General features: G+C 45.2%; 2 protein-coding genes and 1 long non-coding RNA gene across 4 annotated transcripts; 1 reads left to right on the plus strand and 2 right to left on the minus strand.

Moving 5' to 3' along the window:
* Nucleotides 1-24,512: 24,512 nt before the first annotated feature.
* HACL1 (2-hydroxyacyl-CoA lyase 1) lies at nt 24,513-81,562 on the minus strand. 2 transcript variants are annotated; one of them, XM_077268852.1, is made up of 17 exons: nt 78,766-78,905; nt 74,258-74,362; nt 67,618-67,658; nt 67,412-67,492; nt 57,355-57,427; nt 57,181-57,258; nt 45,734-45,828; nt 40,609-40,721; nt 40,213-40,348; nt 38,696-38,801; nt 35,840-35,923; nt 34,497-34,598; nt 32,375-32,529; nt 32,083-32,241; nt 28,487-28,594; nt 26,667-26,853; nt 24,513-25,664 (listed from the first exon to the last, which is right to left on the minus strand). In XM_077268852.1, exons 1-17 carry the CDS (start codon nt 78,823-78,825, stop codon nt 25,632-25,634), a joined length of 1,716 nt encoding a protein of 571 aa, XP_077124967.1. In that variant the 5' UTR covers nt 78,826-78,905; the 3' UTR covers nt 24,513-25,631. The 2 variants fall into 2 exon arrangements, with proteins under 2 accessions (XP_077124967.1, XP_077124968.1); XM_077268853.1 differs by lacking the exon at nt 78,766-78,905 and adding an exon at nt 81,463-81,562 and having other exon boundaries at nt 25,288-25,664.
* On the plus strand, nt 78,972-136,146 carry BTD (biotinidase). The gene is made up of 4 exons (XM_077268854.1): nt 78,972-79,105; nt 105,725-105,957; nt 113,091-113,240; nt 133,816-136,146. Exons 2-4 carry the CDS (start codon nt 105,748-105,750, stop codon nt 134,989-134,991), a joined length of 1,536 nt encoding a protein of 511 aa, XP_077124969.1. The 5' UTR covers nt 78,972-79,105; nt 105,725-105,747; the 3' UTR covers nt 134,992-136,146.
* Nucleotides 87,648-92,179, minus strand: LOC143783482 (uncharacterized). The gene is made up of 3 exons (XR_013217199.1): nt 92,031-92,179; nt 91,804-91,924; nt 87,648-88,020 (listed from the first exon to the last, which is right to left on the minus strand). It is a non-coding gene; the product is annotated as an uncharacterized LOC143783482 (long non-coding RNA).
* Nucleotides 136,147-204,716: the final 68,570 nt, after the last annotated feature.

A 204,716-nucleotide genomic window follows, 5' to 3' on the forward strand; every position in this document is an offset into this window, starting at 1 on the left:
GCTCCGCTCCATACACCTCACACACACACGGCTCCGCTCCATACACCTCGTACACACACAGCTCCACACCGTACACCTCGTACACACACGGCTCCACACCGTACACACGGCTCCGCTCCGTACACCTGGTACACACGGCTCCGCTCCGTACACCTGGTACACACGGCTCCGCTCCGTACACCTCGTACACACGGCTCCGCTCCGTACACCTCGTACACACGGCTCCGCTCCGTACACCTCGTACACATGGCTCCGCTCCGTACACACACGGCTCCGCTCCGTACACCTCGCACACACGGCTCCACTCCGTACACCTCGCACACACACGGCTCCTCTCCGTACACCTCGCACAGACGGCTCCGCTCCGTACACCTCACACACACACGGCTCCGCTCCGTACACCTCGCACACACACGGCTCCGCTCCGTACAACTCGTACACACACGGCTCCGCTCCGTACACCTCGTACACACGGCTCCACTCCGTACACCTCGTACACACACGGCTCCATTCTGTACACCTCACACGGCTCCGCTAAATACACCTCGCACACACACCTTAATTGTGCCATGATTTGCTGTCTCATTATAGCACATGATGATAGGGTCAGACTGTCACAGGGGCTTTGGCTCTGCCCTTTTTTGCTTGGGGAAAAAAAGCAGCCACAATAGCGTCGTCACCCTCTCCTCCTCTGAAATGCACTGACTGGAGTGTCAGTGAGTCATCGATCTGTGAGCTCTGAGCAGCCGAGGCAAACAGGGAGGCTGTGAGTGTCCATCCCTCCCTGCTCAGCCCCAGACTCATTCCGCGCACGATTTATACTAGCAGGCATTATCAGCAGTCCACACTGGTCTGCTGGCAGCTGCTTACATTGCAGCTGGCACCCAGGCTCTGCTGTTACATACCTCAAACTAGAAGTGTCCCCTCTCTCTCCCTCCCTGAACAGTGACGCTGGGAGACTCAGGAAGTTAGGAACATACAGGGGAAGGGGCGTGGCCTAACAAAAGGGGGCGTGGCGGAGTTTCTCCTGCTCTGTGTCCGGGACCACCGCGTCCTGCGCTGGACAGCGGGGCACAGCATGAAATCCGGGACAATCTTGCACAATGAGGGACGGTTGGGAGCTATGGGTTTTGATGTGGTGATCCTTCATCCACACCTTGACTGACCTACCTGTGTGGCATGGCGCATTGTCCTGCTGGAAAAAAACAGTCCTCAGAGTTGGGGAACATTGCCTGAGCAGAAGGAATCAACTGTTTTTCCAGGATAACCTTGTATGTGGCTTGATTCATACTTCCTTCGCAAAGATTAACCTGCCCAATTCCAGTCTTGCTGAAGCATCCCCAGATCAACACCTGGTCGTCTAATGGTTAGATGGAGACCTGGAGAGGTCTTGCATCCACTGTGAAATTTGTTGGAGGATTGGTGATGATCCTAGGAGTACAAAAATCCTGTAATTGGAATAGTGCTAGCGGTTTCTAAAATATTATCCCCTAGGTGCCAGTGACTGGGGTAGCTACTGTTCCAGTTCAACAGGGAGTTTGTGTAGATAAGGAATATAAACCAGCTCACCCGTGATGCATAAGCTGAGTTTCGGGAGCACGGACCCGCTGTATCCAGGCGTGTAGAATCCAAAAGAAAAAAATGTCCAGCTTCACTGAATCCGTGAAAAAAGTTTTCTTTGGTTTGTGCTGAAGTTTGTATCCTCCATGTTTAAGTTTGTGAATAAAGAAAACATTTTTTCACGGATTCGGTGAAGCTGGACATTTTTTCTTTAGTTTGTGTAGATACCTGCTTTACCATTTACAAAAATCCAACTTACTAATCAGAACATTTAGCAACAGTAGGAATACTAACTTATCTCTGATGTAAATCACAAACCAATAATGGTTAAATTATTACTGCTCCTTACAGATCCCAAACGTTTGCCTTCTCCCCATCCATGTAATGAAAATATTGTCAATGTGCACTCAGTTACACCGTTTCAATTCTTGGAATACCATAATCACCATAGGTTTAGTTCTTCCAGCCTAGGAGCAAATTTCCATTTATGGGGGCACAAGTGCTCCCCATAACATTGCCTCTGAGTTGATTGTTACCATTGAAAATTAAGAAATTGAGAAAATTTGAGAAATCTGAGGAGGGGCACAATATGGCTACAATATTAATAGACTTAGGTGCTGTATTTAACTCAAGAGACCCATGTTGTGTGGTATTGAAAAATAAAATGTTATCTCCTACATACGATGCTAAAGAAGTAACACAAGTCTCCATACAGCATATACTAACATTTTTACTTAAACTGACTACACCTTAAATCAGTTCGCCTGATACGTGGGAGCAAATTCTTATGCACTTTGAGGACTGGGCATTAAAAATTAGCTATAAGAGGTAATAAATAGTCAAACTCAGAATCATCAAGTAAGTTGTCACAACATTGCCCTTCTTATCAACTAAGCACCTGGAAATCAAAACTAGTGAGAAAGGATAGTAATTCAATGGTACCATTTTTTAAGATGAAAGGTTGATTACTTGGGTCTAAAGCTAGAATTGGTGCTTGTCATAGTGTTTTATCAGAAAGTAAATAAAAAATGTGGATTGGGCTCTAATTGCTGTATATCTCCTATATTTCATGCTTTACCTCTGATTTTATAATTATCTTGTGAGCCTTGAACCTACAGTATATGTCTCATTGTTAAGTTCCAGTGGGATAAGGTGGAGAACATGAGTGAACTACTTAGACTGGGGGTCACAAGTCCGTTGATTCTCTCATGCAAGAGAATCGTATCGATTATTCAAATGACACTCGGCTCAAACTCTGTCAGAGTTTGAGACAAGTGTCATCTTACTGTGCTGCAATTCTCTCACAAGAGAAGATGGAGAACTTAATTTCTCCATCTTCTCCATTGTCTGAGTCCACGGATGTCAGACTGCACTTGGATGACAATCACCCATAAACTTGTATGGGTGCACATGGTCCAGTCTATTATCGGATGCACTTGCACCATGCCATGCCGAATGCTAACCGATAAAACATCAGCTAGCACTCGGACATGTTATTCGCTCGTGTGAGAGAGCCCTTGGGATTATGCACTTTCAGATGACATTGATATCTCTTGAGCATATTTTGTGGCTGGTTTTCTCTTGAGGCAAATTTAGATTGTGCTTTAAATTTCTTAGTCATTTCAATTAGCTCCTTCACTATTATTTAGATTTTCAGGATTCAATTTTTCTTCATCCATAAACAATTGCATTAAAGTAAGGAATAACTAATCACCTCTTTTCCCATTTACTAATAAGGCCATGTGCAGGAGTGTTAATGTGAATCTCAATCCCATTTGCACAAATCAGTTTTTAATTCCTTAAAGGTCGTATAGAAAGAGAGATGTGCTTTTTTTGCAAAATAAAAAAAGCTGTTTGACACCAATTCATTAACTTTCGTTCTGCACGCCAATGTTAATTAATGGGGCCGATGGAGTAAAATGAGTGCATGCTACTTAATGAATTAGGCGCATTTTACAAGTGCCGTGCGCCTCCAACAAAAATATACCCCTCTCATGGACTGGAGTACATTTCTGGAGTAAGTTAAACCACAGATGTGGTGTATCTTTTTAGGAATTTGATGGGCAAACATTGCCTTGCCCTGTCCCACCCATACTCTGCCCATATTGGCACGGCTCACCAGGACTGGGGTGAAAATGACAAGTTTTTCGGCACAAAAAAATTGTAACTTTAAGTCTTTTTATACTAGAAATCTGGCATAAACACCTTCATAAAAGCAGCCTCTGTGACTTTACTGAGCCACCAAGGTCCACCAAGAGAAAATCTGCCATTCCTGGAAAAAGATAATAAAATAAACTGTGTGTGTTGCAGACATTCCCTGCCACTTCCAATCAAGTTCATGACATTGAAAAACAATTGATGTCATTATCTGAGAGATAATTTGGCCGGCATCCAAACCAAGCAGTCATATGTTCATGACTTTTTGAGGTTACCCTGATTCACCTCGGATTTTTAATTCTTGGATATTTGCCTCAACAGTACTGATGCTCTTAGGACTTCAAAATCACTTGCATCAATAAACATCACGTTCTTTCTTTTATGTTTTTACTTAGCCAGCAACAACATTAATTGTCATTACCTTGACTAAGAGTTGGCTATGTATGTCCTATAAATTCATGTATGCAATTGTAGAATCATCCATGTGGTTCTGCCACTGTTGTTCTGCAATATCAAGTGATTACTTTCCAAGCAATTAAAATATTGCTACGTTGCAGCCTCGTCATGGCTGATCTTGGCCATGTTATCTGGACCTACTCCAGGGGTGGACATATCATTGGTGCAACCTGTGCCACCGCACAGGGGCCCATTTCAACCTCCAAAGCAGGTGCAATTTTGCATTTTTAGGAGTCCTTGGGCAGCAAAGGGTCTATATATTGCTCTTGCACAGGGGCCTTTTTCTGTCTGTTTCCGCCAGTGACCTACTCTAAGGGTACTTGCACAAAGTGGCACCACTTCTTCAACTAAAAAACTACATGTAAACATCTGATGTGTTTTTTTTTTGCTTTTTTTTTTACCGAAAGGCTGTATTTTTTAGATGAAAAACAGTGCACCCTGAAAACAGGGCAGTTTTGCAATTGCACTGCCTGACTGTGATTTTATAATATCTCACTTACTACAGAGTAACATCTAGCAGCAAACTTACTGTTGCCACAGTGCCCAAAATGCTGCAGATCCACAGTGTGTAAAAGCAACATCATCATCTAGGATATTTAGTTCAAATGCATTAAAGGGAATCTGTGCCAGCTGTAATCTGAGAGCAGCATCATACAGGGCCTGGAACCCTGACTCGAATGATGTGTCACTTACTGGTCTGCATGCTGTCATTTTTATACAACTACAATTTTCTTTTTTCTGAAAAAGAACTTCAGTCCTTTACAAATGGAGTAAAAACAGATGCAAAATGAAAACCAAAGATTTCCTTTTTTAATTGATCCGTCTTTGAAACAAAATGGATCAATTTAAAAAGCCAGTTTTCTTTCTATTTTGCATCCATTTTTACTAACAGTATCTTTGAATGCCTATAATGCACTGGGCCTGCGCAGTACTAAACCCCCCACACATTTTTAATGAATGACATAACAGATGACTATCCATTAGGATACATTTCCCATAGGCTCTAGTGTTTAAAAACCAGATCCAGTTGCTATTCATTATTTTTCTAGACAAAAAAATTGTAAAGTCTTTTTTTGATTCAGCTAAAAAATGAATTGCAACCCGAAAACTCCTAATATATGCTGAATACAATATAGCCTTGGCATATGCAATTCTTATACACAAATGCACAGTATGTTTAATAAGATTACTATTGTCAATTACTGCCAGGTAATGGATGGGGAGACAGTTGCATGGACTTAGGAGAGACCAGTTTTGCACGCAATGTTGCTTACTAATCACAGGCACTGTTTGTTATGCCTGTAGAAGCTGAGTATTGGTTAAATAAATCCATAAAATTAATACGTAATAATGATACTGCAGATACAACTAACTAGGATGACATACGTTGTTTAGAACGAGAATATGGGATGCCAGTAAAGAGGACATGCCGTGTTTTTGCTGTATTTGCATACATCTGCAATGTTTAATGAGCTCCCATTCATATTTTGTCACTCCCAGCAAAGAGCAGCGTTTGATGGGGAAGCCCTAGTCAATTAACTGTATGCATCAAATTCCCTGTTTGTTAGGCAATCCCTGCATGTGTTGCGACTGTTGAACAGCCGTGAGACATGCAGGTACGGCAACCCGAACATAGTGTTAGAACATGCCAAAGATACTCTATTAACACTCAAGCATGCTCAGATAACACCTTATCTGAGCACGTTCACTCATCAATACTTATAAAATAAAACCCACATAAATGTACAGGCAACCTGTCATGTGAAAAACTGTTTTTAACCTGCAGATACGGGGTTAATAGCGTTCTGTAGCTGCCCGGCACCGGCACTGAGAGCCCTGATGCCAGGAGAAAATAAACTCATCTTTCAGTCATAGAGGCAACATGGCTTCAGTCACCATATAGTGAGCAGTGCATACAGCAGTGCATCCATACGAAACTGGCTGTCAGTCAGGGCCAAGATGTGGTTCCAGTTGCTGACGCTCACTATGTACTGAACGGTGACTGAAGTCGCGCCGGCTGCAGCTTTATGACTGAAAGCCAGAGGCTGCAGGGAAAAATAAACTTAATTTTCTCCAGGCAGCGGGGTTTCAATGTGTTGGTCACACAGATTCAGAAAGCTATTAACTAGCAGTTTAACCCCATTAACCCACATAACTAGCATTTTTTCATATGACAGGTTCCCTTTAAAAAAATATCTCTGCCAGATTATTTAAAATATAACCAGCAGCATATATTACCAAAAGAAGTATGGCATGCTCTTCAATCCAGAATAAAATAAAGACCTGCATTGCTGCTGGAAAGAGTGAAAATTAGGGGATCAACGAAAACAGATATTTGAAAACCAATGCTTAAAAACATTAGTCACTGTCATTGCAACAAACTTTACATAGATCAATAGTATAGATGAATGTAAAAAATTTTGTAATATATTTTATCAGAGACATCTGCTTCTGTCCCTCCCTACTTGTTGAACTCATTATCCATTCTACTATAGCTCAAATCTGTCATTTTTCAAGCGAAAATGAACTTCAAGCACAAAAAGATGTTAGGTTACACTTCCTATTGTACACAATGGAGATGGGGGTGAGATGGAGGAGTAAGGAGTACTCAGCACAGTCAGACACAGACAGACCATAAAATGGCCACAATAGTGTTATTCCTCATGTACAAAGGCAGCTTGTCCTTCTGAAATAACAGGATGTCAGCCCGGCAAGACCTTTACGTTCATCGACACTGCAACACAATAATCTCTGCAAAGACAAAAAGGAGACATTGGCCTTTGTTGATGATTATAGTATTTTAGTGCTAGAAAAGGGTGCAGCATCTAGAAGCAACCAAGGTGTTTTTTTGTTTTTTTATTGCAGTGCTGGAGTGGTGCAACTAATGTAAGTTCCCTTCCCCCTAGTATTAGACTTATCAGCCACCGTCTTCACTTTTTATTGGCGCTGTTCTGGACCGGCTTCTGCAGGATGTGACCTATCCGGTTGCTCCAGTGTTTTCTGAGTAATCAGTTAGTCACAACTCAATGTAACTCTATGAGAGCCACAAGAGACTTACATTGAGAGCTTGTGACAATTAAATCTGACTTCCAGTCAGTCAGGAGTTGCAGTCACAAGATAGCAACACAAAATCGAAGCTGGAAAAAGCTGAAGACAGTGGATGGGACGAATAATGCTATGGGCAGGAAACTTTGATTAGTTTTACCACTCCAGCACTGATATAAAAAAAAGTTGGAGTGGTGCTTTAAAAAAAAAGATCTCTGGAGGCAGATTCTCAGGGAGATCTATGTTCCCCCCATAGATCTTAACAGTTAGTTTACATATTAAGAGAAATATAGATTACTCTGGAATAAGACAGCTGATCACAGCTATCAAGGTATCATTTTAATCAACTTTCTATGACCTACACGACCATATAAACGACTTAGGGTATGTTCCCACGATCCGTAAACGCTGCGGGTTAGACGCTGCATACATCCGCAATGTCCAACTCGTAGTGGCCAGAGGTTACAGCATAGTGGATGGGATGGGGTCAAGAAATCCCATCTCCACTATGCGTACACCGGCACCCTCGCCTTACTTGCGGAGATGGACATGCGGCGCGTCTTTCCAGACCGCAGCATGTCTGTTTATCTTGCGGAGATGTTCAGTCTCTACAAGATAAATATCACCCGTCCAATATATTAGGTGCGGTGATTCTGCACAGTTCTATGAACACATGCGGAATCACCTGCATTCAAAGCCGGCAGCGCTTTGGCCACAGCGGACATATGCTGCATCCAAAGCGCTGCCTAATACTGAACGTGTGGACATACCCTTAGGAGGGTTGATCCCACTCTTGGTATGACAACTAATTGAAACAATCAAACGTTCAATTTCTATATATACAGTATGGTGTAAAGTTTTAGGTAGGTGTGGGAAAAATGCTGAAAAGAAAAAATGCTTTTAAAAATAGAAGTGCTAATAGTTTTATTTTTTTATTAGCAAAGTGAATAAATAAAAAAAATCAGATCAATATTTGTGTGACCAAACTTTGCCTTTAAAACAACATCAAAGTCTAAATTGTTCTAGGTACACTTGTATGTTGTATGTAGTATAAAGTAACTTGGCAGGGAACTAAGAGAACTAACCTCAGATCTTCTGTAAATGTAGGATTCTGGAAATCCTTCTGCCTCTTCATGTAATGCCACACTAATTGAAAACTAAAAAAAAGAAATTTCTTCAACATGAATCTGAATCTAATCTGAAAAGTCCATAATTGGATAGACCATCACAACTTGTGGAGCCATTAGGGGAAATTAGTTTCAAAAGCTTCCACAAACAAACATAAGAATCTTTCAGTTTTCTGGTTAGTGAGAGGTCAGTAAAGAACTGCAGCTGTCAAATCAATTAAGGCTTTTCCCATAAACTAAAAAGAGGAATTAAACATAATGAACATAGGCCCAAAAAGATTGTGTCGAGTGTAGTATATATAGAGTTTACTCCAATCCGATCCATTCTTTTTCATCTATGGTCTGAAAGTTTCCCAGTTTAGCCTTGACTTTACAACATTCCATGCTAGAGTAATCATTTTCATTGCAATATAGACTTAACACTTCAGTAAGGCATATGGATCTTTTGGACAAATTATTTTGACCAACTTCATTGGTTTCCTGCAGTGCCTCTCTGGTAGGAGATTTAGAAGAAGCTGTAAAATGAAGGAAATAAGAATCTTGAGTTTTTTCCATGACCTTTCTTTAAAATGTAAGCCCACCTAGGTTGCAAAAATAAATGGGTTGTCAAGGGCAGAGTAGAGTCAGTGGCAGAATGAACATTACCTGATTAATCAAATACTTTATGGAAGGCAGACAAGAAGTAAGGTAGATAATGCATCATATGATCATCTCCATCCAAAATTAAAAACTTAAAGAAATTAACTGGAATATAAGTTGGTATGCATACAGCATGAGCACATATTCCCACTGGCTACTAAACAGACAAAACCCAAGATAAAAACATAATAAGCAAATAACCATCTGTAAATAACTAGCTATAGTGCAGGAAAAAATTATATAGAGTGCTTAGTTAACAAAATTTTTATCAAAAAAATGTAAAAGCCATCCCACCAAGTCACGGTGACCCTATTCGTAAGGATCCTAACCTCTTATATTAAAAGCTTACGATATATCAAGTGAATTACATGTGGATAAGGGCTGAGAAGGACTGAGACCTGGCTAATGGACACCAAGCCATGAGGAACTACATGAATGTAATGTCCAGTTCAAAGAAAAGGGAGGCCACACCTTTATTTGCACACCATCCCAAATGGGGTCACCATGACGTGGTGGGATGGCTTTTACATTTTTCTGATCAAAATTATGTTAACTAAGCACCGTATATTATTTTCATGCACTAGTACTATTTATTTACTGCATAGTATTTGCTTATTATGTTTTTAATCTTGGGTTTTGTCCATTTAGTGGCCAGTGTGAACATGCGCACACACTGCATGCACACCAACTTATATTCCAGTTCACTTTTTTTTTTACACTCTGTGCAAATAAAGATGTGGCCTCCCTTTTCTTTGAGCTGGACATTACATTCTTGTAGTTCCCCATGGCTTGGTGTAAATTAGCCGGATCTCAGTCCTTCTCAGCCTATATCTACATGTACATAACTTGACAAATGGTAAGGTTTTAATACAAGAAGTTAGGAGGACTGTCCTGAATAAGGTCTCCATGACGTGGTTGGATGGCTTTTACGTCTTTTGAAATAAAAATTATGTTAACTAAGTCCCCTATGTTATTTTCATGCCCTTCCCAAAATGGTGCAATCCAAGTCAAGCTATCTCCAGACAACAAAGAAAAAATATATGCGACTTAGGACTAGTCAGAAAAAAAATGCTGGGGATAAAATGCAAACCCCCCAAACTATATATGCCACTTATGATTAGTCATAAAAAAAATAGTTGGGGATAAAGTTAAAACCCTACCATGCATTGAGTCACTATCAAAACGATTCCCGAAGAGAATGTCCTGAATGTGAGGGTGGCTTTGGCAGGGGTTGAGGAGCCAGGCGTGTAACAGTGGGAGTTTGAAACAAAGCATTTATACTAGCTGAGAGGTCAGGTGCAGCCTGGATGATCTGCTGGTGGCATATAGCAAGTTGCAGAACATGCCCAAATAGATGTTCTGTATTCAGTGTCAACGTTCAGTGTCGGAGCTATTTATGTTGCTGCGTCTTTAGAATCCATGGGTTGGGATGACCTGCTGAGGTGGATTCTCTAAATCATAGGTCTGAGAAAGCAGCACAGGCCAGAGGTGATGGTGCAGTGGAGCAGGTCTTGATGGACAATATGTGAATTAGCAAAGACGGCAGCTGTGCATGCAAGATGGCAGACATAAGCGGAGCAGGTAGCACAGATAAAGCAGAGCCAGGTATACAAATAGACATGGTAACACTAGCCGTCTAGGAAACTGGCATCTGCTGACAGGAGTCTAATATATCCCAGCAGAGCAGAGGTTAATAGCCGGAATGTAAAAGAGAAGTAAAGTAATGGTGTCTTCCAGGAGGGCAATGTTAAATGGCAGCGATGTAACAGAAGCAATTGCAAGCTGGAGACACACTTGAAGAGATGTGTTGCCTTGATTGCAGAGGCCAGATGTGAACAGGACTGAGAATAGTTGTTAGGAGTTGGTAACTTGCATGCTGAGAGGAAGGTCTCTATAGAGCGTAGTACGTTGGACTCAGCTTGGAAATAATGGTAGTTGTAGCATGAACTCAGAAGTAGCAGAAAAGACTATAGACACTAGGCAGGAGGTCAGACAGGTGAGGTAGAGGAAAACTCCTAAACAACTTGATGCAACAGTGGACAATGCTAACACCTGAACCCTGAGTTGGCCTTTAAAGGCCTAGTGTAATATTGATAGAGGAGTTTGCGGGGTTACCCGAGAAACCCAAAGTGTCAGTGGCGTATCTAGGGGGGGGGGGGCAGCCGGGGCATGTGCCCCGGGCGCAGCCGGCAGGGGGGCGCGGTTGGGCCGCCTAAAGCGGCGGTCCGCAGTGTCTTCCCCAGCGGCTGCATTCTGCTGCCCCCCGGACAGGGAGTCAGCTGTTCTTTGTGCCGACTGTCAAGCTGACAGCTGGCACAGAGAAGCTGCAGCGCGCCGGTTCCCAGTGTTCAATTGTACTCGTATCTGAGATGCGAGTACAATTGAAGCTCTGACAGCCGGGTCAGAGCGACGCCTGCAGCGTGATCAGGTCATGTGATCACGCTGCTGACGTCACTCACCTGCGCAGCAGAGCAGGAGATGCAGATCGGTGGTAAGTGCTCCAGTGGAGCTGAAGACACCGAAGGTGCAGGGGGGGATTTAATGTGAGTGGGAATGGGGGGGGATATATTGTGGGGGGATTTAATGTGAGTGGGGATGGGGGGCATATATTGTGGGGGGACTTAATGTGAGTGGGGGTGGTGGGATATATTATTGGATGGGGAATATTTAATGAGTGGAGATGGGGGGATTTATTGTGGGGGGGAGATTTAATGTGAGTGGGGATTTATTGTGGGGGGAAGATTTAATGTGAGTGGAGATGGGGGGGATTTATTGTGGGGGGGAGATTTAATGTGAGTGGAGATGGGGGGATTTATTGTGGGGGGGAGATTTAATGTGAGTGGGGATTTATTGTGGGGGGGAGATTTAATGTGAGTGGAGATGGGGGGATTTATTGTGGGGGGGGAGATTTAATGTGAGTGGGGATTTATTGTGGGGGGGAGATTTAATGTGAGTGGAGATGGGGGATTTATTGTGGGGGGAGATTTAATGTGAGTAGGGAGGGGGGATTTATTGTGGGGGGGAGATTTAATGTGAGTAGGGAGGGGGATTTATTATGGGGGGAGATTTAATATGAGTGGAGATGGGGGTATTTATTGTGGGGAAGGGATTTAATGTGAGTGGATATGGGGGTATTTATTGTGTGTGGGGGGAATTGGAGTGGAGATGGGGGATTGAATGTGTGTGGGGGGAGATTTGTCATGGGGATGGGGGGATTTAATGTGTGGGGGAGATCTGAGGACACAAAATGAAGAGCAAAGGGGGAGATGGGGGGCATTTATGAGGAAACAGTATGGGGGATGGGTGCAGACAGTTTGGGGAGCAAACGGGGGAATGTATGCAGACACAGTAAGAGTAGCGATGTGAAAAACGTATGTTGACAGAGTACGGGGAGTGAGGGTGTTGGGATGTGTGCATGCATAGCATGGAGGGACAGTGTAAGGGCACAGCCAGGAGAGGACAGTATACCAAGGAGTGGGAGTGTGATGAGAGAGTACAGTATAAATACTGGGCCCTATAGAGGGGGACACAGTGTGAGAGGACAGTGTGAAAATGTGGGCCGGTATGGAAAGGAGATGTCAGTGTGAAGAGCATGTACCATAAGAGGGACAGTGTGGGGGTCATATTTTATGCAGACAATATAGTGAGGGGCAATTTTTTATTCAGGAGCATTATAATGACACTTGTATCTTTAAGGGCATCATGTGGAGATTTTCTGCAAAAGAGCGGAGAAGATGTAAGTCTGCAGAGACGGCTGTGGATGAGAAAACTCATCATGGGGTCTGGACAAGATGAAGAAAAGGAGAACGACTCCAGAGTCGACGTCATCTATAAGGTACCTCGATGTAAATGTTATTTGTGATACTGACTAACTCTCATGTTTTTATTTATGTTAGGAGCATTAAAGGGATTGTCCAGGTTTGTGATGAGTCTGCAGTCATTCTTTGTGACTGCAGACTTCTGAATTCTCACAGTGCGCACTGCACGCTGTCAGGATTCTCTCGTGCTGGTGATTTACATACATGCGGTCACATGCTGACTAGATATGTGTGGCCTCACTCAATGAAAATGGACTTGTGCGAGGCCAGGCACATCTAGTCGGAATGTGGTAAGAAGTATACAAATCACATGCTTGTGCTGACATGACTGTCCACTGGCAAGGGAGAATCCTAAAAGTGTGCAGTGCATGCGTTGTGAGAATTCAGAAGCTGCGATGTCAGGATTCAGCTCTGCAGGTTCCAGTCGTCGTCACATGGACACTTCACTCAATGCCACTTTCATACTTGTGGTCCTGTGACAACGAGCTTCTCTTCTGCTTCTCTTCTGCTTCTCTCAGTTTTTCACTGAACATTGAGAGCATTAGGGAGAGGAGCTCGTGGGTACATAACTAAGTGTGAAAATCGCATCTGTTCTGGGGGGGCCATACTGAATTCTTGCCCTAGATACACCTCTGTAAAGTGTACTACTATAAAATGATTTGTCCATAGTAAAAGAGACAAAAATGCAGGGCTGGAGCCAGGACAGATGAGCAAAATACATTATAAAGTTTTTATTATATTCGCCTCTTACTGAATTTTGCAAAATTTGGTGGTAGTACACTCTCAAGTTAAATTGAGTGAATAGATATCCACTTTATTACTTAGAAGTGCTTCCTTAAGTTTTCTTTTAGATAGATAAATAGATCGATTTTTTTACCAGCTATCTACCGCATACAAGTACATCTATTGCTAAGTTTGGGTATTCTGATCTCTAGTGGTCACAAACCATACTGACAATTTAGCAGCCCAATTCAGAATTCTTCATTTGCAGATGTTGAGGGACAGTCAGGCCACCCTCATAAACTTATTATAGGTGGAATTTGCAATCATTTATCTAATGTTTATGGACATTTTTATGCTACACATAGAATGTGGTTGCTAAATGATCCTGCATGTGGATCTCTGTGCCAGAAGATACTATTAGGCTAGGGTCACACGACCATATAAAAAAAAATCTGTCCGATTTTCATCCAGAAAATTTCTCACTTGAGATACATGTGCAGTCCGTATGCAATGTTTTTTTTTGTTGTTTTTTTTTACAGCAGCAGCTATTAATTATTTACAGGACCATTTACAATTTTCTACATTTCTACAGAATTGCAATGTATCCCTAAAAATCAGATGCTATACTGTGGTATCCAATTTTTTTTCTCACACCCATAGACTTGAACGAATGAGTCATCTGATTTCCGATGTAAAATCGAGCATCCTGTGACTATTTTTTCACACCAATTAGGTCTGAGAAAAAATAAGTTAATCTGCACTGCCTTGTTGTCCGAGTGCAATCTTTTCCTTACATTACAAGCAGGGCCGGCTCCAGGTTTTTGAGGGCCCCGGGCGAAAGAGTCTCATTGGGCCCCCCCTTTAACACATACCACAATTCATGAATCACAGATACAGCAGAGAAATATAGGTATAGTCCAATGCCAGAATTCACTTCTTACATGTGTGATAGCTATTGTAAATTCTACAATACCATACAGCAGTGGGGCTTTATATAAGTCAAGCCCTTATATGCCAATTTTTGTGGAAAACTTGTTAGGCTATGTGCACGTTGCAGAATTGCTGCGAAAATTTCCACGGCAATTCCGCAACTCCTGCTGCGGGTATATCGCATGCGGAATTGGCATGCGTTTCCCCACTAAACACTAGCGTTTTACAAGCGTAATTAGCTTGCAGAATGCTAGCGTTTTCCAAGCGATCTGTAGCATCGCTTGGAAAACTGATTGACAGGTTGGTCACACTTGTCAAACAGTGTTTGACAAGTGTGACCAACTTTTTACTATTGTTGCTGCCTATCTTCGGCAGCCTTCCTGCTCCTCGCGATGCTCCGGTCCCAATAATGCATTGCGGCAATGACCCCAGATGAAGTAGCAGTCTCGCGAGACCGACGTCATCACAGGTCATTTTTGCAATGCATTATTGGGAATAGAAGCATCGCGAGGAGCGGGAAGGCTGTCGGGGACGCCGGAAGGTCATGATTTTTTATTTTAATTCTTTTTTTTCTAACAATTATATAGTTCCCAGGGCCTGGAGGAGAGTCTCCTCTCCTCCACCCTGGGTACCAACCGCACATGATCCGCTTACTTCCGGCATGGTGGGCACAGCCACATGCGGAAAGTAAGTGGATCAATGCTTTCCTATGTGTGCGGAATCCCTGCGATTCCGCACAAAGAATGAACATGCTGCGTTTTTTTCCAGAATGTGATTCCGGCGCGGAAAAAAAACGGAGCATGTGCATAAAAATTGCAGATTGCATTCTAATAATAGGATGCTTAATGTATGCGCTTTTTTGCATTATTATAGAGAAAAAACGTGGAAAAAAAGCAAAAAATCCTGAATGTGTGCACACAGCCTTAAAGTAAACATTAGAAAGTATTAACGTAGAACATTTGTAAAAGGGCAAAATGGGTTGCAGGCTGCAGCATCACAACACATCAGTATTCGATGTCACATTGTTTTGAATTCACTGTCGATTTGTAGTGCTGATGACTGACCCCAATAAGTGACATGTGCAAAAATGTATACATACAGTACATGTACATGGCACACACGTACATGACACACACACGTACATGGCACACACATACATACAGTACATGTACACGGCGCACACACTTGCATACAGTACATGTACATATCGCACACACGTACATGGTACACACATATACATGGTACATACATACAGTACATGTACATGGCACACACACATACATGGTACACACATACACACAGTACATGTACATGACACACATACATACAGTACATGTACATGGCACACGTACATACAGTACATGGAACATACGTATATGGAACACACATGTAAATGGCATACACATACATACATGGCACACACATACATACATGGCACACACGACACATACATACATGGCACACACATGCTGCACAACAAATGCTCATTTGATCCATGTGATTCATATAAACACATACACATAGCTCAGACAGCACACACTACACATACCACACACTATACACACATCAATTACACACACCTCACATACACTGCTTTATGCTGGAGGGAATGTAGGCCCCCCCCGCCGAAACACACAGAAATATGGCGGGGGTCTCATGTCCACATATACCCTAACCCCCACTCTATTCTTCATTGTTACTGGGGAAAAATATTGAAGTAATGGTAACCGGTGAGCTATTATTAGACTAACCGGCTTTGACCAATGGTTGTGCGCCCCTTTATTGATAAATTTTGATTGGCTGTTAACGGTTTTGGCGGTATTTTTTCCAAGATATAACCCCGTGTCAAGCTCCTGTCACCTCAGTCTGAGGGCGCACGAAGAAAGAAGAGCCCACCCTCCCTTTATATATTTGTTATGAGTTGTCGTTTGGTTTTATTCGTGGGGTAAAACCACTCAGTTATGGGTGAATTTGGTTTTACTGGAAATTTGGAATTTATTGGAATTTTAATATATGGAACATTATTTATTGGTTATTTATTAATTATTTATGTAACCCAAATAAAACCTCACGGCCATTTTATTCCATTACTATTGTGTCTGTGTGTATTTATTCGGAAATGGGTTTTATGGGGACATGAGATGTTCCACACAGTATCAGCTGCAGCTCCTCCTGCTCCCAGCAGCACTATCCCAGCAGACACATGCCTGCCCTCTCCTCTGCTGGGACTGCCGACAAGAGCAGGAGTTGCTGACAGGAGCCATCACAGGAGCAGCACACACAAAGGGTGCTGCACGACTTATGGAACCTCACATCACAGCTCTGGTATGTAGGTGCCGGCCCGAGTCTTAGCTCTCCCTCCCCTCAGAAGCTCCGTGCAAGAGTACAGGAGGACAGTGCACTGGCCTATGAATACATGGCCTGTGATGACATCACGGTCACATGGCAGGTCACATGATCGTGATGTCACTACAGGTCCTCAACCAGTCTCTACATCGGAAGCTTCACTGATTATGATTATCAGTGGAGCTTCTGCTGTAGTGGCTGGGGGCCCCTAACGCCGGCCCTGGCTGTATTTCAGACAGCATGAGTGGGCCCCGGCACTTGCCCAGGTGCGCCGGGTGCTGACGCCGGCCCTGATTACAAGCCCAGGGGTTAGTAATGGAGAGGCGTCTATCAGACGACCCCATTACTAACCCCATAGTGATGGCACACACAGGAAAAAAGCCCTTTAATTGAATAAAAATCTCCTCCACAATAACCCTTTTTACCAATTTATTAAAAATAAAAAGTCAAAGTTATACTCACCTGTTGTTACAGGTGTGTGAGATGCAACAGACGGTCACTTTGTTGGAGGTTGATGCGTCAGAGGTGGGGGTTGGGGCTGTGTTGTCTCAGGGTCCATCCCTCGGTAAATGGCATCCAGGCACTTTCTTTTCTAAGAAATTGTCTTAGATTAAGAGAAAATATGACATGGGCAATAGGGAGCTTTTGGCGATTAAATTGGCATTTGATGAATGGTGACATTTCTTGGAGGGGGCTGTCCATCCCATTACTGTTATTACTGACCATAAGAACCTCTCATATCTTCAATGGGCTAAACGTCTCAGCCCTAGGCAAGTTAGATGATCTCTATTTTTTACTATTTCAATTTTGTTGTCACTTTAAGTCCAGGGTTCAAAAATGTCAAGGCTGATGCTTTGTCAAGGAGCTTTCCTGGTGGTGGTGACCATGAGGACCCTGCTCCAATTTTGCAGAAGGGGGTAGTCATTTTGGCATTGTATTCTGAACTGGAGATTGAGTTGTTGGAGCCCAGGGGGACGCTTCTGCCTCCTGCCCTTCAGGAAGGTTACTTGTACCATCTAATCTGCGCCGCAAAGTAATTATGAAACATCACAACTCTGTTCTTGCTGGTCATGCAGGTGGTAAGGTAACTGCGGACCTCATCTTCTCATGTTGCACTTAGTCTTCCCTCGGTGTGCGTGACACCTATCTGTCGATAATCCATAATTCTGGTGTCCCACGCTGATTCCCAACTTTTCTACATCTGGTTGCATTGCTGAGCGGCGACAAACATTACTGCTCAGCCTGACAACTAGCTCACACTGAGCTGAGCGTGAGAACGTGGCTGCGTGTGACTGGCAGTGGCGTCATTAACAACTTTACAACCTTGGACTTCTCCATAAGTCCAGGTTGTAATCTTCTCTGAAGCACCTGGGGGTTCAAGATGCTCACCACACATCTTTGAGGGGTCTAGTTTCCAAAATGGGGTCACTTGTCGGTGGTTTTCACGGATTAGGCACATCAGGGGCTCTCCAAACGTGACATGACACCTGCAGACTATTCCATCAAAATCTGCATTCCAAAAGGTCACTCATTCCTTTCTGATCCCTGCCATGCACCCAAACCTTAGTTTTCTCCACATATGGGGTATCTGTGTACTGAGGACAAATTGTACATCAAAATTTGGGGTCCATTTTCTCCTGTTACCTTGTGAAAATAAAAAAATTGGGACTAAAAGAAAATTTTTGTGAGAAAAATATGATTTAGTTTTTTATTTTCATGGCTCTACGTTAGAAACTTCTGTAAAGCATGTGGGCGTTCAAAGTGCTCATCCTACATCTACCGGTAAGTTCCTTGAGGGGGCTAGTTTCAAAAAAATGGTGTCACTTGTAAGGGGTTTCCACTCTTTAGGCACATCAGGTGCTCTACAAACGCAATATGGCATCTGCTAATTATTCCAGCAAATTTTGCATTCAAAAAGAAAAAAACGGCGCTCCTTCCCTTCCAAGCTCTGCCATGCACCCAAACAGTGGTTTTCCCCTCACATATGGGGTATTGGCATGCTCAGGCAAAATTGTACAACAAATTTTGGTGTCCATTTTTTCCTGTTACCCTTGTGAACATAAAAAAAATGGGGTCTAAAGTAAAGGTAAATGTTGATTTTTTTTCCTTCCAAATTCTAAAACTTTCTGTGAAGCACCTGAATGGTTAATAAACTTCTTGAATGTGGTTTTGAGCACCTAGAGAGGTGCAGTTTTTAGAATAGTGTCACTTTGGGGTATTTTCTCTCATATAGACCCCTCAAAGTGACTTCAAATATAATGTGGTCCCTAAAAAAATGGTTTTGTAAATTTTGTTGGAAAAACTTTTAACTAGTGTTGAGCATTCCGATACCGCAAGTATCGGGTATCGGCCGATACTTGCGGGTATCGGAATTCCGATACCGAGATCCGATACTTTTGTGGTATCGGGTATCGGTATCGAAACAACATTAATGTGTAAAAGAGAGAATTCAAATAAAAAATATTGCTATACTCACCTCTCCGACGCAGCCTGCACCTTACCGAGGGAACCGGCAGCGTTCTTTGCTTAAAATGCGCGCTTTTCCTTCCTTCCGTGACGTCACGGCTTCTGATTGGTCGCGTCGCCCATGTGACCGCGACGCGACCAATCACAACGCCGGAACGTAATTTTAAAATCCTGAAGGACCTGAAATTACGTCACGGCTTGCTGTGATTGGTTGCGTCGCGGCCACATGGGCGACGCGACCAATCACAAGCCGGGACGTCACGGGAGGCTGGACACGCGCGCATTTTAAAATGCACGCGTCTCCTGCCTCCCGTGACGTCACGGCTTGTGATTGGTCGCATCGCCCATGTGACCGCGACGCGACCAATCACAACGCCGGAACGTAATTTTAAAATACTGAAGGACCTAAAATTACGTCACGGCTTGCTGTGATTGGTTGCGTCGCGGCCACATGGGCGGCACGCGACCAATCAGAAGCCGTGACGTCACGGAAGGAAGGAAAAGCGCGCATTTTAAGCAAAGAACGCTGCCGGTTCCCTCGGTAAGGTGCAGGCTGCGTCGGAGAGGTGAGTATAGCAATATTTTTTATTTTAATTCTTTATTTTACACATTAATATGGATCCCAGGGCCTGAAGGAGAGTTTCCTCTCCTTCAGACCCTGGGAACCATCAGGGATACCGTCCGATACTTGAGTCCCATTGACTTGTATTGGTATCGGGTATCGGTATCGGATTAGATCCGATACTTTGCCGGTATCGGCCGATACTTTCCGATACCGATACTTTCAAGTATCGGACGGTATCGCTCAACACTACTTTTAACCCTTATAACTTTCTAACAAAAACAAAAATTGTTAAAAAAATTGTACTGATGTAAAGTAGACATGTGGGAAATGTTATTTATTAAGGGGATAAAATTAAAAAAGTTTGAAAATTGCTACATTTTCGCCAAATTTGTTTGTCTGCTTATTATTTGCTGGTTAGTAAATATAAGGAGGACCCCACCGTTTAAATTCTTTAAATAATTTAACCCCTTAATGACTGCCAATACGCCTTTTAACGGCGGCAGTTAAGGGTACTTATTCCTCGGCGCTGAGAAATAAGTGTATAGCGCCGCCCTGCTTCGGAATTTCTCCGGGGTCTTGGCTACCGGGGGTAGCGGAGACCCCAGAGAACATGATTCAGGTCGGTTTTTACCGATCCCAGTGTTGTGATTGCCATTAAAGGAAAAAAGGCAACCGCAAAAAAATAAAAAGTCAGATTTCTCATTTACTTTCTCTCTCCTCTGATGTGATCGCACATCAGAGGAGAGAGAAATGGGGTCCCCCGATCCCTCCAGGGTCCCTGTATCCTCCATCATCCCCCCGTGATGTCCCCCCGGCCGGCGGCATCTTCTTGCGGGAAGAAAATGGCGGGCGCATGCGCAGTGCGCCCGCCGAGATATGCCGGTCGGCACCCGGCAACAATAGGAAATTTTTCCTACAGGCTCATTTTGATCACTGTGGTAGACCCTGTCAGTGATCAAAATAAAAAAAAATAGAAAATCAAACCCTCCCTTTATCACACCCTTAGGCTAGGTTCACATTGCGTTAGGGCAATCTGTTTAGCGCTAGCGGATTGCGCTAACGCAATGTTTATTTAGGGGCCGCGTTAGGGGTCGCGTTAACGTCCCCGCTCTCGCAGATCCCCGATCTGCGAGAGCGGGGAACGGACCTCGGGCGCGCCGCGGACGCTGCAAGCAGCGTCCGAGGCACGCCGCAAAAGAACGGCACATCGCTAGCGCGAGCCGAAAAAGGCACGCGCTAGTGATGCGCTACAGGGAAACTTCACATTGCTGTCAATGGGTGCGCTAACGGACCCGTTGCACGGCGTTAATTGCGACATTTTCGCCGTGCAACGCTGTCCGTTAGCGTGCACACATTAACGCAATGTGAACCTAGCCTTAGTTAGGTAAAAATAATAAAATAAAAAAAAATGTATTTATTTCCATTTTTCCATTAGGGTTAGGATTGGGCTAAAGTTAGGGTTGGGCTAAAGCTAGGGTTGTGGTTGGGATTACGGTTAGGGTTGGGATTAGGGGTGTGTTATGGTTAGGTTTGTGTTTAGGGTTATGGTTAGGGTTGGGATTAGAGTTAGGGGTGTGTTGGGGTTAGGGTTGGCATTAGGGTTAGGGGTATGTTGGGGTTAGGACTGGAGTTAGAATCAGGGGGGGGTTCCACTGTTTAGGTACATCAGGGGGTCCCCAAACGTGACATGGCCCCACCATTGATTCCAGACAATTTTGCGTTCAAAAAGTCAAAACGGTGCTCCCTCCTTCTGAGCCCTGCCATGTGCCCAAACAGTGGCTTTCCCTTACATACGGGGTATTGGCGTACTCAGGAGAAATTGCACAACAAATGTTGTGGTCCATTTTCTCCTGATACCCTTGTGAAAATAAAAAAAATTTGGTTCAAAAGTACATTTTTTGTGAATAAAGTAAAATGTAAATTTTTCCTTCCACATTGCTTTAGTTCTCGTGAAGCACCTGGAGGGTTAATAAACTTCTTGAATGTGGTTTTGCGCACCTTGAGAGATGCAGTTTTTATAATGGTGTCACTTTTGGGTATTTTCTGTTATATTGACCCCCCAAACTCACTTCAAATGTGAGGTGGTCTCTAAAAAAAGAAAAAAAATGGTTTTGTAAATTTTGTTGGAAAAATGAGAAATAACTGGTCAACTTTTAACCCTTATAACATCCTAACAAAAAAAAAAAATTATGTTTCCAAAATTGAGCTGACAGGACATTGACATGTGGGAAATGTTATTTATGAACTATTTTGTGTGACATCACTCTCTGATTTAAGGGTACAAAAATTAATTTTTTCTTCAAATTTTTCATAAATAAAATATCGAAGAAATTTTACCACTAACATGAAGTACAATATGTTACAAAAAAATAAAAATAAACAATTCTCAGAATCAGTCGGTTACATTGAAGCGTTCTACAGCTTTAACTTCATAAAGTGACAGTGGTCAGAATTGTAAAAATTGGCTTGGTCATTAAGTACCAAATTGGCTGTCACTAAGGGGTTAAAACATGGCCATTTGAGCCAAGCTAAAGCAGACAGCTGGGGACTGGTATTCTCAGGCTGGGAAGGCCCATGGGTATTTGGCCCTCCCCAGCCACCCCAAAAATGGCGCATCCAACCCTCTTTTACCCATTTATTGATGTAAAAATAAAAAATCTAAGTTATACTCAGCTGTCTGCAGATAATAATGCTGATGTCCCACGACAATCCACAACCCTGCTACATCAGGCTGCATTGCTGAGTAGTGGTGACCAATGTTACTGTTCAGTCTGGCAACAAACTCACAGTGAGCGGAGCGTGAAAACACTGCTGCATGTGCCAACGCACCAGGGCAAGTGGGGAGAGCCAAGGCTAATCCCTAGAATCTAAATCGATGCACCATTTCTGAGGTGGCGGAGAGCTGATGTTTTTAGTCTGGGAACCAATATCTATGGCCCCTTCCCGGCCTATTAATAACAAAGGCTACACAGACTGCTGTGAGCTGATATTAATAGCCTGGGAAGCTTCTTGTTTATTGCCCCCTTCCCAGAATAATAACACCAACTCCCAGTTGTCTGCTTTCCCTCAGCTGGATAGTAAAAATAAGGAGGACCCCATGCCAATTTTTTTTAATTATTTAAAAAAAAGAAATACATGTAAAGTACACACACTGCACTTATATATCCCTCGGACATCTTTATTACTATGAACAGGCGCCAACTGATGAGTACTACTCTAATCAGCGTCACCTGCTCTCGCTGCTATCAGCGACACCAGGTAAACACTGATGAGAGTACTAGTACTCATCAGCCGACGCCTAATTGGCAGTAACCTTTTCAACGCCAGTCACAGTTGCTGGGTCACATGTTGTCAACTGTGTGACAGCGTGGGAACGCTGTGACTGGTGGTAACGTGTAAGGTTACCGCCAGTCAGAGCCTGTTTCCCACACTGTCAAACAGATGACAGTGTGCGAACCGCCGTATGTTCGGCCTCCCATTCATTTGAATGGAGTCTGGGTTCGGATACCGTTCTGGTACCAGAACCGAACTTTTCTTAACAGTTCGTCCAAACCCGACAGATCCGAACATCCATGGGTCCCCCCACTTCACTAATGCTGTTCCAATATGCAAAGCAACAGTTCCCCTCCCTGTCTAGATGCACTTAGACTCGAATTGTCCATCTGGTGGTTTGGAACAGCACTCCGGTTGTGTAGGGCGATTGTGACATACTTGTTTGTATATCCATAATCAGGAAAGAAATTGTAGTGACTAAATACAGATGAGGTTTTTATCTGTGTATTTTCTGCATCTCATTCAAGTCTATGGGGAAAATCTGCAAATAAAATGCATATTTCCAGCAAGATAAATTTACATATTGAGGATTTCAAAAACACAGCGCAGGTACATTTCCACAGTACTGTATTAAAGCACAGTGGGCATGAGGTTTACATAAATCTCATCCACTGTGCTGAAACTGTAATACGCTGCGTTTTTAGGCTATAAACTCACCAAGTGTGCTTTCTAAATATCTATTTTTACACCCTAAGCAATATTGAAATTACCGTTATTATACCTTTCTCTAGCCAGCTAATCTCTAAATGTGTTTTTTTACTAGTCTGCATGCTGTAATTTTGATAAAATCCCTGCAGATATGTGTTCTAAATGCTGAGCTCTGTATCTACGCCACTGAGCAGGAGGACTACATGACAGGAGACAAATAGTCATCTAGTAACAATCTCCTGCTGATAAAACACTGATGTATTGAAAATACAGCAAGGAGACCAGTAAACGACATCGCTGGAATCAGGGTCTCTGCCTTACATCATGCTGCTCTCGGATTACATAATAAAAACCTGCTGATAGAGCTCCTTTAATATGTCCAATTTAAAAATTTAAGAATAGATTGAATTAGTAATAAATATATAAAAATCAGAACTAATGCTGCCTGTGATTTTTTAACCCCTTCACGACCTTGGATGTATCTATACGTCTAGGTTGGTAAGTACTTACCGACCTTGGACGTATGGATACGTCCTGGAGATTTTGCATGCACAGGAGCTTTGTGCGTGCGATCGCCACCAGTTGTTCAGCTGACGTGACAGCTAACACCCGGCACTCACTGCTAGGAGCCGTGCTTGCAAAAAACAAGCCCTCACATGACTCTTAACAGAAATATGGAAAAATTAAAGCTCTCAAAATGTGGTGATGCAAAAACTTTATTTTGCAATAAAAAGCATTTTTTATAGTGTGTGACAGCAGCCAAACATAAAAACCTATATAAGTTTGGTATCGCTTTAATAGCACCAACATGAAGAATAAAGTCATCTACTCACTTATACCGCACAAGGAACGGCGTAAAAAATTAATTAACACCAATTCTTCACCTGCTATTGATGTCATTTCTGCCTCGACGCATATTTATCCTGCACTTTACACTAAGTGCTTAACACCGGGGTATCTATGTATATCTGAAATACGTGATTGAGACAGAACTGCCGGCGGAAGATTCTCTATAATGAGGCAAATGGAGGAACTGTGGATGTCATCTGGCATATGATCTGGCGGTGTCCGTCTTTATTCAGCGTTCATAAAAGCATGGTCTGTCATAGTTTTGCGCACCTCTGAAAAGAAGGACACTGCTGAATGGAGGTTTTAATACTACATCAATAAAGCTGAAGATTTATCCACTGGGCTGGATCTCTCTCTCTACTTACTTGGAAAGGCCCAGCCATGTCTTCCCTACACTTAGTGTAGTACGTATTTCTCTCCTACTTCATATATACTATTGCTATTGTCTCCGGCAGCAACGTCTGTTCCGTGCTACATACAAAAATACGGAAAGATGGCTTCTTTTCTCTTTTGTACATGTGCCTCTCCAGTTTCCCGCTCTTTCTCCATCAGAGCCTATAGTTTGTGTAAGGAGCCAATGTTCTCTTTGCAACTTTTCACAAGAAAATCCAGTACGATTTTTCTTAGAACATTTTATTGGGGTCTGCCTTGTCAATATAAAGTACATTCATCAAAATTAAAAAAAAATTGTTTCTTTATATAAAATGAATAGTTATAAATATTGAAAATGTTCCATTAGTTATTGGAGTGTTACAATTATTTCTCATTTCAGCTTAAAAATTAAAGCTTCATAAAAAGGTAATCATACAGTAAGTACTTCATTAACAAATTGCAAAAACTATTGAGGGCTAATCTCTACGACATTATAGAAAGGTAATTAGTATTTCAATATTCAGGTTTGAATTAATGGTCATTGCTCTCAACGATTATTGAGACAGATGTTCGTATGGTCTTTAAATATGCAGCCAATCATAGATTGGAACGGGTCAGCCAAGGAAATTCCTGACAAGGGAATAATAAAAAACAAAAATTAGAAGGGTTAATATAAAATGTTGCCTATTTTACCAAACCTAAAAGCAAGTACACAGTCATCATGAGCCACCCATACAAGAATACCACATTCTTATGTTTGGAAATGCAGTCTGTTTTTACTGCATACATTATTTAATGCAAATAAATCCTAAAATGTTTTTCTAGGTTCCACTCACAATGGCATAACACGGCCGAGTGCTATCCAATGTTTTATCAGATAGCACTTGGCCCAATGCTCAGGAAAAAAAAAAAAAGTATATGACCAATTTCATCCAGCAAACAGGACATTTTTACTTTGATCTCTTTCTCTGTCAGACCAGTTTCACACACCCTTGACACATGGAATATGGGAATATCTGGCCTGACTGCTGGGTCTTTTGACTGGACCTAACTACCTCATATATGACTTGGTCATGTCAGGAGACCAGGCGGTCCACCTACATAAACACATAAGGCTTCTTTCACACTAGCGTCGGGCTCGGTCCGTCGCAGTGCGTCGGGCCGAGGTCACCGACGCTAGCGTTGTCTCCGCCGCACAACGGGTGCAGCGGATGCCTTTTTCCAGCGCATCCGCTGCCCCATTGTGAGGTGCCGGGAAGTGCGGGGAGGTGGGGGCAGAGTTCCGGCCGCGCATGCGCGGTCGGAAAAAGCAGACCGTCGGGAGCAAAAAACGTTACATGTAACGTTTTTTGGTCCCGACGGTCCGCCACAACACGACGCAACCGTCGCGACGTGTGGCAATGCGTCGCTAATGTTAGTCAATGCTGAAAAAACGCATCCTGCAAGAACTTTTGCAGGATGCGTTTTTTTCGGCAAAACGACGCATTTGCGACGTATTGCAGTTAACGCTAGTGTGAAAGTAGCCTAAGATGTGAAACCGTCATAACACTCATTTGTAGAAGTCATTATGACACATTTAACCTAAACTAAAAGGCTGATTAAAAGACCTGATAAAAGAGGACTTTAAGTTACCTGCTCCTTCCGGTCAGACTGCGGATCTATCATGACGTTGATTAGAGATGGGACATTTTTATCAGCAAAGCTAGAAGTTAGCGCTTTCTGCAGTTCTTCAGGAGTATTCACAAAATATCCTTTCCCACCAAAGGCCATCATTACCTGCTCATAGCGAGCGTTCGGCTTCAGAGAAACGGGAGGTGCGCTGAAGAACATTGGAGAGTAAAATTACAAATGATGAATCATCTCCCACTATTAAACAACAAATCCTTTATTACAGGGCTCAATAGTAAATGTGAATATATGAAACGTTATGTGATATCTTATCTCCTTTTTCCTTTCTCCCCTTTGCCTGAACTCCAGCATTCACTCTGAAAAACAGCTCAGTCTCACTCAATGCAGACTGCTAGCACAGTGAGGTGTCAGGTTACTCTCCACAAAGGTAGTGAGGGTTGGGAGGAGAGTGACAAACCATTCTGAAGAAGGGATACCCAGAAAGATTGCGCTCAGCTTTCTAACTGGTCTTTTACGTCACTCCACAAGCAGGATTCAGATATACACTGCTCAGCCCTGCTATAAAATATCCTCCATGCTGCTGCTTTACTCTGCGATAACATCCCTTGGTGCTGTGATGTGTAAGGCAGAGATCACTGCAGCTGGTCATCTCTCACTAGCTCAGAGTCAATTGCAAATTAGGCAATTGCAGACTCTAGGGTGGAATACTGGTAATAATGCAGGATAGAAGTCATATAATAGTCCTTATCTATGCCGAGTAATGCAAGAGAAGAGGAGCACACTGCTGACCAGTGTAGCAACATGCAGCAGTCATTAACTATGGCAATAAGGACCTATAGTGTTCAGAGTAACTTGAATTTAGACCAAAATGTACAATATAAACTGCTCTGATACAATACATTATCCTACTTTGTCCATTTTATGATTAAAAAAATTGCCCACACTTTCACTTTAAAAAGGAGTCTGCCTGTAATATCAACCCTCCTAAACCATCTATATGGGTATGTAGCTCATAGGCAGCTGAATAAAATTAGATCGGATCACAGATATCAAGGTCACTTATTCCAGAGACATCAACGCTTTTTTATATGTAAAAGAGCTATTCGGGACTATGGACCGGACACACATGTGCATAAAAAGAAGCTCAATGAAAGGGGAGTTACCAGTGTGAGACATGTAACTAACACAGAACAGTAGAAGAACTGAACTTTGTCTCCTTACAAACCTTTGCTGCAGCTCTCACAGCTCTGCTGTATTACAACACTGACTGCCAGGAAGATGGAAGCTGAGAGGAACCTGCAGATACATCAGTTATAGTCACACACAGCTCTGCAGTGAGAGCCATTACATATCACACGGGTTATGCCGCCTTCTATTTATAATAATCTCTGGAGGAAAATCAATAACCGGCTCAAAGCCCTGGAACAGCTCATTTAAATTCAAGAAAAACATGGATTTCTTTGGAATAAGACAACAGATCGCAGATATCAAAGTATCATGTTATTCAGCTTCCTGTGACCTGTATGCCCATATAGATGGCTTACTAGGGTTGATCCTACTGACAGATTCCCTTCAAAAGGGATTCGGTATTGGAAGATGAGATTTTGCCTAAAAGCCATTTTTCACATCTTCTAAGGATATAGTCTATGTAGATATGTACACAACTGGAATGGTGCTAGAAAAACACTTAAGTCTGTTTACATTGCATGCAAAAATTGAAAACATTTGTATTGTTGGACAAAGTGTATAATTGTACGAAAGCATAACAAAAAAGAAGAGGAGAACACACATTAAAGCTGATGGCGCATGATCATATTACTTACACAGAAGTTGGATCCCCAGCCTGCAGCATGCTGGCCCAAGATGCTTCATCAAACCCATTATAAATGCCATTGTTGTTTACCACAATTATTACAATAGGAAGGTTATATCTAAAAGTGAAAAAAAATACAAGACTTGTTATAAGGTAGTGATGGATAAAGTAAATAAATCTTATATCACCGGACACCAGGCAACATCTCTTCTGTGAGTCCTAACTAAATTGACAAGTAGCTTACAGCTTCATAAGAGCAAATAGTTACTGCGTACTTCGTTAGCAAAAAGATTCTAAGTCAAAAGGTTAAGATAAATGCCTATGAGGCAGGGTTGTCATCTCCATATAAGATACATCACATAGCAAACCAGAAATGCAATATTCCCTGCCACAACAATAATAGATCGGGTATCAGCATCATCCACAGATATATCCGTACTCAGGAGACATGTCAGCATCTGTGGGTTCAAGCACCAGAATTTTTGGCCTTCAGAAACCACAGAAATGTAATATCAACCCGAACTACATATATAGCATAGTCGGGTCTGGGGTGTCTAGAATGGTGAAAGTAGGCTCAGAATTATGGCAGCCATATTAATCTCCCAGGAGGTTCCTGTGGGAAAATAAAGCCACATTTCTAGTTTCTCTCATGTTCTTTGCATATAATGAACCCATCTTCCTTTCACCTGACTAGGAGGAGGAATGAGAGGTGGTAAGAGCCTATACAATATCTTACCCAGAGACCCACTGTCAGATCCAGGAGGACCAACGTAAATTGTAAATTAGTCCCAATTTCTGCGCCGATGAAATAAGCTCTCACATAGCCCCATCAACTAAAAATTGAAAATTTTAACGATGTTGGAAAATGGCAACACGTGAATTTGATTTTTTTTTTTTTTTTTTTTTATACACAAGCTTCCAAATTCTTTTCTACAACTTAAAAAAAAAATAAAAAAAAAATGCATGTTTGGCTTCTGCGTAATTATACCGACCTGGAGAACCATACTGCCAGATCAGTTTTACAGAATAGTCAACATGGTAAATTAAAAAAAATAAATAATTGCACTTTTTTTTTTTCTTCTCGTTATTTCGGAACATTTAGTTTTTCTTCTGCTTTCCAGTACATCATCATATCATAAAATGAATGGCATCATTCAAAACTACAACTAGACCCACAAAAAAAAGAAGAAAAAAAAAAAAGTTTACCAAGACATGGCTATGTGGACGGAACACTAGGAAAAAAAAAAAAAAAGTTTTAGCTCTTGGAAAAAGGGAAGGATAAACAGAAAAACACACCATCAGGAAGAGGTTAAGGCATTGTACCTTATTTATAGATAAATTAAAAGTGTTATAAATTTGTTCCTTGCTACCCTAAATGTACCCATAACCTTGTAAAGGGAACGTATAGCCTGGTTGTGTTACCCTGTGTACCTGAGTGTAAAAATTGAGTCTATCAGGTGCTTGGGAAAGTGGAATAGTGTTTATTCTAGTGTGTTACACAGAGAAGGCGTCTCACTGACCTAACAAATTGGCCAGTGAAAAGTGTGGACTGGCTGTACGATGCGCTTGGGTCAGTCAGCCTGTCGAGTCACACATGAGTAATGTGTACAGCGAGTGGGACGTGTTTGTGACAACCATATACAGGTCCTTCTCAAAAAATTAGCATATAGTGTTAAATTTCATTATTTACCATAATGTAATGATTACAATTAAACTTTCATATATTATAGATTCATTATCCACCAACTGAAATTTGTCAGGTCTTTTATTGTTTTAATACTGATGATTTTGGCATACAACTCCTGATAACCCAAAAAAAAAACTGTCTCAATAAATTAGCATATCAAGAAAAGGTTCTCTAAATGACCTATTACCCTAATCTTCTGAATCAACTAATTAACTCTAAACACATGCAAAAGATACCTGAGGCTTTTAAAAACTCCCTGCCTGGTTCATTACTCAAAACCCCCATCATGGGTAAGACTAGCGACCTGACAGATGTCAAGAAGGCCATCATTGACACCCTCAAGCAAGAGGGTAAGAAATAAATTTCTCAACAAATAGGCTGTTCCCAGAGTGCTGTATCAAGGCACCTCAATGGTAAGTCTGTTGGAAGGAAACAATGTGGCAGAAAACGCTGTACAACGAGAAGAGGTGACCGGACCCTGAGGAAGATTGTGGAGAAGGACCGATTCCAGACCTTGGGGAACCTGAGGAAGCAGTGGACTGAGTCTGGTGTGGAAACATCCAGAGCCACCGTGCACAGGCGTGTGCAGGAAATGGGCTACAGGTGCCGCATTCCCCAGGTAAAGCCACTTTTGAACCATAAACAGCGGCAGAAGCGCCTGACCTGGGCTACAGAGAAGCAGCACTGGACTGTTGCTAAGTGGTCCCAAGTACTTTTTTCTGATGAAAGCAAATTTTGCATGTCATTCGGAAATCAAGGTGCCAGAGTCTGGAGGAAGACTGGGGAGAAGGAAATGCCAAAATGCCTGAAGTCCAGTGTCAAGTACCCACAGTCAGTGATGGTGTGGGGTGCCATGTCAGCTGCTGGTGTTGGTCCACTGTGTTTCATCAAGGGCAGGGTCAATGCAGCTAGCTATCAGGAGATTTTGGAGCACTTCATGCTTCCATCGGCTGAAATGCTTTATGGAGATGAAGATTTCATTTTCCAGCACGACCTGGCACCTGCTCACAGTGCCAAAACCACTGGTAAATGGTTTACTGACCATGGTATTACTGTGCTCAATTGGCCTGCCAACTCTCCTGACCTGAACCCCATAGAGAATCTGTGGGATATTGTGAAGAGAAAGTTGAGAGACGCAAGACCCAACACTCTGGATGAGCTTAAGGCCGCTATTGAAGCATCCTGGGCCTCCATAACATCTCAGCAGTGTCACAGGCTGATTGCCTCCATGCCACGCCGCATTGAAGCAGTCATTTCTGCCAAAGGATTCCCGACCAAGTATTGAGTGCATAACTGAACATTATTATTTGATGGTTTTTTTGTTTGGTATTAAAAAACACTTTTATTTGATTGGTCGGGTGAAATATGCTAATTTATTGAGACAGGTTTTTTGGGTTATCAGGAGTTGTATAACAAAATCATCAGTATTAAAACAATAAAAGACCTGACAAATTTCAGTTGGTGGATAATGAATCTATAATATATGAAAGTTTAATTGTAATCATTACATTATGGTAAATAATGAAATTTAACACTATATGCTAATTTTTTGAGAAGGACCTGTATTCATCATTTTATACTTTCCCCTCATAAAAAGGTGTACATACCATAGAGGACACAGGTAGACAAAAAAATGAAGTTTACAATTAGGGTACGTTCATACGTGACAGCAGATTACACTGTGGATTTTTGTGAGACAAAAGCTCTATATTTACCGCCGGTTCACCAGATAAATTGACAGACAGCTGAGGAAAAATCTTCTTTTTGTGGGTCACATCAGAACTATGTGGCCTACCTTGGAGAAAAGAATCCATTGGAACCCATGATCCATACCAGGCTGGTTACCAGATAAATGAATTGTTCTACAGGGGTTTATTCTATCACTAGAGTATTAGCTTCTATTTCACCCAGAGTCTTACCTGCAGATTGTTTCAACCTCCATACCAGAAAAGCCAAACGCACTATCCCCTTCCACACAAACAACACGCTTTCCTGGGGCCTCATCTTTAACCACCATGGCTGCAGCTATGGCAAATCCCAGGCCAACACCCATCGTGCCAAAAGTTCCGGCATCCAACCTGTTGGAGACAGGATGAAAACATGTCTGAAGTATAATGTTCTTCTAGCACCCTCCAACCACTACCCCACCCCAATAGGGTGCACAGAAGAGGATATACCTAAAAAGGTGGACGTTCACTTGCTGCGACTTACCTATGCCTTGGATGAATATTCTGAAGCACAGTGCGGCCGATATCCATTGTATTTGCCCCCTCACTCACAATGACACAGTCATCAGGCAAAGCTTCTTTCACATAGCGAAACACAGTATAATAGTTCATTGGTACAGACTCTCCAGAAGCCAATTCCTTAAATAAAAATATGGAAACACAAAAATTACATTAAAGGTTCACAAAGAACTTTTCACTTCTTCTCATCTACTAACATGATGTGTTAACCAATAATATAGCCTTTACGTACAAGAAATAGTCACTACGTAAAATCATTCAGTTAAATACGTATACAGTGGATTATGAAAGTTTTTACCCCCTTGGCATTTTTCGTGTTTTGCAGCTTTACAAACTGGAATTTCATAGTTTTTTTTTTTTGAGGATTTGCATCAGTTCATGTAAAGTACATGTCTACAACATAACATGTGGTTTTATTTTTATTGTGAAGCAAACAAATAGGACACTTCAGTGTACATAACTATTCACACCCATAAAGTCAGTACTTTGTAGAGCCTCTTTTAGGAACATTTACAGCTGAAAGTCTTTTTTTGGATAAGTCTCTATGAGCTTTCCACTGCGAGTTTTGCCCATTTCTCAAAGCAAAATTGCTCATTCAAGTTAAATTGTTTCCTTTGATGAACAGCAATTTTCAAGTCTTACTACAAATTCTCAATTGCATTAAGGTCTGGGCTTTGACTAGGCCACTCCAAAACATTTACGCGTTTCCCCTTAAACCACTCGAGTGTTGATTTAGCAGTATACTTTGGGTCATAGTCTTGATGGAAGGTGAACCTCTGTCCTAGTCTCAAATCACTGATAGACAAACAGTTTTCGCTCAAGAATATCCCTTTATTTTGTGCCATCCATCTTTCCATTGACTCAGACCATTTTCCCTGCCCCTGCTGTCGAAAAACATGCCCATAGCAGGATACTGCCACCACCATGTTTCACTGTGGAGATGGTGTTCTTGGGGTGAAGGGATGTATTGGTTTGGCGCCAGACATAGTGTTTACCTTGGTGGCCAAAAGGTTCAATTTTGGTCTCATCTGAACCCAGCACCTTCCTCCATACATTTTGGTCTCACATGTCTTTTGGCAAACTCAAAACAAACCTTACAACTTTTGTAAGTAAAGGCTTTTTTCTGTCCACTCTTCCACAAAGGCTACATCTATGGAGTATATGGCTTATTGTGGTCATATGGATAGATCTCCAGTCTCTGCTTGGGAACTCTGCAGCTCCTTCAGAGTTACTTTTAGTCTCTGTGCTGCCTCTCTGATTAATGTCCTCCTTGCCTGGGCTGAGAGTTTTTGTGGGTGGTAGCCTCTTGGCAGATTTGTTGTAGTAGTTCTTTCCATTTGTTGATAATGGATTTGATAGTGCTCAGGGGATCATCACATATTGGGATATTAGATTGCACACAGATGGAATTACATTCACTAAGCATGTGACTTGTGTAGATAACTGCTTGCACCATATATTTTTAAAAGCTTCATAGCAAAAGGCATGAATACAAAATCACATGCCAATTTTTAGTTATTTGAGTCCATAAATTTATGCCTATATTTCTCACTTCACTAACTTAGACTATTTAGTGCTGAAGCATCACACAGAAATCAGATTACAAAAATATTTAAACACAGGTTGTAATGTGATAAAATGAGTAAAAAGCTAAGGGGGTGAATACTTTCGCACGCCACTGTATATTGATGCACAATAAACAAGGGACGTCAGGTGAGAGTTGATGATGCATTGTTTTGATTAAAGGGAAAATTGACCTCTTGTAAGTAATGGCCTATCACTAAGGATATTTTTCCCACTATGAATGGTTTGGGGGGTTCAACCATTGAGCCCCCTATCTATCCGGATAATAAAAGGGCAGATTTGGTTTCCCTTTCACCAGTTTTTGCCTGCACAGAAGCACCCCATCCTCTCACTGTAGCTCGGCTCCACTCACTTGAGACAGCAGGAAAGGAAGATCAGGAGTATGGCTAAAAAAAAAAACTAACTAAAAATTAATGCTAATAAACAGCCAATGAATGGTCTTCTGTTCATGAGGACTGAGCAACCCCGACGTCTTTCCCGTTACTTCATTTATTGATTTTCACCTTTGACTTTTTCAGATTTGCGTTCATCTTCTTTCTCAGGCTATTCCACCATTCAGTGTTGGTCGGATACTTCCAGGACAGGTTCTGCACCCGCTCAAGGAGCTTTTGGAATAATGCAAAGTTGTTAGTTTAAGAAAAAACAAGAGCCTTTTATGCAAGGTAAGAAAAATAAGCAAAGAACATATTCTATGCAATATATGGGGAAGCAAAAATCCCTTTACTTTGTGTCCTGCAGACTTGGCTACAACAACGTGACCATTGTGCAATCATGGGCTGATAGAGAATGAAGATTTGAGATACAAGAAATCTGGGGGCATGGACTATCAGTGAAGGCAGGATGTGCTGCAAAAAGAGAATACTCATGTTGTATGTAGCTAAGAAAGCCTTCATTACCGTCTACAGATGGAAAGGAAAACCTAAACAAAAGTGTAAAATGTAAGGCACCAGTTTATTGTGTTTGCGCACGTCCAGAACCCATAGCTAGAGGATACCTGGCCTATTGTCTAAGTCAGACCTGGGCAAACTGTGGCCCACGGGCCACATCCGGCCTTCTGGCTGTTCCAGTCCGGCCCGTGGACAAAGAAAGCCAGCCAAAGGGCTGAAACAGTGGCCCACGCCATGCCCTACCCCTGCCCACCATCCATCCTCCGGAGATATATATACTCAATACTATATATAGGGGCTATGTGGGGGTTTATACGGGAGGCTATATGGGGGCTCAATACTGTATATATGAGGCCATGTTAAGGCTCATACGGTATATAGGGCTATTTATGCATATTTAATTCTGCTCAATATTAAAGTGATACAATTATTATAAATAATTATGTTAATATTAATACAATCCAGCCTATTGGTCTCATGTGGCCTCTTGGGAAAATTAGTTGCCCACCCCTGGTCTAAACGATACTTGCATTTGCAAGTGAAATGAGAGCTGTGTCACAGAAACACATGTCCCTTTGCCTGCTAAGCATCAGCTGGGTTGGAGCATATGTAAAGCCGGTAAGTGAACTCAGAAATCCAGCTTGTAATCATGTAAGTCAGTACATGAAGCAGCTCTGCTTCTCTCTCAATCATATGTTAATTCTCTGAGGCTGCAAATGTTGCCTAATATATATTTTCACTTTAGAAAAAAAAAAAAAAACACACACAAGTCTATGCATAAATGCAGCACAAAGCAAATACATTGTATATTTAAGCAGATGGGATGAAGCTTTAGTTGTAAAATATTATACTTCAAATTGCAAAGTTTCCACTCTTAAAATATCTCATAAAAGTTTGCAGTGTGACCTGTGGGTGCTGGGATAAGTGACAATTTAAAAGGACGATGTCTTATCAATTACCTGCTGAGTCACTGCATCAACATCTCCCAGGAGACTCGCAACAGGCTTAACATTATTGCCGAGCTCTTCTGCGCAAATGTCAACCTGTCAGATACAGAAAGAATAATGCTTCTTAAAGCAACTACACGCACACAAGTTATAGACGCGTCATTTGTAAATGGAAAAAAAGAAAAAAAAAGGTCTGCAATCTAATAGAAAATACCTGGAAAAAGCAAAATAAATAATTGCCTTTTGTGATACATTAACAACTTGAGGGGTAAAGATGAAGCAAAAGATGAATGGCATCTACTCGGTAATTTTCTATTTAATGGGGACCTGTTACATCATTTCAAGTGTCTAAACGGTCACTTGCACACAGTGTGTAGCCGACCGTGTTTGAGCAGCTTCGAGAGGGTGAGTAGCGCATGCTCTGCGACACGTAGCTCTTCCCGCTCTACACTGTGCATGCACTGCGACACGTGGCTCCCCGCTCTACACTGCGCAAGCGTGGCTGGCTCCACGGTACACACTGCGCAAGCGTGGCTGGCTCCACGGTACACACTGCGCAAGCGCGGCTGGCTCCACGGTACACACTGCGCAAGCGCGGCTGGCTCCACGCTCTACACTGCGCAAGCGCGGCTGGCTCCACGGTACACACTGCACAAGCGCGGCTGGCTCCACGGTACACACTGCACAAGCGCGGCTGGCTCCACGGTACACACTGCACAAGCGCGGCTGGCTCCACGGTACACACTGCACAAGCGCGGCTGGCTCCACGGTACACACTGCACAAGCGCAGCTGGCTCCACGGTACACACTGCACAAGCGCGGCTGGCTCCACGGTACACACTGCACAAGCGCGGCTGGCTCCACAGTACACACTGCGCAAGCGCGGCTGGCTCCACGGTACACACTGCACAAGCGCGGCTGGCTCCACGCTCTACACTGTGCAAGCGCGGCTGGCTCCACGGTACACACTGCACAAGCGTGGGATTCCAGTGACGCCGGCCCAATCAGGGAAATCAAATTGAGTGGGCGGCAACACCCATGACTGAACAGAAAATTAAGTACACCCCTATGACTAAATGAGCAGATACGATCTAACTACATAAAATGCTTTTTGGACATCATTACCGTGCCGTTTTTAATGAAAAAAACGTATTAGGGATGCACATTGCATCACCAACAGGGGACTGTTTAGATCAGGGGTCCCCACGGACCAGGACCGGGCCGTTGGGTTCTTTTACTGGTCCGAGGCGCTGCCGCAGTCCAGCACTAGACGCTGGCAGTGTGCTCTGCCCTGCGGCGGCTCAGAGCACACTGCAGGTGCATGCCCTGGTTGTTCATTATCACCAGGGCAGGTGGCACGTAAGCACGCAGCATTCATCATATCTGAACAATGCGAAGCACATGTCGCTGCAGGCGAGAACGCACTGACGCTGTTATGTGTCAGCGCTGTCTGTGGGCAGGAAGCGTGCACTCTGCTTTCCCTCCCGTGGCCATAGTAACGCCACAGCCGCAGCCCGTCTGGAGCAGCAGGAAATGAAGAGAGGCGAGTATTTTTTGCCATCATTATATATTTGTGGGGCCATCTTTTTTATATGGGGGATTATATGTGTGGGGCCATCATTATATATGGGGGATTATATGTGTGGGGTCATTATGCTATATATGGGGGTTTACAGGTGGAACCATCATACTGTATGTCATAATTAAATGATAACGATGCGCTAACTAAACTACAACTCTGTCCATAACCCCGCCCCCATATGACCAATGCCCTGCCCCTGTCCCACCTCCACCCCGCCCTGCCATGGAAGAATGGTCTTGCTTGAAGACGGTCCCTGGTGCAAAAAAGGTTGGGGACCACTGGTTTAGATGCTTGAAATGACGAGACAGGTTCCCTTTAAACTTACTGAATATCAGCTAATGAAAATTAGGCATTGCCTTTGAATTGTGTATTCAACCGAAAACCCTTAACTTATTGTTTTGTTGCACAACCTTTTGAGTAAATCACTGCAAACAAACAAATTTCTGTATACATCAATGAGACTTCTGCCCCTGTCCACAGGTGTGTTGGCCCACTCCTCCTAAGCAAACTGCTTAAGCTCTCAGGTGTAAAGGCAGTGTCTCCAAACAGCATGCTTCAGCTCCTTCCACAGACTTTAAATAGGATTTAGATTAGGTCTTATAGAACCACTTCAGAATAGTTCCAATGCTTTGATCTTAGTCATTCTTTGATGTTTTCAGCTATACGTTTTGGGTCATTATTCTATTGCAAAACCCATAACCTGCACCTCAGATCAAGCTTCCTGAAACCAGGCAGAGTATTTAGCTCCAGAATGCCTTGACAATCTTGAGATTTCATTGTACCCTGCACAGATTCAAGACACCCTGTGCCAGATACAGCAAAGCAGCCCTACCACATAACCGAACCTCCTCCATGTTTCACAGTAGGTATAATGTTCTTTTCCTTGCACGCTTCATTTTTTCAATCTGTGAACATAGAGCTGATGTGACTTGTCAAAATGCTCAAGTCTTGTCTCATCTGTACAAAGGACATTCTTCCAGAATAACTGTGGCTTTCAAATTTGGAAAATTCCAAATTTCACTTTAGGATTTGTTTTCACTAGTGGTTTCCACCTCGGTCATCTTCAATTTTTCCAGAAAATCATGGAAAACATGAAAATTCAGCTAAACTCAAAGTAGTTATGTTAAGTTAATTTCATTAGGGAAGTGGTAGCTGGAAAGGGAATTTATGCAAGTCCCATGTCTAAGAACAGAGCATTGCCTGCAAGACCTCATACTCATCTGGCACCTTAAAGTACAAGATAATATGAGATAGTTTATATAAAAAGCAACAAGCTTATTCCTGACCTGAATAATCTTTACATCTGGTTGAAATCGTGGTGGAAGACCAAAGTGCAAAATCCAGTTCAGTCTGGCACCCAATAGCAGAATAACATCAGCATTTTGCAGCGCACTGGTGAGAACAGCAGTAATAAAAGAAGAAAAAGAAGAGAAACGGTAATTGAAGTGTTATGTAGATAAATGTAAGGTCATGCACTGGGGCTGAGGCAACAAAATGCACAATTATGTATTAAATAGTAAAAGAGTGAGTAAAACGGTCACTGAAAAAGACTTGGGTGTATGGGTGGATACAGCTTCAGTGGCCAGTGCCAGGCAGCTGCTGCCAAGGCAAATAAAATCATTGCAAGCATTAAAAGACATAGATGCTTGTGAGAAGAACCTTTATACAAGCCATCAAAGATGCTGAAGATCTAATAAAACATGGCAGGAGGAAAAAAATAAAAAAATAAATAAAACAAATCAATATTGAATACTAGAGACTGTTTTTGGGAATAGAAATTGTGAAGTACGTTGTAGTGTGTTCACTTTGTATGGATGTGCAGCTACTAGGCACAACACTGTTGAAATAGTGTCATGATTAAAGGGGATGTCAAGATCAGATTGATGGGGGTGTAGGGAAGCCCCTCACTGATCAGCTGTTCCCGATGCAGATGGAGGCCGCTGGATTTGATAGTTGCAGAGCTGCACAGCAGTTTCATCAACTGTATAGTGAACACCAGCAGCGGCCTTTATAGTTTACGGAGCAGAGGAGCTCAACAACTGATCACATCCGGCCACCACTGACGCCGAGAATAGCCGTTTGGTGTGGGTGCAAGGTGTCACATCCCTACCGATCTGCTCATTTGGTCATGTAGTTCCCTTGAAAGATAAGCCAATCTGTACCCTTATTTTTAAAATCCACAGCTCCAAACCCGGAAAATCCATATTCAAATAACATTGGTATGCTCTGGTAATAATTAATTAGAGCCCTTCCCATACCTCAACCTCCTCTGTTCTATTCCTCATCTAGCACCACCTTCTACTTGACTGACAGCTCACTAGCTTGACTACACTGTCGGTAAGCTGTCAGTCAAGCAGAAGCAGGTGGCACTTGGAAAGTAATACAGATGGGAAGGCAGAGACTCAAAGTGCTCCAACCATGCTCAGAGCACTTCAGCCTTATTGGCACATGGATTAAAACATACATTTTATTGCTTATCTTTCATGAGTTGCATGACAATATTAGCAGTTTTAGCCCTAGAGATGGTGATTAAAATGACAAATTCCCCTTGAGTTATTAACTATAATTTTACTTAAAAAAAATTGACATTTGTTTGTGTTTGGTAGAAACCTTTCCAACTATTCTATTGAAGATCACTTCAGACTCTGAAATTTTTTTCATGCAAATGTTCAGCCAAAAACCGTGAGTGGATTCTCTTTCCATTTCTAGTCCGGAATACAAGTGTGTGCTAGCAGTTAAAGATTATTGATCAAATAGCAATTATGTGAAGTTCTGAAAAGAGAAAAAACAAACAAACAGATACCTGGACCTTGCGGCAGCAACACAAGATGGATGATTGTCAGGTACAACCCCTTTGCCCATAGGAGTAGGCAGGAAAGGCAGGCCAGATTCATTGACAAATCGTCGAATACTAGTCTCTGCATGCGAGAACGCAGCACCTGAGAGGGAACATTCAGAAACAAAACAGACATTGGAGCACAATTACAAGTCTTTTTTTCTAACAAGGCCGCTGTTATTTAATCATGACCCGATCGTTGCTACAGAACCGCTTTATCTACTGGATTACACTTCTGTCTGTTTTGTATGTGGCCTGGATTATAGCCAGTCATGTAGTGGAATGTACAGAAAATACAGAATTTATTTTTTTTTGCATAACCCCCCGCCAAAAAAAAAAAAAAAAAAAGAAAAGCTGATGTACCTTTCCCAACTACTAGTAAAGGGTTCTTGGCACTTTTGAGCTCAGCAATAGCTTTCTGTATTTGTGATGGGTCAGCAAAGCTGATGGGGCGCGGCAAACAGCATTCTGGAAAACTAAAACCACATTTCAGTTATCAGTTACATCGCTTTAATATGTGGTGACTGCAATTAGAAATGGCACAGAAAGTTAGCACAATTACACCAGCTTTATGAGGCACGGATGGTGTTGCACTCTGACATTAAAGGGGCGTTTCCTCCATTGAGATAGCATGTCATAAATATCTTAGTGATATGTTATCAGCAATATACATACCTACAACACTTTCAGACATAAGCTCCAGTGATCTTCAGGTCATCAGAGAGTTCATGATTGCCAGAAAAGCTGGATAGGTAGTCATTTTCCAAGTACAAAAAAATCTGGGTTGTCCGTAGATAAAAATTTTTTCCCCCTTTTCTTAGGCATGATTTGTTATAAAGTAACAGAGGCATATTGAAGTGCTGGGACCGCCGGAGATGCCACGCAGGCTGCTCCGGGTTTTTGGCACCAGTTTTAAAAGCAATGACCGAGTCATCCGAATGTCACCAGACGGTAAAAGTCAGTGATTGGCTGCAGTGGTCAGGTGACTGGAAAAGTTCATCATCGAAGGTTTCTTGGATGAGGCGCCATTACAGATACAGTCAATCACAGGCTTCAGCGGTTCTGTGACAGTTGATATGTGACATTGTGAATTAATAATTGAGAATGTAACAGAATGAGTTACCACTACCACAGCTGATCATTAGCATTCTACTGTGGCCCCATTCATTAAGCCCTACTTAATCATTCAGAAATTTAACTTTTTTTTTTTTAATAACTTTATCCTTCATGAAAAGTTCTGAAGCTTTGCAAATCACTTTATTTGGGGGATGTGGGTTGAAATTGGTCTCCAATTCGGTCTCAAAAAAAAATATGAATGCAAGTGGCTTCCAAACCACAGCTTTACCCCAATCTATTCACATGTCTTTAGTTGCATGCATATAAAAACACATTAATTTAGAGTACACATGCTGGCAGTGAAAGGACCAGCTCAGCACGTGTGGCTCACCAACTCTGGGGATAACCCTCTGTAGGAGATGGTTCTGATCAGTAGCGTAGCTACCGGGGAAGGAAGGGGCAGAGGGTGCTCTGAGGGGGCCCAGCGCGCCGATACAGTTACATTCTGGTGCAGATCAGGGAGAATCGGTCTCCCTGCTCAGCCGCTATGGGGCCCCTGAGCAGGCGGCGGGGGGGGGGGGGGTGTTTGGAGCCGATGCCAGCAGTGGCCCCCCCGCCGTCTTCGAAAGATCAGCTGTACTGGCATTTAGCCGATACAGCTGATCGCATTGATGGGAGAAGGAGCGCTGCGCTCCTCCGATGACGTCACTGCCCGGTGCCCGCTGTCAGGAGATTAGCGGGATCAGCGCAGGAACCAGGAAGAAGAGAGGTGAGTATTTTTTTTTAATGGGTGCTGTTGCCTTATTACAGGGTCTGACCATAAGGGTGCTACCTCATTACAGGGTCTGCCTATAGGGGTACTGCCTTATTACAGGGTCTGACTATGGGGGGAGCTGCCTTATTACAGGGTCTGCCTATGGGGGCTGCCTTTTTACAGGGTCTGACTAAGGGAGCTGCCTTATTACAGGGTCTGACTATGGGGGCTGCCTCATTACAGGGTCTGCCTATAGGGGTGCTGCCTTATTACAGGGTCTGACTATTGAGGGTGCTGCCTTACTACAGGGTCTGCCTATGGGGGCTGCCTTTTTACAGGGTCTGACTATGAGAGTGCTGCCTTATTACAGAGTCTGCCTATGGGGGTACTGCCTTATTACAGAGTCTGCCTATATGGGGGTGCTGCCTTATTACAGTGTCTGCCTATGGGGGCTGCCGTATGCTATAGAGTCTGCCTATGGGGAGTGCATTATACTATATTGTGGACTATTTGGTGCATTATGCTACTGTATATGGAGGCTATCTAGGGGGCCATCGTACAGTGTGGGGGTAATTATACATTGTTGGATCCATCAAACAGTTTGGGGCTACTAAGGAGTCAGTATACTGTGGGTGCATTATAATCTGTATAAGAGAGCATCATGCTGTGTATAGGGGAGCTGTACAGGGGGAGACTCGGGACTTTATTAAATGTACAGTGGGCAATTATTGCTATAGGGGAACTCAGGTTACTGTAGCTATCAAAGGGGCACACAGGGCATTATTACTTTCTAGGGGCAAAATATGGGCACTTGCACCTGGCATTACTATATTGTAGAGAGTGGCTTTACAATTTAGACGGCACAGAGAACCACACAGCAGGTGCAGTAATAGTGACACATAGGGCAGCAGCAGCGGCTCAGTATTGGGGTATCAGGGGCAGTAAAAGGGTCACATAGGGCAGCAGTGGGTCAGTATTGAGGTATCAGGTGCAGTAATAGGAACACATACGGCAGCAGTGGCTCAGTATTGGGGTATCAGGTGCAGTAATAGGGTCACATACGGCAGCAGCAGCTCAGTATTGGGGTATCAGGGGCAGTAATAGGGACACATACGGCAGCAGCGGCTCAGTATTGGGGTATCAGCAGGATGAGGAGTTTGTGCAGGTCGGGAATAGATGGTGATGGGGCTGGAATATGAGTAGTTAAATGTGTCTTTGTTGTATTCTCTGTAGCAGAGTCCTGGCTGGAGGAGTTGTCATGTCGGTCTGGGCCAGATGGAAAAGACAGGAAAAGTGAACGTTTCCATCAGAAAGAACGTCAGCGGTAAGACATTATCTGTAACTGTGCAGTGATCTCTTATATGTTCTGTAGGACTAGTATCTACCACTGACCATATGGCGGTAATATCCATATTGGTCTTTATATAGAGATTATCTTCAGTAACAGCGCGGTCATCTGCTGAGGTTCTCCTCCAGTATTAGGGAGCGTCACCGAGTTGTAATCAAGGTTACCTGGTTAGGGGCCCACTCAGAAGCTTCGCCCCCCCGAACCAAAACCCTAGCTACGCCTCTGGTTCTGATAAGTACAACAATCAGGAGGAGACATTTGCTGACCAGAGTTGGGCGGATGGAGGTTCATGAATCTCTTATCTTCTGCAATCTCCAGTGTGGCTTTTTGATTAGCCAGGCTGGTGAGACGTTATCATTATGGTGTGACACAGAGCAACAACACGCCAGCCCCGCTAATCAAAGAGCCACACTGGAGATTCCAAAAGTTAAGAGACTCGGGAGTCTCCATCCAGCGACTACTAACCTGGTCGATGGACCAGAGTAAATTGATCGGCCCAACTCTAGTGCTGACTCTTTCACTGCCAGCATCAGTACTCCAAATTAATACAGGTCCTTCTCAAAAAATTAGCATATAGTGTTAAATTTCATTATTTACCATAATGTAATGATTACAATTAAACTTTCATATATTATAGATTCATTATCCACCAACTGAAATTTGTCAGGTCTTTTATTGTTTTAATACTGATGATTTTGGCATACAACTCCTGATAACCCAAAAAACCTGTCTCAATAAATTAGCATATTTCACCCGTCCAATCAAATAAAAGTGTTTTTTAATAACAAACAAAAAACCATCAAATAATAATGTTCAGTTATGCACTCAATACTTGGTCGGGAATCCTTTGGCAGAAATGACTGCTTCAATGCGGCGTGGCATGGAGGCAATCAGCCTGTGACACTGCTGAGATGTTATGGAGGCCCAGGATGCTTCAATAGCGGCCTTAAGCTCATCCAGAGTGTTGGGTCTTGCGTCTCTCAACTTTCTCTTCACAATATCCCACAGATTCTCTATGGGGTTCAGGTCAGGAGAGTTGGCAGGCCAATTGAGCACAGTAATACCATGGTCAGTAAACCATTTACCAGTGGTTTTGGCACTGTGAGCAGGTGCCAGGAAGCATGAAGTGCTCCAAAATCTCCTGATAGCTAGCTGCATTGACCCTGCCCTTGATGAAACACAGTGGACCAACACCAGCAGCTGACATGGCACCCCACACCACTGACTGTGGGTACTTGACACTGGACTTCAGGCATTTTGGCATTTCCTTCTCCCCAGTCTTCCTCCAGACTCTGGCACCTTGATTTCCGAATGACATGCAAAATTTGCTTTCATCAGAAAAAAGTACTTGGGACCACTTAGCAACAGTCCAGTGCTGCTTCTCTGTAGCCCAGGTCAGGCGCTTCTGCCGCTGTTTATGGTTCAAAAGTGGCTTTACCTGGGGAATGCGGCACCTGTAGCCCATTTCCTGCACACGCCTGTGCACGGTGGCTCTGGATGTTTCCACACCAGACTCAGTCCACTGCTTCCTCAGGTTCCCCAAGGTCTGGAATCGGTCCTTCTCCACAATCTTCCTCAGGGTCCGGTCACCTCTTCTCGTTGTACAGCGTTTTCTGCCACATTGTTTCCTTCCAACAGACTTACCATTGAGGTGCCTTGATACAGCACTCTGGGAACAGCCTATTTGTTGAGAAATTTATTTCTGGGTCTTACCCTCTTGCTTGAGGGTGTCAATGATGGCCTTCTTGACATCTGTCAGGTCGCTAGTCTTACCCATGATGGGGGTTTTGAGTAATGAACCAGGCAGGGAGTTTTTAAAAGCCTCAGGTATCTTTTGCATGTGTTTAGAGTTAATTAGTTGATTCAGAAGATTAGGGTAATAGGTCGTTTAGAGAACCTTTTCTTGATATGCTAATTTATTGAGACAGGTTTTTTGGGTTATCAGGAGTTGTAGGCCAAAATCATCAGTATTAAAACAATAAAAGACCTGACAAATTTCAGTTGGTGGATAATGAATCTATAATATATGAAAGTTTAATTGTAATCATTACATTATGGTAAATAATGAAATGTAACACTATATGCTAATTTTTTGAGAAGGACCTGTATATTCTGATCTCAATGCATCTAAAGGAAAGCAAAGATTATGGAAAATCAGGGATGAAGATAAATTCGTAATAAAATGATATGCAAAATGTCATAATTTTCTATGCTGGGTAAGTTTAAAAATAAAAGGTTACTCTTGAATGTAGTTAATAAGCATAGTTTTAGGCATTTCCATCCCCACTGGCGGGGTTACGTGACCTGAATATTTTGTGCCATCAACCTACCTCACACCACTTCTATCAATCATTTTATTCACATAGTCTCCAGGAATATCGATATAACAGGCACCAGGCCGGCCATACATGCTAGTTCTCACAGCCTGGGGAAGGGAGAAGTCAGAGATAAATATATCTACTATCTACTATTGTAGATCTCATCCACTGATCAATATTCACACGCAACGTTTAAGCTACAAAACTGCAAATCAAACAAATATTACAAAACAATTATTTATCTCAAAAAGGTCATAACTGTAATTTATTGGTGGCAGGGTGAATTTCTTAGGGCTCATACTCACCTGCGAGAAACTCGGATGAGTCTCGCATGTTAATACCCGGCACTGCACCCGGCACTTAGGAGCGGAGCGTGCAGCCGCATAGGAATACATGCAGCCACACGCTCCACTCCTGAGTGCCGGGTACAGTCCCGGGTATTGACGTGTGAGACTCATCCGAGTCTCGCGCAAGTGAGTATGAGCCCTTAAAGTAGGAATGAGGCAGACTAGCCAAGAATGGTTACTGTACTTCTGGTTGCGTGGGACGATCATTTACTGCAGTGATCAGAGCCGTCACTTGGAGAAGACAATGTGTCACCTGTAAACCCCTGGAGTTGGCCATGTTACAATGTTTTTGTTGTACTCCCCGCTTCCTACCCCTTGAGCACCCTGAGGAGAGATAGCCTCCACCCTTCAGGACTTGGAAGAAACTTTACCCTTCAAGGTGATACTTTGTACATTTACATTCAAAGAAAATATATCTTCTTTATGTATGAAGGAAGTGGCAAAGTTGGAAACTTAGGCATTCCTGATTTTTTGGTATTGATGTGAATGGAGCAGTTGTGTGAAGCCATCAATAACCTGCTGGAATGGAAATAAGGAGTAAGATTTTCAACCCAGCTTTTCAGATTCAAACAGGTCTTAGCTGTCCAACTTTGAAGAATGGACACAAAGAATTCCATGCATCCACTCCGGGAATTTATAAATGGTTAATTAGAAGGAAGACCTACAGGTCTATAATATTCATAGTACATTTGCCTGATCACCTCCCTGAACATCAAAAGCCTCATTTATCTAAGGAACTACTCTGCAACCCCCATAAACTATACACAGCTATCCGGTAAACGATGGTTCAGCCGGCAGCAGGGCCGTATTTGCCACTAGGCACTTGAGGGCACGTGCCTAGGGCGGGGACAGGCGGGGGGGCGGCACCTGAGCAAGTGTATTTTTTTTTTTTCGTTTTTTTTTTTTTTTTTAATACTAGTTCTGTGGGTCCCTTCCTGAAGACAGGGGGCGGCAGAGCGGCAGCCAGAACACGTGGTGCTGGTGCCGACTCTCCCTACTCCCCCTGCTGAGATACAGTGACCTCACTGACCCCCTGCTCACAGCCTCACTGGTGCCGGCGGGAATGTGTCTGCTGAGGTGGAGCGGCGGCGCCCTGTGTGCCGACCCTGGGTCCTGTCCTGGACTCACACATTACTGGCCAGGAGCTGGAGGACTCGCTGACAGTAGAGCAGTACATGCACAGTAAGTAGTGTACTGTCTCTGTGACTCTGTCTGTAACGATCTCCCTCCTGGCTCCTGCCCGCGCGCTGCCTGCTGCACGGCAGTCTGTGACTCACCTCACGGTGCTCACTTCTTCCCTCACATTCCTCCTCAGCCTCATTTCTTCCTGTAGTGCCTGAGGCTGGAGGAGCCGTGCAAACACAGCAGCCCTGAATGGATGATATCTGTTTGATCTTTCCTCCCGGCAGACGGACCCAGAGAGTGAGTGGTGGGGGTGGGGTATAGTACACCCCCACTCACTCTATCTGGGTCCTGGGAGCAAACATTGCCACTGCTGGTGTGCAGAGCTGTGTGTGTGTGTGTGCGGAGCTCTGTGTGCGCGGAGCTCTGTGTGCGCGGAGCTGTCTGTGTGCGCGGAGCTCTCTGTGTGCGCGGAGCTCTCTGTGTGCGCGGAGCTCTCTGTGTGCGGAGCACTGTGTGCGCAGAGCTGTCTGTGTGCGCAGAGCTGTGTGCGCAGAGCTGTCTGTGTGCGCGGAGCTGTCTGTGTGCGCGGAGCACTGTGCGCGCAGAGCTGTCTGTGTGCGCAGAGCTGTGTGCGCAGAGCTGTCTGTGTGCGCGGAGCTGTCTGTGTGCGCGCAGAGCTGTCTGTGTGCGCGGAGCACTGTGCGCGCAGAGCTGTCTGTGTGCGCAGAGCTGTGTGCGCAGAGCTGTCTGTGTGCGCGGAGCTGTCTGTGTGCGCGGAGCTGTCTGTGCGCGCAGAGCTGTCTGTGCGCGCAGAGCTGTCTGTGCGCGCAGAGCTGTCTGTGCGCGCAGAGCTGTCTGTGCGCGCAGAGCTGTCTGTGCGCGCAGAGCTGTGTGCGCGGAGCTGTCTGTGTGCGCGCAGAGCTGTCTGTGTGCGCGGAGCACTGTGCGCGCAGAGCTGTCTGTGTGCGCAGAGCTGTGTGCGCAGAGCTGTCTGTGTGCGCAGAGCTGTGTGCGCAGAGCTGTCTGTGTGCGCGGAGCTGTCTGTGTGCGCGGAGCTGTCTGTGCGCGCGGAGCTGTCTGTGCGCGCAGAGCTGTCTGTGCGCGCAGAGCTGTCTGTGCGCGCAGAGCTGTGTGCGCGGAGCTGTCTGTGTGCGCGCAGAGCTGTCTGTGTGCGCGGAGCACTGTGCGCGCAGAGCTGTCTGTGTGCGCAGAGCTGTGTGCGCAGAGCTGTCTGTGCGCGCGGAGCTGTCTGTGTGCGCGCAGAGCTGTCTGTGTGCGCGCAGAGCTGTCTGTGTGCGCGGAGCACTGTGCGCGCAGAGCTGTCTGTGTGCGCAGAGCTGTGTGCGCAGAGCTGTCTGTGTGCGCGGAGCTGTCTGTGTGCGCGCAGAGCTGTCTGTGTGCGCGGAGCACTGTGCGCGCAGAGCTGTCTGTGTGCGCAGAGCTGTGTGCGCAGAGCTGTCTGTGTGCGCGGAGCTGTCTGTGTGCGCGGAGCTGTCTGTGCGCGCAGAGCTGTCTGTGCGCGCAGAGCTGTCTGTGCGCGCAGAGCTGTCTGTGCGCGCAGAGCTGTCTGTGCGCGCAGAGCTGTCTGTGCGCGCAGAGCTGTGTGCGCGGAGCTGTCTGTGTGCGCGCAGAGCTGTCTGTGTGCGCGGAGCACTGTGCGCGCAGAGCTGTCTGTGTGCGCAGAGCTGTGTGCGCAGAGCTGTCTGTGTGCGCAGAGCTGTGTGCGCAGAGCTGTCTGTGTGCGCGGAGCTGTCTGTGTGCGCGGAGCTGTCTGTGCGCGCAGAGCTGTCTGTGCGCGCAGAGCTGTCTGTGCGCGCAGAGCTGTGTGCGCGGAGCTGTCTGTGTGCGCGCAGAGCTGTCTGTGTGCGCGGAGCACTGTGCGCGCAGAGCTGTCTGTGTGCGCAGAGCTGTGTGCGCAGAGCTGTCTGTGTGCGCGGAGCTGTCTGTGTGCGCGGAGCTGTCTGTGCGCGCAGAGCTGTCTGTGCGCGCAGAGCTGTCTGTGCGCGCAGAGCTGTCTGTGCGCGCAGAGCTGTCTGTGCGCGCAGAGCTGTCTGTGCGCGCAGAGCTGTGTGCGCGGAGCTGTCTGTGTGCGCGCAGAGCTGTCTGTGTGCGCGGAGCACTGTGCGCGCAGAGCTGTCTGTGTGCGCAGAGCTGTGTGCGCAGAGCTGTCTGTGTGCGCAGAGCTGTGTGCGCAGAGCTGTCTGTGTGCGCGGAGCTGTCTGTGTGCGCGGAGCTGTCTGTGCGCGCAGAGCTGTCTGTGCGCGCAGAGCTGTCTGTGCGCGCGGAGCTGTCTGTGTGCGCGCAGAGCTGTCTGTGTGCGCGCAGAGCTGTCTGTGTGCGCGGAGCACTGTGCGCGCAGAGCTGTCTGTGTGCGCAGAGCTGTGTGCGCAGAGCTGTCTGTGTGCGCGGAGCTGTCTGTGTGCGCGCAGAGCTGTCTGTGTGCGCGGAGCACTGTGCGCGCAGAGCTGTCTGTGTGCGCAGAGCTGTGTGCGCAGAGCTGTCTGTGCGCGCGGAGCTGTCTGTGTGCGCGCAGAGCTGTCTGTGTGCGCGCAGAGCTGTCTGTGTGCGCGGAGCACTGTGCGCGCAGAGCTGTCTGTGTGCGCAGAGCTGTGTGCGCAGAGCTGTCTGTGTGCGCGGAGCTGTCTGTGTGCGCGCAGAGCTGTCTGTGTGCGCGGAGCACTGTGCGCGCAGAGCTGTCTGTGTGCGCAGAGCTGTGTGCGCAGAGCTGTCTGTGTGCGCGGAGCTGTCTGTGCGCGCAGAGCTGTCTGTGCGCGCAGAGCTGTCTGTGCGCGCAGAGCTGTCTGTGCGCGCAGAGCTGTCTGTGCGCGCAGAGCTGTCTGTGCGCGCAGAGCTGTGTGCGCGGAGCTGTCTGTGTGCGCGCAGAGCTGTCTGTGTGCGCGGAGCTGTCTGTGCGCGCAGAGCTGTCTGTGCGCGCAGAGCTGTCTGTGTGCGCGCAGAGCTGTCTGTGTGCGCGCAGAGCTGTCTGTGTGCGCGGAGCACTGTGCGCGCAGAGCTGTCTGTGTGCGCGGAGCACTGTGCGCGCAGAGCTGTCTGTGTGCGCAGAGCTGTGTGCGCAGAGCTGTCTGTGCGCGCAGAGCTGTGTGCGCAGAGCTGTCTGTGCGCGCAGAGCTGTCTGTGCGCGCAGAGCTGTCTGTGCGCGCAGAGCTGTCTGTGTGCGCGCAGAGCTGTCTGTGTGCGCGGAGCACTGTGCGCGCAGAGCTGTCTGTGTGCGCAGAGCTGTGTGCGCAGAGCTGTCTGTGCGCGCGCAGAGCTGTCTGTGCGCGCGCAGAGCTGTCTGTGCGCGCGCAGAGCTGTCTGTGCGCGCGCAGAGCTGTCTGTGCGCGCAGAGCTGTCTGTGCGCGCAGAGCTGTCTGTGCGCGCAGAGCTGTCTGTGCGCGCAGAGCTGTCTGTGCGCGCAGAGCTGTCTGTGCGCGCAGAGCTGTCTGTGCGCGCAGAGCTGTCTGTGCGCGCAGAGCTGTCTGTGCGCGCAGAGCTGTCTGTGCGCGCAGAGCTGTCTGTGCGCGCAGAGCTGTCTGTGCGCGCAGAGCTGTCTGTGCGCGCAGAGCTGTCTGTGCGCGCAGAGCTGTCTGTGCGCGCAGAGCTGTCTGTGCGCGCAGAGCTGTCTGTGCGCGCAGAGCTGTCTGTGCGCGCAGAGCTGTCTGTGCGCGCAGAGCTGTCTGTGCGCGCAGAGCTGTCTGTGCGCGCAGAGCTGTCTGTGCGCGCAGAGCTGTCTGTGCGCGCAGAGCTGTCTGTGCGCGCAGAGCTGTCTGTGCGCGCAGAGCTGTCTGTGCGCGCAGAGCTGTCTGTGCGCGCAGAGCTGTCTGTGCGCGCAGAGCTGTCTGTGCGCGCAGAGCTGTCTGTGCGCGCAGAGCTGTCTGTGCGCGCAGAGCTGTCTGTGCGCGCAGAGCTGTCTGTGCGCGCAGAGCTGTCTGTGCGCGCAGAGCTGTCTGTGCGCGCAGAGCTGTCTGTGCGCGCAGAGCTGTCTGTGCGCGCAGAGCTGTCTGTGCGCGCAGAGCTGTCTGTGCGCGCAGAGCTGTCTGTGCGCGCAGAGCTGTCTGTGCGCGCAGAGCTGTCTGTGCGCGCAGAGCTGTCTGTGCGCGCAGAGCTGTCTGTGCGCGCAGAGCTGTCTGTGCGCGCAGAGCTGTCTGTGCGCGCAGAGCTGTCTGTGCGCGCAGAGCTGTCTGTGCGCGCAGAGCTGTCTGTGCGCGCAGAGCTGTCTGTGCGCGCAGAGCTGTCTGTGCGCGCAGAGCTGTCTGTGCGCGCAGAGCTGTCTGTGCGCGCAGAGCTGTCTGTGCGCGCAGAGCTGTCTGTGCGCGCAGAGCTGTCTGTGCGCGCAGAGCTGTCTGTGCGCGCAGAGCTGTCTGTGCGCGCAGAGCTGTCTGTGCGCGCAGAGCTGTCTGTGCGCGCAGAGCTGTCTGTGCGCGCAGAGCTGTCTGTGCGCGCAGAGCTGTCTGTGCGCGCAGAGCTGTCTGTGCGCGCAGAGCTGTCTGTGCGCGCAGAGCTGTCTGTGCGCGCAGAGCTGTCTGTGCGCGCAGAGCTGTCTGTGCGCGCAGAGCTGTCTGTGCGCGCAGAGCTGTCTGTGCGCGCAGAGCTGTCTGTGCGCGCAGAGCTGTCTGTGCGCGCAGAGCTGTCTGTGCGCGCAGAGCTGTCTGTGCGCGCAGAGCTGTCTGTGCGCGCAGAGCTGTCTGTGCGCGCAGAGCTGTCTGTGCGCGCAGAGCTGTCTGTGCGCGCAGAGCTGTCTGTGCGCGCAGAGCTGTCTGTGCGCGCAGAGCTGTCTGTGCGCGCAGAGCTGTCTGTGCGCGCAGAGCTGTCTGTGCGCGCAGAGCTGTCTGTGCGCGCAGAGCTGTCTGTGCGCGCAGAGCTGTCTGTGCGCGCAGAGCTCTGTGTGTGCGCGCAGAGCTCTGTGTGTGCGCGCAGAGCTCTGTGTGTGCGGAGCTCTGTGTGTGCGGAGTTCTGTGTGCGCGGAGCTGTATGTGTGTCTGTGTGTGCGGAGCTGTATCTATGTGTGTCTGTGCGGTGCTGTATGTGTGTGTGTGTGTGTGCGGAGCTCTGTGTGTGCGGAGCTGTATGTGTGTGTCTGTGTGTGCGGAACTCTGTGTGCGGAGCTGTATGTGTGTGTGTCTGTGCGGTGCTGTATGTGTGTGTGCGGAGCTCTGTGTGTGTGGAGCTCTGTGTGCGCAGAGCTGTCTGTGTGTGCGGAGCTCTGTGTGCGCAGAGCTGTCTGTGTGTGCGGAGCTCTGTGTGCGCAGAGCTGTCTGTGTGTGCGGAGCTCTGTGTGCGCAGAGCTGTCTGTGTGTGCGGAGCTCTGTGTGCGCAGAGCTGTCTGTGTGTGCGGAGCTCTGTGTGCGCAGAGATGTCTGTGTGTGCGGAGCTCTGTGTGCGCAGAGATGTCTGTGTGCGGAGCTCTGTGTGCGCAGAGATGTCTGTGTGCGGAGCTCTGTGTGCACGGAGCTCTGTGTGCGCGGAGCTGTATGTGTGTGTCTGTGTGTGCGGAGCTGTATCTGTGTGTCTGTGCGGTGCTGTGTGTGTGTGTGTGTGTGCGGAGCTCTGTGTGTGCGGAGCTGTGTGTGTCTGTGTGTGCGGAGCTGTATGTGTGTGTCTGTGTGCGGAGCTCTGTGTGCGGAGCTCTATGTATGTGTGTCTGTGCGGTGCTGTATGTGTGTGTGCGGAGCTCTGTGTGTGCGGAGCTCTGTGTGCGCAGAGCTGTCTGTGTGCGCAGAGCTGTCTGTGTGCGGAGCTCTGTGTGCGGAGCTCTGTGTGCGCAGAGCTGTCTGTGTGTGCGGAGCTCTGTGTGCGCAGAGATGTCTGTGTGCGGAGCTCTGTGTGCGCAGAGTTGTCTGTGTGCGGAGCTCTGTGTGCGCAGAGCTGTTTGTGTGTGCAGAGCTCTGTGTGCGCGGAGCTGTATGTGTGTGTCTGTGTGTGCAGAGCTCTGTGTGTGCGGAGCTGTATGTATGTGTGTCTGCGGTGCTGTATGTGTGTGTGTGCGGAGCTCTGTGTGTGTGCGGAGCTGTATGTATGTGTGTGTCTGTGCGGTGCTGTATGTGTGTGTGGGGATGTATGTGTGTGTGGTGCTGTATGTGTGTGCGGGCAGCGGAGCTGTATGTGTGTATGTGCGGGCAGCAGAGCTTTATGTGTGTGTGGGCTGGCAGCGGAGCTGGCTGTGTGTCTGTGTGGTGCTGTATGTATGTGGGGCTGTATGTGTGTGTGCAAGCAGCGGAGCTGTATGTGTGTGTGGGGCTGTGTGTGTGTGGAGCTGTATGTGTGTGGAGCTGTATGTATGTGTGTGTCTGTGTGGAGCTGTACGTGTGTGCGGAGCTGTCAGTGCCAGTGTGTCGCACCATCCCGGACCAACTTTTTACTATTGATGCTGCCTATGCAGCGTCAATAATAAAAAGATATAATGTTAAAAATAAGTAAAAAATGTAAAAATTGTGCTATTCTCACCTTCCGCCGTCCACCGATGCGCACGATGCTGCCGCCAGCTTCCGTTCCCAGTGATGCATTGCAAAATTACCCAGATGACTTGGCGGTCTCCGCTAAGTCATCTGGGTAATTTCGCAATGCATCACTGGGAACAGAAGCTGGCGGCAGCATCACGCGCATTGGGACAGCTTCGGTGGACGCCGGAGGGTGAGTATATAACTTTTTTATTTTAATTCTTTTTTTAACAGGGATATGGTGCCTATACTGCTATATATTACGTGGGCTGTTATATTCTACGTGGGCAGTGTTATATACTGCCTGGCTGCTATATACTACGTGGGCAGTGTTATATACTGCCTGGCTGCTATATACTACGTGGGCAGTGTTGTATACTGCCTGGCTGCTATATACTACGTGGGCAGTGTTGTATACTGCCTGGCTGCTATATACTACGTGGGCAGTGTTGTATACTGCCTGGCTGCTATATACTACGTGGGCAGTGTTGTACACTGCGTGGGCTGTGTTGTACACTGCGTGGGCTGTGTTGTACACTGCGTGGGCTGTGTTGTACACTGCGTGGGCTGTGTTGTACACTGCGTGGGCTGTGTTGTACACTGCGTGGGCTGTGTTGTACACTGCGTGGGCTGTGTTGTACACTGCGTGGGCTGTGTTGTACACTGCGTGGGCTGTGTTGTACACTGCGTGGGCTGTGTTGTACACTGCGTGGGCTGTGTTGTACACTGCGTGGGCTGTGTTGTACACTGCGTGGGCTGTGTTGTACACTGCGTGGGCTGTGTTGTACACTGCGTGGGCTGTGTTGTACACTGCGTGGGCTGTGTTGTACACTGCGTGGGCTGTGTTGTACACTGCGTGGGCTGTGTTGTACACTGCGTGGGCTGTGTTGTACACTGCGTGGGCTGTGTTGTACACTGCGTGGGCTGTGTTGTACACTGCGTGGGCTGTGTTGTACACTGCGTGGGCTGTGTTGTACACTGCGTGGGCTGTGTTGTACACTGCGTGGGCTGTGTTGTACACTGCGTGGGCTGTGTTGTACACTGCGTGGGCTGTGTTGTACACTGCGTGGGCTGTGTTGTACACTGCGTGGGCTGTGTTGTACACTGCGTGGGCTGTGTTGTACACTGCGTGGGCTGTGTTGTACACTGCGTGGGCTGTGTTGTACACTGCGTGGGCTGTGTTGTACACTGCGTGGGCTGTGTTGTACACTGCGTGGGCTGTGTTGTACACTGCGTGGGCTGTGTTGTACACTGCGTGGGCTGTGTTGTACACTGCGTGGGCTGTGTTGTACACTGCGTGGGCTGTGTTGTACACTGCGTGGGCTGTGTTGTACACTGCGTGGGCTGTGTTGTACACTGCGTGGGCTGTGTTGTACACTGCGTGGGCTGTGTTGTACACTGCGTGGGCTGTGTTGTACACTGCGTGGGCTGTGTTGTACACTGCGTGGGCTGTGTTGTACACTGCGTGGGCTGTGTTGTACACTGCGTGGGCTGTGTTGTACACTGCGTGGGCTGTGTTGTACACTGCGTGGGCTGTGTTGTACACTGCGTGGGCTGTGTTGTACACTGCGTGGGCTGTGTTGTACACTGCGTGGGCTGTGTTGTACACTGCGTGGGCTGTGTTGTACACTGCGTGGGCTGTGTTGTACACTGCGTGGGCTGTGTTGTACACTGCGTGGGCTGTGTTGTACACTGCGTGGGCTGTGTTGTACACTGCGTGGGCTGTGTTGTACACTGCGTGGGCTGTGTTGTACACTGCGTGGGCTGTGTTGTACACTGCGTGGGCTGTGTTGTACACTGCGTGGGCTGTGTTGTACACTGCGTGGGCTGTGTTGTACACTGCGTGGGCTGTGTTGTACACTGCGTGGGCTGTGTTGTACACTGCGTGGGCTGTGTTGTACACTGCGTGGGCTGTGTTGTACACTGCGTGGGCTGTGTTGTACACTGCGTGGGCTGTGTTGTACACTGCGTGGGCTGTGTTGTACACTGCGTGGGCTGTGTTGTACACTGCGTGGGCTGTGTTGTACACTGCGTGGGCTGTGTTGTACACTGCGTGGGCTGTGTTGTACACTGCGTGGGCTGTGTTGTACACTGCGTGGGCTGTGTTGTACACTGCGTGGGCTGTGTTGTACACTGCGTGGGCTGTGTTGTACACTGCGTGGGCTGTGTTGTACACTGCGTGGGCTGTGTTGTACACTGCGTGGGCTGTGTTGTACACTGCGTGGGCTGTGTTGTACACTGCGTGGGCTGTGTTGTACACTACAATACTGCGTGGGCTGTGCTATATATTGCGTGGGCTGTGTTATATACTGCGTGGGCTGTGCTATATACTACGTGGCTGCTATATACTATGTGGCTGTGTTATATACTGCGTGGGCTGTGCTATATACTACGTGGCTGCTATGTACTATGTGGCTGTGTTATATACTACATAATACAGCACTGAGGGGGTATAGAGCTGGAGTAACAGATCTACTCCCTCATTTGCATATGTATGCAAACCGATTTGAGATGAGTGGACTGAACATGTAAAAATATTGCTGGAATGGTCTTTGAAAGAGCTACATGGGCATATACATAGATTTGGACCCCTTACTGATTCCCTATGGGACTTGCGAACATGTGCAGCACTTGCGGTTTTACACTTACGATGAGACAAAAAAACACTGCTAGCAGCGTTTTTTTCTGTTGCTGCAAGTACCGCATTTATCGGATCGCGGCAAAACTGCAAGTGCGGCACACGTCCGCAAGTCCCACAGGGAATGAATGAGACCGAACGCAGTGTTGCCGTAAGTGATGCGTTACGTGGCAGATGCAGAAAAACTGCCGGATCGGCCACGAATGGTAAAAATCGCTGATGTGAAAGTAGCCCAAGTCACTGCCGACAGTGTCTGCATTAGTCATACTGACCAGTGGGGGAGGCAGCACGAAAAGTGCCTAGGGCAGCAGAAACTCTAAATACGGCCCTGGCCGGCAGATATCTTGCCCAACATCCCCATTTACAGAAAAGCTCTTTATGAGAAAATTCCTCATAATTTAGTATTGACTTTAGTATTATGTGTATGGGGGTCTTAAAGGTGCATTTAGACTGCAGGGTAATCAGGCTGCCGATCACCCGGAAAACAAAATTAGTTGGGTGAAATGATCTTTAAGTTTGCTTAAAAATAATTGTTCTCGGCAGCATATTGACCTGTGTAAACAAGCTATTAAATCACAGCCGATAGACTAACATCTAGATGATTGGAAGTTGTTGAATGCCATAGCTAGTCCAATCTAAACAAGCCCTAAAAAAGGTAAAAAGTGATGACATAGACAAGTATTTCCCATTGTTGTGCTCAGATCCAGGTGTGAGCCGCCTATTCTGAAGCAGTAGATATATCTCAGATGACCCCCACACCCTGTAAGCAATGCAGCTACATTACAGCTCTACCTTGATGTAGCTGAGCTAAAAAGTCACAAAGGAGCAAACAACAAGGAAATAAATAGCAGGTAAGTATCACTATAGATGCCGACAGTCAAGGGTGAATTATTCGATCACTAAGCAGCAAACCTTTTCAATCACAGATGGTATAGCCTCCAGGCTGCTAGGTCTCACGGAAAGTTTACTATACAGTCTGCAGGATTCAACCTAAAAAGTAAGGAAGAACATCATATAGCCGTGTGTACATTGACTTGTCAGACTAATCTTATATCATTCCCAAACAACGAGAAGAAACACAGATACCTGAGGAAACTCTTGGAAAGCGCCCATAGTTTCCTGGTTAGTATCAGAGGAGCCTCCCAGGACAAGGACTGGCCTAAGAGAAAAATATGGGACCAGAGTGTTAAAATACTTTTTGGAGACTGCATGGTGTTGTCCAAAAGAACAATATTCAGTACTGAAGAAATCTGACCCTTACGCGCTTTAAACCCTTAAGGCAGGGGCATGCATAGAAAGCATGGGGCCCCATAGCAGAAGTTCTAATTGCCACCTCCAAGAAATAAATCAAAAATAATATTTGATATTCAAAAGGGGCCACAGAAGAGCATCTCTCACAACTATGCAGTCTTTGCAAAGTAATTTTTCTCCTACTGAAGCGCTAGATTCCCCTTTCATCGCACCCATAAGTATGAGGCCAACGAATCTGCCCCACAAGCACTGTATGAAACCCACACAGTGAATTCCTCCACAAGCAAAGTATGAGGATCCTACTGTATCCCCACCTTCACTCCCCCGGCAAAGTAAGGCAACCCCAACACAGTATGATCCCCAAACTATGACCCCTTCACAGCCCTCTATGTAGTATAATGGCCCCCACACCTCAACACATTGTATAATGACCCCCACACTGTGTAATTCCATACATACAGCATAAGGACTAGTGATAAGCGAGTGTGCTCATTGCTCGGGTTTTCCCGAGCACGCTCGGGTGATCTCCGAGTGTTTGTTAGTGTTCGGAGATTAAGTTTTCATCGCCGCAGCTGAATGATTTACAGCTACTAGACAGCTTGATTACATGTGAGGATTCCCTAGCAACCAGGCAACCCCGACATGTACTCAGGCTGGGTAGTAGCTGTAAATCATTCAGCTGAGGCGATGAAAACTTAATCTCCGAACACTAACAAATACTCGGAGATCACCCGAGCAACGAGTATACTCGCTCATCTACTATATAATTGTCTAAGGGTCACTTCCGTCTTTCTGTCTGTCCTTCTGTCTGTCACGGATATTCATTGGTCGCAGCCTCTGTCTGTCATGGAAATCCAAGTCGCTGATTTGCAAAACGCCCACGACCAATCAGCGACGGCATAGTCTGGCAGCGAAATGGCCACTGCTTTACTGCCCTGCAGTCAGCGCTGAGAGCTCACACAGGGTTAATGCCAGCGTTAACGGACCGCGGAGTAACGCACTCCGTTAACGCAGCTATTAACCCTGTGTGACCAACTTTTTACTATTGATGCTGCGTGTGCAGCATCAATAGTAAAAAGATCTAATGTTACAAATAATAAAAAAAAAAAAAAAAAAAAAGGTTATTCTCACCTTCCGACGTCGCACGCTGTCCTCGGCAGTGCAAGCGGCAGGTTCCGGTGCCAAGGATGCTATGCGAGAAGGACCTGCCATGACGTCACGGTCATGTGACCGCGACGTCATCACAGGTCCTTCGCTCATACCAACCCTGGGACCGGAAGCTGCCACATGCAACGCACACAGGCGCCAGGACTTCAATGGGCCTTCGGAAGGTGAGTATATGTTTATTTTTTATTTTAAGACTTTTTTAACCACGCATATAGTGCCCACATTGCTATATACTACGTGGGCTGTGTTATATACTACATCTCTGTGCTATATACTATGTAGCTGGGCAATATACAACGTGACTGTCCAATATACTACGTGGCTGTGTAATATACTACGTGGCTATGTTATATACTACGTCGCTGACCAATATACTACATAGCTATGTTATAGGCCATGTTCACACGCTGCGGGTTCCTCTGCGGGTTAATCCCGCAGCGGAATTGAAAATCTGCAGGGCAAAACCGCTGTGGTTATCCCTGCAGATTTATCGCGGTTTGTTCCGCGGTTTCCGCTGCGGGATTACTGCTGTACTATTGATGCTGCATATGCAGCAATATGCAGCATCAATAGTAATGTAAAAAATAATAAAAATTGGCTATACTCACCCTCTGACGTCGCGATCTCCCCGGCGCTGCAAGCGGCTGTGCCGACAAGGACCTTCGTGACGTCACGGTCATGTGACCGCGGCGTCATCACGGTCATGTGACCGCGACGTCACCACAGGTCCTGTTCGGCACAGCAACTGAGACCGGACGCCGCGGGCAGCGCTGAGAGGTGAGTATAGCTTCATTTTTTATTTTAATTCTTTTTTTTACACTATTTTATGGTTCCCAGGGCCTGGAGGAGAGTCTCCTCTCCTCCACCCCGGGTACCACCCGCACATTATCCGCTTACTTCCCGCAACGTGGGCACAGCCCCATGCGGGAAGTAAGCGGTTCAATGCATTCCTATGGGTGCAGAATCGCAGCGATTCTGCACAAAGAAGTGACATGCTGCGGGTTGTAAACCGCTGCGTTTCTGCGCGGTTTTTCCCACAGCATGTGCACTGCGGTTTGCGGTTTCCATAGGGTTTACATGTTAATGTAAACGCTATGGAAACTGCTGCGGACCCGCAGCATCAAAATCGCGGCGGTTCCGCGGTAAAAACCGCAGCGTGTGAACATGGCCATATAGTACGTAGCTCTGCTATATACTACGTGGCTGTGTTACATACTACGTCGGTTGTGTTATATACTACGTCACTGTGCAATATAGTACGTAGCCTGTGCTATATACTACCTACATATTTTAGAATACCCGATACGTTAGAATCGGGCCACCATCTAGTCACTAATAATGTCCCAAACACAGCCGTTCAAATATTATAATGCCTCCACATAGACCTCCATATATTATAATAACCCCCACATAGCCCTCTATATAGTATAATATGCTCCATGGTCCACCATATACTGCGCCCCATAATCCACCATAAAGTATAATGCACTCCCCATAGTCCTCCACACAGTATTATGACAACCACAATGTACTTGTTGATATATAAAATATAAAAAACCCACAATACTTACCTCTCCTCCTCGCTCCCCTGCTGCTCCGGTCTCTGCAGTGAGCGCACATCTCAGGGCAGCGGGTGCCATGTCGTGAAGTCATCGCGCCCGCTGTGCTGAGACATCAGACGCCGAGGAAGTAGGATGGAGGAGGGAGCATCAGCACTCAGAGTTTGAGCATAGTGGGATCAGATTCTCTAGGATGAGGAGAAAAGGGAGCACAAAAACAAAAACAAAACAAAAAATAGGGATTTTTGTGTACTTACCGTAAAATCCTTTTCTCCGAGCCATTCATTGGGGGACACAGACCATGGGTGTATGCTGCTGCCACCAGGAGGCTGACACTAAGTATTACAAAGAAAGTTAGCTCCTCCCCTGCAGTATACACCCCTCTGCTGGCTCCCAGCTAACCAGTTCGGTGCAAAAGCAGTAGGAGATCAATAACATATAAGCGTATAGCATGTCACATTATATATGAGAGTATAACATATCAAATGATAAAAACAAATACAACTAATAATAGGGAGGGAGCTGTGTCCCCCAATGAATGGCTCGGAGAAAAGGATTTTACGGTAAGTACACAAAAATCCCTATTTCTCCTTCGCCTCATTGGGGGACACAGACCATGGGACGTCCCAAAGCAGTCCCTGGGTGGGGACAACATCAGATCAGGCCGTGTAACCGCTACTTACAAGTGCGCCAAGGCGGCCTGCAAAGTCCGCCTGCCCAGACTCACATCTGAGGAAATGTGTGAATTATAGTGCTTCAAGAATGCATGCGGACCTGAGACAGGGAGATAGGCTGACATCTAGCACGGAAGGACTCCTGGATGGTGAAAAGAATCCACCAGGCTAACGTGGCCGATGAACCCGGCTAAACCCTTCCTGTGACCATCGGGAAGCCTACTTACCATCGAGAAGCCCAAGCAAAGTGTCCAACCTTTGGAAGGACGCCGTCCTCGATACGTACCCACTTGGAGCACTCACTTCTTCCAGATTATGGAGAACCCATTCCGTTGTGTGGACTGGAGCCGAAAGATGAGAGGACGATGCCCCTGCAACAGTGGGAATACAAAACCACCTTGGCAACGAGGGAATGGGATGGCTTGAGGGCAACGATGCATAGATGGTAATAAGGAAAAAAGACTGAAAGGAACAGAGTGGGAAGCTCTGAAGACTCATCAGGATGACAAGAACGCATAGAAGAAAGGGGAGTGACGTTCCCTTATCGTAAAGTCTTTCTGGATCGAAAAAGGAGTGTACTGTAAGATCCCCAGGACCATTAAGGTCCCCCAGATCTAACGGTACGCGGTAGGGAAGAACTACAGGTGGAGACTCCCTGCGAGAAGGTCCATATTTCCAATTTTGACGAAATAAGACGGAGAAATACTAGTACCGCAAGCGAGAAAACCTGACATGGTCAGTGCGGGTCTCCCAGGATCACTGGGGGCCTTTTCCGCTTCCAAAAAGGTCTCAGACGTAGTGGAAGAGGAGTTATGGAAATTGGTACCGTGGAAGAAACGGAGTATGCACTGCAATGGACTTGGATCTTGCAGCCAAACCATGAACTGGAGTACATAGGCGTTCAGCTTGGACGCCATCCGACCTACATCTGGAGTACTCCAGTGAAGGCAGATGTGAAGGAAGACTTCCGAGTGAAGTTCCCACTCACTTGAGGAGAAAACCCTGACGGCTGAATATGTCATCCGCCCAGTGTTCTACTCCAGGGACATGTACTGTTGAGATCACCGAATGATAGATCTCGGCCCATCAGAGAGTGCGAGGTACCTCGGCAATGGCGCTTGACTGTGGGTACCTGCGAGATGATTGACGTATGGCACAGCCGTGGCATTATCCAAATTGAAGACGGATGGTTGACCCGCCTAAGGGCAGTGGACCTGCTGTGGGATTGGCCGTACTGTTCAGATCCCCAGAGAAATGATCGGGAGAAGAAGACGGGCATTGGTATCCCTAATAACCATTGGACCAGAAGAAGGCTCTGGATGAGGAAGGAGCTTAGAAACTACCTTTTGAAAGCCTGATTGACTTGCTGAAAACGAGCGGAGCAAAAGAAAACTACTTCCGTTTTCATCTTATTGCTCGGAACCCTCCTAGCTAATTGAATGAACCGAGGGAATGAGTGATCAAGTGCACAAGCTCCGTGTTGAAGGGCCACGACCTTGACTCGAGAGAGAGAATTACCATCCTTCTTGTGCAGGATCATCGTCAAAGAGGATCTGCTGGGCTGGGAATGAGAAAAAAACTTGTCTAAGTTTAGCTGCTAGCCCAAGAGAGAGGGTATTGCAAGTGATATAGACGACTTAGCGTAGTCCTTGTAGAGCGGCTAGAGAGTCGACCGAGTAGGGCAGGACGACCATGTTTCTAAGGTGCAGGAAGCGCATGACAACCGTCATGACCCTTGCGACCACTCTGGTGTGGTAGCCAGGCAGAAGGGCCAGGTCGTGAAAATACTGTTCGCGAATGGAAAGGCGAAGAGATTATAGTAGAGAGGAGAAATAGGTATGTGAGGGAAGAATCCCGGATGACGATGGATGCCAGAAAACAACCACGTTTCTCTGTTGAAGTAGTGGCTGAGCGGAGGAACTCCATCCGAAAAAAGAGAGGGCCCTGTCAAAGGTTGTTAGAAGTTTGGGGTCCAGAAATGGAGATACTTTTCATTCCCTCCATTTTGGAACCAAGATCCCTTAGATCTAGACTGTCCTGGCCAATGCTTCCACTGCTGGTTGAGCTTGAAGAAGAGATACGATCCCTTGCTAGTCTCCCGCTCAGAAGATTTGATTGGCCAGCTATACTGTGGAACGAAGTAGATAAGGTCTGGGACCCGGAGACTTTCATTCTCTCCCTTTGGTCAAGCAACCCATGTGGCGGCTAAGGAAGGGTAGAGCGTTAAACCCGAAACCACAGGACGGAACTAACTAGACCTGCTATCCGACCGTCTGTGGAATCTTAATTGATGATACACCGGCCAGGATACTGGTAGGAATACCGCAAGAAATTCTGCCCGGCGAGTCTGTCAAGTGACAGAATGCGGGACTGTAACCAGCAGGTCTCTGCCATCGTGCAGAGAAGAAAATAAGGAAAAAAATAAAAATAAATAAAAAATAAAAAACCTCGATCCACCATCTCTTAACAGGGAAGTGGAGAGGAATCGTCCACTTTCTTGCATCTGATACAAAGGGGGGAAAAACCTCCTTGTTGGGACGCCACAAATGTGTGTCTCAGTACATCCCCAGAATTGAGGTTTCCGAGTGGACAGGGCAGGTTGTGGCGATAGACCTGGATGCAGAAGAAGATACATGGAGGCGACACTCCGTGTGCTCGTCTGTTGAAGGTGTGGGGGGAAATCGGAGCCCTTAAAGGGACCCGTCGCCCATAAAATTCCGACCAGGTATGGTATCCTACTTAGAGGTCTTCCAGTGCATCACCGTCAAATGTTGATGGAGATTTTCTAGAACCTGTACGTTTTTCTAGAATACTTGCGGCCCCTGCTAGCCGACGGCTCCCATTGTAGGAGAGGGAGCATGTGAGTGCTCCAGAGCTCAGTTAGGGTGACCAGCTTAGGATAGATGATGTGCCCTTAAGACCAGTAAATACTGGTCATGCGCTTTTAAGGCTAGGGGTTACTGGCCATGAGCCTTTAAGACCAGGGAATACTGGTCTTGTGCCTTTTGTAAGATGAAATACTGTTCATGTGCCTTTAAAAGCAGGGCATGCTGAAATCCAGGAGATAATGGCCATGTGCCCTTAAAACCAGGGTATGCTGGTCATTTGCGTTTAAGACCAGGACGTACTGGTCCTGAGCCTTTAAGTCCAGGGCATAATGGTCACGTGCCTTAAAGACCTGGGCATACTGGTCGTGTGCCTTTAAAGGCCAGGGCGTACTGGACATGAGCCTTTAAGAACAGGGCATACTGGTCATGTGCCTAGAAAACCAGGACGTACTAGTCATGTGCCTTTAAGACCAGGGCATACTGGATATTGCGTTTAAGACCAGGGGATACTGGTCACGTGCCTTTAAGACCAGGGCATACTGGTTATTGCGTTTAAGACCAGGGGATACTGGTCACGTGCCCTTAAAGGGAACCTGTCACCACGTTTTTGGAAGATGGGATAAAAATAGCGTTAAATAGGGGCAGAGGTGGGCATTACATTAGTGTGTTTGTTATGCGTTTATTACCCACCTAAGTTGCCGAAATAACTTTGCAAAGTCTCCGTTTTCGCCTGTCAATCAGGCTGGTCAGGTCACATGGGCGTGGTGTCTTCACCCAGATTTGGCGTAGTTTTCCGTTGGTGGCGTAGTGGTGTGCGCATGCCCAAAGTCCGGAATCCTCTTCCAGGGGATTTAAAATAGCGCGGTGTTCGTTATTGCATTGGTGATCGGTGGGCGCGGCCATCTTCCTTTGGCCGCGCGTGCGCAGAAGCGGCGCTCTGCTGGCCGCGGCTTCAGGAAAATGGCCGCCGCGATATCCATCTGCGCACGCGCGGCATCCCGCGGCCATTTTCCTGAAGCCGCGGCCAGCAGAGCGCCGCTTCTGCGCACGCGCGGCCAAAGGAAGATGGCCGCGCCCACCGATCACCAATGCAATAACGAACACCGCGCTATTTTAAATCCCCTGGAAGAGGATTCCGGACTTTGGGCATGCGCACACCACTACGCCACCAACGGAAAACTACGCCAAATCTGGGTGAAGACACCACGCCCATGTGACCTGACCAGCCTGATTGACAGGCGAAAACGGAGACTTTGCAAAGTTATTTCGGCAACTTAGGTGGGTAATAAACGCATAACACACACACTAATGTAACGCCCACCTCTGCCCCTATTTAACGCTATTTTTATCCCATCTTCCAAAAACGTGGTGACAGGTTCCCTTTAAGACCAGGGCATACTGGTCATGGCCTTGAAAAACCAGGACGTACTAGTCATGTGCCTATAAGACCGGGGCATACTGATTATAGCGTTTAAGACCAGGGGATACTGGTCACGTGCCTTTAAGACCAGGGCATACTGGTCATGTGCTTTTAAGACCAGGGTATACTGGACACGTGTCTTTAAGACCAGGGAATACTGGTCACGAGTCTATAAGACCAGGGCATGCTGGTCACGTGCCTTTAAGACCAGGAATACTGGTCATGAGAGGAATGTAGGAACAAGTGCCTTAAAGACCAGCAAAGCTGGTAATGTGCCTTTAAGAACAAAAAAAGCTGGTCATGCTCCTTTAAGACCAGGGATGCTGGTCATGTGTCTTTAAGACGGGGGCACACTTGCCATGTGCCTTTAAGACCAGTGCCTACTGGCCCTGTGCCTTTAAGACCAGGGCATACTGGCCTGATTAAGTACTAAGGAAAAAGAGACCGGCTTCTGGCAGAGCAGAGAATGCTGGGGATGTGACCCTTTTAAAACTAGGGGACCCTTAAGACCAGGGAATGCTGGTCCTGGGTTTAATAAAAAGGCATGGAAAGCTGGGGATGCACCTATGGGCCCAGCGACTACCGAGGCAGAGTAGCAAATACCAGGGAATGAGTCACCAGGGAATGAGTCACCAGGGAATGAGTCATGAGTGCTTCGTTGCTGGGAACTCACAGCTCTCCGTGTGCAAGCCTGCATACTGTACTATACATTCTGTAGTGTGCAGGAGCACCAGAAAATTGCAGCCTCAAGTATATAAAAAAACAGGGAAAGCTAGTCCCTTAATGCTGCCGGGATGCGTGCCGGGGGGGGGTTTGTCCGATTCACCTTACTCAGGTTCTGAGTCCCCCGACTGGAATAGCGCTGACTTCAGCGCTGAAAAACCGCCGGCCGCAGCCCCCTCCAGAAGAAATAGTGACCGCAATGGAGGAGGAGGAAGATGGCCGCCGAGATCTCGTCTGGAACGAGAAGCGCCTGAATAGGGGGGCGGAGCCGCTAGAAGGGAGCAAGCGGTGGGCGGGGCCTCCCGGGCTGCGGCCTAAACAGGGCCGAAGCCGGGGACTAAAGTTATGGCTTCGGCCGGCGCGCACCCGCAGACTGAGGGGAAAAGTGCCGCGAAGCTCTGTGGGGACCCAGTCGCTATGGAGCCCTCCTCTGACCGTCGGAACACCCAAATCTCACGGAGCACTTACCCCAATATGGTGCCCGGGTAGATAGGCCGATGCAGGGTTGGGGAGCCTCCATCCACCATCCCTGCAGAAGAGGGGTGGAGAGGAACCGTCTGCCTCCTTCCATCATCCGCTTTTTCAGTGGTGATGCAGTGGGGGCTGCTCGGACGCCACGCTGGAAGGTGCCTCTGTACAGCCGAGGGTAAAACCTGGTGGACAGGGCTGAATGTCCGGCAATAGGCCTGGCTGCAGAAGAGGATACTGAAGGTAAAACTCCAGTGCTCGTCTGATAAGGGAGGGGGGAGATCGGTGCCCTTGAAGGGGCCCGTCGCCCCTAGAATCAGCTCAGGCAGTGGCTTCCCACGTCGCAGGAGAGGATACGGAGAGGTAAAACTCCCGTGCTCGCCTGTTGATGGTTCGAGGAGATCGGAACATGAAAGAATCCGTCGCCCCATTCGACCGTAGTAAAAAGTAAAAAACGGAAAAAAAGAGTTCTTTGGGTCTGAATAGCAGACCCGTCCGTGTGCCTCCTACGGACACTAAGCAAGAACTGGTTAGCTGGGAGCCAGCAGAGGGGTGTATACTGCAGGGGAGGAGCTAACTTTCTTTGTAATACTTAGTGTCAGCCTCCTGGTGGCAGCAGCATACACCCATGGTCTGTGTCCCCCAATGAGGCGAAGGAGAAAAAGTATTTATTCTATCAGTGTGTGGAAACTGAACTGCACGGAGATGACATCTTTCCACACACTCACTGACTTGTGTGGCATAACCTTAGTCCAAGTGCAATCCAGCGTTTTGTCGGATCGCACTTGGACCAAAAATGCGTTCGTCTGCACCTGCCCCAACTCACCCAGATACCAGCAGCTACCGCGTGTGGCGGGAGTAAACTCCTGAGCCCTCCGCATGCAGAGCACCCAAGCAATACAGGTATGTCATTAAATGTTAAGGGGACATCACAAAAAGGACTTTCCCCTTTTAGAACTTTTCATTGTCAAAAAACCTGATTATAAAAAGGTATTGTAATAACTTTCTAAAACTCATGCATAAATACCATGATAGGCACGGATAATTACTTACCAGCAGTTCATGTTAGAATTTGCCATGCCACTAAGAGCATTCGTTAGTCCTGGCCCAGACACCACAAGGCACACAGCAGGTCTGCAAGTGTACAACAAATCTGTATTTATACAATGAAAAGAGAAAAATAGCAGAATGTTCTTGAAATTAAAGAGTATGCAATGTGACTTGTACATGTTAATCTTAGCTTGTGTTTTTGTGCTCACCTGCCGGTAAGGTAGCCCACAGCAGACGCAGCATAGCAAGCCTGAAATAGGAAGAAAATAATGCACAAAGCAGTGAAGAATGCCTCCATCACCGCACTCACCGACTAAGGTGCTGCGTACAACTGTACCGCAATATGGCAACAGCATGGTTCACATGTACAAGGGTGACTTTAGATTATTTTGGAATACACAAATTCTGAGATTTCTCATTTTATAAGTCTTCTATTGACTAGGTGGATGTGTGTCTTTTTGGCAAAACACAAGCAGAGATGAGTCACAAAATAAACAGGGGTGTGTGTGCGCGCGCATGTAGGGAAAAGAGGGATTTTTGGTACTTACCGTAAAATCTCTTTCTTGGAGCCTTCATTGGGGGACACAGGACAACCATGGGTGTATCCTGCTGCTGCTGCTAGGAGGCTGACACGATGCAAAAAAGGAAAAAGGCGTAGCTCCTCCCCGGCAGTATACACCCACCGACAGGCACCAAGCACCTCAGTTAGTGCAAAAAGCAGTAGGAGAAGCGACAGAACTCATAACATTAAAAGTACCAACTCAACTAGGGTCTCCAGGCCCCAAACACGGTACCAGAACAAACCAGTAGGGAGGATGCTGTGTCCCCCAATGAAGGCTCCAAGAAAGAGATTTTATGGTAAGTACTAAAAATCCCTCTTTCTTTATCGCTTCATTGGGGGACACAGGACAACCATGGGACGTCCAAAAGCAGTCCCGGAAAAGGGTGGGTAGAAAGGAAAAGAGAAAAAGGTCTCAGGTCGGCCGGTGTGCGACCGCCGCCTGCAGTACCTTCCTACCAAGACCTGCATCGGACGAGGCTTGGGTATGAACCCGATAGAACCTCGTAAACGTGTGCAAGGACGACCAGGTTGCGGCCTTGCAAACTTGTAAGGCGGAGGCCTGGTGGCGAACAGCCCAAGAAGCTCCGACAGCTCTGGTGGAGTGAGCTCGCACCCCCGGGGGAGGACGTGCCTCATGAACCGGTACGATTCTGAAATTGCCGAGCGAATCCAGCGCGAAATGGTGGATTTAGAAGCTTGAAAGCCCTTCCGACGACCTTCAGAAACGACAAGGAGAGAATCGGATTGACGGAAGGGAGCGGTTCTAGAAAGATAGGCCCGAATGGCCCTGACCACGTCAAGCTTGTGAAGAGACTTCTCCAAAGGATGAGCCGGAGAAGGGCAAAATGATGGAAGGACAATGTCTTCGTTGATGTGGAAAGCAGAGACCACCTTGGGAAGGAATTCAGGAACCGGTCGAAGAACGACCTTATCCTGATGAAGAATCAGGAAAGGGGAACGACATGACAGGACTGCCAACTCGGAGACCCTCCTGATGGATGTAATGGCAATGAGGAAGGCGACCTTCCAAGAGAGAAGGGAAAAGGGCACGTCATGAAGAGGCTCAAAGGGAGCAGCCTGAAGAGCGCCAAGGACCAGGTTAAAGTCCCAAGGTTCCAAGGGAGGACGGAAAGGAGGGCGATATGCGCAACTCCTTGTAGAAAAGTCCGAACCTGGTGAATGGAGGAAAGGTCACTCTGGAAGAGAAATCGACAGAGCGGACACTTGTCCCTTGAGTGTGCTGAGGGATAAGCCCGAATCGAGACCAGACTGGAGGAAACCGAGAAGATCTGGAAGAGAAAAGGACATTGGAAAAACTTCATTGGTTTCGCACCAGCGAAAGAACGCTTTCCAGTACCTATGGTAGATACGGGAAGAAGCTGGTTTTCTGGCTCTGATCATGGTCTGTATGACCTGGGAAGAGAGACCAGAGTTTTTCAAGACTGCAGCCTCAACGGCCATGCCATTAAACTCAGCGTCTGAGAACTCTGGTGGTAGAGAGGTCCCTGCGAGTGGAGATCTGGCCGATCCGGGAGTCTCCAAGGAGTGTCCGCGAGCATGTTTACGAGCTCGGCATACCACGGCCGCCTTGGCCAGTCCGGCGCTATCAGTATGACTGGAATCTCTTCCAACTTGATCTTCTTTACCACCCTTAGAATCAAGGGGAGGGGTGGAAACAGGTAAGGAAACTGGAACTGGGACCATGGAATTACCAGGGCGTCGTGGCCGACGGGAAGAGGATCCCGGGACCTGGCGACAAACTGAGGGACCTTGTGGTTCATCCGGGACACCATAAGATCCACGTCTGGCGTACCCCAGCGGAGGCAAATTTGATTGAAGACTGCGGGGTGGAGAGGCCACTCGCCCGCTGCTAGGCCCTGGCGACTGAGAAAGTCGGCTGCCCAGTTTTCGACCCCGGGTATATGAACGGCTGATATGGCCGGAACGTGGCGTTCCGCCCACCGAAGAATCTTTGCCACTTCTGCCATTACTTGGCCGCTGCGAGTCCCGCCCTGGTGGTTTAAGTACGCCACGGCTGTGGCATTGTCCGACTGGATGCGGACGGGAAGATTCGACATAAGAGACTGCCAGCGGATTAACGCAAGGAAGATTGCCCTGATCTCCAGAAGGTTGATGGGAAGGAGAGCTTCCTGGGTGGTCCAACGGCCCTGAGCCGTGTGTTGTCGGAAGACTGCTCCCCTCCCGAGAAGGCTGGCATCGGTGGTGATGACCTGCCACTGAAGGGGAAGAAATGATCTTCCTCTCAGGAGAGAGGAGGACAACGTCCACCAGGTTAGGGACTGACGGACCTGGAGAGGAAGGTGGACGGGACGGTCCAGGGAGTCCAAGGACCTGTTCCAGGTGGATAGGAGGAATAGTTGGAGGGGGCGGGTGTGGAACTGGGCGAAAGGAACAGCCTCCATGGAGGCCACCATCTTTCCTGGGGCTGGGCGTTTGAGAAGGCGGACCGCCTTGAGGAGTACTGAGAACTTGTCCTCTGGGAGGAAGACCCGAGCTAAGTTCGTGTCGAACACCATGCCCAGGAAGGACAGTCGTTGGGATGGAATCAGAGAGGACTTGGTCCGGTTGATAATCCAGCCGAGACGGGTCAGGGTGTCCAGGGAGACCTGGAGACTGTGGGCACAGTCTAGACGAGAGGACCCCTTGATCAACAGATCGTCCAGGTAGGGGATAACGAGGATCCCCCTGGAACGAAGGAGGACCATGACCGCCGCCATGATTTTGGTGAAGACCCTGGGGGCAGACGCTAAACCGAAGGTGAGAGCCGTGAACTGGTAGTGATTGTTCCTGACAGCAAACCGAAGGAATCTCTGATGCCGTATGCAGATGGGGACATGAAAGTACGCATCTTGGATGTCGACCGAGCAGAGGAACTCCCCGGGTTCCATGGCGGCGATCACTGACCGCAGGGATTCCATTCTGAAGTGGCGAGGTCGGACGTGGCGGTTCAGAAGCTTCAAATCCAGGATAGGGCGAAGAGACCCATCCTTCTTTGGGACTACAAAAAGGTTTGAGTAGAACCCGCAAAAACGGTCTTCGGAAGGAACGGGAATTACGACTCCGGCGGCGACCAGAGACGTTACGGCTTGAAGCAAGCCGGGTAAATGGGACGGTTGCTTTGGGGAGCGAGAGAGAAAGAAGCGACTTTCCGGGAAGGTAGAAAATTCGATCTTGTACCCGGAGGTGATAATCTCTCTGACTCAGGTGTCGCTGATCACTGACAGCCAGGTGTCTTTGAAGAGAAGAAGCCTGCCTCCCACCCTGGAAAGACTCCCAGGTGGGGTCGACCCGTCACTTGGAACGGTATCTGTTGGAACGAGGTCCGGAAGACCTGGGAGGTGGAGCCCTGGATCTCCACATGGGAGCTGGCTTGTAAGAGGGTTTTCTACGTTCACCCGTGGTAGCGGGTCGCTCTTGTTGCGAAGAGGAATCTGAGGCTGCAAACAGGCGAAAGGGGCGAAATGTTCGAGGAGCCTTTGGGTTAAAGCAGCGTTTTGGCTTGGACTGGGGGAGAAAGGTACTCTTGCCCCCAGTCGCGTCTGAGATAATTTGATCCAGACGAGCGCCAAAAAGCCTGGAACCTTGAAACGCCAAGTTGGTGAGAGACTTTTTGGAAGTAGCATCTGCACTCCATGCTTTGAGCCAAAGAATGCGGCGCATAGCAACAATGTTGCTGCTTGCCCTGGCTGAACAGGCTGCTGCATCTAAGGAGGCAGTGAGAAGGTATTTCCCTGCGTGGTTAATCTGGTCGGCGAGGTCAGCCAGCTCGGTAGGGGAGGCCGAAGCCAAAATGCCTCGGCGGAGAATCTTGGCCCAGGCAGATGTGGCCTTAGCCACCCATGTGGAAGCAAAGCTGGGGCAGAGGGAAGCACCCGTTGCCTCAAAAGCTGATTTGGCCAGCGCCTCAATTTGTCTGTCCGATGCGTCCTTAAGCGACGCACCGTCCGGTAAGGAGAGAACAGTCTTGGAGGAAAGACGGGAGATCTTTGGGAGATTCAGCCCACTTGGAGAGAAGATCGGCGCTAAAGGGATAGAGCACGTCCAGATGTTTTCTACCCGAAAAACGTTTTTCAGGATGTTCCCAGTGTTTAGACAGGGTAGACTCAAACTCCTCATGGGTAGGAAAGGAGCGAGGGGGAAGCTTCACCCGCTTAAAGGAGACAGAGGAATCCTGGGGGGAAACCTCATCTTGTTTTAGTTTGAGGGTTAGCGATATAGCCGAAATAAGACTATCTACGACAGCCTGCATGCTAGAAGCCTGGTCTGAATCGGAGTCAGAACCAGACTTGGAATCCACATCAGACCCAATGTCCTCCTCCGAAGAGGGGAATTGGGAGGAGGAGAGCAGCTTGAGCGCTGCGGAGGGACCTGGAGAACCAGACGAGGAGCCAGAGTCCTCTTTCTAGAGCGGCTGGCTGATTTGTCTCCCTGTGGTTCAGGGTCAGGTGCGGCCGACTCGCCATGGAAGACGGTCAGAGCGCTGGTGGCTGAAGGCTGTGGAAGACGTTCAAGCGCCTGAACCAGGGACTGAGATACCCTAGTCAAATCAGAGACCGACTGCAAGATAGCAACCGCCCACTCAGGGGGAGGGGGAGCACCCCCATGCCGAGATTCGGAAGCTTCCTGCGGGGCAGACATGGCAGGAGGACTGCAGGACTGGCAGAGAGGCGACGATTGGCCTACAGACCACTTTATCTTACAACGAGCACAGGCGTAGTGAGTTATGGTAGGTTTGGTAAAGAAGGCTCCAGAAGAGTTGGACATAAGGATATTCTGCAGCACTATACTACAGAAAAGGCTAAAGGGAGTTGTCCGTGTCCCCCAACACACGATGTCTCCTGTGCACGGAGCTGCTGAAGCAGGAAGTGCCAGCGGAGAAGAAGGTGCGGTGCTGTACTGAGAGGAATAAGCCAAGGCTCCTGATAGGGCCGCACTGAAAGGGAAGGGTGTGCCCGGGATGTAAAAACCCCTCTGAGTGGAGGAGGAAAAGAGCGCCGAAAAAGGAGGGGGCGTAGCCTATCGGAGGGGCGTGACCGGCCGCAGCGGTGAAAGTGAAAGTAAAAAAACGGCCGTGACTCTGTGTGAAAGCACTGTACATTTAGACAGGGAAATACTGCTGCGGGGTAGCGGCTGCTGAAGCGCTGGTACCTGCATGTTCCGGTTCCACAGGTAGAGGGAGAGAGGATCGACCAGGGGCCCGATGAGAGAGGGGTCGCTGGAACAGAATCCTTCATCCAGAAGATGGCCTCGACCCCAAAACAAGGGGGAGGGTCACCGCTGGTGACCACCGTCTTCCTCTCAGCCCTCTCCGAGGAGAGGGGTGAGGGGGACTGTTTGGCAAGGACCGCCACCATAAAGACCCTGGAGCACCTGGGAGGGTGACGGGGGATAATGTCCTGCCGGCGGTCTGAGAGCTGCGATGCGGACGACACCACACTGCTCGCTCAGCCGCCCTCCTGGGGAGGCAGGGTGAAAGATTGCACCCTGAATCCTTGAATGCTGTATCTGAAAAAGAAAAGCCAAAATGTTAATAAAAACAACAAAACCTGTAAAGGAATAAAGATTAGCAGCGGATCTGAAGATCCAGGTCCGCCTCCTACAGACACTAAACACAAACTGAGGTGCTTGGTGCCTGTTAGTGATGTGTCGTTCGCGAACGAGCCGACACAAAGAGCCGGCTCCCTGCTGTGAACGATGGGAGCCGGCACACCAGTGAGAGCCACTAAAATTCCTGAATGGCTCTCACTGGGTGTAAAATCCCGGGCTTCGGCATGTGTAACTCCGCCCATCTGAGCAAAACCCCGCCCACTCAATTTAAGTGGCTCTAAAGAAGTGGGCGGAGTTTCTGCGGTAGGTGGGCGGAGTTTTGGACCCTGAATAGATATTCAATAGGGATCCATTTAGGATCCAAAAAGAGCCGGTTCGTGAGCCGAAAGAGTCGGCTCTTTTTGGTGAGCGGAGCCATGAGAGCCGGATCACCAAAAAGAGCCGGAATGCCCATCACTAGTGCCTGTCGGTGGGCGTATACTGCCGGGGAGGAGCTACGCCTTTTTCCTTTTTTGCATAGTGTCAGCCTCCTAGCAGCAGCAGCATACACCCATGGTTGTCCTGTGTCCCCCAATGAAGCGATAAAGAAATAACTATCTTTTTACTACGCTCACATGATCAGTGTCTGCCTGAGACTAGATCATATTTGTATTGTGAAGCTGATGAAGGCCCGTACAGGTCGGAGTTGGCCCATGTGTTGGCCGCACGGCCCTACTTACCGCTTGCTCATTTCTCATGCCCACATACTTGATCCCAGCGACTTGCGCAGCGATTGCAATTTCAATGACAGGAACTCCCACAATCCCAAACATGTACTTCACATCCTGAAAAGCAAACAGAATATTAATAATCAATTACACAATCACACACTTATTTTTTTACAAGACACTTAAAGAAAACAAAACCATTCTTTCAGGAAACTTTCCCCCTCTTCCAACACAGATTTCACGTGACAGCTTTTCAGCTCCACTATACAGGGTGGGCCATGTATATGGCTACACCTAAATAACATGGGAATGGTTGGTGAAATCAACTTCCTGTTTGTGGCACCTTAGTATATGGGAGGAGGAAAACTTTTCAAGATGAGTGGGGACCATATCGGCCATTTTGGATCCAACTTTATAAATGGCCCACCCAGGGCTATCCATATAAATGGCCCACCCTGTATATAATGAATACTGGGGATATTCATTCTAGAAGACCCCATTACAGCAGATCTGTCAGCAAACTTCACACTGCAAACGGCATATTTTTATTAAACAAATAGCTCTCTTAGACCTGATGTGACTGGTGTATTTGGACTCATGAGCTTTGGCACTCTATAAAAGGACATGATGAGAAGATTCGCAAAAGCAAATATACCAGCCTCATCTGGACAAAAGATGTGTTTGATACTGTGTGCAGGTTGTCGTGCGAAATCTGGAGACAGAGCTGCTTTATTGTGATTTTGGGGTCAATGTCTCACAAGGTTTCATTGCAATAGAAATTACTTTTCCAATAACAATGATTCCCATCATACGACTGGAAATTGGATGAGCTGAGCTTAAGAGCACGGTAATCCCGGCCTTAGGTTCTATTCACATTTGTGTTTCCCCTTTTCCATCCAAAGATCCGATATTCTTGACAGCAAGAAACGCATAATGTGAAGTGCCAGCAAAAAATACCAGATCTGACGGAAAAGTTATAGATTAAGGCTATGTGTACACGTTCAGGATTTTTCACGTTTTGTCGTCCTTTTTCCGCGGAAAAAAAACAACTAAAAAAACGCATACATAAGCATCCCATCATTTTTAATGCATTCTGCAATTTTTGTGCACATGATGCGTTCTTTTCCGCGAAAAAAAAAACGCATTGCGGTAAAAACGCAGAATGTTCATTAATTTTGCGGATTTTTCGCAGAAAATGTCCAGTTTTGTTCAGGAAATTTCTGCAAGAAATCCTGACGTGTGCACATAGCCTTAATATTAAGGCCTCTTACAGAAATACATTTTTTCCTCATGTGTGGGAAGGGAAAAAAATAAATAAATAAAAAAAAAAAAAAAACAACACACTCCCTGTTTTTATCAGTATATTAAACCAGGTTTTCATCAATGTGTCAGTGTTTACCACAATCGACTTTCATCAGTTTCCCACATGCAAAAAAAAAAAAAAAAACCCTCAACACGACGGTGGATCATTTAGGATATGTGCACACGTTGCGGTTTTTACTGCGGATCCGCAGCGTTTTTGACACTGCAGATCCGCAGCAGTTTTCCATGCGGTGTACAGTACCATGTTAACCTATGAAAAACAAAAACCGCTGTGCACATACTGCGGAAAAAAAGCGTGGAAACGCTGCGGTTTATTTTCCGCAGCATGTCAATTCTTTGTGCGGAATCCGCAGCGATTTTACACCTTCTCCATATTAAAAAACCGCAGGTGTAAAACCGCACAAAAAACACGGAAAATCCGCAGCAAAAACGCAGTGTTTTTGCACTGCGGATTTATCAAAATCAGTGCGGAAAAATCCGCACATCAGTCCGCAGCGTGTGCACATACCCTTAAGCTTCTCTTATCAAGAGTTCAGTGAAAAGCAGGCAGCAGTAGGATGGAGCCAGGACGCCATCTGGTGTTTTTCATGGACTTAGACTTGCATTGGTGACTTTATTTTACCATATAGTGTACTGGAAAACGAGTAAAAAAAATTCCAAGTGTAATGAAATTTCCTACGGGGCAAGAGAGGAAATTTTAACTTGCGTTTAAAAAAAAACAAACAAAAAAAACATACCTTTTCCCCCCTACTTTTTACTGGATTTAATAGTCCTCCCTTAGGAGACTTGAAGCTGCAATCATCCGATCATACATAGCAGAAATCACAATCTCCTATGAACGCCGGCCTTGAGCCGGCATTCACAGCAGTATCATAATGATGGGCACGGGGGTCTTCTGCATGACAAACCCATTGGTGCCCCGCAACCACATGAAAGCTGCGCCGATGGGTGGCTAGAATGACGCCTTTTTCGCTGGAATGTTAAATCTCGCTGTCAGAGATTTACAGCGCAATTTAACTGGTTAACAACGGCAGGTGGCGCTCCAATCCACCTGTGGCTGTTATAGGCAAATGACAGCTAATTAAATCAGCTGTCATGTGCGGGAAAGGCGCGGGCTCAGCGTAAGAGTCCACATCAAAGTCAGGGACATGACATATGACGTAAATATGTCATATGTCGTGGAGGGGTTAATACCAGGTTTACGCAGGCAGACCACATTCAGTGACCTGTAATAGTGTACACAGGCAGCCATTGTTCTTGACTGTGTGAGGTTTACACAGGTCGATGCACTGCGGAGGACGATGATCTTCTGCATCATTTTACCCGACAGCCCATTGAATATAATGGGAACGTGTTTAAAATATACGTGAAAAACGGACGTGTGAATGAGGTCGAATCATCCCAGATCAGAGGGCTGCAGGGACCCAGGGGCAATAATGACTCGTGGGCAGCACTAGACCCGGGGGGCAATAATGGCCCGTGGACACCAGCACTAGACCCGGGGGGGCAATAATGGCCCGTGGGCACCAGCACCAGGGGGCAATAATGGCTCGTGGGCACCAGCACTAGACCCAGGGGGCAATAATGGCTCGTGGGCACCAGCACTAGACCCAGGGGGCAATAATGGCTCGTGGGTACCAGCACTAGACCCGGGGGGCAATAATGGCTCGTGGGTACCAGCACTAGACCCGGGGGGGGGGGGCAATAATGGCCCGTGGGCACCAGCACTAGACCGGGAAGGCAATAATGGCCCGTGGGCACCAGCACTAGACCCGGGGGGCAATAATGGCCCGTGGGCACAGCACTAGACCCGGGGGGGCAATAATGGCCCGTGGGCACAGCACTAGACCCGGGGGGGAATAATGGCCTGTGGGCACCAGCACTAGACCCGGGGGCAATAATGGCATGTGGGCACCAGCACTAGACCCGGGGGGCAATAATGGCCTGTGGGCACCAGCACTAGACCCGGGGGGGGGGGGCAATAATGACCCGTGGGCACCAGCACTAGACCCGGGGGGGGGAATAATGGCCCATGGACACCAGCACTAGACCCGGGGGGCAATAATGGCCCGTGGGCACCAGCACTAGACCCGGGGACAATAATGGCTCGTGGGTACCAGCACTAGACCCGGGGGGGGGGGCAATAATGGCCCGTGGGCAGCAGCACTAGACCGGGAGGGCAATAATGGCCCGTGGGCACCAGTCCTAGACCAGGAGGGCCATAATGGCCCGTGGCACAGCACTAGACCCGGGGGGCAATAATGGCCCGTGGGCACAGCACTACACCCGGGGGGCAATAATGGCCCGTGGGCACCAGCACTAGACCCGGGGGCAATAATGGCCCGTGGGCACCAGCACTAGACCCGGAGGGCAATAATGACCCGGGGGGGCAATAATGACCCGGGGGCACCAGCACTAGACCCGGGGGGGCAATAATGGCCCATGGGCACCAGCACTAGACCGGGAGGGCCATAATGGCCCGTGGCACAGCACTAGACCCGGGGGGCAATAATGGCCCGTGGGCACCAGCACTAGACCCGGAGGGCAATAATGACCCGGGGGGGGCAATAATGACCCCGGGGGCACCAGCACTAGACCCGGGGGGGGGGGGCAATAATGACCCGTGGGCACCAGCACTAGACCCGGGGGGGCAATAATGGCCCATGGACACCAGCACTAGACCCGGGGGGGCAACAATGGCCCGTGGGCACCAGCACTAGACCCGGGGGCAATAATGGCCCGTGGGCACCAGCAGTTGAACTGGGAGCAATAATGGCCCGTGGGCACCAGCAGTTGAACTGGGAGCAATAATGGCCCGTGGGCACCAGCACACAGGAGAACACTGGGTCTGCTTACACAGACAGTACAGACTGAGCCGTCATAGGTGTCACACACTGACTGCTGAGCACAGACCCTGTATGTTGGGGGAGGGGAGGGGACCACTACTCAAGGTCTTTGTCCTCCTGCAGAATCCTAAAAGGAAGAGAAACAATAACACGAGCTGCCCCCCACCACAAGCACGGAGCTCCACTCACTGGGGCAAGCAAGTGCAGCAGAGGCAAAATCTGCTGCTCCAATAATACTGAATCACTGGAGAACTACAAGTCCCGGCAGACGCCGGGTAAACCAGAACTATACAACAAACCACTTAACGTTCTGCAGCAGAGTGGTGTCTGAGCCCACACAGCAGATCTTACTTGTGCCACCAAAGCCTCTGCAATGATTTGCGCCCCGGTGACTTCCCCTTGAGCCGCCATGTCCTCCGCTCCGTGCACTGCACTGACTCTGCTCTGCTGCAGCAGCGGCTGTTTTGCATGGCCCCTAGTAACGTCACACCGGTCCCGCCCACACCACGCCCCCTAGCTACAAAGATGTGGAAAAGCGGCGCAGAATGCAAGTAGGAGGCGGAGCTAATGTGTCATTCTACCAATCAGCTGCAAGGCACAGCCAGCTTCCGTCTCTTATCTGAGCCTGTGCCCCAAATGGACCTGCAGGGGGCGTAGACGGTACAAGGTCCAAACCAGAGCGGTGTCAAGGGTGAGTGGTGATGGGGGCAATGGCCGGGAAGAGGGAGCGATTCTAGTGCTGGGGTCTGCGGCATGTGCTCAGCTTCCTGCAGCGGTGTCACTGTCATGTATCAATCTATATATATATATATATATATATATATATATATATATATATATATATATATATATATATATATATATATATATATACAGGGCCGGACTGGGACTAAAATTCAGCCCTGGCATTTTAAGTCACACAGGCCCACTTGTCGCATGGTGACTGTATAATATCTTTGTACACCTGTAGGTTACAAGAAGTGAGGGGAGTGTAACACGACTATATAACATATAATTACAGCTGTATCCAGCATTACAGCTCAGTCCCCATAGACTGTAATACAGCACAGCCCCCATAGAATGTAATACAGGCAGGCAGCCCCCATAGAATGTAATGCAGGCAGGCAGCCCCCATAGAATGTAATACAGGCAGGCAGCCCCCATAGAATGTAATACAGGCAGGCAGCCCCCATAGAATGTAATGCAGGCAGGCAGCCCCCATAGAATGTAATGCAGGCAGGCAGCCCCCATAGAATGTAATGCAGGCAGGCAGCCCCCATAGAATGTAATGCAGGCAGGCAGCCCCCATAGAATGTAATGCAGGCAGGCAGCCCCCATAGAATGTAATGCAGGCAGGCAGCCCCCATAGAATGTAATGCAGGCAGGCAGCCCCCATAGAATGTAATGCAGGCAGGCAGCCCCCATAGAATGTAATGCAGGCAGGCAGCCCCCATAGAATGTAATGCAGGCAGGCAGCCCCCATAGAATGTAATGCAGGCAGGCAGCCCCCATAGAATGTAATGCAGGCAGGCAGCCCCCATAGAATGTAATGCAGGCAGGCAGCCCCCATAGAGTGTAATGCAGGCAGGCAGCCCCCATAGAGTGTAATGCAGGCAGGCAGCCCCCATAGAGTGTAATGCAGGCAGGCAGCCCCCATAGAGTGTAATGCAGGCAGGCAGCCCCCATAGAATGTAATGCAGGCAGCCCCCATAGAATGTAATGCAGGCAGGCAGCCCCCATAGAATGTAATGCAGGCAGGCAGCCCCCATAGAATGTAATGCAGGCAGGCAGCCCCCATAGAATGTAATGCAGGCAGGCAGCCCCCATAGAATGTAATGCAGGCAGGCAGCCCCCCCCCCCCCCAATAGCTCCACAATCCAGTCATCACTCATTGATAAAACAAACAAACACACTACTCACCTCTCTCCTCGTGTCCCACGCTGCTCCTGGCTCCGGCCTCAGCAGTCGCAGTCTGCCCGCCCGGTCACACAGCAGGTGCGCGATGATATGACGTCATCGCGCACCCGCAGTGTCAGCGGCAGGCAGAGCGGGGAATGATGGGAGAGGAAGCGTCAGCGGACGCTCTCTCCTCCATCATTGCATTCAACTGTACCGGCGTCTATGGCTATGTCTCCACGGTACGGATGGGCGGCAGTATCGCCGCAGCGGTGAAGCCGCTTGGCGCTAAGCCCCACCCCCTTAATGGGACGCGATCATGCCGGATGTGTTAACTCTTCACATCCGGGATGATCGCTCTCTCCCATAGGGCCCTGTGATATGCCTTGCGGGGACGCTGCTTCCCCGCAAGGTGCACGGGCATGCTGCGATCTGAAAAGACGCGCAGCATGTCCGGAGTCGCAGGGCCGCCGCGTGCGGGTTTCCACGCATAGTGGAGACAGGATTTCATCAAATCCCCTCCACTATGCAGGAACATCTGGACGCTGCTTGTTTGACGCTGCAGCGCTGCGCAGCGTCAAACAAGCAGCGTTTCCTGAATGTGGAAACATACCCTAAGACGCCAGTATAGTTGAATGCGGGGCCGGGAGTGTGCCGCGACAGCGTGGGAAGTGTGCCGACAGCGGCACATTCGAGCGGCCCACTACTGCCATCGGCCCTTCTGGCATTTGCCAGAACTGCCCTATGGCCAGTCCGGCTATATATATATATATATTAGATGGTGGCCCGATTATCTATATCTCTGTGTCACCTATTATCACACGTGTGTATGATAAATCTCACACAATATCGGTGCCTCAGGCAATAATGTGACTAGAGTACAATCCAAGAGTAATAAAAAAATATAAATTTATTAAAGTAATAAATACAACATATAAATAGACTAGGATCAGGTAATCAAAATACAGACAGTTATGTCCTGACTACAGATGTTATTGCTATTCATGGGTAAAAGGTGCTCAAGTGCCGCAAAAATAACCCTTAAATCCAGACAAAAAATATATAGTAATGATACAAGTATCCAATGGCTGTAGTAAACCGCGCGCTATGCCATTAAGCAGGACAGGGTTATACGCTCTCATCCGTGCTTACCCATGATGTTGCTAAGTCAGGACACGTGTCCACGCCACCACCGACGCACGCTTCGCCTCTTTGTCAAGGTGCGGTGGTGCACTATGTGCCTAACCGCCGTTAAATACCCTCATCTCTATGTGTCCATCCTCACGGCGCATGTGTCCGGATCCGTGCGCCGGTGATTACATTACTTCCGGCAGAGTGCGTCAGACATGCGGGCCAAGGAGACGTCGCATAGACGTCACTGACCCGCACACGTCAGCATCCAGCGCCATCCATAATGCTCCGAACTGCACGGGCCGCAGACATGCGCACCTGAACACAGGGGTGGTGCCAACAGCGGGGAAGGGAGTCTATCAAGCTAGCAAGATCTAATTACTAAGGTACATCAGAAAATACAAGTCACACACAATAATCATAATAATACCAGACAAATATACAGAATAAAGTGCATATGTGCAAAAAGGTGACATGATAGTAACATAATAAAAATACATACAATAATTGTGCAATAAATAAATATACAAAAAAGTGCTAGATGATGAACAAAGATTTTTTTTTTGTTTGTTGTGAAGCTATGTGATCGTGACACTTTTAACCAGTAGGTGTTCCACATAAATTGATTTATTTCTGACAAGAAACTCCCAAAACGGTCCAGTAGATCTCAATTAAGTCACAGTTCATCAATGTATATGATACCAAAAATTAAATAAACTAAAAAAGAAGGGGGGGGGAAACATATATATAATTAGTGCAAAATAAAACATAAAGACACACAAAAGCATATAATGAATGTAAAACGAGGATATCAAATCATAAATCGGAACTAAAGCTCAACTGCTCATTGAGACCTACCGGTGCCATTGTGTCAAGTGTCACGATCCACCGGCATTCTCTCTGAGCAAGTACGCGTCCCATGTCTCCGCCCCTAATGCCAGCATGAATTTTATCAATCCCCCTTGCATGGAGACCTCCCGAATTGCATTTATGTTTGAAACGAAAATGTTTTGGAATAGGTTTTAGGGTGTTTACATCCTCCACATCCCGAGCGGCCTCAATATCCCTCACATGCTCTGGAATACGTACCCCGAATTCGCGTGACGTTAGCCCAATGTAAATAAGTCCACAAGGGCAAACTGCATAATACACTACAAACGTAGTGTTGCATGTGATATAATCTTTGATTTTAAATTCCCTACGGCCATCGGATGAGGTGAAGGATGTAGCATGCCTAAGATTTTTGCATGCGAGGCAGTCTCCGCAGGGGTAAAAACCCACTTTAGGTGCATATGCTTTAAAAGGGTTAGGTATTTTGGCAACATAGTGACTCTTCACTAGTATGTCCCTCAAATTATTACTCTTTCTTGCTGTCATAAGAGGGCGTTGTGGAAGGCATTTCTGTAGGCAGGGCCGGTTTTAGGCAAAGTGGGGCCCTAGGCAAAGTTTAAAATGGGGCCCCAAATGCTAACATATTGCACATCACACAGAAGCATTTCTGTTGTATTTACATGCGCTGATTTCAGGCCGCTAAACGAGTGTGATCGACAATACTGAAGTCGTTGGACGCTTGTTTCCCAGCCTCTTTCCACCGTCTCAGAAAGAATGATGGGGACAGAACGAACACTAACAGATCACCATACAGTATTATGTTATCAGCAGCACATCTACAGTTTACACCGGCGTTGTGCTGCTGAGAACAATGATTTTTTTTCCGGCATAAACAATCCAATCACCCAATGAATATTGCTTGTTTAGTATAATGCACCCCATAGTCCTCCATATATTATAATGTGCACCACAGTCCTCCATATTGTAAAATGCGCACCCCATAGTCCTCCATATAATATAATGTGTCCCATAGTCCTCCATATAGTATAACACACTCCTCATAGTCCTCCATATATTAAAATATACTCCAGTCCTCCATATAGCATAATACACTCCTCACAGTGCTCCATATAGTATAATGCACCGCCATAGTCATCCATGTAATTCACTTCCTGTAGTATAATGCACCCCATAGTTCTTCATATAGTATAATGTATTCCCCATAGTCCTAGATACAGTATAATTCAGCCCACATATAGTATAATGCAGCCACCTCCCCACAGAGTATAATGTAACCTCCCCAAAGAGTATAATGTAACCTCCCCATAGAATATAATGCAGCCCCCCCATATAGTATAATATAGCCCTCTCATAGAGTATGATGCAATCACCCCTCATAGAATATAAATATAATACAGCCCCCCATAAAATATAATGTAGCCCCAAACAGGATATAATACAGCCCACCTCCTTATAGAATATAATGTAGCCCCATCAAAGAGTATGATGCAATCATCCCTCATAAAATCTAATAAAGCCCCCCACAGAATATAATGCAGCCCCCATAGTATATGACACAGCCTCCTCCATAAAATATAAGGTATAATGTACCCCCCAAATATATAACACAGCCACATAGTGTATAACACAGCCTCCCCATAGAATATAATATACCCCCACATAGTAGTATACAGCACAGCCCACATAGTAGTATACAGCACAGCCCACACAGTAGTATACAGCACAGCCCACACAGTAGTATACAGCACAGCCCACACAGTAGTATACAGCACAGCCCACATCCCCCCCTTCCCTCCCCTCCTCTCCCCTCCCAAGAATGGGCCCCACAGTCCGGTAAAAAAAAACACAAGCTCCTCACCTCTCCTCGTGCCCGCACTGCTCCCTGCTCCTGTGTCGGCGGCTGCCGCTGCACTGCCCGGCACAAAGTGAGTGCGCGATGATGCGCACCTGCAATGTCAGAGGCAGAGCGGAGAATGATGGGAGAGGGAGCGTCAGGTGACGCTCTCTCCTCCATCATTGCTTTGAACTATACCAGCAGACGCAGGTATAGTTCAATGCGGCGGGGGAGTCGGTGCTGGTGGCAGGCGGGCCCCCCTGCCTCACAGGGGCCCCATAGCGGCTGCATGTCTTGCCGCTAGCTGGGGGCCCCTGGGGGAGTGGGGGCCCCAGGCAGCTGCCTGGTCTTCCTGCCCCTAACGCCGGCCCTGTCTGTAGGATAGGGTCTGTTTTAAGAACAGACCAGTGACGATCAAGAATTGATCTCATAAGGTCCCATCTGTGGTTATAGGTAGATATAATTCTCAGCTCACCATCCTTTTTCTCCCGGTTACACACAGCTCCACTCCTCCCGTTCGCCATCAAATCATCCCTAGAGGCTTTTTTAGCTCTTAAATAGCCATGTTTGATACACCTTCTGCTATATCCTCTATTAGAAAATCTCTCCCCAAGATCCACTGCCTATCTCTCGAACAAAGTCTCAGTAGTGCATACTCTTCTAGCACGGAGGAATTGTCCGACTGGTATGGACTTGATTGTGGAACACGGATGTGAAGAGGAGGCATGTAACAGGGCATTAACAGATGTCTCCTTGCGATACAAATCAGTATGAATAAGACCATCATTCTGCACTTTAAGTGTAATATCCAGAAATGAAATTTCCTTCTGATGGTACACATACGTGAGATGTGTGTTGGAGCCATTGCGGTTCAGTCCCAACATAAAATCATGCAGTTCAGCAACAGGGCCTTGCCAGATAAAAAGCACATTATCAATGTACCTAAACCATCCAATAATCTGGGGAGCGGCAAGATGCGCTTGATAGAACTCCCTTCCCCGCTGTTGGCACCACCCCTGTGTTCAGGTGTGCATGTCTGCGGCCCGTGCAGTCCAGAGCATTATGGATGGCGCTGGATGCTGACGTGTGCGGGTCAGTGACGTCTATGCGACGTCTCCTTGGCCCGCATGTCTGACGCACTCTGCCGGAAGTAATGTAATCACCGGCGCACGGATCCGGACACATGCGCCGTGAGGATGGACACATAGAGATGAGGGTATTTAATGGCGGTTAGGCACACAGTACACCACCGCACCTTGAGAAAGAGGCGAAACGTGCGTCGGTGGTGGCGTAGACATGTGTCCTGACTTAGCAACATCATGGGTAAGCACGGATGAGAGCGTATAACCCTGTCCTGCTTAATGGCATAGCGCGCAGTTTATTACAGCCATTGGATACTTGTATCATTACTATATATTTTTTGTCTGGATTTAAGGGTTATTTTCGTGCCACTTGAGCACCTTTTACCCATGAATAGCAATAACATCTGTAGTCAGGACATAACTGTCTGTATTTTGATTAAATGATCCTAGTCTATTTATATGTTGTATTTATTACTTTAATAAATTTATATTTTTTGATTACTCTTGGATTGTACTCCATTTTTCTTATGTTTTATGTTATGCCTAGGAGTGTCCCGTAGGTGCACCTTTGAGACATCTACATGGGTATTGGTCTCTGTGGCACCTTTATACTAATGTTGCCCTGTATGGTTTGTTTATCAACAATGTGACTAGCTCTGGCCCAGTGTCCCTATGTCTTGGCCCTTTTGTCTAGGGGCTTGGTGCTCTGGTTACAAGTAGTTAAGAGGGTCGTCCAAGGTAGCCGAATAGCTTCCCACAGGCAGGAATACTGGTATAGAAATATATTAGCTATACTCACCATTGTGCCCCTCCATTCTGGCGCTGTGTCCCATCGCTGGTCTTGGACAAGTTCCCCAGTTGGTATTTTAGTGCGATGTTCCACTCACCTGCTATTACCTCTTCCTACTTCTGGTTGAATCTTAGCTCTGCTCCATTAATGGAAGTTCTGACCCCCCTACAATGTTCCTCTGAAACTTGGTTGTTCACACTAAGGGTATGTTTCCACGTGGTGTATTTGCTGCAGATTGGATGCTGTGTACAGCCGCAGCATCCAATCCACAGCGGCCAGATGTTACAGTATAGTGGAGGGGATTTTTTTTGAAATCCCATCTCCACTATGCGTACAAAGACGCAAGAGGCAGACCTGCGTATACGCACATGCGGCCCGTCTTTCTAGACCACAGCATGTCTATTTATCTTGCGGAGAAGCTCAGTCTCCGCAATATAAATTACACAGTCTATGTATAGAATGCGATGATTCTGCATCTGTTCAATGAGCACAAGCGGGATCACCGTGTGTACAAAGGGGGGCAGCGCTGCCATTCCGGACTGTGGAAACATAGCCTAACACATGTTCTGTCCGTGCGCCGTTCATGGGTGCAACGGATCACACGCAGACAGCACACACAACGTTCGCCTCGGTGCTGGTGCACGTGGTCCATTTTCCACATGCTCCTCAGTTTCCTGAATAAAAACCTCCACAGTATTTTCCGATTTACACATCCGACTAGTGCATGTGAACAGTGGGCAGCTCATTAATCAGCTAACGAGCACATGGAGACCGTTAAGTCCACAAACCACCCCGAACAGCAGTTTATAAAAAAGAAAAAAAGAAAAGTTCATTACGCCACCTCCCTGGGTTCAGGGCTGAGTCTCCACCACTGCTCCTTCCTGTGTCTGTTATTGTCTGCAGTGTTGTCACGTCGACAGCGCTGCAGCCAATCCATGTACTCAGCAGTTCAAAGTCAACTCAGGTAGGGCCACTACGCACTATTGGCTGCAGACAATAACAGACATCAGGAATAGCTAGGGGAGAGGGAGTTTGTCTAGTTAAAGGGGTTTTCCAGTTTTGCAAAGATCAGAATATGAAATGGTGTGGATGCGTAAGCCCCTCTCTTCCTATTACAAATGATCCCTTTTTTTTTTTGCAAGGATCCAATGTGTCAGTCGGGAGAGATCCAGTATAGAGTTCATATGCAAATCAGGCTGGAAGAGCAATGGGGTCTTTAATTGTTCTTGGAAGAGGCTGTGCAATTGGATTGACCCCCCCCCACCAATGCACATTCAGCCTGATTTAGATATGACTTCTAGATGTGTTATGTCTCATGTCAGACACATATGATCTTTACAAATAAGGACTCGCTTATACAGAGGGACAAGCGTCTACAACCATGGCACTGCGTCCACAGGTAGAACGGGCCGACAGGTTCCACTTTCAACCAGTTACCTAAAAAGATGGGCTGCAGTTTGATGAGTGATCGCTATATGAATTCCTTCTGTATTTCCATCAAAAGGAAACGCCTGGATCTATCAATAACAAAATGTACGACTTGGAAATCTTTTATACCTCTCACACCCGGCACTGAATAATGCAAGCTGAGATGTAATAAGTCAGTAAAACTTACAATATTAGTAAATACAAAATATAAAACAATAAATAAAGATTAAAAACCACAGCAAAGCTTTATTCCAGCAGATGAAAATAATCTATGTCTATGAACATAAAATTATGACAGAAACATATGTACAAATTGCTCTATAAAAAAGATTGAACAGAAGAGTAAAGCAATGCATGGAGAGCTGGTGATGGTTACTGTAGGCCAATTTGCTGGCAGTACTTGGCATCCTGCACATTTAGTCTGCTGTCACTCCCTAAATGTCCACAATTTCATTGTTGTCCATGTATTGCCGCAGGTTGCTGTACTTGGACTCTCCATCAGTTCTTAAATCGCTTTCAAGCTTGTCCTTGATCCCGGGATTCATCATGTGTGCTCCCCTCCCAGTGATATAAGACTTCAAGAACTTGAAAAACTAATAGAAAAAAGTGACCAGTGATTAACCAAATGTGATCATTTTACTGAGACGTTTCTTTTATTTGGGGCGAACAGATTATCCATTAATGAACAGGAGACAGGTTTTTTTTTTTTTTGTTTGTTTTTTTAACCTAAACATGTACTGCCTAAGTGTATGTACTCTGTGTTAGTATATTTGCCTACGGCCGCCTTCTCCAGGGTCCAGCACCATTCTGCTCCTCTTCTCAGTGACGTCACCACTGTACAGATGCTCCGAATTACACTGTGCTTTGTATGACCCAGAAGTGGCTTTTCTTTTACAATGTAAGGCTGCCGTCACACTAGCAGTATTTGGTCAGTATTTTACATCAGTATTTGTAAGCCAAAACCAGGAGTGGGTGATAAATGCAGAAGTGGTGCATATGTTTCTATTATAGTTTTCCTCTGATTGTTGTCCTGGTTTTGGCTTACAAATACTGATGTAAAATACTGACCAAATACTGCTAGTGTGACGGCAGCCTAAATCTGTGGAGTGGCCGAAAAAGGCTCCATAGGCTTACCTAGTAAAAGAGACTTCTGGCTCAAACATAGAGCATAGAGTGATCGATATAGTCTGAAGTGCGGTGACATCACTGAGAAAAGGAGCAGAACTGCACTGGATACCAGAGAAGGCGGTCTTCAGCAGCCAAGCATCTTCCTCATTCTTGGAGGCTGGACGCTCCTAATTGACGGTATGGACCAGTATCAGGCATGAAATATACATGCTTTTGAGGCAGCTTTGACTGCAGCATTGGAAGTGAAGTGGCCCTGGAGATAAGTGTGTTACAGATATCCCACCCAGCTGCTGTGCAGTGCTGACAAGATCCAAAGAAAAGAACTTGTAAGTACTGCACGTGTTTGGTCACCGTTGTTAGGCCAGTCTCACACGTCCAGATAATTCCGGTACCGGAAAAATCGGTACCTTAGTTATCCGTGTCCATGAGCTCATCTGGCACATCAGTGTGGCACACGTGCGGCAGCCATGTGCCGACTGAGTACCACACGGACCGTGCAGGAGACAGCGCTACAGTAAGTGCTGTCCCCCCTGCGTGTGGTGCTGAAGCCGCCATTCATTCCTTCTCGCCATTCATTCCTTCTCCCCAGCAGATTTCGCTGGAGAGAAGGAATGAAAAATCATGTTTTCTTAATTTTTTTTTTTGTTTTTAAAATAAAGTTCCCGGTCACTTCCCGCCTCCCACCCCCTGTGCGCCCGCCCGCTTGCATTAAAATACTCACCCAGCTCCCGCAATGCTTCATCTCAGCGCCGCAGCTTGTCCTGTATGAGCGGTCACGTGGTAGCGCTCATTACAGTGATGAATATGCGGCTCCACCCCTATGGGAGAACGCTGCTGGAGAGAAGGAATGAATGGCGGCTTCAGCACCACATGCTGGGGACAGCGCTTAACTCTAGCGCTGTCTCCTGCACTGTCCGTGTGGTCCTCAGTCGGCACACAGACAGCATCTGTGTGTGATCCGTGTGCTCCCACGAACACTGACATGTCTCCGTGTTTTTCAAACGGACACACAGTCCGTGAAAACACACTGACATCTGCAGAGACACATTTATTTTAATGTGTCTACGTGAGTTAGTGTCTCCGGTACGTGAGAAAACTGTCACCACACGTACCGGAGCCACTGACGTGTGAAACAGGCCTTAGACTGCAGCTCTGGCCAGTTCCCAAGACAAGACAAGATGTAAACATAAAACAATAGTAATATTAAGAGAACAATGATACATTTTAAGAGATAATGAATTGGAAACTTGCCTTTGCAATTAAATAAAAAGAAAGTCCGTCTCACCCGCGTAAATGATTGCCGCAATCGGACCAAGGCTATGACATAGAGAGGAAAAGAAAATGTTCAACTCCACGATGGTGCAAAAAAACAAGCAGCATGAATAAGGGTGCTATCTCGCCTGAAACGCATTGATGCAATGTTTTTTATTCCATTTCTTCCATGGACATTGTAAGTGTACCTCCCCCCACCCCCCGAAAAAAAATAGCCATGTACAAGATACACTTAAAATGTGCAAGGAAAAAAAAAATCAAAAACATTGTATCAATGTGTTTCTGGTGTAATAGCACCCCTAATCATGGTTATTTATTTTTTTGCACTCTTCCACCGAATAAACTACTTTGCGGCATCGTGGAGCTGAACATTTTCTCCTTTTACTTTCCAATTATATATTCACCTTTTGAAAATGGAAATAATCCTCTTAAAGTTGGTTTTATACACTCTTAACTATCTATTATGTCCTGATCAGGTACTGCTGCCATAACAAAGCAGGCACTAAATGCTTTGGTCCTATCCAGTAAAAGCCGGAGAAAAAAAACTCCCAATACCTTGAAAAAGTATCCATACCCTGTGAACTTTTCCAAATATTTTCACGTTCCACCCAAACATGTAAAGGGGTGGTCTGGAAGTCAAATACATTTTATTGATGATCATGTCCGAAGAGCTGTAGAAATGAATGGCGCTATATAAGCCCTCCCCTGAAATGGGGCATCATCAGTGACACGGCCGGGCTATTGACTCAGGATGGTGGGATAAAGGGGCTGAATACAAGCTCACATCTCAACTTTAAAAATATACACTTGAAAATATTTAGAAAAGCTTGTGTAATTTCTCTTACACTTCAGAAATACTTGCTACTTCGTGTTGGTGTATCACATAAAATACAGTTAAGTTTGTGGGTGTATCATGAAAAAATGTGGAATGGATACTATATCACAGCACTGTTGGTGGCAAAAAACCTGGTGACTAATAATAATAATAGAAAATTGGACAATTGTGATTGTTTGCATAAGTAATTGAATAATCCTCAATAATATACTATTCCGTTCACATTAATTCAGTGCTCTGCGTTGCGCAATACTTAAGGGTTTCCTTTCGGAATTCCAAAAAAACTGTATTCCAACAGGAACCCCGACCTAACCAATCAGTAGAATAAAGCTGACTAAGTCACTGTGGACACAATCTGGCAGTTTTTGTCTGTTTTTTGCATCTGGAATAGATGGAATAGTGGCTGAACTGAAGCCAGACTGTGTCCACAGTGACTGCAGGCTCCATTGAAGTCAGTGATTACATGGGGCTCCTGTTGGAATACATTTTTTTTTTTTTTCCTAGGGATTCTACAGAAACCCCGATGACGTGCTTAGCATGTGTGTGAACCGAGCCCAGTAAATATTCGGTTTGGTCTGTATAGGCTTTCAGCCTTTGGATCTGAGCAATATTGTTCCTATTCACTGATGGTACGAACGACTATCACAAAACCAAAAAGGGATGTGATTGGTAGCTTTAAAAAAAAGAAAAAAGTGTAATAAAAAAAATATTGCAGAAATCTTATGCTTTATTTATGTAAAACAGGGATTTACTTATAGTATAGTTGTAATACAAAGTATCTGATTCTGGGGGACTGTTACTTGCATCATAAATAACTTAAATCTTATATTGTATCATAAGCAGATTGTTTGGTTTGATCATTGTTATACTCTTCACCCTGATGGCTTCTCACTAAATCCACATACATAGTGGTGGTCACTAACATCAGTTCTTGTATAAAAATCTGGTGAGGGCATCTTACATGTGTGAACAGTTAAGTCATACATAAAAATAAGTTTAAATCCCCATTAACCCTTTGTCTTTTGTCATCCTAGTTAATTATCTTAAATGTTATCTACTCCAGTTTTGCTGCCTATTTAATTCTGCACACATTTTCTTTTACAGTATATCAAAACAATATATAAGGTAACAAGATTATTACCAAATCTCTGTTGTATGGATTTCCCAAGGATTTCCATTCTCTCTCTTGGGAGGACTGAGCAGCTGTGCTTACAATAAGTAGAGATAGTATGTAGACTGCTACGACATGGGTTTCTTTCATCCTATTAAAATATAGAAAACATCCATAGATCGGTGCATTCAATATATGACCTGAAATGCCGAGAAGTAGAACACGTGCAGACTTCAATAGAAGAGAAACTCTCTTACCTTCTGGAAAGCAGCAGCTGTGCCTGTGTCCACCACTGCCTCCTTGTCTTCCGCTCCACAGACTGACAGCCAGATTCACTGACTCAATTTATATGTCTTAATGACAATCCGCTTCCCACACTGAAGTTGTGTGCAGATGAGCACGATCAGTTGACCTGCTTTGTTCACCCACTAATGGAGCAGCAATTAGAGCCCCTTTGAGAATATTTTTCATGAGTAAGAGGATTGGGGGAAAAAAAAAGCTCAGGAATAAAGCTAAGTTTTCTGAAATGTCTCATTTAATAAAACTTTGAGAGGCCACTCGTGTTTGGAGAGGTGCTTCACACCTACGTCATAGATGCTCTCTTCAGAGATGTGTCTTTAAAAAAACCAAACCCATAGCACTAGAAGTGCTGTTATAATTTAATGATTTCAGTCGTTTCATGTAAGAGAAATGTGTATTTTTAACTTTAACCCTTATTGTGCTGCTTCTGATGTCTATCCATAGAGACGTAGTTGCAAGTACCATACGAGGGAAATCATCACTCTAATCCTCGCTGTGATTTATTCAGCAGTTTGCATACAAAATAATGCTGAAAGCGGAATTTGTTCTGAATGTTTTTAGTGCCTGCCATATATTCAGTTTATTTTATGCTTACTAGATTTGTTCATTTACATATCATTTATCTTCAAAAAGGTGAACTCTGTAGACTGAAGAGAAATGAGGATTTGCCATCAACCAGGTATGATGGTTTTAATGTTGTGATTGCAGCCACAATTGTAAGGCTTAGGCCGGGGTCACACTTGCATGTGCAATGCAAGAAACTCTCTCCCCTCAATACCCGGCACTGCCGCCGGCACTCGGGACCGGAGTGTGCGGCTGCATGTATTTCTATGCAGCTGAACGCTCCGGTCCCGAGTTCCGGTGGCAGTGCCGGGTATTGAGGGGAGAGACTTGTGTGAGTTTCTCGGGTTGCACACGCAAGTGACCCCAGCCTTCGAGTGCTTTTACACTACACTTGGTCCCATCGTGTACATGCGCCGACAGCATCAATGTGTGCTTTGCCGTGCATTATTTTTGAACATATACCCCCCCACGCTAGGCGGACAATCAGAAGCGGTCTACTACATCTGAGTGTCTACCTCCACTTAGCGTATACACCCAAAAATGATGCATGGCAGTGCACACGTTGACTGTCTGCACCATTATAGTCAATGGTCCCATCGGCGCATGATGCTGAATCCCATTTTCTGTGTGGGAGTTTGGACATGAGCCCCAACGGGACCACTGAACGTGGGACAAAGCGTAGTGTAAAAGGTCTCTTACATTAAATTATCTCCACATCATGGTCGTTCAGACCTACAGTTGCAGTCAAATATATTCAACCCATTGCATATTCGTTTAGTAAACTTTGCAAACATTCTCCTGTTTGCAGTATCTTAACACAACTAATATATCAAGTGGTTTCTCCACATTCAACACAAAAAGTCACTTTTATGATTGTTGCAGTCTCAGAATTATTCAATCCCCCTAAAAATAATGTCTAATAAGAAAACATTTGTAAATCAGATGTTGTCCTCAAGAACATCAAAGCTTCATTAGTTACATAAGGTAATGCTTGAGATAAAACACATCAAATACCTGGATTGGCTAGGGGTTTGCTGACTGATATTTGATTGCATGTTAAAAATATGGCAAGACAAAAAGTTAAAGGGGTTTTGCAAACTTGAATGAATGGTTTTAAAATAATAATTAAACTAAGGCATATTCACCCTTTAGCACCCCTGTGGATTCAATGCATGCGGTTCTGGAGGTCTCCTCCAGGAGCAATGTTTGATCTTTTCAGATGTTGACAGGATAAATGAATAGACAGCTGTGTGTTACCGTTCATCTTCTGAAGGTTTGTCCCGCAGAGTGTGAGACATTTGGGAGATATGCTGGTTATATATTGAATGTCCATCTGGAGCAAGCTATCTAATTAGATGCCCCGAAGATAAAGTCCAGGAACAGTATGAACTTATACAATCAAAAACCCATCCACATTTCCTGTAACCAATCTCAATGTCTTGGCTGAATGGGATGGGTTTTCTCTAAAAACTTGCCTCTCCATACATATATTCAGTAGTACAACATTATATTACTTTTATTTTACCAGTCTTTTTCCACAAAGCCTGTTTCTACTTGCAAGCATGGTCTTTTCCTGACAATGCAAAGACCTATCCCCTGTCATGATCCAGACTGGGTTTTGAGTCCTGTTTTCTCGTTTTCCCGGTCTGGTCATGTCAAGCGTTAATCTTTCTCAGTCTCTGTCTGGGTTCAGGTTGGCTACTTATCGCCACTGCTTCCTGCAGGCGATGTCAGTTATAGTTTTTGCCTAGTGCTGCTGTAGCTGACTCTGATTGCTCTGATTTGTTCTGCTGCATTTGCTGTCTGAACCCATGTCTGTTTCCCCAATTCCCATCTTGGCTCTGTTTCCCTTTTACTGTGCTGACTCCCTGGTTTTGACTTGGCTTGTATCCTGATCTGCTTCTGTCTTTTGGCTTACTCGCTCCTGACTGTTATTGACCCCCTGGCTTATCTCTGTCATGAGTTTACTTATTCCTTTGGTACTGTGCTACAGTCTATGATTTGACCCGGCTTGTTTGACTATTCTGCTGCCACCTGTGGGAGCCTCACTGCTGCACTGCAGGCCAGCTCTGTTTAGGTGCAGTCCTGCTTCCACTCTACTGCCATCTAGTGGAGCCTGCACCTACCTGCATTGCAGCAGCGTGACATCCCCATTTTCTGTAATCTGTCTCATTGTATCTGCTGCTAGAGATGATGACTTGACAACAGGCAGTGAAGTCAGAAGGGAGACGCCTAGTGGCCTACACTTTACAGTGATTTTTCAGGGGGTAAAACAGAATAATTTTTAAATCCAGTGATTTGACGATTATTTATCACATTATCTATCAATTGGGATCAAGTGTGAAATTACAGTGATCATGTACGAAAAAATGTGCACTGATATAAAGTATTACTGGCACACACAGTACTTGTATTCTATTGCATGGCCTTTTGTATTGATAGTTCGACTTTTTTTATATAATTATGACTAAGTTAGCAAGAAAGAGGTCACTTTTGTGAGTCTTTAGTTGTCACGTAAGACTAACAGGAGATTGGAAACCTCCTGTGGTCAACGAAGCAAGAAGACTTGTAATAACTAACTGATAAATTACACTGAATTGCAGTAAATTCACAAAAGTAAACAAGTCGAATTGTATAATGGAAATTGTACAGTTCTTCTCTAGACCATGGTGACATTTTACACCTGTTTTGAGGACTTCCGAGTAAAGTGAAGTAATAAAATAATTTAATGGTAGCAATTACATAAAATTACCTATTTGGTTTGTTCCGCGAACAAAAAATGTTTCCTAAGGTCAAACAAAATTAGACCCATTTCTAAGAAACCATCAATTCCAAGTTAACTTTTAAATTAGTTTTAGAAAAATGGAAATAAGAGATAAGCTAGTTGTAGAATGTCAATGCAGTCAGTAAAATGGTAGGCTGTACATACGGTCTCATGTTCCAGGCATTCTGTGTGGCAGATATTTTTCATTAGACGCAATGTAGCTATATATATATATATATATATATATATATATATATATATATATATATATATATATATATATATATATATATATATATATATATATATTCTACAAAATTGCTACATTGCTTCTAGGGAAAAGATCTGCACATGGAATGTCTGTTGATATGGTATTGGGACTCTGGGCGCTAACCAGGTCTGTAGGGTTAGGGTCACCATAGTCTAACCCTGTCTCCCCGGATTACTCCTGAAGGTGAAGATGCAGGGTTCATGAGCCTTGCTATGCTCCTATATCTACCCTGATCTGCCCCCTTCCTATACACGTCAGCTTCCCAGTGTAGTGCGAAGCTGAAGTGCATAGGAACACAATATCCAAACATGGGAAGACGGATGGGAATAAACAAAAATGCTAACAATACAAAGTACACACACCAAACAGAGTGGGAAGCAAGGGAGTTAAAGAAAGGAGAAATCAAATAGGAGAGGATAAGTATGTGCACACAAACAAACTCCGATCTCCAAACACCAACTCTAACCATGAACTATACCTCCAACTCCAGAACCAGGCAGTAAGAACTAACACTGACAATCCCTAAGTGCCAGAGGAAAGCTTATATAGCCGAGGGGCATGTCCACACTGAACAGCAGAGACAATCTAGGCAGGAAAGCTCCAGGAGCATCAACTGAATAGATTTACTCTTGCACTGCTAGCTAGGAAAAAAACTGCACTGTTTAATACGATGTTGAAGTACTTCTAACCAGTGCAGGAGTTTGTGAAACAAGACATTGCAGTTATCTGGTCTTTCTCTGTCACAGTATTCCCGTAACAATGTCTATATGGAAATATAAGAAGAAGAAAAATAGAGCAACACAGATAGAGTCTGGGTGCAGAGCTGTTATGATCCTTAGTGGTTGAGGATCACAAATTACTCCAGCTAAGTAACAAACGTAGGACAAGCTCTAGGGAGGTGGCAAACTGGACTGACCGCAAATCTGAACCTATCCAAACACACTAGAAGTAGCCGGTGAACGTGCCTAAAAAATCCTAGACGTCTCGAGCCAGCCTGAGGAACTAACTACCCCTAGAGAGAAAGAAAGACCTCTCTTGCCTCCAGAGAAATAATCCCCAAAGATATAGAAGCCCCCAACAGATAATAACGGTGAGGTAAGAGGAAGGCACATACACAGGGGTGAAAGCAGATTCAGCAAATGAGGCCCACTAATACTAGATAGATTCCCTTTTCTATTTTCTGCTATGCGGTCAGTAAAAAACCCTTACAAAATATCCACACTGAGATTTCAAGAACCCCCACACCAACTCACGGTGTGGGGGGAGAAACTCAGTCCCCTAGAGCAACCAGCAAGCAAGGAAATCACATTTTAGCGAGCTGGACTAAAAACATAATGAACACTGATAATCAAAAAATGATCAAACAAAAACTTAGCTTGTCTTGGAGAGACTGGGAGCAAGGTAGACACAAGGAATCTGAAGAGCACTGAATACATTGATAGCAGGCAAGGAACTGAGTATCCAGGTGAACTTAAATAGGAAACCAACCAAGGATAACGAACCAGCTGATGCTGCAACCTGCAGAAAGACAACACTACACAGTACCGCTAGTGACCACTAGAGGGAGCCCAAAAATAGAGTTCACAACACAGAGCCCCCCAGGCAAATACTAAACCTCAATATAAAAATCCAGAAAAAATGGAGGCAGCACACCATTTGTAGTGAAGAGGAGCTATTTATTCAGCCCAGAAAGCGACATTTCGGGCCCAACAGGAACCTTTCTCAAGCCTTGAGAAAGGCTTGAGAATGGTTCCTGTTGGGCCCGAAATGTCGCTTTCTGGGCTGAATAAATAGCCCCTCTTCACTTCAAACTGTGCTGCCTCCATTTTTTTCTGGATTTTTATATGGAAATATATAGATAGGTATATTCTAACTAGACCAGGAAAAAAGTGTTTGATGTATACATTTTCACTAAGTTCTTTATCGTATACTGTGCAAATAAACCAGCCAGTCAGTTTGGTAGCAGGGAACAGTGTTGTGTTTTTGTTTCCTCCCCGTATCATTTTCCATTATTACACATAACTTAACTTAATTTATGGACATCTATGGTTTGATTTCTTTGCTTGTGTGGATTTGATGGATTGTCACCGAATTTCCTATTTGTAGTACCTTTTAAGAAATATATTTACTTTGAAAATTGATGACGTGTTCAATACTTATTTAATCTGCAATGTGTTATTTTTATTTTTTTTTATTATGCTGTGCGTATATAGCTACATCATATTCCGCAGTGCTTTACAGACGTTATCAGATCTGTCCCCATTGGGGCTCACAAACTAAATTAAGTGTGTGTTTTGTATATATCTCCCCTGAGTATTCCACATTTGCTTTATAAATGTGATACCTGGTTCCAGACAAATAGTCCTTTTTATTTAGTGTGCCTAATATGCTAATCATAATTTTTACCAAGGAGGTGTTGCTCAAAGGGAAATTATGTAACGTATAGGATAAAAACAATGAGCAAATACCCTGCAGTAGGTAAGTAATAGTACATGTAAATAACAGCTCATCCAGCATGGCACATCAATGCGAGCTGTGGCAAGAAGGTATGCTGTGTCTGTCAGCGTAGTGTCCAGAGGCTGGAGGCGCTACCAGGAGACAGGCCAGTACACCAGGAGACGTGGAGGGGGCCGTAGGAGGGCAACAACCCAGCAGCAGGACCGCTACCTCAGCCTTTGTGCAAGGAGGAACAGGAGGAGCACTGCCAGAGCCCTGCAAAATGAACTCCAGCAGGCCACAACTGTGCATGTGTCTGCATAAACGGTTAGAAACTGACTCCATGAGGATGGTCTGTGTGCCCGACATCCACAGATGGGGGTTGTGTTCACCATCCAACACCGTGCAGGACGCTTGGCATTTGCCACAGAACACCAGGATTGGCAAATTTGTCACTGGTGCCCGGTGCGCTTCACAGATGAAAGCAGGTTCACACTGAGCACATGTGACAGAGTCTGGAGATGCCATGGAGAGCAATCTGCTGCCTGCAACATCCTTCAGCATGACCGGTTTGGGTCAGTAATGGTGTGGGGGGTGGAATTTCTTTGGAGGGCCGCACAGCCCTCCATGTGCTTGCCAGAGGTAGCCTGACTGCCATTAGGTACCGAGATGAGATCCTCAGACCCCTTTTGAGACCATATGCTGGTGCAGTTGGCCCTGGGTTCCTCCTAATGCAGGACAATGCCAGACTTCGGCTGGAGTGTGTCAGCAGTTCCTGCAAGATGAAGGCATTGAAGCTATGGACTGGCCGCCTGTTCCCCAGACCTGAATCCGACTGAACACATCTGGGACCACAGAGTGTCCAGGAGGTGGTGGATGCTTTAGTCCAGGTCTGGGAGGAGATCCCTCAGGAGACCATCCACCGCCTCATCAGGAGCATGCCCAGGCATTGTAGGGAGATCATACAGGCACGTGGAGGCCACACACACACTACTGAGCATCATTTCCTTGTCTTAAGGCATTTCCATGGAAGTTGGATCAGCCTGTAACTTCATTTTCTCTTACCCCATGACGGCACCATGGGGAGAGAGAGAGAGAGAGAGAGGGATCTGCCCTCGGGGACAGGAAACCTACAGGTAAAAAAGGCGGTACCTCTCTCCCACATCAGTTCGGTTTCCTGTCCCTGACGGGGAACCTGCAGCGTGGACGTCGTGGGATGCCGGGGGTTCATCGATTCGGTTATTGGCAGCGGGGGGCCCTGCTTCGAATACGGTGGCTAATCCTCCCCCGAAGGCCACGTTCTCAGGGTCGGCGGGCCCGTGCGTGAGCGGGGGAGAAGCAGTGATGAAAGACCCAGTCTGCTTCTCCCCCATTGAAGCATAGAAATAGCTGGTAATAGGTGACGGCGGTTACCTCGTGTCTTACTGCCGGTTCTCCCACCGGGTAGTGCGCTCGTCCATGGGTCCCTCTGTTGGCACCAGCGGGCGCTTGGGATCCTGGGGCTGGAGCGGGCGCTTCCTCCGGCGTGGTCGGCAGGCGTGCTCCGGGCAGTACTCTTTGCAGGGAAAGATGGCGGCAGCAGAATGCGCATGCACGGGCCGGGCGCAGAGCATTCTGGTACTCCCAGAATGCTCAGCACAGGGGTCACTTCCGGGGCGGCGCACAGCATCTCTGGGTAAAAGCCCAGCGGTGCGCCGCCCCACCTATATATAAAAGAGGACAGAAAGCGAATGGCCGGTGCTCAGCAAGGTCTCACTATGAGTGAGGTAGAGCAACCAGCAGAAGAAACTCTGCAGACCCTGCTGAAAAAGAGCCAGCCCCAACAGCAGCAGCACCATCGCCAGCAGCGGCGACAGCACGATGCTTCTTCCCAGCGTCGCAGCTCCGGATCTCAATGTAGCAGAAGCTCGGGTGGATCCAGCAGACCAGTAACGGTTCAAGTCGAGGAAGCTACTCCTACGCCAGAACCGGTATCCCCCTTAAATTAGGAGGGTAAGTGATCTTCGTGAATGCTCAGGTTCTAAAAGGGTTTTTTTTATTGTATTTTTTTCTTGGGGGAAGAAATGTACAGTGAAAACCAGGCACAGAGTTTGCCCGATCTGCTCCGTAGAACTACCCACTACATGGGTAAAGAAACTCTGTGCCATATGCATAGAAAACACCATTTCCGAGGAGTCCCCAAGATTCACATCCGATTTAAAACAATTAATTCAATCACAGGTAGAGGATGCGTTAAAAATTGCCAAAGGATTGAAAAAGAAGCGTAGATCTAAACATATGTCCCCGGAGCCAAGTTCTAGTGAAGAAAATAGTAATATATCTGATTCAGATAGAGAGGAAAGCGGACTATCATCCTCTTCTTCCTCGGAGGGGGTTCACAATTGTTTTCCCATTGAAGAGACAGATGCTTTGGTAAAAGCGGTAAGAACTACCATGGGGCCAGTAGAGACTAAATCCAAAAAAAGGGCACAAGACTTTATGGTTAGCGGTCTGGAACAAAGGAAACGTAGGGCGTTTCCTATAAATGATAAAATACATGCCCTAATAAAAAAAGAGTGGAAAAAACCAGACAAAGTCCTCTTAACCCCGAAAAGGAAATATCCTTTTGATGACCCAGCCTGTTCTTCCTGGAGTAAAGCCCCAAAACTGGACGTCGCAATAGCAAAAGCATCGAGAAAATTTGCTTTACCTTTTGAAGATATGGGGACCCTAAAGGACCCTATGGATAAGAAGGCTGAGGTATTTCTAAAAGGTGCTTGGGAAGCCGCGGGGGGGGGGGGGGGGACTAAAACCGGCTATAGCCTCCACATGTACTGCCAGAGCATTAATGGTGTGGTTGGACCATCTACAGTCACAACTAAAGGATAGATCCTCAAGAGAATCAGTATTAGATTCAGTCTCGATAATGAAAGGAGCAGCGGCGTTCCTGGCGGATGCATCTATAGACTCTGCCAGACTAGCGGCAAGAGCTGCTTCTTTTTCAAACGCAGCTAGAAGGGCTTTATGGCTCAAATGCTGGCCGGGGGACTTACAAACAAAGTCCAAATTATGTTCCATACCCTGTGAGGGGGAATTTCTATTCGGCCCTACCTTAGATGATATCCTGGAGAAAGCGGGGGATAAGAAAAAAGCCTTCCCGGGGTTCCCTAATCAATTATATAAACGGTCCTTTCAGAACAGAAAATTTATGCGTAGAAGGCCACCAAAAAATCAGAAAGAAGGATGGGACGATAAAAAATTTAAGGGAAAAGGCTACTTGTTCAACAAGCCTGACACCAAGAAACAACCCCAATGAAGGTGGTCCCCAGGTGGGAGGAAGACTGGCACACTTTCTTCCAGCCTGGGAAAAAATATCAGGGAGCTTATGGACCCTAAATATAATAAAAACGGGGCTCAAACTAATTTTTCATACAAGGCCGTCTCGTCACTTTGTCATAACACCTCAGAGGAAGGCAGAAGCTGAACAGCTCAGCCTTCAAAAGGAGATACAGATGCTTTTAGCAAAGAATGTCCTACAGGAGGACCCAAACCACAAGAGAGGCATGGGATTCTACTCGCCTCAGTTTCTTCGGATGAAACCGGATGGGACTTGCAGGACAATAATAAACTTAATTGAAACTTAAAATTGAATTAGTACCTAGTGACGGAGAGTTTGAAGATGGAAACAATAAAGACATGTGTGAGAACTCTTCATCCGTCTTGTTTTATGACTGTCATCGATCTAAAGGACGCATACCACCATGTGCCCATACACCCAGACTACCAGAGATTTCTCAGAGTGGCGGTATTAATGCAGGGAGAGCTAAAGCACTACCAATACAGGGCCCTTCCCTTCGGTCTAGCCATAGCCCCGAGGGTATTTACGAAATTGATGGCAGAGGTCATGGCTTCACGTGTGAGTGTGAACACTAGAGTCAATCTTAATATTTAGTCACGCGGTGCCTCTGATAAGTTAAAAATTAAAAGGTTTTTGTTTGATAACATTTAAGTTACAGCTGAAGTTCTGTTAAGTCTCTGTAAACCAACTGATGTGGGAGAGAGGTACCGCCTTTTTCACCTGTAGGTTTCCTGTCCCTGAGGGAGGATCCCTCTCTCTCTCCGTGGTGCCGTCATGGGATCAGAGAAATACCGTTATCGGTAAGTAACTACGATATTCCACTTTGATTTTGAGCATCGTTCCAACTCCAGACCTCCGTGGGATATTACAACCCCTGGCAAAAATTATGGAATCACCGGCCTTGGAGGATGTTCATTCAGTTGTTTAATTTTGTAGAAAAAAGCAGACCACAGACATGGCACAAAACTAATTTCAAATGGCAACTTTCTGGCTTTAAGAAACACTAAAAGACATCAAGAACAAAAAAATGTGGTAGTCAGTAATGGTTCCTTTTTTTTAACCTAGCATAGGGGGAAAATTATGGAATCACTCAATTCTGAGGAAAAAATTATGGAATCGTGAAAAACAAACACAAAAAACACTCCAAAACATCACTAGTATTTTGTTGCACCACCTCTGGCTTTTATACCAGCTTGCAGTCTCTGAGGCATTGACTTAATGAGTGTCAAACAGTACTCTTCATTAGTGATGAGAGTGTGTACCCGTTGCTCGGGTGGTCTCCGAGTATTTGTGACTGGTTGGAGATTTAGTTTTCATTGCGGCAGCTGAATGATTTACAGCTAATAGCCAGCTTGATTACATGTGGGGATTCCCTAGCAACCAGACAACCCCCACATGTACTCAGCCTGGCTAGTAGCTGTAAATCATTCAGCTGCCGCTATGAAAACTAAATCTCCGAGCGGTCATAAATACTCGGAGGTCACCCGAGCGTGCTCAGGGAAAACCCGAGCAACGAGTACAGTCGCTCATCACTACTCTTCATGAGTCTGGCTCCAACATTCTGATTGCTGTTGCCAGATCAGCTTTGCAGTTTGGAGCCTTGTCATGGACCATTTTCTTCAACTTTCACCAAAGATTTTTAATTGGATTGAGATCCGGACTATTTGCAGGCCATGACATTGACCTTATGTGTCTTTTTTCAAGGAATGTTTTTGCTCTATGGCAGGATGCATTATCATCTTGAAAAATGATTTCATCATCCTTTCAATTGTTGGGATAAGAAAAGTGTCCAAAATATCAACATAAACTTGTGCATTTATTGAAGATGTAATGACAGCCATCTCCCCAGTGCCTTTACCTGACATAAAGCCCCATATCTTCAATGACTGTGGAAATTTGCATGTTCTCTTCAGGCAGTCATCTTTATAAATCTCATTGAAACGGCATCAAACAAAAGTTCCAGCATCATCAATGCTGCCCAATGCAGATTCGCGATTCATCACTGAATATGACTTTCATCCAGTCATCCACAGTCCACGATTGCTTTTCCTTAGCCCATTGTAACCTTGTTTTTTTCTGTTTAGGTGTTAATGATGGCTTTCTTTTAGCTTTTCTGTATGTAAATCCTATTTACTTTTGGCGGTTTCTTACAGTTCGTTCACAGACGTTGACTCCAGTTTCCACCCATTCGTTCCTCATTTGTTTTGGAGACACCAATTCGTTCCTGTTTTGGAGACATATTGCTTTGTTTCCGGTCTTGACGCTTTGATGTCTTCCTTGGTCTACCAGTATGTTTGCCTTTAAAAACCTTCCCATGTTGTTTGTATTTGGTCCAAATTTTAGACACAGCTGACCAGTGTCGGACTGGGGTGCCAAGGGCCCACCAGTAACATTGACTTTGGGGGCCCACTTTTCACCTGCATACAAATATTACGCAAACATAGTTCACAAATGACCCTATATCTCTCTATATAATAATAAAGTCAGTAGTTTGGTTAAAGGGAACCTGTCACCCCCCCCCCCCCCCCCAGGTGTTTTTAACTAAAAGAGTCACCTTGTGCAGCAGTAATGCTGCATTCTGACAAGGTGGCTCTTTTAGTTCTGGGTGCTGTAACTGCCGAAATAATCAGTTTTGTAATTTGTCCTAAATACCTTTTCTTCAGTCAAGGAGGCAGGCCTTTCCTCCCCCTGCTGCAAACACCACACAGACGTCACTCACATCTTCTTGGCGCCGGGCGCCTCCTCAGGGCTGTTTTGAAATGAGCCGGCGCCTGCGCTCTTTTCTCCTGCCTTCAGCAGGCGCAGTGAGGGCTGCCCGTCTGTCCTCATATGCAGTCTAGCTGACTGCGCCTGTACGGCCGCCCTGCCTGTGAATCCCAGCCCCGCATTGTCTTCCGATTTATTCACATTGCGGGGCTGGGATTCACAGGCAGGGCATCAACACAGGAGCAGTCAGCCAGACTGCATATGCTGACAGAGGACGGGCAGCGCTCACTGCGCCTGCCCAAGGCAGGAGAAAAGAGCGCAGGCGCCGGCTAATTTCAAAACAGCGGTGAGGAGGCAGCGCCCGGCGCCAAGAAGATCTGAGTGACGGCTGTGTGGCGTCTGCAGCAGGGGGGGAAAGGCCTGCCTCCTAGACTGAAGAAAAGCTATTTAGGACAAATTACAAAACTGATTATTTCGGCACTTACAGCAGCCAGAACTAAAAGAGCCACCTTGTCAGAATGCAGCATTACCTGCACAAGGTGGCTCTTTTAGTTAAAAATGCCTGGGGGGGGGGGGGGTTGACAAGTTCCCTTTAATGAATGAGATGCTGTTTTTTTTCTGTACAGAGTGAATAAAGTGAATTATGACAAGTACTACAAAAACAGTTGGGTCGGGGGCCCAGTTCTGCACAGGAGCCCACCGGGGGATGCCCCTGTTCCCCTATGGGCCAGTCCGAGCCTGCAGCTGACTGTGAAACACCAACATCTTTTGCAACATTGCGTGATGATTTACCCTCTTTTAAGAGTTTCATACCCCTCTCCTTGTTTCAATTAACATCTCTTGTTTTGGAGCCATGATTCATGTCAGTCCACTTGGTGCAACAGTTCTCCAAGGTGTGATCACTCCTTTTTAGATGCAGACTAATGAGCAGATCTAATTTGATGCAGGTATTATTTTTGGGAATGAAAATTTACAGGGTGATTCCATATTTTTTTCCTCAGAATTGAGTGATTCCATAATTTTTCCCCTATGCCTGGTTAAAAAAAGTAACCATTACTGACTACCACATGTTTTGTTCTTGATTTCGTTTAGTGTTTCTTAAAGCCAGAAAGTTGCCATTTGAAATAACTTTAATTTTGTGCCCTGTCTGTGCTCTGCTTTTTTTTTCTACAAAATTAAACAACTGAATGAACATCCTCCAAGGCCGGTGATCCCATAATTTTTGCCAGGGGTTGTAGTTGTGATTTATGTTGATCATTTTTAGGTTTTAGTGTTCTCAACACATTCCACTATGTAGTGAATTAAGATTTACAACTGGAGTGTGATATCTAGGATGTGAGATTTTAGTGTTCCCTTTATTTTTTTGAGCAGTGTATTTCACCTCACTGTGTGCCAACAGGCCTCAAATTATACGGGGGCAGAGCATGACCCACACCCAACTTTCTTCCACTTGCTCTTGGAAAGCTATATTATGGCAAGGCATTAGCGATATTCATATTCTGTTTATTTACCTTAGGCAAAAAATAATGCTTTGTTGCTGCTTTTATTAATTTTATTGAATTTATTTTTCTAGGCATCGATTGTTTTGCAAGAGAGATGGGCATCAAAGCGGTCATGCGTGTTTTGGACTGCTGTTATATGCTGCGAGTTGCATTTACAATAGATTACTACACTGCCGCTGTGTATGAGCACCATGCTATACTGAACCACAACTCCGCAGATCCGTCCAATCGAACATTTGCCTTGGAGTTTATGTCCAAAAACCTAGATATTTATGAGCAGAAGGTTGTTGCTGCTGCTAAAAGGGTAAGTAACTGGTTGTAACATCGTCAGGCTATAAATGGCTCGTCTATGTGAGTATTAATCACTGTCAGGTATTTTGCAGTTCACCCAGGGCTGCCACTAGGAATTTCGGGGCCCCATACTGGCAAAATGTTCGGGGCCCCCTTGAGACTCCGCCCAGGCTCCACCCCAGCCCCGCCTCCACCCCTTGAACTGTCCACAGTCAAAAGATTTTTAAAGCCGCAACCACGACAAGGTCGGGCCCTACCCTACTCTAACCTATTAAACATTTGATAAAGTATCCAATACAATTTAGGTATATTTTTATTTATTTTTCAATTTTTAAAATGACCAATACCACATACAGGGGACAAATACCACCGCACCATGACCATACCACATATTACCACCATATGATCACCAATAATACCACATACAGGAGACAAATACCACCGCCCCATGACCAGACCACATATTACCACCACAGTGACCAAATGATAGCACATATAAGGAACAAATACCACCACACCATGGCTGGACAACATATTACCACCACATAGTGACTGAATACTACAATACTGATCAGTAATAACAAAAAAAAACGCCACAAAACTAATATCACCATAAGTGCCAGTATTCACAGGAGATCTGTACTTAGTATGCAGTCTGTGTACAGGTAATACAGTGATCACTGGTCACCTGGCCGCGCTCCTGCGGCAAAGATCCCTCCCGGCGTTTCAGTGTGCACTTGCCGGCGAATGACAATGACGTCATACGCCGGCGATGCGCGCTGCCATCAGCTGCCAGCCTCCGATTGGCTGGAGGCTTTAACCATTGCCTTGCGGGCCCGTAAGGCAAACTGAACCTGCGACTCGGACGCAGATTCAGTTACCGATAGAAGCCGCCTGCCGCTGGGGCCCGGGCCAGATGAGCAGAAGAGATGGGGCCCGATGCGGGCCCCCTCTGCCCACCGGGCCCCATACGCCAGTCAGGGCAGTAATGCCCTGATGGCGGCCCTGAGTTCACCTTTATTTTAAATGACTTTATTAACAATAGAAGTAAGATTTAAAACCCGTGTCCCCACTTAGCTCCTAACGCCAACATTTTATATTTACAACAGGATTTTCTTGGATCGCTCCTGTTAGCATATTGTAATGCGTCCAACGAAAATGTTAAATGTTTGTCATCCACTGAAGCAAAGCAATAAAGACCAACCTGATCCAGATTAAATATATATTTTTAGCATTTTCTTTTCTTCTCAATGCTAAGTAGCATTCAACATGTTTTATCTATAGTACAAAAAATGTAGAAAAACATTATATTTTCATATATTTGCAAATCACATCTAAAAATAAGGAATAAACTCACCTTAGACCCCAGATAGTGTTATGCTCCCTATGGATTCTAAATTAATGTGGAGAAGCCAACCCAAGTCAGACTTGGTGCTGTTAGAATCAGCCTGAAACAGAGGCAGAAAGTACTTAAAGGGAACCTGACAGCAGGATTGTGCACAGTAACCTACAGTGTCAGGTCGGCGCCGTTATACTGATTAGGCTGGGATCACACATGCGGGAAATACAGCCGAGTCTCGCATGTTAATACCCGGCATTGCCGTCGTCACTCAGGAGCAGAGCGTGCAGCCGCGTGGGAATACATGGAGCCGCACGCTCTGCTCCCGAGTGTGCCTCCTTTTACGGCCAGACCATTTAAACCTTGGCCAAAGGTAGCTCCCTGGGATCTAAATTTAGTGTTAAATGCCCTAACCTCTCCTCCCTTTGAGCCTCTTAGGCCTCTTTCACATTTCCGTCGGTACGGGTCCGTCGCAAACCGTCGGCCCGACGTACCGACGGACGTTGTGCAAAATGGTGCACAATGTGGGCAGCGGATGCAGTTTTCAGATGCATCCGCTACTCATTATGAGTTCCGGGGAGGAGGGGGCGGAGTTTCGGCCGCGCATGCGTGGTCGAAAATGGCGGATGCGTTGCACAAAAAAGTTACATTGAACTTTTTTTGTGACGACGGTCCGCCAATTACCGACGCATCCAGTGTCGGTAATACAAGTCTATGTGCAAAAAACGCATCCTGCGGGCAACTTTGCAGGATGCATTTTGCACAGAACGACGCATTGCAATGTCTTCAAAAAGACATAAGTGTGAAATTAGCCTTACTTCCATCTCGGTAAAGGCTCTAACTCTAAAGACAGTTCTCCTGGTTGCCCTTACGTCAGCTCGACGTATTAGTGAACTTCAAGCTATCTCTGTAACCCCCCCCCCCCAATACACTACATTTCTGGATGACAAAGTAATTATAAAAACTGACCTGGCCTTCCTACCAAAGGTCAATTCAAAATTTCACAGGGACCAGGAGATAGTTTTGCCCTCTTTTTGTACCAACCTAAAATCCCAGGGAGACGAAAACTTCCATTGCCTGGATGTCAGACGTTACCTACTTAAATATCTAGAAGTAACAAAACAATGGCGACAGTCACTAGCCCTTTTTGTCTGCCTTCCAAGGGGCAAACAGGTAAAAGAAGGCCACAAAATCAACTATCGCACGGTGGCTTCGTATGGCTATCTCACTCTCCTACTCCTCTTTAGGGCAAGCTCCTCCACTGGGTGTAACGGCCCACTCTACAAGGGCCATCGCCACATCCTGGGCGGAAAGGGCAAATGCATCTGTAGAACAGATCTGCAATGCAGCGGTATGGTCCTCACCCTCTACTTTCCTCCGCCACTATAGGCTAGATCCGGGGCTATCAAATCTTGCCTTTGGGAGAAAAGTGTTATCTGCTATTGTCCCACCCTAGGAGTCTTTTTTATTTCTTCCTCTCACGTAATGGTGCTGTCATGCGGAAGGGAAAAAATTATAATTACTTACCGGTAATTTGATTTTCCAGATCCATGACAGCACCGCATTAATTCCCACCCTATCTTGGTGATGGTTGTGTGATTCACAAAAGCAAAAATAAAAAAAACCCAATGATGATGAGATATTATTAACTAAATATACATATGATTTGTTATGTCTTTGGAAAATGAACATAATCTACGCATACCTGAACTAATAAAGCGGTTACCTTGTATACTCTGAAAGCAAACTGAGGAGAGAGGTGCCGCCCCCTTCTTTTATCTCTGCTGCAGGTTTTCTGTTCCTGGGGGTGGGAGCCATCTCACGTAACGGTGCTGTCATGGATCTGGAAAATCAAATTATCGGTAAGTAATTAGCATTTTTCTTTCCTCTAGCAAAATGGCGCCAGCAGTGCCTGTGCAGTAGCATCTATCAGCGATGCATGTGGTTTTTGTTTTGTTTTTTTTTTTAAGTACATTTTATATCACCAAACAAAATAAATAACTAGACATTATACATGCAATCATGCTACAGCGCAGGCTCTTGCTGAATGTGATTTTTTTTTTTTCAAAACCCTGTTATATACAGTATGTAAAATAGAGGGCAGGTCTCTAAGAGATCAGTGACCTGTCTGAAGCCATACAGATGAATATGGAAACAGAGCACCACATGAAGACACACACACACACACACACACACACACACACACACACACACACACACACACACACGCGCGCTGCCCTGGAGCAAGACAATCTCTTTAACTGAAAATAAAGATTAAACAACAACCACAAGACTGATTTCATCACCAAGGTATCATTGTAATCAGTATAACGGCGCCGACCTGACGCTGTCTGTAGGTTACTGAGCACAATCCTGCTGACAGGTTCCCTTTAAGGAGTATTCTCATTGGTGTTAGACAGGATGGAAATAAGCAAGTTGTCAGTGGAGAAGCAGGGGGAGTAATTACAGCATGTTCACTGTGTAGTGAGTTCTGACTGATCACTGCGCCCTGTGCAGCTTCTGTGACCAGAAGCGAGCAGCTGCAGGAAGAATATAACTTTCTTTTCTCCCTACAGACTCACTTCCAGTTATTCTGCCACATATGTATAAAATGATGTTTACCTGCAGATTACTACTGTGGCTGCAGGTTAATAGGTTAATGTATATATTTTTTTCCTTTTGTTGACAGTTTCCCTTTTGAAATAAACATTGTTTTGTAAAAGAAGGCCGCCATGTTTTTCTAATCCTCAACAACCTATTCACAGAATATACAGAATATATAATTAATTCCTGATATTTGCATGTTTCACGACTAGGATCCCTTTTGCCCATTAGCCATCCTAGTCTCCATACAATTAAGTGGTTGTTGGCATGACACACACAGACTTAAACATTCATGTACAAGTGTAACCACCTCCTCATTGCGCTATATGGAGCCTGTATAGGTGAGGATCCAGTGTTGCGCAATAAATGTTACTTGATCACCCATGACCCTTTGACCTGTTCCCCCCCCCCCCCTTTTTATTTATTTTTATTTTTATTTATAACTTACCAAGCGGTTGATTAAAAATACATATTATACAATCCCAAGAAATGGAGTTCATTTTAGTGTCAATCCTTGTTTGACTATAATACCATGCCCAATCTTCCCCTCCCAACCTTCACTTATCTGAACTCACATTTTAATATTATACTGGGTACAATATCTAGACTACAATTTCAACATGAGAACCATACAGTAAGGTGTTTTCATATCTGAAACATTAGGTCTCTTCTTAGAGAAGTTAAATATTGCATTCCATTTAATCCATTCCCCCCACTGTTTACCAAATTTCATAATATGCCCCCCGTGATGTATAACTTTTTTTTTTTCCATCAGAATGGTGGTATTTAAACTGCTCACAACCTCTTCCACTCACTGGGCAATTTTCGCCAACCAGTGTTCAGATATGGTCTATTTGGTTTCATGAAGTATTTTGACTATGGCCAGTTGTTGTGGGGCTGAATTTGGCCAGTTGTTGTGGGGCTGAATTTCCAGTATTTCCCACATCTCCCTCTCCCCCTCTCCCTCGTGATTCAATCTACCCACCTCCTCCCACAGCCCAACCAGGTAAGAGTAGGACCAGAACATATGGACCAAGTCTGCGCCATCTTCCCTACAACGTGGGCAACAATCATCTGTCCTGAAGCCAACCCTGTATAGGTCTATATACTCTGTGTATTAGAAATATTTGGGATTTTCTTTGGGTCGTATTTATCAATACTTTCCCTGGTGATTCTGAAATATCATCATCCCATTCTTCTGAAGTAATTTGTCCCAAATCCCCCTCCCATCTGGGTTTAACTACAGCCATAGGGTTTCCCAGGATTTTTAGTAATAAGGAGATATGCATGAAGGATATAAGGCCTGTAGTATTTTTCAACACCCCATTCAAAGAGCTTGACAAAAAAAATTGACATCAAGTATCTACAATTACCGCACTCAATTAGAGCTCAGGAGTCTGAGTTACTTTTAATTTGTGTATGTTTTAAATGTTCAAACGTGCTAAAATAACCCTCCTTACATAAATTTTATATCTCAATCTCCTCCTTTTCCATTTCACAACACCTTCCAAATGCTGCAGTTCCTTCAAAAAGGGGTTATTCCTGATTGGTGGGGGTGTGTGTACATATTCTCCCATTCCCAAACATTTCTTGCGTGCCAACCAGATTTTATGCACAAGCCTTAAAGTCAGGAAGCATCCGGGCTTAGGCCTAAGCCTGTGTTACTCTAGTAGTTCTACTAAATCACACTCATTTACTATACCAGTATGTTGTCAGGTCCAACACCAGGAAATAAAGATATAGACATAGTGTCAGATTTTTAGAGCATGTGCCAATTTTCCCATGAAAAATCTTGTCTGGAAGAAACGTGTCAGGAAACACGCAGGGACATTATAGGGTATATGTAATACAAAGGGCTAAATGTGGACTGCCCTTGTTAGGGCGGGAGCAATGGGGAGTTGGAGTTGGGCCAGTATGAACAGGGCTTTCCAGTTTCCCACTTCCAGTTTGGACAGGATTTCTGCTCCCTTGGTGAACTTCCCCCTGGATGCACCAAATCGGGTGAGAGTTCTTATTTATTTAATCTTGTCAATTATCAACACAGCTGCTTTATAATATATTGGTGACCTGACCACTTAGATTTCGTATAAGGTGGGCTACTGTTTGATAAATTGTAATAGACCACTGTGTCTTTTCATGCTGCTTTACCCATACTGGGATACTTTGTATTCCTTCACATAGTAGGTAAGGTTGATTGCCTTATAGGCAATTCATTTGGGTGTGCCTTTTGTACCTTTTTAATATGACATGTTTTTTATGTTTTATTAGATACAATTGCTTGCTTCATACCCTACTAGTGAGTTGGGAGAACAATTCCCCATTTGGGGACTGTTGGTCACTTCTGCTAATTTCTAAATTAGTGAATAAATGCAACTATCCTTGTCAGTCACCCATTTCAGATGTTTTTTACCCTCCATATAATCCAAACCTGCAGCAGATAGCTTGTTTGAGGGGGAGGGGAAGAAGCCTTACAACCCCCCCCCCCCTCCTTCCTTCCCTCAAACAGTATGAGCCTACCCTTTCCAGCAAGGCATGGGGCCAAAAGCAGCTCACAACCATTCGGAGCATGCTTCACAATACAAAATACCAGAAATAAAATACAATATTAATTCAAAACATCCATTAAATATGGAGATTCCCCTAAGGATTTTACACCAATAGTGCTCTCTGCGTGCTTCGGGTCCGCATTATTGTGCACCTGGGGGTTTGATGCTGTATCATGGGGGGGGGGGGGGGGGGGGGGGTCTTCCTCCCTCTCCTCGTGAACTAATGGAGCAAATCTAGATTTCTTTGGGGGACATTATGCAGTACCCGTTTGCCACTCACTGACCTCAGTTTCTGTGGGCTGTGCGTGAATGCTCTATGAGCGTATTGCTCCAGTCTGGCCACTACCTCTCCTCCTACATCTCTTCCTCCGGCCACAGAACGTGCAGGCGCCATCTTGGATGTTTGGTGCCACTCCGTCCTCCCTTTCTGCTTCATGTAATCTTCACCACCACAGACCTGAAAAAGTACCTCCAGCATCTGTCAGCCACTGGGTAGAGGTTTTTTCCTCCCTAAATTGCGCCACAGGATGAGTGCAGTGGGAGCTCTCCGATGACATGTCCTCTCTACATGCACACTACGCCACACCCTCTGCTCCAACATTTTTAGTTAAGTGTTGAATGGAATGTATTTAATGACTTTTTTTTTTTTCATACCAGGGTGTTGAAATTATAGTTTTTCCTGAAGATGGAATCCATGGCTTTAACTACAGCAGATCATCCATCTATCCGTTCTTGGATTACCTTCCTCCTCCAAACCTGCGACCATGGAATCCATGTCATGAGCCAGACAGGTTTCTGGATACTGAGGTTAGAGCCTATTAGTAGCTTATATTGCTAGATAAAGTATTATCTTCAAGCTTTGCACGATAGATCTATACTGATCTTCTCATTTTCTGTGTTACCTGTCACATGTACCATACATAAGTTATTCTTGATATTTTCATGTATTCCTAAAGTGGTCTGAGCCTGCAGTTATATACTCTTTTTCCAGTAAAAATTAGTCCTTTACAGGCACACCTACCAATTTACCAGGAGTACACATTAGCTGAACTACCTAGTGTGTGTGGAATGCAGGGAAAGAAGTGTTTGGCATGCTGGCTGGACTGTAAAATATAGAATGTTAAAAAAAAAAACCTCATACCGAGAAGAAGAATTTCTGAACTTTTTCCACCTTTTAATGTCACCAATAATCTGTATAAATTAGTTGAAAAAAAGAAAAAAACTGATCATTTTGAGGGGGAAAATTTTAAAAAAACAAACTATAAAATAATGTGGACATCCTCTTATAATGGAGGATGTGGTTGTATTAAGAATGAGCAAATCACATGTAAACCCATGTTAAACAATAGTTGGTACACAGCTGTCAACGTTTGCAGTGATTCTGATTAACTCAGTATGAAGTTTAGCTATTCTAATAGGATTTTTCTGATCTTATCTTAGTTGCATTTTTCCAGCAGAAGCCATTGTCCTTTTAAACAGCTTACAACACAGCAAATAGATCTCATTGTTGAAAGTGATCAATTTGGAGAAGGGTATATAAAAAAAAAAATGTCTAAGGGTACCGTTACACAAAACTATTTACCAACGATCACGACCAGCGATACGACCTGGCCGTGATCGTTGGTAAGTCGTTGTGTGGTCGCTGGAGAGCTGTCACACAGACAGCTCTCCAGCGACCAACGATGCCGAAGTCCCCGGGTAACCAGGGTAAACATCGGGTTACTAAGCGCAGGGCCGCGCTTAGTAACCCGATGTTTACCCTGGTTACAAGCGAACGCATCGCTGGATTGGTGTCACACACACCGATCCAGCGATGACAGCGGGAGATCCAGCGACGAAAGAAAGTTCCAAACGATCTGCTACGACGTACGATTCTCAGCGGGGTCCCTGATCGCTGCTGCGTGTCAGACACAGCGATATCGCTGGAACGTCACGGATCGTGCCGTCGTAGCGACAAAAGTGCCACTGTGAGATGGTACCCTAAGGGTACCTTCACACTAAGCGACTTTGCAGCGAGAACGACGACGATCCGTGACGTTGCAGCGTCCTGGATAGCGATCTCATTGTGTTTGACACCCAGCAGCGATCTGGATCCCGCTGTGATATCGCTGGTCGGAGCTAGAAGTCCAGAACTTTATTTCGTCGCTGATCACCCGCTGTCATCGCTGGATCGGTGACGTCACCGCTGTGCTCTGCTTTACGGCCGGCCGGCGCTGACACATTCAGTGCAGGGAAGCCGCCGGCGGGGGACGTGACAGACATCAGAAGGTGAGTATGTAGTGTTTTTTTTTTTTTTTTACTTTTACAATGGTAACCAGGGTAAATATTGGGTTACTAAGCGCGGCCCTGCACTTAGTAACCCAATGTTTACCCTGGTTACCCGGGTGCTGCCCGGGGACTTCGGCATAGTTGAAGACAGTTTCAACGATGCCGAAGTCGTTCTCCTGATCGTTGGTTGCTGGAGAGAGCTGTCTGTGTGACAGCTCCCCAGCGACCACACAACGACTTACCAACGATCGCATCGCTGGTCATGATCGTTGGTAAGTCGTTTAGTGTAACGGTACCTTAAGGCATTAGATATACCATGGAACACTGTTAAGACAGTCATCAAGAAGTGCCTTAAAATTTGGCACAACAGTGACATTATCTGAAATTGAACGTCTCTGGAAAATTGATCAAAAGACAAGAAGAAAATTGGTCTAGAAGGCCTCAAGCGACATTAAAAGAGCTGCAGGAATTTCTGGCAAGTACTGCATGTGACAACAATTTACTGTATTCTTCATATATCTGGCCTGTGAGGTAGGATGGCAAGGCAGAAGTGTTTTCTTACAAAGAAAAACATCCCAGTCTATCTTTGAAAAAACCTTTTTGCATATGGTCAAACATGTTAAGGTCTAAAGAGACCAAGGTTGAACTTTTTGGCCATAAATCCAAAAGGAATGTTTGACGCAAAGTCAACACTGTCCATCAACAAGGAACATTATACCCACAGTAAAGCATGGCGGAGGCACCATTATGTTTTGTGGCTGTTTTTTGTAGCTGGGACTGGGGCTTTAGACAAGATGAAGTGAATTATGAATAGTTCCAAATATGAATGTTGCTACAAAACCTTCAGGCCTCTGCTAAAAAATTAAAGATTAATTTCATCTTTCAGCACAGCAACGACGCTAAGAAAACCTCCAATTCAGCAAAACAATGAAGATAAAAGTTTGGGAATGACCCAGGCAGAGCCGAGACCTAAATCCAATTGAAAATCTGTGAGGTTACCTGAAAGCCACTGTAACCAGGAGATGCAATCGCAATTTGACACATTTGAATACTTCTATAAGGAAGAGAGGGCAAAGCTTGCTAACTGCATATGTGCGTTTCCAATAGACTTCTACCCAAAAAGATTCAATGCTTTTATAAATCCAAAGGGTACTTAAAGTATTAGTTTAAGGGCATGCATATTTATGAAACCACATTATTTTAATTCTGTATTGTTCTTTTTCCACCCAACAAGATTTCTGTTTATTTTGCAATTGAATTGTACGGATTGTGGGTGACATTGAGGTGTAAAAAGATCTGAAACTATTCTTCCTAGTATGATAGTGTTTTGTTTTTTGTCGCATAAAAAAACACATTTTAACGTAGTGTGTAGACTTAGTATAACCCCTCAAATAAAAAACAGTCTTCGGCACCAAAGCACTGTGGATTAAATAAATTATTCACCCTGCTGTGAACATCTACGGTCTGTTCACTGGGAATATGGTGGTACTCAGCAAAAAGGTGATATGCAAAACATGTCAGAGAAAAAAAATGTGACATTCACCACTTCCTTAAAATCAGTCCTTTATTGCAATGTTTGGAACATAGTGGGCCGTGCAGGGAGAGTGGGAAAAAATGGACCATGGCCTTTTCGCGTTTAGCACATCGTGCTGGTAAGCTGACTTTTTCTATATTATTCCAGGACTAGGATAAGTCCAGACGCCACGGATTGGGCTATTTCACGTCTTTTATTCCATAAGGGTACATCTTGGTAGCACTACTTTAAATTCCTCTCATTTAGTATCTGCATCAGATTAAATAAAGTTGAATAACCTATTTGACCAACGTTCTCCGATCTACCTGGTGTCATTCATTAAGCAATCTAGATCTTGGTCACATAACTGATAGAGAGTTGTCAGATATCCTCTGTTTCCTGGTAGGTAACATTGAAGATAAAAGGCTGAAATTGTACAATCTATAAACACAACCCTGAAGCTTTGATTCAGCGAGAACATGGCTTGTCTAATATCATTACTGACATCAAAGAGAAGGAACACTTTAGAGGCACAGTATGTTGAATTGGATGCTGCGCTTGTGTTCTTGGTTTTGTTTGTCTAAGTGAAGATAAAAGAAAGTTACATGTCAATGACAAACTATTGCATCCATCAAGATGTTCTGCCCTGCTTCCCCTAAGTATGAAAATTATCTTTTACTTTTATTCCTATAGCGTTACATGACAACTAATAGTAATCTTAAAACTGTGTAGTGTTATATTATATTACATAATTTTAATAATTAGAATTGCAGACTTTTATGGTGTATTTACCTAGAAATTCCCTCAAACTTTTAAAGGGAATCTGTCACCTACTTTTCCATATATAAGCTGCAGCCACTGCCTTTAGGGCTTATCTACAGCATTCTGTAATACTGTAGATAAGCCCCCCATGTAACCTGAAAGATAAGAAAAACAAGTTATATTATACTCACCCAGGGGCGGCCCGGTCCGATGGGTGTTGCGGTCCGGGTCCGGCGCCTCCCATCTTCATGCAATGACGTCCTCTACGTTGCTACCTGTCGCAGCTCCTGCGCAGGCGTACTTTGTCTGCCCTGTTGAGGGCAGAGCAAAGTACTGCAGTGTGCAGGCGCAGGGAGAGGTCAGAGAGGCACAGCGCCTGCGCACTGCAGTACTTTGCTCTGCCCTCAACAGGTCAGATAAAGTACTCCGGAGCCGTGACAGGAATCAAGGAAGAGGATGTCATCGCATGAAGATTGGAAGCTCCGGACCCCGACGCCCATCGGACCAGACACCCCCCCCCCCCCCAGTTGAGTATAATCTAACTTTTTTTTCTTATCTTTGAGTTTACATCGGGGGCTTATCTACAGCATTACAGAATGCTGTAGATAAGCCCCTAATGGTGGTGGCCGCAGCTTATATACGAAAAAGTAGGTGCGATCCGGAGGACACCTTTTGAGTTCCAGTGTGAGTTTCTTTGGACATTAAAATACTTTGTTTTTAACTTTCCTGGGTTCCTGCCTGTCTGTCACACTGCACCATCCCTGCTGCACTACAAGACACAATAGATTACTGATCTATGTGTTGATGAAGAGTCCAGCACCGACTTAAAAATTCCAAACTTGGCACAGTATGAAAAAAATAGAGCTTCCTTTTATTTGTGCATCCAGACAAAAATTAATTATGAACATTTTCGGTCCAACATAGGACCTTCATCAGAACATTCTTCAACATGAACTGGATATGGAGGAATGCTCAGTATGAGCAAATGAGCGCTGGATTATTTTTACCTGCTGCAATGGATATGTGCTGGAGGACTGCTGGATATCACACGGCAGGAAAAGCGCATCAGGCAGGAGCAGGTCAATTGCAGGTGAGCAGCGCTGTGTGTCCAGGTTCTTGCGGTCAAGACGCCGTGCAGCAGGAGGAACGCTGAACACTGACACACAGCGCTTTTTTTTTTTTTTTTCATACTGAGTGCCAAGTTTGTTACTACATTGACGGGTTGGACGCCTGACTTGAGCACCAACAGCACCACTACTGTAGAGGGCCGTGTACCTCTATACTATTAAAAATTCCAAAGCTATCTATAGAACATAAAATGATATGCCGATGGGTATTGTCTATATTACACCTTAAGAAATGGAGGGGATATTGTATGTTGAGACAAGGTTAGTGTGGGATGCTTAGTTCATTCCAATTCCAGGTTAAAGGGACTCTGTCACCTGAATTTGGAGGGAACAATTTTCAGCCATAGGGGCGGGGTTTTCGGGTGTTTGATTCACCCTTTCCTTACCCGCTGGCTGCAATATTGGATTGAAGTTCATTCTCTGTCCTCCGTAGTACATGCCTGCACAAGGCAATCTTATTTTATATAAATAAATAATAATAATAAAATAGTAGCCGCAAGTCATCTAGCTGCGGCAAGGAAAATTAAATCTCCGAGCAGTCATAAATACTCGGGGATAACCCGAACAACAGGTATACTTGCTCATCACTATTAGCCATCTGTGGTGTAACTAGATTCCAATGGGGGGCCCCGGTGCTAAAATTGGACCTTGATTTCAAATTCCATGGCCTGTATGCATGCTCACCACGCATGAGTCCATTGCTGAACAAAAAGCATTTCCAAGCGCATTCAAAGTTTGCTCAACAACACTTAGAGAAGTCTTTACAATACTGGGAGAATATAGTCTGGTCAGATGAGACCAAAATGGAACTCTTTGGATGCCATATTAGACACCATGTTAAAACACCATACCAACGATTAAGTTTGGAAGAGGGAACATCATAGTGTGGGGATGTTTTTCAGCATACGGCACTGGCAAACTTCATGTAATTGAAGGAAGAATGAATGGACAAATGTACAGAGATATTTTGGGGTAAAAATGCCAGGGTGATGATGATAAAAATGGAGTGGACAATTCAGCCAGACAATGATCCCAAAAACACAGCCAAGGAACCTCTCAATTGGTTTCAGATAACAAAAATAATGCTGTTAGAATGGCCTAGCCAATCACCTATAGAAAATTTATGGAATCAGCTGAAGCTCAAAATTCATAGGAGCCTACGGGACCTACAGGATTTGAAGAGTGTTTGTGTGGAATAATGGGCCAAAATGACACCTGAGTAATGCCTGTGACAAGTTTCTCAACTTATAGAATGCTTATCTTGAACCTGTCATCATCAACAAAGGCTCTTGTACGAAGCAAAAAATTACATTTCAGTAATTGTTTTCAATATTTTTTCACTGTGTCATTTCTCATTATTACACAGCTTTTGGACATCTATGGTTTAATTTGTTTGTCTATGTGGATTGCATGTGTTATTGTCACGACTGTTGTCGGTTGTCTCGGGACCAGGTGCTCCTTCCCTGTCCCTAACCCTAGGGGCAACCTAGATTACTTTTGATAGTGAAGACGCCAGGGCCACGTACCTTGCCTTAGCTTATGATTCTGCTCTCAGTCTGTACCCTCCCCACCCAGGAAAGAGGGGAGTAGTCGTGTACCATAAAACACTAACCAGACTAACAAGGTAATACGAACAGGGGTAACGAAAAATTCCAAACATACAAATATACTCACACATACAACAGAGGAATGCAGTTGGGGTGTGGAGGATGGGGTTAAATCACTTTGGTTTACTTTAGGAGAAGAAAGGGAATTATCACACACTCAAAACCTAGCAACAATCACAGATAAATCCGCCACCCGCCTTCTCCAATAACAAACAACAACCTCCAGCCATGCAGCATAAGCTTGCGCTGACAATGAGTGCTAGCCAGGGCCCAGATTATATAGGAGATGGAAGTGGCTAATAGTGCACAGCTGAGAGCCTAAACACAGGAAAGCTTCCATTAATCCCTTTACCCCCAAGGGTGGTTTGCACATTAATGACCGGGCCAATTTTTACAATTCTGACCACTGTCCCTTTATGAGGTTATAACTCTGGAACGCTTCAACGGATCTTGGCGATTCTGACACTGTTTTCTCATGACATATTGTACTTCATGATAGTGGTAAAATTTCTTCGATTATATCTTGCGTTTATTTGTGAAAAAAACGGAAATTTGGGGAAAATTTTGAAAATTTCGCAATTTTCCAACTTTGAATTTTTATGCCCTTAAATCACAGAGATATGTCACACAAAATACTTAATAGGTAACATTTCCCACACGTCTACTTTACATCAGCACAATTTAGGAACCAAAATTTTTTTTTGTTAGGGAGTTATAAGAGTTAAAAGTTGACCAGCAATTTCTCATTTTTACAACACAATTTTTTTTTTAGGGGCCACATCTCATTTGAAGTCATTTTGAGGGGTCTATATGACAGAAAATACCCAAGTGTGACACCATTCTAAAAACTGCACCCATCAAGGTGCCCAAAACCACATGCAAGAAATTTATTAACCCTTCAGGTGTTTCACAGGAATTTTTGGAATATTTAAATAAAAATTAACATTTAAATTTTTTTTTACACAAAATTGATTTCAGCTCCAATTTGTTTTATTTTACCAAGGGTAACAGGAGAAAATGGACCCCAAAAGTTGTTGTACAATTTGTCCTGAGTACGCTGATACCCCATATGTGGGGGTAAACCACTGTTTGGGCGCACCGCAGAGCTCGGAAGGGAATTTGACTTTTCAATGCAAAATTGACTGGAATTGAGATGGGACGCCATGTTGCGTTTGGAGAGCCCCTGATGTGCCTAAACATTGAAACCCCCCACAAGTGACACCATTTTGGAAAGTAGACCCCCTAAGGAACTTATGTAGATGTGTGGTGAGCACTTTGACCCACCAAGTGCTTCACAGAAGTTTATAATGCAGAGCCGTAAAAATAAAAAAATCATATTTTTTCACAAATTATTTTTTGCCCCCAATTTTTTATTTTCCCAAGGGTAAGAGAAGAAATTAGACCACAAAAGTTGTTGTGCAATTTGTCCTGAGTACGCCGATACCCCATATGTGGGGGTAAACGACTGGGCGCATGGCAGAGCTCGGAAGGGAAGGAGCGCCATTTGACTTTTCAATGCAAAATTGACTGGAATTGAGATGGGACGCCATGTCGCGTTTGGAGAGCCCCTGATGTGCCTAAACATTAAACCCCCCCACAAGTGACACCATTTTGGAAAGTAGACCCCCTAAGGAACTTATCTAGATGTGTTTTGAGAGCTTTGATCCCCCAAGTGTTTCACTACAGTTTATAACTAGTGTTGAGCATTCCGATACCGCAAGTATCGGGTATCGGCCGATATTTGCTGTATCGGAATTCCGATACCGAGATCCGATACTTTTGTGGTATCGGTATCGAAACAACATTAATGTAAAAATGTGTAAAAGAAAGAATTAAAATAAAAAATATTGCTATACTCACCTCTCCGACGCACGTTACCGAGGGAAGCGGCAGCGTTCTTTGTTTAAAATTTGCGCTTTTCTTTCCTTACGTGAAGTCCCGGCTTTGTGATTGGTTGCGTCGCAATGGGCGACGCAACCAATCACAGCAAGCCGTGACGTAATTTCAGGTCCTTAAGGATTTTAAAATTACGTCCCGGCTTTGTGATTGGTTGCGTCGCAGTCACATGGGCGACGCAACCAATCACAAGCCGTGACGTCACGGGAGGCTGGACACGCGCGCATTTTAAAATGCGCGCTTGTCCAGCCTCCCGTGACGTCCCGGCTTGTGATTGGTTGCGTCGCGATCAACCAATCACAAGCCAGGAGGCTGGACAAGCGCGCATTTTAAAATGCGCGCGTGTCCAGCCTCCCGGCTTGTGATTGGTTGCTTCGCGGTCAACCAATCACAAGCCGGGAGGCTGGACACGCGCGCATTTTAAAATGCGCGCTTGTCCAACCTCCCGTGACGTCCCGGCTTGTGATTGGTTGCTTCGCGGTCAACCAATCACAAGCCGGGACGTAATTTTAAAATCCTGAAGGACCTGAAATTACGTCACGGCTTGCTGTGATTGGTTGCGTCGCCCATGTGACTGCGACGCAACCAATCACAACGCCGGAACGTAATTTTAAAATCCTGAAGGACCTGAAATTACGTCACGGCTTGCTGTGATTGGTTGCGTCCCGGCCACATGGGCGGCACGCGACCAATCACAAGCCGGGACTTCACGTAAAGGAAAGAAAAGCGCGAATTTTAAACACAGAACGCTGCCGCTTCCCTCGGTAAGGTGCAGGCTGCGTCGGAGAGGTGAGTGTATCAATATTTTTTATTTTAATTCTTTCTTTTACACATTAATATGGTTCCCAAGGCCTGAAGGAGAGTTTCCTCTCCTTCAGACCCTGGGAACCATCAGGGATACCGTCCGATACATGAGTCCCATTGACTTGTATTGGTATCGGGTATCTGTATCGGATTGGATCCGATACTTTGCCGGTATCGGCCGATACTTTCCGATACCGATACTTTCAAGTATCGGACGGTATCGCTCAACACTATTTATAACGCAGAGCCGTGAAAATCAAAATTCTTTTTTTTTTTTTCACAAAAATGATTTTTAGCCCCCAAATTTATATTTTCCCAAGGGTTACAAGAGAAATTGGACCCCAAAAGTTGTTGTCCAATTTGTCCCGAGTACGCTGATGCCCCATATGTTGGGGTAAACCCCTGTTTGGGCGCACGGGAAAGCTCGGAAGGGAAGGAGCACTGTTTTACTTTTTCAATGCAGAATTGGCTGGAATTGAGATCGGACGCCATGTCACGTTTGGAGAGCCCCTGATGTGCCTAAACAGTGGAAAGTCCCCAATTCTAACTGAAACCCTAATCCAAACACACCCCTAACCCTAATCCCAACGGTAACCCTAACCACACCCCTAACCCTGACACACCCCTAACTCTAATCCCAGCCCTAATCCCAACCGTAAATGTAATCCTAACCCTAACTTTAGCCCCAACCCTAACCCTAATGGGAAAATGGAAATAAATACCTTTTTTTAATTTTATTATTTTTCCCTAACTAAGGGGGTGATGAAGGGAGGTTTGATTTACTTTTATAGCATTTTTTATAGCAGATTTTTATGATTGGCAGCCGTCACACACTAAAAGACGCTTTTTATAGCAAAAAAGTTTTTGCGTCTCCACATTTTGAGACCTATAATTTTTCCATATTTTGGTCCACAGAGTCATGTGAGGTCTTGTTTTTTGCGGGACGAGTTGACATTTTTAATGGTAACATTTTCGGACACGTGACAGTTTTTGATCGCTTTTTCCAGGACGTCCCTCCTGACAGCACCATGAAGGAAGTCTCCCCCCCTCCTTGCTGGGACAGGAAACACACGAGAGTTTAAATATCCGGTACCACCCCTCACTCCTCAGTGTTTTTCCTGTCCCTGCATGGAGGGACACACGAAGAGGAGCAGCATGCTTACCGAGCTCAGGGGGATCGTGCGGTCATCCAGAGCCTTCCCCCTGTCAAATGGCTCAGGGTCGAAACTCCCCAGCGGGGAGTCCCCCTACCCCAAAGGCGCGGAGCGGGACTAAGCTCCGGGATTGAACCGCTCCTCCCAGTGGGAGGCTCTCGGTTCACGACGCGGCAGCGATCCCGAAAGGTCTCCAGGCTGCAGGCGTAGTTTGGGAGTCGCTACAGCCGGCCGGCACTTCCTGATCTAAGGAGCCGCGTCCCTTCCGGTTTTGTCAGAGCCGGCGAAATGTCACTTCCGGTGGCGTTCTAAGAGCGGGGAATTCAAACACTCCACGGTGGAGAACGCTGAGCAGAGCGGTCGCTGGTGTGTAGCGTCCAGCTTTGGGCGGTGGTGCGTTGTATACCTCAAAATCGGATATGGAAGACCGAATTGAAGAGGAAGGGGTAAGTCTGCCTGTGGCAGTATACCCTTACATCACAAAATACCGCACACCTTCTAGCCTATTACTCCCTATCTTATGTTGTCTAGGATAAGGGAAACCCCGCTGCTCCCCCTGCTACAGCTAAAAAATCTGGGAAGGCCAGGGCTAAGAGCATCAGATGTCCTGTATGCCATGTAAAGCTCCCAGATTCCCATGGCAAGACCCTCTGTACAGCCTGTACTTCTAAGTTCATGAAGGACGAGCAGTCGTCTCTGCTATCCGAGATGAGGTCCCTAATAAGGGAAGAGGTTCAGGCCTCTATATCCAGCCTCTCACATTCACGCCCGGCCAGTCCTATAGTGGGTCGCAAACGTGCCAGACGGGAGGAACCCCAGGGGGAGCCAGAGTATTCTTCTGATGAAGGTTCCGAACTCAGGGATTCGCCATCAGAAGAGGAGGGAGAAATCCCAGTAGGAAGCCAGGATCAGAACAGGAAGTATCTCTTCCAGTCTGAAGAAACGGACGAACTCGTACAGGCAGTACGAAATACGATGCAGATCGAGGACACTTCCAAACCGCAGTCCAGACAGGACTTGATGTTTGGGGGACTAGTGGCTCGGAATCAGACTGTATTTCCTATAAGTGATCATATCAAAGCTATGATCCTGGAAGAGTGGAAAGAGGCCGAGCGTCGTTTGGTTCTGTCACGTGACTTTAAAGGCCGCTTGCCATTTGATCTCGAAGTCAAGTTATGGGAGGAGGTCCCTAAAATTGACGTTCCTGTTGCTAAAGTCACCAAGAAAACTGCTATACCATTTGAAGACTCCTCCAGTCTTCGTGACCCTATGGATAGGAAGGCGGACATTCTCCTGAAAAGGGCCTGGGAGGCATCTGCGGCCCTGATCAGAACAAACATAGCAGCCACCTCGGTGGCCAGGTCTATGTATCTGTGGATGGGGCAGTTGGAAGAGCAATTAGCTAATAAGACCCCTAGATCATGATAGGAAGAGAATGCAAAATATCTGAAGTCCGCTATGGCATTCCTTTCAGATATGACAGCAGAGTCAGTCAGATTTTCAGCTCGTAACAGCTCTCTATCTAATGCAGCTAGGCGGGCAGTATGGCTGAGATCCTGGTCTGGTGACAATGCATCTAAGTCCAAACTCTGTTCTATTCCATTTTCGGTAAAGAGGGTGTTTGGACCGGCTCTGGACTCTATCCTTGAGTCAGCATCCGATAAAAAGAAAGGGTTTCCGGAGGATAAACCCAGACGACCCCTGCCTTTTCGGAGAAGTTTCTTCTCCAAGAAACAGTTTGATCCGAGAGGCCAAGGTCGGTCCAGCAGAGGATCCTACAGAGGCTCCCGTGGACAGGGTGGCAGAAACAAAGGCTTTTTCTTTAGTCCATCCACTAGAAATAAGCCACAATGACGCCACCAGCATTGGGGGAAGACTGCGGAGGTTTGCAAAAAACTGGGCTCAGATTACTCAGAACCAGTGGGTTCTCAGAACTGTGTCAGACGGATACAGCATAGAGCTTTACTCCCCTCCCCCAGAAAGGTACATCGCTCCTACTATAGTCACGGCAGAGTCGGCCATACTAAAAGACTTAGGCTAGTTTCACACTAGCGTTAACTGCAATACGTCGCAAATGCGTCGTTTTGCCGAAAATACGCATCCAGCAAAAGTTCTTGCTGGATACGTTTTTTCGTCATAGACTAACATTAGCGACGCATTTGCGACGCATTGCCAAACGTCGCGTCCGTTTTGCGACGCTTGGGCGTGTGGTAGCGGACCGTCGGGAGAAAAAAACGTTTTTTGCTCCCGACGGTCCACTTTTTCCGACCGCGCATGCGCGGCCGGAACTCCGCCCCCACCTCCCCGCACTTCCCCGCACCTCACAATGGGGCAGCGGATGCGTGGGAAAAATGCATCCGCTGCCCCTGTTGTGCGGCAGAGACCACCCTAGCGTCGGGAACGTCGGCCCGACGCACAGCGACGGGTTGTTCCCGACGCTAGTGTGAAACTAGCCTTACAGGTCATGCTCAGGAGAGAGGTAATAATCCCGGTCCCTCAGTCAGAGATAGGAAAAGGGCACTACTCCTCCCTATTCACTATCACAAGGCCGTCGGGCGACACTTGCACCATAATAAATCTAAAGCCTTTGAATGCCTGGGTGAGATACAAACGGTTTCGAATGGAATCCATTCGATCAGCAGTTCAGCTCATAAATCAGGATGCGGTTATGTGTACTATCGACCTAAAGAGGGCCTATTATCAGGTCCCAGTACATTCCTCATCTCAGAATCTGCTGAGGTTTGCAGTAGCGCTGCCATCAGGGACCTTCCATTATCCGTTCCAGGGCCTCCCGTTCGGACTGGCTTCAGCTCCTCGTATTTTTACAAAGCTTGTATCAGAAATGGTGGCCTTCCTGCGAAACCAAGGCGTTATAATAATTCCGTATCTGGACGACTTTCTTCTCGTGGCAGATTCAGTAGATCTATTGGTGCCTCACAGAGCCCGAACAATCGCAGTAATGGAACATCTTGGATGGGTACTAAATTGGCAGAAGTCCGATTTACTACCAGAACGGAGGAAAACTTTCCTGGGTGTGTGTCTGGACTCCAGACTAAGAACGTCCTTTTTGCCAGATGTCAGGCGAGTGACAACTCAGACGCGGGTCAAGTATCTATTGGAGCATCGAGTCACCGTAAGAATGGCAATGAAAGTTCTCGGTCTAATGACAGCTTGTATACCATGCGTCAGGTGGGCTCAGAGCCATTCAAGACACCTGCAGAGGCAGATCCTGTCAGTGTGGGATCGACGTCAGTCTTCCCTAGAGGCTCCACTAAGGTTGTCAAGCTTAGCACGGAAATCTCTCCACTGGTGGACACATAGAGAACCTGAAGGTGGGTGTCCTATGGACCACCTCCCCCTACGTGGTCGTTACCACGGATGCCAGCGCATGGGGATGGGGAGCCCATCTACAGGGCAGAATCCTGCAAGACAGGTGGCCAGCAAGCATCAGAAGCAGATCTTCCAATTTCAAAGAGCTATATGCCGTCTGGCAAGCACTAAGACACAATCAGCTTACGCTCTCAGATCAACACGTAAGAATCTTCTCCGACAATATAACGACGGTTGCATTTCTAAACCATCAAGGAGGCCCAAGATATCAGCCACTGCAGGATCTCGCAGAGACGATTTTCAATTGGGCAGAGGACACAGTGTTATCGATAATGGCTATCCACCTAGAAGGCTCTCAAAATGTGGTAGCGGATTATCTAAGCAGACGGGATCTGCGTCCAACAGAGTGGGAATAGGAGCAGAGCATCTTCCGGACTTTGTCACCGATGGGGAACCCCCGATATCGACTTATTCGCAAACAGAAGAAACGCGAAGACCCCAAGATTCTTCTCTCTGAACCCAGCGGATCTCCCGGAAGGGATAGATGCACTGAGCCAGCAGTGGAACCAGCCTCTCTCATACGCGTTCCCTCCCCTGGCATTAATTCCAGCTGTCCTACGGAAAATCAAGGAGGATCAAGCAAAGGTCATCCTGATTGTCCCATTCTGGCCGAGAAGAAGCTGGTTTCCCGTACTGGGGACCTTAGCAGTCGACCATCCCGTCGAACTGCCTATCAAGGGGAGAGTCATCCACCAGGGTCCAGTATACCATCCAGACCCCAGCAGACTTCGTCTTTCAGCCTGGATCCTGAAAGGGACATCCTGAAATCAAAAGGCCTATCAGATCAGGTCATAACTACTATCCAAAGTAGTAGAAAACCTGTTACTTCAGCCATCTACCAGAAAATCTGGAAGCGGTTTTGTCTAGAAGGTGGCAGGTCCGACGTCGTATCAGGATCTCCGGACATTCCCTGCATACTGGACTTCCTTCAAAAGGGATTCAACCTGGGTCTTCGTCCCAGCACATTATAAGTCCAGATATCCGCACTAAGCTCATTTCTGGACTATCCGTTGGCATCTCACCCATGGATAATAAGGTTCATTCGGGCTACCCAACGAATGCGTCCTACCATTAGGCAGCTATTACCATCATGGGACCTTAACTTAGTCCTTAGAGCCCTGTGTAAAGGTGCTTACGCTATGGGGGATGATATGCCCATTTCTATCCGCACCCGGAAAATGGCTTTCTTAGTAGCTGTCACTACGGCCAGGAGGGTTGGAGAAATTCAGGCTTATGTACAAGGGATCCCTACCTCCAGATCAGGGATGATAGTCTAATTCTGAAATTAGATCCGTCATTTATCCCGAAGGTAGCCTCTATCAAAAATAGGAACCAGGCAATAATACTTCCTTCCTTTTGTAATAACCCTTCTAATGAGAGAGAGCGAGTCCTCCATTCCCTGGATGTCAGACAGGGGGTCCTGGACTATCTTAAAGCTACGGACTCTTGGCGTATAGATCCAAATCTTTTTATTCTTTTTGGGGGTAAGAACAAGGGTAAGAAGGCCTCTAAGGCCTCAATTGCACGTTGGATCACGGCCGTGATCTCAGAAGCTTATCAGTCAGAAGGCATGTCACCTCCAGTAGGTTTAAAAGCCCATTCTACTCGGGGAGTATCTGCCTCCTGGGCGGAGCATGCAGGAGCCTCAGTAGAACAAATCTGTAAGGCAGCTACATGGGCCAGGGCTGACACATTCTGTAGACATTATAAGCTTGATGTTATGTCCAGCCAGCACACGGCTTCTGGGAGGAAAGTCCTCCAAGCGGTAATCCCACCCTAAGGAGGGTCCTTTGGTACTCTCCATGGTGCTGTCAGGAGGGACGTCCTGGAAAATCGGTATTAGTCTTACCGGTAATTATGTTTCCAGGAGTCCATACTGACAGCACCGGTACTTCCCCCCCCCCCCCATTCTAGCTGTAATTTTGGTATAATCAGTTTGTGTGCCTATATACTATGTTATATGATTCATTCATTAAAATGTTTTATTTGCATCATTCCATGAGTTGGTCCTTGTTACAACACTGAGGAGTGAGGGGTGGTACCGGATATTTAAACTCTCGTGTGTTTCCTGTCCCAGCAAGGAGGAGGGGAGACGTCCTCCATGGTGCTGTCAGTATGGACTCCTGGAAACATAATTACCGGTAAGACTAATACCGATTTTATTCCGATTTTTGTGAGGCAGAATGACATAAAACCAGCTATTCATGAATTTCTTTTGGGGAGGCATTTATACCGTTCCACGTTTGGTAAAATTGATAAAGCAGTTTTATTCTTTGGGTCAGTACGATTACAGCGATACCTCATTTATATTATTTTTTTATGTTTTGGCGCTTTTATACGATAAAAACTATTTTATAGAATAAATAATTATTTTGGCATCGCTTTATTCTGAGGACTATAACTTTTTTATTTTTTCTTTGACGCTGTATGGCAGCTCGTTTTTTTGCGGGACAAGATGACGTTTTTAGTGGTACCATGGTTATTTATATCCGTCTTTTTGATCACGTGTTATTCCACTTTTTGTTCGGCGGTATGATTAATAAAGCGTTGTTTTTTGCCTCTTTTTTTTTTTTTTTTCCTACGGTGTTCACTGAAGGGGTTAACTAGTGACACAGTTTTATAGGTGGGGTCGTTACGGACGCGGCGATACTAAATATGTGTACTTTTATTGTTTGTTTTTTAAATTTAGATAAAGAAATGTATTTATGGGAATAATATTTTATTGTTTTTCTTTATTTAGGAATTTTTTTTTTTTTTACACATGTGGAAATTTTTATTTTATTTTTTCACTTTGTCCCGGGGGGGGGGGGGGACATCACAGATCGCTGATCTGACAGTTTGCACAGCACTCTGTCAGATCACCGATCTGACTTACAGCACTGCAGGCTTACCAAGTGCCTGCTCTAAGCAGGCACTTGGTAAGCCACCTGCCTCCCTGCAGGACCCGGATGCCGCGGCCATCTTGGATTCGGGCACCTGCAGCGAGGAGGAGGTAAGAGACCCTTGCAGCAATGCGATCATATCGCGTTGCTCCGGGGGTCTCAGGGAAGCCCGCAGGGAGCCCCCTCCCTGCGCGATGCTTCCCTGTATCGCCGGCACACCGCGATCATGTTTGATCGCGGTGTGCCGGGGGTTAATGTGCCGGGGGCGGTCTGTGACTGCTCCTGGCACATAGTGCCAGATGTCAGCTGCGATAGTCAGCTGACACTCGGCCGCGCTCCCCCCGCTCCCCCCGTGAGCACCGCCGATCACGCTGGACGCACTATCCCATCGGTGGACATACGGGCCCACCCCACCTTGACGGGATAGTACGTCCAATGTCAGAAAGGGGTTAACCCCTGTACTGCTAAAAGGAATTTACACCATTTAATAATAAATGGATTATCGTTGGAGAGGTGAGGAATATGGTGTTCTTTTGTTTGTTTTTTTACTGTAATAAATGGGGGAAAAAAGAGGGTCGGGGAATTTATTTCAAGTAAACATACAGCAAGAATAAAATCCTTATTTTCTTGAGAGACACTTTTCCTGGCCAGGAAGTTAATCGCCTTGCGTTGGATGGGCACCACACATCCATCTCTTAGGGCCTGGATAGAGCCGGTAAATTTAGTTGTGCCGTACGAGCATACTTTATATCAGAATAGAGGCTGTTTGGAGAAATTCAATAAAATCTGGGATTTGTGGTACTCCTCGTACCTCACCATGTCGTCACGTGGTTGAGGGCCTAGATTCAATATAACAAAGTTTGAGAAACTACATTATTCACGTGGAGCTTCAACGCTATTCTGTTAATGTGGTGGAGAGGGTTTTGTTTTGGCAGTAAAAATAGTTCTAGTTTTAGGATTGTTAGTATACAAGGCATACTATAATACCTTGAGTTTATATGATCCGATCGGTGTATTAAGATTTATGTCAATTAAACTATCATCAAAATGTAATTACACTGACTTGGAAATTTGTGAACGTGTATGTATACCTGATTTATGTGATTTAATAAACGAATTTAAAAAAAAAAAAGAATAAAATCCTTTATTTCAAAATGTACTATGGGGTTAGCAGTGGGGGCCTTATAGACCCCTCTCTCTAACCCCTGGGCTTGATGTTAGCTAATATTACAAGGCTGACATCAACCCCAACCCTATTATCCCACTTGCCACCGACACAGGGCAAGTGCAAGGCGAAGTTCCAAAATTGATGCATCTTATGGATGCACCATGTCTGTGGCAGCTGAGAGATGATGTTTAGTCTGGGAGGTGACCAATATCCATGGCCCCTTTCCAGGCTATATATCAGTCCACAGCGGTCTGTTTAGCTTTTGCTGGTTTTTGATTATAGGAGTTATAGGGGAACCCTACATCAATTTTTGGGAGGTGTCTCCCCTAAAATAACCAGTAAAGGCAAACAAACAGCTGTGAGCTGATATTAATAGCCTGGGAACATTTTTGGCTATTGGCCCTTTTCCCAGAATATTAACATCAGCCCCCAGCGGTCGGCTTTCCCTCTGCTGGTTCAAAAAATTACACGGGAGCCAACTTTTTTTTTTTAAATATTTATTTTATACATTATGTACACAGAGGGTGCTGAATACGATTCCCATCATTTGTCTCCTGGTCACGCTAAACCAAACCAGGCAACAATGATGAGCTGCCTTCAGCACCCACCACCTGGGAACAGCTAACTGTACAGCTTTTTCCAGGCACTGGTACATGCCACACGGGCACATGGAAGTGACTTATAGACAGCAAACAGATGCACAGCTATCACATACGTACATACGGATGGCAAACGGACCACAGATTTCACCAGTACAGTTTTTTTCCAGTACAGGAATTGCCAGAATGTGTGAAGGGGGCTTAACTGTAAATGATTTGCCATTCAGCTGCATCTTAGCATGCCATATACTGCCAGTCTTCTGAAGACCTGCATCTCACTGCACTTCTACCTGCTGGAGAGGAATTTTGTGATCTTGCTGGGAGACGTTCCAGACTTCACCAGCATCAGATTAAGGAATAGCAAAGCTGATTGATGGAGAAGCAGTAATTAGAGACTTCAGTATTCTCCCTCACCAATCAGAGAGCAGGAAGCAGACAGTGCAGCACCTTTGAGGAGGCTGCTGCAGTCTAACCTACAGCACGTGGAAGGACCTACACGGAAGATTGAATAGCTGCATGCAATCGGGTAGGATTATAATTGGGTATCTCTTCTTCTTAGATGTTTGGAGAGAGGCAGGGGTGTAGCTTAGTTAGCAGGTAGGGACACATATCCTGAGTCATGCAGAAATGGAAGTCATTTTCAGTATGCCTTATTCTGTGTAATTAAATCCAGCCTCAGGTACCCACCTCAGTATACCGCTAGCCACGCCTGCTTTTTCACTCCTGCAGCCTCATCTTCCTCCTTTACCCTTGTGTGCACTACAACTGCAGACAGTGCAGGGCTGTTTTAATATCACTGTGTAAGCTAAGGCTATGTTCGTATTGCATTTTACCATACGTTCATTGGCTCTTTTGGAGCTTATGGCCTATGCCCTGCAAAATGGTATTTGGGTAGGGCCATTGACTATAATGATGTTGATGTAGTCACAATTTGATCTGTTTGACAACATTTTAAGCTGTGTATGCCTTTTGGAGCAGAGCAACAAGATGTAGTCGACTATGGTGATGCATAGATACAATAAATTGGCCTGCACTCTGTCCAAATGCGAGGTTTGGTGGAATGGGCCCTTGAGACCCTGAGTCCAAATGAAGAGAATTCACCGCATACTCTATCCGTAAGGTGATGCCAAAAAGGAAATTTATCTATGCGGTAACACAAAGTATTCGTAGAGCAGAGAAGAGAAAAATGCCAGCTGCAAAGAGCAGACGCAGCCTAAGCACACTGTTTAAAGGGGCAAAGAGCTGGAGCGCTGCCCAGAACGTCCACTTCACAGGACCACTCAAGCATTTCTCAGCATAATGCGGCATATTGAATAAGAACGGAGATCGGTCGAAACGTCAAATAGAGTTGCTCAAATACGTTATTTTTCTTCTCTGCTCTACGAATATTGTGTGTGACCACATAATTAAATTTCCTTTTTGGCATCACCTTACGGATAGTGTGCGGTGAATTCTCTTCATATGGTGATGCATAAACGTGAATCCCATTTTGATGGTTTAAATCTGCAAGGAAAGCATATGAATGTTCCTGAAACTTCAGAAAAATAAAAAATTCAAACTCTCTTGTTACTGTAAAGTGTAGTGTTATTTTACTCTAGAAAATTGTGACGAAAACGCAGCTTGTGAACAAGCTGTAAGGATAGGTCGCATCTCGTGGGCCAGTGCTTTGTGCTTGCCCCCCAAACTAAAATTCACAAGCCAGCCCATGGTATGGGGGCCTTGGATAGTTCATTTTCAGGGGCGATAAGGATCCAACATGTCCGATTTCGCACTGACTATCATTTTGTTCCTCTACATATAAGCCACTGCCAGTCATGTCTAAGAATTTTTAAAAAGCAGATAACTGCTGACTTAAATATCCAGAGCTGTACAATGCCATTACATACAATTATAATTTTCCCCATACAACAGCCTGAAAGCATATTTTCCTCTTTTATTCTTTACAGAATCACCCATTGTTATCCTTGCAAAGCATGTAAAAGAGGTTGTCTCATTAAGAGATTCCATTTTCATATATCCTATTTGGCATTAATAGAAAAAGGAGGACTAAAAGATTGAATTTAATGCTCTAAGTAAGAAATTGAAGACTGGGGCATTGTGGAACAATTCCTTTCATTGTGTAAAATTTCTTTGCGCCTCAACTTATATGTAGTGTATAGGGCTAATAGTAACATTAAAAATGTCATAAATGGCTCTTTTGTATTATCCACAGGTCCTCCAGAGGCTTAGCTGTATGGCATCCAAAAGTGGTATGTTTGTGGTTGCAAATCTTGGAACGAAGAGCCCTTGTGACCACATGGACCCTCAGTGCCCACTGGATGGAAGATACCAGTTTAACACAGATGTTGTGTTTAATGACAAGGGTGTACTAGTTGCCAGTTACTTCAAGCAAAATCTATATTTTGAATTTGGTTTTGACACCCCTCCGGATGTCCAGTATGGGGCTTTTGATACACACTTTGGCAGGTTTGGACTCCTTACTTGCTTTGATATTTTGTTCTATGAGCCAGTTGTGAGTCTTCTTGAAAAGCATCAGGTGAAGCATCTCCTGTATCCCACGGCTTGGATGAATCAATTGCCTCTTCTTTCCTCTATTCAGATTCAGAGAGCCTTTGCTACCAGGTTCAGTGTAAACATCTTGGCTGCAAATATCCATCACACAACACTGGGAATGACTGGAAGTGGTATATTCAGTCCTTCACATTCCTCCTACCACTATGATATGGACACTGAAGAAGGTCATCTCATTGTAGCCAAAGTTCCAGTGAATCCATCAGAAGAAGAGACTGTAGGACATAATGGAGAGGTTTCACTTGAGTATGACAACTCGCTTGGAGGCAGTTACTTTCTCAATATGATCTGTGACGAGATGGACAAGACCGAACAATGTACGGAATCAAGAGAACCCCAACAAGATACTTTATTTCATGCCAAGATGATGTATGACAACTTCACTTTTATCCCCCTTAAAGACAATGATGGGAGAGTACATGTATGTTCTGGTACTCTGTGCTGCTTTCTTACTTACAGGAAACACCATGTGACCAATGAGCTTTACGCCCTTGGGGTATTCGATGGGCTACACACCGTGCATGGCACGTATTCCCTTCAGATTTGTGCACTAGTGAAATGTTACAGCCTGGATATGGAAACTTGTGGTGAAGAGGTGACAGATGCAAGCACCACCATGAGCTTCCAGTTATGGGGCAGGTTTGGTACTAAATATGTATTTCCTATGATTGTGACGTCAGGAGTCACTCTACAATTACCCGACCACTGGGGCTGGAAGGACCAGAGCTGGTATATCAATAAAACAGAACTGGAACTGGGGTTAGTAACCGCTGCACTGTATGGGAGGTACTACGAAAGAGACAATCATTTACGCTAATATCAGCTGGTTTATCATGCTGTAGGTAATTAACATACTTCCAGAAAGAACCTGCTCTATAAAAACATTTTCAACAGTATTGCCAGTTCTGCCCCTTCTGAGTGGTTGGATCGATAAGTGCATTCAGAACCAAAATGAATGTCGTTATGATAAATGTGAAACTTAAAACAAAAATGTAATTATTGTCAATTTTGCTTCCATGAATTGTTGCTGAACATTTTACTAGGGTGGTTTTGACTGTGAATGCAAAATGGAGTTAGTATCTTCAGGTGGTTCTCTAAGGCTGCTTTCACACATCAGTTTTTTGCCATCAGTCACAATCAGTCAAATGTTGGAAAAAAAAAAAAAGGATCCGTCACAGATTGTGAAAAACTGATGCAACGGATCCGACTAGCTGATCCAGATAATTGGATCCTAAAAAAAAATCTGAGCATGCTCAGTTAAAAAAAAATGGAATCCGTCGCCATAGGCTTCCATTCTAGCAAACGACGAACTGCGACGGATCCATCGCTGTCCGTTTTTTGGACAGACACACAAAATGTTACTATGTCCCTTTTCTCCGGCCGCCGGATAAACAATTTTCGACTGATCCGTGGAACGACGGATGAAACGTGAGGCCATCCGTCGCTAATGCAAGTCTATGAGGAAAAAAATTGATCCAACGGCAACATTCGCCGAATCTGTTTTTTTCAAAATTCGCCGGTTTGAGACTGACTGCAAAAGACTGATGTGTGAAAGCAGCGTTAGTCTCTCATGGAAAATAGGTGGTGCAGTCACACAGATTGATCTGGACAGAGGGTTGATGTTGCCATATGTCAAGCAGAGACATCAGTTTGCATCCTCTAAGGGGTTATTACTATATCAGCATTTTTGATACTACAGGTTTTGTCCTTTTGAGATATATATATATATATATATATATATATATATATATATATATATATATATATATATCTATCCGTGTGTATGATTTTTTTTTAACATGACATATTTGCTTTATTGTTTATACAGAGTAATTTTGATCAGGGGTGCTCATTTTTCAATGCCAATTATAGAGAGAATTTAAGCAAGTTGAAAGTGATCTCTAAAAGGTGTAAAGTTAGAGGACATATTTCCTTTGTATTTTATGCAAATAAATATATACAGTCCTGCTCATCGTTATTGTCATTATTGGCACCCATGAAGTGTAAGTACATAATGTGGAAAATCTCCTGGAAAAAAAATAAATAAATGAATCGAGTGAAAGTTTTTTCGTATAGAGTACACGTGTTAAATACAAAAAAATCAAATGATAAACAATAATTGAAAAAAAAAAATGGGAGGGAAAAATAGAAAAACCTAAAGCTTGCTGTGGTAAATCACAAATGAGAATCACCTGTGATTAATTGTTGGTGCCCATGAATTAGCCAATGAATGATGACTTCAGTGTTTTAAAAAGCCACCTGGTAGGCTCTGTTCCTTTTGTCACAAATGTGAAGACAAAGGAGCTGTCTGAGGACATCAGAACTGCAATTATTAGCAAACACAATACTTACAAAGGGCATAAGGCCATCTCCAAAGACCTCGGTATCCCAGTTTCAACAGTGCACAATGTGAAGAAGTTTGCCAAGCATATAACTGTTAAACTCCCTGGATGTGGGGGGAAAGAGAAAAATTGACAAGAGATGCCTTCAAAGGTTGATGCGAATTTTGGAAAAAAACACCATGTCACATATCCAAAGACCTGAAGGCCAACCTGAACAGTCTGGGGTCATGGTTTCAACAAGTACCATAAGTCACACACTAAACCAAGCAGAGCTTTATGGGCGAAAGCCAAGGAAGAAACAATTGGTAAAGAAAAGACATAAAAAGGAACGACTAATCCTTGTGAAAGAGTACCTTGACAAACCACAGTCCTTCTGGGAAAATGTTGTGTGGACAGATGAAACAGAAATTGAGCTTTTTGGCAATTATTTAGTTTTAGCTGAAGATCACGGCTCCTCCAGCAAGACAATGTCCCAAAGCGCACATCCAAAAGTACACAGGAATGGTTGAAAACAGAAATAATGGAGTGTTTTGACCTCAAGCCCATTGAAAATCTTTTGTTGTGCCTAAATCTGCCATTGGGGAAAAAGAACCCTGCAAATGTTCACAAGCTTGAAAAAACTGCAAAGGAAGAGTGGGAGAAAATACCAGCTGAGAAGTGCAAGAAGCTTACAGATGGCTACAATAAATGTCAGGAGGCTGTCTTCAATGCCAAAGGGTGTGTAACTAAGTATTAATTAGGGGTGCCTTTACTACTGCACATGCTGTTTATTCTGTTTATTCTTCTTTGTTTTCCAACTTACATGTTGCAGTTTGAATGGTTTATTGTTGTATTACTTTGGACCACTAATTTTAAAAGTTCCTGAGGATATAACTTTGGTAAATTTCCATTTATTTCTGAAGATATTTTAAAGTCTATGGAAAAAAAATGATAGGGTGGCAATAATGGTGAGCAAAATGTATACATTTTTCCATCTTTTACATTTTAAAAATCACAGAGAGGAAAATGGGTCAACGTTTGGGCTCCCTGCAAGTTTAGTACCTAATAGCATCCCACTTTGCAATCATCACAGCTTGTAAACGCTTTTTGTAGCCAGCCAAGTCTTTCAATTCTTGTTTTAGGGTTTTTCATCCTTTCTTCCTTGGAAAATTCTTCTACTTCTATGAGATTCCTGGGTCGTCTTGCATGCACTGCTATTTTGAGGTCTAGCCACAGATTTTCAATGATGTTCAGATTAGGGGACTATGAGGGCCATTGTGAAACCTTCAGCTTGCACCTTTTTGAGGTAGTCTATTGTGGATTTTGATGTGTTTTAGGATCATTATCCATTTGTAGAAGCCATCCTCTTTTCAACTTCAGCTTTTTTACAGATGGTGTTATGTTTGCATAAAGAATTTGTTGAAATTTAATTGAATCCATTCTTCCTTCTGTGAAATGTTCCCAGTGCCATTATCTGCAGCACTGCCCCATGCTTAATGGTTGGTGAGATGGTTTTTTTTTTTTCTAAAATTCTGTGCCCTTTTTTTTCTCCACATATACATTTTTATAATTGTGGCCAAAAAGTTCTATTTTAACCTCATCGGTCCACAGGACTTGTTTCTAAAATGCATCAGGATTGTTTAGATGTTCTTTTGCATACTTCTGAGGATGAATTTTATGGTGAGGACGCAGGAGAGGTTTTCTTTTTTTCTTTCTGATGACTTTTCCATGAAGGCCATATTTGTGTCTCTGAACAGCAGAACAATGTACCACAACTAAGAGTCTGCTAAATCTTTCTGAATGTCTTTTGAAGTCAAGCAGGGGTTCTGATTTGCCTCCAGCAATCCTACAAGCAGCTCTCACTGAAATTTTTGCTTGGTCTTCCAGACATCTTAACCTACACAGCTCCTGCTAACTGCCATTTCTTAATTGCATTTTGAACTGAGGAAACTGCAACTTGAAAACGCTTGGCCTCCACCATTTTCATTTTCAGAGTGCGAGGCAGCTGCTTAGAAGAAAGCATGGCTGCTGTTTTTTGGCACAAAGTTAGAGGAGACTGAGGTTTTATAAAACTGGGAAATTGATATCACCTGGTCTTTCTTATGATAATGATAGGGTGCCCAAACTGTTATATTGGCCCATTTTCGTTTTTGTAATTTTAAAATGTAAAAAAATTACAATATATTTATATTTGGTTTTATTTCTGAAAATAAAAAGGAAATGTGTTATCTCTAAAAAGGGCTAAAGTTTAAAGATATTTAATCTTCAACTTGCTTAACAGTTCGCAATAACAGTAATTTTGCCCAGGGGTGCCCATACTTATTATTTTATCATATTTGCGGTTTTATAATCCTGGATAACCCATTTAACTAGTAACTATTTTCCTTTTGCTCGCCAAGAGGAAAATCTATTTCTGAAAACAAGTCAATTAATATAAGAGACCAATATTCTTTGTGCAGCTCTGCAATGACACCCTGGAGATTACAACAATGATCCTCCTCTTATGTTCTCCACTTAGAAAATAACAAGAGATATATAATGGTGACTCTGTAGTACTATTATGTATGGCCACTTATTCAGGATGAATCATCAACACTTCTTTGGCTTCAGTGGTCTCATAATAGATATGTATAAAATATTTTAGCTACTTCAACTGGAGTAAAATATGTTGTTGTGCATTATTTTCTACATGAATGTAATTGTTGTTTTTTTATCTTTTAAGTTGGTTATTCTGTTTAATTGTTTTTAGAAGGTACAGAATTATAAAAAAAAAAAAAGTATTCATTTTCAAGCCAAAATGTGCTAGTTCTTTCAGTCAAATAATTAATGCCATAATGGGAACGGGATTGTTCTGGGTTTCAATTAATATTTTTTTTATAAAGAGAAAGCATCCTAAAGTAATGTAACAAAATCAACTGGGTTTGTCCGAGGATTGACCCTCCTAACCCCTACACTTTAAAGGGAATCTGTCAGTAGGATCTATCCTCCTAAGTCGTCTATATGGATATGTAGGTCATAGAAAGCTGAATAAAATGATGACTTGATATCTGTGATCTGATGTCTTCTTCCAGAGAAATTCATATTTTTTAAAAATATTTAAATGAGCCATTAAGATCTATGGGTCGGACGATTAAGAGCAGTGAATAGTAAAAAAAAAACCTGAAAATTCAAATCACCCCGTTGCCCATTCTTAAAAATTAAAGCTAATAAAATATACGTGGTATTGCCACTTTCAGAAAAGTCTTTTTTTGGCTGCTGCAATTGTACAAAAAATGCTGTAGCAAACAATCAAAACATAACAGCTTGATAGAATGGTATCAATGAAAACTGTCTCACCCCACAGGAAATAAGCCATCACACAGCTCTATCGACTTAAATGAAAATGTTACGTATGTTAAAAAATGGCAACTCAACTCAAAAATTTTATTTTTTGCAAACTTCTGATTTATTTTTTTTCCCACCATTTAAAAAAAAAATAAAATGCACATGTTTAGTATTGCCGTAATCGTGCTGATGAACAGAATTGTATTGCAAGGTCATTTTTAACACAAAATGTACACAATTTTAAAAAAATGCAAATTTTTTTTTTTTTTTTACATAATTTTTCCCCACTTGGAATTTTCTTTCCCATTTTCCAGTATGCTAAGTACTAAAATGAATGGTGTCATTCAAAAGTATAACTCGTCCCGCAAAAAAACAAGCCCTCAGATTGTGTAGGTGGACAGAAAGCTGAGAGGTATGGCTCTGGGAAGATTGAGAGAAAAAAATGAAGATGCAAAAATGGAAATTGGACTCATCATAAAGATTTAAAGGGTATCAGGATATGGCGTTTTATATATGCCAGTATACCGTGAAAAATTTCGCCTGAGGAAGGCGCTTCAGATAAACTACAGTATTTTTCTGGAAGCATTCCCTTTGGTGTGTGGTGCTGATGGTGTTGTGTCAACAGGCACATACTAGAGCATGTGTATAATTGCTAAGTATTTTGCTCCTTTCCTATTCCTTATATTAGGACACATGATATCTGCAGTTGTACATGTGTAATAGCAGGTGTCTGCCAACACAGTCATCAGAACAGAGCTGCACGCCTCCTGATGTGTAAGTGAGCAACACTGGACAAACCCAAGGTTTAGATCTTGATTGGTGCTTTAAAGAATTCAGTTGACAACAATTTCAGCTTTTGAAATACATGAACGTAGTTGACAACCCCAGGCCCTGCACTATGCAGTTTATTTTATGAGTATTCTTAAAAGCATCCACCTTTGTTACATTCAGCATCACATGAGTTTGCTGTATACTTGCCATCCTCTGTGAAGCCATTCCTGTTTCTCTATAACTAGTATATTTATAGTGAGGAAAATAAGTATTTGGTACACTGCCGATTTTGCAAGTTTTCCCACCTACAAAAAATGGAGAGGTCTGTAATTTTAATTGTAGGTACACTTCAACTGTGAGAGACAGAATCTAAAAATGAAAACCGGTCACATTGTATGATTTTTACATTATTAAATTGTATTTTATTTAATAAAATAAGTATTTGATCAGCTACCACACAGCAAAAATTCCGCATCTCACAGACCTGTTGGTTTTCGTTTAAGAAGCCCTCCTACTCTGCACTAATTACCTGTATTAATTGCACCTGTTTTAACTTACCTGTATAAAAGACACCTGCCCACACAATCATAACCCATCATGCCGTCATACTACACCGTCATGGATTAAAAGCCTGCTGGACATGCAAGTCCCATTGCTCATGCCAATACACATCCAGGCCCACTTGAAGTCCGCCAGTGACCATCTGGATGATCCAGAGGAGGCATGGGAGAAGGTCATGTGGTCAGATGAAACCAATAATAGAATTAGACTTACCGGTAATTTGGTTTCTAGGAACCTTCCACGACAGCATAGGAGGTTGTCTCCATTCCCTAATGAGGGACAAGAAGCACAAAGAAGTTAAGAGGCCCCTCCCACCTCCTACTCACCATTGATTTACAACGGACACCATAGCACCGGTTACCTTTAGGCTCCCAGGAATTATCCAAAGAACATAGGGAGGGAACTAGTGCTGTCGTGGAAGGTTCCTATAAACCAAATTACCAGTAAGTCTAATTCTATTTTCTCTAGTCACCTTCCACAACAGCATAGGAGGAATACCGACAAATTCTGCACTAGGGGAGGAAAAGAGCCTGGAATACTTTTGGGCCAAAGACTAGATCCCTATTGGACAATAAGTCCAATCTATAGTGTTTGGTGAAGGTATGAAGTGAAGACCATGTTGAGGCCCTGCAGATCTGCTCGGTGGATGCACCTGCTCTTTCTGCCCAGGAGACTGAGGTACATCTCGTAGACTGGGCCTTGACCCCGATCTGGGGTGTCAAGTTCTGAGCCAGATACAGTGCAGACCAAAAGTTTGGACACACCTTCTCATTTTAAAGATTTTTCTTTTTTTTCATGACTATGAAAATTGTACATTCACACTGAAGGCATCAAAACTATGAATTAACACATGTGGAATTATATGCTTAACAAAAAAGTGTGAAACAACTGAAAATGTCTTATATTCTAGGTTCTTCAAAGTAGCCACCTTTTGCTTTGATGACTGCTTTGCACACTCTTGGCATTCTCTTGATGAGCTTCAAGAGGTAGTCACCGGGAATGGTCTTCCAACAATCTTGAAGGAGTTCCCAGAGATGCTTAGCACTTGTTGGCCCTTTTGCCTTCACTCTGTGGTCCAACTCACCCCAAACCATCTCGATTGGGTTCAGGTCTGGTGACTGTGGAGGCCAGGTCATCTGGCGTAGCACCCCATCACTCTCCTTCTTGGTCAAATAGCCCTTACACAGCCTGGAGGTGTGTTTGGGGTCATTGTCCTGTTGAAAAATAAATGATGGTCCAACTAAACGCAAACCGGATGGAATAGCATGCTGCTGCAAGATGCTGTGGTAGCCATGCTGGTTCAGTATGCCTTTAATTTTGAATAAATCACCAACAGTATCACCAGCAAAGCACCCCCACAACATCACACCTCCTCCGCCATGCTTCACGGTGGAAACCAGGCATGTAGAGTCCATCCGTTCACCTTTTCTGCGTCGCACAAAGACACGGTCGTTGGAACCAAAGATCTCAAATTTGCACTCATCAGACCAAAGCACAGATTTCCACTAGTCTAATGTCCATTTCTTTGTATTCTTTAGCCCAAACAAGTCTCTTCCGCTTGTTGCCTGTCCTTAGCAGTGGTTTCCTAGCAGCTATTTTACCTTGAAGGCCTGCTGCACAAAGTCTCCTCTTAAGAGTTGTTGTAGAGATGTGTCTGCTGCTAGAACTCTGTGTGGCATTGACCTGGTCTCTAATGTGAGCTGCTGTTAACCTGCGATTTCTGAGGCTGGTGACTCGGATAAACTTATCCTCAGAAGCAGAGGTGACTCTTGGTCTTCCTTTCCTGGGTCGGTCCTCATGTAAGCCAGTTTCTTTGTAGCACTTGATGGTTTTTGCCACTGCACTTGGGGACACTTTCAAAGTTTTCCCAATTTTTCGGACTGACTGACCTTAATTTCTTAAAGTAATGATGGCCACTCGTTTTTCTTTACTTAGCTGCTTTTTTTCTTGCCATAATACAAATTCTAACTCTAATTCTAGTCTATTCGGTAGGACTATCAGCTGTGTATCCACCAGACTTCTGAACAACACAACTGATGGTCCCAACCCCATTTATAAGGCAAGAAATCCCACTTATTAAACCTGACAGGGCACACCTGTGAAGTGAAAACCATTCCCGGAGACTACCTCTTGAAGCTCATCAAGAGAATGCTAAGAGTGTGCAAAGCAGTGATCAAAGCAAAAGGTGGCTACTTTGAAGAACCTAGAATATAAGACATAATTTCAGTTGTTTCACACTTTTTTGTTAAGTATATAATTCCACGTGTGTAAATTCATAGTTTTGATGCCTTCAGTGTGAATGTACAATTTTCATAGTCATGAAAATACAGAAAAGTCTTTAAATGAGAAGGCGTGTCCAAGCTTTTGGTCTGTACTGTATGTTTCACATATGGCCCTCTTGAGCCAATTCGAGATGGTACTTTTTGCCACCTTCTTCCCTTTGTTTTGTCCTGATGGATGAACAAACAAATTTTGGTCAATTCTCCAGGAACTGGTCTGTTCTAGATAGTGTAGAATAGTATGCCGAACGTCGAGAGCATGGAATTCCTCCTCTTTGAACTTGCTGGATTCTGGCAAAAGGAAGGGAGGCTAATATTCTGAGAATGGTGGAAATCGGACACCACTTTAGGAAGAAAGGACGGATCAAGACAGAGGACTATAGAGTCATCTCTAATTATTTAAATAAGGTTCTCTTATTGATAACGCTTGTAATTCTCCTACACTCCTTGCTGTGCTTATAGCCACAAGGAAGGCAGCTTTGTATGAGAGGAGTTGAGGAGTACAGGAAGACAGGGGTTCAAATGGTGGGCGTGTGAGCCCCTTGAGGACTAAATTTAGGTCCCACGAAGGAACAACGGTCTGTTTTCTGGGATGCGATCTGAGAGCTGATACCATAAATCTCTTAATCCAACGGTGGTTGGCTAAGTCCTGGTCAAATACGGAGCTCAGAGCAGAGACCTGGACCTTCAGAGTACTGGGTCTAAGGTGTTGTGAATTCTGCTCTTGGGTTCCCTCCAGTGGTTGTTGGTAGTAATGCAGTTGTCCCTGGGTTGCAATCCTGGGCAGGTGTCCCTGCTGATTGCAGCTCTGACTGGGATATTTAGGTGTGCAGGATTCATTAGCCCTTGCCAGTTGTCCATTGTTCTTGGAGGTTTTGCATCTCTGTCTGGCTCCTCCTGCCCTGCTGCCAAATCAGCAAAGATAAGTATCTGGTTTTGTTTTTGTAGCACACATGCTGTGTGCTTTACAATTCAGTACTATTCAATGTTTTTTCTTGTCCTGCTTAGACTGTTTGGATATTTCAGTCAAGTTGGATTCTCAGGAGATGCAGATATACATTCCATGTCTTTAGTTAGATGGTGGAATTTTTGTATTATCTGCTGTGGATATTTTTAGGGTTTTAATACTGACCGCTTAGTATTCTGTCCTATCCTTTCCTATTTAGCTAGCGTGGCCTCTGAGGCAAGATAGAATTCCCATTTCCATCTATAGGGGTATTTAGTCCTCCGGCTGTGTCGAGGTGTCTAGGATGTGTTAGGTACACCCCACGGCTACTTCTAGTTGCGGTGACAGTTTAGGGTCTGCGGTCAGTACAGGTTCCACCAACTCCTGAGAAAGTCTCATGCGGCTCCAAGGTCACCGGATCATAGCACTAAGGCCTAACTCTAGCCCCTGCTGCAGGAAGTCCATTATTTGTGAAATATTTGGGTGGAATGGATCAGGCAGATAAGGGAGGCAGAAGAATGAAAACTTCTTCCACATCTTATTATAGATAGCATTAGTAACTGGATTCCTGGACCTCTGTAAAGTAATTACTGTATCCGAAAGTCCTTTAGCACTTAACACCTGGGCCTCAGTAACCAGGCAGCTAGACTCCACATTTGAGGATTTGGATGATGAAGGGGCCCCTGTGAAAGAAAGTCGGCCTCCACCGGCAAATGGACTCGTCCTTCTATCTGTAGCTCAATGATGGGGTTGAACCAGCTTCTCTTCAGCCACAACGGAGCCACTAGAAGGATTGGAACCTGATCCTCCCGGATCTTCTGAAGAGTTTTTGACAGCATTGGAATAGGTGGGAATGCATAAGCCAACTGAAAGCTTCATCTTTGAGCAGAGGCATCCACTCCCCTGGAGTTGTCCCTGGGATTCAGGGAAAAAAAGGCTTCGACCTGTGCGTTTTGACCTGAAGCGAACAAATCGATTTCTGCTAGGCCCCATCTGTCCACCAGCATCTTGAAGACCCTTCTGTTCAGGCTCCATTCCCCCGGCTGAATGTCCTGGTGACTCAGGAAATCTGCCTGGAGGTTGGAAGATCCCTTTAAATGGATGGCTGTCAGGGAGAGAAGGTGTTTTTCGGCCCAACAGAATATTCGGCCTGAAATGCCTTTTAGGCTGTTGAACCTTGTGCTCCCCTGGTGTTTGAGGTGAGCAACTGTAGTCATGTTGTCTGAATAGACTCTGACGTAGATCAGATTGCTGCCAGAAGAGCTTCCTCCACTGCTTTCAGCTCTCTGTAGTTGGAGGACCTGGCGCTTGTCTTCTGATTCCAGTGTCCCTGGAAAGGAGTATGAGATACCGTGGCCCCCCAGCCCCGCTTGCTGGCATCTGATGTTATCGTAGCCAGAGGGCATTGTAACCAGTTTACACCCTTGCGAAGATTTCTGGGGTTCAACCACCATGCCAAGGAGGCTCTTACACACCCTGGAGTGTGCATTTTTCTGTTCAGAGAGCTGGGATTCCCATTCCAGTTCTCGAGGATGTGAGCCTGAAGAACTCTGGAGTGGGCCTGCGCCCAGGACACTGATTGAATACAGGCTGTCATAGAGCCTAGAATTGACATGGCTTCCCAGAGGGTAGGGAACCTCTGTTTTCTGAAGTTTGCAATAGTTGCCATTATAGTTAGGTGATGATCCTCTGGGAGAAACGATCTCTGTTTGACCGAGTGTAAAAGGACTCCCAGAAACTGCCTTGTTCTAGAAGGCTGAAGCGGAGACTTCTTCAGATTTGGAAGCCACCTCAGAGATCGCAGGATATCGAGAGTCTTTGATACATGATCCCTGAGAGTCTGAGCGGAAGAGGCTAAGACTAGCAGATCGTCCAGGTAAGGAACAATGCAGATGCCTTGTCTCCGGATATAATGATACCGCCTCTGCCATTATCCTGAAGAAGACTCTTGGCTCCAAAGAAATGCCGAAAGGGAGCACGTTGAACTGGCAGTGCTTCACCTGCTGATTCTGCTATACCGTAACCCTGAGATATTTTCTGTGCCAAGGATGAATTGGTACATGGAAGTAAGCATCTTTCAGGTCGATAGGCCCACACTTCTTCATGGCAACTATCAGGGGAAAGGCTGATTTCACGGATTCCATTTTGAATCTGTGACAGAGAACATGATGATTGAGGTCTTTTAGATTTATTATGATGCGTGCCTCCCCTGAAGGTCTCTTCATCAGGAAAAGACGGGAGTAGTGGCCTGTTTCCCACTCCTCCAGTGGTACTGGGGAGATTGCATTTGATCTTAAGAAATCTTGAAGGCCCGCCATCAGCATTGTCTGGGCTCCCTGAGATAGTAGGGAGGTGACTCTCAGACTCCAAGGGGGGAGGACTCAACTCTATAAGGAGGCCCTCTCTGATGACATTGAGGACCCACTGGCAATTGGTAATGGGTTGCCAATGGTGGAAGATACAAACATCTCCCTTCCTCCTTCTGTACCTGTAAGTGCCTTGCTTTTTGCTAATGTTTATTGTATTTGTCTATATTTGCCCCCTTTTCACATTTAAAGCGCCATGGAATAATGGCGCTATAAAAAATGTATAATAATATGAAGAACACTGTCCCACCCATGAAGCATGGTGGGAGAAGCATCATACTTTGGGGGGGGGGGGGTTGCTTTTGTGCAAATGGGACTGGACGACTGCACCATATTGAAGGGAGGATTGCTGTATCGCATTATTTTGGCCAAGAACCTTTCCTTCAGTAAGTGCATTAAAGATGGGTCGTATCTGGGTCTTCCAGCATGACAATGACCTGAGACACACAGCTAGGGCAGCTAAGGCGTTGCTCTGTAAGAAGCATTTAATTGTCCTGGAGTGACCTAGCCAGTCTTCAGACCTGAACCCAATAGAAAATCTTCAGAGGGAGCTAAAACTCAATGTTGCCCAGCGACAGCCCTGAAACCTGAAAGATTTGGAGAAGATCTGTATGGAAGAGTGGACTAAAATCCCTACTGCAGTGTGTGCAAACTTGGTCAAGAACTACAGGAAACATCTGACCTGTGTAAATTAATTATGTAAAACATACAATGGGATTTTCTGGATTTTTTTAAGATTCTGTGTCTCACAGTTGAAGTGTAACCTATGATAAAAATTACAGACCTCTCCATTCTTTGTAGGTGGGAAAACTGCAAAATCAGCAGTGTATAAAATACTTATTTTCACCACTGTATATCGAGTGTTACCTAACCCTTTTTCTTAGGCTACTTTCACATTAGCGTTTTAATCTGCAGCGTTTAATCCGCAAACGCAAGGACACGAAAAACGCATGAAAACGCGTGTAAACGCAGCGTTTTTAAACCGCTTACGGTTACCGCATGCGTCATTAAAACGCTGCGTTTACATGCTTTTGCTTGCGTTTTCCATGCGTTTGCGTTTTTTGTGCGCATGTCGCAAAAATTTACCAGAGAAAAAATCTAGATGCAAGAACCAGCCAATGGGACTACAGATGGCGTGTATTATGTGAAATCTATATATAGACCCTAGGACAGCTGAAATCTTCAGATTTTGCTCCTGTGTCCTGTGACAAGATGGATCTTCACATGGATAGCTATTACTTCAAACTGGATCTGAGCATCAAGATTTTTCTGGCATGTGCGTTTGCTTGGGAGCAACACCGAAACCGGGAAAGACAGAGAAGGACACGGCGTAGGCGGTTTTGGCAACACCCCATTGTAGAACTGCGTGAGAGCCGTGGTGCATATCACACCCTGTATGGTGAGCTCAATGAGAACCCAGAAAAATTCCCGGAATATACCAGGATGTCACAAGACTCTTTCCGGGATTTGCTTGATCGTGTCCAAGGAGCCATCCGGAGACAGGACACACAGCTCCGTAGAGCCATTCCACCAGAGGAACGTCTCCTGGTTACCTTAAGGTACGTAATAATTCTAAACAAAAGCTACCCAAAATTTTTTGCAGGTCTGATGTTTTTTTGCCTATTTTGTAAATTATTTATTCTTACTACAGATTTCTTGCAACTGGAGAGAGCTTGTCATCCCTTCATTTCCAGTACCGCCTTGGGATTTCCACGCTGTCCGGAATTGTTTTTGAAACCTGCCGGGCTTTATGGACCATTCTCCGTGAGGAATTTATACCCATACCCACGGAGGACATGTGGAAAGAAATTGCTGACAAATTTTGGACTGTTTGTGATTTTCCCAACTGTTTGGGTGCGGTGGATGGGAAGCACATCCGGATTACCAAACCAGTCAGAACGGGATCACAGTTCTTCAACTACAAAAAATATTTTTCAGTAGTTCTTATGGCAATAGCTGATGCGGACTGTCGCTTCATTGCTGTGGACATTGGTGCTTTTGGCCGTGGCAACGATTCACAGACTTTTAAAACCTCTGATATGGGCCGACGTGTTTATGGCAAAAATTTTAATTTCCCACAGCCACGACCACTCCCATACACTCAAGGCCCACCGCTGCCATTTGTAATGGTTGGGGATGAGGCCTTTCAGATGAGTGAAAATCTCCTGAAGCCCTATTCAAGTCGGGACTTGAACCGCACAAAACGGATCTATAACTACAGACTAACCAGGGCACGCAGAACAGTAGAGTGTGCCTTTGGGATTATGGTGTCCAAATGGCACATTCTAGCAACTGCAATAAATCTAAAAATGGAGACAGTGGATGAGGTGGTTAAAGCCTGTGTGGTTCTCCACAATTTCATTATGGCTAAGGAGCGACCCACCATAGAACTTGATGAACCTGTTGCAAACCCTTTGCCTGATTACCGTCATCACCCGCTGCGGTCAACAGTTGAAGTAGGCCACATGCGGGACCAATTTGCAGCGTTTTTTGATTCTGACATTGGACGTGTGCCATGGCAGGACAATATGGTGTAAAATGTACTGCTGGTTTCGGGTCTGCAAATTTATGTTTGGAATGTTAATGTTTTTTCTAATAAAATAATTGTGATTTACTTTCTTCACCATGTCTCCTATCCATTTCCTTAACAAACCACTTTGGGTTTTTGGGCTTAGGTTCTTGACGTCATTGAGTGCTGTCTTGTTTCACCATTAGCTATTTGCCGCAGACTGTATAGACGATGTCTGTTATTGTCGCAGTAGTTGTCCAGTACTTAACAGCATTATTTGTAAGCCAAAAACAGGAGTAGTAGTTAAATGCTTTTAGTGGTGCATATGTGTTTATTGAACTTTTCCTCACATAGCTCCACTCCAGGTTTAGGCTTACAAATAGTGCTGTAAAATACAGAGCGAATACTGAGAGTGTGACGGCAGCCTATACCACAAATCTATAGTAATCAAGTCAGGTGTCTGAAATAATGAATTTATGATGCTAATTGCTCTTGAATTCATTTTTCATGACACTTGTCCGGGTGAGTATAGATATGTCATGTATGACGTACATTGACCCTTCACTTTGTGTGAAATATATGTATATGTACCCATAAGATAAAATGGAGGTAATATAATGCATTTCTAAAATCAGCAGGTCAGGGGTCATAAATAATGTTTCTGATAAGACACGACCTGTTGAGTACACTTGTGCTGTGTATTACCACCATTTTGTCTTCTGTGTGCTACCAAAAGTCACGGAGTAAACAGAAAGAACTGTTTTTGGAGAAAATACAAGTGTTTTTTTTGGGGGGCAACCTCATATCTCTTAAGCAAACACACACCAAGCTTCAGTGTTCTGTTAATTAAGTACTGTAGGTTGGAGGTGGCCCCCCAAAAAGTGTTTGACGCATTATTTGTTATTGGCGCACGGTGTGTGGTGACGGCGGCGAAATACACATTTAACCAAACCTCATTGGGCAGGGCCGGACTGGGACTAAAATTCAGCCCTGGCATTTGAAGTTACACAGGCCCACTTGTCACATGGTGACTGTATAATATCTTTGTACACTTGTAGGCAGGGCCGGTTTTAGGCAAAGTGGGGCCCTAGGCAAAGTTTAAAATGGGGCCCCAAAAGCTAACATATTCCACATCACACAGAAGCCTTTCTGTTGTATTTACGTGCGCTGAGTTCAGGCCGCTAAATGAGTTTGATCGACAATACGGAAGTTGTTCAACGCTTGTTTCCCGGCCTCTTTCCACCAGCTGAGGAATAATGATGGGACAGAACGATCACTAATAGATCACTAACAGATCACCATACAGTATCATGTTTTCAGCAGCACATCTACAGTTTACACTGGCAATGTGCTGCTGACAACAAGGCTTTTTGTTCCAGCAAAAACAATCTGAATATGCAGCATTTTACTTGTTTAGTAAAATACACCCCATAGTCCTCCATATATTATAATGTGCTCCATAGTCCTCCATATAGTATAATACACTCCCTATAGTCCTCCATATATTAAAATACACTGCTCAGTCCTCAACATAGTATAATACACTCCTCATAGTCCTCCATATAGCATAATACACTCCTCATAGTGCTCCATATAGTATAATGCACCGCCACAGTCATCCATGTAGTACAATTCACTTCCCATAGTATAATGCACCCCATAGTTCTTCATATAGTATAACGTATTCCCCATAGTCCTCGATACAGTATCATGCAGCCCACATATAGTATAATGCAGCCACCCCAGAGTATAATACACAAACCACAGAGTATAATGCAGCTACCCCAGAGTATGTAACCCCCATAGAATATAATACAGCCCACCTCCCCATAATATATAATGTAGCCCCCCATAGAATATAATGCAGCCCCCATAGTATAGAATATAATATACTCCCCATAGTATATAGCAAAGCCCGCATATTATATAGCACAAACCGCATAGTATACAGCACAGCCTGCATACTATAGCACAGCCCGTGTAGTAGATAACACAGCCCACACAGCAGTATTCAGCACATACCACACAGTAGTATACAGCACAGACCACACAGTAGTATACAGCACAGCCCACGTAGAAGTATACAGCACATTCCACACAGTAGTATACAGCACAGCCCACAGAGTAATATATACAGCACAGCCCACAAAGTAATATATACAGCACAGCCCACAAAGTAATATATACAGCACAGCCCACAGAGTAATATATACAGCACAGCCCACAGAGTAATATATACAGCACAGCCCACAGAGTAATATATACAGCACAGCCCACAGAGTACTATATACAGCACAGCCCACAGAGAACTATATACAGCACAGCCCACAGAGAACTATATACAGCACAGCCCACAGAGAACTATATACAGCACAGCCCACAGAGTACTATATACAGCACAGCCCACAGAGTACTATATACAGCACAGCCCACAGAGTACTATATACAGCCCACAGTAGTATACAGCACAGAGCACAGCCCACAGAGAACTATATACAGCCCACAGTGGTATACAGCACAGAGCACAGCCCACAGAGAACTATATACAGCCCACAGTAGTATACAGCACAGAGCACAGCCCACAGAGAACTATATACAGCCCACAGTAGTATACAGCACAGAGCACAGCCCACAGAGAACTATATACAGCCCACAGTGGTATACAGCACAGAGCACAGCCCACAGAACTATATACAGCCCACAGTAGTATACAGCACAGAGCACAGCCCACATCTCTTCTCTTCCTCCACCCCCTCCCCTCACCTCCTCCGAGAATGGCCCCACAGTCCAGAAAAAAAAAAACCTCTCCTCACCTCTCCTCTTGCCAGCGTTGCTTCCGCCTTCCTGCTCCTGTCTCTGTCTCAGCAGCGTGCAGTCTGCCCGGGACACAGCAGGTGCGCGATGATATGACGTCATCGCGCACCCGCAGTGTCAGAGGCAGAGCGGGGAATGATGGGAGAGGAGCGTCTGTAGACGCTCTCCTCCATCATTGAATTCAACTGTACCGGCGTCTATACGCCGGTATAGTTGAATGCGACGGCGGGGGCGGGGGGAGGCAGATCGAGCGGCCCACTACTGGCACCGGCCCTTCTGGCATTTGCCAGAAGTGCCCGATGGCCAGTCCGGCCCTGTCATTGGGGCAAAACACAGGTTTATTAAACACAAAAACAAAAAAATTAACTGCGCCTGCTTGGGGTTGAGTGCCGATATTGTGGGGTGTTGAGTTGTGAGGTCTGGCTTACTGTAGCCGACATAGGGGTGGCAGGAGAAGGCGCAATGAAACTGCTGGGGTCAGGATATTCAGGGATAGGGCTAGACACATGAGAGGGCTGAGACACACTGGAAGGGTGAGACAAACCAGACATTACAGACACATTGGGAGGTGAGGGGGGAGGGATAGCTATGGTTTTTTGTTTTTTTTTGCCTTTCCCCTTCCTTGTTTTGCGCGGGCTTGTTGTCGTGGTGGCAGGGAACGCCAGGGCAGGGTCCGGCAACGGCAGTCTGGTGGTGGTGCCAGGAAACGCCAGGGCAGGGTCCGGCAATGGCAGTCTTGTAGTGGTGGCGGGGAACGCCAGGCCAGGGTCCTGCGGCGGAAGCATGCTGGTGGCAGTGGAGGAGGCCCAAGCAGGAGCAGCAGTTGTCATGGTGGTGGCGGTGGGCTGACCCACTGCACTGGGCATGGTGGTGGTGCTATAATACGGTCCGGCAGTGTTTGGAATGGAGGTGGCCGTGCAGTGGTATGCAGCAGATGTCGGCATTGATGTAAAGCGTGACAGTGTGGGCACTGTTGGAAATGCCCCCACTGTCTGCTGAAAATACCGACTCTGCTGCATAGCCTGCACGTAAGCAGCATTGCAGGCCTGCATAACAGTAATCTGGAGCTCAGGACTAAGGTGTTCCGACATGCCCTGTTCTATCTGATTAAAAAATGATGTGCTGGCCTCTGGAGGTCGGCTTTCACTTGGACAAGGGCTGTGGTTACCTCCTGGATACGTGTGCTCATATGACTAATGGCAGTATCCAGTCGGTCACCCATCGCCTTGAGTCCCTCATGGAAGACCGAGCTCAAGTGCAAAAACTCAGGCATGAGTGACCTCTGCCGCTGCCGGGAGGAGCCCATAAAAAATTGGCTAGAGGCAGAGGACTGGGGAAGGGGAACACCTGATGGACCAGCTTCCTGGTCTCCAGGTTGTGTGGCAGGCCCACTTGCTGCAGCGCTGGAGGATGGCTGGGACGGGTCCGTGGCTGACTGATGAAGGACCGCTCCAGAACCTGGGCCAACAGTGGAGCTCCAAGTGCTGCGGAAAAAAAAAAAATATATTACAAAACATTAACAAAAAGATAACTCAACAGTTAGATAAACATTCAGATAGGGAAAGGTCACACTAACACTATTTGTAGTGAATTTTACATCAGAATTTGCAAGCCAGGAGTTCAACAGTAGGAATAAAAGTTTCATACAACAACATGCTATACTTCTGCATGCATCGACCAGTCCTTGGGGATTAAAAAAACTGATGTAAAATATGAAGAGACGATTGAGGCAATACAAGCCATATCTCTATACAAGGTATTGGGAAGCAAAAACCTGGAGAGGAACTATGTGAGGGAAAGTATTCAAAGAACACGTACCCCACTTCTGCATCTATCAACCACTCATGGTTTTGGATTACAAATACTGATGGGAAATACTAATTGACGACAGAGGACATACAAGCCACCTGTATACTCACCAGGACAAGTGTCAGGAAAAATGAATTGAGGAGCCATTGGCATCCTGAATTCAATATTTCTGACACCTTACTTGCTGAGTATAGATCTGTTGTGCAGGCTGCCGTCACACTCTCAGTATTTGCTCAGTATTTCAAATCAGTATTGGTAAGCCAAAACCTGGAGAGGAACTATGTGAGGGAAAGTATTCAAAGAACACGTACCCCACTTCTGCATCTATCAATCACTCAAGGTTTTGGATTAAAAATACTGATTTGAAATAATGACCCCCAAAAAATTGCATTATACACCACTTTTTTTTTTCTTTTTTAACCAATATACTTACGTTCTTCGTGCAAGGACCGGTCTCAAAAACGTAAGGATGCGGTGGTACTTGTATTTGCGTATCCTTGCTGCAGAACCACTTGGAAGCTGGCTCTCTTGGCGCAGGTCCTTGTTGAAGCGGTCCTTCATCGATCTCCAACGTGTTTTCACTTTTGACACTGTTGGCAAAACAAAACATAATAGTTAGGACAATGGTCTTTTGACCATGGTCACACAACTGTATGTGCTGTTAAAAAGTAATGACTTTCTCACATCATACACAGTTGTGTGAGCATGGCCAAGGTATTGATTACATCACACTGCATTGCGATACTTACCAAATGCAGAACGGACCCGAGCCGGGGCATTGGCCCAGCCATCCCACAACGCTGCGGCCACCTCATTCCAAAGCCTCCGGATCGTCACATTGTTGGCGTGCAGTGGATCCCGGGTGTCCCACAATGCGACTCGCTCGTGAACCAGGGAGATGAGGTGTTCATTCTCAATTAGGTCCTCATCCTCCTCTGGAACCTAACAACAAAAAGTACATTAATATAGGAGGCGTTCACATACGGAAAACAGAAAACAGAATCAGAGGAATGGCATGAATATTGAAGTAAAAAAAAACACTGGTGCTGAAGCAAAAGGGAAAGAAAGAGAGAAGTAGAAAGAAATGAAGATTCAAGAATTATAAAGTGAGGATACAATACACATTCAGCCAGCTATACTTACACGATGCCGCCGTGTTGCCCGGCCGTGACTACGCTGCTCCTGCCCAGTCTCCTGCCCAGTCTCTTCCGCTGTAGAGGAAGTGGTCTGAAAAAGGGAAAATATACATTGTCATATGTGTAGATGTGACAGTGAATACAATCTGAGGAGGTGAATACTCACTTCGCTGACATGTTCCCCTTGTGCAGGCCCAGGCGTTTCCTCATCAGAAGAAGAAGACATTCTGATGTGTGCAGAAAGAAAGGAATGACAGAAATTAGGGCATATAGACACAGATTATAGAAAAGAAATGCATTGGATAGGATATACTCACATAGTTCAGAGGCTTGTTTGCTGCTCCAAGGGGCTGTGGGGCGTCTCGTCTGCAAGGCAGTCTGATGAGTAGTGAACTGCCAATGTCCACTCCCTCCCTTTATCACCTTGTATGTGGGGGGTGGCTTATCAGTGTCTAGACATGTTTTTCTCAATTGAGACGCATGCGTCGGCAAACGCAAGCAAACGCATGTACTGAAAAACGCATGCGTTTACATAGACTACAATGCGTTTTTTGGGGGAATTCCTTGCGCAATCAGCCGCATACGTTTCCAGGCGGCAAAATGACGCCTCTAAAAATTACTACATGTTGCATTTCCGCGCCAAGATGCAGACGGCTAGACGACGCATGCGTCGTCAAACGCGGCAAAACGCGAACATAGAAAAACGCATGCGTCGATAATGTTAAAGATAGGAATACACAACGCATGCAGATATTTGCGGAAGAAACGCTGCGGACACAACCGCAAATGTGAAAGCGGCCTTACTTGGTTGAATCAGAGAGCTGCGCCAATAAGAATTCAATATACTATACTAATTAGCACTAGTGCTTGATCATAGCCCCTGAATGTGTCTATTTTATTACACACACTACTGCTACTTACTGCTAGAATATCATCAAAAAGATTATTATTATTATAAAAAGTTAATTTATTTCAGTTCTTCAATACAAAAAGTGAAACTCAAATTATATAGTGATTACAGAGTGATTTATTTCAAGTGTTTATTTCTGTTTATGTTGATGATTATGGCTTACAGACTATGAAAACCCAAAAGTCATTATCTCAGTAAATTAGAATAGTTTATAACACAGATTGAAAAATTATTTAAAAATCCAAAATGTTGGCCTACTGAAATGTATGTTCAGTGAATGCACTCAATACTTGGTCTGGGCTCTTTTTGCATTAATTACTGCACCAATGCGGTGTGGCATGGAGGCGATCAGCCTGTGGCACTGCTGAGGTGTTATGGAAGCCCAGGTTGCTTTGATAGCAGCCTTCAGCTAGTCTGCATCATTGGGTCCGGTGTCTCATTTTCCTTTTGAAAATACCCATAGATTATGAATGGAGTTAAGGTCAGGCGAGTTTGCTGGCCAATCAAGCACAGTGATATTGTTGTTTTTAAACCAGGTATTGGTACTTTTAGCAGTGTGGACAGAAGCCAAATCCTGCTGAAGAGTGGAATTTCCATCTCCAAAAAGCTTGTTGGCAGAGGGAAGCATGAAGTGCTCTAAAATTTCCTGGAAGACGACTGCACTGACTTTGGGCTTGATAAAACGCATTGGACATACACCTGCAGATAACATGGCTCCCCAATCCATCACTGATTATGGAAACTTCACACTATACCTCAAGCAGCTTGGATTGTGGCCTCTCCACTCTTCCTCCAGACTCTGGGACCTTGATTTCCAAATGAAATGCAAAATTTACTTTCATTTGAAAGCTACACCTTGTACCACGGTCCAGTTCTTTTTCTCCTTGGCCCAGGTAAGACGCTTCTGGCGTTGTCTATTGGTCATGAGTGGCTTGACACAAGGAATGCGACACTTGTAGCCCATGTCCTGGATAAGTCTGTGTGTTGTGGCTCTTGAAGCAATGACTCTAGCAGCAGTCCACTCCTTGTGAATCTCCCCCAAATTTTGAATGGCCTTTTCTTAACAATCCTTTCAAGGCTGCGGTTATCCTGGTTGTTCACCTTTTTCTACCACACTTTTCCCTTCCACACAACTTTCCATTAATATGCTTGGATACAGCACTCTGTAAACAGCCAGCTTCTTTAGCAATGACCCTTTGTGGCTTACCCTCCTTGTGGAGTGTGTCAAGGACTGCCTTCTGGACAGCAGTCTTCTCCATGATTGTGGAGCCTACTGAAACAGACCAAGGGACCTTTTTAACCACTTAGAAAGTTTTTGCAGGTGTTTTTGGTTAATTATTCTAATTTACTGAGATATTGACTTTTGGGTTTTCATTGGCTGTAAGCTCACTCTGTTTGTAATGACTCTATATAATACCAGTTTCACTTTTTGCATTGAAGAACTGAAATAAATTAACTTTTTGATGATATTCTTTGTGAGAAGTACCTGTACTTCAACACCATCCAATACAATTCGATAGGCTAAGTTAGTGCAGATATACCTTGCATATAGAGGAATATATGGTTTAACTTCGAGCAACATTGCTTTCTATACTGCTATTCTAACAGGCATGCAACCATATACCAGGATTACTCTGCTTAATATATTCTTGTTTGCTCTCAATCCCAGACAATTTGTCATCAGACTATCTTTTCATCCTTTTGCTATTTCCCATTTTTACAATTTTATGTACCGTATATTGATTGTCCCATAAAGTTTTGCTATTATTCTAATTTATGTTGTGTAGGGTTCCATTTCTTTCAATTTTTCCTTCACAATCGGTTAGCCTGGCCAACACTGGCCAACTACTGAACAATCTTTCTGGGAATATTGTTTCGATAAATGACATTTCATCAAACTTTCAATTAAACAAAAAAATCAAACATAGCCTTCATTTCAGACGATGATGGTCTTTGATCATTCGCTTTGTTTTATATCGATAATTTTGAGAAACTAAAGTCTAATGTCTGTGACCACCATAAGGCTTGTGTTCTTTTATTTACAGAGATCAAACTCAAAAATCTTTCAGCTCAAAACACCTTGAAAATCTGAAGCTGTGGTAAAATTGTACCACTACAGGCCACTGTGAACAAAAAGTGAATCCCTGTGTCATTCATTGTACTAAGCCTATTTGTTTGAAAACTGGAAGGCATTCGCTGGGTATAGAATGTGCAGTGAATTAAGGCTGGGACTATATGGAAACATTGGCCCCAAAATAGGTCATGCAGTCAAATATTGCTGTTTCCTGCTACTACATCACAGCATAGTGCAAGTGAATGGCATCATGTTGCGACCTGCCAGGGACGGCAGCGAGCATGTTGCAAAAAAATTCAATTTGTTTTGACATGCTAATCACAGTCCAGTACTTTGTAGATTGCACTGGGAACCTATTACCTTGCACTATGTGTGATGATCTTTGGCTGCACAACCTGACCAGAGTCACTGAGTACTCCCAGCCTTAACCCCTTTCTGACCTTAGACATATCCATATGTCTAGGTGCCTTAGTACTTGCTGACCTTGGACCTCTGCCTACGTCCAGGTGATTTTGTGCACACTGACGCTGTGCAAGAGCGATCGCCTCCTGGTGTCAACTGAGACCCAGCAGTCAGTGCCAGGAATGGTCACCGTTCTGGACACTTTAACCCTCTAAATTCTGCAATCAAACTTGATCGCAGCATTTCTACTGCAGTGTTGCTATCAGTGTGTCAAGAGTGGGAGAAGAGAGTTGCATTGACAATCCAACACAATGGGCAGCACTTTCAGCACATTTTATAAGTGGTCATAAACTTGTAAATAACTCATAAAAGAATAAAGCTACGTTAAAACCAAGCACACCCTTGTTTTTCTTGTGAACTTGTGAAATTCTCAATAAGTTTGATGTATCACATGACCCTCTTCCCATTGGAAAAAATAAAGTTGGATCCAAAATGGCCGACTTCAAAATGGCCACCATGGTCACCACCCATCTTGAAAAGTTCCCCCCTCCCATATGCTAATGTGCCACAAACAGGAAGTTGATATCACCAACCATTCCCATTTTATTTAGGTGTATCCATATTAATGGCCCACTCTGTACTTTATCATAATACTGCCAAATAAAAAGTGGAATAAAATGTGATCAAAAAGATGAAAATAAATAAACATGCCTAGATGAAAACATCACCTTGTCCAGCAAAAACAAGCCATCGTACAGCTCCATCAGCAGAAAAATAAAAACGTTATAGAAAAAATAATTTTTTGCATCGCTTTATTCTGAGAGCTATAACGTTTTTATTCTCTACAAGTGCCAAAACAAACTATATAAATGTGGCATCACTATAATCGTACTGATCCGAAGAATTAAGCTGCCTAATCAAATTTACCACATGCGGAACGACATAAAAAAAAAATATTCCTGAATTGCTGGTTTTCTGTTCATTCTGTCTCCCAAAAATCAGAATAGAAAGTGATCAAAAAAGTGTCATGTGCCCGAAAATGGTACCAATAAAAACGTCAACTCGTCTCCCAAAAAACAAGCCCTCACATAGTAACAGTTATTAAGGTTGAAGGATGACTTTAAGTCCATCTAGTTCAACCCATAGTGACATGACTGTCAGCAGAAATATGGAAAAATTTTAAACTGTCTAAATATGACTATGCAAAACTTTTTTTTTTTTTTTTTTTTTTAAACCCCTTACGCCCCGAGGGTGGTTTGCACGTTAATGACCGGGCCAATTTTTACAATTCTGACCACTGTCCCTTTGTGAGGTTATAACTCTGGAACGCTTCAACAGATCTTAGCGATTCTGACACTGTTTTCTCGTGACATATTGTACTTCACGATAGTGGTAAAATTTCTTCGATATAACTTGCGTTTATTTGTGAAAAAAATGGAAATTTGGCGAAAATTTTGAAAATTTTGCAATTTTCCAACTTTGAATTTTTATGCCCTTAAATCACAGAGATATGTCACTCAAAATACTTAATAAGTAACATTTCCCACATGTCTACTTTACATCAGCACAATTTTGGAACCAAAATTTTTTTTTTTGTTAGGGAGTTATAAGGGTTAAAAGTTGACCAGCAATTTCTCATTTTTACAACACCATTTGAAGTCAGTTTGAGGGGTCTATATGATAGAAAATACCCAAGTGTGACACCATTCTAAAAACTGCACCCCTCGGGGTGCTCAAAACCACATTCAAGAAGTTTATTAACCCTTCAGATGTTTCACAGGAATTTTTGGAATGTTTAAATAAAAATGAACATTTAACTTTTTTTCACACAAAATTTATTTCAGCTCCAATTTGTTTTTTTTTGTTTTTTACCAAGGGTAACAGGAGAAAATGGACCCCAAAAGTTGTTGTACAATTTGTCCTGAGTACGCCGATACCCCATATGTGGGGGTAAACCACTGTTTGGGCGCATGGCAGAGCTCGGAAGGGAAGGAGCGCCATTTTACTTTTCAATGCAAAATTGACTGGAATTAAGATGGGATGCCATGTTGCGTTTGGAGAGCCCCTGATGTGCCTAAACATTGAAACCCCCCACAAGTGACACCATTTTGGAAAGTAGACCCCCTAAGGAACTTATCTAGATGTGTGGTGAGCACTTTGACCCACCAAGTGCTTCACAGAAGTTTACAATGCAGAGCCGTAAAAATAAAAAATCATATTTTTTCACAAAAATGATCTTTTCGCCCCCAATTTTTTATTTTCCCAAGGGTAAGAAGAAATTAGACCACAAAAGTTGTTGTGCAATTTGTCCTGAGTACGCTGATACCCCATATTTTGGGGTAAACCCCTGTTTGGGTGCACGGGAGAGCTCGGAAGGGAAGGAGCACTGTTTTACTTTTTCAACGCAGAATTGGCTGGAATTGAGATCGGACGCCATGTCGCGTTTAGAGAGCCCCTGATGTGCCTAAACAGTGGAAACTCCCCAATTCTACCTGAAACCCTAATCCAAACACACCCTAATCCCAACGGTAACCCTAACCGCACCCCTAACCCTGACACACCCCTAACTCTAATCCCAACCCTAATCCTAACCGTAAATGTAATCCTAACCCTAACCCTAACTTTAGCCCCAACCCTAACTTTAGCTCCAACCCTAGCTCCAACCCTAACTGTAGCCCTAACCCTAGCCCTAACCCTAGCCCTAGCCTTAACCCTAATGGGAAAATGGAAATAAATACATTTTTTTAATTTTATTTTCCCTAACTAAGGGGGTGATGAAGGGGGGTTTGATTTACTTTTATAGCGTTTTTTATAGTGGATTTTTATGATTGGCAACTGTCACACACTAAAAGACGCTTTTTATAGCAAAAAAAGTTTTTGCGTCTCCACATTTTGAGACCTATAATTTTTCCATATTTTGGTCCACAGAGTCATGTGAGGTCTTGTTTTTTGCGGGACAAGTTGACGTTTTTATTGGTAACATTTTCGGACACGTGACAGTTTTTGATCGCTTTTTATTCCGATTTTTGTGAGGCAGAATGACCAAAAACCAGCTATTCATGAATTTCTTTTGGGGGAGGAGTTTATACCGTTCCACGATTGGTAAAATTGATAAAGCAGTTTTATTCTTCGGGTCAGTACAATTACAGCGATATCTCATTTATATAATTTTTTTTATGTTTTGGCGCTATTATACGATAATAGCTATTTTATAGAAAAAATAATTATTTTGGCATCGCTTTATTCTGAGGACTATAACTTTTTTGTTTTTTTGCTTATGATGCTGTATGGCAGTTCGTTTTTTGCGGGACAAGATGACGTTTTCAGCGGTACCATGGTTATTTATATCTGTCTTTTTGATCGCGTGTTATTCCACTTTTTGTTCGGCGGTATGATAATAAAGCGTTGTTTTTTGCCTCTTTTTTTTTTTTCTTACGGTGTTCACTGAAGGGGTTAACTAGTGGGACCGTTTTATAGGTTGGGTAGTTACGGACGCGGCGATACTAAATGTGTACTTTTATTGTTTGTTTTTTTATTTAGATAAAGAAATGTATTTATGGGAATAATATATATATTTTTTTTCTTTATTTAGGAATTTATTTATTTATTTTTTTTACACATGTGGAATTTTTTTTTTTTACTTTGTCCCAGGGGGGGACATCACAGATCGCTGATCTGACAGTTTGCACAGCACTCTGTCAGATCAGCGATCTGACTAACAGCGCTGCAGGCTTACCGGCACCTGCTCTGGACCCGGAAGTAGTCCCTGCAGGACCCGGATGCAGCCCCGCGGCCATTTTGGATCCGGGGCCTGCAGGGATAGGCGGTAAGAGACGCTCGGAGCAACGCGATCACATAATAATCAGCTGACACCCGGCTGATTAATCAGCTGATAATCAGCTGACACCCAGCCGTGATCGGCCGCGCTCCCCCCGTGAGCACGGCCGATCGCACATGACGTACTATCCCGTCGGTGGGAATTAAGGCCCACCCCACTTCGACGGGATAGTACGTCATATGGGATTAAGGGGTTAAAAAGCATTTTAGTATGTGACAGCAGCCAAACGTAAAAACCCAATATAAATTTGGTATTGCTGTAATAGCACCGACCTGAGAATAAAGTCAACTAATCGCCTATAACGCACGTGGAACGGCGTAAAAAATAAAACCAATTATTGACCTGGTGGTTTTTTTTTTCCATTCTCCCAAAGATCGCAGTAAAGCTTGGCTCACATTTATCCTGCACTCTTTGCTGAACACTTACACCGGGGTTTCCATGTAAATCTCTGAAATACTTGATTCCGACAGAACCCCCCACCGGAAGATTCCCTATAATGAGGCAGATGGATGCACAGTGGACGCTGTGTTGCCTATGATCCGGCGGTGTCTGTCTTTTTAGGCGTGCATAAAAGTGCAGTCAACCACAGTTTTCTGCACTTCTGAAATAAGGACACCGCTGAACATTGGCCAGACAGAGTCCAGAGTAATTTTGATGCCTCATTATTGTGAATAGATCCCTCAGAGGTTTCATCTGAATCACGTCACTCAGAGATTTAGATGGAAATCAAAATGTTAGTGCTCAGTGTACAGTGCTGGATAAATGTGATCCCAAACATTATGTAAAATGTTCCCAATAAAAGCTTCAACAAAATCCACAAAAAAGCAAGTCCCAACTCAGGTCTGTCATCTGTTAATGAAAATATAGGAGCTTTCCACATAACTGATAGTACATAGGCTCAGGAAAAGCACTATGGCTCCTCACCCTCCAAAGGAAATTCAGCAAATACTGTGCTCCCAAATCAAATGCCCCCCTCCCTTCTGAGCCTCGGTGCGCCTAAACCACGTTTGGCATTTCTGTAGTGATGAGAGCCGGCCTAGTTTACAGGTGTGTGTCTTCAGAAGCATGAGCTGGGCATCAGAATGTACTGAACACTGTAAGGTACTCGTCATTACAGTGTACTGGTCACTACAATGGCAGTTTGCAGTTTTCACTCCGCAACTTCCAATGCTGCTTGCTTCTGGAAAACACCCATGGAGTCACAATCGTCACTATGACTGTAGATAAATTCCCAAAGAGGTATAATTTGCAAAATGAGGTCACTTGAGGGAGGGATTCTGCTCTTCTAGCACCTATGGGCTCTGTACATTGGGGTCTGCAAACTTTTCTAGGAAAATCTGTGCTTCAGGAGGCAAATAGCGCTCCATCCCTCTCGAGTCTCTCCATATGGCTAAGCAGTACTGTACAGCTACATATGGGGTATTGCCACATTCGGTAGAAATTGTAGGTCAAATTTTGGTGCCATTTTTACCCATGTCTTGTGTGAAAATGTAAAATCTGTGACTATAACAATTTTGGTGGTAAAAACGTAATTATTTTTTCTTCACTGCACAATGGTATAAAATTCTGCGACACACATGTGGTGTCAATATGGTCATTACATGCCTAGATGAATTTGTTAACCCCTTAGTGACAGAGCCAATTTGCAGCTTAACGACCAGGCCAATTTTTACAATTCTGACCACTGTCCCTTTATGAGGTTATAACTCAGGAACGCTTTAACGGATCCCGTTGATTCTGAGGTTTTTTTTTTGGTGTGACATATTGTACTTCATGTTAGTGGTAAAATTTTGTCGATATTACTTGCGTTTATTTATGAAAAAAACGGAAATATGGCGTAAATTTTTAACATTTTGCAATTTTCAAACTTTGAATTTTTATGCCCTTAAATCAGAGAGATGTCACACAAAATACTTAATAAATAACATTTCCCACATGTCTACTTTACATCAGCACAATTTTGGAAAGAACATTTTTTTTTTTGTTAGGAAGTTACAAAGGTTAAAAGTTGACCAGCGATTTCTCATTTTTACAACAAAATGTACAAAACCATTTTTTTTTAAGGGACCATCTCACATTTAAAGTCACTTTGAGGGGTCTACATGACAGAAAATACCCACAAGTGACACCATTCTAAAACTGCACCCCTTAATGGGCTCAAAACTACATTCAAGAACTTTATTAACCCTTTATGTGCTTCACAGGAACTGAAGCAATGTGGAAGGAAAAAATTAACATTTTAACTTTTTTCTTTTTTCAAACATTTTACTTCAGAACCAATTTTTTTATTTTCACAAGTGTAAAAAGCAAAAATGAACTACAAAATTTGTTGTGCAATTTCTCCTGAATGCGCCTATACCCCAGATGTGGGGGTAAAGCACTGTTTGGGCGCACGGCAGAGCTTAGAAGGGAAGGAGCGCCGTTTGACTTTTTTAATGCAGAATTGGCTGGAATTGAGCTCAGACGCCATGCCACGTATGGAGAGCCCCTGATATGCCTAAACAGTGGAAACCCCCAAGTGACACCATTTTGGAAACTAGACCCCTTAAGGAACTTATCTAGATGAGTGGTGAGCACTTTAAACCCCCAAGTGCTTCACACAAGTTTATAACGTAGAGCCATAAAAATAAAAGTAAATTGTATTTTTTCCACAAAAATGAACTTTTCTCCAAAATTTTTATTTTCCCAAAGGCAACAGGAGAAATTAGGCCCGCAAAGTTGTGCAATTTGTCCTGAGTATGCCAATACCCCATATGTGGGGGTAAACCACTGTTTGTGCGCATGGCAGAGCTCGGAAGGGAAGGACGCCGTTTGACTTTTACAATGCAGAATTGGCTGTAATTGAGTTAGGACGCCATGTTGCGCTTGGAGAGCCCCTGATGTGTCTAAACAGTGGAAACCCCCACAAGTGATACCATTTTGGAAACTAGACCCCTTAAGAAACTTATCTAGATGTGTGGTTAGCACTTTGAACCCCCAAGTGCTTCACAGAAGTTTATAATGCAGAGCCGTGAAAATAAAAAATAATTATTTCCTCAAAAATGTTTGTTTTAGCCCGCAATTTTTTATTTTCACAAGGGTAACAGGAGAAATTGGACCCCAAAGGTTGTTGTCCAGTTTGTTCTGAGTGCGCTGGTACCCCAAGTATGGGAGGGAACCACTGTTTGGGCACATGTCGGGGCTCGGAAGAGAAGTAGTGACGTTTTAAAATGCAGACTTTGATGGAATGGTCCGGGCATCATGTTACGTTTGCAAAGCCCCTGATGTACCTAAACAGTAGAAACCCCCACAAGTGACCCCATTTTGGAAACTAGACCCCCCAATGAGCTTATCTAGATGTTTGGTGGTGAGCACTTTGAACCCCCAAGAGCTTCACAGAAGTTTATAACGTAGAGCTGTGAAAATAAAAAATCATATTTTTTCCACAAAAATTATCTTTTCACCCCCAAATTTTTACTTTCACAAGGGTAACAGGAGAAATTGGACCAGAAAAGTTGTGTAATTTGTCTTGAGTGCGCTGATACCCCATATGTGGGGGAGGACCACTGGGGGCATGGCAGAGCTTGGAAGGGAAGGAGCGCCGTTTTGGAATGCAGACTTTGATGGAATGGTCCGGGCATCATTTTACGTTTGCAGAGACCCTGATGTACCTAAACAGTAGGAACCCCCCACAAATGACCCCATTTTGGAAACTAGACCCCCAAGGAACTTATCTAAATGTGTTGTGTGACATTTGAACCCCAAAGTGTTTCACTAAAGTTTATAACATACAGGTCCTTCTCAAAAAATTAGCATATAGTGTTAAATTTCATTATTTACCATAATGTAATGATTACAATTAAACTTTCATATACTATAGATTCATTATCCACCAACTGAAATTTGTCAGGTCTTTTATTGTTTTAATACTGATGATTTTGGCATACAACTCCTGATAACCCAAAAAACCTGTCTCAATAAATTAGCATATCAAGAAAAGGTTCTCTAAATGACCTATTACCCTAATCTTCTGAATCAACTAATTAACTCTAAACACATGCAAAAGATACCTGAGGCTTTTAAAAACTCCCTGCCTGGTTCATTACTCAAAACCCCCATCATGGGTAAGACTAGCGACCTGACAGATGTCAAGAAGGCCATCATTGACACCCTCAAGCAAGAGGGTAAGACCCAGAAATAAATTTCTCAACAAATAGGCTGTTCCCAGAGTGCTGTATCAAGGCACCTCAATGGTAAGTCTGTTGGAAGGAAACAATGTGGCAGAAAACGCTGTACAACGAGAAGAGGTGACCGGACCCTGAGGAAGATTGTGGAGAAGGACCGATTCCAGACCTTGGGGAACCTGAGGAAGCAGTGGACTGAGTCTGGTGTGGAAACATCCAGAGCCACCGTGCACAGGCGTGTGCAGGAAATGGGCTACAGGTGCCGCATTCCCCAGGTAAAGCCACTTTTGAACCATAAACAGCGGCAGAAGCGCCTGACCTGGGCTACAGAGAAGCAGCACTGGACTGTTGCTAAGTGGTCCCAAGTACTTTTTTCTGATGAAAGCAAATTTTGCATGTCATTCGGAAATCAAGGTGCCAGAGTCTGGAGGAAGACTGGGGAGAAGGAAATGCCAAAATGCCTGAAGTCCAGTGTCAAGTACCCACAGTCAGTGATGGTGTGGGGTGCCATGTCAGCTGCTGGTGTTGGTCCACTGTGTTTCATCAAGGGCAGGGTCAATGCAGCTAGCTATCAGGAGATTTTGGAGCACTTCATGCTTCCATCGGCTGAAATGCTTTATGGAGATGAAGATTTCATTTTTCAACACGACCTGGCACCTGCTCACAGTGCCAAAACCACTGGTAAATGGTTTACTGACCATGGTATTACTGTGCTCAATTGGCCTGCCAACTCTCCTGACCTGAACCCCATAGAGAATCTGTGGGATATTGTGAAGAGAAAGTTGAGAGACGCAAGACCCAACACTCTGGATGAGCTTAAGGCCGCTATTGAAGCATCCTGGGCCTCCATAACATGTCAGCAGTGTCACAGGCTGATTGCCTCCATGCCACGCCGCATTGAAGCAGTCATTTCTGCCAAAGGATTCCCGACCAAGTATTGAGTGCATAACTGAACATTATTATTTGATGTTTTTTTTGTTTGGTATTAAAAAACACTTTTATTTGATTGGTCGGGTGAAATATGCTAATTTATTGAGACAGGTTTTTTGGGTTATCAGGAGTTGTATGTCAAAATCATCAGTATTAAAACAATCAAAGACCTGACAAATTTCAGTTGGTGGATAATGAATCTATAATATATGAAAGTTTAATTGTAATCATTACATTATGGTAAATAATGAAATTTAACACTATATGCTAATTTTTTGAGAAGGACCTGTAGAGCCGTGAAAATAAAAAATCTTTTTTTTTCCACAAAAGATTTTTTAGCCCGCAATTTTTTTTCCCAAGGCTAATAGGAGAAATTGGACCCCAAAAGTTATTGTCCAATTTGTCCTGGGTATGCTGGTACCCCATGTGTGGGAGAAATCTACTATTTGGGCACACGTCGGGGCTCGGAACGCACAGACTTTGATGGAATGGTCTGCGGGCATCATGTTGCGTTTGCAGAGCCCTTGATGTGCCTAAACAGTAGAAACCCCCCACAAGTGACCCATTTTGGAAACTAGACCCCCCAAGGAGCTTATCTAGATGTGTGGTGAGCACTTTGAACACCCAAGTGCTTCACTGAAGTTTATAACGCAGAGCCGTGAAAATCAAAAATCTTTTTTTTCCACAAAAATGATTTTTTTGGCCCCCAATTTTTTATTTTCCCAAGGGTAACAGGAGAAATTGGACCCCAAAAGTTGTTGTCCAATTTGTCCTGAGTACACTGATGCCCCATATGTGGGAGTAAACTATTGTATGTGTGCACCGCATAGCTCAGAAGGGAGGGAGCACCATTTGACTTTTTGAACGCAAAATTGGCTGGAATCAATGGTGGCGCCATGTCATGCTTGGAGACCCCCCGGTGTACCTAAACAGTGGAAACCCCCCAATTCTAACTCTAACCCTAACCCCAACACACCCCTAACCCTAATCCTAACCACAACTCTAACCAAAACACATACCTAACTCTAATCCCAACCCTAACCATAACCACAACCCTAAACCCAACCCTAACCATAACCCTAACCACAAACCTAACCCCAACAAACCCCTAAATGTAATCCCATCCCTAGCCCTAATCCCAACCATAAGTCTAACCACAACCCTAATCCCAACCCTAACCACAAACCCAACCCTAATCCTAATCCCAACCCTAACTTTAGCCCAACTCTAACACTAATGGGAAAATGGAAATAAATACATTTTCTTTTTTTTTATCATTTTTTCCTAACTAAGGGGGTAATAAAAGGGGGTAATAAAAGGGGGTTTATTTACTATTTTTTTTATTTTGATCACTGTGATAGTGTCTATCACAGTGACCAAACTGAATCAATACGAAAAATCTTTGTTGCCGGGTGCCGGCCGGCAGATCTCGGCGGGCGCACTGCACCCGCCATTTTCGTACCAGAAGAAAATGCCAGCAGCTGTGGGGGGAAGCAGGAGGACCCAGGGAGACCGGAAGACACTGGTAAGTATTCGGGGGGAGCCTATTTCTCTGTCCTCTGATGTGCGATCACATCAGAGAACAGAGAAATTAAATGGCAAATCACATTTTTTTTAATGCGGTCGCGTTATACGGTTAATAACGGCGAACCCCCAGCAGCCAAGACCCTGGAGAAATTCCGACTCTGGGGGGCGCTATACACTTCTTCCACAGCGCCGTTAATTATCGGCGCTGTAGTTTAAGTACCTTTAACTACGGCTGTTAAAAGGCGTATCGGCGGTCATTAAGGGGTTAAGAGGTGCTCTCCTAGTGGTTCATGGCACCCGAAAACCATAACAGTAAATAAAACCTGCACTATAATATGGCGCACCTTCCCTTCTGAGCTTTGCACTGTCCCTGAAAAGTATTTCCCGATTACATGTAGGGTATTGGCACACTCAGGAAAAATGGACCTCGGTTTCTTGTAAAAATTTCTCCTATTAGCTCTTAGAAAAATTTAAAACATGAAGCTAAAACAACATTTTAGTGGTTAAAAATGTATTTTATTCTTTCTTCACCACTCAATAGTATAAAATTCTGTGAATCACATGTGGTATTAATATGATCACTGCACCCTTAGATGAATTCATTGAGGGTGTAGTTTGTAAAATTAGTTCACTTATGGGTGGTTTCTGTTGATCTGGCACCACAGGGGTTCTACCAATGTGACATGGAACCCTCAAACCATTCCAGCAAAATCTGAACTCCAATATGACGTTTCTTCTTTTTTTTTTTTCCCCCACATTCCAAAAATTTCTGTAAAGCACCAAACTTCTTGATTGTGGTTTTGACCCCTCAAAGTCACTTACCTTATATACTCTAATATAAGCCAAGATTTTCAGCCCATTTTTTTAGGCTAAAAGTGCCCCTCTCGGCTTATACTCAAGTCATTGTCTCAGGGGCTCGGCGGGGGAGGGGGAGTGGCAGGAGTGGCAGCTGTCACATCATACTCACCTGCTCCTGGCGCAGTCTCTACACTTCCCTGCTTCTCCGATGGTCTCCAGCGCCTGCAGCTCTTCCTGTGTTCAGCGGTCACGTGGTACCGCTCATTAAAGTAATGAATATGGATGCAACTCCACTTCCATAGGCGTGGAACGCATATTCATTACTTTAATGAGCGGTACCATGTGACCGCTGAGCACAGGAACAAGCTGCCGGTGGGCGTTGGAGAAGCAATGACATACAGAGACACCGCGCAGAGGGGGTGAGCATGACGGGAGAGGGTGGGCCATGCGATATTCACTTGTCCCTGTTCCACCGCCGCGCTGTCTTCCGCGTTATCTGGCTGTGACGTTCAGGTCAGAGGGCGCGATGACGTAGTTAGTGCGCGCCCTCTGCCTGAACAGTCACTGCAGAGACCCAGAAGACAGCTGCGCGCGGCGGTGGAACGGGGACAGGTGAATATAAAAAGTGCTGGTGTCATGAGCCAGCGGCGACTCCGGCACCTGGCCCCCATAGCGCGTCGGTGTTCCCACCTGCTCAAGCACTCGGCGCCCAGCAATGAGAGTTGAGTGTCATTTTTTTTTTTTTTTTAATCGCAGCAGCAGCTGCATACGGGGCATATTATTCTATGGAGCATCTTATGGGGCTGTCACCCGTTATGGAGCAGCATATGGGGCATAATATGCTATGGAACATCTTATGGGGCCATCAACCTTTGTGCAGCATTATATGGGGCATAATATGCTATGGAGCATCTTATGGTGCTATCAACACAGCCCTCTAAATGCTTTGTAGTCGCTGGCCAGTGCAGTACTTTATCTTACATTCACTTGAATGCCGTTAATTAACAGCATAAAGTCCTGTGTGCCTTGAAAGCTGTTATCTTTGCTTTGTTAGTTATCCTGTGCATGCCTATATGGTAAGTAGGATAAATAAATAGCCTATTAGAGAAAAGAGTGATGCAAGGTGAGAAGTGTTTGATGCAGAGCTAAGAGCAAGCCTGGTATATACAGCAGTTGTTTGTATGGAGAGAATGTATATTTTCTGGGAAATGAGACATCTTCTGCAAGGATTTTAAGTATTGGAGAATTATAGAAACATATGCAATGAAAGTTTTCTTATAGGTCTCTGTTATTGTCATTCTTATTACCATAATGCTTATGTTTATATAGTCTAAGTGTAATTATTATACAGTTACGGAATGCCCCAGAGAATTGCGCATTGGTTTAATATTTGTTGGAGAACGAAGAGAGACAGGTGCCTTTTGATCACCTCTCACATGATTTATTGGATTGCCAGCGACCCACATAAGTTTCTTTAAAGAGAACCTGTCACCAGGTTTGGCCGATATAAGATACTGCCACTGCTGTATATCAGCCCTGAAAGGTGTTCTATAATGCTGTAGATAAGCCCCCAATCCGACCTGAAAGATAAGAAAAATAAGTTTTACTATACTCACCCGGGGGGGGGGGGGGGGGGGGCAGTCCGGTTCGATGGGTGTCGCAGGTTGGCCCCTCCCATCATCTTATGATCGCCACCCTTCTGCTTGCTTCATGGCTCCCTGGCATCGCGCTCCTATGCAGGCGTACTTATCTGCTCTGTTGAGGGCAGAGTAAAGTAATGCAGGGTGCAGGTGTCAGGAAATGTCAAAGAGGCCAGCACCTGCGCACTGCAGTACTTTGCTCTGCCCTCAATGGGGCAGATAAGTACGCCTGCACAGGAGCACGAAGTCGGGGAGCCATGAAGCAAGCAGGAGGGAGGCATCACAAGAAGATGAGAGGTGCCGGACTCGGGCCTGCGACACCCATTGGACCGGACTGCCCCCGGGTGTGTATAATAAAACTTATTTTTCTTATCTTTCAGGTTGAATCGGGGGCTTATCTACAGCGTTATACAATGCTGTAGATAAGCCTTGAATCTTATATTGGCCAAACCTGGTGACAGTTCCCTTTAACAGCTGCTCTCCGTTTAGGAAAACAGAAAATTAGGAGCCCACAAAATTAAACTCCTGATGCATGTGTGTCCCATCAGAGACAGATGGTGGTTGGCAATAGATACAATACAATACCATTGTACCCCCAATAGGAACCATATTAAAAATGGCCAAAAAATAAGTAATGGTATAACTGACCAGTATCAGCCATTACTGATCCACACCATCACGGACTCGAGAGGCTCAGTAAATATGAGCATAGTACATGGAGATGCCAATTAGCTGCCAGAAGATGTGGTCCACGCAGTCACTGACATGGCACCATATGCTCACAACCCTGACAGGCTGAGATGTCCCTTTCATTAGCACCAGTGACACAGAGTGCTGTCAGCCTGGTAGGGCTTCCACCTGTTACTTGTTAGATATAAGCCAGTCTGTTAACAGGATTATATTGGGCCAGAAACCCTCCTTGGTAGCATGGAAAGTTAAACCAAGAAACGGACATGTGGATCGAGATAAAAGAACAACTCAAGGTTAAATTTATAGAACTTAATCTCCTTACGGACTACACTATATACACGATGGTTACACATATACGATGGTCAGATATGCAAATACAATGGTGGTAGGACAAATGATATAAGCAGACTATATGTTAATTACCAGGTGATGTTAGATCATAGGTGCGCTGGGCAGCAAGGGAGCATGGGCAGACGGCTGGCTCCTAGGCCCTTCACAGCACGTTACTCGACACTGCCCCCACTGTCTTAACCGCATGCATAACAAGAGAGCGACTACATGGCCTAACACTACCCTTTAGGCTATGTGCACACGTCAGGATTTTGTCAGGATTTTTCCTCAGGATTTGTAGCCAAAACAAGGAGTGGAACAATTAGAGGAAAAGTATAATAGAAACATATGCACCACTTCTGCATTTATCACCCACTCTTGGTTTTGGCTACAAAACCTGATGAAAAATCCTGACAAAATCCTGACGTGTGCACATAGCCTTATTCTCTTTGGGTCACTCCCCTCCTGCCCTCTTGGCTGAACCTCAATCCTATCCCCTTGCCTCTTAGCAGCAAAAAAACTCCAAAACTTTAGATGGGTCATAATTCCTTAACAGACGGTCCTACGGTGGTGGTTTTGACACAATGGAATCCAGTCGGGACCCTGCTACGAATTAAGACTGAACACAGCTTTGTTATCTGGTTTCAACTGGTTTTTCTATGTATCTCCATACAACTGGGTGCTAGAATGGGTCGAGACCCAGGTGGGCAAACGCCATGTTCTGGGGGTCTTGGAAATATACACGATGTATGGCTGGACGTATAGTATTTCCAGAACTTCTTATGGAATCGTGCATCTACAATATTTTTTTTTTTAACCCAAATTAAATGATCCACTATGGTATGCACTTCCTACAATACAAAATCCAAAACAGAAAAACGGAAGCAAAGAGCGTATATATCTTTAAAAGTGAAAACATTTTTTTATTGAGATATAAACAGCTAAAAATCTATTATGCTCGACAGTTACATGCAAACCATGAAATGGAGTATGGCAGTGCTCCATAGGAGAAATTCATAAGAGTAAGGGAATGGAGTGCTTCTAGGTACCTCCTTCTAACATAGGGCACTCTCTGCATAGGAATATGCTGCTGCCATTATTGATCTTTCCTTTATTATCCTATATGAAAATTGACCATTGCTATTATTATTGTATTATATCTTGAGGAATTCATTTTCCCCTGTATATTTGATGACTTGTTTTTTTGCATATATTTGCTTGCTATCAGACCTTTCGATTGTGACATTATTATGATTGATCCATATCCATTCTTGGGGAATCCCACATACCCCTGGTGATGTGACACTCATTTATACCCCTCCTTGTCATAATATATTTTTAGATGTTTATTTCTCAATTTTTTTCTTTCACTTTTGCAAATTTATACGCTCTCTGCTTCCGTTTTTCTGTTTGGATTTTTTTAGAATATTGCAGCTTCAGCATGACTGTATTGCAGGCAGCCTTTGTCCTGCTCTGAGCCAACTCAAGGTGTGAGATCTGTCACTCACAGCCTTTGAGGCTTGACCTCCCTCCTGATGAGCAAGGTATTCTCATTCAGCTGCATGTTAAAGAGGGTTTTATAATCCTTTGCCAGGTAGGATACAAACGATAGGCATGAAATTATATCTCGAATATTCTTTACACAGCTTAAAGGGCCACTGTCACCCCCTCCAGCCGTTATAAACTAAAAGAGCCACCTTGTGCAGCAGTAATGCTGCATTCTAACAAGGTGGCTCTTTTAGTTTTAGGTTCAAGTATACCCCCAAAAAAGTGATTTGATACTTAGCCACCATTGCTGTCTCTAGCCAGGGAGGCGGCTCCTCACTCCCCAGCTCGAAACGCTCCTCTGCCGTCACTCACATCTTCTTGGTCTTTCTGCGCCGCCCCCCTCAGCGCTGTTTACGTTTTCAAACCGGCGCCTGCGCTGTGTAGTACTGTTCTGCGCAGGTGCAGTAAGCTCTGGCCGTCTGCCGTCCAAGCCAGGCTTGCACACTGCGCCTGCGCGGCAGTGCGGCCACCCACCTTTGGAATCCCAGCCCCGCACTGTATTATGCATTATGCACAGTGCGGGGCTGGGATTCCTGGGCATGCGCAGAACAGTACTACACAGCGCAGGCCCCGGTTTGAAAACGTAAACAGCGCTGAGGGGGCGGCGCAGAAAGACCAAGAAGATGTGAGTGACGGCAGAGGAGCATTTCGAGCTGGGGAGTGAGGAGCCGCCTCCCTGGCTAGAGACAGCAATGGTGGCTAAGTATCAAATCGCTTTTTTTGGGGTATACTTGAACCTAAAACTAAAAGAGCCACCTTGTTAGAATGCAGCATTACTGCTGCACAAGGTGGCTCTTTTAGTTTATAACGGCTGGAGGGGGTGACAGTGGCCCTTTAACTCCTTTTGTCAGTTTGCAGAATTTCTAACAACCACTTAACGTCTTGCAGAGAATATAGGTCAGTGTTGTTTTGATCTCCTCATGTTTTATATAGTACACTGCTTAGTGGGCTTAACCAATAAGCCATTGTTTAAAACCCTAGATCGCATACCTGGGGCCTCGCAGGCCTGCCAGGTTACTTGTTTTCTATTTTATGTAAAAGTACTTTAGTTAGAATTTTGAAAATCTAGGTAATCCTCAGGTATATAGTTGTTAGTAATTTCCAGTTATTCATATATTTTTATGTTACGGACATTTCGGTATAACAACCTTTTTTTGGGACTACCCCATATTCACGCACCTGGGGCCTTTTAGGCCTGTACTAGGTTTACATGTGATACTCAGTCTTTTTGTCTGTATTGTTGCTGGGGAAGAACTTTTATGACTCTGCTATTGCTGGGAAGAGTGTGGATGCTCCAGTCCAGAAAGACCTATGTTCCGACATAGTAAAAACACTTGCTCTACCAATTTTCAATTCAGGAAAAAATATTACAATGGATAATTACTTTACCAATTTTGAAATGGCCAACTTTTTGCTTCAAAAGCAACTTACACTTGTTGGTACTATGAGGCCAAACCGCCGCGAAATTCCTCCAATCATGAAGCACAATGCACAGCGAACAATCTACGAGAGTGTATTCGGTTTCTGCAATCAAGCAACAATGGTGTCTTATAAAGCCAAGAAAGAAAAATCCGTGATATTACTGAGTACAATGCATCATGATGGAAGTATTGACACCAATGACAGGAAAAAAAAACCTGAAATCATACTGCATTATAATAAGACAAAAGGAGGTGTCGACAAGATGAACGAAATGATAGGAGAGTATTCGTGCAAAAGGCAGACTAAACATTGGGCTGTTGCCCTTTTTTCCAATATCCTTGATGTGTCAGCCCTCAATAGCTACATTGTTTATTGTCAAACTAATCCAGAATTCCATGCCAACATGAAAGACAAGAGACTTCTATTTTTGACAGAACTTTGTTATGAACTTTTGATGCCTACTATGATGGAGAGAAGCAGCATGATATGCTTATCAAGGCAAATTACGGAGGCAATGATCCGATGTGGAATACGCTTTCTGGAACATCCAGAGCAAAGAGAAAAAAAAGAAAGCGCTGCTATATTTGTCCAGCAAAGAAGGAAAGAAAATCGGAGCGTTTCTGTTCTACTTGCGGACAAAATGTATGCAAGGAACATTCAGCCGAAAAAATAATATACGAGAATTGTCGGGGGAATATATAAAGTTACAAACAAATATTCCTGCACCAAGTTTGCTACAACCAAAAAATGTTTTCATAAAAAAATTGCATATAGAATGCCTATATTTGGCGTGCCCGTTTACTTACTTTTTTGTTGTTTTATTCACATAATTATGTTTTGAAATATACACATCTTAGGCTGTGTTCCCAGTAGCGCTGGGGTTCGCCAGAAGGGGATCCATAATGGATCTGACCTCCTGGTAACTCCAGCTAAGGCTGCCGGAATGGCGGGATTCCGCCAGCCTTAGCTGGGGTCACCAGGAGGTCAGATCCATTACGGATCCCCTCCTGGCGGACCCCAGCGCTAGTTGGAATGCATCCTTACCTTGCAATTGTAAAATAAATTTTGAAAAGTATTTTTATTTGAGTTATTCCGTGTTATTTGCACACAGGCCTAAAAGGCCCCAGGTGCGTGAATATGGGGTAGTCCCAAAAAAGGTTGTTATATATCGAAATGCCTATAACATAAAAATATATGAACTGGAAATTACTAACAACTATATACCTGAGGATTACCTAGAGTTTCAAAATTCTAACTAAAGTAATTTTACAGAAAATAGAAAACAAGTAACCTGGCAGGCCTGCGAGGCCCCAGGTATGCGTCCGCCAGCCTTAGCTGGGGTCACCAGGAGGTCAGATCCATTACGGAATCCCATCCTGGCGGACCCCTGCGCTAGTGGGAATGCATCCTTACTTTGCAATAAACTTTGAAAAGTATTTTTATTTGAGTTATTCCATGATAATTGTAACAGGCCTAAAAGGCCCCAGGTGCGTGAATGTGTAGATTTCTATTGGTATGCGTTCTAGGGTTAAACCTGTCACCTTGGAAAACATAACTTATCTGCAGATATAGAGTTAATATTTAGCATGTAGTCTGAGGATGGGATTTTTCTTATCGATGTGAATGTGGAAAATTTGTACATTTTGCAATTCTGAACAAATTAGATATATTTTATAGATGGATGAGTCTTTTAAAGGGCCACTGTCACCCCCTCCAGCCGTTATAAACTAAAAGAGCCACCTTGTGCAGCAGTAATGCTGCAGTCTAACAAGGTGGCTCTTTTAGTTTTTGATTCATTTATTACCTCAATAAAGCGTTTTAAAAATTGGCCACAAATACCAGATATTGTACCTGGAGGCGGTCCGAATCGTCCTCTATGAATCTCCCAACTGCCGTCACTCTTCTCTTCAGGGGCGATGGTCGCCGCCCCCTTCGCGGTGTTTCTTCTTGAATCCGGCGCCTGCGCTGTGCGTGCCTGCCTGGGGCCTGCGCAGTCTTCATTGTCAGTCACAGCTCAGATGCAGGGTGCCTGACTGCGCCTGTGCGGGCAGTGCGGCCACCCTGTTGCTGAATCCCCGCCCCGCACTGTGTTATTCATTATGCACAGTGCGGGGCTGGGGTTCCTGGGAAGGCGGGGGAGCGTCTGAGCTGGGGGGAGCGTCTGAGCTGGGGGAGCGTCTGAGCTGGGGGAGCGTCTGAGCTGGGTATCGTCTGAGCTGGGGAGCGTCTAAACAGCGCAGTGCGCATGCCCAGGAATGCCAGCCCTGCACTGTGCATAATGAATAACACAGTGCGGGGCGGGGATTCAGCAACAGGGTGGCTGCACTGCCCGCACAGGCGCAGTCAGGCACCCTGCGTCTGAGCTGTGACTGACAATGAAGACTGCGCAGGCCCCAGGCAGGCACGCACAGCGCAGGCGCCGGATTTAAGAAGAAACACCGCGAAGGGGGCGGCGACCATCGCCCCTGAAGAGAAGAGTGACGGCAGTTGGGAGATTCATAGAGGACGATTCGGACCGCCTCCAGGTACAATATCTGGTATTTGTGGCCAATTTTTAAAACGCTTTATTGAGGTAATAAATGAATCAAAAACTAAAAGAGCCACCTTGTTAGAATGCAGCATTACTGCTGCACAAGGTGGCTCTTTTAGTTTATAACGGCTGGAGGGGGTGACAGTGGCCCTTTAAGTTTGCAATACACTGAGCCAACATTGTGATTTTGGGAATAAGACCATGTAAAATGTGATGAAACTATGGTTAGAAAACATGCACAGTTAGTGGGGTCAATGCCTTTGGGCGTACATTAATCAGGGTAAAGTTGTGTGTAATATTGGGAGGAGCAAAATGAGGAGACAACAGCAGAAAACCAAGTCTAGTGGTGTGTGTGTGTGTGTGTGTGTGTGTGTGTGTGTGTAGGGGGGTGGTGAGACCAAAGTATCAGAAAGATAGTAGTGGCCGTATGGAGAATTAGTTACGTTCAATTTGCTAAGCAACGGTATAAAAATACTGAGTAAGTTTGAGGCTTGCAAATGTCTCCTGTAGAGAACAAAAAGGAGTCAAACATTGATAGGGACAGGAGTCTATGAGTGAGGAACAGGGCAGACTGTCTATGGAGACATCAAGGACTAACAAGATTGGGCAGTGACAGCACCAAAAACATTTTAAAGGGGTTATTCCCTTTCAGAAAATTCTGGTCTCTGAGTGCACTTTTTTTTCTTTTTTTAACAAAATGCTATACTCACCCACCCAGGATCCATGGACATTCATCCCTGAGAAAGACGCTTGGTGTCACTATGTATGGGGTTCCTCTCGCTCCATGGACTTTAGTTTGCGTGCTTAGGAGCACTTAATTGCTGAGTGCTTAGTGTATTGCTGCTGTTCTTTGACTCTTTCCCTTCCAGAATAGCACTTATATTAGTTCGTTTTTTGCATAGGCTGTTGTGATCTTTGTACATATGTATTTTTTATTATGGGAATTGTGCATGTAATACAGTGTTCATTTGGGGCCACTTTTTCCCCTCTTGGTCTATACCTTAATCTGCCTTAAACCTTATGTAGGTTATATACCACCCAGTATTATTGCACTTTGTGTTTATTGTGTACATACCTTGCTCCTATTTTACACACTTTCTAGTCCAGGCATGGGATTACCACGGCGTAGAAAATTTGAGAAGAAAAATGTAGGAATCCAGCTCCAGGATGTAAAATATCAAAAAATACTTTATTCAAACATTTAAAAATTGGAACAAGGGCTTACAAATGACCAGCAAAATAGTTAGGGAGCAGCCATGGACGACTGAACGCTTGGATGCATGTGGGTTGAGTTTTGCTCCTGGATACCAGTTTAATGGAAATAAACTGTTGGTACATTTCAGAGGCTGCAAAAGCAAAAGCTATGCTGGGCAATAATTTGAGGGCTTTGTGAAGCATGGAAGCCAGACAGGCTTGTCAACTTGAGAGTCTGGATGATCAGGAGGCTGTATACGTTACATAAGAGACACAAAGGATCACATAGGATACACTAAGACTGATGGGTTGGGGTATATACAGTGTATATATATTATATACAGGGTGGAGCGCGGTAATTTGCTTTTTTGCACTGCATGCTGTGGCGGCACTGTCGGTCGAAGAGAGGGGAGAGTGGGTGTGGCTTACAGTGGCTGATGGGAGATTTGTATTCCTCCGCCTTTCAGTTGCCATCATGCAGTGGACACGTGAGGAGAGGTCATTTTGTGTTGAAGCGTATTTTTCAAATGCCCACTCGATCATTGCAGTGCAGCGTGCTTTTCGTTTACAATTCGCTGTTCCTCCACGTGGACGTGTTCCTGGACAGCAATCAATTGTAAATTGGGTGAATGCATTCAGAACAGCAGGGAATGTGTCATGTGTACGAAGGGGACCTGAGAGAAGGATTACAACACCACAAAACATCGAGAGAGTTAGAGCAGCAGCACTGCAATCTCCGAAACGCTCTGCTCGGAAGCAATCATTTGCTCTTGGCATTTCAAGACGTTCTCTCCACCGGATTCTTCATGATGAACTGAATTTTCACCCGTATAAAATGTGCGTGGTCCAACAATTGTCAGCACGGGACTATTTGACACGGCGGACCTCTTGTGAAGACATGTTAGCAACGATACCCAGTGACACAATTGTGTTTTTTTCTGATGAGGCACATTTTCACCTCAGTGGGTGTGTAAACAAACAAAATATGCGTTACTGGAGTGAAACAAACCCCAGAGAAGTTCACGAGAGACCTCTGCATTCGGACTGCGTCACTGTGTGGTGCGCCATATCACGAGTAGGCATCATTGGTCTTTACTTTTTTCAGGATAACGGTCGTGCCATAACTGTGAACTCCGAACGGTACTTGTCTATGATACAGGATTATTTTCAGCCGGCTCTTGAGGCAATGGAACTAGAGGATACATGGTTCCAACAGGATGGTGCCACTGCACACACAGCGAGGGTTACCATGAATTGTTTGAGGCAAATGTTTCCTGGACGGCTTATCTCTTTGAGGGGAGATGTGAACTGGCCAGCACGCTCACCAGATTTAGCCCCATGCGATTTTTTCCTTTGGGGTTACCTGAAGTCTAAGGTGTATATCAACCGTCCCAACACCTTGGAAGACCTAAGGAACAATATTGAAGCTGAAATTGGCAGAATACCAGTGGACATGCTTGTTAGAGTTCATGAAAACTTCAGAAAACGTATGCAGCAGTGTGTGGATAGCGAAGGTCGACATTTGCCAGATACACTATTTAAAACCATGTAATTTAAAAATTCCATTACTGTTCAGTATAATTAAAACATAAAATAAATTTTTCTAATGATCATAATTTTTTTATTTCGTTCCCAAATCAGCAAATTACCGCGCTCCACCCTGTATAAATATACACTGCTCAAAAAAATAAATGGAACACAAACAACAGAATATAACTCCAAGTAAATCAAACTTCTAAGAAATCAAACTGCCCGCTTAGTAAGCAACACTGTTTGACAATCAATTTCACATGCTGTTGTGCAAATGGAATAGAAAACAGATGGAAATTATTGGCAATTATCAAGACACACTCAATAAAGGAGTGGTTCTGCAGGTGGGGACCACAGACCACATCTCAGTACCAATGCTTTCTGGCTGATGTTTTGGTCACTTTTGAATGTTGATTGTGCTTTCTTACTCATGGTAACATGAGACGGACTCTACAACCCACACAAGTGGTTCAGGTAGTGCAGCTCATCCAGGCTGGCACATCAATGCGAGCTGTGGCAAGATTTGCTGTCTGTTAGTGTAGAGGCCAGAGGCTGGAGGCGCTACTAGGAGACAGGCCAGTACACCAGGAGACATGGAGGGGGCCATGGAAGGGCAACAACCCAGCAGCAGGACCGCTACCTCAGCCTTTGGCAGTGCTCCTCCTGTTCCTCCTTGCACAGAGTCCTGCAAAATGACCTCCAGCAGGCCACAAATGTGCATGTGTCTGCACCATCGGTTAGAAACCGTCTCCATGAGGATGGTCTGAGTGCCCAACGTCCACAGATGGGGGTTGTGCTCACAGTCCAACATCGTGCAGGATGCTTGGCATTTGCCACAGAACACCAGGATTGGCAAATTCACCACTGGCGCCCTGTGCTCTTCACAGATGAAAGCAGATTCACACTGAGCACATGTGAGAGTCTGGAGATGCCGTGGGAAGCGATCTGCTGCCTGCAACATCCTTCAGCATGACCGGTTTGGCAGTGGGTCAGTAATGGTGTGGAGTGGCATTTATTTGGAGTGCGGCACAGTTCTCCATGTGCTTGTCAGGGTAGCCTGACTGCCATTAGGTACCGAGATGAGATCCTCAGACCCCTTGTGAGACTATATGCTGGTGCGGTTGGCCCTGGGTTCCTCCTAATGTAGGACAATGCCAGACCTCATGTGGTTGGAGTGTGTCAGCAGTTCCTGCAAGATGAAGGCATTGAAGCTATGGACTGGCCGCCCTTTCCCCAGACCTGAATCCGACTGAACACATCTGGGACATCATGTCTCGCATCATCCACCAACATCACATTGCACCACAGACCGTTCAGGAGTTGGTGGATGCTTTAGTCCAGGTCTGGGAGGAAATCCCTCAGGAGGCCATCTGCCGCCTCATCAGGAGCATGCCCAGGCATTGTACGGAGGTCATACAGGCATGTGGAGGCAACACACACTTCTGAGCATCATTTCCTTGTCTTGAGGTATTTCCACTGACGTTGGACCAGCCTGGAATTTGATATTCCACTTTGATTTTGAGTATCATTCCAAATTCAGACCTCCATGGGATATTAATTTTGATTTACATTGATCATTTTGAATGTTTTATTGTTCTCAACACATTCCACTATGTAATGAATAAAGATTTCCAACTGAAATATTTCATTCAGTGATATCTAGGATGTGGTATTTTAGTGTTCCCTTTATTTTTTTGAGCAGTGTACATATACACAGAGCATGTGACATAAGTATCGAACACGCCATCAATTTTCTAAGAAAATATATTTTCAAAGGACCGATTGACATGAAATTCTCACCAGATATTGATAACAATCAATCCAATTCACACAGGCATAGAAATCAAACCATAGATGGCCAGAAATTAATTTGTGTGTAAAAATGGGAAATTACACAGTAAAAAGTATTGAATACATGAAGAGAGGTGCAAAAAGCCATGGAAAGTCATGACACCAGCTGAAATCTATCAATAATTAGAACACAATCCTGCCCACTTAGTGAACAGTAATATCAGCTGGTTCATCTGATGGCCTATAAAAAGGTGTATCATTACCAAGGTGCCACACAAGAACCATCTCATGATGTGTAAATCTAGTGAGCTGTCTCAAGACCTTCACAAACTTATTGTTGCAAAACATACTGATGGCATTGGTTACAGAATTTTTAAACTACTGAAAGTTCCAGTAACCGCTGTTAATGCAATAATCCAGAAGTAGAAAGAATATTATTTAACCATAAAACAGCCACAACCACGCGCTTCCTGCAAGATTTCAGAGGGGTGAATAGAATTATCAGAAGAGTTGCCCAAGAGCCAAGGACCAACTGTGAAGAGATACAGAAAGACCGTGAATCAGCAGGTACAATTGTTTCAAAGAAAACAACAAGTAATGCACTCTCAACCTCCATGTAGTGTAAGCACGGTCACCACACAAGACTCCATTGCTGAACAAAAAGCATGTACAGTAGTGTTAAAAATAATAGCAGTCCAATATGACTAACCAGATTAATCACTGTTTTTGGTATAAATTATATTACCACATGTCACACAATTTACCAGTTAGTGCAGTATATTCTAAGAAAACCACCAGACTCCGCATTCATGATCTGCATGTTTTTCAGTTTGTGTATTAGGGTATGTGTCCACGTTCAGGATTGTTTCAGGCTTTGGTCAGGATTTTATGCAGGTAAAATCCTGACCAAAAATGCACCTGAGGTCACTGGCAGGTCACCTGCGGTGTTCCTGCGTGTTTTGCTCATTGTAGCAACATGCTGCGTTCTGAAAAAACACACCGCATCTGCGTTTTTGCGGGAATTCCGCATGCGTTTTTTAATGCACAGTGGAGACGGGATTTCATTAAATCCCCTCCACTATGCTGTAACATCTGGACGCTGCGTTTTTGACGCTGCGGCTCAACGCTGCGTCAAAAACGCAGCGTTTCCTGAACGTGGACACATACCTCAGAATACTTACCGTATATACTCGAGTATAGCCGAGATTTTCAGCCCACTTTTTTGGGCTGAAAGTCCCCCTCTCGGCTTATACTCGAGTCATACCCAGGGGTCGGCAGGAGAGGGGGAGCGGGGGCTGTCTAATCATACTCACCTGCTTCTGGCGCGGTCCCTGCTTCCCGGCGCTGCAGTTTCTTCCTGTAGTGAGCGGTCACATGGTACTGCTCATTACAGTAATGAATATGCGGCTCCACCTCCCATAGGGGTGGAGCCGCATATTCATTACTGTAATGAGCGGTAACTGTGACCGCTCACTACAGGAAGAAAATGCGGCACCCGGGAACAGACGTGCAGCGACGGCGTCAGGAGCAGGTAAGTATGACGGGGGCAGTGCGCAATAGTCACCTGATCCTCGTTCCACCGTTGGCGCCGCTGTGTCTTCTGCGTCCTCTGTGACGCTCAGGTCAGAGGGCGCGGTGATGCGATTAGTGCGCGCCGCCCTCTGTCTGATCGTCGGTGCAGAGGATAGGAAGACAGCGGCGGTCTGCGGTGGAACGGGGACCAGGTGACTATAGCAAGTGCCGGGGGCATGAGAGGTGAGTATGTGATTTTTTTATCTTTTTAATCGCAGCAACAGCATATGGGGCAAATACCTGTATGGAACATCTTATGGGGCCATGTGCAGTGTATATATGGGGCAAATACCTGTATGGAGCATCTTATGGGGCCATGTGCAGTGTATATATGGGGGCAAATATCTGTATGGGGCCATGTGCAGCATGATATGGGGGCAAATATCTGTATGGAGCATCTGTATGTGGCCATGTGCAGCATTATATGGGGCAAATATCTGTATGGAGCATCTTATGGGGCCATGTGCAGCATCATATGGGGGCAAATATCTGTATGGAGCATCTTATGGGGTCATAATCAACATTTGTGCAGCATTATATGGGGCATATTTTAATATGGATTATCTTATGGAGCCCATCAAACTGTATGGAGCATCTTATGGGGCCCATGATGAACTGTATAGAGCATTATATGAGGCTCCTGATTCAATATGGATATTCAAAAACACTTAAACTACTGATATCTCAAATAATTTTACTTTTATTGGCATCTATTTTTATTTTTGAAATTTACCAGTAGCTGTGGCATTTTCCACCCTAGGCTTATACTCGAGTATATACGGTAATTGAAAGAGGGTGTGTTCACAATAATAGCAGTGTGGAGATCAATTAGTGAGGTCCATCATTCTGTGAAGAAACAGGTGTGAATCAGGTGGCCCTCATTTAAGGGTGAAGCCAGGACATGTTGTACATGCATTTCTCCTTGAAAGACTGAGAAATATGGGTCGTTTGAGACCTGGTTCAGAAGAACAGCGTACTTTGATTAAAAAGTTGATTGGAGAGGGCGAAAATTATAAAGAAGTGCAGACAATGATCGGCTGTTCAGCTAAAATGATCAACAATGCTTTAAAATGGAAAGCCAAACCAGAGAGATGTGGAAGAAAACAGAAGACTACCATTCAAATGGATGGAAGAATAGCCAGAATGGCAAAGGCTCTGCCAGTGATCAGGTCCAGGATGATCAAAGACAGTCTCAAGCTACCTGGGAGAACTGTGACAGTTAGAAGACGCCTGTGCGAAGCTAATCTCTTAAGGTACCTTCACACGAAACAACATCGCTAGCGATCCGTGACGTTGCAGCGTCCTGGCTAGCGATATCGTTGTGTTTGACACGCAGCAGCGATCAGTATCCTGCTGTGATGTCGCTGGTCGCTGAATAAAGTCCAGAACTTTATTTGGTCGTCCGATCGCCGTGTATCGTTGTGTTTGAAAGCAAAAGCAACGATACCAGCGATGTTTTACACTGGTAACCAGGGTAAACATCGGGTTTCCAAGCGCAGGGCCACGCATAGTAACCCGATGTTTACCCTGGTTACCAGCGTAAAAGTAAAAAAAACAAACAGTACATGCTCACCTGCGCGTCCCCCAGCGTCTGCTTCCTGACACTTACTGAGCGCCGGCCCTAAAGTGAAAGTGAAAGCACAGCGGTGACCGCTGTGCTGTTAGGGCCGGAGCTCAGTCAGTGTCAGGAAGCAGACGCTGGGGGACGCGCAGGTGAGCATGTACTGTTTGTTTTTTTTTTTTACTTTTACGCTGGTAACCAGGGTAAACATCGGGTTACTAAGCGCGGCCCTGCGCTTAGCAACCCGATGTTTACCCTGGTTACCCGGGGACCTCGGCATCGTTGGTCGCTGGAGAGCGGTCTGTGTGACAGCTCTCCAGCGATCAAACAGCGACGCTGCAGCGATCGGCATCGTTGTCGCTATCGCTGCAGCGTCGCTTCGTGTGAAGGTACCTTTAGCAAAAAGTCCCCACAAAGTCCTACTGTTAAAAAACAAACAAAAAAACCCACATGTACTCAAGCAGATACAATCCACTGGCCTAAAGAGAAATGGAGAAACATTTTGTGGACTGATTAAAGTAAAATTTTTCTTTTTGGGTCCTAGGGCCACAGACAGTTTGTCAGATAACCACAAAACTGTGCAGTCAAGCCACAGTACACTCTGAAGACAGTGGTGGTGCGATCAGGAGTAGTGTTTGCCGCACTGTCATGCACATGACAGCATGGCAAACACTGGATATTCGCCCCCCCCCCATTCAAGTGAATGGGGTCTGAGTGCTTTTATCGTACCCAAACTTTTTTCTTTTTTAACTGTTCGGCCAGACCCGAACATCCAGGGGTCAGCCCATCTATAGTTATCAACAAAATTTTGTACAAAGGATTAATTATATTTCAGTAAGAGTGTTCCATACTTTTTCCTTGTCTCATTTCTCATTGTTACACCTAACTTAACTTATGGACAGCTATGGTTTGATTTCTTTGCATGTGTGGATTAGATGGGTGCTTACTAGAGATGAGCACGTACCAGTTACTTTCCGATGCAAAACACAGAACATGGACTTTCCCCGTAAGTCCACACCAATGTCTGGAGTTCCGGGAAAAAGAGAGAGAAAGGGAAAGCGAGAAATAAAGAGGGACAGTAGCACCCTTAGAGGTATATTTGGTTATACTGGTGTATATAGAGCACATAGGAGACACTTAAGTTGATGTATACACATCACCAGTGGCAGACAGTATATGGGCCCTTTATAGTTCAATAGTTTATCATAATGCACAATTTCACCAGCTTTCGAAGTAGAAATGGCCCTCCTTACCTCTTGGGCAACAGAGCACACTTATTCCATCCACAAAGAACATGCAGACACTGGCCAGCGGCACAACGTAATCCTTTGCTGCTTGTGCCACAGTATTTTGGACTGAATGCTGCATGCGAATGCTCGCAGTTTAAAGGGAACCTGTCACGCCCCCAGGGCGTTTTTAAGTAAAAGAGCCACCTTCAGCAGCACTAAGGCTGCATTCTGTGAAGGTGGCTGTTATGCTTCTTATCCCTAGGAACGCTGAAATAATGACTTTTATAAATTTCCAGCCATATGTCTATTGTGTCCCGGAGGTATGTCTTCTCCCCCGGTGTCATCCGCCTCAGAGCTGTCAATCATGTCCCTCCTGTGTGCCTGTTACATGCCCGTCGCCTGCGGTCTGCGATCAGGTGCCTGCCCTGCGTGTAGTGGAGGCCCCAGATCCTGCCCCGCAGTGTGTTATTATGTATTCACACTGCGGGGCTGGGAATCTGGCACCTGCGCAGTGGAGCAGGTCACAGTGCTCCTTGATAGAAGTGCCGAAGTCTAGCAAGGCATCAGCACTATCTTCATTGGAACACGGTGACCCGCTCCACTGCGCAGGCGCCAGGTTCCCAGCCCCGCAGTGTGAATACATCATAACACACTGCAGGGTGGGATCTGGGGCCTCTACTACACGCAGGCACCTGATGGAAGCTCACAGACCGCGCGCACAGCGCATGCTTGAGAATTGATTACAGAGCGCAGGCACCGGGCATGTAACAGGCACACCGGAGGTGACGCACAGACGCAAGAGGGACATGATTGACGGCTCCGAGGCGGGTGACACCGGGGGAGAAGACATACCTCCGGAACACAATAGACGTATGGCGGTAAATTTATGAAAGTCATTATTTCAGCGTTTCTAGGGATAAGAAGCATAACAGCCACCTTCACAGAATGCAGCCTTAGTGCTGCTGAAGCTGTCTCTTTTACTTAAAAACACCCTGTGGGGGGGGGGGGGGTGACAGGTTCCCTTTAAGGGGAAACTAAAGGGTCTGTGGACAGCAAAGTGAGCCAGCGGCCCAAGCATTGCGGTCCCTGGGAAATGACACCACGGGCCGTAAACAGGCTGGAGGTTCCTGACCCCTGTATTAAAGGATAAGTGGAAGCTTAGTATTTTTTGATCACGATTAAGTCCCCCATAACTACTTCTATCTGATGTGCTGCCTCATCTATTTACTTGATGTGGATATTTCCTTCTGCTTCTATGTTGGACACATATAACAAACCACTATCAGTATTTTAGAATTCTTTATTCCCTCCTTATTTCCACCCTTAAGGCCTCTACATTTTCATTAGCCTCACATATATCGTCACTCAGAGTTTTTTTAAGTGAAGATTTTACATGTCAGCAATCCCCTCCACTGATTTGTAAGGTCATTGCTGAACACACTTCAGCCCAGTAAAGTAAGAGCCCAATCCCAGCTGTCGTCCAGCCAGGTCTCCATTATCTCCACTACATCAGAATGAATAATGATGGAAGAAAATTATAATTCCTCCATGTTATTGGTTATGCATCTGGTATTAGTATGTATGCACTATGTGTTTTTATTTCTCTTCTCTGTTCTGATCCCTCTCCCCATACCACCCCTAATTTCATTACTATGTCCCAGACCACAATCTGTCCCTCTTGTACAATACTTACACATTCCAACGTTTTAGATATTCCTTTCCCATGGGTGCACCCTCTCCATTGAGTTGTAGCCCATCCCTACCACTGAACCAGAGAAGTTGGCCCAGTTCTGAAGGAACCTAAAAGCCTGCTGCCCAAAGCAATTCCTGAGCCATTTATTCGCCTCCATAATCTCACACTGGCTCTCTGGTGCAGCACATTATACAGGTAGTATTTAAGAGGATACTAACCTTTGAGGTATTTCCTTATGGGAAATCAATAAGCAGGATTTCACACTAAATTATTTTAACGTATATGTAGCGCTCTCAAAGACAAGTCCAGCAATACCTTTACATGACCAGCCCATTCTTCCATTGCTGAGAAATCAGCATTTGAATTGATACGGGAATGGCTAGTGTAGGGCAAAAGCCTCTGTCACTCCAGCTCTATTACCCACACAGTGCTGATTTCTCCTAATTGATTGACAGCTACTATGCTGTTTGACTTCAGCCAAAGGAGGAGTCAGTCAAGCAAGAGGAGCTGGCGCTGGGTGGGGATTAGAGCTGGAGTGGCAAAGGTATCAGAGCTACCATAGTTCTTCAGCTTCATTTGCATAATAATTCAAACACTGAGTTTTCAGCAACTAAGAAACGCACTGGCCATGTAAAGAGCTACAAGTGCACATAAGTAGATTGTGGTGTGAATTCCTGCTGTCAGATTATCTAAGCTTATGGCCTAAATCCCTGATAACAGTTTTAAGGACCTTTCCACCTACCTTCATTGGTGCCAATGGAAACCATCACCACTGCATCATCACCGGCCACTCCCAATAGTCTATAAACACAAAGTTGTTGTGTGTTTTTATTGCAGTGTTCTATTGTGATTTTTCATACTTGGAATTGTCATTTTGGTGAGCACATAATTAGTATATGTCTGGAATGTATACTTACAGTGTGTCACGATTTACGTATACAAGTGTAGCACCTAATTTCTTTACCGTTGCCTGTTCCCCTTATTAATTTGTTGTCCTAGCTTTTATAGAGGTTTTGGATTTATTTGGAGTTACCTAGGTTCAATAAGTATTCAGAGAAGGCTCTTAGATTTTGGATACCTTTTGTCATTGTTGGTAAAGTTTATTTGCAATTTACTATCATTAGTATTCTGTTTGGAAATGCTGCTTCGTGCAACTAATGAGCCTACATTGATGAGTACATTAGGATTTGATCAATTAAAATGTTAAATGGGTGGATGGTATTTTGGATCCTGCAACTTCCTAGAACATAGGGTAATTGCATATGCTGCTTTCTCTGTGGGGTGTGCACGAACTGTGGGATTTGGCAGTCACGTTTCCATGCGGAGGTGTTTGTACGAGGGCTGACTTTTTGTTTACATTATGAGATACACAGGGTAGATCTGTTTGCCAAATACCACTTAGATAGTCATGATGTGTGCATGAAGCCACTGAGTCATTATTTTTGTATGTGCATCAGATGTTAGTCAAATATCACAAGTTAGATATTTTATTTTTTCGTATTTTGCATTAACGGCAGAATTCTTTAAAAAAAACACGAACTTGTTAAGTTTTGTTAACCTCTTAAAGACAAGCTCACTTCATTAATACTAGCAAAATGAGAGCTACTATGCCTCATCTAATGTATGATGCAACAAAAAGTGGTCAGGAAGTCCTGGAGCTCTTCAGTGGAACTTCAGCTGTTTGCCCATGCAAGATATAGCCTCAGGCGGTGTCACAGGGTTACCAAATCAAAGGAGCACCCAGATCTAATAAACACCAAGGTTACTTACTGGTAGACGGTTTTTCCGGAACCCATGACGGCACACCTGAGAGAGGGGATCCGCCCAGTCAGGACACGAAACCCTACTGAAAATAAAAGGGCGGTACCTCTCTGTCGCTTCAGTTGGTTTTCAGAGCATGAGAGGCCCCCCTGGTTAGTACACATGGCAATCCAACACCACATTATATTAACTAAACACACCCAAAACAATAGTGCACACCGAAGGGGTGATAAAGGGGGGGAATATACGGGTGCCGTCATGGGTTCCGGAAAAACCGGCTACCAGTAAGTAACCTTGGTGTTTTCCCTTCCCCCATGACGGCACACCTGAGAGACTTTTGTAGAATGAAACCTTAGGGAGGGACCACCGCTTGTAGCACCCTTCTACCAAAGGTTAGGTCAGCAGAGGAAGAAAGATCTAGCCGGTAGTGCTTGAAAAAAGTTGAGGGTGAGGACCAGGTAGCGGCCTTGCAAATTTGATCAATTGATACCTCAGCCTTTTCTGCCCAGGAGGTAGCCACGGCTCTGGTGGAGTGAGCCTTGATGCCTTCGGGAACCGGAGTGCCACCCGCAGAGTAGGATAAACTAATGGCCTCCCTAATCCATCTGGCAATAGTACTTTTAGCTACCCCACACCCTCTTTTGCTACCCTGAAAGGCTATGAATAGGGTTTGGTCTTTCCTCCACTGACTAGTCATAGATATGTATTGTAACATAGACCTTCTCACATCTAACATGTGGAACTTTAGTTCCCCTGGATTTTTAGGATTACTACAGAATGATGGTAAAGTAATCTCTTGACTCCTATGGAACTTTTGAACCACCTTGGGGAGATAAGCCGGGTCTGGTCTTAGAACAATCCTGTCATCAAAAACCTGAGTATAAGGAGGGCATATTGACAGGGCCTGTAAGTCACTTACCCTATGTGCCGATGTTAAGGCTACTAGTAAAACTGTTTTAAGGGTAAGCAACTTAGGTGATAACTCCTGCAAGGGCTCAAAAGGCTGTTTAGTTAGGGCTTCTAAGACTAAATTTAGATCCCAAGGAGGGATTTTTGGGATAACGACCGGCCGAGATCTACTACAAGATTTTATGAATCGTGAGACCCATCTATTTGAGGCAAGATTACAATTATATAGGGCCCCCAAGGCTGAAACCTGAACTTTAAGGGTGCTGGTTGCTAACCCAAGATGTAATCCTGCTTGCAGAAACTCTAGGATAGGACCTACTGGAGCCACCTCCCCCAAAGGTTCACCCAGGAATTCAAGAATTTTTTTTCCATGTCCTACCATAGATCCTAGAGGTTATGGGTTTTCTGCTTTTCAACAGGGTGGAGATTAACCCTGGTGAGAATCCTTGGCGACTTAGTAACGCCCTCTCAAATTCCAGGCTGCGAGATGGAAGCCCTTCACCTGAGAGTGGGTTACTGGGCCCTGGGTTAGCAGGTCCGGAACCTCTGGCAGAATCCATGGGTCTGTTACCGACATCTGCCTTAGAAGGGAGAACCATGGTCTCCTTGGCCAAAAAGGAGCTATGAAGATGATTTTTGCCTGATCCTCTCTGATCTTCCGGATCACAGCTGGAATCATCACTATCGGGGGGAACGCGTAGGCCAGAGAAAACTTCCAGGGTATCAGTAGGGCATCTACTGCGAAGGGATGTTCTCTTGGATTCAAGGAGCAGAACTTTCTGACTTTTCTGTTGTGAGAGTTGGCAAACAAGTCTATCTCTGGTATGCCCCAGGCTTGGACTATTTGTTGAAATATCTGGGGGTTTAAGGACCATTCCCCCTGCCTTAAGCCTCTGCGACTCAGGAAGTCCGCTTGAGTGTTTTCTATGCCTTTGATGTGCAACGCCGACAGAGATGACAGGTGTTGTTCTGCTAGTTGAAAGAGTAGATTTGATGCATTCATGAGGCCTTTAGATCTCGTCCCCCCCTGATGATTGACATACGCCACCACTGCTCGATTGTCCGTCAGGATTCGAATATGGCGACCCCGAAGTAAAGGAAGAAAATGTCTTAGGGATTTCTCCACTGCCCATAGCTCTTTTTCGTTTGATCCATAGTTTTTCTCTCGTATGGACCAGGTTTCTTGTACAGAGTGAGACCTCAGGTGAGCCCCCCAACCTGTACCGCTTGCGTCGGTCGTGATGATGTCTATGACCGGATTTTTCCACTGGACCCCCATTGTCAGGTGGTTTTTCACCGTCCACCAAACTAGGGAATCCTTTACGCCCAGAGAGAGACATAGATTTCCTTCTAAATGCCCTCTTAACAGTTTTTGAGCTGAGAGAACTTCCCACTGTAGTTGTCTTAGGTGGAATTGTGCCCATCCTACCACCGGAATACACGATGTTAACGAGCCTAGTAGGGACATCGCCTTTCTCAGAGTCATTGTTGGCTGGCGTATTGCTGTATTGGCCAGGTTTATTATCTTGTCTACTTTGTTTTCTGGAAGGAGGCAGAGATGACGTTCGGAGTCCAGTATTAACCCCAGGAAGGACTGTAATTTTACTGGCAGTAGTCTTGACTTGGGGATATTTATTAACCAGCCCAACTCCACTAGAGTTGATGTTACTACTGATACTTGATGAGTGCAGTGGGACTCTGACGTTCCTATTACAAGGAAATCGTCCAGATATGGGACGATGACTACATCCCGGGACCGGAGATACGACATTACTTCCACCATTACCTTGGTGAAAACCCTGGGAGCTGTAGCCAGACCGAACGGAAGGGCTGTGTATTGATAATGCTTTACCTGATTCTGAATATAGAGAGCTACTCAAGTATTTCTGATATTCCGGATGTATTGGTATTTGGTAATATGCATCCTTCAAGTCTATTACTGCCATGAAGCAGTGTTGGAAAAGAAGTTTTATGGTCGTATTTATAGACTCCATCTTGAAAGAGTAGTTCTCTATAGATTGGTTGAGTTTTCTTAGGTTTATAATAGTTCTCCAAGAACCATCCGGTTTTTGGATTAAGAAGAGGGGGGAGTAAAACCCGTCTCCTTCCTCCCGAACCGGGACCTCCTGAAGAACCTTTTTGTGGATAAGTCCCAAGACTTCGGTTTCTAGGGCAGATTGTTCCTGCTGGGACTTTCTTCGGGGAGTTATTATAAAGTTTCGTCTGGGTGGACAGATGAATTTTATTTTGAGGCCGTCTCTGATAATATTTCTGACCCAGGTACTGGGGGAGATATTTACCCAGGCCGGAAAGAAGAGGGAGAGGCTTCCTCCCACTTCTGGCGTAATGTCATTGGGGGGATTTTTTTGCCGATGTAGAGGGCCCTTTAAACATATAGCCCGATCCTCTCTTATCCCTAAAGTCCCAGTTTTTTCTCTCCCCTGGGGGGCGACCTCTATTATATCTTCTCCTCCGAAAAAAAGGTTTTTTGGAATCTTTAGGGATATTGGGAAAGACTTTCTTTTTATCTCCTGCATGTTCCAGGATCTCTTCAAGTTTTTTCCCAAAGAGAAGTTCGCAGTCACATGGAATGGAGCACAGCTTGTGTTTAGATGGCAAATCCCCCGGACAACCTTTGAGCCAAAGGGCTCTTCTTGCCGCATTAGACAAGCTCGCTGCTCTGGCGGTTAGTCTTGCGGAATCCGCAGAAGAGTCTGCTAAAAAGGCTGCTGCTCCTTGCACTAAGGATATATTGGCAAGGATGTCGGTTCTGGGTACTTTGTCCCTTAGCTGATCCTCTATCTGCTGTAGCCAGACCATTAGAGCACGAGCCGTACATGTTCCAGCAATCGCTGGCTTCAGGCCCCCCGCTGAGGCTTCCCAGATATGCCTCAGAAAACCATCTGCTTTTTTATCAAGCGGGTCTCTAAGAACACCCGAGTCTTCTAATGGAAGGGATGATCTTTTTAGACATTTGGCTACTGCTCCGTCAATTTTTGGGACCTTTTCCCAGGGTTCAGAGTCTTTATCCTCAAAGGGATATCTCCTTTTGGATGAAGAGGGTAAAGAACCCATTTTTTCAGGTCTTTTCCACTCTCTCTCAATTAATGCTTTTATTTTTGTATTAACCGGAAACGTGCGTTTCCTCCTCTCTTCTAAGCCACCAAACATGACATCTTCTAGTGACCTAGGTGTCTTCTCCTCTTTAAGACCCATTGCAGACCTAACTGCTTTGACTAATTTGTCCACGTCCTCAGTTGGAAAGCATGGACGACCTCCTGAATCACTGTCCGAGGAGGAACCTGAAGAGTGGACCGGGGCCGGGGAAGTAGAGGGAGATCGGGATGTTTTATGACTCCCCTGTCTCTGAGAGGCATCCGACTCTGTAGACGCCTTACGGCTTCTCCCTCTCGGTTCGTTAAGGGCCAATTTCAAGGAGTCTTATTTCAGCCTGTATTATGGCTTTAAGGCTAGTGGCGAAATTAGGGGTCTCCTCTTGTATCGTCTTACTAATGCAGTTAGCACAGAGATCCTTCTGATACTGAACTGCAAGCGGGTCTTTACAAAGGGAACACTCTCGGTTCTTTGTTTTACCGCTAGCTTTCCTGGACCCCTAGTGATCAAAACAGAGAAAATGGACCCTGTTACCATAAGGGATACATTCACGTAGATCACTCACCACCACCGACAATCAAGGGTACCGATTTTGGAGGCTGGACCGATGCATGTGAAGCGTCCCTCCTGGACGCCGACGAATCTTGCCGGACAGAACGAAAACTGTTCCTACCACTTGAGCGGCTGCTCCTGGTATGCTGGTGGCTCGGCAAGGCATCTGGTGAGAGCTCCTGCTGCTGTGAAGGCGGCTGCTGCTGCTCCTGTTGTCCTACTTCCATGGTGAAGTGTTGAACATGAGCGCGTCTTCTGTGGTCCAGCACCCTTTTATGGGGGGACCACTGCACTCCCCGCCTCCTTCGGTGCCCAATAGTGGCCCCTCCCCTTCTCTGCCATGCCGCCGGAGTCCTTTTTCCACCAGCCGGCATTTCTTCATGGGCGCCGCCATCCTGGATCCAGCGCCTGCCTCTGACGTCACACGGGCACGTCCATTCCCAGCGTGCCTGGCGTGTGACGTCAGACGAGCGACCCGGAAGCGGCCGCCGCGCCTGGACGCCGGCAGAGGGGAGAGCGGCGTGGCAACCATGGAAGGAACCTGGTCCTCCAACCATGCTGCACAACGCCCGCACGGACGCAGCGACCCGGGGGACCTGCGGACGGCGCCTCCAGGACCTGAACCTCCGACGCACAGGCGGTGCCTGTTCTTCCACGCCGGGACGGGACCTGGGTAAGTCGAACCGCCGTGTTCAGCACAAGGGTCCCTGTCAGGACAGGAAACCCAACTGAAGCGACAGAGGTACCGCCCTTTTATTTTCAGTAGGGTTTCCTGTCCTGACTGGGCGGATCCCCTCTCTCAGGTGTGCCGTCATGGGGGAAGGGAAAAATATTAGGCTAATGGTAGATCTGATTTCCTGTGCCATCTATTTCCATTTAAATCTTTTACTGCAGTAAGTACTATACTATTGTAAGAAGTAGACCAAAGTACCTATTGCATATGATGCTTCTTGTAGGAAAAAGACAATCTTTCTGCTTTTGGTGGTACTTTTTTATTCCCATAAATGCAATACAGTGGTGCTGCTTAAAACACAGGTGGTGGTCTATCGACTGACAGATGCAAAGTTTCCTTCAATAAAACCAACAAGTCTAAAAACCAAACCCTTCTGTACCAATAGGGAATGAACGCCAGGTCTACATTTGAGCTGAGGACTCTCTGTATGAGAGGAGGAAGGAATGTCTACATTAGGCTCTCTTTTCCAGGACAGCAAGAATTAATTTAAAGCATATAGGGCATCTGCCATGTAGAGAACTTTTTGAGCTTGTCATTCCTGGTAGCCATGAGATCTATTGTTAGAAGACACCACCTTTTTGAAATAACAAGGAAGACTTTGTTGCCAGGTGAATGGTAGCTTGCCTCCAAAGACTGTCTCCTGAATAGGTCTCCGGACAGGTTACTTACAGCCATTATGTAGACGGTAGAACTGTCCACAAAATTTCTCATGGCCCATTTCATAACTAGTTCTGGCAGAGTAGAGAGATAAATTAATCTAACTGTACTTATCCACCTCATCCGAAGAATGATATTCTTCTGGAATAATTGTCTTCTCAGCCACCACTTCACCACTAATTAGGAGCTAAAACTTGACAGCCTAAATGGAGAAGATATCTTCTATACTCCGGTGGAAAGCTTGGGAGTGGCCAGAGACAGACTTTGACCCATAGAAGCACATCTATAGGAGGAAGTTAGGAAACCCACAATTATCAGAAACATGCATAAAAGCAACACGTTTTAGAATAATGGAGTAATGGCTGATACTATGGCCAAGTCTTCTCTGGTAGTTTTTTTTTCTAAAACTTTAGGTTATCGAAGACAGAAGACCATCAACACAAAACAAAGCAAAAACACTAAGGCCAGATTCATTAAGTCCTGCTTTCACTAGTTAATGATGGGTGTGCAAGAATAAAGGTACCGTTATATTAACCCCTTCATGACCCAGCCTATTTTGACCTTAATGACCTGGCCATTTTTTGCAATTCTGACCAGTGTCCCTTTATGAGGTAATAACTCAGGAACGCTTCAACGGATCCTAGCGATTCTGAGATTGTTTTTTCGTGACATATTGGGCTTCATGTTAGTGGTAAATTTAGGTCGATAATTTCTGAGTTTATTTGTGAAAAAAACAGAAATTTGGCAAAAATTTTGAAAATTTCGCAATTTTCACATTTTGAATTTTTATTCTGTTAAACCAGAGAGTTATGTGACACAAAATAGTTAATAAATAACATTTCCCACATGTCTACTTTACATCAGCACAATTTTGGAAAGAAATTTTTTTTTTGCTAGGAAGTTATAAGGGTTAAAATTTGACCAGTGATTTCTCATTTTTACAACAAAATTTACAAAACCATTTTTTTTAGGGACCACCTCACATTTGAAGTCAGTTTGAGGGTTCTATATGGCTGAAAATACCCAAAAGTGACACCATTCTAAAAACTGCACCCCTCAAGGTGCTCAAAACCACATTCAAGAAGTTTATTAACCCTTCAGGTGTTTCACAACAGCAGAAGCAACATGGAAGGAAAAAGTGAACATTTAACTTTTTAGTCACAAAAATGATCTTTTAGCAACAATTTTTTTATTTTCCCAAGGGTAAAAGGAGAAACTGGACCACAAAAGTTGTTGTCCAATTTGTCCTGAGTACGTTGATACCTCATATGTGGGGGTAAACCACTGTTTGTGGGCACGGCAGGGCTCGGAAGCGAAGGAGCGCCATTTGACTTTTTCAATGAAAAATTGGCTCCAATCTTTAGCGGACACCATGTCGCGTTTGGAGAGCCCCCGTGTGCCTAAACATTGGAGCTCCCCCACAAGTGACCCCATTTTGGAAACTAGACGCCCCAAGGAACTTATCTAGATGCATAGTGAGCACTTTAATCCCCCAGGTGCTTCACAAATTGATCCGTAAAAATGAAAAAGTACTTTTTTTTTCACAAAAAATTTCTTTTAGCCTCAATTTGTTCATTTCCACATGGGCAGCAGGATAAAATGGATCCTAAAATGTATTGGGCAATTTCTCCTGTGTACACTGATACCTCACATGTGGGGGTAAACCACTGTTTGGGTGCACGGCAAGGCTCGGAAGGGAAGGCGCGCCATTTGACTTTTTGAATGAAAAATTATCTCCATCGTTAGCGGACACCATGTCGCGTTTGGAGAGACCCTGTGTGCCTAAACATTGAAGCTCCCCCACATGTGACCCCATTTTGGAAACTAGACCCCCCAAGGAACTTATCTAGATGCATAGTGAGCACTTTAAACTCTCAGGTGCTTCACAAATTGATCCGTAAAAAATGAAAAAGTACTTTTTTTCACAAAAAAATTTTTTTAGCCTCAATTTTTTCATTTTCACATGGGCAACAGGATAAAATGGATCCTAAAATTTGTTGGGCAATTTCTCTTGAGTACGCCGATACCTCATATGTGGGGGTAAACCACTGTTTGGGTGCACGGCAAGGCTTGGAAGGGAAGGCGCGCCATTTGACTTTTTCAATGGAAAATTAGCTCCAATCGTTAGTGGACACCATGTTGCGTTCGGAGAGCCCCTGTGTGCCTAAACATTAGAGCTCCCCTACAAGTGACCCCATTTTGGAAACTAGACCTCCCAAGGAACTAATCTAGATGTATAGTGAGCACTTAAAACCCCCAGGTGCTTCACAGAAGTTTATAACGCAGAGCCATGAAAATAAAAAAATATTTTTCTTTCCTCAAAAATGATTTTTAGCCCGGAGTTTTTTATTTTCCCAAGGATAATAGGAGAAATTGGACCCCAAATGTTGTTGTCCAGTTTGTCCTGAGTACGATGATACCCCATATGTGGGGGTAAACCACTGTTTGGGCGCACGGCAGGGCTCGGAAGGGAAGGCACGCCATTTGGCTTTTTGAATGGAAAATTAGCTCCAATCATTAGCGGACACCATGTCGCGTTTGGAGAGCCCCTGTGTGCCTAAACATTGGAGCTCCCACACAAGTGACCCCATTTTGGAAACTAGACCTCCCAAGGAACTAATCTAGATGTGTGGTGAGCACTTTGAACCCTCAAGTGCTTCACAGAAGTTTATAACGCAGAGCCATGAAAATATAAAATTATTTTTCTTTCCTCAAAAGTGATTTTTTAACCCACAATTTTTTATTTTCCCAAGGGTAACAGGAGAAATTGGACCCCAAAAGTTGTTGTGCAGTTTCTCCTGAGTACGCTGATACCCCATATGTGGGGGTAAACCACTGTTTTGGCACACATCGGGGAGCGGAAGGGAAGTAGTGACGTTTTGAAATGCAGACTTTAATGGAATGCTCTGCGGGCGTCACGTTGCGTTTGCAGAGCCCCTGATGTGCCTAAACAGTAGGAACTCCCCACAATTGACCCCACTTTGGAAACTAGACCCCCAAGGGAACTTATCTAGATGTGTGGTGAGCACTTTGAACCCCCAAGTGCTTCACAGAAGTTTATAACGCAGAGACGTGAAAATAAAAAATGTGTTTTCTTTCCTCAAAAATATTTTTTTAGCCCAGAATTTTTTAATTTTCCCAAGGGTAACAGGAAAAATTTGACCCCAAAAGTTGTTGTCCAGTTTCTCCTGAGTACGCTGATACCCCATATGTGGGGGTAAACCACTGTTTGGGCACATGGCGGGGCTCGGAAGGGAAGTAGTGACGGTTTGGAATGCAGACTTTGATGGAATGGTCTGCGGGAATCATGTTATGTTTGCAGAGCCCCTGATGTGCCTAAACAGTAGAAACCCCCCACAAGTGACCCCATTTTGGAAACTAGACCCCCCAAGGAACTTATCTAGATGTGTGGTGAGCACGTTCAACCCCCAAGTGCTTCACAGAAGTTTACAACGCAGAGCCGTGAAAATAAAAAATCATTTTTCTTTCCTCAAAAAAGATGTTTTAGCAAGCAATTGTTTATTTTCACAAGGGTAACAGGAGAAATTGGACCCCAATATTTGTTGCCCAGTTTGTTGTGAGTACGCTGGTACCCCATATGTGGGGGTAAACCACTGTTTGGGCGCACGTCAGGGCTCGGAAGGGAAGTAGTGACATTTGAAATGCAGACTTTGATGGAATGGTCTGCGGGCGTCACGTTGCATTTGCAGAGCCCCTGATGTGCCTAAACAGTAGAAACACCCCACAAGTGACCCCATTTTGGAAACTAGACCCCAAAAGGATCTTATCTAGATGTGTGGTGAGCACTTTCAACCCCCAAGTGTTTCACATAAGTTTATAACGTAGAGCCGTGAAAATAAAAAATAATTGTTCTTTCCTCAAAATTATGTTTTAGCAAGTATTTTTTTATTTTTGCAAGGGTAACAGGAGAAATTGGACCCCAATAGTTGTTGCCCAGTTTGTCCTGAGTACGCTGGTATCCCATATGTGGGGGTAAACCACTGTTTGGGCGCACGTCGGGGCTTGGAAGGGAGGGCGCACCATTTGACTTTTTGAACGCAAGATTGGCTGGAATCATTGGTGGCGCCATGTTGCGTTTGGAGACCCCTGATGTGCCTAAACAGTGGAAACCCCTCAATTCTAACTTCAACACTAACCCCAACACACCCCTAACCCTAATCCCAACTGTAGCCATAACCCTAATCACAACCCTAACCCCAACACACCCCTAACCACAACCCTAACCCCAACACACCCGTAACCCTAAATCCAACCCTAATCCTAACCCTAATCCCAACCCTACCCACAACTGTAACCCCAACACAACCCTAACCCTATCCTTAACCCTAACCACAAGCCTAATCTTAACCCTATTTCCAACCCTAGCCCTAATTCCAACCCTAAGGGTACCGTCTCACATAACGATTTACCAACGATCACGACCAGCGATACGACCTGGCCGTGATCGTTGGAAAGTCATTGTGTGGTCGCTGGGGAGCTGTCACACAGACCGCTCTCCAGCGACCAACGATGCCAAGGTCCCGGGTAACCAGGGTAAACATCGGGTTACTAAGCGCAGGGCCGCGCTTAGTAACCCGATGTTTACCGTGGTTACCAGCGTAAAAGTTAAAAAAAAACGTACATACTCACATTTTGGTGTCCTTCAGGTCCCTTGCCGTCTGCTTCCCACTCTGACTGAGTGCCGCCGTACAGTGAGAGCAGAGCGCAGCGGTGACGTCACTGCTGTGCTGTGCTCTCACTTTCCGGCCGGCAGACAGTCAGAGCGGGAAGCAGACGGCAAGGGACCTGAAGGACACCGAAATGTGAGTATGTACGTTTTTGTTTTTTTTTTTACTTTTACGCTGGTAACCACGGTAAACATCGAGTTACTAAGCGCGGCCCTGCGCTTAGTAACCCGATGTTTACCCTGGTTACAAGTGAACGCATCGCTGGATAGCTGTCACACACAACGATCCAGCGATGACAGCGGGAGATCCAGCGACGAAAGAAAGTTCCAAACGATCTGCTACGACGTACGATTCTCAGCAGGGTCCCTGATCGCTGCTGCGTGTCAGACACAGCGATATCGTATGGATATCCCTGGAACGTCACAGATCGTACCGTCGTAGCGATCAAAGTGCCACTGTGAGACGGTACCCTAACTCTAATTCCAACCCTAACCCTAAGGCTATGTGCCCACTTTGCGGATTCGTGTGAGATTTTTCCGCACCATTTTTGAAAAATCCGCAGGTAAAAGGCACTGCGTTTTACCTACGGATTTACAGCGGATTTCCAGTGTTTTTTTGTGCGGATTTCACCTGCGGATTCCTATTGAGGAACAGGTGTAAAACGCTGCGGAATCCACACAAAATTGACATGCTGCGGAAAATACACAGCGTTTCCGCACGGTATTTTCCGCACCATGGGCACAGCAGATTTGGTTTTCCATAGGTGTACATGGTACTGTAAACCTGATGGAAAACTGCTACGAATTCTCAGCGGCCAATCCGCTGCGGATCCGCGGCCAATCCGCTGCGGATCCGCGGCCGATCCGCTGCGGATCCGCGGCCGATCCGCTGCGGATCTGCGGCCGATCCGCTGCGGATCCGCGGCAATCCGCTGCGGATTCGCAGCCAAATCCGCACTGTGTGCACATGCCCTAACCCTACCCCTAACCCTACCCCTAATTCTAACCCTAATTCTAACCCTAGTTCTAACCCTAACCCTAGCAGAAAAAAAAAAAATATATTTTATTTATTTTTATTATTGTCCCTATGGGGGTGATAAAGGGGGGTCATTTACTTTTTTTTCATTTTGATCACTGCGATAGGCTATATCGCAGTGATCAAAATACTTCTGAAATGAATCTGCCAGCCGGCAGACTCTGCGGGCGCAGTGCGCAGGCGCCCGCCATATTGGAAGATGGCGGCGCCCATGGAGAAGCCGGACGGACATCGGGAGGCCCGGTAAGTATGAAGGGGGGGTGATCGGATCACGGGGGGGGGGGGACCGGAGCACAGGGGGGGGGACCGGAGCACAGGGAGGGGGCACCGGAGCACGGGGGGAGCGTACAGGAGGACGGAGGAGCGGACAGAACTTATTAGGGGGGCGGACCGCGCACCGGAGCACTGGGGGGGCGATCGGTGGGGTGGGGTGGGGGCAGATTAGGTTTTCCAGCCATGGCCGATGATATTGCAGCATCGGCCATGGCTGGATTGTAATATTTCACCGTTTTTTTGGGTGAAATATTACAAATCGCTCTGATTGGCAGTTTCACTTTCAACAGCCAATCAGAGCGATCGTAGCCACGGGGGGGTGAAGCCACCCCCCCTGGGCTGAAGCACCACTCCCCCTGTCTCTGTAGATTGGGTGAAATCGGAGTTAACCCCTTCACCCGATCTGCAGGGATGCGATCATTCTGTGACACAGCATATGCGTCACAGGTCGGGAAGGCACCGACTTTCATGACGCATACGCTGTGTCACAGGTCGGGAAGGGGTTAAGCGACGCTCCAGCGATACAGACAACGATCCGACCTAAACTAGATCGCTGGAGCGTCGCTGTTAGGTCGCTGTAGAGACGTCAAACACAGCAGCTCCAGAACGATGCAGGAGCGATCCAGTGACGTAACGGCGACTCACTTCTCGTTCACGCTCCATGTAAAAACATTGCTGACATCGTTGCTTTTGCTGTCAAACATGACGATACACGCCGATCTAGCGACCAAATAAAGTTCTGGACTTCTAGCTCCGACCAGCGATATCACAGCAGGATCCAGATCGCTGCTGCGTGTCAAACTCCAGGACGCTGCAACGTCACGGATTGTTGTCGTTCTCGTTGGAAAGTTGTTTAGTGTGAAGGTACCTTTAGAAGTACCGAATTCTTTAAGAGGTGCACACCACTTAATGATTTCAGTGCATCTCATCATTGGTGTGTGATTGTTAGAAGTCTTACTCCACCCCCTCCTCAGCTCCACCCATTTTGATAGCCCAAAAACGGACATGAAAAACACCGAAAGTTGTTACATTCTTGTGACTTGTCAAAGTGCTTTATGCCAGTTATTTGGCGTAACCACTTTACTGTTGGACCATAAATATTTACTCTGATTATTTCCCATTCTCTGGGTGTAAAAACACTTTCAAATAAAATTAAAATCCATAAAAATAAAAAAGAGATCACCATGAAATCAAACTTTAATTAAACATAACTCACATTTTATTATACTCCATAAAATATACATGAATTTCAATGTACTGAAAGAGTGCAGGTAAATACAGTATCCAAGCAGTCACTATTTCTATGTACATGCCGATGTTGTCTTCAAGTGGGGGAGTTTGGGGACAGAGGGGAAAAGAAAAAAAAAAACCTTCACTAAATTTTCAAAAGGTCAAAATACTGTCACATTCTGTTCATAAAACCAGCAGATAATTTACAATGTAAAAGTGTTCCAGTTTAATATCACAGAAAAAGAAATAAGATTTTTTTTTTGCTTATAGATGGACTGGAAAAAACTTTACAAGAAATCCAAAAACTAAAATGCATTTAGTTCACAAAGGCATTAAATCTACTGTAACGTGATTTCAATTTGTAGGTAATAAATTCTGTGTTAAAATTTTGCAATAAATGGCAAAATCAAATGCTTTGCATATTTACAGTTTTTATTTAAATTCATTTTTTTCTTTTGATTAGAAATACAAATAAATACACAATAAATAAAGTAATAATGATTTTGATGAAGTGAACTACTTTTGTTGCCTTTACCCCACACACTTTTGTATCCAGTTCCACATGTCCTGCAGAATTTCACTATATAATGCTGGATATTTAAAAAAATAAAAAAAAACTCACCAATTTTAGTTCCAATTATTGATCTTAGAAATGTATTCCTAAGCAACAGATCAATGCTGGCTTAAATATGAGGTCTAAATTCGACAGTTAGATTTGATAGATACGTCTATAACACCACAGAGGATCTCTCACCACAGAACAGGCAAAACAGCTTGACAAAGGGTCAAGGATGCCGAGATATATGGATCACAAGGTTCTGTTGGTGAGTTGTCAATTACCAATGATCCCTCATCTTTATATATATATATATAAAAAAAAAAAACCCTTGAGCTGCTGGCCTACACGGTAAGCCGCCACTTTACTGTTGACCCTGCAGTTGGTCAATTTTGCTAGTCACAAAGAAAATGACCCTGAGAAATAGTTCCTTTGCAAGTCACAGCTTCCTACCTTTATGTAAGTGTGACATGGGGAAATAAATGCTTGCCCAAAACAGTATTTTATAACAAAGAGTACAGAGATGCCATAGAAGTCTGGTTGGTGTGGGTGTATGTGGTGATCACCGAGACTCCTGAAGAGTAGTTAAACTGTGTTCTTGATAGTTTCATGGCTAGCAGGCTCATGACTTGCCTGCAGATCGATAGGAGTCCAGGTCCCGATTGCTCCTCTCCGGGGCTATCAGCTCCTCTCTGAGCCCGCACATTGCCGTGAGTATGGATACAATAGAAAGTATTGGCTTCGTAGCCTACGCCATCTGCTGAGTCCATACTCCAGGTTGCGTACACGCTGAGGCAGGAGCTGTTCGCTTCCCGGGCCTCCAGGA

This window comes from Ranitomeya variabilis, chromosome 6 (genome assembly GCF_051348905.1).
Source record: "Ranitomeya variabilis isolate aRanVar5 chromosome 6, aRanVar5.hap1, whole genome shotgun sequence".
Taxonomy (NCBI): domain Eukaryota; kingdom Metazoa; phylum Chordata; class Amphibia; order Anura; family Dendrobatidae; genus Ranitomeya; species Ranitomeya variabilis.

Excerpts from the sequence above, each read along its gene's own strand:
- HACL1 (XM_077268852.1), bottom strand. The coding sequence starts at position 78,825 with ATGGCGGCTCAAGGGGAAGTCACCGGGGCGCAAATCATTGCAGAGGCT. Across the intron at positions 45,829-57,180 it reads TACCATCTGTGATTGAAAAG|GCTGTGAGAACTAGCATGTA; the intron begins GTTTGCTGCTTA and ends TCCCTTCCCCAG. Across the intron at positions 32,530-34,496 it reads CAAATCTGAAAAAGTCAAAG|GAATTGGCTTCTGGAGAGTC; the intron begins GTGAAAATCAAT and ends TTTTTATTTAAG.
- BTD (XM_077268854.1), top strand. The coding sequence starts at position 105,748 with ATGGGCATCAAAGCGGTCATGCGTGTTTTGGACTGCTGTTATATGCTG. Across the intron at positions 105,958-113,090 it reads TTGTTGCTGCTGCTAAAAGG|GGTGTTGAAATTATAGTTTT; the intron begins GTAAGTAACTGG and ends TTTTCATACCAG. Across the intron at positions 113,241-133,815 it reads ACAGGTTTCTGGATACTGAG|GTCCTCCAGAGGCTTAGCTG; the intron begins GTTAGAGCCTAT and ends TATTATCCACAG.